The 288,358-nt window shown below is 40.4% G+C and overlaps 4 protein-coding genes and 1 non-coding gene across 15 annotated transcripts in view; 2 read left to right on the top strand and 3 right to left on the bottom strand.

Moving 5' to 3' along the window:
• Positions 1 to 626: 626 nt before the first annotated feature.
• ZSWIM7 (zinc finger SWIM-type containing 7) lies at positions 627 to 92,027 on the bottom strand. Of its 3 annotated transcripts, none has more exons than XM_075196922.1 (6): positions 91,973 to 92,027; positions 87,289 to 87,418; positions 62,007 to 62,028; positions 58,593 to 58,695; positions 13,547 to 13,651; positions 627 to 4,636 (listed from the first exon to the last, which is right to left on the bottom strand). In XM_075196922.1, exons 2-6 carry the CDS (start codon positions 87,362 to 87,364, stop codon positions 4,529 to 4,531), a joined length of 414 nt encoding a protein of 137 aa, XP_075053023.1. In that variant the 5' UTR covers positions 87,365 to 87,418; positions 91,973 to 92,027; the 3' UTR covers positions 627 to 4,528. The 3 variants fall into 3 exon arrangements, with proteins under 3 accessions (XP_075053023.1, XP_075053022.1, XP_075053021.1); XM_075196921.1 differs by lacking the exon at positions 91,973 to 92,027 and adding an exon at positions 91,504 to 91,604; XM_075196920.1 differs by lacking the exon at positions 91,973 to 92,027 and adding an exon at positions 91,136 to 91,292.
• LOC142142276 (U5 spliceosomal RNA) lies at positions 30,479 to 30,598 on the top strand. Its single transcript, XR_012689191.1, has one exon. It is a non-coding gene; the product is annotated as a U5 spliceosomal RNA (small nuclear RNA).
• A 16,013-nt stretch (positions 92,028 to 108,040) lies between the features above and the next one.
• TTC19 (tetratricopeptide repeat domain 19) lies at positions 108,041 to 118,066 on the top strand. Of its 2 annotated transcripts, none has more exons than XM_075196923.1 (10): positions 108,041 to 108,325; positions 110,068 to 110,159; positions 112,005 to 112,115; positions 112,985 to 113,023; positions 114,366 to 114,422; positions 114,966 to 115,027; positions 115,173 to 115,267; positions 115,920 to 116,074; positions 117,154 to 117,316; positions 117,808 to 118,066. In XM_075196923.1, exons 1-10 carry the CDS (start codon positions 108,076 to 108,078, stop codon positions 117,975 to 117,977), a joined length of 1,194 nt encoding a protein of 397 aa, XP_075053024.1. In that variant the 5' UTR covers positions 108,041 to 108,075; the 3' UTR covers positions 117,978 to 118,066. The 2 variants fall into 2 exon arrangements, with proteins under 2 accessions (XP_075053024.1, XP_075053025.1); XM_075196924.1 differs by having other exon boundaries at positions 108,240 to 108,325; positions 110,100 to 110,159.
• A 50,954-nt stretch (positions 118,067 to 169,020) lies between these two features.
• Positions 169,021 to 189,112, bottom strand: LOC142140469 (uncharacterized). Its single transcript, XM_075198199.1, has 5 exons — positions 189,007 to 189,112; positions 174,083 to 174,457; positions 172,092 to 172,211; positions 171,975 to 172,002; positions 169,021 to 169,211 (listed from the first exon to the last, which is right to left on the bottom strand). The coding sequence occupies exons 1-5, from the start codon at positions 189,080 to 189,082 to the stop codon at positions 169,115 to 169,117; spliced, it is 696 nt and encodes a 231-aa protein (XP_075054300.1). The 5' UTR covers positions 189,083 to 189,112; the 3' UTR covers positions 169,021 to 169,114.
• Positions 189,113 to 196,324: 7,212 nt separating this feature from the next.
• NCOR1 (nuclear receptor corepressor 1) overlaps positions 196,325 to 288,358 on the bottom strand; it is a 104,043-nt gene continuing 12,009 nt past the window's right edge. The window contains exons 2-47 of one of the 8 annotated variants that reach the window (XM_075196931.1): positions 280,322 to 280,499; positions 272,443 to 272,558; positions 268,702 to 268,816; positions 267,661 to 267,840; positions 266,561 to 266,674; positions 263,853 to 263,909; positions 261,171 to 261,223; positions 260,306 to 260,372; positions 259,612 to 259,784; positions 259,112 to 259,202; positions 257,873 to 258,051; positions 254,724 to 254,778; positions 253,520 to 253,621; positions 248,979 to 249,112; positions 247,635 to 247,873; positions 239,332 to 239,394; positions 234,267 to 234,406; positions 232,111 to 232,237; positions 230,517 to 231,063; positions 230,275 to 230,404; positions 229,726 to 229,921; positions 227,602 to 227,772; positions 221,953 to 222,116; positions 220,548 to 220,668; positions 219,693 to 219,794; positions 218,813 to 218,913; positions 218,063 to 218,234; positions 217,371 to 217,514; positions 215,146 to 215,229; positions 214,767 to 215,014; positions 214,315 to 214,672; positions 213,900 to 214,124; positions 212,894 to 213,100; positions 212,621 to 212,770; positions 211,158 to 211,364; positions 210,199 to 210,361; positions 208,648 to 209,123; positions 207,554 to 207,679; positions 207,310 to 207,443; positions 206,465 to 206,682; positions 206,080 to 206,232; positions 205,064 to 205,206; positions 202,659 to 202,712; positions 199,118 to 199,321; positions 198,517 to 198,699; positions 196,325 to 197,588 (exon numbers count right to left, since the gene is read on the bottom strand). In XM_075196931.1, coding sequence (XP_075053032.1) covers positions 197,401 to 197,588; positions 198,517 to 198,699; positions 199,118 to 199,321; positions 202,659 to 202,712; positions 205,064 to 205,206; positions 206,080 to 206,232; positions 206,465 to 206,682; positions 207,310 to 207,443; positions 207,554 to 207,679; positions 208,648 to 209,123; positions 210,199 to 210,361; positions 211,158 to 211,364; positions 212,621 to 212,770; positions 212,894 to 213,100; positions 213,900 to 214,124; positions 214,315 to 214,672; positions 214,767 to 215,014; positions 215,146 to 215,229; positions 217,371 to 217,514; positions 218,063 to 218,234; positions 218,813 to 218,913; positions 219,693 to 219,794; positions 220,548 to 220,668; positions 221,953 to 222,116; positions 227,602 to 227,772; positions 229,726 to 229,921; positions 230,275 to 230,404; positions 230,517 to 231,063; positions 232,111 to 232,237; positions 234,267 to 234,406; positions 239,332 to 239,394; positions 247,635 to 247,873; positions 248,979 to 249,112; positions 253,520 to 253,621; positions 254,724 to 254,778; positions 257,873 to 258,051; positions 259,112 to 259,202; positions 259,612 to 259,784; positions 260,306 to 260,372; positions 261,171 to 261,223; positions 263,853 to 263,909; positions 266,561 to 266,674; positions 267,661 to 267,840; positions 268,702 to 268,816; positions 272,443 to 272,558; positions 280,322 to 280,429 — 7,482 coding nt within the window. In that variant the 5' untranslated portion in view covers positions 280,430 to 280,499 and the 3' untranslated portion in view covers positions 196,325 to 197,400. Of the gene's footprint in view, positions 197,589 to 198,516; positions 198,700 to 199,117; positions 199,322 to 202,658; positions 202,713 to 205,063; positions 205,207 to 206,079; positions 206,233 to 206,464; positions 206,683 to 207,309; positions 207,444 to 207,553; positions 207,680 to 208,647; positions 209,124 to 210,198; positions 210,362 to 211,157; positions 211,365 to 212,620; positions 212,771 to 212,893; positions 213,101 to 213,899; positions 214,125 to 214,314; positions 214,673 to 214,766; positions 215,015 to 215,145; positions 215,230 to 217,370; positions 217,515 to 218,062; positions 218,235 to 218,812; positions 218,914 to 219,692; positions 219,795 to 220,547; positions 220,669 to 221,952; positions 222,117 to 227,601; positions 227,773 to 229,725; positions 229,922 to 230,274; positions 230,405 to 230,516; positions 231,064 to 232,110; positions 232,238 to 234,266; positions 234,407 to 239,331; positions 239,395 to 247,634; positions 247,874 to 248,978; positions 249,113 to 253,519; positions 253,622 to 254,723; positions 254,779 to 257,872; positions 258,052 to 259,111; positions 259,203 to 259,611; positions 259,785 to 260,305; positions 260,373 to 261,170; positions 261,224 to 263,852; positions 263,910 to 266,560; positions 266,675 to 267,660; positions 267,841 to 268,626; positions 268,817 to 272,442; positions 272,559 to 280,321; positions 280,500 to 288,358 lie in introns of all 8 variants that reach the window. The other 7 variants (XM_075196929.1, XM_075196926.1, XM_075196927.1 and 4 more) reach the window with 7 other exon arrangements.

The following is a 288,358-nucleotide window of genomic DNA, read 5'->3' on the forward strand; positions in this document are numbered from 1 at the left end:
GGTGGAAACAGAGTTCAGCTGTCCGTTGTTTTCCAAGGAACTAAACAGAGTTCGGATAAAGAAACATTACCCTTTTGCTTAATATGTGAGCAAAAAAAAGTTAAGAAACAGCATTTTAATGACATTCACAGTTACACACATTCCATAGAGAACATTTTTACAAGACATTTTCTCAAGGCTCAAACTACTTGCATTAGCCTTCTAATAAAGAAGGGGCTTATTTTAAAACATGGAGCAATGTTCTTAAATGTGCTATAACCAACATCAACGAATCAGAGGGGTCACCTTACAAGCAGTTTAGAAAAGCTATTGATTGGTTGCTATGGGTTACAGCACATTTTTGCACATATATTATGAAATCAACCCCAATTCACGCTTTCTGAAAATTGGAAAATTACAATCTGAAAATTTGGTATGGAACACATTGTGAAGAGCTATCATATTGTGTTTTGTATGGACAGTGCTGAAAAGAGGAAACGTCTAATAGGTTAAGTGCACAGTAAAACAATATAGCAGTAAAGTAAAAACTTCCTATATGAGGACATGGAATTGTATGAACAATGTACTTCAATTGGGAAGGTCAATCCCTCTGGGTGCAGTTTTGCTGAAAAAAACCAAAACAGGAATTTCCAGTAAATCAAGAGAAACTTTAATAGAATCAATAATTTACACTTAAAAATATTCATAATAGAAAAGCATATGCACCAGTGATGGACAAGAGAGAACCAGAGGGCCATCGATGAAGCTCAACAGGTCATGTGCTACTTACACAAACTGAACAAGAGCTGGAGCCACAGGTGAAACTCATCAATTTAATCTTAGTATTTGCCCAGAGTAGTAACCATGTGACATCTGAACTCGCAGAGATCATGCCAGTGCCAACAGTACATCAAGGTCTCCATCTTTCCTGGTAAATAGCTGCGTGATTCCTGCTATCAAGACTATGAGGTTGCCTATCACTGATATACACAAGATCTGATGTCCACAGAAGAATGAAATCAGCCAGGCTGCAGTATTCCCTTGTTATGTGTTTTAGTAGAACATACTTCCTTCTTCCTCAGACAGGAAAACCAATAAAAGTTGGTGTAATACATTACACCAGATGTGGACATGTATTCTATGACCTATCTTCAAGTGATTATCTACTTTTGAGAGAAAAAAAAATTGCTCTTACCATAAGGCTAGTTAGCAAAATGATGTGGACAAGTAAGTTTGGCCACTAGAAACCCTTCATCTCCCCCATCAATGTTGCCGCTCCTCTATTAATGGACATCAAAAGTGTGGTACGATAGCGAGCTATTGTTAACCGAGAAACAGAGAAATGCTAGGTCCAATTTCAGGTTCTTGGTAGAACGCTCCTCTCCCCCTCGTATCTTTCTCACCACACACTCATCAATACAAAAGGAGGTGCACAGTAAACCTGTTATACAGTGGAGATCTGGTAAGTCCTCATTTTGTTAATTACCCAACACTCCACAGCCAAGAGCGACTGGGAAGAGAAACAGTGCGTTCATTGTGGGGCTGGTAGCCTCTGGTAGAGTGGCATAGTGTTTTTGTGCCCTGCTATTCATAGAGCAACTAGACTCTTGCTGACTGGCCTGGGGCTGGTATTCAATATAGCAGGGGGACATCACACTCATGGGGGTATATCAGATTCTAGAAATCATTTATTTAGTACATTCTACAAAATGACAGCTGGAATCTGATTAGTTGCCTATAGGCAATTCTCCACTTTTTCAAACCCGCAGTTTAATAAAATATACCCCATGGTGTGCTTATAATAGTTAAAACCAGCTCTGGCTGTCTAGCACGTGCTGGTAGAAATTTGGGATGGGAAGAGGGTGGGACTGTTTTGCTACAGGTGGTGACTGTGCCTGAAAAGCCACTTCTCCACTGAAAATGTCCCTTTAAAAGGATTGACCTAATGCGGTAATCTCTGTCCCAAATTTGGTTTCGGAGTGTCACAAATTCAGCGCTCTATTAAATTTTAAGATAAACTATTCAAAATCTATAGCACTTAATCTTACCATTACTCCGGAGGTGAAGGACTCCAACATGACTTTGCTTTTACATGGCACCCGAAACAGGTTAAGTATCTGGGGGTCTTTATCACTAGAAATCTTTCCCAACTTTGATGTTAATTTTCAACCCATTTACAACAAGCTTCAAAAGGAACTGAGAGAATGGCGAGGAAAGAATTTCTCATGGATAGGTAGAGATAATATTGTCAAAATGAATATTTTCCTGCATGTTTTGTATCTTTTGCAAACTCTACCGATTTACATTCCTAGTAAGTGGTTCTCAAACTTGAAACGTCTGATTAGAGACTTCATATGGGGCCTAAGGAAACCTCGGTTTAAGCATGACATTTTATATAGGCGTAGGAACGTAGGTGCGCTTCAGCTCCCTCACTTCGAGACTTACTATGATGCCATCATGCTTGGCAGAATACTTGATTGGACAAGAGCGAGAGCGGACAAGCAGTGGGTGGAAATAGAAGAATGGTCTCTCACCAATCATTCTGTCATTCCTTGGCTTATGAGTTTGTCAAATATTCAGCACCCCATAATAAAACCTACTGTAGTTTGTTGGACCAAACTTCAGAAAAATAAATACATCTAATCAATTTTTACTCCCTTGACCCCACTGCTTGCCAATCAGTCCTTTCCTCCCAGAATCCAGGAAAAGCAGTTTACAAAATGGTCTCAGGCGGGGATCGTTCGCGCTGGCCAGCTCATGGGCTTATCTAGTTTGCACTCCTTTTAATATCTACAGGCCAAGTAGAGTCTACCCAGCTCGGAGCTTTGGCATAATTTACAACGTAAAGACTTTGTTCTTAAATTCAGCGGAGTTGTGCAAAGGTGCTAGAAGGGAATTGATATTATTTAAGACTATGGGGCAGATTCAATTCGGCCATGTTAGTCTTGGATTAACTTGGCGTTAGTAGTATTACCTTTAATACGGTCATTTTAACCCAGATTTATACTTGCGGCCCGAGAGGTATGGGAAAAAACCAGCGTTAAAATTACCGTACTAATGGTAATACTGCGCACTTTTACCATACTAGTGGTAATAGTGCGTAGGCCGCATTATTCCTAGAGTAACGCATCTGAATTGAATTGGCCCCTATGTGTGTTGCCCCACATGTCCTACACATGTCTTTTCCGGGATTTACAAACTCCTGATTGAAAATCGTTTCGCCTCTTTGCCGAAGTTTTCAAAAGACTGGGGAAAAGATGTAGGTAACTTGGTTCAAGAGGAACACTGGATCAATATCTTTCAGTCTACCCAAGCTAGCTCACTTAGCATTTCCGTGTTTGAGACACAATATAAGGTCCTCTCCAGATGGTATCACTGTCCTAATGCCCTCACAAAATGTACCCTGGGACCTCTAACACTTGTTGGAGATGTAATCTGGCTATTGGTACACCATTACACATATGGTGGGAATGTCCATCTTTAATGCCATTTTGGGATGGAGTCATTGCTACTTATTTAAATTATGAAATTTGCAGTACCAGAAGACCAGGTTTTTGGTTATTGGATCTGACAAAGCCGACAATTTCATTGTGTAAAAAATCCCTATTACAACATCTAAATAATGCTGCAGGCAGTGATTCCTGTACATTGGAGATCCTCCTCTCCTCCAACTCTGAAAGAATGGCTCATCCGCATTTAATTTTATAGGTATATGGATGATCTGATTCTCTGCTCTTCTGATAGGTTTAATGACTATTGTGCCACATGGTTCTACCAGCTGGAATTCCAAGAACCCGAAAACTCTTCTACTTTATCCAAATAGTCCCCTTTAGTGGAGTTTTTTTGATTTGAGTAAACACCTTTTTCCATTTGGCCCCTATCTAGTTATCATTGAAGACTGGGACACCATTCGAAAGGACCCCCCACATCTTTCTTTATATGTTTAATTTTGTTTGGTTTATTCTTTTTAAATATTCAATGTTTAGCTAACTAGGGCATTTAATCCCATGTATGTTATATTTTGTAAAATTGACTGATTTAAGGTTGAAATTTAGAAATAATTTTTATGGGATTTTGTGAGAATTATCTCTACTCAATTCTCCTTACATCCATATTGTATGACAATTTGTTTGATTGCCCTTTATTTACACATTTGTATATTTTGAATAATTTGTCTCAATAAAAAGTTATTACAAAAAAAAATAATAAAAGGATAGACCTTCAACATTTCTAGGTACACTCTGATCAATGGAATAATAGTAAAATTAAAGCTTCACATTCAATAAAGTGAGATAGGGAATAAACCACCCGGATGTCCTCTCAGTGATATTTACAGTGCGCCTTGTTGTGCGCTGGATGGACCATTGAAGCGCGATGGTGCAATTATGTTTGGCAGTGTGCATTGTATAAGTGCTCCATAGCAATCACAGCAGTAGATCTAAATAAATATACATTTTGTTTAGCAACAGGTACACATATAGCGTGTTTGCTACACAGAACTTGGTAGATTATGGTCCCACAGGAATTATTGCAGGTCATTAATGTGGAATTAGTCCTCTTTTGCTAGTAGAATTTCAATCATCTGCTTATCTGACACAGCAAGTTCCTGGCAGATCCCCATGGCTTGGCTGAGGTAGACCGCAAGGATGTGTTTGCACTGAAATAAAGAACATGAAGAAGGTAGTAATCATGGTGGAAGATGTTACAGCGTTGACATTTAGGCTTACTAACCACTTTTGGACAAACCTTATTTTTTACTTTGAACTCCGCTGCTGCTGCGCCTAAGGCAGAATAATGTGGTTGTCAGGACTGAAACCTGTGTTAGATTCAGCCAGCTAGCAAGGACAATACACTGCGAGTGCACCACCAGGATTATGTGAGGCTACTGTCTAATTAGGTGCCATCTTCATTACACACCTCCACCCCAGGCAATTTTAATTTCCTGCCAAGTCCCAACCCAGTCCTCTCACAGCTATCAAATAATACACTCTTACACTCTGGCAGCTGCGTAAAGGACATTCTTAACATGTTTTTCCCCCAGACACTTATGTTTTAAACATACAATACTTGAAATATGTTTAGGTTATATGAAGGCACTCTGAACAAGCAGGAGCACATTTCTGCTGCACATGGGTGTTAAAGCCGACGTTGCTGAAGGAATGTATCACTAAACAGACAAACGTGCAGTGTATGAAAGCTCTACTAAGGAAAAATGATCAAGCCAAACAACCCAGTGTGGTCCTGTAACAACTCAACACATAACATTTCTATCACCGTGACTGTATTTCCTGAGTAGTGTTCCTTCATGGCCTAAATACCTGTGACTAATATAGGTGCACTGGCAAACTGACAACAATGAATTATCAGGTAAGCCCTTTGCATTCCTCAGACACACCTGTGTTTCAAGGTATCAAAGGGTACAATGTTAGATGAAAGTTGACCTAAATCCTACGACAATATCAACATTTAAAGAGGAATTGCACCAAAAAAATGTACAAAAAGAAGTCCTTGGTGGAGTTCACTAAAACAAGATGAAATACAAATTCTACTTACATTCAAGTCCAGTGTTATCCTTATAATGCAGGTCCCCCCAAGGACTATACTACAATGCAGTGATCTCTCTTCTGCTACTGACTGCCTGAGTCAAACCAATGATGCCCCTCACCTGTGTACTTTCCACTGATGCATAAAAGAGGTACAGGGTTCCTCAACACCGCTGTAAGTTTGGAATACGCCCGCCCTAGTAGGTTAAGCTATTGGAGCCTTTGGATTAGTTCACCGAACAGAAATAACACAGAGCCAAAAGGTAAGTACAACTTTGTATGGACACAACTTGCTTTTTAAAATAGAACGTGCAACTTAAGCGTAGTTCAGACCATATTCAGATTAAAGTGGATCTCACAATGTGTTTTGATAAGAATATGGGAGTAAGTATACTCTGCCTCAACAGTACTTGTCTTACGTAGACAGAGCAGACTGCAGTATACGCATAAATATATGTGTAATATAAGGTCAAATCAGAACGCAACTATTAACGATATAATAATTAATATAAATCATTACTATAAATATGAAATTTCAAATATTTTTTTAGTCTTATTTTTTGTACATTCAATACATAAATCATGATGCTTTCAATGTGTACTGTACGGACAATGCATTTTTATAGTCTATCTTACTTGCATACACACGTTCTGTGCTAACTAGTGGGACACATATGTATAGTTTTTAAAACAAAGACTATGATTAGTCAGTAATCACTATCAGTCGTAGCTGGTGCAAACGAAACCAGGCGAACTCTTACGCTAGGTACACACTACAGAAATTTCCACCAACTTTTTATGCCGAGCGATTTTACATGCGATCGATGGTCCGATCGCTCGGTCCATGGACTGCCTACACACTAGCCTTGTTTAGGACGATAAAGGGAAGACTGGACGTCCCTTTAGCGACTTTTTACAGCCATGTTGCCGTGAGCAATGATTGTAATTTCGTACTCACTGTTGTAGATCGGTCGGAAGTTTATACATACTACACAGCGGAAACGAGATTGGAACGAAAATATTAAACAGTACGACCAACCAAATGAGGTGACAATCGTCCATTTGGGCAGACTTGCGACCATCGTGTCACTACACACACTGACCCGACTTTTGAACAAGCGGTCGTATGTCGGCTGATTGAGCCAATTATTGGACGAAAACCGTGTAGTGTGTACCCAGCTTTAGCATTTGCTATCAACAGCTGTCATTGAGAACTCTTACAAAGGGAAGAATACTGAAAGCAAAGTAATTATGACACTAGCAATGATTTGCTCTCACTGGTTATTTTAAAAAAATGACATTATCCAAAAAGTGTACTATAAACACGGCTGACCAAATCCCAGGCTCCAGATCACCAATGCTACCTAAAGATATCGGATAATTCCGGTCTGCCTCAGTGGGAGCACTCTTCCCTGGGTCCCTTAAATCGTGATGCTAGTTCCTAGGTTTCAATAGAAAAAAAACTACTGCCCAAAAACAAAAAATGACCCGGTTTAAAAAGAACAAAAGCAGCTATATCATATATTAGTATAAGAACATATCCCCTGCTACTTTGTAGGGCATGACAATTACCCACAAATGAAAAACCTGTCCTTAAGGTCACGGATAGAAACATGGCGACTGTCGACTAGGAAGCACGCTTTGTATCACCATATGTATTTTCTCTTACACTACGAAGCAATAAACTTTCTTAGATGAATGCTAATAAGCAAAGATTTTTGATTCCCAAACCAAAAATAAACACTGCGTGTGTGGTGTTCTAAGTACAGAAGCTGTGTACTCTCACCCATACACACCGAAAGTAGTGCATGATCCCCCTATTCTCTTCTTCGTCCACATGACCTGGTTTTCTCAGTTCCAGGGATTGTCACTGAAGAACTATAGATCAGAATAATTATATTCTAAATCCTTGCGCACCCAGATTAACAGGATTAGCAGGGATGGACTGAATAAATGTTTAATTGCATTTGGCTACCAAAACAGTGTGTAGCTTTGTACTTCTACCTAAGCCTGGACATGATCCTTTATCCCCTTTTCCATTTATTGTGTAGTAGAATAATAAAATTTATCTGAATAAGAAGTAAAAAAAAAAAGATATTCCAAAACGTAGTTAACACTGTGTAATAATATACTATTTTGGAGTATGCTGTAGAAAGACGACTCAGCAGTACTAACGTTCGTAGTTACAAATCAACGTACATGAAAGGACTAATTCTAGATGTATTTAAGCTTGAACAATAAACAAAGAATGCTTTCCTGTGGGTCCAGATGAATTTTGTTCTCAACAAAAAACAAGCCGTCTCTAATGTATAGATTTGTTTTCATCCAAGGCTCACTGAAAGCATGAACATGATTATCTTGTTTGCAGGCTCCAGACAGATGACATATTACAGATGACCACCAAAATGTTGTAGACTGACATAATGGAGCTGTTAGTCACCTGGTTACCATGACAACCACAGGCACTGAGGGCGGCCAAATTACCTTAATGAATATGTTATGTTTTGACTGCAGATCTCTTAATGTCGACATGATGGCATTAAATAACAACCAATGTTATAAGTACGAGTATTTTGATGCCAGAATCGTATACCTTACAACATTTCTGTATTGATCAGGGCTTCCAGCCTGCCTTATTTACTATACTGCATGGGCAGAAATGATTTCATTAGCTGATGACAACGACCAGGCAATCCATAAAGCACAATGATAACCCATAATATAATGCTTAGGACATAGAAGGTAAGAAAACTCATTAGGATTTATGGCCAAAGTACACAATCTAATTCATCTCTAAGTATAGCCCAGTTGATTAAATACAGGACAACTATATGATCGGAGTCTGGTTAGGGTTTTACTGATAAGCCTATATAAATTGCACTTGAGTGTTAGTAATATTAGGCCGATATATTTTCCACAAATGTGACAAATTGTAAAACTGTCAAGACAGCTAACGTAAGAAATGTATAACACACCTTTGATTTACATATAATTTCTGTAAATTTGTGCATGCAGGGTGAATTATCCATTGTGAAACACAAATAATACAGATAGATCTGTTTCATTTATCACTTTTTTAGTTGAAGTTTCTAACTCAAAGAACCAGCTACTTTAGAACCTCTATATTTCTTAGAATTCCTGTTTTTCTGGCACAATTCTTTTGTAGAGCATATATTTTGCATAAATGCGCCTGTTTATCCACTGGTCACAAAAATAGGTGAAACGCTGAATTTCACAAGCGGTCCACCAATTGTATGACCGTAAAGGTAAACTTAAAGTCATGGTTATCCTCACTTTTGGAACTGTCATCATTAATATGTTTTTGCTCTGTTTTTATTTCATGTGTCACATTTCTACATTTTAAATATTATAACTGTTTATGAGGGTGTACAATGTACTTCCCCATATAAGAGATATGTGCATAGTGGATTAGGTTTGTCTCCCTCTCTTGAGGTTCATTAGAATATCTCATCCAATGAGAAGGCTTGTTTTTTGCATATAATCAGGATAGAATGCCCCTATATGCCCAACATCCTTCCATTAGAAGGAGCACCAGGAGGTACGTTATGCTATAATGCTGCAGACCAGCATTTGTCTGTGTTTATAACCCTTTTACAATTGTTATTTTCCTACAATTTATATTCCTGATGCACAAAAATTAACAGATTCCTAAACAGAATGTTATTGCACGTGGCACACAAAGGAAGGGGCGGGCTGGGCCGCTCAGTCTGACCGCTGTTTGGGCCGGCCGCCCCCCCTCCCCCCCCTCCATGTGGATGCAATATTATCTTAATATTACCGGCGGCCGCATCACAAGACACGCGATGCGTCCGTGTCAGCGCACAGGTGTCATGTGCATCGCGCGTCATGTGATGCGGCCGCCTGTGCGCCCCCCGGGCTGAACTTTGCCAGCCCGCGCCTGCACAAAGGCAAGGAGTTAGAGACTTTTAGAACCGACCATACTTGTTATATGTTAGAGGTGTCTAAGCTTTGTTTTGTTAGAAAAAAAGGGTACCCTAACTATATGCATGTTTGTCCTCATACATTCAATAATGCACACCAGCAGTCACCTTCAATAGGGCATGCTATGACTTAATCTACCAAGATAGATCATTATATACAAACTGCTTCGAAGAAATCATGCCCGTTCCTAGAACAATTATAGAATTAAATTATTATGATGTCTTGTTGACACATAAGCGCTGAGAAAACAGGGGAAAAAAGGATAAAACTAACGTGTGCTTTATATGTGGTTAAGTAAAGCATTATTAACATATTTTACATGTGTGTTTCACGCTTTGTGGTTTTACCAATACAATCTACAACTGTACTGGTAGCACATATTAATGCTTGAGAAACAGGGCAAGCAGGGTTAAGGTATTTTTGAGGCAGCGTTAACATTTTAGCTCAATTTTTTCAGCTATTTGTAATGCGTATATTAATGTGTAAAGCGCAAAAAAAAGCAGATAGATGTGAAGAGTCCTGAAAGTTAGGCTAGGTACACACTAAAGGAAAATTGGAACGATTAGCGGTTTATCAGCGACAGGAAAAAAATTAAAAAAAGTCCCCATCAGCATGCCGATTCATGTGTACACACTATTATTATAATTATTATTTAGCGCCACTACTATACTATTACCTTCAGATCTGTGCTTTTCATCTGTCATATCCATAGGCTGAAAACTATACTTCTGACTCATGGTCAGTGAAACAGAAAACCTGTCAGGGTCCCAGAACAACTGCAGAGGCCCAGTCTGCCTATCACCGCTTCTACTAAATGTCTCGCCTCTCAGCAGACCGCCAGTGACCACTAATACGACAAAGCAAGAGCTGCTGTACATTGCTGTGTATAGGCCACTGTCAGTAAACATAACTAATTCATGATGGACTGAGGAATTGATTATTCACAGATGTAGGAATGAGCAAATTACTATTTGCATTCTATTTGCCTAGGGACTTGAAGCTCATTTTGAGGACAACAGGACGCCAGCTTGGGGCTTACAGCAGACTAATGTATTTCCCTGCAGACTCATTGCCTTCCAGTAGCTGGCACTTCGTCACCTTGCAGGGACTGGCATCTTCTTGCCTTGCAGCAGGACCTGGCAGGCCTGACATAAACTAGCTAAGATTTGCAATCCTGTGCCTTGCAGTATCGTATGCGTCCTCAGTCAGTACAAAGCAAGAGGGTTTAAAGTCCATTCATGTGACGACAGCCCGTCTGCATTCTTATTTATAGGTTATTGAGTGTTCCTCTATTACATAGGGTTTAAGTTGCCTGTCCCGTGGGCTGACTTATGTTCTAAATAATGAGAGCTTTTTTAATACTACCTCTGTGGCATAATCTCGAATGGACACAGAATTGTATGTGTAAGTATATATATATATATATATATATATATATATATATATATATATAAAGATATAAATGATAAGTAAGCAAGAGCTGGATCCGTTTCAAATCACAAAAGCGGTTTATAAAGGAGACACAGGTATGTTTCCAATAGCAGTCAAAGGTATAGTTATGATATATGTTAGTGGCAAACCGACTGTTGGTTAAGGTGAGAACCGTGCATAAGGTGATCTTAGGCCATATGCTTGATCTTATGAGGTTTGGGAGCTTAAATGAGTGATTATTTTGAGAGAAAGAAAGTGAAAAGTGGTGGAAAGGCTTCACAGACACAGTGACATTGCAGGGACTGACAGCGGGTAGTGAGGTAAAGATAACCAATGCTAGCAAAGGGAGATCTCTCCTGCATTAGATCGCTGCCACCGGGGGATTTATCCTATCTCCTGCAATAACAGGGCCGGGGACAAAGGATCTGTTTGTGCACAACCCGTTTCTGAAAAGCAGCAGCAACTGCTCGTCTGGTTTGTTCTGTCTCTTGGATGCCGCAGACACCATCCCTCGGTACATTGGGCTGTTCTTCATGCTACTCCTTGATCCCGTGACTGGGAATATGGCAGTAGCTGCACCGATTGTTAAACGCCCTAACTCTATAAATTCCTGTTCATGGCCCACTTGTGCATTATAGATATATTAGCTGCCATTACAGTGATGCTGCTAAGGATTGTGGCAAGCTCTGGAAGAGTAGCGATTGGCGAGTCCCTCTGTCAAGCCTATATTTTCTTGGAGGTTTGCTTAAGCAGTGCATCCATCCTCACTCTGTCTGCCATCAACAAAGGGCAGCACGGTGGCTCAGTGGTTAGCACTTCTGCCTCAAGCACTGGGGTCATGAGTTTGATTCACCGACCATGGCCTTATCTGTGTGCTATCAAATTGACCCTAGCCTCTATCTCTCTGTCTGTGTGTGTGTGCGTGTGTGTGTGTGTGTTAGGGAATTTAGACTGTAAGCTCCAATGGGGCAGGGACTGATGTGAGTTCTCTGTACAGCGCTGCGGAATTAGTGACGCTACATATATATATTAGCTGGTGATGATGAACATAGAATGCTATTACTGTATGATACATCCAATGAGATATGAAGTCAATATGACCTTGAGTCCTACCATTTCAATTTTGATTTTCATATGCTTTCAGGCATCCTTAACATCAACAGTGCCATTCCTGACGCTACAAGTGTACAGCTCAGAGTCTAACAGTGTCAGCATGGTGAATAAAACAAACTGCTCATTGCAGAGGAATGCAGGAGGCCGCAAAAAAGTGTTTGTGACTCATTTGTCTTAGTATATTTTGTGTTGCCTCTTATCATTCTGACAGTATATTGCAACATATTTAAAGTGGCACAAATAGCTGCTATGCAGCATGGACCAATGCCATCTTGGGCAGCAAGTGCTCGTCAGAGGTCCAACTCTATTGGTAGCCAGACCAATATTATGCATGGGAACAGATCTCACAGGGGTTCACCAGACACAGCGACAGACTACATACATGTTTGGATAGATGAGCAGTGGAAAGGCTGCACAGACACAGGCTACTAGCGCTCTCTCTGGGCAGACAGTTGTGGGTGCATAAACACTGCAGAATTGGAACAACATCGTTCCATTGTGGAACTAGATTTTCAATTCAGTTTGAAAATCTCGATCAATGGTTCCATGTGCTTTGGAACAATAATTATCGCTCCAGGGCAAACACTACTGTAATATCGAGCCAATCAGTCGTTTATCATCTGATTGGCCTGATAATCTTCTGAAAACACTGTAGTGTGTACCCAGCCTTAGAGGGAATTCTATGTATACTGTATGTCCCAGAAAGGTATACTAAAACCAGGATAATCACCCTGCATTTCATTTCAGCTTTAGCCACTAAACACTGCAGTCCATTTGAAGCCTGTACATCATCCAAAAATATGTCAATTCCCAGCAGAAGATTTAAAGCACTGCAGTATTGTATTTAAAGTAATAATCCCACATAGAACATGCATTTTTTTAAATTTAAATATCAAGTTAAAAGTACCTTTAAAAGTATGCATCTGATATTCATTTTAGCTGTTCTCTTACAAATCATTACCTCTTTTCAAAATCTCTCTGATGGGCAAACAAAAATGATTGCCAGACATAATCTGGTATAGAGACACGGGCTCACAGATCTCAGTATGTCATGTGATGGCAGAGGGGGAGAAGAATTATGTCACAGTGCAAACAGAGCTCAGAGGGGCTTTCCAAAGCCTCTCTGCTCACTACATCATGTGACTGTGGTTGCCATGGTAGTAGAGAATCATAAATCATTAATAGCAGCCTGAAGAAAAAGAACTAGGAAAATCTTCTTATAGTCTGCCACAGTGATTTACATAAAAAATGCCCACACACATGGTGTTGGGATTGCTGCTTTAAAAAATGCTTTCTGATGTTAGTTAGGGATCACACATAGTATAGAAAGCTGAGTTCTAGAAGCTATTGTAATGGTTTAATTTTGAATAGTGATAATTCAGTTATTATAGAAACAGTTAAGGTTAAGTTTACAGTGATTAGGTTGTCACTCTCATGTGCTATTGGGTAAGTTTTTCCACCTGATGTAGCTAATGTTAATTTACACTTGTCCTGCAGGCATAATACAAATCACTTACCACCATGCTTTCTTGTCGTCTGAGCACAGAGAAAGAGAAGGCAGGACAGGAACAGTAGTGACAGGCCTTATAACACGTGTAGATCTTACCAGAGCTTCCTGTCACCTAATGCAAGAGAAAAACAATAGTGGATCAGTTTATGCTCTTATATAACTGAGATCATGTTCTATTGCATCAGCCAATCGTGTATGCTGAGAGACAGAGTTTTGATTGTTGGATATTCCATACTTATTGGTCACGCAAGCTTACATATGTTGTAATCTCTCAAATACAGTGTTATATATACACAGTTACTATCCATCGTACAGATCCAGTTTTAATATATACATAGTGAATATATTCACTTGCTTCTGTACCACACCCCAAAATTGCAAGAAGTGCCACAAAACAAGCACTTATCCTAATTTCTAATACTTTGCTTGCATTTTAGTTATGCATACATTCATTCCACATATGTGACACACATAGCGGGGTGAGTGGCATCGTCAGGGTTTAATTGGTGTTTAAAGACTTGGGGAGCAAAAGAAAATTTGTTGCCTACAGTATAGGAGAGAAAGGCTACCTAAGATCTCGCTGCCAACTCTTGGTAACAGTTACTTTGTCAAAACTGTTTGAATAATAACAATGAAGTTGGAGTGATACTGTAATAGCGATCCAGAACTGAATGGACCCCATTCTTAGATGAAGATGCTATTTTGCTGAGCAGAGATGCAAACTAGAGAGCATACAAAGTAGTCATGTTATGTCACATCAAAAGGAGAAAGACTTGTGCCAACTATTTTGCTTCTTAAATTATTAACTAAAGCTGGGAACACACCAGGGGTTTTTCACCCGATTTTCGTGCCAATCACTCGATAAACGACTTAGGTCTGATCTCGCATTAGTGTGAACTCTCCCATGATCATGTTTTATCATTCAAAAGCACATTGTATTGTTTAATTTGATTTTATACTCAGACTAAAAATCTCTATAAATGATGGAACGAGGTCGGGCTAATTCTGAAGTCTGTATGCACTCACTACCAGCAGTGTGGGCAGATCTCCACTCACTACCAGCAGTGTGGGCAGATCTCCACTCACTACCAGCAGTGTGGGCAGATCTCCATAGAGTTTACAGAGCCACAATCTTTTCAGCAGATGGTTACAACAGATGAAGAGTACAGATCTGAAGGTAAATCGTGTAACCGAGTACACATTAATCAGCATGCTGATCGGGACATCGGTCGTTGGCAAAATCATTAAAGATATCGCATCGGAGAAAAATCTGTAGTGTGTACCTAGCTTAATTAAGTTCATGTTCAAGAAAGGTGTCTTGAAATCAGGACAAACATTTCGTATTTCTTTACAGTCAACCATAAAAGACAAGTCTGCCAAATGATACCACTGCACTAAAATGTTTGTGTTTTTAAAAGTCTTTGTGAGGAGTCACAATTTCATTAATTCTATATTTAGAACCCGCCATCCCCTAAAAAAGGATAAACTGGGAGAATTGTTAATCTCTACATTGTTTATTTTGGAAAGCTAGTAACCAATTGAAATAATGTTTTTTCCTCTTTGCAGGAGGAGCAAGAGATAGAGACAGCTTGCTGGTAACTTCTCTAAACTAAGTAAGTCTAGGTACACACTGAAGAATTTTCCCTCCAATGTGTTCTATACAACAGTTGTACTTACGACTGAAGGTCCGATCGATCGGACCATTCATGCGTACACACTGTACACGTTTTAAATGATTTTTATACGACCAACTGACTGGGCAGTGATTTTTGACAGGCATAATGTTGTCGCAAATCATTGCAATTCTGTACACATTGAAATGATATATAGCCTCCCTGCAGCTATATGCCAACTACATTTAAATAAAAGGGAGGAACATCACCGGGGAAAACTCCGACAAACTCAGATTCATTGAAAGGAAATACGTCATTGTCGTTCATTCTATAACACATCTTTGTGTACAGTGAACGCTCACTTGCTACTGCTCATTAACAATTGATTTAATATAATGGATACTGTTAAACTACAGCAAGCTCGTGGTCTTTGGTACTCGCAAGTACAGACCCGGAGGGAAAGAAGGAGAAAGAATCGGTCTTGTTGGTCCAGAGAGTGGTTCCAGAGTAGAGGCTAATTTATGCCCCTTCTACAGGCAATACAGGATGACAACCCTGATGACTTCAGGAATTTCCTGCAGATGAATGACTCCACATTCTAGGAGCTGCTGCAGCTTGTCAACCCCCTCATCCAGAAGAAGGACACCCATTTAAGGAGACCCATATCGGCAGTGAAGAGACTGGTTGCTACCCTGAGATTTTTGCCCACAGGAAGACACTGGCAGATCTCAAATACAGCACAGCCATTTCACCGCAAGCTCTGGGTTTGATCATATGAGGGTTCATAAAATAAATATTCTATTTTTTTTTTAAATATGAATTTATTAAAATAGAAATTATACAGATTACATGAAAACTGTGCAATGCAATAAAAACAATTAAGGGGTTCATGGTGAAAAATGTCACTACTTTCCATTGAGGATGGACCCTGTATTTTCGTGCATACTTGTGCCCATTAGTGTGGAAGTTATGTAGGGTTGTGGGGTTAAGTGATTGTCCTCCCATGTTGCATGTGGAGTGGCTGAAATGTAAATAATGGTGCCTGTCTGAAATGTCCTTGCTCCTGTGTGTGGTTGGATGTTGTTAAAACAGTGTTTGGCACCAGATCCTCCCTGACTGTCCTACAAATAATGTCACACACCAACTGTTCCATCTCTATGTGCATTGGTCTGGTGGCACTTCTAATTTTGCTTGCAAGCGTTGCTCCTAGCAGATCGAAGTCGTCTTGTCGAGGTTTAAGCGGCATCAAATGGTTGGCACACTCTACCATCTTTTTTCCTCCTTTGACCACATTGTGGCTGTGTTTGACCAACCCTGCAGACGTAACTAGGGACGTGCGGGCGGTGCCGTCGCCCAGGGCGGCGCAGCCGCCCGATACCTGCCTCTATGCCCAGGCTCAATCGCTCCACACAGTGCCCTACCACAACTCTAATAAATGAGTTGTTGCTTGTGGGGGAAGCTTGCGAGCTTCCCCCACAAGCAACAACTCATTCCCGGTATCAGAAGCAGTCACCAAAAGCAGGATATCCCTTGAGAAAGTCATGTGACCGGTCGGGACTCTAAACACACCCCCTAACAGGATACTGTCAACAGGAAGTAGCGTGCGTTCCAGAGTGGAACGCACGCCACCTCCAGACTGCAGTAGCTACTTCATTGCCAGCCTTCACTACCGCTGACACATTTAGCATTAACATCTAGTCAAGAGGATTTCCACGATACCTACACAGCAAGTATATCGACGGACAGTGTCTCCAGCTGAACAAAGATTGTGATATTCTTTTTCTTTTCTATTATTTACCAATTCTAATTTGTTTTTCTTGTTTATTTCATACCTGGCATGCGCAGGCTGTTTTTTTATATGGTTTTTTTTATATGGACTTTCTATATGGACTCCATTGACCCTGTGGATTTCTGTTAAGGATTCCTTGGACTCTTATAACAAGCCCTATCCTTTTTATTTTACCTATTGTTTATTTTCGTCTTCAGTGGTTTATATGGTTTTATGGGTTTTATATATATACCTCAATATTGTCCTCATTTATAAATAAATTTATATTTGTATGATTATAATCCATTTGCATTCATAATTTTAATTGATCCCATTTGACATACAGATAATGTTTATTTATTATTCCATATGTGCAGTTCCATGACATTTATTGCTTTGCATTTTTATACCTGCCATTTGGAACTCGAAAACATTATTATCTGTGTTTAGCACTGGTATTTGCTCTCCTTTAGTTTATCTAGGTAGGTTAGGATCACTTGCCATATAACGAACTGCTCCAAAGTTTCAGCCACGGGCACCGCAGCGACTCACTTCCTCCCATTGTGAACGTCCTGGCCGTCTCCATGACGACCGGGGCGTCACTTCCGGCTGGACACCAGAGTGTATTAAGCGGTGCGCCCAGGCAAGTGCTGCAGCTGGGCGAATGCGCTAGGGTTATAGCCTGCGGGCTAATTAATTATTGTGGATTCATTTATTAGTGTAAGCCTGGCAATCATTACTGGGCTAAGCCCTAATTGGCCCATGTCAGTATATAAGGCAGGGAGGGCTTAGGTTATAGCCCCAGTTTGGTACTTGTGCTGACCTGCTTGCTATACTGCTGAATTTCTGTTGTGACCTTTTTTCCTGTTTACTGGACCTTGCCTTATTGCCTGTGACCCTGACCTTTTGTCCTGTACCTTGGATTCTGCTGATCTGCTTGTGACCCTGACCTTTGGCGTGTTTTCTGACTATTCTACTCTGCAAGTGACTCCTGACCTTGGCTTTCGTCTGACCATCTGTACTGTCTGCAGTTAGTATAACGAACCTACACTACATTGGAGTTAAATCCTGGCATCTGAGTACCAGTGAGCGCGTCTAGCTCTACAGGAAAGGCGGCTGCTATAGGCGAAGACCTCCGCCAGGCTGTTCTGCAGGTTCGTTATCTGACCACTAGCAGCCTAACAAATAGATATTATTATTTGGTTAGTGCACAGTTCTTCCTTTTTGTTTTAACCGAAAGCTGGAAATTCGGCATTTGGAACACAAACTTGCTTTCGGTGGAACGCACATGCGTTCCACTGCTTCTGATGCCGGGAATGAGTTGTAACCTCCCGGATAAAATTTTCTCACCTCGATCACTGAGTAAAGAGCATTACTCTAAGCTACCGCACTGACGTGATCGCATTTAGCTGTGTGATAGGCGCGGCTCTGATTGGTCAGTGCTGTAGCCTTTCACATCTCTCCATTCAAGTTTGCGGTTATATCCTCTTAGTCCAGGCACAGAGGGGCCAGGGCTATCTGTGTGCCAAAGTCCTGCGCTCCGTGTTCCCTGTCTTGCACCGCTGTTCAACACCCTGCAGCTGTTGGAAAGCAGGCCACGTCCCATTTCAAATAGGCAAATTGAGTATTTTGGTGGGTAAATTATAATATATGTATCAAAATGACTGAGAGGGAGATGTGTTTTACAAGGGAGAATAGTTTAGTTAGCCCTCCTATAGTCCACAAGCCTGATGTAGGTATACTGTTACAACCCATCTAAAGAAATAGTGAGTTAGGCATTTAATGTAAGTGTAAGTATAAGGTAAGGTACATATGAGTACAAATACAGACAGCATTTGATCTATATATTATCTATATTATATAGATTTATATAATCATATATATATATATATATATATATATATATATATATATATATATATATATATATATATATATATATATATTCATGCATTTGGCTTATCGGGCATTTGCAAATATGTGTAACAGAATTCTTTCAGTAAACTGCCAACCACACCCCCACATTAGGTTGGACACACCCACTCGGCAAATGTCACTCCCACTTAGATGGGAGGCGCCGGTGCCCTGTCTCGCCGAGGACACTAAAATGTCTAGTTACGGCACTGCATCCCTGATGTCCTGGCTGCCTTGTGTCACCTGGCTGTATGCGTAGGTGTATAATTTTGCTCTGCCAGATCAGAGATTACTGCTTCAGCTAGGACAGCAGGCTTTGTAATGAAAACAAAATGTAAAGTAGTGAGTATAACATTACATGTATGTACCAATTTAACATTTAAACAACGTTTCCTGCAACGGTAGAGCAATGACAAGTTATTGCAGAAGATTTTGAAAGTGATTGGAATTTCCCAAATTGTGGTGGTGCCATTGATGACAAACATGTAAGGCCAGAGTGGATAGCAACTATGAATACGTATTTGTGGACATTAGAAAAAATGGGAAGGTGTCAGATGGAGGCGCATTGGAGCAGACTCCTTTCCATTACAAATTTAAAATCAATGAACTTAATTTACTATCACGAAGTGATAGTGACACAGAAAATATATATATATATATATATATTATATACACATACATATATACACAAACGCATGCATATATACATACGTGCACATATACACACACACACTTTGATACAGTTCTATATACATAGATGTTTTACTGTCTATAATAAGTAAAGTAGCATATTATAATATTAAGCAATCAAATATAATGTCACATGTCACTTCAGGAAAGAAAGACACTTGCATACAGCAACACATACATGTCATATGGCGCATGTAAAACAGGTTTACTATTGATTCTCCATTAAAAGCACATTATTCCCATTTGCCTGATGTTCTGACACCGGACCACGTGGGAGAGGTGGAGATAGCAGAACGCAGTCTCTGTTTGAGGAACTATCGGCAGTTGGTCTAGCAATTGGTCACGATTCCCTACACACTGCAGGATCGGAAGGCGGTTAGAGCAGAACAGAACGAGCAATCAAATGAGAAGACAATCGGTACTTTGGAACAACTCTCGTTCATCGCGTAGGTATACACATTAATGTGATATCAGGCTAAACGTTCGTTTATCGGGTGTTTGGCCAGATGATTGGCTGAAAAACCTCCAGTGTGTACCTAGCCTAAGAAGTGGGTTCTCCCATTCAAGGTTTGTAATAAAGTTCGGTATTCTTGTGATGCCACAACAGTGAACCACAATTGCTGATAGATGAATTTCAAACCTCTTTGCTAGATTCTCAATCTGCCGTTCACAGATTAGTTTTAATGATGGCCACAAGTGCTATCATGTAACAAGTCAACAAGCCACAGCAAAAACAGATATTTATAGATAAATGTTCAACTGATAATGAGAGGATAATATAATTTTCCTCCAGTGACTGTGTGTTCTACATTGCGCACAACATCTGCTGCCCTTCTGCCACTTGTCTCTAGTTCTACGTACGTAGCTCATGTACTGTAACTCATGGCTGCAGCTCATGTCACATACAGAAATGGTTCTTTCCCATTTACATCCCCAAGAGATTCGTCAAGGAAATGTTTGACTGTTTACATCTGCCAAGTTCTAAATCTGACCCTTGGCAGGAAATCAAGTCTCAGTCTGAATAAAGCTATAACTGAAAAATGTTTACAAGCAAATTGGTCATCTGTGCAACCACATACACAAATCTTGTAGCCGCCCAGGTTGTGGGAATCTAGTGAGGAACCAAAATACTGTATCTGTTTTTGTACAAATTCAAGAGGAACCAGAATTGTCCTGCGTATAGACAAACATTCCATCTGGATCATCTTGTACAGCTAAAATGAGAATGTGTTCCTATAAAATTTAATTTCCACTATTTTAGTGGGAAAAAAAAAATGTTCAATATGTTTATTTTATTTTTACAAAGTAATACACACTTTGTTACTGCTGTTATGTGTACCAGACACAATGTAGAAATGGTCATTGTTAAGTATTCCAACAATGTATGTATTGCGCTCTCTTTTACATTATAAAGTCATGGCCAAAAGTTTTGAGAACACAAATATTGGTTTTTACAAAGTTTGCTGCTTCAGTGTTTTTAGACTTTTTGTCAGATGTTGCTATGGTATACTGAAGTAAAATTACAAGCATTTTATAAGTGTCAAAGGCTTTTATTGACATTTACATCAAGTTTATGCAAAGAGTCAATATTTGCAGTGTTGACCCTACTTTTTGAAGACCTCTGTAATTCGCCCTGGCATGCTGTCAATCAACTTCTGGGCCACATACTGACTGATGGCCGCCCATTCTTGCCTAATCAATGCTTGGAGTTTGTCAGTATTTGTGGGTTTTTGTTTGTGCACCCGCCTCTTGAGGATTGATAACAAGTTCTCAATGGGATTAAGGTCTGGGGAGTTTCCTGGCCATGGACCCAAAATTTCGATGTTTTGGTAAAGTTTAGGGAGTAGGATGTGGTGGGACTAAACGTGACAAAAGCTCCCCACTGCAAATAGGACACTAAGAGCAATCTAATGTGCTCACACACATAAGTACTTTGTCTGCTGCCACTGTACGTTGCATTAGAGCTGTACCTACCACTTGAACAGCACTGCATTAGGGTTCATTGTGCTGAGTGCACACTAGTGTTCAGACTCTGAATAAACATGAAAAAATTACATGTTGTACCCATGTCCATCCATTGTTGACTGCGAATGATTGTATCTATACACCAATGTGCCCAAGCATTCACATGAGCCCAGATCGCACAAGTTATAGTCATATTTCCAAGTTGCAAACAGTTATTTCAATTAATTAGCTTTTTTAATGAATTTACCATTACGAGGCAAGTGTGCAGTTTTTCACTTCATTCATTACGGATTCTGCTTGGAGAAGCATGATCCAAATATATTACACCTCTATAAATATATAATGTTAGCAATTGATTAATGGTGGTTTCACACTCATTCAAATGTTGGTAATTCTACACACTCATTTTGTGCTACAAATAAAAAATTTATTTGCCACACGTTATTATTTGTTGCTGTAGTTGTAAGTATTGGTTCTACAGCCTTACATCACATCCTGGCTAGACTTGTAGGCTGATTGACTGGAAAGTGTCACAGCCTCTATGTACATTACTATGAGGAATGGAGGGTTAGTGCCTCAAGACTCAAGAAGATTCTAACAAAATAGGTTTCTATGAAGCGTAGAATTATACATAAAGAATACATTAAAGGTTTGACTTGCTTGCATTTCTAAGAAATAATTAATTTTCCCTGGCTTATGATTTGATTGTTATTGCAGTAACAATACGTCACAAGAAGAATTAATAAGAAATAAGTAATCCTTGGCTGTTCCCATGTACAGTAACATTATATCAAGCTGTGTTTGTAAAGAGATTTCAGTACTTGGGCCAGCTCCCACACTTAGATCACTGCAGTGCCTGTCAATGTGCACCGATCAGATTACACCTAGAAACAAGATGTGAATGATATAAATCTTCCAACATTATCTTGAGAAGTTAAAACTGCTCCTGCCGTCAGTCTCTCACTACTGCCTTTGACAATACTCCATAGTTAGGTTTTAATGAGCCACTAAACATAAGATATAAGTTGGTTTATAAATCAAAAATGCTACTAGTAACATTCACAAGTCACTTACATGAAAGCTGCTATTCTATTCAGGCTTCTTTGGATTTAATGGTGTTGGCGTCAGAAGAGACCCGATCTTGACCTCCTCTACACTTCAGTGATATCATAGTTTCCTAGCAACAACCCAGCACTAAATGCAGAAGTGTTGGGTGGTTCCTGCATTCTGAGTGCGGTAGACAATTAATTATAGTGGTCAGGAAATGATGACTGACTGGGTCCAATAATGGCAGCAATAGAGGGAGCACAGGGTGGCCATTACTGCCTGTTGCGTCGTGTCAGAGGCAAGGGCAGCCCGTGGTCAGAAAATGGTTCAAAAGAAATGGACTGTGTTAGGTTGTCTACCCACTGTCATTAGGAAAAGACCAGTCAGGGGCAAACACAAGATTTGCAGAGGGAGGTTTCCATACCACGCCGCCAGTGGACGTGACCAGCTGCATGGGGGCGTGGCTATAATTTTAGACAGTGCTTGGTTACTCTCCAATTCTTCGTATCCCCATAATATACATGGCCAATGCTGTGTGCACTACTGTTAGGTGCACGCAGCTCTCCCTTTTCAAGTTAAGCTGTGTGAAGCAGGAGCAGGGTCCAGCCACCTCAATTATACAGTGCTCCAGTCTTAAATGGGGGGTTTCCAGGCACCAGGAAACCCCCCTCGATTTGCTTATGCCAGTGACAATGCATGTGAAATGTGGATGACATGTGGTGGGAACTAGCACTTGCTACTGGAGGCCAGACACTAAACAGGAGTAAATACAGTATCCACAAGACACTACTGCTCCCGAACATAGGTACATGTGGGCAATGCATCATTGGAAACAATAGGCTCCATCTCCACTCCCATATTACCAACAAAGAAATGCTAGTTACAGCATGATCGTTTAGGTCAGTGGGTAAGGGGCTTAACTGAATAGGCAACAACCTTATCAAATTATTTTATTCCGTGAGATACAGGTGACTTCTTAATTTCCATTAACCAAACGTGTTCAACACTCTTAACTTTTTTTTTTAATTATGTTTGCTATTATGGTTTTTAAAGCGGTCTCTTAATTTTACACATTATCCATTTAAATATTCAGGGATAGTAAAATGAATTTGATAAAAACAGAACCAATGGACTGAAATACTGTATAAAGCAGTGGTGGGATTCAAATAAATTAACAACCGGTTCTCTGCCCTAATAACCATTTTAAGTATTCAAAATTATATACCGAAAGGTAGTTTAATATTTCATGAATTTTATACTCAAATAAAAACAATACAAGAGGTACACAAAACTAGGTTATGTTATAAGAAAGAGTTTTAAAATATTAATGAAAAAATATTAAATAATACCTGACAAAAAACTAAAAAAACAATTATAAGTACCAACAATGGAAGTTACATGGCAACACATACATTGAATCACAATAGGAATTAAAGTTAGGAACACAGATACGTCAAAATAGACTTGACTGCTCTGTAGATTAGATGCTTGAATGAGGCCTCTGCAAACTGTTTAAAGATCACTATTTTCTAATGTTTCCTTTCCCACATAATGTTCGTGTTCCTGAAGGAAGCACATATGGTGGGGAGCATAAAGGTCGTCACTGCCAATTCAACATGAATTTACACTTCTTCCTCTACGTAATTAAGTCCATGAATGTTCTTGATAACCGGTTGTATGCTGCCCTGTTAGTTTTCTTTCAATATTTGTCACTGAGGAATAGTATAAGCAAAGTACACTGTCAAAGAGAGGATGAGGTTTTGGTGGTGTATCACAGTCTAAGGTCAGTCACACCGATAGCTGGGAAATAGGTGGGAGCATGAACCAGATATCATTTTGCCTATGAACTCTGACCGATAACATCAAACACCATTTACATTTTGTTAAGGCTTCAACTGTGTCTGTTTGACCACAACTAAAATGTTAATTATAGAAAACCCAGAGTCTAATGGTTTGCTTTCATTTTTTCATAGTTTATGTATCACACACACAATGACAAGAATAAAATTAGTGGACTTCAGATTTTTGGAACACCCTGTAAATGTTATTATGTTATCGTCTGTAAAAGAAAGCAGGCCAGTCCATACAGATGTTTAATATGCTGTAATCAACATTTTACAGCTCAGTGAAAAGTTAAACAGGCAGTAAATATTCGTGTTTAAAGGGACCTATAAGGACAAAATACAAAAAAAATATAAACATAGCCTTGCGAGATGTAACAGATACAAAATGATACTTGGCCACAGATGGACTTCCAAGTAGTCATTTTACAGCTGAGATAACATATGACCATAAAGAATATTAGCAAAGTTTCACTCTCCAGCCTGTGCTGTTAGCAGGGGCATATGAGCCAGTCAGTCTATGACCTTCCAGGGAGAGGTGAATAAATATGATCTTCCGTCAGCCACTGCTTACAATCTAGCTGGGCACAACATTGCCAATATATGGTAAGTGGAGATCTCGCATCCTTCGTTTAACCTGCAGGCATTAGGTTTGGCTATTTTGTATCTCCTTGGCGAAGTCAGGAAATTCAGTAACATTCTGGTTTTTTACTTTTTGAGGCCCCTGCCACCTGGCTAGCTCAAGGACAGCGTGTTTATCCTTATAATGAAGAGACTTCTCCATGAAGGAACATGGCGAGCTCCTGGCAGGGGAACTCTAAGTGCTCTTCCCCCTACAGAGATGTAAAGACCTTTCTGCCAAACACCTACATAAGTCAATTTTCCAGGAAACCTCCCGGATTGGACCGGTCAACCTCTTCTGGCAACCACACAATCTGACATGAATTTGTCTCAGTTTTACTACAAAAACTGATAACTTCTCTATATAATTCAGTAACTTGGGAGGGAAAATTGTAGATTTTGCCTTGCATAGGATTGGTGATGTTTAATAATAGTGAGAGAGGAAGCGAAATGTTTCGGCTCTCTTACGCTCTCCCTCGGTTTTTGGAAAACATGAATGACATCAATGACAGAATAAGATTGGACCTCTCCTATTTTGTCTTGCACTCGTTTCTCAGAGGCAGCGATTGCTAAAACAAAACTTGTTGGAGAAAGGGTGGGCAAATTTTGAGCTGTGCAGTGGCAGTTGCAAGGCATGTCTTGCCCTCGTAGGCTTTATTTTCTTTATGGAACAGAGAACTGTGCAGTGGCTTGGGCCACTCAACCATAGACTAAAGGTACTGGTGCAGTATCGGGTGCCTCCTGCTATTGCTGGTAAAAGTTGTTGTGGTGCAGATTCAGAAAGACACAAATTTGGACTGCTGGATCTAAATAACTGCCGGAGTGTCCTCCCACCTCTGACTTCTCCAGCAGGCCATTTAGATGAGTAACTGGGAGAGCTGGCTAGGTGCCTGCTACTGTATGGAGGCTAGCTCCAATCCACGTCTCCCAGGGTAGTATGTGATTCAATAACCACATACTATAGGGTAATGAAATGCTATGGGATTGCTCAGTGGACCCCAGGATAACATGCTCTGTTGTGTGGCCATTATCTCTAGGAGACCAGGATGAAATAAAGTATTTGAGGTGAGGGAACTGGTATTGTTTTGCGTGCTACTCCATGCTCTTCCCGGCCATCGTTACTTAGGGTTTTACGTTTTAAAATGTCTGTCTTATTCTTAAACATAAAATTTTAACTCCACCCAAAACTAAACATAAGAGAAAAGAAAATTCTACCATCATTCTTCCAGTCCTCTGTTCCAGCATGTACCCTACATGGCCATAATGGTCAGAGTTGGAAATCTTCTCGATTTCCTAGCTGAAGCCAATGCTAGTAGAATGCCTGAAGATGGCAGTCAACTTTGACATTATTCAGGTTACTATGCAGTCGTCCCAATTCAATAACTACTGCGGTTGTCAGTTATGAAAGGCTCACGTCTGTGAAGATGCCCCGGGACCATGCAGGAGGCAGAAGCAGAGAAGGTAAAAACATAATATATTTTATTTACTTTTCCCTACACACTAAACATGAAAAAAATATTTTTGGGTGGAGAATTTTCTTCCAGGAACAAATGGAAGGGTATCTTCCACGTATGTATTTATGCTTCTGTTTACCCCAACAGCGGATATTCTTCTTTGACAATATTAAACATTGGTTGGTATAGTTATAGTACATTTTATATGTTTCTTGTTTATATAGCACAGTGCACATCTGTCATATAAAATATGGTAGTTGTCAAAATTAACAGCAGTTGCAATGTCAAGCCTGTCTGTAGAAAGCTTCCGTCAGATTTATTTATGGAAATATCTTTCGGCAGTGAAATTTACAGCTTTGCTTTGTACACAAGCAGACGCATAGTTTACGTTAGTTGACCAAACATGTCATCCAAAATAGACTGCGGCATTAGTCCTACAGTATTCTGGGCTCTGCCTTATAAATAACTTTGCATGTCAGACATTGCTTCCGAAGAAAATGCAGTCAAACAATTTTAGAGTCATGTAGGCATCCACCGTGCAGGCAAATAAATAGCATTTGTCAGAGAGTGTTTATTTTTAGAACTCATAATAGATTTATTCTGTATGTAAATTAAGTTATTACATTCTAAAACAAAACTAACCCCAAATACCGAGTAAACAGCTACGTAATGACAAATATGCCAGGCATTTATAAAAATGTGAACAAAACCTGGTAAATGGAATTTTTTAAATACAATTATTACGTCAGTAGCCTCAGCACTCATATACAATTATTTTATTTTAGCATCTATAATTTACCCCCTCACTTATCATCTATGTGGATTCAGCCTTTTTTATTTGACTGACATCTTTCAATCATCCCTTATTTTTTTTCCTAGTCATCTTTCACACTGTAGTTATTATTGGTGTCTTATTCACATGGGGCAAGATTCATTAAGGCACGCAAAATATGCACAGTGCGTTTTTTAAACAACGTATGTGTAAGTCAGGCATAAGCACGTCCGCATTCAACTAGCAGTGGATCTGAAGAAACGTCTCCTGTTGGATACAGGCACTTGCTGTATTGAGACAGACACAACACAATGCAGTATATGTACAATACATATGTGGAATATAATGTCCCACCAGAACATATAGAAAGAGTATTCAATTATTGTCACCTGTTAATAATATAGTAAATAATGAAAAACCATCAAGAAAAAATACGTTTTTGCTTTAATTTTTTCCCCATGAAATACATTTATCAGGATGTTATCAATGTCTACTGTACATAAAATGCATTTTTAATTTCTCTTGATTGAAAACACATGTTCTAGGATACTTACGTGACTGCCATCACTATCACTCAGCACTTACATCTGCTCTGCAGCTGGTGCAAGTGATACGACTGAAAAACACACGTACCTTGGAGATCATCATCATTACTATTTATTTATATAGCATCACTGATTCCACAGCGCTGTACAGAGAACTCATTCACATCAGTCCCTGCGACATTGGAGCTTACAGTCTAAATTCCCTAACACACACAGACAGACACACAGACTAGGGTCACTTTTTAGTAGCCAATTAACCTACTGGTATGTTTTTGGAGTGTGGGAGGGAACCGGAGCACCCGGAGGAAACCCACGCACGCAAACACAGGGAGAACTTACAAACTCCACACAGATAAGGCCATGGTCGGGAATTGAACTCATGACCCCAGCACTGTGAGGCAGAAGTGCTAACCACTTAGCCACCGTGCTGCCCATGCCCAAAGCTTGAATTGGACACTGCTGTGTGCGCTCGAGCTCGGCATGGCTTTACTGTACATGGACTACGTCCATTTCCCTCACCGTTTCGCCCATGAAATCATAGGCTGTTGGAGGTGGCCTTTGCTTTCGAAGATGAATTTGATGTTCTTGCGTTCACTGGCTTACAGTTAGTTTCTGGGCATTTACAGTACAATTTAACGCACCGGCACTTACATTCCTTCATGAATCAGGCCTGTGGAGTTTTTCCTTTAATAAAATTGCTGTTTTAAATATGGCCGCCACAATAGCCAAATGTCAGCTGCTGCTTTATACATGTATCCCCAGGACTGAAAAACCATCTGTGTTGGGAGTGTGAAACATGGTGAATGATGCAGGAGAGTTAGCAAGTGATTGGTTTCCCTTGACAAATAGAGCATCCAGTATGGCAACTGAATATTTAAAAAATTATGTCAATAATTAGCAGATGAAACTTAACTATATTACTAATATTTGTCATAGAAGCCAAATTTTCAAAGTGATCGAGGGTGCTCAAATTAACACTACAATGCCCCCCCCCCCCCTCAATATAGCCCACCAGCTGTCATTTGCATATGTTTTGCTAACATTTTTTCCATATCAACTATAATGATACATATTGTGCCATTACACATTTCATATCTATTATGTTTTATAAACATACTATTATGTGTGCTTTTATTATACTTCTTCTATATTGATCATGTATTTTTTATATTATTATATACATTTTAAATCAAAATAGTGTTTTAATACAAAAAATAATAAGCAAACTTTATTTTCAACATACAAATTCACAGCAGTCCAATGTTCTGGTACAATCCCTACTGAAGGTAAAAACAAAAGAAAAATACAACTTCAAATAAATCCTAGCCTATCCAGCTCTAATAAATTAAACAATCCCTTTCCAAGTGTGATATGGACCTAATATCTAGCTCACAAACAAACAGCAGATGTCCAGTTTATTTCACCGACGAAGCAAATAGAACTTCCAGTTCTCCAAAGGCAGACTGCACATAGTGTTTCCCTGCCTCTTGAAGGACATGACACAGCTCCTAGGCTGTGCTGTCCCCTGAACTACCTATTGAGCTGCAGATGGGTAAGTTAGAAAAAGCAAGCTGAACAGGATTGTTGCAAGCACCAGGGAATGGGTGTGTAGGGGATAGTTGACGGCAATTAAGAAGCTGTACAGTCAGTAACTTCCTAGTTGGCTGCTTGTTCGGACATTGAGCAGTCTAAGGCTGGGTACACACTAGTGTTTTCAGCAGAGAATTGGGTCAATCAGACGATAAACAACTGTTTGACCAGATATCGCATTAATGTGTACAATGAAACGATAAAAGATTTTTGTTCCAAAGCTCACTCTATCGTTTATTTGAATTTAAAACTCAAATGAAAATCTTGTTCAGCAATGGAACAACGTCCTTCCACTCCTGCAATGTGTACGAACTCAGGACTAATTGTCTGACATTCTACTGATAGTTTCTCCAACAGCGACACATTTATGGGCGTGTATATTTAAATTTATGTTCTCTCTACATCTCCCATGTGGTGCGGTATCAAAACTGCAAGGAAATGGGAATAGTGTTCTTTTAATGGAGAATCAATAATAAACCTGTTTGCCGATTGCAACAATGAGGGAAGTTGCTTGCTTGCGGCTTGAATCCGCAGTCTCTTGGCTGGTGCATGGCAACGGTTTTCCCCTCACCAGGTATCACTTTTCGGTGGTGTGCAGACAAACTTTGGTCGTGCTAGGCCTAGACAGTTCTCAGTTCGGCACATATTCCTTCCGAATCGGGGCCGCCACATCCACAGCGGTTGCTGGTGCCTCTGGGCCCGCTATTAAGGAGCTTGGCAGGTGGAAATCTAATGTGTATAATCCTTATGTACAGCCTTCTCTTTTTACTTGACTTTTCTTCTCGCTAACACTTTCTGCTGCGGTGACACAGGGTTTCGGCTGCTTGTTGCCTTTGGAGGTATGGCGCAAAGAGATTTCTCCATTTCTCTAAAAAGTGGGCCAGATGGGCACTTGGCGCCACAAGATTTTACCTTCGCGGGTTTTTCTGCACCCCTCTTTGTTTTCCTTTTTAGCTTTTGTGAGCATGTGCACCTCTGGTATGATGTGCTGCTGTTGATGTGGAGTATGTGTGATCTCCACGAGTCTCAATGCTATCCTTCTTGCTCTTTTTCTTTTTCCTTCTCAGTTCTCATTCCTAAGAAATTTTGAATGCCTTTGCTTATGTATGCCAATGTGTTATGCTCTTGTTTCTCTTCAGAACGCACAAATCTTTCGCCTTTTACTAAAGATTTCTGTTGAGAGGAGCAAAACTGAGTTTTAACTCAATTTTTGAATGTTTATGGTACTTTCCTGCCTTTACAGACCACCGGACCCCGCGGTATATTTGGGTCCTAGGACACTCATATGTTCATTGGCCTGCGTTACATATAGCAGCAAGGGACACATCCTCATTTCTGGGGTCGGTGGTGGTTACTTGGATAGGACAAAGGGGTTTACGATGGTTTAGAAAGCTCCTGGCAGCTGAGGTAGCTAAACGTGGGGTGCCACATATCTTGGTAGTTCACCTAGGGGGGAATGATATGGGCCTGGGTAAATCTGTTGTACTTCTTTTCTTGATTCAGTCCGAACTATTTTAGGCCCATGCATCTTGGCCTGTACTTTTTTATATGCTGATCCAATATAGTGCCGAGGAGGATCTGGCGTACCTTCCGTGATGGACGGGTGGCGGACGAGATCAGGAGGAAAATTAATTCTGTGGTAGCCAAGTTCACTCGCTCTCTAGGTGGCTTGAGCACCCACTCATTTGAGATCAAAACCCCCATGTCTATAGGCGGGATGGTGTTCATTTGAGCAATAAAGGCATATATTTTCTTTTATAGGGGATGATTATAGTTTAGTATTAATAGGGTAGGTTGGTGGCGGGCCTTGGATCCTAGGGATCCGGGCGTGGCCGGAAAACGCAGTGCAGTCGACGGCCAGTGGTTAGGGTGCACATTACGGTAGCAGGCATCCTTAACCCGCCTCTCTTCATTGGAGTTGGCAATAGTCTCGGTCCAAGCACCGCCCCGGCGGGTCGGATTGTGGTTGCATTCCATTAGCCCAGAAGGGTTGCGGGTTCTGTAGTGCCCGGGGCGAATGCCCCATATAAGGCAAATATGAGCACTTGGGGTGTGTTTTGGTTGTCCCCCATCTGCGGGTGTCCAATGGTTAATGGTGGGGCATCCTGGTTTGCCTGGCGGATGTTGAACTGACTGCTCTTTTCTCCAGCACCATACCTTCAAAATAAACTCCTTTAATTCCATACTAAGGTGTTGTGTCATTTATTCAAGAATGGGTAAAATAAGAATAAGAGGTCAAAGGAATTAAGAGATATCAGCCGTTAAGCATTTTAATACGAATAGAGAGATGAGAATAGAGATGGAGCATTTGGTTTATGACAATTTATAGGGCACAGAAGGGGGAATATCTCATAAGACACTATATTCACACAAATCCCCAAACACACAGGCACAAGAACATTTCAGGCTGGCCCAATATTATATATTTCACCCTCTACCCCTTCACAGGCAACATTCCGTCATGGGAAGCCAAGCAATTACCCCCCATGCCTACAGAACTTCAATGCCTATGGGAAGCACAAGTATGCTACAGTATACAGGGAGTCCGTCACCGTTGGAAAACAGTGAACATTTGCATTATGAACAGCTGTGACAGCTGTGGTTTTTTAAAGTTTTAAAGTTTTTATATGCTTTATGTGCGCCCTCTTTAAGTTAACATATTCATTTTGCTTTCTGGTCTGCACACCAGAGATGGGTCTCATACCTCTCTAGACCCAAAGCAATGTTTGCCCTCATGAATATTCATTTAGCTTTCCTATCTTTCCCATCTTCAACCCATCTGTGATGTGCAGAGATGGGTTCCACATGCGACAACATATTGGCCAAAAGCAGCTCTTATACATATCTACTGTATTTTGTACTGTATATTTTGATTGTGTGTTTTTTAGCATGTTAATATGTTTAGTTTCTATTTTAATAAAAAAAAAAATAATTCTAAGTCGTGCAAAAGTCATTTAAAACATGTATAGTATGTATGCATGCATGCATGAATCCGCATGCTGATCGGAACTTCAATCGTTGTAGATAACACATTGGTCGAAAATTTCTGTAATGTGTACCTAGCCTAAGAAAAAAAGCGCCAGGTATTAGATTGTGTGCATCAGTGCAGAGTAGACACACTTCTCCTTACCAGAGGTCAGTTCCCAGTGGTAGCATAAAACAATTAGAGACTAATACAGTGATTCAGCAACTGCCTAATTTAACATCTGACAACTTTTGGGGGTGCTCAAGCTCCCACAGAGTTGGCACCTGTGTTTTTCTTTGTCTTTTACACTTTCTCTTGAATGTGCAATACTCACACTACAGATACTTATCATTGCAGCTGAGTTTCTCTGATCCTTCACCTCAGCATTCTCTTAGAGACTAAAAATATATATATATATTTGTCTTTTTGCTTAGTTAATAATTTACTTTAAGTCACACATACTCTGTAGTTCTATCAGTGATTTAAATACTTTTTTCAAGTTCAAAAAAAACAAAAATAAAATAAGTAATTGCAACTGTTTGGTTAACTTGTCACACACAGACAATCATCACATGGTGTTTCTACAGTCACAGACTATTTACTGAGCAGGACAATGAACTGTAAGGTGTGGTGAAAAATAGGGTACATTGGAAATGTACTTTAGTATTTTTTAGACATGACGCTTCAAAGAACTCCTTATCCGGAAGACCCTAATTTCCAATTATCCCAGATAACAGATTCCAATCCTGTTGGCCCTCACATGTGATATTACATTGAGAAATTTAGTATATATAAATGGTGATGATGATATTTCCCATTAGGAAACATTCCCAAAGTATGGTAAGATGTCAGTGAACGAGGTGGTGACTTTACCCACAATATAATGGGTGCACAGCCTACCTTTGATATATTCTGAACATTAAGCGAAAAAGAAGGTATCAGACAAAGACATTTCATTACAGTTAATGGGATAAATCCATTGATCAATTGTAAGGACAAACCAAGGAATAAAAATACAGTAATAAGTAAAAAGCAATCTAAATGACTTACATAAAATAACTACATCAATAATACGAAAATATATATAGCACAATGATGTTGCTTTGACAGGTGCTGTAGGTAGATACCAAATAATAGAAACTACTATAGAAACTTAATTACTGGAGCAGACAAATCATTGAAACAGAAGGTGAATATTGGGGGCAGCACGGTGGCTAAGTGGTTAGCACTTCTGCCTCACAGCGCTGGGGTCATGAGTTCAATTGCCAACCATGGCCTTATCTGTCTGGAGTTTGTATGTTCTCCCCTTGTTTGGTTGGGTTTCCTCCGGGTGCTCCGGTTTCCTCCCACACTCCAAAAACATGCTGGTAGGTTAATTGGCTGCTTTCAAAAAAATTGACCCCAGTCTCTCTCTGTCTTCGTCTGTGTGTGTGTGTATGTTAGGGAATTTAGACTGTAAGCTCCAATGGGGCAGGGACTGATGTGAGTGAGTTCTGTGTACAGCGCTGCGGAATCAGTAGCGCTATATAAATTATAAAACAAACAAACACATCTGGGCGCTAATGCAACCTAAAAAATGGATATACCAGCAGCTTTATATGGGCTCCAGACCCATGAGGTAGATAAACAAAGATAAAGGATAATAAAGCGCTAGGTAGATCCCACAGAATTTTAATAAAAATATTGTGCACAATTACATACACAGTGGTTTATGGCCATAAACACCCCCACAAATCATGTAAAAACATACAGTGTATATAATACAGCAAATACACCTTATTAGGGGTATTGAATTGAAGCGCTGATGATTAAAGATGGTCTTGACTCATAAATATCACCTTAAGGTTTTTTAAAATATTGTATAAATGAGATGATATTTAGCTTATAGGTACGCTGGATCCTGTGGAAAATAAAGTATCCGCTCTTTGACAATAGGGACAAAACCCTTTATGTATTGAGTCAGCTGAACTGGAACCAATTAAGGTATATCATGGAATTCTATCCGTATAAACAGTCAAAGAGGGGTATTATTTTCCCACAAACAATTGTCTTATAATATTATGTATAGGCGTGATCAGCTGTTTTTAGATATGTACACGCACCACTGTACATACATATAGAGACTGTATTAACTAACTGCTTCCACATAGATGCAGATCATATCCACTATATAGCACATTCCATCTGTTGTGCAATTAATCCACGTAAAATGGGAACACAGTGCCTAACAGCAATGTGTTCTCCGTGAGAAGAGGTGCCTTATGATGAAATGCTGGATACGTTGTAATGCCAGCCCTTGTAGTCAGCGAACAGCTGGTAATCCCTGTTCTCGTCCTCACGGGCAGATAAGCTGAGTCTCTCTCCAAGCGCTATCAAAACATGAAACCCCGGGGTTGTTCTATGCCAAGCGTATAGAGCATATATTCTCTCCAAAACGTAAAATCAGAACTGCTTGACGCGTTTCTCGGCGCCTGCCGTTTCATCAGAAGCATGTGATGACAATTGTTTGTGGGAAAATAATACCCCTCTTTGACTGTTTATACGGATAGAATTCCATGATATACCTTAATTGGTTCCAGTTCAGCTGACTCAATACATAAAGGGTTTTGTCCCTATTGTCAAACAGCGGATACTTTATTTTCCACAGGATCCAGCGTACCTATAAGCTAAATATCATCTCATTTATACAATATTTTAAAAACCTTAAGGTGATATTTATGAGTCAAGACCATCTTTAATCATCAGCGCTTCAATTCAATACCCCTAATAAGGTGTATTTGCTGTATTATATACACTGTATGTTTTTACATGATTTGTGGGGGTGTTTATGGCCATAAACCACTGTGTATGTAATTGTGCACAATATTTTTATTAAAATTCTGTGGGATCTACCTAGCGCGCTATATAAATAACTGATGATGATGAAATACCATATACATAAATGTACAACCGGCCTGCTCAATGCAACAACCCAAGGCTGCTCTTACTGCTAGAATTACATTTTTTTATTGAAACCCAGCAACGCAAATACATCATATATTTCCCTCCTTATTAAACATAAGGACAATACGGACAGTCAGCTGACCTGTAGAGCGCTTTCAAACACAATGAACTTTCGGATGAAAGGAAATCATTGGTATCTGTTTAAAGTTGCAAAACGTGGAGGGCATGGGGTCAGCAGCTGGCCTGGTCACACGCCATGAGATCTCAGATACAGGGGGTCTCTCGTGAAAGACTTCCGCTCTTTGAGATACACAGTTTTCTTAATACAAACAAACAGAACTGTTAATCTCTGTCACTCCTTGTCCAGTCTCCCTGTATTCAGACACAGGGGACATCCCCCCTTGTTTCTGAGTAATTCTACAATAGATGGCTTGTTTTCTGTAAGACATTCACAAATATATCATCATCATTTCTGATTAACTTTAGACCACTGTCTCCTTTACATTTCTTAAGATTTTTTTTCCAGCTGGAAACATGTTAAATAGTCATTTTTAAATAGCAAGAATTTTGTTCAAGGTTTTTAAAAGGGTCACATATCCTAAAGCACAAGTTGATCTAACAGAAAAAGAAATCGATTTTTACAATACAAGTATACATCACGACAAAACCCAAGATAATGGGTGTTGTATGTAAGATTGCTTTATCAATTCTTTGATATTAGCTAACTAAGGCTTCCACTTGTTTTCCTTAATTTACATACCACAGTGGTTTACAAAGCAATTTATATGCGATGACGCATTCATAGTCAGGCCAACATTAACTCTATTACAAGCACTATTTTGAAACAAAAGAATATACTTCTATCACTTAAAAAGTGTTCATGTAGGAATATGAGGGATTGGCCTATTTTTATATTTCTTTAATAAGTTATTAAACGGCAAGAGGTAGTTTAGCAAAATAAAATAGCTTAGATATTATATGAGCTGCCCTATGTGGTTGAGAATGACTGCTGTCAATAGGAGTAAAATGTAAGGAGAGGAATCACTAACCCTCCTTTAGAAGAGTAGAATCGAAGAGCACTCCAATCCCAAGGCGCAAATTGATACATTGAAATCGGTGAACTGTAATTCTAAGAATTGGGGATCACTAAGTCGTGGTAGATTGTATACTGAAAATCTGACAAAACTTTGAAAAGCAATAATGATCAATAAAGTAAGTCCACCCTTGATATATAATGTATTGCTCTTAAAGAGGCAGGTGGGGGAAAGGACTTTTTTTTTTTTTACTTTTACTTTCACAATACCTGTCTCTTTCCACACCAGCCGCCTTAAGAGGAATACATTATATATAGAGGGCTGACTTACTTTATTTACTGACTTTATTTACTTACTTTATCAATATACTTTTCAAATTGGTGAACTCCTTTTCCTAGAATTACAGTTCAACTATTATATGGACCACTTGTGTCTTGGGATTTGAGTTCCATTGTTGCAAGACATTATTTGCCTAAATATAGAAGTTAACTATTTACCACCTGTGGACAGTATATAGGAAACTGATTGGACACTTTCTTGATGCCCCAAACTGTATGGTGAATTGCTGGTGACTATCCAGGCTCCGGGCAGCTTTCTCGTAGCTCTAAGCTGCCATTGCTACTCAGGCTCCACATTCAGTTGTTATACTTCATTATCCTCTGGGGCAGCAGGATTGGAGACCACTATTCAACTGTGCTTATTCTACCAATTAGGGAATAACTCATATACAAGTCGATAGAAGGCTGATAATACCCTTAATGCTTTTGCTGCTGCAATTTGCCTTAAAATCACATTGTAACCTGTGAGCATATCCCCATTTAATATGCAATTACTACATTACCAGCCAGATAAATTTTTCAAGGGCTCGATTCACTCTTGTTTCCTTTCTGGTACTAGCACACTGGGTACTGCTGTTTGATAATCAACACTGACTTTAATAGCAAGACTTATACTTTCCGACATTCCTAATTTAAGACTTGGGACATAATCGGCCACAATCACTTTCATACCAGGTCTACAATCCCAGGCCACAATCTGTCTGGGAGTTGCCATGACGTCTCTCAAAGTGGGTACTCTGAGTGTAGCCTATCAGAAAAGTCGGCGTAACTCGTGGGAACATGGGCAGGTCAGATTTGGGTGGATCAGAGAGCATAATAAGTGGATCAGAAGCAGAGTTTATTGCATCCTCATTTTGCTTTTTGGGGCCATGGTTAACAGGGCCAGGCCCGGCGCTCCCATTAGGCAAGGTTAGGCACTTGCCTAGGGCGCCGGGCTCTGGAGGGCGCCACAGAATAATAAAATACTTCAAAACTGTGCGGCGACCGCTGACCATACCTGTCACGGCCGCCGCACAGCATCAGATGCACGGGGAGGGGGGAAGAGGCTATTTTGTCACCACCGCTGCCTCTCTGCTCCGTCTCATCCCCTCCACTTACTAGTGTCAGTGAGTGGAGGGGAGGAGACGGAGCAGAGAGGCGGGGGTGGTGAGACAAGGTAAGGAGAGGAGGGAGGAGGGAGGAGGGCGGCGATTTTTGCGGGGGAGGAGGGCGGCGATTTTTGCGGGGGGGGGGCGGGCGTCGATTTTTGCGGGGAGGGGGGTGCCGCTTTTTTAAAAATGCCTAGGGCGCCGTGGACCCTAGCACCGGCCCTGAACAGGGCAAAGACATGCTGTGTTTTCACGGTCTATATATATATTTTTTTAAATGTGCGATAGATAGGTGACAAAATTTTCACAGAAATATGGAAGCATGAAGAGAGCAGTTGCTGACTTTTATAGCGGCATTAGGAGTGACTACCAAGGGCAATAGGGGAGCCCATGGCTCTGGCCCCTTTCCTATATAGTGAGTAGTGGTAGATGGAGAATCAGGAAACTTGTAGTTTAACATTACCTAAAGGCTTCTCTATGTTGCTATTATTGACAAAATAAACCAAAGCTTCAGCTGGCAATACTATATGTAACCTACAATAGAGAAGAATGCGTTATATATAAAGGAAGGAAAATAAGTGTTCTAAAAAGGAAGGGGAATAAGCAACCGCTAGGGAACCATACAACTCACAAAGCAGGAAGCAGCTGTATGGACCATAAAGTATATCATATACATATATTTCCTTCTCTTGGGAAAATGTTATTGATGTTATTCTACTCTATCTGCAGTTATATTTAAAGCTAGTCATACAAGTTTATATTTATTTTTAGACACTAAAAAAGCCAACAAAATTATCAATCAATAAAAAAAAAGATGAAATTATATATTTCGCTCAGTAAGCCCTCTCTGCAAATTTCAATGACCTGTTAAACTCCAATCCAGTTGGATGCATTTACCAGGTAAAAGCCTGGAGAACACCGAATGTAAGCAAGACTGAAGGAATGATGTTGATTGATGTTGATTAAAATGGTATGGTAGATGGTGTTATGACACATGCGATTATAGTAAATCAGAAAGTTGGCTTTCAGTTATAAATATTCATGGGAAAACAAAATTTCCTTAAAATATTTTTTGTATTGAAAAAAAAGACATTTCCATTGAGTTCAAGTGTAATATATACTATAAAGACACATATTACTGATCTACTAGCAAAATAGGAAGCTATTTTTCATCAGAAATAAAATGAACACTGTTACCTACATTTTGTTGCCCTCAAAACTATATATTACAACAACTATTGTAATATATCACATTTATAATTGAATTAAGTATTAGTCAACATATAATATCACTTTATTCTGAAAAGTTATCTCTGTTTTATCATGAGTGGGGGCTGAATAGTGGCTGGTCAAGATAAAACAATGATGGCATCGTGCCCCCCCCCCCCCAGTGGATAAGTTACCATACAAAAAAAGGCAGAGATTTGACACATGCAGAAACAGCACATTCATTGCAAGGTCTTCTGTGTTACTACACATATTTTAATGGTTGTATATGTCTTTTAAATATCTTTGTACTTTCTGTCTTGCATAAGTTGAGCCATAAAAATGAAGATCAGTTGTAACATAATAAAGAAAACTCATAAGCTTGAAGTTGTTTCCATCCTATTCCTTGTGATCTGGTTCCAGCATTACCAGGGCAAATATGGGACATAGCATATATAACATTTCATTGTGACACAACAAGACACAAAATCATAGTGACTCTTCGTTCAAGGACCCCCAGACACTAAAAGTTTTCTATACGCTGATTGCTTTGCCTGAATACATCCTAATAGACTTTATGTGCACATGAACGAAAGCAAGCAGAGTGGCCTAAAGTCTAGTGACACTACAGTAAAGATAACAATATCAGTATTACATTTACTCATTAAGGAAGTCTGCCTGGCAAACGAGACACAAGGGAACACATACAATGGTGCATTAACAGCCATTAAAAATAATGATAGGTAATGCCTTTTTAAACAACTTAATTTTTTCTGATCTACTGTACCCTCAGAGGACATATTTTCTGGTATAGTTAACATACAGATAGTACAATAACCTAATAATTCTAAGTAAGATATGACTGAGGATGCCTGGCGAATGTTTTGCTTGCCTAGATTCAGCCATATGTGTCAGCATGGCACACCCTATACCCTTGGACAATTTTGGTAAACAATGGTTTGCCTAAGTGATTCTAGACAACACGCTTTATTGCATACAACACCCTCAGTGACTAACACTTTACAGAACAAATGCCAGGTGGTCTACCATACTACTGCCTAATCTACAACCCTTCCCAGAGGAGATATAGTCACCAATCCTTAGTAACACTGTCCCTGCTGCTGAGCCATAGTCTTCTATTCCTCTACCATCGCGGTAGGGACCAAGTTCAATGTCTCCCCACTTTGGGCAGGCTCAGAAAGCGTCCAATGAGACTTCCACAATCAGACAATCCATTACAAGTCTAACAGAAACCATATTCCCTAGTCAGATGTGTCCGAACAGAAGAGAATGTTGGTGGGGTTAATCTCCCATTTACCCCTAAATCCAGTTCCCACAGTGTTGTGTCTTTAGCAGGGTCATTCTTCGATATCTGCCCTTAGCATGATTGGTACCTGCTTATCAAAGGGCCTGTGGTGAATTGCTCCTGGAAGTCCAGCATTTACAAGTTTGAACAAATGGGCACTCACTTTACCAGAAAATTGGGCATTATCACATTAGTCCCAACTTATCCTCTTTTCTGAGAGTTTCAGCTCTAAACTGAATTGCACTTCCAGCACAACATGGCTGACCGCCAGCAGAATTAGTCCTGCAATGTCTGGAGCCAGTGTCTGGTGCAACTCCTCGGAATGCCTTGGTCGGCTGGGTGCCCTGGGAAATGGGAACCCACCTGGCGACATTTAAGAACAGTATAGTGGTAACCTGGAAACACATACCACCATATATTCAATTACATGTCTCCATTGCTAAGTATTGGCGAGAGGGAATGCCTTTATCTTTAGGATGCTCAGGGCCCTGCTCTCGACATAATCATATAGTCATATAGTATTTCTGTGATGATATAAAAAGAGACAGACACACAGCAGAATGCTTTTATCCAAAGCATTGTACTCAGAGTTGTTGTCCCAAATCCTAATTCTCAAACAGCATGTAAAGGGAGGAGATTGAAAGGACCCTGACTGTGGCAATAGTTCACATGAAAATTCCCTGCTAATTGCACATGAAGGCAGGTTATTAGTAGTCTGGCACAATATCCCTAGCGTTCATCATTTTATGCTCTGGATCTTCACTGCACAGGGTAACAGTAAGAACCCATGGATAATATGCCCTGATACCCAAATATAACAGTAGGGATTGGCGGTGGGGAGGCATAAAATATACACATAAGTCCAGCTACAGTGATAAGACATCATTTTTCTATCTCATCCCACTATAGTAAATGGATGCGGCAGGATGCACTCTCCCACAGGTAACAATGAAATACTCACTGCCTTGAAACAGTCTAAAGCCAAAACTAGCCTTAGACTGAGCAGACACAAAACTGGAGACCAACGAGTTTCGACTACTGACTAAATCCAAATAATAAATAAAATACATTATATTGCACATGTAGAAAACTATTTAGAAATTAGATAAAAACAACCACTGGTGTACCCAACACTCTTTAGCCACAGTGAAATGGATATTGCACCCAGGTATGTATTTCCTATACCTGAAAGGGTTACAAGTTAATGTTATTTATCCTTTTAATTTTCTTGTTTTGCATTTACCAAGCACCTATTTTTCCAGCTCCACATGAATTACAGTGCAACCTGCTGATAATCGAGCATTCTCCCCAGATATTCATCTCCAATTGACCAGTAAAGCCTTCATTAGTCTGTTGTGATCCCAACCGCCAGAGCAGGACATGATCCAGGGCGCCCATACCCTATGTCAGAGGTGAGGCTCTGCCCCGGTTTTAGAGCCTGTCGATCTAGGAGTCTCTGTGCCCAACAATCTTTCACAGCGGAGACAGTGTGCAATGCCATCCCGGAGCACACATTAACCACTCCTTTTACTGCAAATTAACTCACCAGGTTTGCCAAAGTAGAGCCCCTAGAACATACTACAATGGTGGTGTCAACAACCTGGGAACCACAGGTCCAAAACCTACGTTTCAAACAAAACACTCTGCCTATCGCCTCACCACACAAAACCAGGCTCTGACATAATTCAAAAATAATATTGGGAAAGTGTCCGCCACTACACCACCGAGTACCCAATATTCACTGTGAGGCCTCATCATCAGAGAGGGTAATATATCAATAATACTCTAAAGGTGTATTATTAGTGTAATGGCAAAATAATATCCATGGTACCAGCGGCAGGTAGTGCTGGAAATGATAGTCTGTCTACTCATTTACATCACCTTCAGAAGTTATGATTTCCTTAAGGATGATGGACAGATCCCCTTACAGCTAATTAAGCGCTAAGAACATCGTTCCTGCACAATATATAAATAGATTGTAATAAGTGCATTATAGCACTGAATGCGATTTTGTATTACTTTTAGGAATACCAGATGTTAGTTTGTGGATAATATTTATTGATGTGTTTATGTGTATTTTCAGTAAATAGTTTTCAATTCCAAGATAGCAGAGTTCTTTATATTATTTAAGTGATAAGCGCAGACAGATTTCATGTTTTTTCTATACACTAGGGCATATTCACCTACAACGACATGGTCCTTGTCAACTCTAAATAACCGCTGATTGCATCTCTTAACATATGTATCATTTAAAAAAAAAATTATAAAATAGATACCATAAAACACTGACACCTTGCTCCACAAACAGAAGTATAATTGTTTAATTTCCATATTCTGAAATTTGATATTTTTATTTCAAAATGAATTTAGTGCATATATTTATATATATAATATTTAAGTCTATATAAATGTTTCTTGAAGCTACACAATCATACCCTTCATGTACTGCATTATGGAATATATTGGTGCTTTGTCAATAAAAGGGAACCATAATATTTAAAGTTACTGAACCATTAATTTACATGTGCATGATTAAGGAACTCCTGACAATATGCTCTGTTGAGAATTAATTCCCCCTGTCTTAAACATCTTGTTTTAAGTAATTATTCAGAAGATATAAATATAACCTAACTACTGATATTGCAAAGACAAAAGGTGACATTCTTGTTTGCACGTTATTATTAGAAGCAATACTAGTAATAAAAAAAATTAAAACCGATTCAACAATCTGACTACAGACTACATCTGAAAACACACTGAACCTGATTCGTTCGATTCATTAAGAAAAGGAAAAAAAAAATATATGAGTAATTTTGCATGTTGGCAAAACCATCTTGCATTGGAGGAGGCAGATTTAAAATGTGATGGCAGATTTATAGTTGAGGTAAGTCATGTTCTATATCAACTTTAATTTTCATTGTACAAATAAAGCTAGAGTGTTTGTGTGCTACGTGAGAAAACAACAAGTATTTATCTTATGTGCAAAATAATAAACTAATTTGTACCCTTTGCCTTGTAACATGATTTTGTCCAGGAGAAAATGCACTCATTTTTTGCCTTACCTTCCATAATGAATCAGGCCCTATGCATAGAAGTATAACTTAAGCAAAACATTGTTTGCTTGTTTAAGAGAGTGCATGGTTCATTGTTAGATATATAGATATATAGATATATATATATGCCTCATTGCATATGCTTATGTATATACAAGTCAACTGTACATTTACTGTTAAAAGACCATGAGAAAAATGTTGAGCACTGAAAAAAAAACGTAGAAAGTCTTCCGACCAGCATCCAAAAATAATATTGTTTTCTGTCTTCAGATTTCACTTTTCATGTGCCAGATGTGTGCATCTTGGACAGTGTGTCTTTTATGAACAAGACAGACTAATGAGGGGTTCAAATGTTTCGTTACTAACAGAAGGTCAAGTAAGAAAATAATTTAAAGTTAGATACAATACCAAAACCCATACCTCATGTACCATTTATTACATAGGACACATGGGTGGACAACAAAAAGGTCAAGTAGTCAACAAGGGAGAAAAGCTGTATCAACAGGGTTTAATGATAAACATATTACCAATATTTATGGGCAGTTTGCATAGGCCTGTACAGAAAAGACTGGAGAGAATAAATAAAATAAAACACAGCATGCTGAATTCTGGTGCATTGACAATTTCCTTGTGCGATAGTATATAATTGTTACATAATCCCAAATATTTTAGTACTCCATGGCAGTCAGAACTACTCTCCTACAGTGACTGTATGTTCTATTATGAATCAAATATTATAAGTAGCATTGGGGGTATCAAAGCAGTACTATTATCTAGTCTGGAGGGTATATACATTTCTACAAACATATTACTGTGTGTTACTGCAGTTGTTATGATAACAGCAGGAGTAGAGTATGTACAATAGAGAATTTAGTTCATCAACCTCTCCTGTACTTCCTTGTGCCTGGCAGCTATCTACTGAACTCAGATGAAAACACAGGCTGCTATGTATTACCATGCTCTTGTCCATGCAAAAAAGCAGATAATGAGGGTGATAAACAATGTAATAGAGGGACTCTACAACACTGGTGCTAGAGTGCTACCTGGAATGATCACAAAGGTCCAAGTCTATGGCAGCATGGATTTAGATGCAAACTTTTAATCCATCTACAGATATTTACATAATATAAACATTTAACAATGGACTCAAAAAAGTACTATATTATTCAATTTATTTTTCATAGATTAAATGCATTGGGGGCCAAGACCATGGAGCTCAGCAGCCAATCACTTTCTTCAATACGGACATTCACCCAGGCTGGTCTAATGTCAGATAGGGGAGACAGAAGAGAAATAAAGGGGAGCCTAAATTTAAATATAGTAAAATGTTTTTGATTTACAAACCTTATGGCTGAGGAGTGCTAATAGAGATTATGGTCTGTATTTGCTTATAAATGCCTTTTGTATAGTTCACATGGTATAGTATTGTTTTAAGTTTTACTTTTCCTAAAACAAAAAAAACAAACAATATTTTTCACATGTCGATTGATCATTTATTGCACATTATTATGAGAGATTGTTTTTTTACTTTTCAAAAGGTAAAATTACACCTAAACACTTGTTTACCACCTTATTAATTCTAAAATAAAATCTTTGTTGAACCACCATAGTCCAATGGAAAATAAAATGGGGTAGAGAGAATAAAAAAAAATGACGAGTCCCCATACTAGTGCTGACCACCGGTAAATGATCAAAACAGGACTATCTTTTGTCACAAGCCGGTCACAACTGGTCACACACGGGTCTGTTGTGATTGGTAAAAGGTGAGAAGAAAAAAAAAATGCTGTGGCACTCCACTCCATTGAAATTAGAATGGAGAACATCCTTTTTAAAAAAAAAAAAAAAAAAAAAAAAAAAATCTCCCAAAACGGCATCTGACTTTTAAAAAAAAATAAAAAATTATTTATTTATTTATATATATATATATATATATATATATATATATATATATATATATATATATATATATATATATATATATATATATATTTTTTTTTTTTTTTTTTTTTTAAAAAGTAGTAATTTGGCAGATTAGGGAGTTTGGAAAATAAGTTATCTATTTGGTTTTGGTGATTTAAGGCACATTCTTATTTAAAACTATTACGGGGGAAAAGTATATCAATAGTAATTGCTACAGTATAATAAAAAATAAGCAAATGTAGGAAGACAAGGAAATAATGTATCAGAGGAATGGATTTGGTCCCTGCCAGCTGGTTAAAGGATTACTCCAATCAAAACTAATAGTTACCAAATCATAATTACACTGGTGTGGCGTCATTCCAATCTGACACTGATACAATATCCCAGCGCTGCAATTCTCCCCTCTACAAAGAGACCTTTTAAAGTAAGTGATACAGATGCCCTTTCCCTGCAAACTGTCCACTATCTACTCTCTCACAATCCTGTCCTGAAGTGCAAGCCGTATGTCATCACATATTCAACTTCTCACCAGGGCCATCTTAACAACATTATGGGCCCCCGGGCAAAAGAGTGCACTGGGGCCCCTAGATATAGATATATAGATGTATACAGATACAGATATATAGAGATAGAGATAGATGTACTTGCTCAGTGACCATTGTAGGTTTTTTTTGCAGGTTTTTTTCTTTTGCAGGATTATTTATTCTCATTAAGAGCCATGCCTATTAGGCTCCCTTGCCCGTGGGGCCCGCGGGCAGCTGCCCATCGTGCCCAATGCAAAAGATGGCCCTACTTCTCACCCCTTACAAACACAAACACATATACCCCACAAAATATAATTACACATATATAAAATTCTACTTCATATTCAGGCGCATTTAATGTACTATTAAAGTGTCACACTATAATGTACTACAATGTACTATTAAAGTGTCACATTAACAGTTCAGTAAGTACATACACTGAATGAGTGATGTGGTGCGATTAATACCATGAATACACAATTACATGTCCAGATTCCGACAGATATCATCTAACTTTAGTTCAAAGTCAAACATTAGTATAAAGAGTCTAGGTCTCAGCCAGGCTTCTGTCATCAACATAACTTAGCAACTATGTTTAAACTAAAGTTCCAGTAAGAGTCGACCGCTGACATATCTATCAATATTCTGCCAACTGTAAATACATCTTGGTGCAAACAAGGGTCTTTAAAAAGACAGATGATGAAACATTTAAATTGCCATCAGTGAGAACAGATCAGAACTAGCAGTTTAATATTTTGCAAATGAATGGAAGAATTCAGTGTAAAAGCAACAGGAATCTTTTTTTCTAAAGTACTTATGTCTTACTTTTATAGCCATCATATATATTTAAAGAGAACAGATAAGGGATCAACATTTAAATTATTTGCTACATAGTGTGCTATTATACAAAAAGTCAAAATGAAAGTCAAAAAGCAGCAGTACCACCACCACCACCACCACCAATGTAGCAAAAGTAATAAACTTTATTAAATCCAATGCATAGCGTGCAACTTTTTGGTCCGTATCTGGACGTTCTTCATATAAAGACCACAGGGGCGCATACTAAATTTTCCCACACGAGTTACAGCTTCTCTTCCTTGGCAACATTAATGCTATTCTGGATAAGCTAGTAATATAGAATGCTAGTTGTTTTCATACTTGCTTAATTTTGAAAAATAATTTAAGTGAGATTGGGCAAGTAGCACTTAGGTGCCACGTAGCGAGGCAGAATGCTGACGGGGGCATGTTCTGCTCTGACTCAGGGGTCTGTCTAGCTCCCCCCATGGGTGCATCGAGTTCCATCCAGTGGCATGTCTAGCACCAACAGTTGGAACCTATAGAACTGTGCACACCAATGCTATTAGAGTGGGTTTGTGGATGGGAGGCTAAACAGAAGGTTATTTTTATTTTAGTGTACACGTTATGGTAACCCCAGTGATAACAAACTCAAGAAAAGAAAGTTCTAAAGTTGGAGGCACTATTATAGACACCAAAATATGGATTTTGACTCAGTTTAAATTGCACCCTGTAAATATCTTTAGTTAACTTAAATATTGAATTTTGTTTCATATATTTAAAACAAGAAAATCCATATGTATGGTACTAGTACATTGTTGCTGCGAAAAATATTAAAAATGTAACAAAGTAAAGGTGCCGGATTCCGTGTTTCGGACTTACATTCTTCTTTCCTCAAATTTGTCTGGCATGGCAAGCCCCCTAGAGTCTCAGTAGCAGTACTTAAACAGCCCAGGGCCCGGGGAGGAAGAGGCTTTCCAGATGTTAAACACTATTACTTGGCGGCCCATCTGACCCAGGTTGCAGTTACTTATGTCCCTTACCGGACTGTAGCATGGGTGGACTTGGAAACCCACTTTGTGGGAGTCCCTTCCTTGTCATCCCTATGGGGCCTCTCCAGACTGGACAGGCCACAGGGGGCCTCCTTACTCCAATCGCTCAAATTTTGTTTGTCCCTATGGGACTCGTCCCGGCTCAAGCACAAACTATCCTCCCTTCTTTCCCCTCTAACTCCCCTCTGGAGCAACCTGCATTTCCCCCCTGGTGGCCACCCACAGCAATTTAAGCTCTGGAAACGTGCAGAGATATGTGTGGTCTCGGAACTGGTGGTTAATGGAACGTGGGCCTCTATCTTAGATCTTCAGCATAAGTTTGAATCTTTTCGCCCGCTTTTCTTTGAGTACTTCCAGGTCCGACACTCTTAGGCCCCTCACTGCCTTTGAGTACATGTGTTTGCATTCCCCACTCACCAAAGGGATGGTGTTGAGGATTTATAACTGGCTAATAGAGATATCCTTTGACACTCCAGGGCGCCATGAACGTGAATGGGAGAGAGATCTGGGACCCCCTCCGGATGAGTCTTGTTGGGAGGAGGTCAGAGAGGGGATTGCCAAGAGCTCAATATCCACACTTATTAAAGAAACTGCATACAAGCTGTACTATAGGTGGTACTATACCCCAGATAGGCTGTCTAGAATGTTTCCCACTGCTACTCCGAGCTGTTGGCAGGAATGTGGTCAGAGAGGCATATATGGTGGACCTGCCCCCGTATAATTCCTTATTGGAACATGGTTCTTGCACTCATTAACTCCGTATCTGAACAGCAGATCACTAAGGATCCCTGGTCGTTCCTTCTCTCTCGCCCTATTCCTGATGAGAGCGCCCCTTCCAATAAGCTGATATCCAACATACTGGCTGCTGCCAAATCCCTAATAGCTAAACACTGGAAAGATCCTAACCCTCCCTCTATGCAGGAATTACGGAACTACATCTGGCATATCGCAAGCATGGAGAGTATTATATGCTACCTTCGTGATAAAGCCTACAACTTTGACAAGGTTTGGGTCCCGTGGTATCTCCAGCAAAGCCGTAGCTGTTTACCCCCTTTGGCTCTCTCGTCCTCTAATGGTACATAAACTCTGGGCCGTCTCCGGATCCTCCAGGTTGGTCATCGTGCGCCATGGGTAAGAGATCCATATGTCTTGCCGTCTACTTTTTATTTTCTTATTTATCTCATAGGTTGTTAATCTCTAGATATGTTGCTTATAATCTCCTTTGTAATAGGTATGGTGATATACGTGCCTGTCATTCCCAACTCTCCCCACCCTTCCCCACTCCCCCTGCTTATCCCTCTTTGTTTCCTGTCTCTTTCCCTCCCCTTCCTTCTACTATAAAAATTTATTATAAGAGGAGACATCTTGTTGTCTTAAAACAGTTGATTTTTACTTGTTGTTTGCTTTTCCATGCTGTTTCCTCTTGTAACAAATAAAGAGTTTAAAAAAAAATGTAACAAAGTAAGGAAATTGTGTAGAAAATTAAAAACTAGGGAAGAAAAGATTATTGTCCCCCTAGGATCCTCTATGTTCTTGATTTAATCGAGCCAAGACAGTCTATCAGATGTATAGAACACATAAATTATACTTTATTCAACAGTGTCCAAATTAATAAATTCAGCAAGTGATATAATTGTGATTTCTTTTTTGGGCACTGGAGTCCTAAAGGCTCTTTAACTGTGTTAACAACATTCCATTAAAGAAATGTATAATTTACCTTCTAAATAGTTTACTATATTAAATTTGTTTGAGCAGCTGATTTTTTCTACAGTAACCTTGATAATCCTGCTTTTCTATTGTCTCTACCAAATGAGATATATAATGGCTTATATTGTAAGCTTGAATTTCAATGTAAGTTGGGCACTTTTCATTACAACGTCCTCTGACTAATTATAATTCAAATTGCTCCATTCACTGTAGATATTTCATTAGTCACACCATGTTGATTAATTAAATACAAGTTACTTGGGGATCGCTCTGTCGGACGACACCTCTAAATTATTCGGTTTGAATTACACTTCTCTCTTAGATAAAACACGCAAGGATTTGCAATCAATGTCATCAAAATTACTATCCTTCCTAAGATATTATATGTTTTACAGACGGTTCGAATTAGAGTGCCCCTGTGCTTTTTTTGTGAATCTGCAATGATTAGAGACTTTGTCTGGGGGCAGACGGCCGAGGTTCAAGCATGATGTACTCTATAGACGAAGTCATCAAGGAGGCCTACAGCTTCCACACTTCTGGTGTTACTACCAAGGTCACTAGGAGTTCGGGCGTGGACAAGACAAGTGAAAAGTAAACAGTGGATTTTCATAGAAGGTCAGGGAATGCCAACCCCACTACACCTGATGCCGTGGCTCCCGACTATACCCAAACTCACATACCCCACTATTGGGCCCACACTAGATTGTTGGAAGCAGATTAGGGTGAGCCAAAGTATCTCCACAATTATATCCCCCTTGACTTTCTTTTTGGGCAACAGGGACTTCTCACTTGGACTTCAGTTCAGTCAGTTTGCTGCTTGGACTCAGAGGTATCCAATGATTAAGTTACCTGCTCAAGGATGGTTTCATCAGAGAGTTCGGGGCACTCCAAATCAGAAGTATCGTTTCCCACAAATGAACATTGGAGATATTTACAACTCCATACTCTTCTCCACACAAAGGGTATTTTAGCTAAGATCAACAGGCCGCTTACACCTTTTGAGACTCTGTGTACTCACCAAAGCACACCCAAACATACTGTTTCATCAATCTACAAATTACTCATTGAGGATAAATTCACACAAAAACCTTGTTTCACAGATTCATGAGATCGAGATCTACAAGAGCTTACTGAGCCAGTTTAGTGGTCGAAAGTGTTCATGGCTACTCATGCCTGTTCACAAAACACCCCTATTGTTGAAACCCAATACAAATTTTTCACACGATGGTACAGATGACCCGAATTATTAAATACGTTTTTACCGTCGGTATCCCCTCTTTGTTGGATATGTAACTCTTATGTAGGTTCTCAACTCCACATCTGGTGGTCCTGTCCTAAGATCTTTCCTTATTGGAACGAAACAATATACCTCTCTAAATTGATCACAGGTGCAGATGACTGACCCTGGTTTCTGGCTCTTGTTGTTGTCCAGCATTCCCATTTCCTCTTATAAAAAAAAATCACTCCTTAAATACCTAAACAATGCAACAAAGTCTCTGATCCCGGTTCGTTGGAAGTCTCCCTCAACTCCTACTATGTCTGAGTGGTTCAAACACATTAATTTTTATATGTCCATGGAGGATCTGACCCTATTGGCCAGTAATCGGAACTCTAAATTCCAGCCAACTGAACCAAGTGGCTGTAAACTCAAAGAGACGGCCAACTACCACATAAGTGCATTATCCTCTCTCACACCACAGTAACAACTTTTACACCGAGATGGCACTAAGCCAAATTATCCTGGAGTGATTTCCTACTGCAAGATGTTGGGGTTTTTTTTTTGGGGGGGGGGGGGGGGTTGGCATCTTTATTTACTCCTATTACCCCTCTCCCTCATTCCCACAATCCCCTTGTCTGTCCATCACCCCCTCAGTGTTTGTATATATTTCTTCTGTAGAAGAAAATTAAAAAAAATTGTATGTTGCTGAATTGCTTTGCTAGTTCTCTGGAACTGTTATTGTTGACTACTGTTAATTATTATGCAACTCACAAATAAAGAATGCGTAAATACAAGTTACTCCATTCACTATAGGTTTTATAAGTCACATATTTATCATCTATTAGTTTCATGAAACAACATTATCTAACTATTATAGCAGTATACGGCTTACTGTTACCCACAAATCAATGAGAGTTGCTGTTTCTATTTGTTTGCAATTATTTGACAATGTAACATGCTCTCATTTAACCGTATTTGGTCATATGGGGCAATATACTCACTCAGTAGTGACAATCCTGCATTCTCTATTGTTTCAACTAAACGAGTAGAAACATTCTCTGAACACGTTCGCACATCCCGACGTACGCTTCTCAAAGAAGCTTAATCGTGGTAACATCCAGTAAAATGTAATGTACAAATACATTTTATGTACAGCAGGCTTTAATAACATCCGGATATATGCATTTCATGGGGGGAAGGGGGAGGAAATGAAGAAAAACAACTTTCATGTGTTAATGCATTTAATTTTTTTTGATCTGCACGTTCTGATGGGACTTTATATACACATATGCATTGTGTGTATTCTACTATGAATACTGTGTCTGTCTGAATACGGCAAGTGGGTACTTAGAACTGTATTCCTCTAGAAAAGTTTAGTCAGATCCATTTGAACATGAATATGGGCGTACATGCATGCAATTTATATCCAATTTAGAAAAAAACGCAAATGGAGTTCAGGCCCATAATGTGTAATGGCAACAGCTGGTATTAAAACAGTCCTTGAAAAATGAATCCAAAACCCTGGAGTATGGCCAAATGATGAGACAAAAAAGCACCTATTCCACAAAATACTAACAGAGCAGATTGTATTCAGCAATATATCCGCCATATATCTGAAAACATTATTGCACCATTCCTATTTCAGCGCACGTGGCTGCACTAGCCCGGCTCCTGGGCACGTGGCTGCACTAGCCCGGACTCCTGGGCACGTGGCTGCACTAACCCGGGCTCCTGGGCACGTGGCTGCACTAACCCGGGCTCCTGGGCACGTGGCTGCACTAGCCCGGGCTCCTGGGCACGTGGCTGCACTAGCCCGGGCTCCTGGGCACGTGGCTGCACTAGCCCGGGCTCCTGGGCACGTGGCTGCACTAGCCCGGGCACGTGGCTGCACTAGCCCGGGCTCCTGGCTGCACTAGCCCGGGCTCCTGGGCACGTGGCTGCACTAGCCCGGGCTCCTGGGCACGTGGCTGCACTAGCCCGGGCTCCTGGGCACGTGGCTGCACTAGCCCGGGCTCCTGGGCACGTGGCTGCACTAGCCCGGGCTCCTGGGCACGTGGCTGCACTAGTCCTGGGCCTACATATTATACCTGCCTCTGCCCCTCCGTTTGTGATCCTCAAAAGTACCTTTGTTTACTAGTGGAAGATTAATGAATTACATCTAATTATACAAAGGTAGAGAAGCCCTTACTGTTCTATTGTCTAGATTGAGAAAAGGGAAGGTAAAGTAAAGTAAAGCCAGTCGGCCACACAAACCAGTGTACAATGATAGTTGGTGAATTGGGAAGTGGTAGAGTTTGCAAAGATAAGAGACAAAACCAGACAAGAGAATAACAACAGAATTGAGGGTAGGTTATTTGAAGGGCTATAGCTTGGTACAGCCAAGCAAACACTGTATAACTGTGTGCCACTCATCAACTGGAACCTATAGCATTTATTTTTACCTTCTCGTGTATGGTAGACTCCATTTGTATTAATACAATACTATAAATACAATATGCAGATACACATTCAGAGTAGCTGTTATTCTTACTTACAAATGAATATATACACTCTCCAAGTGCGGGAGAAGGAAGTCTAGCACCCAAGCTGAAAGGACACAGTTGTCAAGTGCCCTGTCCAGAACTATCCTAGACAAAACTTTCACTGAAAAAGAACCAACTACCTGTAATACCCCAGGGCGGTTCCCACAGTACAAGATCCCAGCTCCCCAGGTTGGAGCTCCTGGCCTATTCCCCAGTCCAGACAACCACTGGGCAGTGGCATCTGTTTATAAGTGCTGTACATCCCAATATTAGCCCCATGAGGAGAGTGATCCTTGCACCACAATGTTGCAGCTGAACGGCAAAAAAATATTTAAAACATATAACAAATAAATAAATAATAAAGATATAAACCCTAACCAAGTGGTTCTGTGCACCATCTTTCCTTTCAACCAGTGCCCCAGGAGTAGAATGAATGCTGCTGAAGTTTTTTCACCAGGGTCTGACTAACCAATAGGCTGACCAGGCTGCAGCATAGGGGCGTAAAGCTTGTTGGGAGGCATAACATTTTTGGGGGTGCAAAATTTTGACCTTGAGAGGTATAAATTGAAAACAATTTTAAAAGAGAATAGTTGTTCTCCAAAGTAAAAAGAAAACATGAAAGAAAGAGGTAGTAAAGTTTTAATATTCCCATGGTATGGCCCAAGATAATGAGTCATCCTCGGGCAGGAGATGGAGGATAAGCGAGTAGGAGAGACAAGGATGGCGACAGGTACAGGCGTGATAGCCCCCTCCGCATCATAACCCTCAGTAGCGCTCGTTCGCGCCTCGCCCTGCTCTACAGTCCTGATTTTAATGAAAACTAAATTAAGGACAAAGTTAGTTTTTACCCATATTAGCCTGATGTGGAAGGTGAGAAGGCGCATTTGCCTAGGGCGGCCTGAACCCTTACTCAAGCCCTGCTCTACAATTAAGACACAGTGACCAAAGATGAAGCAGTGGATAACTATGCCTACTGTATAGTGGATGAGCATAGAGGAATAGAAGCGGACAGAGGCAGAGATGCAACCAAGTGGACCCTGCTTCACTTATATATGCCAGAATAGAGCTTTACTCTTGCAACGGAGTCAAGGGTTTCAACAACAGAGCAACAGACAATGAGTACCAACCACTGGAATAAGTCACCCAAGTCTAGCAGGGTTCTCTCTAGCTTTCAATACCCAGATTTAAGACAGATTAAAAACTGCAAAATAATCCTGAGCCTTTGCCGGGTCTAATGGATTCTTAACAAAATTGTCCTCAAGGGGCCGAAGTAACCTCCTGATACAATGACATCATAATCCAAAATCGCTCTATGTGAGACATATAGTAAGAGGCAGATGTGTCTTGAGTGACAAAAAAATAGAAACATATATACATAGGACTTTGCAAAGCTCAAATGTCACCTTAACACAGAAACATACAGAACAAAAAGCTGCAAGAATACTTATAAACCCATCAAACATCTCACTAGATAACATCAGGCTCTGAAGCAAAGATGAAAACCAGCTCACCAAAGCAGACTTTCTACAAGAGAATAAAATTCACTCAAATGGTAGCTAAAAATAACAACATCTGATTTTCAGGAAGGAATAGCTGAGACACACCCACAAGATTGGCCGCGTTACTTGAAAAAGTAACGCGGCCTGCGCACTATTACCGTTATTACGGTAATAGTGCGCGTAAATACCCTTATTATGGCAAGCTGCGAGCAGAAAGCCGGGTTAAACTTACCGTAATAACGGTAATAGTGTTAACGTGGCGGTACATGGGGGGAATTGAATTCCTCCCAAAGGCCAAGAAAATTGCAGCAGAAACAATGATATTCGCATCAGAAGAATCTCTGTATATATTACATCTGATAAACTAAAAAAACACCTAATACACCTATTCCAATTTCCAGCACCAAGTATAGAAGGCATCCATCCTTCATGAGCTCATCACACCTATGGTCCTTTATTTCAAGGCTAAAGGGTTGTCCTGGTAAGAAAAAAAAAAAGGCATAATCTATTTATGAATCTGTCCAGGGAGTAAATGTATTAACCTGCGATTCTAGCAAATTGACGACATTCAGCGACTTTGCCAGCAAAATGTAAAACGGCAATGTGTTTATAGGCAAAACCTGACTTTAAATAAATTGCCATTTTAAATTAGGCTGGCAAAGTCGCCGCGAATATCTTTAAGCAAAGTCAAACAAATACCTTCTTTGACTAGAATGTTACCTTTAATTTATATAAAACTACAATCTTAAAGAAATCGACACCTGCGGATCTAGATCATTTTGACACAACGGTCTTGTCCACAAAGGGATGTTTCAGTGTTTCCTCATATGTATGTCCTGTTTGTTTCCTTTACTCATATTACACAATGCTGAAGATTTCTCACCGATGGATGGCCAGATCCAACCGCACAGTTTAGAATTTCTAGTATTACCATGTTCTGTTTAAATGTTTATAAATAAATATTAAGAGTTTTTCCTTTTTAAGGGAGATATTTTTCCTGGAAAAGCACCACACACTAATTACACTAACATTCCACTTGACTTTACAGGTTTGGTGGTTCTGGGAGATTTTCTGATTGTTTAGAAGCTGTATACTTCCATGCAAGCCCTAACCTGATCGATTTCCAATAAGTATGTTTTGCTCCTATTAATATATTTGTAGTATACTGTCTGTTGTCTCAAAGGAATGGTCTGTCAGAGGCCCTCTTTCATAGGACACCAAGGAAAGTTGTAATGATTTGTAAAAACCTTTAGATAACTTCCTTCCCCTACAAGCCTCACAAAACTCACGAGAAAACAGAGATATTTGTATTCCAGTTCCCTACCAAAAGTTTCATATCGCCAATTGTATTGCCTAAGTGTTTCTGTCTATCATGAGAAGGTCTTGACAGTCACTAATGATTCAGAGAGACTCACAAATCAATATTAAAAGACATTTGTAAAACATTCTAATTCCACACAAGAACGACCTTTTAATTAATTCTTGATGAAACCCCTATAACACAATCAATGTTAGAGGCCAAATTACTCTCATTTATAATGAAGGCTGAGACCCTAATGTATGTGCCAGCTAAGATCCATTTCTATTATCAAAGATCTTACAATCTATAGCAAGAATCTGGCAAATAGAAAAATACCTGCTCATTTTCCCTGAATAATCCAGGCCAAGTGGATTTCATACCGAACATACAAGCTTGTGACAATACCAGGGGTATAGAAACATAGAACTTGATGGCAGATAAGAACCGCTTGGCCAATCTAGTCTGTCCAATTTTTAACCTATGGTAACCTCAAACCTTATTTGATCCTTTATTCTTCGTAAGAATATCCTTAGGTCTATCCCAATCATGTTTAAATTGCTCTACTGTATTTGCTTCTACTACCTTTGATGGGAGACTATTCCACTTATCCACTACCCTTTTTGTGACGTAGGATTTCCTCAAACTTTCTCTGAACCTACGTCCCTCCAGTGTCAGTACATGTCCTCGTGTTCTAATACTTCTCATCCTTAGAAGAATGTTTCCCTCCTGTACCTTGTTCAAACCCTTGAAAGTGTACTTGAAAGTTTATATCATGTCCCCCAGTTTTCTTCTCTGCTCCAACCTATACATATTAAGATCTTTTAGTTTTAAGTTTTGTGTTATAGGCCATGCGCCATTTTAGTTGCCCTGTTTTGTACAGACTCCAATGTATTTATATTCTTCTGAAGATATGGCCTCCAGAACTGAACATAGTATTCTAGATGAGGCCATATCAATGACCTATACAGTGGTATTATTACTTCTTTCTTTCTGATACCGATTCCTCTCCCTATACAACCAAGAACTTTTATTCCTCATTGCTTTGTTACATCTCTTACCTGTCTTTAAGTTCCATTATAGTGCCATTAATACTGTATTGAACCTTTGGGTTTTTGAAACTCAAAATGTATTAAGCAGCGGATCCGTTTAAATCACCGATATTCGGAGACTGTGATGGCCACTTTTTGTGACTGCTATATTTAAAACAACAATTTCATTAGAGGCAAAACTCGCTGGGTTTAACTTTAATAAAATAGCTTACTTTATTAAATTTATTACTATCTAAATTTATTACTATCCTTGAATGCAGAAAAGGCCTTTGATTGCTTGACTCTTTATGTTCCTTATATTAGAAGCCTTTTGCTTCTGTGGCCCTTTCCTTACTGAATCAAGGCCATATAAACTTATTTACAATCCCAGGTTAATCCCTTACTCGTTGTTCTCACAAGTGAAAATGGAACAACCCAGATTTAGAAGAATCCTGCTATCTAGTCTGTGTCTCAATGGCAAAATTATAGAAAAATAACAATATTCGCAGATAATATTTTATTAAACCTTACGAACACAATGATATTCAGACAAATCTTATATTTCCTGGTAAACAAAGGCTCTCAATGTTGGTCTGTCACAGCCCACAGAAAAATTACTATTCCTGACTTTTAACTCTAAATGGTCCAAGGAGGGCGTTGTGCATCTATATATTGCCATCACCACTTCCTTTGACATGTGACAAAGTTATCGTCTCACCTCTACAGAAAAATAAATGATTTAGAGGAATGAAACAAATACTATTTTTTATGGATAGACACAATTGCAGCAATTAAAATGAATATATTTAGGTCTCTCAAAATGATAAAAAAATAGAACACACAATAAAATGGGAACAGGATCTGAATTAAATCCTAGATTTGAATAAGTGGGAGAGGACACAGAGCGGAAATACTCAATATGCACAAGCAAAAATAACGACTACAAACTATTTACTTCCAAGTTCTACAAACACAGTTTAGGCTGGTCCTCTTTACTAAACAGACCAATTTCCAATCTAAATAAACTGTTTGTAATTTGCGTTCAGCAGCCAGAGTGGTCGCTGCCTCGAACAAAACAACCCCTCTCCTTCCTGGATTAACTAATAAAATTCAGTTCACAGCCAAAATCGTACAAAAAAAAAAACGCAAAAAAACAAAAAAAAACACTATTATGCTTTAACAAAATCTAGCTAACCTCCCTTAGACCACCCCTCCAGGGAGTTTTAATCTTTTTATCTTTATTCTTCTTACGCCCCACAAATGTTGATATAATTGTTCATTTCATGTCATCAAAAGTAGTAATTTCTAGGTCATGTTGGTATTTTTTATATATGTATCCTCTTCCATCCCTTTGACCATCCTTTTCCTTGTGTTTTTCCCTTATTTTTCACATTTTTACTCTGATATTTGTTACTTTGTTGTTAATACTTGTTATAAAAAAAAAATAAAAAATGTAAATGTAACGAAAACAAAAATGTACAGCCTGAATATCCTACTTAATAGGTCATTCATTTTTTATTACTGGGAAATTATAATGCTATAAATAAAAAATATATATAATAAAACTATATAATTATAATAATAACAATAACAATAATAATATTATAAAGGTGCATTCTATTTCAATTTTCTTATGCTAACAGAAAATAAAGTACATTTTGCGAGGCTACCTGACTGGTTGAGAAGATTGTACAACACTTTGAAGAGTACCTGGGCTACAATGCTAACACTTGCCTGGAAAGTGCTCCTTCCACTGAGACTTGTCACATGTGTTACTGAACGCTGATCAACTAAATCCAGGGCATGTAAAGCTGTGGGCCCAAATATAAACTTCAATCTGAAAATAAAGTGAATACAACAGTAGGAAGCATTAAAAGTAATGCACATATCCTGCATGAACTTGATTAATTCACAGATTAGGATCCCTATTTTTGCAACAAGACATTTTATCTCTGATACATGAAAAACCTGATTGAAAGTGTTCAACAACTAGACGTCCTTAAATAAATGCCCGCAAGGGAATAAAATATAAAGCTTTCATAAAAAGAAGTGCAAGGAGTAGAAGAATTGGAGAAAGACTGGAATCTGGTGATAAAACCATCTGATAACGAAGCTCTCCTAAATAAAAAGAATTACATGGAGGAAGCCGACAGATTATTATAAGTAGATAGTTATGAGGCTTTGGAGAGTGACCCTACTAAAGACTATGAAAGTTGTTTACTCTTTTGACTGAGGGTAAAGATGTAGTGATTTTGAAAAATGAGGAATATTTTTTTTTTTGTGAGTTGAAACTCAAAGAATCCCGGTTTTTATTTTTTACCCAAAAATTCACAAGGACATCCCGCATCTCCTGGGAAGACCGATAACTTGAGATACAATCTATAACCTCTATGTGTTCAGATTTCCTCCCACAATCCTAAAACTTACTAGAAGCTTAATTGGCTGCTATTAAATGGACCTTAGTGTGTGGGTGTGTGTGGATATGTTGAGGAATTTAGACTGTAAGCTCCAATGGGACAGGCACTGGTGTGAGCGAGTTCTCTGTACAGTGTTGCAGAATTAGTGGTGCTATATAAATAGCTGATAATGATGATGTTGAAAACCTTGAATATGTCTCAATATAAAGAATCCTTTTTACAGCACTTCGCTACAAAGCAAAAGAGTTATGAAAGAGATACAACACAAGTTCTTCAAATACTAATTACTATTTGATGAGGCAAGAAAAATGGCAACATGCAATATGGGATCCCTATATATATGCACAGAACACAGAGAGGTTGAAAGCATTTAAGATTTCTTCTGCAAAAATTGGCAGATATTAACATGTTGCAAGTTGATTTCATTATTAAAGGAATTCAATTTATTTTACAACATAATTACTTCTACAGACTAGTTATTTCTAATTACTTTTACTGCAGAAAAAATTAAAAGGCACAGGGATGGGCATAATATTTGTCCCCAGCTTTGCAAATTTGTTTTCCAAATGGGAATTAGATAACATTTGGTAAATATTTAAAAGGCTAGTTCAGATATCTAGACAATGTCCTTATAATTTTGGGGGCAGAGATGAGGCCTTAAGAGGATTCATCAAATACATCAATTTAAATAAGCAGAACCTAGAATTTACAGCCAAATTAGCAACCAGAAGGTTACATATCTAGATCTGGAATTTTATATTGTGAATGAAGAATTTGCATGAACTGTCATAAACATGTAGACTGTAATAGCTTTATTCACTGCAGCAGAAATCACTATAAAAAGTGGCTAAAACATATTCAAGGAGGGTAACAGAGACAGATTAGGAGGAATTGCTCAGATATGGATATCTTTATGGCACAGGGGAAACTTTAATAGAAACATTAAACAATAGAAACTATGACATGAACAAAGAAAAGAAAAAAAAGTGTTTGACAAAGTTACGGATTTAGAAAAAGAAAATGTACTTGCATGTAGACCAAAAGAGAATAAAGCAGATAACAGGAATAGAACAGCTCGACCTCAGAATTTAGGAAAATACAGAGGTATATTTGATTTATATTTTTATTCTCATGAGTCGTATGAGAAGATTTATATAACCCCTCAAGCACATACACATTTAGGAGCTACACACTTGTCCATCTAGAGGTGTGGCCACTGCTGGAGACCACCTTTTGAGGTGTTGCCACTTTAAGAGTCTATTACTGCCTGAATTTGCCATCTTTAAAAAGAAGAAAAGCGCTGGTGATCCCAATAGGGTTTTTTGACCCAGATGTTTCTGGATACAGGAAACTAGTGATACATTTTAATGTGGATGCTTAAAATGTATAGTAGGAAAAAGGAGACAGACAAAACTTTGCATGATATAGCGATATTTTCCAACAGACACTGTATCCTCATGATCTACATAACGCAAAGAACCAAGATCTATTTGTGGGACATGGAATTAAGTTTTATTCAGTGTGATTTGCCTAAAAAGCCCTGTTTACACAATTATTGGACATTTGATGTCAATTTTTAAGGATGTGGAAATAATTTGAATGAATTGACTATTTTTGTTTGTTTCCGGTTAGTCTGAATTCAGATCCATATATCATGTACGAATGCCTGTCCCCATGAGCGCTCAGGTCAGTGTAAGAGAATAGATTCAAAACAATGACACTAGAAGACATTGAGAGAGAGTAACAAACGTAACATCTTATATCCCTTCTGTCTGGTATATCCGTCACCTACACACAGTGGTGCTAGTTGTTCATGATAATGGACCCTATCAATTCACTAGGAGCAAGTGGCAGCCCTTAGCCAACAAATAGGCTGCAAGTAACTTTTGTGCCATTAGATTTTTTTCATTTTTTTTAAGAATTGTCAGACGTCCATTCTATCTATATTCTTCAGTGTCTGTCATTTTTTATAAATCCACCCATATTCAGCTCCTTACAATAATAATGCTGTGGTAGTAAGACTTTATGAGGAGCTGTAGTTAGTTTTAATAGGTGCATTCACACACCACTAATGTTACTGACCAACCTTGACACAAGGCCAATGGAAATGAATAAATGGACCCAATTCACAACTCTAAGGGGGAGATGCAACTGCCGGTGATGTGCCGCAGGACATCACCGCAATATCTGGCAGCGCACATTGCCGGCCATTACAGTAAGGAATCCCCTCTGAGTTTTTCTCACACCTCTATAGGGTGCGAGGAAGAATGAGCGTAGATTCCATCCATGGCGCATTGTGCTTCCATGGACTGTTCCAGATATAATTTTATGCTTTTAGGGTATTTCAGAGGTGAGTAGGGGTTCACATGCAGTAAGTGTTGTCATCTCAAAATTGATCAGGAGGTAATAGCCCCCTTTGAGGTTGGTAGGTTTCCCTATTATGAAGACTAAAAAAATAATTTAGCTGAGGGGAACAAATAATTATCTTGAAAAAAGAAAAATATACTTTGCAACAAGCAAACATAATAGCGAGTGGAGACTGAACATACTTTGTAAGAGAACTGAAGTTCATTTTTATAGTACACCTTCCATTTAAAGGGAAAACAACTAACAGATACATATATAAGCTATAATCTGTTAGGTAAAAGATCAGAATCCATTTTACAGCCAGAAAGCTAATTTCTGTGTCAAACATCCCAGTAAGTAGAACAGATCAATGCAAAACACTCACCCTAGTAGATGTTCATCGGAAACTGGAAATAAAACAAACAAAAAAAGGTATGAAAATCAATACAATGTCATCTATCAATACAAATTTTTCACTCTATGGGACATATTCAATTAGCTTTGAGGTCCGCAATTACCCGTGGCTGTACAAGTCCCGTTACCACAACATTGCAGATTCCGTGCACACCCCATAGGGTTGCGACAGAAAATCCGCAATGTTTCAGCACTATATTGTCACTTTACACGCGCAGCTGCACGTGATCGCGAATCGCAAAGCTAATTGAATTCCCCCATATGACTACATGCTAAAAAAGTAAAATACAACATAAATAAAATGGCATGTAAAAATGTAAATCTGTAAAACACCTTTATCAAATAGGTTTTACCCTAAATATAATTGTACTAAAGACAAGCAAAACACCTGGCTGTTTTTCTTGAATTACAGCAATGTCAATATGTTGCCTGGGTAATAGCTGTAAATGGCTTCTCCTATTAGAGGACTCAGCCTGTGCGAAGAAACAGGATCACTTTGGCCACACATCCAATTTGTCCAGCCAGATCATGTCATTCTGTGCTCCAGCTGTGTGGTCTAATATAATATACACATACATACATATATACACACACACACCATTCTAATTGTTTAGACACATTAATGCGTCTGATTGAAAATGAAAGAAAAAAAGCACACAATTCTATTAGTACACTAAACTGTATTTTAGATAAACTACTGTATTTGAAATTTATACTTTAAAGATATTTTCAATTTCTAATTGAATTCCTATGAATCTGATATTTAGCAGTGAGGTGGGACATACAGTGCAGTGGAGTTACTCCTGGTTAACACAACTGGAGGCCTCTCCCCTGCACACATTACTAAGTTTACTCATGCCATAGCTTAATGTTTATATAGGCATCTTAGCCGTTAAATAAATGGTTTCCTTTTTTCTTTTCATCCTCTGCAAAATGGTGCGACCAACATCTAGAATTTCTTAAAAAAGAAAACAAAAAAAACTGATCTGCAAATGTTGTTAAATGAAACACACATTTTGTAATGTTACTGGGATGATCAAACATATCCTTGTATGTAGACATTAAATATCCTTGATGGGTATAAGTGATCATGCTACTCATCATAATGATGAAATAGCAAGTAGCTTGTTTCAACTTTCATCTTGATCCAGAAGTCCAGTTGTTTTCTAGAACTCTCGCATCACCAGTGGTTGCCCAATCAACTTCCATGAGTAACCAAATATTGCAAACAACTGTATACAACTCTCAACATCTTCGTTTGCAAACAGGTCACAAAAGATCAGGAAACAATAACCAAACTCTTGCTAGAACATGATAGTCTCTTTTAAATACCAAGCCACTTTCATAGAGGTTCATGGTTCAGAGAAAGTATTTAGGCCTCCAGTTGACCTGCTAAACTATTTTTTAATCTTGTGTGCTACCAATACCAACAAAGGTACTGTTTAAACATAAGAAGATTAACAGCAGCTTCTTTTGATCATTAGGAGTGTGGTCACTTCCTTATTACCTTTCTCACACTATTTGTGAGCGATGGAAAACTCACAACAGCATCCTGCACCACAAACATGGGATCAGTAACTAGGTGGAGCTAAAGATAAGCTCACCACAACAAGGACACAGCAGGAGATAAATTGTTTAGAGGAATGGTCCTTCCCTATATTTTAAGGTCCTGTAAAGTAGTTAATTTTATTATGTTTGGAAATACTCACATCAAATCTAAAAAGAGCATACTTTCCTACACCCGAAAGTGTAAGCACTCTCCCGGACCATGGCGGAGCTTATTGAGTGATTTGCGCCATCAGGCCCTGCCCTCTCACATAGCAGGGGGCCATGGCTGCATTTACCATCTTATCTCCCCTTGGGCTTCTCCTATTCTCCCAGAGAATTTCATGAGGATGATGAACATAAAGTCAGAAAAGAAGAAAATGAGGATAGTGATAGCTCAGTAAATTAGACCAATGAGAAAAAGTTGCATGATGCGACAAGGATTTTATTTATTCAAGGGTGCCAAGTAAACAAGTATTGCATACACTTACATTTTTACCAAAATTTGATTTTTTTATTCTGAAGTAAAAAAAAAAAAACAAAAAAAAAAAAAACAGATAATCATGCCTCCAACATTTGCAGAAATCTACATCACCAGTGGAAACATCTCCAGAGGCCGACTGCACAGCAAAGTCCAGCTTCCTGCCACTTTAGTATCACGTGAATCGGAACTATTGGAAAGTATGCTAAAAGTCTGCATAATAAATGACATAAGCTAAATAGTAATTAACAGGTGTATTCTGTGTGTTTCTCAACATTGCATATTTTATTGAGTGCACATCTCACTTTAAAAAAGTGGAGATTCCATGGTTCTTACTTAAGTTCTAATTCCTGTTGTCAATTTCAATGCAAGGACAAAAATTGTGCTTTATGCAAATTGCTAGAAAATGATACAAAATAGCAATATATGTCTCTGAGATTTAATGGCCATTTGCCACATTCTGCAAACAAACATTTTCTAATCTGCATTATAATATTCTAAAATGGATTTCTATTCTACCAATCACCATTAGGATGAATGTATGTCATAAAGCACTATTTACATAACAGCCTGTCTTGAAGAAATAGAAGGGAAACATTGTGGTGCTTCGGTTATAATTAAAAACCAATGATTATCTGTAGGTCTTGACAAATTTCATATAGCAACATACAGGACGGATGTTAACAAGTTTTAATTTGCTTTGTTTTCCATCCACTCGCCCCCACACATTAAATCTGCAACTCGAGGCAGGCACATCGAGAACAAGTCACTTATCTTACAATAATGACACTACATTAAATTTAACAGCACAGACTGAGATCTTTTATTTATTGTGGCATTTGAAAAATTAACAATCAATGTGTATGAATCATGCAGTTTTGAAAAATCTAAACATCAACAGTTCAACTTGCGTAAAAGCATCATTCAGCTATAACACGGCACCCCTTCCTCTCTTATATTACATTATTTATCTGGTGGTCTAGGCTGTTCTGTGGAGTGAAGATCCTGTGACATTAATCTTATGTGCATGTAAGGATCCTTATAGTACCCAATTTCTTCCAAGGCAACTGCCAGGCGCCCCAGATTTGCCTAGAGGGCAGAAGAGAAAATAAGCAAAGAAGACAGGGTACATGAATATCTGCTGCAGAGTCCCAAGATCTTTCAGCCAGACTGAGACTTTTACACTCCATGCGATATTGGTGGTGGCCCCAGAGTACAGTCATGGCCAAAAGTTTGCTGCTTCAGTGTTTTAGACCGTTTTGTCAGATGTTGCTATGGTATACTGAAGTAACATTACAAGCATTTCATAAGTGTCAAAGTCTTTTATTGACAATTACATTAAGTTTATGCAAAGAGTCAATATTTGCAGTGTTGACTCTTCTTTTTGAAGACCTCTTCAATTTGCCCTGGCATGCTGTCAATCAAGTTCTGGGCCACGTACTGACTGATGGCCGCTCATTCTTGCCTAATCAATACATGGAGTTTGTCAGAATTTGTGGGTTTTTATTTGTCCATCTGCTTCTTGAGGATTCCTTGAAGTTCTTGATGATCCGATAAATGGTTATCCTCGTCAACACTCTCACCTGTGTTAAAGAGAGAATGACTAACCTGATGTCAGCTGGTCCTTTTGTGGCTGGGCTGAAATGCAGTGGAAATGTTGTTTTGGGGATAAAGTTCATTGTCATGTCAAAGAGGGACTCTGAAATGAATTGCAATTCATCTGATCACTTCATGACATTCTGGAGTATACGCAAATTGCCATCATAAAAACAGAGGCAGCAGACTTTGTGAAAAATAATAGGTGTCCTTCTCAAAACGTTTGGCTATGACTGTACACTATGTCTTCAACTATATATTCCAGATGTCCTTAAATTTGACTGAGTGGTGCAGACTTTGGACAAACTGGTGATCAATATTCCAGGTTCAATAAGGATATGTAAAAAGTTGAATGCATCCGTCACATGGAATTTGTAACCGTAAGTAGGTTTTATTTAGCAATTCGGAAGGGTCCAACATAGCTTTCTGCAAGTTTATCATCTTTATGTATCCATTCTTCCTTAATGCGGCCATTGCAACAGCAACCAGGAACCATGATACAAGAAGATTCCTAAAGGAATAGTTTCTCCCTTTGTAAGTTTGTGTGCTCAGAATCCTAGTTGAAACAGTGCTACATCTATGCTAGTGGTTTACACTCTCCCAAACATATGACCTTTCATATGTTCATCCCTAGGAGCATGGCCTGGAAGCTAAACTAGAGGACATTTGTCAGATTTTGGCAGTGGTTAGCATTGCCACCTCATAGTGCTGGGGTCCATGGGTTAGATTCTAATCAAGGCTCTATCTGTGCGGAGGTTGTATGTGCTCCCCAAGTTTGTGTGGATATACTCTGGAATGTGGGAGGAAACTGGAACACCCAAAGACATACTGGTAGGTTAATTGGCTGTGAACAAAGACTGCTAAAGACTGTGGCAAGGAGCTACCAATCATCATTTATAAAGCATCACCAATTCCACAGTGATGTAGAGAACTCATTCACATCAGTCCCTGCCCCATTGGAGCTTACAGTCTAAATTCCCTAACACACACACACACTAGGGTTAATTTTGTCAACAGACAATTAACATACCAGTATGTACCCATGTTCTATACATCATGGACCTGACCAAAATTACACATGATCTCATGTACATTTTACAGCATAATTAATTCCATTACTCAACTTACACTCACCATTCCCCCCAAGAAAGAAAACAAATATATAAAATTTTTACTTTACTTATTATGGGATTGCTGCATTAATATGTTCATATTTTTGCTGCGCAAACATCATCTAAGTATATATAGTATAACAAAAAAGGTTAAGGTGAATCACATTCCAAGGCTTCAGAAATACAAATCAATATTCTGAAGAATTTTAAAAGCTCTTGAAGGTAAGAGATTGCCCTCTATGGCTCAGGATCGCTCTTCATCCCTTTGAAAGAGCATTTTGATTGCAGAATATGTTAATGCAGCAAAGAGCAAACATTTTTCTCTTGTAGAAAATTGAGATTTAAGATAAAACATATTTGATTAGTACTTCAATTAAAGTTAGTTAGAAAATATAAAAAATGTGCAATTTTAACCAATGTGATCTTGCATATGTTATTTTTGGGCCGTTACATCATTTCGACATGTTTTCCATTGAACACACCACAAAACATTGAACCCTATACACACCATAACAAACATAAGTGTTCTTGTCAATGATGGTCAGACCATGAACAAAGCTTGCGTCCCGCATTCACATCAGCGCTTGTGTGCACTGTGGGAGCATTCTCCTTAGAGTTTGAAGATCCCTATTCTGAGATGCGTCCAATGTGTGGATGTCACACAAATACTTATGAAGACTTTTTCTCCAAGAAACCGCAGCATTCGAAAATACTGACACATATGAGGGAATGAGAAACGCAGTTTCTCTGCCACACAAGACTGCTTCCATCTGAAGCCCTCTAGTGTAACGCGGGAACAGTGTGATCTCCATTATCTCCTAATGTAGTTTTCCTCAAACTTTAGAAAAAAATAAATAAATAAATAAAAAAAAAATATTTTTTTTATTTTCGCATACATCAAGCCAAAAATATTACAAATATTCAAAGACAGGAATTAGAAACAAGAAGGCGGCTACTGAACACAATATAATAAACAAAAACAACAAAGATCACTATATCATCTTCTGTTTATATGGCACCACTAATTTCGCAGCGCTGTACAGAGAACTTACTCACGTTAGTCCCTGCCTCATTGGAGCTTGCAGTCTAAATTCCCTAACATACACACACAGACTGCATGAGACTAAGGTCAATTTTTTAATTGCAGCCAATTAACCTACCAGTATGTTTTCGGACTGTGGGAGGAAACCAGAGCATCCAGAGGAAACCCACGCAAACACAAGAACATACAAACTCCACACAGATAAGGCCATGGTCAGGAATTGAACTCATGACCCCAGTGCTGTAATGCACAAGTGCTGACCACTAAGCCACCTACACTTCTAGGTAGCACTCAAAACCTAGAAGTGTAGGAGAGCTAAAACTGAGTACACATTACAGATTGTTTACCTGATTTTTATGCCAATCACACGATAAACGACAGTTAGGTGTGATATCGCATTAGTGTGTACGCTCCCACGATCATGTTCTATCATACAAAACTCCACTGTGAAGTTTGATTTCATTTTACAAAGCAACTAAAAAGCTCTATAAACGATAGAACAAGGTCAGGCAAATGTGGAAGCGTGTATGCATTCACGATCAGCAGTGTGGGCAGATCTCTATAGAGTTTACCGAGTCACAATCTTTTCAGCAGATAGTTTTATAACAGATGAAGATCACAGATCTGAAGGTAAATCGTGCATAGTATGTACACATAAATCTGCATGCTCATTGGGACTTCCAATCGTAGGTAAACTTGTTACAGTAATTGCAACTGAAGTAATTTTTTGCAGTGTGTACCCAGCCTAAGTGCATTACTGTACACAATGTGACTTAATGGTATAAAGTAGGAAAAGGTAAAGGAGACCGAGGCCAGCTCTGAGGCCCCCGGCAGGCTCAGGGCTGACAAACGTATCAAGAGATAACCCATCAAATGTCAAGTAACATAAATGAGCAAAAGTAAATATACATAGATTACCAAAAAAGGTCTGACAGTCCGCTAGTGGGGGAGTTTAGGGGTGATGAGTTACTGTAGTTGTACCATAGGTTCCCTGTCTGGACAAATGCCTCAAACTTTTTTCCTCATATTTATTAAACACAAGAATGGAGCCTCACCTATATTAAAAACAACTAAGGCATAGAAAAAAAAAAACCCCAATGACAGCCACACTGTATTCTGCAGAATGATATATAATACATTTATCTTATTATTTTAGGTAAGTGTGTATGGGAACCTCCCCCATTTACTATGTGCTTTTGTATCAGAGTCATATGGGCCTCTCTAAAACAGAGGCCAGTCTCGCAGCTTAAGAGTCACTGGTCTTCAGCATGCAAAACTGCCCGAAACATTTAGGAACAAAGTGCTCTTGATTTAGGGGTACCTCATTAAGCTCCACCCAAAGCTACAAATTTTAGTTTTTATTTAAATTAGTTATTTAAAACAAAAATATATAACATTGTACTTAGCCAAAAACAAATTTTTGCTTTGTTTGTAAGATGTAACTTTAATTGGTTAAAAATGAAACGGTTTGACCACAACCACAAAAAAATGCTAAGGAGACAATGAACATGGATTTCCTTGCTTCATGAACATAAAGTCTTTAGCGAAGATGACAGCAGAGTATAAACACCTTCCTGTCTAACTACAGGGATGTTCAACGGCACAATAAGATTCCCAGGTAACTTTCCTGCCATTATTATACCACGCTGTGCTGCATTGTGCTCCAGACATAACACTCAAATTAAACATGGACGTTGAAAGCGGGAATGAGGCCACCCAGTGTTTTTGAAGGGAAACAGAATTGTCCTCTTAAAAAACAAAAAAAATTCCAGTGAATACGGTGTCCGCATGTGAAGTACAATAAAGTGATTTTCAACATAGAATTTGTAAGAACAAAACAAACATTGATGGCGTTCGAGAGTAAAGAGCTATGACATCAGCTGTGGATATACAAAAACCACTTAATCCTTTTTACTCATATTTGTGTTAATGTACTTGAAATACACCAGAGCTGAGCCTAGCGGTGATATGATTAGATACTTGAAGCTGGAGCTAGAAACACGAGACGTTAAATATATGCTTTCGTAAGAGCGAAAATATAATTTTCCATTAGGAGAGAGTGAATGCGTCTGCAGTTTGAAGTGGATGACACTCGTAATTTCCAATGTTCTACAAAGCAGCAATACCAACAAAATATAAATGATGATTACATGCAGAAATGAATAAAATGATAACATGCAGAAAGACTTTTCCAAAATTAGTTGTCCAGGGTGACGTATCCCCCCCCCCCCCCTTGCTATATTAAACCTATCACCAGCTTGTTTTTACAATAAAACTAAGATAACAGAATTATTAAACAATTGACTGAGGCATCTGTAAATCTTTTATGTAGCTTAGAGTACAGTAAATCCTACTCTCAGAGATGGGCTCAGGGCAGTTTTTCTATCTCATCTTGCAGAATGGACATTAGTAAAAAAAAAAAACAGACAGAATGTGGCAGCTTTAGAAGAGCAGAGTATTGGGTGGCTAATTAATGCTGCTGTACCCAGCACCCTACCATCACTATGACATACTTACCTCCAGACTCGTGAAGTGTGCCTCTGGAGGGGAGCGAGGAAAAATCACACGATTCACAGTGAATCCAGTCATGGATGCCCCCATTCCATCTACTTAACTAGGAAGTGGGAGAATGACCTGTTCTCCCGGGAGTCCAGGAGACCTACACAGAGTTCGGGAGTCTCCTGGACATAGGGAGGTACTCTAACAATATACAAGTTTGCATCATAAGAAGTATCAACAAATATACCTAATAAATTGCTGTTATTAGTTATGTTACATTGCTTTTTGATCTTCAGTACCTTTTTATTATGTTTGGGGAAATACTGCCTCTCTGTCGTGGGGAGTACTTCACCGCAGATCCAAAGTACTAGAGGTCTCACTTCACACTAAATGTAATTTTAGCCTTAAGATACTTACCTGTGAGCCCAAACACACACACACACACACACACACACACACACACACACACACACAGAAGAACAGATGTTAGTTTCATCATTTTGAAAAAAAAAATAATCCACCTGGCAACTTACAGATCATAAACCTACTGGTTTGTCTACCAAAAACCTACCAGGAAGCAACGCCAAGCCTCACAAGCAAAACAACACACTCAAACATAGTGCTGAACTAAAATGATACAAATAAAGATTACAATTAGTTTAAAATGTTAAATATTTATAGATATATGTATCAAAATATATATTAAATATATAGACAACAGCAGCCACTATAGGAGACTGCACCACTTCTCAAATTCTACAAACACAAAGAAAAAACCCCCCAGAACTAAGGGTCCTACTTATTAAGAGGTTTTAATCGCAGTAAATCTCCCGAATAGTGCAGCATTTAAAAGTTATAAGGAGGTCTTTGCCTCTTGAATCGCAAATCTATGCCCTACTTATCTACTTATGAAGCTCCAAAATTCGGAACTTGACTCTGACAGTCATCGCCTTCTTCTAGTCTACGGGGAGAGCATAGGAGGAGAGGCATCTTCAGATCAATTTCCGGCAGGCTTCGTGCTCCTTCGTGTCCCAGGTAATCCATTTTAATAAATAGATAAAATTATACAATTAACGTATAGAAATTGTGAGGGGTCATAAATAGGCCTCTATAACTTATAAAAACAAAGCAAAAAAAAACCCAAAAAACACCTGACAGCCAATCTGTCAAAAAGTGCACATCTATTAAAACGAATAAACCTAATGGAATATAAATTATTAACAATAATGGAAAATGTCAACATTAGTTCATATATACTGACACAGCATCAAATGAATATGTAACAATATGATAGTTTATCTCTAGCACAGTCTTGTTACATCATTTCAGCAGACAACCAATTCAGATCACTTTATCTGCAGCAGATCAGTAGTAATATAAGATGCAAATCCAATCAAGTGTTTAACACTATCACAAATGATTTGAGACCATCCCGCAATACCACACAATCTAAAAGGCGTTTCCAAAAATGAAGGAAAACACTCAAGAAAAAAAAAAAAAAAAAAAAAAGCCTCAAAACTTTAGAAAACACGGATACATTTCTGTATGGGATTCCTATCATTGTTGCATTTGTTTATTTTAATGCATGCAAAAACAGAAGTGAAAACGTCAATACCCAAATGTGTTTGGAGATCACTGTAGGTTTATCCAATGCCTGTGGACTGGGGCTGGCTGACTAATTTTAGCCCGGGGGTAAGACTCGACTCAGCAGCCTATTAGGAACATTTTTTTACATTTTTATTTTTTTTTAAAAAAGTTTATTTTAGAGAGTCAAAACGATACAAACAGGCAGACAACAAGAGTCTAATATAGCATTGTTACAATACATATCCACAAAGTAAGATATACAATATATCCAACAAAAGAGAGAGAGGAGACATTAGTATTGATATGTCAGCATCGGATGACTGAGTTTTGTCTAAGAAATGAGGGAGAGGGTAGGGAGGAGGAGGGAAAATAGAGATGGCGTGGCTAGAGCCGTGAGAAAAAGGAAGGAAAGTAAAAAAAGGGGAAGGAATTTGACCGGAAAGATTGTATTTATTAAGAAATTAGACAGAGGGAGCATGTAAATCGTTAACAGCTAAAAGGGAGCGCAGGAATTGAAAAAGGATAACCATGGAGACCAAGTTTTGTTAAAGGATTTGGAGGAATTGTTAAGAATGCTGGTCATAAATTCCATACGCTGTATGTGCCAGACTCGGTTAATTATAGATTGAGTAGAGGGAGGATTTTGTTGTTTCCAGTCAGCTGCAAGTTGGCATGTGGCCGCTGTTAAGATGTGTCAAATGAGTTTATTTTGATGGCGTGTAGCCCCAGGGATCCCAAGTGGAAGGAGGAAAATTTAGGCTCCATAGGGACAGAAATCTGAAGTATTGCAGATATCAAGTTTTTCATATCAAGCCAGAATTTAGTCAGTTTTGGACAATTCCCTTCCAGGGAGCAATTCTCCAACAGCGGTCAGAGGTATCAGGTAACATTTTTTTAAGGCGAGCTGGGTCATAGTACTATCGATACAAAACTTTATAGACATTTTCTTTGATTTTTACACATATGGAACTAGAAGCAGCATTCTCACGAATTTCACTCCAATACTTTGGGTCAAGGGTTTCTCCAATGTCCTTTTCCCAGGCCAATTCATGCGGGTCTATATGGTCCAATATGGCCAGAGAGAGTTCAGCATAGAGGGTAGATATTAGGCCAGACGTGGATGATTGATGGAGGTATAGGTGCTCAAAGGACGCGAGTGGGCGGGCAGTGAGCCGTTGTTTAATTGTGATATGAAAATTACGATTTGTGACTATTGATAAAAAAAAGTTTGGAAGGTATCGTAAACATTTGCTGAAGATCAGAGAATTGAGGGAACAAGTCAGTACGGGCGAGGTCATTCAGAAATCTAACACCGTGAGAGTACCATGAAGAAAATGCAGTAGGTTTGAGGCCAGGGGGAAATTCTGGAGAGTTGAATAATGATAAAATCGGAGAAGGCTGAGGAGATAGAGCGCATTTCTGAGTGACCGAATACCAAATTGTGAAAGAGTGAGAAACCGCAGGATGGAGCGAAACTCGTTTTGGGCGGCAGAGTCGTGGGAGCCATAGGAGCGATGCAGGGGACAATAAACCCAGAGCTTCGGCCTCAATGCAAATCCACGTTCTAGGGGAGTTGGAGTAACACCACAGAACACACTGAGCAAGATGAGCGGAAATATAGAAGCGTTTAAAATTAGGAATACCTAGGCAACCACCACGTGAGGACCTCTGCAGAGCCTTCAGGCGAACTCGAGGACGTCTACCCAAGCAGATAAATCGGGAGATTATGAATTGGAGAAAATTAAACATGTAGGGAGGGACAAAGATAGGAAGGGTCTGGAATAAATAGAGAAATCTGGGGAGAATGTTCATTTTGATTGTGTTAATGCTACCTATCCATGAGATCAGGCACCGGGACCATGTGTTTAGGTCGGACTTCACTTGAGTAAGCAGGCGGGGAAAGCTGGCTTGAAAGAGTTGATGGAATCTTTTAGTAATATGGGGCCTGATTCATTAAGGATCTTAAATGAAGAGGTATCTTATTTCAGTCTCCTGGACAAAACCATGTTACAATGCAAGGGGTGCAAACTAGTTTTCTGTTTTGCACATAAGTTAAATACTGATTGTTCTTTCATGTAGCACACAAATATCAACTTTAAATTTCAGTGTACAAATAAGCTATCAAGTATTTGTGTGCTACATGAAAAAAACAGTCAGTATTTAACTTACGTGCAAAACAGAAAACTAGTTTGCACCCCTTGCATTGTAACATGGTTTTGTCCAGGAGACTGAAATAAGATACCTCTTCATTTAAGATCCTTAATGAATCAGGCCCATAGACTCAAAAGATATTTTATTTTTTGGAGATGCCATTTAAAATTAAAAAAATTGTTCCAGACAAAGCTTTTCAGGTCGGGTATATAAAAATCTAGGACCTCAGTTTTGTCTGCATTGATCTTATAACCGGAAAAAAAAAAAAACAGATCAAATTCAAACAAAAGAGAGGGCAGAGAAGTGGTCGGGTTGGCCACAGTGTGTAAAATGTCGTCAGCATAGAGAGCCAACTTGTGCTCCGTAGGGCCCACTTTAATACCGAAATCTGTTGATTAGCACGAATCCTGGCTGCCAATGTGTCTATGACAAGCGGGGGCAAAGATGAGTGGCGAAAGGGGGCACCCCTGATGTGTACCATTTGAGATTCTGAACGGAGTTGATGTAATGCCGTTAGCTGAAACAGTGGCCGAAGGGGATCTATATAAGGCTAGTATGCCACTCAGAAATCTACCAGAGAAGCCCATCGACTCAAGGACTCCGCCCATAAATGACCAGGAGATACGGTCAAACGCTTTTTCAGTGTCTAAAGCCAAAATCAGGGAGGAAATTTTACCAACATGGATAGAGTGGATCAAGTCAATGGTCCTCCTGGTATTGTCCGGGGCTTGTCTTCCAGGTATGAAGCCGACCTGAGCAGGATGAATAAGGGAAGGCAGGAGCGGATTTAATCTATTGGCCAATATTTTTGCATAGAGCTTCAGATCAATGTTAAGAAGCGATATATGTCTGTAACTGGTGCATGAGGTGTGGCCCTTCCCTGGTTTTGGCATCACTACGATATTGGCTTGGGTGGTGAAGGGGTCGAAGAAAGCGCCTTCTAAAATATGATTAAACAGAGAAGTCAAATGGGGTTCAAGGACCTGCGCAAACTTTCTATAGTACTGTGCATTGAAACCGTCCGGTCCTGGGGCTGAGGACGTTTTAAGAGATTTGATGGCTGCCAGGACTTTGTCTTGTATAATAACAGAGTTCAGGTGGGAAAGCTGGGCTGAGGTGAGCTTGGGGAGTGGGGTATTGGCTAGGTATGTGCCCAAGTTCTGCTCTAGAAGGTCCTCACTTGGCGGGGGTGCAGGAAGATTATAGAAGGATGAATAAAATACATAGAATAGAAGAAGGGTCATATGTAATATGATCCTGAGCTGTTTTGTAAAGCTTATTGATAAAACCTGCTGCCCCTTTTCCCCGTAAATTGCCAGCCAGCACAGAGTCCGCTTTATCTGCCTTATCGTAAAAGTGCTGTTTAAGTTTTTGCATTATACAAGCCGCCTTCCTGGAGAGAAGGGTATTCAATTGGCCCTTCAGAGAATCTATTTGTGTCAACAGAGTAGGGTCCAGGCGGAGTTTGTGCTGGGTGAGCAAGGTGGAGATTTTCTGTTCTAGCGAGGAGATCTCTGTTGCTGACCTCTTTCTAGCTGCAGCGGATATACTAATCAGTAGTCCACGAATAGTGGCCTTGTGAGCTTCCCAGACGACTCCAGGCACCATAGAAGGGGGACGAATTCTCCCAAAAATAGTTAGTGATAGACGTGTGGATGGATAATGCGGCAGAGTCATTCAAGAGAATTGAATCATCCAAGCGCCATCGCCTAAAGCTAGGTAGATAAAATCCAATAATATGTATACTCCCGCATGGTCAGTCCATGAAAATGGAATAATGCCCGCCTGGGTTGTGTGGGATGTGAGAGAATGAGAAACATTGAGCATGTCAATACAGGAGTATATCTGATGGGGTGCCGAGAAATGAGTATAGTCCCTAGCTGTTGAATTTTTAAAGGCGCCAGGAGTCGTGTAGCTTGTATTGTTTAAGTATGGAGGATAAATTCAGCGAATCTTTAAGGTAGGAGGGGTTCGTTTTTGAAGAGGAAGGAGATGATTTATCTAGGGACGGATCAAGGATCGCATTAAAGTCTTCTGCCTATTATCAGATGTCCTAATGGTAGTCTCTCCGTATGTTTAAATAGAGTAGTGAATAAGGAACTTTGTCCTTGGTTGGGGGCATAGACAGATACCAAGGAGACTGGGTTAGAGCGGAGAGTGCCAGAAACTATCAGAAAACGCCCCTCTGGGTCCGCATATGTGAAAGTAGGGGAGAAAGGAACCTTACTATGAAAAAGGATTGCAACTCCTCTTTTTACAATTGGCAGATGCGAAAAAAAGTCTGTGAAAACTGTTTACCTTGAAGTTGAGTATGAGTACCTGTGAGGTGGGTCTCTTGTAAGAAGATGATGTCCGCCTTTTCTCTCTTACAAGCTCCCAAGACTATAGTGTGCTTGCAAGGGGAGTTAAGCCCATTCACGTTAATAGAGAGGAGTTTCAGCGCCATTTACATAGGATGAGATCTGTCTCAGTAAACAAAATACGGATAAAAAAAATATTGAAAAGGGTAGATGGTCTTTCCAGTAGAATAGGAGCAGAGGAAGAAAAAGAAATGAAAGTAGCCACGTTGGAAGTACGGAGGGAACGAGGGAAAGGGAAGCCCAATTGGGCAAAAACCCTTAAGCATGGGAACCCAGAAGGTGTTCAGAAGTACAATGTAGAAAACAATTAATAACAAGTAACAAATTAAAAGGGTGCTGGGGGTAGGCCTGGGGTCCGATGTAACAGGGAGCCAGGACCTACGGCCTGGCATAACAGTATAATATGACTAACATATGATACCACAGGTAAAACGCAACAATTTGATAAACTTAAAATGAATAGCTAATTACAAATGTAACTAACATAACTAGGTATAAATGTAGAGCAAGGAGAGAGGGTGGAAACAAGAGGGAGGAAATAGGCGGGATGAATGGAGGGAAATGCAAAAAGGAAGGAAGATGGAAAGGGCTGGGAGGGGGGAAGGAGAGAAGAAAAAGAGCAAGAAAGCTGGAAGCCTTCTCGAGGCAATAAGAGAACAGAAAGGTAAGGGCATATTTGAACAAATATATTTTTGAATCAGTAGCATATAAACTGTTATACTGCAAAAACAACAAACAAAACAGGAGGCATCGTGGAATAACCAATATAAGACACTATGAACAACAAATGGCCAAATGGTCATAGGATATATAATTAATACAAATAATATCTTAAAAGAAGGAAAGAAGGAGGGGAACGTATGGAAAGGGACAAAGGCAAGTAGGGGAGGAAGGTTACAAATAGAAGGAGCATAGAAGTAAGGAGGAAAAAAGGTGGAAGAGGGGTGAGAAGTAGAAGACGGTGCTTCCAGAGAAAGAATGAGCAGAGAGATGAGAACGAAAAGAGGGGATAAGTGTGCACAGATCAATAATTAAACCGAGGTGTACAGCGGTACATGAACATCAACATTTTATAATATTGGATTATGTAATATTGACCAAAGAGCTAGGTGAATCAGAGCTAGAGAAAAAAAAAAAAAAAAAGCAACACACCAAACTCAGAAAACAAAAAACAAAAAAACAAAACAAGAAACAAAGCCTCGAACCGTAGGAGAGTCCAGACAAGACAGGAGATTTGTCTGAAGATATGCGTCATCCATGGTGGGCGTCAACCTGTAAAGAGTAAGACAGAAAAAGACCATCCCTTTCATAAGGGATAGAGAGGATATTCACACAGAGAGAGTCCCATTTAAGTCGTGGAGGAGAATTATCCTTAGCTCGTCGACGAGAGACCCTGGACCATTCAGGGTTTGGAGGAGCTGATCTTTGGGGCTTTAGAGAGCCAGATTGAGATGAAGATGCTATAGGAAGGATATCCACTTTTTCCAATAAGTCTTGACCTTGGGTCAAAGTTTTGATGAAATGTGAGCCATTAGCGGCAAAGACCTGTAACTGGAAATGGAAGCCCCAGCGGTATCTGATGTTGTGTTGACGAAGGAGTCTGGTGATTGGTTGCAAGTCTCTGCATTTCTGGATGGTGGAAGGCACCAGGTCTTGGAACAGTTGTATATCCATTTTGCGAAAGACGGTGGCAGAACTATATCTTTAGTAGCCATAAGGATCCGCTCCCTAATACGAAAGTAATGAAGACATACGATGATGTCATGTGGAGGTTGATCAGAGGCTGGTCGAGCACTAAGAGCTCTGTGCGCTCGATCCATGTGGCAATCCGCATCTGAGAGGTTCGGGAGTATATGAACAAAAGTCTTTTAGAAATGTAGGCAACTCAGACGAGGAAATGACTTCTGAAACATTACGCACCCAGATATTGTTCCGTCTAGAGCGGTTTTCCGAGTCTTCCTGCTTTTCTTTTATAGACTCAAGGTCGTCGCGAAGGCGGGATATTTCTTTATTAAGGGCACCGTGGGAGCGACACAACTCGTCTGTTTTGGTTTCGAGGGTGTCTGTTCTATTGCCTAAAGACACATTTTCGGACTTGAAATCATTAACTGCTTTGGTAAGTTCCTGTTGAAATGTAGCTTTGACACCTTCAATTAGATTGGCCATGATTGCTTGTAACTGCAGATCAAGTTCCATATCTGCGGAGGATGAAGGACCTGGTGTCTCAGGATGGTCAGAGGTCCGAGAAGCAGGTTTGCTTTTTGAACTGAAGAAGTTGGAAGGAACAGTTTGAAGTGGTTTCTTATATTTTTGTGACATAGTTCTTTGGATCGCAGAGAATATAGCTTTTGCACAAGGTAGTGAACAAGGGGGGGTAAAGGAGATGGGAGGGAGGAAGTCTGCTGCGTCTTATCCTATGGCCAGGTTATTTGAGAAGGAACACCATCTAAATAGTGGTCAAATGACATATTTAGCTTGAAGAATAAAGCTGAGCCGAGCCTTAATTATATGCAAGAGACTGTGCATACACACTAGTCTTGTTTAGGGCAATAAAGGGAAGAGCAGACGTCCTTTTAGCGACTTTTTACAGCCATGTTGTCGTGAGCAATGGTTTTAATTTCGTACACACTGCAGCGACATTTGCGGGAAATGTAACGAAATACCAAATACATTAGCATAAAGGGGCAGAGCTTTAGCTATAGTTAACACCCAAAGCCGCATAAAAAGAGAAGGCAACACTGTCTCTTCATTTATTCCTATAAAATAGAAGTTTAGTAACATACATAAAAATTAGAAAAACATTGATAACTGCAAAAGTCCAATGCAATGAATATTCCCTAATAATAAAATCCCTTCGTATGTAATGGAATGCTCCATTCTCTGCAGGCATCATCGCTGATTGGTCCACAGCAGAAACGAACGCCCATGTGTGAGTGTATAAAATGACAGAGGAACCTGTTTGGCGCCGAGGAGAGTCAGAAGATGGCGAGTGAGCAAGAGTCAGTAGGTGTTAAGGTTGAGGAGAAGGTGTCAGTGGGGGTTGCGGGTGAGGAGAAGGTGTCAGTGGGGGTTGCAGCTATGGAGACAGAGTCAGAGATGGTGCTGGAAGGGCCAAAAAATGTTGGAAAAGTTAAGGTGGGGGATGGAGATACTCAAGAAGAGCAAAGAGCAAATCCAATGAGCCCATGAGAGGTGGAGATGATGGTCAAAGTACTGGACCAGGACGACAACGACATTAAAAAAGGTCAGTAGCACATGTAGTGTACCTGCTTGAAGGACTTTATTTTATTCTAGTGTCACACAAAGCAATGTAAACTAATTTGTAACCTACTTTTTTTATGTAAGAACTAAGAATTAACGGTGAGAAGGCCTGTTTAGATACCACTGATACCATTAATGTTACACCTGTTAGCAAACAAGAAAAAATTGAAAAAGAAAAATATACTAAAGAAATTCTACACGAAGGTATTTCAGTGAACATGTGTAGACAGCTAAATGCTTTGGGCACATACCTGTACCGTTATAATAACCAAAATGGCGCCTGTTTTCCAGAATGTATAGAGGTTAAGCCCGCTATTATTGTGATTTCGCCACAGGGACCAAAATATAAACGGATCTTGAACATTGTGCAAGGTGAGAAAATGAGAGTATTTATGTCGTTGAATATAAATTACAGATATAGAAGTTAAATGGTAAACATTTTTAATTTCCTTCTATCGTAGATAAAGAAATCAAAGGGAATAGAAACCCAAGCGACATCAAGACCTGTTGTGCCACAAACCAGTAGCACCTTTAAAAATACTAAAAACTACAAAAATACTCTGCAGTACTCTGCGCTCTGATTGGTTTGGACTCTGCAGTACTCTGCGCTCTGATTGGTTTGGGCGCGCTCACTTCTCATGTGGATCTTTCAGACAGCTGTGTGTGTAAAAAATGTTGTACCTTTTTCCTGCAATAAAAATGTTGCATGAACACTGTGTGGTTTATTCTGGGTACTTCACTATTATAAGTTAATAAAGGTTAATATAACTTTAATAGGTTATAAAGGTTAAAGTTTATAAAGAGTAAATATGAATACATTGCCGACAAGAAGCAAAGGGTAATAACACACGTGCTTTATACAAGTGTAATGGTCTGCAGCCAGACAGGTGCAATATACATCTATACAAAACAAGCCTGTGCTGTGCGGATTCCGCACCACGTGGGACAGGGACAGACATCAAAAAATTTACATACACACGCCCACCAGGTCGAGGAAGTATCGGAGGATTGTTGTGGATCGGTCGGAAGTTTATACACACTACACAATGGAAACGAGATTGGAACGAAAATATTAAACGGTAGGACCAACCAAATGAGGCGACAATCGTCCATTTGGGCAGACTTTCGACCATCGTGTCACTGCACACACTGACCCGACTTTTGAACGAGCGGTTGTATGTCGGCTGATTGAGCCGATTATTGGACGAAAACCGGGTAGTGTGTACCCAGCTTATGGGAGGTGCCGGCAGAGGCCAGGAATGATGTTGTCAAGACAATAGAAGTCTGGGTTTCTGACTTCTCTGGTTGAGTATAACTCACACGTGTCTATATCAGGTATAGAGATGCTGACAATCTTCAAAGTTGGACACCAATATAGCGATGTGGGGGCCAGAGCCGACCCTATTATAGGCTTACTTCAGACGGGTGTGGATGCACTCCAGTATGGTTATGGGTCCAGATGAAAGCCCACAAATGCTATCCTATGATATTGTTGAGGGCCTGTCTATTGATGGCCTCTCATGTGAGGTTTTTATGGGAGCTTAACTGGGCCGGCAGAAGATGGAACACTCACTACACCCCCCTCAAGCAGAGTTTCACCGGAGGCGTGCCGACTAGAAGTCCCGCGCCGAAAACTGTAAGTTTGGCTGGTTGTTCTCAGATGGTAGTGGAGACCGCGGCTGAAGCGCTGGATGAAGGCCGCGGGTGGAAACAGCGGCGGACCAGGTGTTTGCAGATCTGCTGCATGTGAGGATCCCTTTTGGGTGGAGATGTGCTGGAGCACAGGTAGGCTGCCGGTGGAGGCAGGAAGCGCCAGAGAGGTTGCAGGTAGAAGGGGCCCAGCCCCAGAGACAGCAGCAGGGGCAATGCCAGAAGGACAGCCGGATATGAATCCCCCTCAGTCTCAAACGGCTCCACAGGTGCCCCAAGGACTACGGCACAGAAACACTGCGGGGAGACAGGCAAAAACGTCCACTAGTGTAGAAAACGGACTGCCCATGGAGCAGAACCACAAAGCAGCAGCAGCCGCCCATGATGGCGTCCAAGCCACGTCCCTTAGGAACATTTTTAAAGGGAAAAAAAAAATGCAGGTAGCCCAGTGACCCAGCCCAAGGTAGCCAACTATGGGACCAGCCCAGGGGGTAGAAGCCCCCCTGCCCCCCAGCCAGCAGGCCCCTTCCTGTGGATAGAGCATAAAGTCTCCTGAGAACCAGAATGCAAAAGCAGCGCAACACTAGTGAAAAGCAAGTGTTTATGATTCTATCAGAAATAATGATTTCTAGCGTCACCCTCATTTTCAAGCATTCAATTAGCGATGCAAATTGACAGGTCACCTTTAACTTTCTGTGATATCTGTGCCTCACTGCTTTGTCAGAGTGTGTGTCGCTTCACACGCCCGATTAGAAAAGGAAAGTAGAGAAGATAATATTTACGTGTTTATTGTGCAAGTTTGTCTTTTGAGCAATAACTACATTGTTTTTGCCAATATTATCCTCTGATCTCAAGTGACAAATACACCGTCACATAAAATCTGAAAGTAACCCTTTCTCTGATCTTATACTTGCTGTAAATGAGTGGACATCTACTGGTCTTATCAACATCATCTTCCCAGCCTGTGCCGAGATCACAGCAGTCATGTCATAGCAATGACAGCACGGTATTACCAGGAAAAAGAACGGATATACAATCTCTCACTTAACATAACAAAAAACAAAACACAAATAAATACTCCAGTTTCCATTAAATATGTATTACAAAGAACAGACGTCAGTGGGCCAATTGCATTTGTCATCATTTGTTTTTCACAACATGATGTTATGCTGCTTCATGTGACTGCAAAGTTCTAGATTTAAATAATAAAATAAATAATACAAATATTTGTATTTAACTATGAATCCTTGGCAATATCTCAAAAGCAAATCGTGATTCTGGGACAAGGAAACACTGGTGGTAATTATATAGTGGAGATTCCAGAGCGGTTGTTAACAATAATGAAATAAGATACAGTATATAAAACAATACAAGCAGAAGATTAGCGTTGGAGCAGACAGAGAAATGAGACAGACTAGTCACATGAAATATTTACATCTGTAATATGCTGATCAACAGGCTCTCTCCCAAGTATAACTGGCATAGAGGGATATCATGTAAGGTTTTCTTTTATTTCCTAATGTTAGGCAAGTCTTTAGAATGTTACAGAATTTACACAAGAGACCAGGGTTTCCCAAACCCAGTCCTCAGGGCTCCCCAACAGTGCAGGTTTTCTGGATCACATGTGACATAATTAGGACCACCTGTGGATCTGTTACAATGTGTCAGTCAGTAATGAATACACCTGTGCTCCAGCAAGGAGATATGGAAAACCTGCACTGTTGGGGAGCCCTGAGGACTGGGTTTGGGAAACCTGGCAATAGACTATTCAATGTTGAACTGTACATGAAGGTATATTGTAGCACAGTGGATTCCCCACCTGCCCAAACTTAAGAGCCATGGGCTACAAGGTACATTGTAGTCCATAACTCCCACCTGTCCAAGAGGGACAGTGACAAAGGGGAGTGAATGGGGGATTGGGGGTGGCCTAACACCTCAGATCATGCCTATTGTCCCAATTTGAAATCTCCAAAAATTGGGAGGTATGAAAGTTGGTTTTCTCCACAGTGATGGATTAACAAAGATACATATTAAACATATCAAAAGTGATGATGCAGCCCACCGATTTGCTCTGTACTATGGCTACCAGCTACACAGCGCCCAGTCTCTGTCCGAGCCCATCCAGTTCTGGCCCTGTCTTTATCAATTTGGTCTAGATGCAATCGCTTAGCTTCCCTCTCTCCTACCCCTTCGATTCTAGTACCTTTGTGGTCTAACCCAGCCTTTACGCCCGGATTATCTCGCTCTATGTATATGAAATGGGCAGGTGAAGGCAAGCTGCTGTTACTCAATCATATAACCAGAACAGCATTATTTCCACAATTCTCAGAGTTAGTTGAACAGTGTGGCTTTGCTCCGAGACAGTTCCATCAGTATCTTCAGATTAGGCACTACCACCAAACAGTCAAGGCTCAACTCTCTTCCAGGCCATCCACCACATTTGAGAATCTATGTCTTTCGGGCCCAGCCTCCAAAGGTCTCATTTCTATTCTATATAATACTTTACTTCCTGTCACTCCGCCTGTTAAGGATCGCTTTCAGGCGCAATGGGAGGCTGACCTGGGGACTGTACTGGATGAGGAAGAATGGTCGGATATATTTGATGGTACGGCTCGCTGTGTTATAAATGTCCGCATTAAAGAAAATGCTAACAAACTGTTGCACAGATGGTATTATGTCCCCTCGAGATTACAAAAAATATACCCACAGACCAGCGCTGATTGTTGGAGAAACTGTGGTCAGACGGGAACATTCATGCATATATGGTGGGACTGTCCGGGGATCCGCTCATACTGGGCAGCAGTTCTTGCTCTAGCCTCAACAATCCTAAATGCCCACATACCACCTGACCCTAAGCACATCTTACTGCCACTACCCATTCCAGACCTTACTAGATCTGCTCACAAACTCTTTAGGCACATCATCAGTGCTGCCACTTGTCAAATAGTGGCCTCTTGGAAAAGCTCCACACCACCAACACTCCAGATGGTCTGCAGTCGGATCTGGCACACTTACCAAATGGAGCACATTACTAGTGTGCTGAGGGGCTCCTCCGTCTCCTTCTACAAAACTTGGACCCCATGGGCCATGTATCACAATCAATCTCCACTTCAGTTCTAGTGGAAAGATATTGCTAAGCAAACATACCTGTTCTCTTACTGGATGCGTGAATCACTTACACCCCCCCCCCCTTCCCTCCCTTTGGTCCCTGTATACCCCCCCCCCCTTTTTTATACCCTTCAAACTTGAAAAGTTAAAATAACATCTTTGCAATATTAGATAGATAAATATATATTTATCTCCCAAGTGCGAGAGAACCTGTTGTATGTAAACATGTGTTATTTATTTCTGTTTAACCTCTCGAAATTCTGTAATGCATTTTCTATGGGAAAAGATGTTTCTAATAAAAAGTTAAAAAAAAAAAAAAGTGATGATGCAATGTAATCTATTCACTATTATTTGTTTAAAAACGGCTCTCTAGTTATTTAAAAACAAACAATGGCTTGAAGAAGTAAAGTCAATTCCACCACAATTCTTTTGGAGTGACTGTTTTAGCCTTTTATTCCAAACACAGGTTTATGTAAACAAGTATTTTCATTTGTGTAGTATAATTGGAAAACATATCGCCGCACCTATTTTAAAAAACTTTGTAAAAGCTACTAAAGAATTTATGATGTTCCCCAACATGAAAACAAGACAGATCAACATTTTTCAATTATTTGTTGATTTTACATGTGTGTCTTTTTTTTTTTCATTCTGCCACTTTGGCGAATAACCACAATTTGCTAGCTCACACAATACCTGGATGAATTTTACAGACCTCACTATGAGGGAATATCTGTGATAGGATGATATATGAACAATAAATTGAATTAAAACACAAAAGATTATATAATAAAAAGACAAGCAAAGCTATTTTTATCTTGCGAGAAAGGAATAATACATTTCCTATAGAAGGATATTATACTGTACACATGTGCCTCTACTAATATGAAGGGACATACTCCTACTGAAGAGGAATGGAGACAGTACTTAAATGAAGGGTCTACACCAGCGGTTCCCAAACTGTGGGCCGTAGCGATCTCACAGTGGTGCCGCAGTCAGGGCCGTGGTAAGAATGGTAAGATGGGGGACTGCTTGGTAATAATTTTGGCTATGGGGTGCCTTGAAAAAATTATGGAGACCCTAAGGGTGCCTCGAACTGAGAAGGTTTTAGATCCACTGGTCTACACAAAAACACGTATGTACAGTTCAGAACTGGGGATGTATAGACATCACAGATCTGAAAAATAGAAGCTGACACTCTAGCTGTCAGGGATAAGCTCTCTCTAGCCACTCCCTGATTTAATATCTTATCATATATTCACACAGTCTGACAATATATCACCTCTATATTGTCAGGAAAACCTCTACTAACTACCTGTACCAGTCACAAACCGCACTTTGCGCATTTGTGACTTGGAAGTGTTTACTGTATGTGGTTACACTCGATTCCAGCACTCAATCTTCCTCGCACAGGTTACAGATTTGACAAAATCGCCCCCAAACAGCGCTCACCCAACCACGCCCACTTCGGTCTTGCCACCACCTTTTGAATAAGGGCAATAGGATCCCAATATACTACTTCACACTAGCACACAATGAGCACTTCTTGTTATACACAGTTCGCAAGGCACACACCAGCAAAGGCTTAACGCTTAACCCCTCGAGACTCTGTGACACAAATGTACATTCAGGCACACACTCGCCTTGGTATACATATGTATTCACAATTCACACCTCAGCAATAAAAGGTTTAGCATGGTCAAGCAAGTTGTCTCTTCTACACAGGCAATGAATTCGTTTAGAGCAATAAGGACATGAACTATTAAATTTTTAGATTTAATATAGAAAATGTACAATGCTTACAGGTTATTAAAAACAACTAAGAGGACATGACATACAGAACAAGCAAAACAGTTTAAAACAAAGGGATTCAATTCAGAGCATAACTTACAGAAAAGTGGTATATTCTGGCCAAGGGAAATTGGTGTGACGATGGACAGCTTATCAATAATGATTAGTTTCCCAAAAGACTGACAATTTTCCCCTTCACAACACAGGTTTTTAAGAAAAATGAAATGAGACAGCCTTCATAGGGGCAGTGTTGAAGCTAATAGGAGGACAAGAATGTCCACTGGGTGTCAACTATAGTTTGCTCAAAAATATTCCAAAAGTTTTGATCTTTGTTAACTCTTCACAGATATATCCCAGAGACATAACTTCCCCTTCAATAAACCAGCCATCTCCTGCACATTTAAATACCAAACATGATGGAATTATAACAAAATGACATACCTTTCCCAAAGACATGTGACTATAGCTATTTCCTGGGATCGCTAGTAAGTATAATTCACAACGTTGGTGTGGTTTTTGCCCCTCAGTATGGAGTGGCACACGAATTTCCCAAAATATGAAATATGAAGGCATTTTCTTTGAAGTTCATATTTCTATATACCTGCACAAAGAGCCTTTCAGGTTATGTCTCCAAGATTCTCAACAAGGCTTATGTCTCTCTCTAATTTACACCTACTGGTTCGTTTGTGTCTACAATACCTATTGAAAGGAAGTCAATTAGGAAGGGGAATACATGATCAAAACTATGGATGTCTTGGATCTGCATATGTTAAGCTGGTTTCCACATAAAGGGTCTGCTCAACCTAATTACCTCCTACTAAGCTAATGACCAAATGTTTTAAAAAGGAAACAAACTTATCTGAGGGGAAAATCATGTTCACTTCTATGTATTAATTCAATATTTTATTTGGGTCCTGACATTTAATATTGTATTTCATTATATCATATTTATGCCCTCATCCTGACACTAGCACAACACTTCTAAAATCAATACAATGAGAGAATATGCAACTGAAATTGTTCTTCAATATAAATATGGAAAGATAACCATCTGATTGGGAAGCTTTACCTACTTTCTGAGGTCTCTTGGTAACAGCGTTTTATCTCTCGTAGAAGTTCCTCTGCAACAGATGGCAAAATAGCCTCCATCCTAATGAAATAGGAGGCCTCAGTGTCATCAGAGCATGTTGTTATGTTGCATTCCTACATTTAAAAAAGAGAGTTGATTATATTAAAGATTTGGCTAATCAACATTGGTAGACAGGCATTCTGCCCAACCAATAGTGGATTTAAGATAATATTATTGGTTAAGTAATAATAATGTTATTGTGATATGACTGCTATTGGCCTGTGTGTTTGACAATGTTCAAACAGCGCTAACAAGCCCCTGTGATGCAGGAAGTGATATGGCTGCACAGCCATTGTGGTGAATAGACGAGTCTTATGCAATTTGGTCACTGTGAGTGTGGAGCTGTAATGGACACTGATCCTGTTGGTTGACATTCAAGCTGGTTGGCAGGGTTGGAACCATGTGTGGTCTAAGTAATATTATCATCATGGCTTTGGAGTTAAAATAAGCAATATACATAACATCCAATAGGCACCGTATTGATTTGCAGCAGCCAAAAGTGGTCTGGCCCAACCAATATGGGCATGGTTTAGGCAGATCTGCAGGTGCACGGGTTGGCTATTCTGTATAATCGGGAATAAATATGTTGTCTTGTCTCTATATTCCATGGATCAATTCAAGTATACATATACTATGGCTTGACATTGCTGGTGGCCTCAGCGTACAACTAAAATGTACCTGTATATAGATTCTTATGGATACACATCTTTACAGTGTCTTGCTTGCCACAGGTGAAATAGAGTGTAACTCACTTCATTATGCCTCAGTGATGTCACTGGTTCCTAGTGAATTCATAGGCTGCAGTCACATAAAAATGGTTTCAGAATAAAAAATGTCTGCCTCTACTGTGTGCACTATATGCCTTCCAATTACAATACCAAGCAAACAGAATTTGCTACCTTGCCGTGGTGGAGCTTTGGGTTTGATTATAAACAGGTTGCAGTATATCCTCTCATTGTCCATGTGGGAATCCCCCTTGTGCTCCAGCCCTAACACCTCCCACACTACCTTCACATACTTACTGACACTAACTAATTTCTGACTACATTTTTAATGGTGTACGTATGTGTGCGTGTATGAGCTAGGAAAAACCATTCAGTCTATAGTATAGAGGACTAGCGCCAATTGATCACTCTCAAAACTACGTTCAAAGACAATTGGCAATGAAATAAAAAGAAAAATTCACAGATCCCTGCAGAAAACAGTAAGAGCCCAGTATTCTTCCAGATAGAGGCTCAGCCAGTAGTATCACACTCCAAATGTTTCTATGAGAATAAACATTCATAATAGCTTTTATGTTAGTTTAAAATAAGCTTTGTTGTAAAATAGAGGTTAAGACAATTATTCATTCACCAATGTTATTACGTTTCATTTTATTATATATTTAGTCCATAATATATTATTATTATCTTTGATTTTGTATAAGGTGTTAAATCACTTGTATGTTGGTTTTATTCTGCCATTGTGTCCGACTGCCTCAGTGTTCTAATTGGGTGAATATGTTTACTTAGTTTTGACTATCTATTATGGACTACTGTATCAATTATTCTGTTCATACATCAAATGTCTAATTTGATGACAGATTTTGTCATTGCTTTAATAAAGGTAAAATCCCCTGTATTTATCTTATTATGGTTTCTGAATGCCACAATTAACTATTATGCTGATGTCTATGGCTCCGAAGAGTAGCCAATGCAATTAGACTTTAGGGGGGTGCTTCATTTCCTAGTGACGTGCTGACAAACATCACCGCGATCAGAAAAGGAGAACGAGGTCATAGGATTCCGCACAGAAAGCCTATATTTATTGGGGTAAATTATTTATTATTAGTGTTTGACGGAACTGCTTACTATTCAGTTATATAATTAAAAATTCTACCAATTTATTTGGAGCACCCCAGAGAAATAAACTGAACTACTTTAGGAAAGAGAAAAGGTTCGCTCCTGTTTGGGGCACTCCACTGTATTTATTTATTTATTCTATTAATTGAAATAAAACCACATTTCTTTATTAAACATTAAAAAGAAACTTCATAATACATAACTATTATGCGGTGAAGTATAAAATGAACACAGAGAAGTGAAAGAGAAGAAAAAGTGATTTAAAAAGTGTGACTAACACACATGGAAGCCTGTTGTAGTATTATTATATCAATTGCTAAATCTCCACTATCCTGGGACAGATACTAGGGATTTGTCCACCTGCTGATGCCATCAAATATGATATAAACTGGTTGTTTAATTATTATCCAGATTTATAATTCCCTAACCAGACCAACCATAACTTGCTATAGAGTTAATTTGCTATCATTGGTTGTATTCATTAGGTGTTAGTTTTCTATAGCAGTGTTGCCTATTGGCGAGCAATCATCATCAGCTGTTTATATAGCACTACTAATTTCACAGCGCTGTACAGAGAACTCTCACATCAGTCCCTGCCCCATTGGGGATTACAGTCTAAATTCCCTAACATACATACATATACACACACGTCAATTTGATAACAGCCAATTAACCTACAAGTATGTTTTTTGGAGTCTGGGAGGAAACCCACGCAAACATGGGAGAACTCCACACAGATAAGGCCATGGTTGGGAATCGAATTCATGACACCAGTGCTGTGAGGCAGAAGTGCTAACCACTAAGCCACCGTGCTCACAATATATGAGCCTAGAGCTATACATTGTATAATAAATCGCTGTTTGACTTTCTGTGCGCACTTTTATGTATTGTGACTTCTTGTTAAGCAACAATGTGGCTTAACACGCTAGTTCTATAATGATTGTGAAGATTGATATCCCTTAACAATGTTAACATTCATTGGGGGAACATCTGCACTGCACCTCTCTCCCTTCTTTCCAGCCATGGACCTGCAGTAAGATAGTTATGTATGTGTGTCATTCACCCGTCTAGAATTATCATTAGGTCTCTCACTTTGGACAAGTTTTATTATTAGTAAAAGCACTTCAGAATTTGCCCAACATTGTTCCATCGTTGATAGAGATTTTTAGGTTGGTTATTAAATCAAAGGAAATATTACCGTAATAACGGTAATAGTGTGCGGAGCGCGAGATTTTCAGAGTTTCCGCCGACAATTGAATATGCCCCAATGCGTGGTACTGCTTAATAATAAATTGACCTCTATGAGGCAGATTCAATTCCCTGCATAGTTCTTTAGCACAACGTGGGGGGCATCATTACCATTAATACAGTAATTTTAACCTGGATTTTTGAGCTGCGAGCAAAAATCAGCATTGAAATTACCGTACTATCGGTAATAATGCGCATCTAAGCCCCTATATGTAGACATAGGGGGGTATTCAATTGCTAGCGAGACCCGCTAAAATTCCGCGCTCGAAAAATATTACCGTTATTACGGTAATATCTCGCTGGATTTCAGCTCCTGAGCTGCGAGCTGAAATCCAGCGAGTAAATTACCGTATTAACGGTATTTACGCGCAATATTACCGTATTAACGGTAATATTTTTCAAGCGCAGGATTTTAGCGGATCTCGCTAACAATTGAATACCCCCCATACAGTCTGTGACAAAAACCTCTGCGGCGCTGCTGGGGGTGAACACCACCTGGATACACCACCATTATGTGGATTGGGAGGATGTTGGGTAAATATTACATTTCGGTGGAATTACCCTTTATTATTAAACAAGTTGTTAGTAAAAACACTTAAGAAATACACAGAGCTGGAGACGTTGCACGTCCTATCCGCTACGTCAGACCTGAGCCCTATTCACCAACATCAGGTCTCCTCCGCCCCCTACAATACTGCTCACCTGAGTCTGTGTCCTAACATCCCGGAGCTCCACCTCCGGCTCATGGCCGCACTATGACCGCCTACTGCCCCACCACCTACACCGGCCTCCTCAACGCCTCCCTGTCGGAGTCCCCCTCCCGTGAACCGACGGTCCTCCTGCCGCCCTGCGTCGTTTCCTTCCCTTCCACCGTAACGCCCTCTGCTGCTTCCAGGCCCGCTGCGGTTCTCTCTGCGGAGACCCTCTGACAGCCGCCCGACGTCTGCCTGAGGCCTTGTATTGGGCCTGGACGGAGTAGCTTCTGCCATCCGCCTAGTTCCAGGGCCTGACCGCCCTCGGTTCCTAATCCCCATCTGGTGCCCTGAACTGGTGCAGGAGCCTCCGCTCACCCCGTACACCGCTGGCTTCAACCATGCAACCTGCAGGTCACTTCCTCCGGTGCCCACTAAGCTTCCTCCACCTCACTCTCCAGCGCCAGATACACGCAGCCCCTTCAGCCGGGACACACACATAATACTGCAGGAAGGAATAGATGTCTGACACAGCTCACAGCACCATCTTACCTAATCCTGTACAAGCAGCACTGGCCCATCTGAGCCCTGATCAGTCAGCAGCAGTATATCACCTGCACCCACTCACACTAGGCGTATATCACCTGGATTCCTGCACACACTCACACTAGGCGTTTATCACCTGGATTCCTGCACACACTCACACTAGGCGTATATCACCTGGATTCCTGCACACACTCACACTAGGCGTATATCACCTGGATTCCTGCACACACTCACACTAGGCGTATATCTCTTGGATTCCTGCACACACTCACACTAGACCAGGGCTTCAGTATATACTTACTGGGGCAGCACAGTGGCTTAGTGGTTAGCACTTCTGCCTCACAGCACTGTGGTCATGAGTTCAATTCCCGACCATGGCCTTATCTGTGAGGAGTTTGTGTGGGTTTCCTCTGGGTTGCTCCGGTTTAATCACACACTCCAAAAACATACTGGTTAATTGGCTGCTATCAAAATTGACCTGTGTGTGTTAGTTAGGGAATTTAGACTAAGCTCCAATGGGGCAGGGACTGATGTGAGTGAGTTCTCTGTACAGCTCTGCAGACTTAGTGGCGCTATATAAATAAATGATGATGATGATGATGATGATGATGAAGGTCCCCAGTCAGATCATTGACCTCAGCGCCACCTTCCTATCAGAGGACTGTTTATATCTCGTTGTACTGATGCTGGCCCCACTGTGCAATTAACCACATAGATGTTCAAGTCTGTGGTCTATTTGTACAAACGCCCTCCTGGTCTAGCAGTAGTCCCTGCTTCTGTTGCCTCACCGGACAGCCATCAGTACTTCCCTACTATGTACTTCCATATTGCTGATCTTTTCACACTTCCCTACAACCTGCTCCATAACCCCAAACAATAATGTACATCTCAATCCTAAACTATAAATACTGCAGGTATTTTGACCCTAGTCAAACACACCTCATTATTAGCATTTTTAGTAAAATGCAATGGTAGAACAAATATTTGCTATATGACACTTTCATATAGATATCATTTCTACAGTATAAAAATAAAGTAAATATAAATTCTATATTGTCTATGAATGCAAGGCTTTTGAGGGGCACAACATTTTTGGTGGTGCAAAATTGTGTCAGGGAGAGTTATAAATCGAAATTAATTTTAAAATATAAAATAATAGTTGTTCTCCAAAGTAAAAATAAAACTTGAATGAAAAGTGTAGTAAGGTTTTAATATTGACATATTCCCATAGTAAAAACTAAAGACCGTGAGACATCCTTGGGCAGGCGATTGAGGATAAGCGAGTAGGAGAGACAAGGAAGGGTGACAGGTGAAGGTGTGACAGCTCCCTCCACATCTTTACTCACTACCACAGGTTCATGCCTCCATTCTGCTATGCAGTTCTGATTTTAATGAAAATTTTACTTATATTACCTACCATGTATTAGCCAGGCGTGGAAGGCTAGGAGCGTATAATCCTAGGATGGCCTGAACCCTTAATCAGGCCCTGCAGATGAGGTTGACAAAGGAGGTGCGGAAGCGAGGCAAAGGATAGAGAGGGCCCTGCTCATGAGAGCTTAGTGTCACAAAGTAATAAAGTTTTCATGCCACTTTATAGACACATTTATATTTAGAGATGGTTTTTGCATGAAAATAGTGACAGAATAAGCAGCGATTTCCATTACAACTTTCCCTATCACTGACTCTTAATAAATAAACCTCTAAGTATATTAACATGTTTGTCCACCAGAGGGCAGCAAATGTTTGGGGATGGAATTCCAGCTGGATTTAGTTGCATCAGATGCTGGTTTTCCACGATGTGAAATCAATAGTACAAAGAAATGAAACCCTTTAAATATTAGAAATTAAAAAACCTAGCCCAGTGGGGGTTACTCAATATAATGTGATTTTGTGTAATGGCTGTCTACCCATTATAGTTCCATTTTAATTCTAATGTATTTTATTCCTCAGTATTGGCAACAGTTATTAAGGGTCAATTACAACTGGATTGCGCAAAATAACAATTTATTTGTAACTGCACCAAGATTACTTTTTTATTTTTGCATCCTGTGCACTGAGTGTATAAGTGAGTAGGCAAACAAAATCTGTGCACACTTGGGCATGACCTTAAGTGTGCACAATAGTGCAAAAGAAGGTATACTCATTTGTGATGCCAGGGCATTATTTTAAAGCATTTAATGCATATACTGAAAGCCTATTAAACATATTAAATTATAATGGATTTGTATGGATATGCTTGTCAAGTACATACTACACTATGCTGCAGGGTAGCTGCGAGATATGTTAACATACAGTCCAATATTGGCAGTCTGCAAATTGGGACCCTCCATACCCAAAAAAAATCCCTTGCATTGCCATTCACACCAGAGACAGGTGCACGGTAGCCTCTGGCAGTTGTGACCATGACACAGCTGCAAACAGACATGACAATTGGGACTAAAGTCCTTACTGTGAGGATGTAGGACAGTCCCTTCAAGTCAGGACTGTTCTGCTTCTGGACAGCTAGAAGGTGTGTGTTAAAGAGTGCACTTGTTAAAACAAGGACAGAGTATAAAGTTTTGTCTACTCTTTTCTCTAGTATTGTTTTTCAAGACCCATGTGCACAAGTCCTTAGTAGTAAATTATTCCAACTGTGTCACTTGGACCTAGGTATATGGCATATACAGGACCCTATGGAGATCTTGCAGTTTTAGCTACACCTGGCCCTCAGGGTTCGTTTCATCTACAACTGGTTATTTCATAGTAACTATCATCTATCAGTTCCTGTGTGTTTAAATATTTATTACGCTGTCTATGAGGTTATTTACTACCAAACTTTAAATGTGCCCCTACAGCAACCAATTAGCGTTAGTGCAGCCATTTTCTGATGCCATGTTATTGTCTTTGTATCTGTTTTTTCCCATTGTCTTTTGAGAAGGAGCAATTTGATGCTCTGACTGATGAGTGATTAGGGGTATTCTTATGCATAACTGTCTAGTCACAAATATGCCCCTGTGCATCTGAGTTACTAAAATAAGGTTAAGTTAGTGGACAAGATGGGAAAAAAGCTGCACTAGGTTAGAAAAACTGGAAAGTGTTCCTGGTTTTGAGGGGCATAGCAATCTTTCTCACCATACAATGTAGTTAATGGATTTTCTCAATAATGCACAAATATAGTTTTGCATTTGATATGACAACATTAACAATTGTGACATTTTAGTAAAGACTGCCTCAATACCCCACCAATGAATTTACTCCCAGAATGACGGGTAAATCACACAAAGTTCAAATTCATAAGGCGGGTCCATATGTGAATGTAAGCAATGCTGTTACCGGACTTTTTTATTTTTGTACCTTTGCACCCATAGTATTCTCAGACCACATTTTTCTAGTGAAAGCCTGGAAATATGCTTTCATGCCCAAAAGTGTAAAAGGTGCACTGAAGGGTGCGGTACATGGCCCTCCGCTAGAGAGGAAGGGTATTAGTCCCCAAACCCTGGAACCAAAAGGTTCATTAGGGGCAAGGGTCTTCAGACCTTCTTCACCGCAACGCTAGGGGGGTCCCTGTTGCCCCTGGGATCCGCTGAAGCTTCACCCAGTGCACGCCAACTGGCTCAACAACCACATGCAGCATCAGGGTATTGGTAAGTGTGTAATCCGTCAAGGCATGACCAAAGAGGCACTATTGCTCCTAATTAGGTGCAACTTACCTAAAGGAGATAAGTAGCATTTCCATGTGTCATTTGATCGCAAATAGTCCCCATTATGAAAAATTATTACAATTACTTTCAGGTCATCCAATGAAAACATAGTTATATAGCAAGAGTTTTTTGCACTGATTACCTATGTTTGTGTAATATGTAAACACACTGCTGCAAAGAGCGCAATGCATTTAATGCTCATTGACTAGACACGTGGAGCAGCCTTTCACACACATATGGCATCAATTAGTTTAACTATACACAAAAGAAAAAAGAATCTCTCCCATGAAGGATGCACTCTAAGTTCACATTTAAATATGAAAAAATCATTTTATTCAATTAGTTAAAACAACAATAAGCGAAATATTAATAGATAGAAAAAAAGTGAAAATGAGGTATGAAAATGGGATTAAAACCAAGAATAATTTTCACCACAGCCATGTCAAATGTTGTTCCAAATATTCATATTCCATATTCCATTAAATATATCATAGTTGCAACTACATGAGAGTCTATTTGTTGTGATATATTTAATGGAATATGAATATATTGAATGTTATATAAGATATTTTAAGATAATCAACAAAGTCTTGTAAATAATGTTTACTTAGAGTCTCTCAGAACGAATGGACCTGACAATCCATAAAGTTAGGCAACATATGATCCCTACTGTTCCATAATAGATATGTGGTAGAGACAATGCAAAGCACCGCTAACTTGGGTGGAAAAAGTTCTCAGTGGTCCTATAGTAAAAAAGCTCCAAAATCAGCATCTTAGGTATTTAAACAAATTAATTTTAGAATTTACAAATTTTATACAATACACAGGCAATACCGTGTGCACTACAGTTAGGTGCACACAGCTCTGCCTTCACGAGCAGTACAGTGTGAAGCAGGACATACCTCCCAACTGTCCAAATCCTGACTAAGCGAGACATTCACTCAAATTCGGGACAGTCTCATCAGATTCAGGACAGTTGGTAGATTGTCCTGTTCTCTCCAACCTGCTCTTGTCACTTTCACCACCTGTGACTGCTGGTGTCTTTAGATCAGTTGCTGCTTGTCTGGATCCTGGAATGTTGGAGGCCCTATTTAGAGAAAAATGGGTACATGAGATTTAGAAATCTCCAACCAGTCCCGATGTTAAATCAGCAGCAGCCACATTTTGTAATTAATCCTCCCTCCATCCGCCACATTAAAATAATATTCACATTAGCTAAATATATTTTTCCCCTCAACCAGCCCTGATATTAAAATAATAGCAAACACATTTAATAAATAGCCCTATTTCCATCCAGCCAGCCCTAGAATTAAATTAATAGTATTCCCATTTAATATATAAACCTATTTCCCTCCCTCCAAACAGCCCCAGCAATAAATTAAATAGCATTTACGTTTAATTAACCATTTCCCAATGGTTATAGTTTAATATCATATTTCGCCCCAACAGAGTTGGTTTGCTTGAATCGTTGTCCACTCATTTTAGTCAAGGTGGTGAGATCATTTTCGAGATTCAGGAATATCCTACCTAAGCAATAAAAGGCATCGATTTACTACCGAAAACACAAGATAATATGTTGTTATTCATTGTAATTCTTAGTATATTAGAACATTTTTGGTAAGGTTTGTGATGATTTTGATTTATTTGTTAATGAAGAAATAAAAAAAAATTGTTATTAATAAAAAAAATTGTTATTTTATGTTTAATGCTAAATTTATAGTGCCTATTTCGGTCTTTTCCAGCGCTCTTTTACCTGCTTATTTCTAACATTTTTTTAGTGCCTGACATCAGTATGCTTATTAGATATGTTACAATAGCGGGTCACAGCTAGTTACCCACACTGACATGGACTGTTGGCTGCCAGTCTCAATCCTGGACCCTCTGCCGTCTCTGACTCCACAAAGTCAAGAGCTAACAAACTTACACGACAATTCTTAACATTAGGAGCCTAATCACTGGTTATTAAGAGAGCTCTGTTAACCATCCTGAATTAACCCCTTCCAGTCTTACAGGTCTATTTACTAAAAAGTGGCGATAAGGCTGGTTTTCTATTGCAGCTTAATACAGGGATAGAAAAACTCCTATTACCAAGAAAATACTCATCTGCCCGGAGATACTGTCTAGCAGTGGTAAGAGAACTATTAACACTCTGTCGGCCAGTCTTGATACACATGCACAATTGTTACCCAGTTTGTGTCACGGGCACTAGGAGTCTTTACCCAGGGATCACCAGGTGATAGGCTTACCAGAGCAGTATAGGTGGTAATATGGTACTCTGGTAGCAGGGTGATCACGGAACAGGAAATAGCAGATGATGAGATGCTCAGGAAAGTCTATGACTAGCAGCACTGGCAATATGGAGGTAGTAATACACGAGGAACTGTATGGACAAAGGACACGTGAAGGTAGTCAGTGGTCTGCGGTAGCAAGTTGTACCACTGCTATAGTGAGGAGGAATGTCCAACAGAAACGAGGAGGTGATGAGAGTCAGCGGTCTGCGGATAGCAAGTTGTACCGCTGTCTGAGTGAAGGAATGGAATCCAAGTGGAGGTATCCGGGGAGTCAGTGGTCTGCGTTAGCAAGTTGTACCACTGCTATGTGAGAGGATACTGGAACAGGTGAAACTGTAAACAGGAGTCAGTGGTCTGCCACTAGCAAGTTGTACTACTGAATATATATGTGAGGAGGTGCACGGGGAGAGACTGCAACACAATATATACACGGGCACCTTGACTTTGATCCACAGTAATATGCACAATATAAATGTATAAATGACTGAACAACACTGCCAATATAGAAAGTCTCTTGAAGTAATCCGGCATGAGATAACACAGTCAATGATGGCAGTAGAGTCAGCAGATAGTACACTCCAGAGGAGAACCAACACAGTCAATGATGGCAATAGACTCAGCGGATAGTACACTCCAGAGGAGAACCAACACAGTCCAGCAAGGTATGCAATACACAGCACAGTCAATGGGAAGTATGCATACCGTGGTTCAGGAGAAGGCAGTCAGACAGGAGTGCAGAGATACCTGAAGGGCAGGAGGCCAGCAGGATACAAGTCCCTGGATGGGTGAAGCAGGGGTCTAGCAGGTGCAGCGCACAGGTAGGTAGACCAGCAGGGAACACAGGAAGGCGTGGAGAGCGGATCAGCAGTAGATGGATGAGTAGCGCTGAGAAGTAACAGCAGCGGGTCTCTGCGGGAACACGGAGGTAACCAATAGCAACCAGCAGGTGCAGTAACGATGGGACACCGGAGCAGAGTTGAACTGGAACAGATGATCACGGAGAGTAGCGGGTAGCAATAGTGGCAGCAGACTCAAGGAAACACGGTAGAGTAGACAAGGACTGAAGACTGAAGCGCACAGAGGCAGCGGATAGGAATCAGCTAAACAGTCACGATGAAACACAGACGGGTTGCAGGTTGAAGACTGTAGTGCACGGAGGCAGCGGGTAGGAATCAGCTAGCAGTCACGATGATGAAACACAGACGAGTTGCAGGTTGAAGACTGTAGTGCACGGAGGCAGCGGATAGGAATCAGCCAAACAGTCACGATGATGAAACACAGACGAGTTGCAGGTTGAAGCCTGTAGTGCACGGAGGCAGCGGATAGGAATCAGCTGGCAGTCACAATCATGAACAGGTGAGTGGATGTGGTTGAAGCCTGTAATGCACGGAGGCAGCGGATAGGCATCAGCTAACAGTCCCAATGATACATGGTAGAGTTGAAGTGATTAGAAGACTGTAGTGCACGGAGGCAGCGGATAGGAATCAGCTCACAGTCACGATGATACAGTAGATGGTAGAAGTGGTATGGGAACCACAGAAGCAGAAGTGGTTTGGAAACCACAGAGGTAGAAGTGGTTTGGAAACCACAGGAATCAGCAGGGCTGAATAAACAAGGAAACACAGGAACACCTTCAGAGACTCATGGGGAATGAGACTCCAAGATCAGGCAACGTGGTGTTGACCACAGGTGCTTAATATAGGGAGGTTGCCTGATCTGCCAATTAAGTTAAAGGAACATACACTGGAGGTATAGAAAGGGCTGCGCATGCGCAGTCCCTCAGGATGGAGGACGGCCACGGTTCCTAAATGTCCGGGAAGAAGCACTCACAGTCCGGTGAGTGACAGTACCCCCCCTTTTAAAGGTGGGCACAGAACGCCTGGAACCGGGCTTGTCCGGATTTTTGGAATAAAACTTCTTCAGAAGGGCAGGAGCATTAAGATCTTCAGCTTTGATCCATGAACGCTCTTCAGGACCAAAGCCCTTCCAATGAACGAGGAAACGGAGGACTCCTCGCGAAATTTTTGCATCCAATACCTCAGTAATCTCGAAATCCTCCTCCTGATGAACTTGAACTGGCTGCGGTGCTGAGGAAGGAGTCGAGAAACGGTTGATGATGAGAGGTTTGAGCAAGGACACATGGAAGGCATTGGAGATCCGAAGATTCTTAGGAAGAAGAAGTTTAACACATACTGGATTGATAACTTGAATGATCCTATATGGACCAATAAAACGAGGGGCGAATTTCATAGATGGAACCTTCAAACGAATATTTTTGGTAGATAACCAGACACGATCTCCAATTTTTAGTGGTGGAATAGCCCGCCTCTTCTTATCTGCGAAAGACTTATATTTGTTAGATGTCTTCTTTAAACAGGTTTTGACCTGAGACCAGATATTTTTGAAGGTCTGACAAGCAGTCTCCACAGCAGGAACTTGGGTGGGCGGGAGGGCAGGAAATTCCGGAAAAGACGGATGGTGACCGTAGACCACAAAGAATGGAGTTTTGGATGATGACTCATGGTACATGTTGTTATGGGCGAATTCAGCCCAAGGGAGCAATTCTACCCAGTTGTCTTGGTTGGCTGAAGAGAACATCCTAATAAAAGTCTCAAGATCTTGATTGACTCGTTCCGTTTGTCCGTTAGATTGCGGATGGTAAGACGATGAGAGTGCTAATCGTATGCCCAAGGTTTTACAAAGGGCCCGCCAGAATCTGGAAACGAATTGTACTCCTCTATCTGACACAATCTCAGACGGACATCCATGGATGCGGAAGATTTCTTTAATGAAATGTTCAGCCAGAGTAGACGAGGAAGGTAAACCGGACAGAGGGACGAAATGAGCCATCTTCGAAAATCTGTCTACCACTACCCAAATAGTATTGTGATTCTTACTTGGTGGCAAATCAGTAACGAAATCCATACTAATATGGGTCCAAGGCTTGGACGGAATGGGTAGTGGTCGCAGCAACCCTGCTGGAGTTCTGCGGGAGGATTTGAACTGAGAACATAAATCACAGGAAGCAATAAACTCTTTGACGTCTCTCCTCATTGAAGGCCACCAGTAACTACGAGAGAGAATCTCAAAGGTCTTATGTTCACCGGCGTGTCCAGAAAAACGAGAGGCATGGAACCACGAAAGGATTTTCCTCCTCAGAGTAGGAGGCACGAGGGTCTTCCCAAATGGTAGCATTTTGGTGGATGAAGCAGCCAGAGAAATACATTTGGGGTCTAGAATAGCATGGTTGGGAACCTCTTCTACATCAGAGGACGTCACAAAAGCTCGAGATAGAGCGTCAGCTTTCTTGTTCTTAGCAGCTGGTTTGAAGGTTATAATTAATTCAAAACGGGAAAAGAAAAGAGACCATCTTGCTTGACGAGGGTTCAAGCATTGAGCAGATTGCAAATATGACAAGTTCTTATGATCCGTGAAGATCGTCACCGGATGGCGAGCTCCTTCCAACAAGTATCTCCATTCCTCTAATGCAGCTTTGATGGCCAGCAACTCCTTGTCCCCGATAGTATAGTTTTTCTCTGCGGGCAGAAGACCCCGAGAGTAGAAGGCACAAGGATGTAATTTTTGTTGCTCCGAGCGTTGGGAGAGAATAGCTCCTAAGCCCACATTAGAGGCATCTACTTCTAGGAAGAAGGGGAGTGTCACATCAGGTTGTCGCAGAATGGGAGCAGACGAGAAGGACTCTTTGAGGATTTGAAAGGCTTGGAGAGCCTCAGATGACCATTGCTTAGTATTAGCCCCTTTCCGAGTTAAGGCCACAATGGGAGATGCAATGGATGAGAAGTCTTGAATGAAGCGTCTATAGTAATTGGCAAAACCTAAAAAACGCTGGATGGCACAAAGAGTAGTTGGCTGAGGCCAATGTAGTACAGCATTTACTTTGTCTGGATCCATCTTCAGGCCAACTCCGGAAACTATATACCCCAAGAATGGAATCTGGGGTAACTCGAATGAACATTTTTCCAATTTACAGAACAATGAGTTTTTCCGTAGTCTGGAGAGGACCTCTGCCACATGTTGGTGATGAGAAGGCAGGTCCTGTGAGAAGATCAATATGTCGTCCAGGTAGACAACGACACATACATATAATAAGTCCCGAAAGATCTCATTGATGAAACCCTGGAAAACCGCGGGGGCATTACACAGCCCGAAGGGCATTACTAAATATTCGTAATGCCCATCTCTGGTGTTAAACGCGGTCTTCCATTCGTCACCGGAACGGATTCTAATTAAATTGTAGGCACCACGAAGATCCAACTTAGTAAATATCCGAGCTCCCTTGATGCGATCAAATAGCTCAGTGATCAGCGGAATGGGATACCGATTCTTGATAGTAATGGCGTTGAGTCCACGAAAATCTATACAAGGGCGTAATGATCCATCCTTCTTTTTGACGAAGAAGAACCCAGCTCCAGCGGGAGAGGTGGAAGGTCGAATGAACCCACGCTGGAGATTCTCCTGTATGTACTCAGATGTGGCTTGAGTTTCAGGTAACGAGAGAGGATAGACCCGACCCCTGGGAGGAGTCTTGCCAGGTAGAAGGTCGATCGGACAATCCCAAGAACGATGAGGAGGAAGACGTTCAGACTGAGCTTTATCAAACACATCGGCAAATGAAGCATACTGAGGAGGGAGTCCCGGGGAGGAAGATGAGATGGAAGATTGCTGTACTTTAAGAGGAATAACTTGAGAGAGACAACGATGGTGACATTCAGGCCCCCAAGACGTAACTTGAGGGGTGCGCCAGTCAATCTGGGGAGAGTGACATTGAAGCCATGGAAGGCCTAAGACAATCGGACTTGTCGTAACAGGAAGAATTAAAAACGAAATTTCTTCATGGTGTAGTACACCAATCTGAAGGGTTACTGAAGACGTACTCTGGGTGATGAGACCATTGATGAGACGTGATCCATCTATAGCCGTCACAGTAATGGGTGTTTTTAAAGTGATCACTGGTAGGGACCATTGATTCACTAGTGATTTAGAAATGAAATTTCCTGCTGCTCCGGAATCAATCAATGCCTGTGACTCAAAGGATTTGGTAGCAAAGGAAATCGTAACATCGAAAGCGCAGACTTTAGATTTCATAGACAATGGAGAGGACTCCAGGGACCCTAACTTCACCTCTCCAGAACTAGTTAGGGCCTGGCATTTCCCGATTTCTTAGGGCAAGAACTGAGCATATGTGTGGAATCAGCACAATAGATACAGAGTCTATTCTTTACTCTTCGTTTCCTCTCTTCTAAAGATAATTTGGAACGTCCTATCTCCATGGGAATCACAGAAGGTGAAACTGGACGAAATTGAGGGTTTAAACGAAGAGGTGCTTTAGCAGAAGTTGTTTTCTCAGATTCTCTTTCACGAAATCTCATGTCTACACGATGGCAAAGAGAGATCAAATCTTCTAGTGACGAAGGAAGCTCTTGGGTAGTCAGTGCATCTTTAATTTTATCGGAGAGCCCCTGCCAGAAGGCGGCAACTAATGCTTCAGTGTTCCACTGAAGTTCCGAGGCTAAGATCCTAAATTGAATGACATACTGTCCTACTGTATGGGAGCCTTGTCGCAAACGAAGAATGCTGGAAGCAGCGGAGGTCACACGACCTGGTTCATCGAACACACTTCGGAACGTGGAAATGAATTTGGCACTATCTTGTAGAATTGGATCGTTTCTTTCCCACAGAGGGGAGGCCCAAGCCAGGGCTTGTCCAGAAAACAATGAGATAAGATAGGCCACTCTGGAACGATGGGTAGAAAAATTTTGAGGTTGGAGTTCAAAATGGACTGAACATTGGTTAAGGAAACCTCTACAAGTTTTGGGGTCCCCGTCATATTTTGACGGAGTAGGCAGGTGAAGCGTAGGAGCTGTAGACACCTGGGATGGCACTGGGGAAACGGAGGAAAGCACAGGAGCTTCAATACTAGCTGTAACAGTCTGTCCAGATGTTCCTTGGGAGGTTAACGATTGGTAACATTGAAGTAACAGCTGTTGGCGAGCATCCTGTTGCTCCACACGGCTGACCAGATGCTGCAGCATCTCTTTAGCAGTAGGTTCCGTATCTGGGTCTGTCATGGCCTGATCTTACTGTCACGGGCACTAGGAGTCTTTACCCAGGGATCACCAGGTGATAGGCTTACCAGAGCAGTATAGGTGGTAATATGGTACTCTGGTAGCAGGGTGATCACGGAACAGGAAATAGCAGATGATGAGATGCTCAGGAAAGTCTATGACTAGCAGCACTGGCAATATGGAGGTAGTAATACACGAGGAACTGTATGGACAAAGGACACGTGAAGGTAGTCAGTGGTCTGCGGTAGCAAGTTGTACCACTGCTATAGTGAGGAGGAATGTCCAACAGAAACGAGGAGGTGATGAGAGTCAGCGGTCTGCGGATAGCAAGTTGTACCGCTGTCTGAGTGAAGGAATGGAATCCAAGTGGAGGTATCCGGGGAGTCAGTGGTCTGCGTTAGCAAGTTGTACCACTGCTATGTGAGAGGATACTGGAACAGGTGAAACTGTAAACAGGAGTCAGTGGTCTGCCACTAGCAAGTTGTACTACTGAATATATATGTGAGGAGGTGCACGGGGAGAGACTGCAACACAATATATACACGGGCACCTTGACTTTGATCCACAGTAATATGCACAATATAAATGTATAAATGACTGAACAACACTGCCAATATAGAAAGTCTCTTGAAGTAATCCGGCATGAGATAACACAGTCAATGATGGCAGTAGAGTCAGCAGATAGTACACTCCAGAGGAGAACCAACACAGTCAATGATGGCAATAGACTCAGCGGATAGTACACTCCAGAGGAGAACCAACACAGTCCAGCAAGGTATGCAATACACAGCACAGTCAATGGGAAGTATGCATACCGTGGTTCAGGAGAAGGCAGTCAGACAGGAGTGCAGAGATACCTGAAGGGCAGGAGGCCAGCAGGATACAAGTCCCTGGATGGGTGAAGCAGGGGTCTAGCAGGTGCAGCGCACAGGTAGGTAGACCAGCAGGGAACACAGGAAGGCGTGGAGAGCGGATCAGCAGTAGATGGATGAGTAGCGCTGAGAAGTAACAGCAGCGGGTCTCTGCGGGAACACGGAGGTAACCAATAGCAACCAGCAGGTGCAGTAACGATGGGACACCGGAGCAGAGTTGAACTGGAACAGATGATCACGGAGAGTAGCGGGTAGCAATAGTGGCAGCAGACTCAAGGAAACACGGTAGAGTAGACAAGGACTGAAGACTGAAGCGCACAGAGGCAGCGGATAGGAATCAGCTAAACAGTCACGATGAAACACAGACGGGTTGCAGGTTGAAGACTGTAGTGCACGGAGGCAGCGGGTAGGAATCAGCTAGCAGTCACGATGATGAAACACAGACGAGTTGCAGGTTGAAGACTGTAGTGCACGGAGGCAGCGGATAGGAATCAGCCAAACAGTCACGATGATGAAACACAGACGAGTTGCAGGTTGAAGCCTGTAGTGCACGGAGGCAGCGGATAGGAATCAGCTGGCAGTCACAATCATGAACAGGTGAGTGGATGTGGTTGAAGCCTGTAATGCACGGAGGCAGCGGATAGGCATCAGCTAACAGTCCCAATGATACATGGTAGAGTTGAAGTGATTAGAAGACTGTAGTGCACGGAGGCAGCGGATAGGAATCAGCTCACAGTCACGATGATACAGTAGATGGTAGAAGTGGTATGGGAACCACAGAAGCAGAAGTGGTTTGGAAACCACAGAGGTAGAAGTGGTTTGGAAACCACAGGAATCAGCAGGGCTGAATAAACAAGGAAACACAGGAACACCTTCAGAGACTCATGGGGAATGAGACTCCAAGATCAGGCAACGTGGTGTTGACCACAGGTGCTTAATATAGGGAGGTTGCCTGATCTGCCAATTAAGTTAAAGGAACATACACTGGAGGTATAGAAAGGGCTGCGCATGCGCAGTCCCTCAGGATGGAGGACGGCCACGGTTCCTAAATGTCCGGGAAGAAGCACTCACAGTCCGGTGAGTGACAGTTTGCCAGTTTACACATGCACAGTGGAGCTGAGAGCCCTGACTCGAGCTCTCAATTTCACTTGTTTTGGGCTTCTTTTAAAACAATGATTATTTCGCAAGTATTCCTGACTGAAACAAAACATTAAAATAAATAAATAAAGCACCTTTTTCAACGAATATTTCCTGCTCGAAAAGACCACCGCAAGTCTTGCTAAATAGGCTGTCACCTGACAATGCCGGCGAAGGTAAGCAGCCGATGATAACCTTTCATAGATAGGGAGAAGCCCTATCTCTGACTAAAACACCAGTTTCCTCCAGAGGCTTTTCTGAGCCTTTCCAGCAATTGCAAGAGCCAATGCAGTTATGGAGCAGGCTGCGCTCAGAACAACACAGTCTTTCCCCAGAGTTGCTACAGCTCCTTTTTACAGGCATAGTATACATACATATTATACACAACAAAAGCCCCCTTATTGAAAGGAGAACGAGTCTTGGCGGGTTTAAGTTGTATTGAACATACCTTACTTACGTTTAAGTACTTAAGGGAATTAATTTGAATTGAGAATAGCTAACTATTCTTAACATATCTCGAAGGAGTATTGGTGATGCCATTTTGGGGGAGACCTTTGAAAGATAGAAAGGAAAGAGTTGTCAAGTGTGATGAAGAGAATACGTCAACTTCAAGAATGGGAGCGCTCAGGGTGCAGGTGAACCTGATTTATGTGAGAGTTGGGTGTTGAGAGCATGGGTGCAGGATATGACATACTTGTGTATGTTTAGCGGATTATATATAACCACCTTGTAAATAAAGCCATAATATGACTTTATGGGGTCATCAGGTAGGGAGGATACAATAGCACAACACATCCATGCAGACAGGCATTTCAAAATGGAGTCCAAAGTGGGGCAAGAAAACAGCAAGGGTACCCATAAAGATTGGGGCTCAAAGAGGCAGAATGGGAATGTGTCTCCCAGCACTAGGTTCAACTTAATCCAGGGCACTGTGTGGAGCATATATATCCTCCTTGTAATTGCATTATTACACTTTGGTGTTGAGGGCATGATGATGATCAGGGGCAGGCTGGGCTGGGGGGTAGGGGGGCATTTGCCCCCTGGGCTGGTCCCATAGAGGGCTACCTTGGGCTGGATCACTGGGCCATCTGCATTTTTTTTACATTAAAATAGGCTGCTGAGTCGATTCTTGCCCCCCAGGCTAAAATTCACCAGCCCTCCCCTGATGATGATACCCATTGCCGCAGACCTCACAACTATAAAATGAAGATTTTTGATACAGCAAATCATGTATTTGCCCCATCATTCCCGACCACTATGCCCGCTCTCAGGCGGGGCCAGGATGATCCAATTTGCATGGCCACACCTAATGCACCAGGATCTCCCAAAGGGGAAATATAAAATGTTGGCAAGTATGGTTATAACTTATTATCATGTTATAGCTAATGCTTATCTGACATTACAATGTAAAATGCACGTTTTTTTTTAACCTGCTTCCTTGTAAAAGTAGATTACCTCCACAGAACTGCAACATGGATGTGCAAAACAGTATCCATTTAACGTGAAGATTAAGTTCCAAAGAGCTGGTGGAAAATTCCTTTTGTGGCATGAAAATATCCTCGTACTTCTTTCTACAACACGGAGCCCACATAAAAATGCATCGTCTCTATCACTTTATCTCAATAATCTTGCTCCACAAAAATGCAGCAGTGCGTTTACTCTGCCTGTACTCAATGCCCTCACTCCTCCCAAATACTTCTTTCAGCTTCCTAAGTGACCACCGCTATCTGTGTGTATTCCGTGTGACTCCACTCTGATGTTATTAATCTACATATTTTAATACAAACTTTCAGATTTTTGGGGGGAGATAAATAAAACTTTCTGTTGGTACCATAACTGAGGAAATATATTTAACATTTTTTGTAAAACCAGGCTAAAAAAACAATACTAATAATTTTGGAATACTAAAAAATGTCAGTATTACCATAAATAAAAACATTTTCAGGGGTTAAGACAATTCTTAAAAACATTATATTTTCATTCTTCCTATCTGCTCCCATTCTGTACGAACCCAGAATGCTGGAGGAGGAAGCAGCATTCTACTCTAAATATAAGAGTTTGGATCTGTACTCCGGATAACAGCTGCAGTACCACTGGTTATTGGCTATGCAGTTGTTATATTAACAACTACTAAACCTTAGACTGCTCACTTGTCTGCGTAGTTCGGTATGTTTACTACGGATGTTATTATTGCAGATGCCTCTGCCCTTCTCCGTGCCCTTATTCAAGATGTCCGCGCACAATTCCTCTCAGTAGTATTTCATTGGTTCAGTGGCATCACATGATTAGCCTTGTGATCATGTGATAGTATGGTCATGTGATTGTATAACACAGGAAGATGCTGCTGAGGGCACTGCAGCATTTGTGTCTGGGAAACTTGTCCAGTGGCGTTAAACAGGCATTAGGTCGTTGCTGTGTGCAAGCTGCTAACAGGAGCTTCAGAGGAACTCTAGGATGGGATGTTCCTACTCCTACCAGCATCAGGGGCCCCAGCACCTCATATCTATGTGTAATGACCTCAGGTACACAGGGTAGGTCATGTGACAACAAAAAGACCCCTTCATCCTTCATGCTATTAGCTGCTGCAGGTGAGAGCAATATCTACTTATAGGTGATCATGCTTCTAATCTACCCAGATGCATGTTTTAAAGGTATTTGCTATTTAAAGAAAAAAAACAAAACCTATGTTTGATTGCTGCTTTATATTTATCTTGTGGAAGAGAGTACAGTCTGATATCTATTTTTTTAAAATGCTCTTAAAAACACCACAGGTAGATTAAAAAAAAAATTATGGGCAGCTATTAATGTTTCCATTAATGTGTTGTGCTTGTATTACAGGAAAATCAATATTTTGGTACCTTTAAAAAAAAGTTAACATCTGCTCCATATTTATGCCCTTGTCTTATACCAGAATTAGAATGTTTCATATTAAAGCATTAACATTATGTTTAACTGAAATTACGACGATGGACACAGTTTGACATATCTTCCCTGAGTAAAATGGCTTAACAATAGAGTAGCAGTGTTTGCAAATCGTTTTACAACCCAAGAGCTCTGGGGGCACATTTATCAATCATCAGCAAAAATGAAAAATAGTTATCAATCCTTATCGCATGGATAAGGATTGAACTATTTCTCCAATTTATTAAAAACGGATCACAGAAACAGCAGTTCCAATAAACTGCTGTTTCTGTGATAAAAAAAAATCATACTTACCCCGCCTCTTCGGAACGCGATGCCCACGGATCTCCTCCAGGTGTTCTTCACTTGTCTTCTTACAGCAATTGCGCATGTGCAGTTCGAAAAACTGCACATGCGCAAAAAAACATCCCCGCTCTGTCTCTGCAACTATAGTTTCAGAGAGAGCGGTGAGTGACAGGGAGGGATTATGTGATCCCTCCACACATGCGCTGTCCAGCTCTGCTCTTCGGAGCAGAGCTGACAGCACTGAAATCTGACAATTTTGATAATGTACGCCAGCTTCAGCTGGTGTACATTATCAAGAGAAGTTACCGGAAAAAACTATTTTTCGGAACTTGTTAGATTGCGGCCAGGAGCAGTCACCATACTGTTGAATGGTGACTGCTCCCAAAAATGAAGAGTGCAAAGCAGCAGATATCCACGATATCTGCTGCGATGCACCTTTCATAAATATGCGTAGAACACAGAGGGAACTTAATTTCACGGTAAGTGCTCTATTGTGCTTTATTAAATATGCCCCCTGGTGTCTCTGCTGTGATCCCTGTACAATATATGAGCTTAAGGCTTATTGTTACCACCCCCTTCCCTTTTCTGTAAATGCAGATGGATTTGTATAGTCTATTTAGCTGTTACAAGAGGTTTTCTAAATTGGGAACACGGACATCAATGCACAGCACTCCCACAATATTACAGAAATTATATATATGATATTCCATACTGCCACTACTGCTGCCTCATTCTAAAACTAACGTATTTCGTTCACTTACATTTTCCATACTGTTACTTCTATATTTCCACATTGACCTCTGATATATAATTTTATGATGAGATGGATAAAATATAGATATCCTTAAAATCAGCACATGCAGATTTTGTACAGTATAAAGCTTTGTTTGCCAACAGAACCACTTGTAATATTTTATGTAAAGTATATAATTTTATTTAACCTGGAGAAACCCATATGCTGGAATTACAGAATTAGAAAAGGTAATTGTGGCACCTGTCGGAGGTTGCAGTGGTTATGTGACAGGCACCCTAGGGCATTGGGCCTGGTTGGATGACATGATTTACATGTTATAGCCACATTGAATGTGATCACTGCAACTTTACTGTTAATATTGATTTTCAGCATTTTCTCTCTTCTCTAAACCTGTTGACAAGGAGGATGAAGGGCTTACAGAATCTGAAGAAAATATAGTTTATCTTTTAAAGACGGCCAAGGTAGGTTTCCTTTCAAATCATTTTCACCTAAACTAAATGGTGTTTGGCATGAGCAAAGGACTGAAGGGACATGGTCATAGCAGGGATGTGGATCTTTATTTCTACAGGCTTGGTGGCTTAAAAATGCTGGGTATAAACCTTCACACAATGCTTCGGCAGTTTTTCACTATCCTAGAACACGTCCCTTCACTCGAGAAAATGGATGTGATAGTGGTTGTTTCTGGTTGTCCTATATGACTTGCACATTATTCTACAAGATGTCTGAGCAACCATTGTTTTAATTAAGAATAGTGGAAAGTATGAGAGAGTATAAAATGCCTGTAGGCATTTATCAAAAAAACCTCATACATGTCAACTTTCAAAACTTCTCCCCCTGTCATGTGACGGGGGTAGGAGGGGGTGTGGTGACATCCTTGGGTCACCATAGCCCTGCCCCCACTATAAAATGCTGAAATTCACGGCATTAAATAGCAGGGGCAGGGCTTAATGATGCCATTAAGCCTCGCCCCCATCATTCAATACCGTGAATTTCGTCGAATCCGGGAGGTTTGCCTACTCTTCCGGGAGGACTTCTCGAAATTCGTGAGCCTTCCGGGAGAGTAGGCAAGTATGAAATGCCTAAAATATGGTTTTGGGTTCAGTTAAGATAACATATGGAGTTTTACTTACCAGGGTTACTAGAAAACATTCTAAGCCAATGCCCAGTCTCCTGCTAACTTTCAGTGCTGCTTAGATTTAAACATAAATCACTTGTTGATGCGCCTCAACTGTGAATTTACAATTTGCCTGCACTGGGTTAACAAGGGAATGATATTGACAGCACCAGTTATTGAATGTACTGATAATCAGTAATTATACTATATATGCTTGCTATATGTTTGTAGTGTACTATGACAAGTTTCCAGTTTTACTGTACAGAATGTGTTTGGGGTTGTAACACTAAAACATAAAGCTTGTTGTATTCTCCAAGTCACTACTGTGTTGGCAACAACTTTAAACTAGAATAGGTTGTTCTACCTTCTGTCTCTTTGTTCATTATTTCCCTTTTAATGTCTAGTAAGGTGTGTGTGTATGTGTGTGTATATATATATATATATATATATATATATATATATATATATATGTGTATGTGTGTGTGTGTATAAAAACAAACAGAAGATATATATGGCGCTAATCACCACAGCGTGTGTACTAGGATAAATATCTCAAAACACATTTACATAAGATCAATCCCAAACAAAAGGTCCATATAAGTATCACTTGACTCCTATACGAGTGGCAGCCTTGATAACCTGAAACCAGATGGTCGGTCCGGACAAGGATAATACTGCAACATAAAGACAGGCGGGGCGCCTCTAAGTGTAACATCAAATGTATAGAGTGGGAATAAGTAATAACATGCGTACCGTGAAGTAAGCAGCAGTGAGTATCGAAGGGTAGATGGAGTAGCCTCTGCTATGATCGTATTCCTCCAAATCTCCGCCAATCAGCACATCAATGTGAAAAAAGCAAACATAGTATAATACCGTAATGTATTCAATAGGGGCAGTTCACCAGTACACCCCGCGATTCTATGGAGTGTCTGAGACCTCAATCCCAGAGATCATTACAGGACACCCGTGTGAGTGCAAAAAATGTCTAAAATCTGCATACCGGATATCATGAGGAATCTCACATCTCAAGAGACTTGATAGTAGCTAAGTACATGTGCCACACCATTAGCTTCACAATCCCAACTTTTATGCAGCATAAATGTAAGAGACTTTGTAATTCCTTCCTCATATATGTATGTATTAGGTGTTGTCTGTTTTAATATGATATTAACTTTTCTTTTGCTCGTATTAGCTTAGTATTATGAAAGGTGAGATGGAAGAAGCAGAAGAGATTTTACACAAGACCCTTCACCTGGCTCAAGAATGTGAGAGCAAGCGGGCCATTACTTATACCTATGATTTGGTATTTTGTTTTTTTGTTGTTCGAGTTTATGGGGCTGCCTGATTTACAAATTCTTCTTAACATGTACTTTAATTATGTTTTCCATTGCCAATTTTGCTTTGTGCTAAACCAATGTAAGAAAAGGTTAATTATTTATACACTGTAAGGTCTTAAGCTGGGTACACACTACAGAATTTTTCACCAACTTTTTATGCCGATCGATTTTACATCCGATCGATGGTCCGATCGCTCGGTCCATGGACTGCATACACACTAGCCTTGTTTTAGACGATAAAGGGAAGAGCGGACGTCCCGTTAGCAACTTTTTACAGCTATGTTGTCGTGAGCAATGACTGTAATTTCGTACTCATTGTCGTGGATCGGTCGGAAACTTATACACTCTACACAACGGAAACGAGATTGGAACGGAAATATTTAACGGTACGACAAACCAAAGGAGGCGACAATCGTCCATTTGGGCAGACTTTCGACCATCGTGTCACTGCACACACTGACCCGACCTTTGAACGAGCGGTCATATGTCGGCTGATTGAGCCGATTATTGGACGAAAACCGTGTAGTGTGTTCCCAGCTTTACTGTTTAGCTATATGTTTAATTGGTAATTTAATAGCAGTTGCATTACAGGAGATTTTTTGAAAGGGGAAACCTTACATCTTGGAGAATATGGGACATTACAGGACAGAGCACATGGCCAACTAATAGTGTCCTGTTCTGAGGGGGAGGTGATCCCAGGCAGATTTGTTGTGGATTAGATGGGTTAGAGCAGGAAGTATTTCCAAGTAATGGGAGTTTCCTTTCATGTTATCTTTAACTTGGCTGTTATTCACATCCTTCTATTATGTTACTTAGCATTTCAATCTATCTTCAGATGGCAAACCTGGCTCTTCTGAGAGGCAGCTATGACCACGTGAGTATAGTGTACACGACCTGCACATACCTATACTTATATGAATGAAAATGCCTGGGTGTTATGTTGGTTCGTTATAAAATTAGTGCTCCAATTGTTGTTGTTGTGATATAAAACATAGTTGTGTCTTATCTTAACGAGAGCATAATGATAAAACATTACAATCCACCAATAACAAAGCTATGGTCCTCTGCCTTCTTTTCTATTGGTTAGTTACACAGATAACAAACAATAACAATAACAGATAATAAAGGGGCATATTCAATTCCGATCCGCGGTAACGCGCTTTACAGCGGAAAATGCGCAGTAATACCGTACCGCAATAACGTGGATTTTCGTACACGCAGCCCTATGAATTTCGATTTGACAGAATGTATCACTTGTTTTTATTGTGGGTTTGTTTGTGTTTAGGTTTGTAGATAACATATTATGGGGGGGATTCAATTGGTCGCATTACGGGGCTTGCACATTATTACTGTTATTACGGTAATTGCTACGAGCAGAAAGCCAGGTTAAAACTACCGTAATAACGGTAATAGTTTTAACGCCCCGCTAATTCGGGGGGGAATTGAATTCCCCCCCTAAGTCTCTTAACACTAAAACCACTAGCTGGAGAATTCTTTGTTAATCTGATAACATTGACTTGAAAGTTCATTTGGTTGCATCCAACTTGCAGTCACTGGACAGTCGCTGACAATTTAATAAGTCAGTCACTTAGTGTGGGCTAAGAATTCCGCAGCTGTCTGATGTCACCCATCACCTAGACCCAGAGAATGTACATTGAAAAATGCAGCAGTCTAAAAATTAAATCACTCAGTTTTACCTGCATATTTCTTCCAGTTTTAATGCACATATAAAACACATGACATTCGGCAGAAAGAAAAACGTATATGTGTATGTGGCAGGGCAAGAAACTGCCACATCTGAGGAATGGGATACCCCACTGGAAGTCAGAATGAAGTCCCACCCATTTCGCATAAGGGAGGAGCTTAGGCCTATTAAGGGGTCAAATTCAGTCTATTATTGGCTGGTGTCTGGGGAGGGTGGAAGTCTCGCAGCGCTTTACTAAAGGATCCTATATACCCAGAACTGTGTTCATCGCTCTGGTTTGCTGTTCATGTGTGTTCCAGTGTTGTGCTGGCTCAAGACTTTGGCTGGTGACTTGATGTAAACCCACTACAGTGTAAACGAACTCTCAATTGAATTTTATCAGTTACTAATGTACTAAAGTTCATTCGCCAAACACGTACAGAAACCTGTGGTTGGATTATAACTATTTCTTGATTCACATTTGTATTTATTTTTTTATTTATTTAAATACAATTTTTGTTTTTAAATAAAGGCAGAAAAGTTATTCAAGACCACTATGATATACATGTTGGATGGAGGTGTGAAACAGGTAGGCCTGTTCTTGATGACTGTTACTTTGTTTCTCATGTTAGATGCAATGGTTTTTTCTGCAAATATAATAATATATTTTAAAATGTACGAAACGTAAAACTAGTGAAAACACCGCCAGTGGTATGTTGTATTATAAGCCTTCGAATAAATAAACAAAACTGTGTATAATATTTACCATGTAACTATATTTTTTGAAATTCATGAAAGACCCATTCATCTATAGGAAGAGATTAGTATTGAGAAACAAATGAAAATAACGGTGATACTATTGGGTCTCAAATTTTCACTGACTTTCTAGAGAAAAATAAAAACGATTATTATCTTTAAACAAAAAAAACGTTGTTAGAACTGACCTCATATGCCAATAGCAAAAGTATTGGCACAAAGTGATCAGCACAAACAATAAAATGCAAATGATATAGTTATTATAGTAATCAACATTCTCCTAGCAATAATAAAGTCCACAGTTAATTAGTATGACACAGTGAAGTGGTGATTTGTTAAACAGTTCGCTTTATTTAATTTTTTTCTTATTTCTCAGGATGACAATTCATTTATTGAAATTTCACTCAAGCTGGCTAGTATCTACGCTGCACTGAACAAGTAAGCCACCATATGCAATTGCTCCTTCTACCACAAGGGTGCACTGTCCCATTGTTTTCTTACAGCTCATGTCTGTCATGATTATCTCGCACGGGACTTGGTTCTTCTAACACATAATCCTTCTGAAATCTTTCATGCACCATAGGGAGGACTTGGCAGCGGCAGGGTACCAGTTCTGCATCGTGAGTCTGGATGAAAAGATTGAGAGGGAAAAAGACCTGCCTGAGGAGGTCTTGACAGGTGGGATAGCATATATATATATAATATACAGGGTGATTCAAAAGTCGCAGTACACCCTTTTATTTCAAAAACTCTACAGGAAATTGGGAAACCTGAATACTCCAGTAAGGTATGGGTGACGTGGTCTATCTTTTACGGTATGTACCAAACATGGGCGCCATCTTAAAATCGGCCCAATTCCTGTAGAGTTTTTGAAATAAAAGGGTGTACTGCGACTTTTGAATCACCCTGTATATATTATAGCATCAGCAGTAAGTAGATGTTTAAATAGCAATAGAATACAGTGTAAACTGTATAGTTCTCAGTAGATGTACATCCTCACTGCTATGTAAAGGGTCCAAGTGACCTCCACTTTCTATGGACAGGTTCCCAAGTTCTATTGTACCCAAAAATGTAATACTAGAATACAACCACAGAATTCACATTAATGATTTTCACCATGATCGTACAGTGTATTCTATAGTCCCCTCTAGCCTTCATAATCTGGCTGCATACTAGCTGGTCTAATAAATCGCATACTATACATATTTTCATTGTACATTACTAGTTTTACTTCTCTTTGGCAACAGCGCTGGACTTTAGCATTTGGTAAGACTGTCACAAAATTGCCATTGTTCTTTGCACTTTAATTGATTTTTATTTGCCCTTGCAGCAGAGGAAAGGACAAACACTCGGCTTCTTTTAGGACTGTGTCTGGATTCATATGCACGTTACCTAGTAGCCATCAAGCAGCTGACGCATGCGCAGTCCTTGTATGAAAAAGCACTGCAGATCTGCAAGGAGGAGCAGGGAGAACTACACCCACAGGTTAATGCAAAGCTGCCCTCGTTCAGTGCACAATCTGTACTGTGCTAACAAAGCTGTATATACCTATATATTCATAGACAGTGAAGAAGGGGAGGAGGCATTAACACATTTAGGCTAGAGTGACATGAGTGCTCTGTGCAGTTTTTAAACTCTTATACACTACTCACTTTCACATACAGGCAGCGTAAATCTGTGAATGATGGGGCAGCACGGTGGCGAAGTGGTTAGCACTTCTGCCTTACAGCACTGGGGTCATGAGTTCAATTCCCGACCATGGTCTTATCTGTGATGAGTTTGTATGTTCTCCCTGTGTTTGCGTGGGTATCCTCCGGGTGCTCCGGTTTCCTCCCACACTCCAAAAACATACAGGTAAGTTAATTGGCTACTAACAAATTGACCCGTGTGTGTGTGTGTGTGTTAGGGAATTTAGACTGTAAACTCCAGTGGGGCAGGGACTGATGTGAATGAGTTCTCTGTACAGCGCTGCGTAATTAGTGGCGCTATATAAATAAATGGTGATGATGATGGCTGTATCAGTGCTGCCTACTACACTCAGGCAAATAGTGTGCAGGTCCCCACTTGCTAGAGATTAAATATACAGGCATACTAAGCTTAGTAGATACTGCTTACATGGAGTTACATTAAAAGTTCTATTTTAAAAAAATGTTTTCATCTTTTTGCCTTAATTCACTTTCTTATTTAATAATATGGTGCTGTGTGTGTGTAAATCTGTAACCCTTAGCAACCAGATGCTTTCTTTCATTTTGAAAACTCTACTAGATAAATTACAGTATCTGGTTAGTTGCATTGGATTACAACACATTTTTACATAGGTTTTTTTTCAACACTTTAATAACCGGTTCACTTGAATGCAATATAATCAAGAGATTATTTTAATTATATAATTATGTAAACTGGTTAATGTACAGACAAAAGGTGCTGAAACCCGTAGCAGTCAATTGGATACAAATGATTATTTTCCATGGCTTAGAAAATCAAAGCAAATGTTGGTTACAATGGGTACAATTACAGAACCTTTTACATGTGATTTACGTTCCACTTCTGGTCCTTTCATGCAGACTGTGACTCTGCTCAGTGACTTGGCCTCCGTGATGGAAGCACAGGGCCGTTATGATGAAGCTTACATCTTGGTGAATCAAGCACTTGGTTTGGCTGAAAAGACCGAGCACCCTAATCATCATGTCATACTCTGTAACTTGGCAATGATCCTCATGCATCAAGGTACACAAGACAATTACAGCTACAGAGTATAAACGTTTCATAGCAGCTTACAACACTGGCGTTCTCAAGAGACCTAATAATATGCATACATATTTGTGTGTATTATATACTAGGCAGCCTTTATCATATATTGGGACAAAAGCATCTGCCTAAAATCTAGATTTCAAGAATTAGCATACTGATCAATAACACCGCTCTCTGAATAATATAAATACAATCTTTGTGTGTGTAGTCATTGGGAGACAACTGCAATTAGGCCCCATAGTCTAAACATCAGAGTCTGTCCTGCTTAGTAACAGGTCCAGTTGTTTGATGGTCAGGCCAAATGATCGTATTGTGTGTGCCCATTATTAGGCTGGTATTTTACTATAAGTAGGTGCCTTACTATATATAAAATCTTAATTACAAAATACTCTCATCATGCCATCCACCTTATAACTAAAGCGTTATTCTGGTTTTACATGTTTGTTTATTTCGTCTTTCTGAATCAGGGATGGATCACTCAGCAGATACTGAGCAGATCTTTAAGGACGCACTGACAATGGCAGAGGAGAAAAAGGACTCTGAGTCTATTCGGTACATCCAGGAAGGACTCTCCGAACTGTCCAGGAGGCAGCGGAAGAATAAAGATCAAAATCCATCACATTCTCCAACAAAATAGCCAGCAGATTACTATGTTCCACTGCACAGATGTTTGGGAAATTTCAGATAATATATGCTGGACTTATAATAAACACAGATTGATTATAATCTATTCGTCTTATTGGTAGTAATCCTAGACCGTATAGCTGTAACAGTCCTATTTTTCATTCACTCAAATACTGTATGAAGACCCAGGCATACAACAGTCCTATATAACTTAAAACGTTCTTTCAAAGGATGTACAAATCTAACAATTTTACATGCTCAAATCAGTGTAATATAATTTAGACTTGAACTTTAGCCGAAAAAGTTTCATGCACCCTTTTACGATATTCCTTGTTGACACGTGAAACAAGTGGGGATTGGGGAAGTCGGACTCCAATTTCTGTTGTGGGAAGTGTTAGTGCTGTCTTCAGAATAGAGCGGAACAAGGAATTTACCTGTTTTAATGTGAATCTATAAAGATAATTTAGATGGGATTATCGACTTGAACTCCTACTCTAATCCTTTTACATATAAGCTTTATTCCTGCCTCTCTCTGGGGAAACAGTTGCCAGGTGACTACATTCAGTGTTAACACTAAACACAATGTGACATATTTGGTGATATTGTTATACGGTGTATGCAAGTATTGCAAAACTATTTATACTGACAACATCAGAGGAGCGTCCATAGACACGCGTGTTGTGAGTCACTGTCATATAGCTTTGTTGATGTTTCTATCCTCTCTCATACCAGGTATTTCTCCAAGTAACTGGAAGACACATGCTCATGAAATGGAAGAATTGAGTGAGGGGGGGGTTAATTCAATTTAGCGTGAGCAGCCGCAATGTGTCTCGTAAATAGTCTGCAGAGAGACACATTGGGCCTGATTCATTAAGGAAAGGAAAGCAAAAAAAATGAGTAACTTCGAAACTTAGCAAAACCATGTTACACTGCAAGGGGGGCAAATGAGTTTATTTTGCATGTAATGGAAATACTGGCTGTTTTTCCATGTAGCACACACATACTTGATAGCTTTATTTTTCCACTGAATTTAAAAATTGATCTAGGACATGCTCTACTCAATTATAAATCTGCCATCACATTTTAAATTTACCTCCCTCCAATGCAACATGGTTTTGCCAAGGTTCAAAGTTGCTAATTTTTTTACTTTTCTTAATGAATCGGGCCCATTGAGGTATTTTATTTTACTTTTTCCCCCCTTGTTTTATGTTTTTCTCGAATCTCCACTTATTTTACCCTCGCATTCGAATGCGAGGAGAAGAGGAGCAGAGATTCTGTATCATATTGGCCTGCAATGTCCATCACGGTGATGTTTGTCGGCACGTCGGCAGCAATTGAATTCCCCCCTTGGTATACAGGTTACATTAAATCTTTTGCTCTGTGCCAGATTAACAACAGCAAAGTGAAACTTTGGGTATTATATTATCATGTAATCTGGCACACTGGGCCAGGAAAATAAGACTGACCCTCTACTAGTGTGTCCAAGCAGCCTTCTGTAATTTGTAACTTTGCTCTTTTGAGTATATACAATTTTTGTTTTCCTGTACACCCCACATTATAACTATATCACCCACAGTTTTTCCTGTGTTTATTGATCTCTATGACCATGATCATCCGGTACTTCCAGTACATCGGTTATACCTATGGTTTTCATCTGTTCAAATAATTTTGTTCCAGATTTTAATTTGCAGCGTAAAAACTCTGCATCAATACATTTCTACGTATTTTCAAAAACGATGGTCATAAGCCATTAATACAGAAGACTATGACTTATTATTTGTTTCTGTTTTCCACTCCAGTAACATTTTGAGGAGGGAGAACCTACAGATAAGATAGTCGGTGCTGATATTCTATTTCAGTAGATTATGGTATGTGCAGACATTTAGCTGCAATTTAGGCTTCCTGGATTGGGTGTCTGGAGGGTAAAGATGCTGCTACTTATTATTGAAGGTTTTCTATTGATTTTCCCTTTGTGGTTGGGTTTGCTTCATTTTGTCAAATTTTATATTTCTCGTTTTGTGCATGATATATGGGAAGAACTGAATTTTCAGTTTGACATATGTCTAATGTTGCCCACACAGAGCAAATCTAGTAGGTCAGTGTGGTGATGCACAACAAATTGCCACAATATCGATCCATTTGTGAACCAAAAAATCGTACTGGCCAATCAACATCTGGGGTTATTTTTTTTTTTAACTTTATTTATTAAAGTTTGTCACAAAGTAATATAAGCAAATAGCATGTACAAAAGGTACAATAGACAGAAAATATCGAGTAGTACAGGCATAATGAGTTGACCAGATATTAATAAAGAGACATTCTGAGATGGACCAAAATAATGGTAACAATGACCTGAACCTGAAAATAGATCTAGAAATGAGGTATAATATAGTGACGAATTGTATCAAGGGGGAAGAAAAAGGAGAAAGGGGGAGCAAGAAAAAAAGTTAAGTTAAGGGAAAGGAAGAAACCGAGACCAGGACCTGGGCCCCCCCGGGAGCCGAATGATGCTGTGACATATATCATCTATCTAAACTTGGTCATAGGAAAAGGGCAGAGGCTATACCAGCTGGGGTTATTTTAATATTGATCAGGCAACATTGAAAATACGGTTGGCCTCAATTGACATGTATACGTCACTGATGGAGATGGATCTCCTCACGTCCAATCACTTCCTGCCATACTCCTATTGGCCACAAATTTAATTGAATCTCCTCAATCCAAACATGCTTAGTCCATTAAAATTATTTGACAACCCCACTAGTATCTTAACAACGACGCCTGCTCCGTTTGTTTAGTGTTGGTTGATAGATGTATAATATTGTGTTCTTTGACATCTATGTACCCCATCCCTCCTCCTTTTCTTTGTATACCCCCCCCCCCTCCTTTTTCCTTCTGTATTATCCCACAAGCTTGTTAGAATTCAATAAAATATATTTATGTTAAAAAAAGAACATTTGGTTGGCTAATGTCCGCAATCTACTGCTGCTCTTATGCATTTTTCTTGGAAAATAACTTAACCCCAGCACAATACCGGAGGAACTCTGGTTTTAAGTGGGAGTTAGGTTACAGCTTTGCAGTCAATATTGACTGTTTTGAACATATTGATATTAAGAAGGAACAACAAACACAAAGGTTTAATTAAGAGTTTATTTAGCTTGGATGATGCAGCCAAACATTCAAGATACTTTAGTGGGAAAATACTAGGGCACTGGCAACTTCAGAGATCTTACAGGATTTACTGCTTGGTCCGCTTATCTAGGCATGGAAAACGTACAGTAGATGGCAGCAATATTCTACCGAAGCCTACAATATGTTAATTTGGTATATAGTGTTAGAAGGCAGCAGCCCTACATCTAAACTTGCATTATTAAAACTAATATTTGTTTGATTCAAGGCTGAATAATACTTTCTCACAACATACCAGGAGCCTGAGTCATCAAGGCACATATCTGCCGATTTTGTGCGTATCTGACACAAAACCACTCTGCCCCCCTAGCAGGGGCTTTCTGCCGACAGCTGCACACTGCAGGTCCGTTCGGCAGTGACAGTGTGCTGCCCGGCTGCTCTGATTGTGTTTTAAACACAATCAGAGCAGCGGGGCAGCACACTGTCACTCAGAGCTGGATTAAGACTCTGGGGGGCCCGGGGCACTTTAGACAGGGGGGCCCCTATGATGTAACATGGTTATCATTTTATACAAATGCACAGGCAATACAGTGTGCACTACTGTTAATTGCACACAGCTCTGCCTTCACCAGCAGTACAGTGTGAAGCGGGACATACCTCCCAACTGTCCTTGTAGTCGGACCCAATCCTGACTACACGAGACAGTCACCCAAATTCAGGACTGCCTGACCAGATTCAGGACAGTTGGCAGACTGTCCTGCTCTCTTACCTGTTCTTATCACTGACCCCACCTGTGGCTGCTGGTGTCTTTAGCTCAGTTGCTGCTTGTCTGGATTCTGGAATGTTGGAGGCCCTATATGGAAAAAAAAATGGTTACATGAAATTTTAGAAAATTCCAACCAGCCCCAGCATTATTACCACAATAGTATTCCTATTTAATATATAAACAAATTTCCCTCCCTCCAAACAGCCTCAGCAATAAATTAAATGGCGTTTAAAAAATATAACCATTTCCCACATCCACGGCATTAAATAATTCATATCCACATTTAATAAAAATACCTAATTTTCCCCAAAACAGACCAACATTCATTTTTGAACTTCCAAACCACCCTAGCATTAACTTTTAAGGTCCAATCACCCCATCTTAAATTGATAGACCCCACTATTAAATTAAATTGCCCCACCATCACCCCACAATAAAATAGCACCCATTAAATAATTAGCATCCACCTGCAATCCAAGATTAAATTAATAACCTACCTCCCACAATATATTAAGAACCCTCCTTCCCTCATACATTTTATTAACATACTACCCCCTCTCCCTCACACATTTTCTTAACATACTACCCCCTCTCCCTCACACATTTTATTAACATACTACCCCCCCTCACACACACATTATATTTACATACTACACCCACAAACTTTGTTCTATCCATGCACTGTATGGCCTTGTTCTCTTCACACATGGGACGGCACCTGTCATGTGGTGCACGTCCCATGTGACACCAATAGCAGCCACACATAGGGTAAGGGGGGGAACGGATCGTAAGGATCCGCGGCCAATGATAGAAGTAATAGAGACTTGGGCCAGTGCAGGGACCTGCCCAAAATAGTCTCTTTTTTTCTGTCCGGCCCAGCGGGCATATGCCCCCCAGCTCTCTGTCCCAGCCCGTCCCTGAAATTAGCATTGATACTGCACATTAAAAATAAAGAAGCACTGATAAAATGACATCAGTTTTGACATATATATATATCAAAATTGGTGTCATGTTATCATGGTTTCTTTTTTTTGAATGTGCGGTATCATTGCTATATATGTGAGTGTGTGTGTGTGTGTATGTATGTGTATATATATATATATATATATATATATATATATATATATATATATATATATATATTTATTCTCTAATAATGATTAGATGATTAAGGATTATGACCCAGACCCACTCCTGTCACCCACAGACACCCAGTCGCACTCAGACCCACTCCTATTACCTACAAACAGTCAGACCCACTCCTGTCACCCACAGACACTCAGACCCTCCCCTGTCACCCACAGACACTCAGACCCTCCCCTGTCACCCACAGACACTCAGACCCTCCCCTGTCACCCACAGACACTCAGACCCTCCCCTGTCACCCACAGACACTCAGACCCTCCCCTGTCACCCACAGACACTCAGACCCTCTCCTGTCACCCACAGACACTCAGACCCTCTCCTGCCACCCACAGACACTCAGACCTTCTCCTGTCACCCACAGACACTCAGACCCTCTCCTGTCACCCAGACACTCAGACCCTCTCCTGTGACCCACAGACACTCAGACCCTCTCCTGTCACCCACAGACACACAGACCCTCTCCTGTCACCCACAGACACTCAGACTCTCCCCTGTCACCCACAGACACTCAGACCCTCTCCTGTCACCCACAGACACTCAGACCCTCTCCTGTCACCCACAGACCCTCTCCTGTCACCCACAGACACTCAGACCCTCTCCTGTCACCCACAGACACTCAGACCCTCTCCTGTCACCCAGACACTCAGACCCTCTCCTGTGACCCACAGACACTCAGACCCTCTCCTGTCACCCACAGACACACAGACCCTCTCCTGTCACCCACAGACACTCACTCTCCCCTGTCACCCACAGACACTCACTCTCCCCTGTCACCCACAGACACTCAGACCCTCTCCTGTCACCCACAGACACTCAGACCCTCTCCTGTCACCCACAGACACTCAGACCCTCTCCTGTCACCCACAGACACTCAGACCCTCCCCTGTCACCCACAGACCCTTTCCTGTCACCCACAGACACTCAGACATTCTCCTGTCACCCACAGACACTCAGACCCTCCCCTGTCACCCACAGACCCTCTCCTGTCACCCACAGACACTCAGACCCTCTCCTGTCACCCACAGACACTCAGACCCTCTCCTGTCACCCACAGACACTCAGACCCTCTCCTGTCACCCACAGACACTCAGACCCTCTCCTGTCACCCACAGACACTCAGACCCTCCCCTGTCACCCACAGACCCTCTCCTGTCACCCACAGACACTCAGACATTCTCCTGTCACCCACAGACACTCAGACCCTCCCCTGTCACCCACAGACCCCCCATGTTCAGTCACCTTTGGTCAGGCCTATGGCTGGCAGGTTAAGCTGGCCACTCTTCATGCCGCCTTGATCAGCCCCTGGGGCACCACCGGCTCTCTGATCTATGAAGCTGTCCCGGGATTAGGAGCTGCTGCTGCTGCACATGCGCAGCAGCTCCATTTCGGCCTCTTAGAATGTACAGCAGCCGCGGTGCTGCTTGTACATCAGGCCAGCTGACACATTTTGTGAGGGGGAAGGGGGGGTTGCGCCTACGTCAGGGGGGCCCCACAGCCGCGCGCACAAGCAGAAGAATCGGATCACCAACTGACAGGTGATCCGATCAGCGTGCGGCCGGCGGCGGCGGGGGGCCCTCAGAGAGAGGGGGGGCCCGGGGCACATGCCCCCTGTGCCCCCCCCTTAATCCGGCCCTGCTGTCACTGCCGAGCAGACCTGCACATACTGTGCAGCCGCCGGCAGCCTTAGACATCAAAAAGCGGGCGGGGCCTAAATCCCTCCCCCCCCCTAAAATTGCCCCGGGTAGGACAAATCTCTAGATCCGCCCCTGCTCTGCCCATGCCGAGACCTGACCCATACTCTTCGATTGTAAGGGACACTTACTACAGCCTACAATTTCACGGAGGGAACAGGGTGGTGAAGGGGCGTTTGGCCATAGTCAATGTACAGTAAGGGTATACACTCTTTTACGATATGTTCTACCACTTAATTATTGGACGTTTCCTGCAGTGTCTTGTGTAGTAGATCAGAACAGACCTACACCCGTATTCCTCAACGCACGTATCTTCAGATCCCTTGTTGAATTTGGGAGTACGCAAAGCCGATTTATGGGTATTTTAAAACGAGGACACATTGCGCTCAGTATGTAAAAGTGCTTGCACTGGGAGTATAAATGTATTTATTTTCATATTCATATATTGGTTTCTGATGCAATGGCCACTTTTTGAAGGAAGCTTGTTTTTGTAACTGTTCTAAAGAAAGTCCCACATGCTAATTAGACCTTTTGAGGTGTGAGTGAGTGTCCAACACATCCTATAGCCAGAGGGCACAGGAGGGGGTAAGAAGACTTTCTATCTCTCTAAGATAGGATGCAAGTAATATAGCAAATGTAGCCAAGTTTTAGGAAATCACAGATTAATGTAAATTTTGTTAAACTTTAAATTGCGTTGGCTCCAAAGGTAGGCGATATATTACATCCTAATGGTAATTATTGAAGGTGATATATCAGACGTTTCGGTGAAAACTAAGATGGGCTGGGTTACCTCCTGCCAAGTTAAGGCTGCAGAACTGTGTATAAAAGGAGCTCTGTTTGACCATGTAATGTATTATACCATCTGTAATCACTTTTACCATAAACTAGTGTGTCCTTATTAGGACTTGGGATAAAGAAAGGGGATGGTAGCAAGGCAGACCCAGCTATTACCCAGCAACCCATGGACAGTGTGGCATAGGAGGTCCATCCTTGCACAGTTGCGTTTTTTCTAAACGCAATTTTAATGAGCAGTGCCTCTGTCCAAGTCTTCTGTTGCAGTCAGTGACGATGTGAATAGCCCAGCTTCACCAGAGGATGACCTGGGAGACCACCTTGTGTCTACACAAACCTCTCAGGAACAACACGATACAAATTATAAATAAAAATCACCTTGGTGCGTTTATTAAGGGGAAAGGGAAATAAAAGGTTTTACGAGCCGCGGCGGTGCCCAGCCGCCGCGACTCTCCTACCTGCGTCCCGGCCGTTGCTATGCGACCGGGACATCACTTCCGCCCATGACCTGGCCGTTGCCGGTGCAGCGGTTGGACGCTTCAGCGCTGCGTCCCGGCAATGAGAAGCCGGGCGCATGCGTTCATCAAGATTACTAGCCTGCGGGCTAATGACTTTAGGTGCAGGGGGCTGGGTACTATCAGAGCCAGGCTCTGATTGGCTGTGCCTCATTGCCTGTTATAGCTTCTGCCTCCCAGTCTGCTGACCTGCTTGTTCCTGCTCCTGTGTATTGAAATTCTGCTGATCTCTCGTGTATGACCCTTGGCTTGAATTTGGACTTCGCTTGTGTATCCTGTGACCCTGACCTTTTGCCTGTTTACCGTTTATCCTGTTTGCCTGTGACCCTTGACCCCGGCTTGTTAACTGGAATTGCAACCTGCTGCCGGCCCCTGACCTCTGCGTGGACCTCACTCTGCTTGCCTGGGTTCTCCCCAGCCGGTACACACTTCATGACCCTCTGTCAGTCTGCAGCCCAGTCTGTCCCCACCATCAGGGGCTCCAGTGAACACCTGACTGACGGAGTAGACTCCGGGTTGTGTTGTGCCGGCTGGAGGGGTTGCTAACATTACTATAGAAAGTCACAAACACAAAAACCCACATAAGCACCCACCACATTGAATTTAAGGACCAGACAGTTATGTTTGGTAGCTGATGAATTCATTCTGATCTACATCTCAGATGCAGGTTTAGAAAGAAAGTGGTACCTAGATTTGTGGCCAAATGTGAAACAGTCCCCCAAAAAGAACAACATTTGGATGTAGGCATGATTTATAGGGAGGGAATACAAGGTTGACAACACTGCACCAGTATATATGAAAATCAGATTGTAACAAGTTATTATTATTGTTGTTGTCACTGATTTGTAAAGCACCACACTGTTCTGTAGCTGTACAGTGGGGAAAACAGGGCATACATAAAACACGAAGACAAGAAGAACAAATGTGTCTCAGTGTGGAGATTGGGATAGTTGTGGTGTACCAGTGTGAGTAGTATTATTGATGGTAAAAGAGATTTGGTGGGAAGATGATAAGCTCAGTTGTGTCATCCATGTGGAGAAAGCAGAGAAACAGTTGGTTACATGTCGGTAGAAAAGGGAAGAGGTCAGGGGAGGAGAAGTAGATTTGGGTGTTGTCAGCAAAGTGGTAGTACTGGCAGGGCCGGTGCTAGGGTCCACGGCGCCCTAGGCATTTTTAAAAAAAGTGCCCCCCCCCCCCCGCAAAAATCGCCGCCCTCCTCTCCTTACCTTGTCTCACCACCGCCGCCTCTCTGCTCCGTCTCCTCCCCTCCACTCACTGACACTAGTAAGTGGAGGGGAGGAGACGGAGCAGAGAGGCGGCGGTGGTGACAAAATAGCCTCCTCCCCCCCTCCCCGTCCATCTGAATGCTGTGCGGCGGCCGTGACAGGTATGGTCAGCGGTCGCCACACAGTTTTAAAGTATTTTAGAATTATGTGGCGCCCTCCAGAGCCCGGCGCCCTAGGCAAGTGCCTAACCTTGCCTAATGGGAGCGCCGGGCCTGAGTACTGGAGGCTGAAAGAGCGAATTAATTCACCAAGTAAAGAGGTGTACACAGTGTACAGTGAACACCTGATTGGCAGAGTAGACTCTGGGTTGTGTTGTGCCGGCTGGAGGGGTTCCTATCAAAAGGTATATGTATTAATTTAACAGGTTGTGATGTATGATAATGTTTAAAAAGCACAACAGTACAACTTGCAGTATAGTTTCAAGAAGAGTAAATTATTACAGCAGTGGCAATCCAACACTGACTCTTGAACAGGGAAGCTATTATTACTGTATACTGTATACTAGGAGAACAGCTCAATGCTCCAATCATATTTCCCTACAGTCCTATCACTCTGACAATCGTAATCATCTACATTAAATCTGGCTGCCAGCCAACTAGATCACCTTACAGCAAGTAGCGGGAGTCAGGGGCGGATTGGTAATAGGCCTTACCGGGAAGTTTCCCGGTAGGTCGGTACCCTAAAGAGGCTGCTTCTGTAATGAATGATTTTTTATTTTTTTTCAAGCACTCCTGGAGCGCGCACGCTTGTGCTTGGTGTGGGGCATTCAGCAGGGGAGGGTGGCCGTTTTGCGCTCCGGCGGCTGCCTCTGTAATGAGTGAAATTTTTTTCTCCCTCACTCGGCAGGAGGGGGTGGCCGTTGTTTGTTGGGGCTGGCCCTATGAATGACCTCATTGAGACAGGCAGCTAGACAGCCAATCACACTGCTGCCAAACTGCCTGTTATTTCACAGCGCAGGGCTTTTTTGGGAGAGAAGTCTACGGACCTGCCTACTGTCAGCAATAAACTTCCATCAATGAATATTTGCAGACAGCAGCTAAGTGAAAGGGGCCGGTGGTGGGGGTGTTATATGTCTGTGATTGTGTGTGTGTGTATATATGTCTCTACGATAATAATATGTATATGGTAATAGTATATATAATTGTCTATACATGTACATGGTAATGTGTATGTATGTATGTTGCATTGGCTATGTGTGTATATGGTAATGTGTGTAACTATGTAAATGGCTCTGTCTATGTATGTATATGTGTATATACCATTGCATATGTCTGTATATATATATATATATATATATATATATATACACACATACACACAATGCTATATATATATATCAAAAAAGATAGATACAAAAGGCGCTAAGACACTGCACCAGTATAGTAATATTAAAGTCCAATGTCTTGAAATGATTCCTTCTTATATAACACTTCCCCTGTGCGGGCGGCTGCCAATCCTCTGTAGCAAGCGGTGTAGCAGGAATAAATCTAAAAGTAAATGAGAGGAGGCGCACAATAGTGTAGTATGGCAAGTTAATGGAGCCAAGTGTAAAATCCAAAAAAGGAACCAAACCACCAGAAATGAGTGAGCCAGAGCTTCCCACCATGTGGGTATCAACAGGATCTAAAATAGATATATATAGCTCATAGGATAGAAAATCACACACAGCCAGATGGCGTTCAAAAAGGTATAAACAGGTCACACCAATGAAGATGTATGCGTACCAGAAGCCAATTGTTTAATGGCTTATCTGCAGGATATCCCGTAGACTGTGAGGATGTATTCAATCTTCAGCCACCTTAGGTTATCCCATAGGTTACCTCAATACACAGAAGTACACAGATGTAGTATCCAAAAAATTCAAGTTTAATAAAAACAGTAGTAACTTACACATCCAGAAGCATATGATGAGCCTATCTGATCAGCAATGGTAGTAATAGCAGTAACTCAACGCGTTTCGTCTGTACAACAGACTTCATCAGGAGTAAACACAGGAGCAAACACAGTCTACGGGATATTTGTATTTGTGCTCTGAGTGTACATTTTTCTGTGTTGACCTTTTTCTCTGGTTCTTTATTTAGTGGCTACTAGGATGACCTGTGTATTGTGTGGCAGTCACAGGGATGTGACAGGCTCCTCCTTGTATTGCTATGATAATGCTGTGATAACCCCGCCTACAGTTGATTTGGTCCCGCCCACATGAGGCCACTTTCAGGGTTTTTTTCCAGGGCCACTTTCAGTTCCCAATCCGCCCCTGGCGGGAGTAATCTCATAGACAGGGCCGGTGCAAGGTTGCTCGGCACCCTGGGCAAAACTTAAGCTTTTTATTTCACAGCCCCTAACACACTTGACATTTCTAAAATAAAAATAATAACTCTTACCTGCTCTTGGTTGGCTAGAATGCAGTCCAGGGGGTAAATGTATGAATCTCCGGATACTTCAGCGGCGCTGCATTGTAAAGGGAAACTTTCCTTTACAATGCAGCACCGCTTTAAATTTAAGCGCTGAAGAGCCTGAACAAGCCGGAGATGAAGAATCCGGAGATTCATACATTTACCCCCAGATGTCTGACGCAGCACTGATGTCTGATGCAGAATGCTGTCCAGGCTTCACTGCTGCCGAGGAGCAAACACAGGATATCTAGAGGGGGGGCTCTAAATGTTAGATTTCAGAACAAAACAAACAAAAAAAAGAAAACTTTACATCACTCACCTGTTACACACTGACATGTACCCCGCTGCCCACCAACTTCTCTCACACATGCCCATCTGCCCACTAGTTATTCTCATATATGTCACATATGCCCTTGCATAGCTGCAATTTGTCACGGCACTATTTTAGTACATAGACTCCATAGTCTCTAACTTAAGGACATTTATAAGTGTAATCCCCGGTCTCCCCATTTTCTCCAGCCTCCTCCCCCCCACATTTTCTGTAGCATCCATTCTCTCCCCCCCCCCCCCCACACACACACATTTTCTGTATCATCCATTCTCCCCCCCACATTTTCTGTATCATCCATTCTCCCCCCCACATTTTCTGTATCATCCATTCTCACCCCCACATTTTCTGTAGCATCCATTCTCCCCCCACATACACATTTTATGTAGCATTCATTCTCCCCCCATTTTTTGTAGCATCCATCCTCCCCATCTTCTGTAACATCCATTCTCCCCCCACATTTTCTGTAACATCCATTCTCCCCAACACACATTTTCTGTAACATCCATTCTCCCCCCACACACACATTTTATGTAGCATCCATTCTCCTCTCCCACACATTTTCTGTAGCATGCATTCTCCCCCATTTTCTGTAGCATCCATTCTCCCCCCACCCACATTTTCTGTAGCATCCATTCTCCCCCCACCCACATTTTCTGTAGCATCCACTCTTCCCCCACCCACATTTTCTGTAGCATCCACTCTTCCCCCACCCACATTTTCTGTAGCATCTATTCTTCCCCCATTATCTGTAGCATCTATTCTCTCCCCCATACATTTTCTGTAGCATCCATTATCCCCCCCCCCCACACACACACACACTTTCTGTGGCATGCATTCTCCCCCACACACACATTTTCTGTAGCATCCATTCTCCCCCCACCACACACATTGTATGTAGCATCCATTCTCCCTCTTCCCCCTTTTACTGTAGAATCCCCTCCCCCCCTCCGTTTCTCTGTTGCATACTTTCACTACCCCTCCCCCCTTTCTGTACTCACCTTCACTTTTCTTTCATTCTCTTCTCCGCCTCTTGCGTCTTTCCTGTGTATTTACTTCTGCCAGACTCCTGTCGGCTCCTCTACCCTGGCAGCGTTGTGACGCTAGGCGCCGGGCACATTAGAAAATGCGGTCCTGCACAGTAGCAGCACCGCTTAGGTCTGCACAAGCACTATATTGCGGGCGGTCGATCCGCCCTGGGCGATCGCGCCGCCCGCTTAAACTTAACTGATCATTAATTGTTTTAATAATTATTATTATTATTATCGTTTATTTGTAAGACGCCACAAGGTTTCCGCAGCGCCGTACATGGTACAAACAGTAGACTATACAGGGTAAGACAGTACAGAACAATAAACACAAAGTACCAGTACTTCAGAAACTCCAGGCAGGCAGATACAGTAGAGACGGAGCGGAAGAACAGGTATGGAGACAGGAGGGAAGATGGGCCCTGCTCATACGAGCTTACATCCTAAGGGAGGGTAAACAGAATCAGGTACATAAGGGAGCCAGTGAAGCAACGGGGAGAGAGAAAGGGGGCAGGGGAGAACCAGAAGAGGTGAGAGGTTAAGTGGATGGTTGGTAGGCCTTAAGGAACAGGTGAGTTTTAAGAGCCCGCTTGAAGGAGCACAGATTGCGTGAGAGACGAATGGAGCGAGGGAGGTCGTTCCAGTGAAGGGGGGCAGCACGGGAGAAGTCTTGGATTCTAGAGTGGGAAGAGGTGATCAGAGTGGAGGAGAGGCGGCGATCATTGGCTGAGCGCAGGGAGCGGGCGGGAGTGTGAATGGAGAGGAGGTTAGAGATGTAAGGGGCAGTAGACTGAGAGAGAGCCTTGTAAGTGGTGGTGAGGAGTTTGAAAAGGATTCTCGGCCGTAGTGCCGCCCCCCAGAGGCCAGCGCCCTAGGCAGCTGCCTAAGGCTGCCTAATGGTGTCGCCGGTCCTGCTCATAGACTATATAAGAGTAATCAATTGTATTACACTAGATAACCAATTATTAATATAATTAACTAGAATAAAATAGAATTTAGTAGAAATAGAATATCTCTGATGGTAAAACAGTACCACACATCCAAATACATGATGCAGGTTCCTCACAACCCTACCACACTGACCTACCCTCACATAACAAGTATAACTTCTCATGTGTTGAATCCGAGGTGTCCTGGCTCCTGCTATTAACAACATTTTTTATTCAATCCTTTATCTCTCTTCTGGTCTCCTATCACTTTTATCATCGTCGCTCTCCCGATTTGCCTCGGCAGGCTTCTCTACCTCTCTCCACTGCCCTTCACTACGCTGCAAAACGGTAAAGGCTGCTGAAAGTGAAGGCACATTTTGGTGAAACCCTGCAACAGAGGGATGTAGATTATTATAAATCCATACTAAGGGGTAAATGTATGAATCTCCGGATTCTTCATCTCCGGCGTGTTCAGCCACTTCAGCGCTTAAATTTAAAGCGGTGCTGCATTGTATAGGGAAGTTTCCCTTTACAAGGCAGCGCCGCTTTAAATTTAAGCGCTGAAGAGGCTGAACACGCCGGAGATGAAGAATCCGGAGATTCATACATTTACCCCTAAATGATCATAACTGAAATAGTGAAAAAATGTAAAAGACTAAAAACACATCAAACAGACACACAGAGCTCAGCCAGAATGAACAAGAGGTCAATACGCGCTCAATACTCAATGAATTAGCTTGGCTACCATTTGATTGACAGGACTGTGGAAAAACCACCCTGGTTGGTTGAATATATATTAAACCCTCCAGGTCTATAGAGTTCATTCATTATTGTTACACCTTTACTAGGAATAAAAATATTCCTTATTTCTTCGGCCACATAGTGACTCCTATAGTTTCACATGTTATTTTTCCTCAATGTTGTATTTCTGGTTTTTAGTGGTGGAAGTGAATGGGACTATTGGTTTAGTGCTGTTTTACAGGCTATGCATCTGATGCCTCCATATGAATCTTGCCCTGCTCTTTGCTTTTGGATGAAGCCTTGCCATTTGGTCACATTTTTCCCTAGCTGTGTAGAACACATTACATTGCCTCTGCCTGCCCCTTGTATATGTTAGGGTGTCCCGTCCATGGTGGTGGGAATGCCCTGCACCCCAGAACAGGTTCCACCATCACAATGGCCTCTGTCCTTCTTCCACGTGGGGGCTAGGGTGGGTTTCAAACATAAAAGCATATGTTTAAATATAACTGTGATTACTTTTAAACACTAACACCAATGCAAGAGATTTTATTTTTGTTCAAATTAAACAATAATACGCCCATGAATGGGCCATGTAAAACATATTGCAACTAAGATAATGCAGGTATACTGTTTTGCATAGTAATCTGTCCTATATTAGTAAATAGATAGAAAAATATACAATACAAAGTGGGCCTGCTGCAACATTGACTTCCACAATTTTAGTTAAAGCCCTTGTTTACCTAGTTATTAGATTCTTAAATGTATGGGGAATCTTTCTTCTGTCCTGAAGTAATCCATATGGTTAAAAAATATAACACCTTAAGAGACTGATGCTACTTGGTCCTTGAGGAGCCAAAGCGAGAATGAATAAAGAGGTCAATATGCGAACAGCCAATCAAAATGGCTAGTGTCTGATTGACTGGAGCATGGGAAAATCATTCTGATCAGCCATTACAGAGAGCATCCTAGGGGCTACTGCCATACAATACAGAGAGCATCCTGCACATTACACAGGTTCCCTCTACAATCCTATGTCCTGGAAACATAAAACTGGGGGATTAAGTCATTACATATATAAACTGTCCCTTTGTCCTGTAGTTGCTACAGGGTGACCGCCTTCTTTTCTCAGAGCCTTCAGGCTGTCACATTCTGTTGATTTCAGGCTGTTGTAGTGATATGTCTGTACACCCAGGTCTGTGCACCCAGGTCCGTACACCCAGGTCCGAACACCCAGGTCCGTACACCCAGGTCCGTACACCCAGGTCCGAACACCCAGGTCCGAACACCCAGGTCCGAACACCCAGGTCCGTACACCCAGGTCCGTACACCCAGGTCCGTACACCCAGGTCCGTACACCCAGGTCCGAACACCCAGGTCCGAACACCCAGGTCCGTACACCCAGGTCCGTACACCCAGGTCCATACTTCATTTGTCATATTTTATATGTGTTATTTTGGGGATATTGAGATATTTGGGGAAAACAAAGGGTGAAATCTGGTCAGTCAGTTAGGCCACCAAGTAGCTCAATATCGCTCCTGTTTTAACCCCCAAAAAACATATTGCCCAATCAACATCTGATTGAGATTTTAATGTTTATCAGGCAACACTGCAATTGAGGTTGGGCAGTGGCTCTAACCTACATGTGTGGGCCACAGCACGGTCCCCCTAACATTTCGGATCGGTGCAGTTGTAGTCTTACTGTGTACAGATACATACGCTTGTCAATCAGACTTAAAGACCTTATCAGCCTGTGACAATTACCTTGTTGAGTCTATGTAGGGTCTAGCACAACCCCATTGTTTCACTTAATAAAATTAAGTGGAGTTACGCAGCACAACTAAAAAGTAACTGGGAAAACGACACAAAATCTTTCTAATACTCACATAGATAACAGGATTTTATTTCTTTGGGAGTGGATGTTCCCAGCACAACATATATCCATTTGACCATCCAGAGACGATGTTGATGAAATAACGTGAATACAATGGGTATATGAGATGCGGATGTAATCATACTTTGGGGGTGAGACTGCTCCTTTTCCTTTTTTCCACTTGGAAAGAATAATACATTTTTAATCCCATTGTCCAATTATTCAATGATGGTGTCTAATCCAATACAACGTCTGAAAGGGAAACAACCAATAGCAGCTATATGGTCCCCCAATGCCCATAGTCAGACAGTGGCTTGTAGAAGGAAGAATGAATGGGACATAACTTTAACCAACTAAACTGCAAATGTCCCGCAAATTATTATGAATGACTTGTTTTACAAATGAAAATACAAATAATTAATGTTACTAATATTTTTATGAAATGTATAAGGAAAATACAATCCAATCATATATAAATAAATAGAATAGAGTCTGTTCATTCATGTACAATATTGTTTCCCAGGCAGTAGATGACGGGCATTACTAATCTGCAGTATTGTAAAGTGGATTCACATAAATGTAGTCACATGGATCTTCGGTTCGTGCAGTTAAGCTCTCATTACATGGATTGAAGCAAGAGGATAACTGGTAGCTGTAGAAAAACACATATTAATGTATCATACAGAGGATAATGTTATGCAAATGAAATCTGATTATTTGTCACATCACACCACATATATAGCTACAAATGACACCAGAATCATGAAAATATGAGCAATAGAAAATGTGAGTAATAATGAGGAGGAACAAAGCGCTAAATATAATCAAAAAACCATATAGGTTCAGATACTGTCTGTTGTGCCCCACATACCCCTGCTCCGTGCGCCAGCTTCCTCGGTCCCTTATACTCCATGCTGGAGCACAGCTGTGTTACATGTAATCTCCCAATATTACATATCACACCGCATTGCTCCACAAACAGAGCACTCGGGTTATATGTCCCGTTGTTAACCGGCCAGATCACCACAGCTCTTTTGAACATACATGCCAACTCTCCGGAATGTCTGGGAGACTCTCGAATTACGGGTAGGTCTCCCGGGAGAGCTGGCAATTCTCCCACATATGTCGGCATGGAGGGGTGTATGGGCGGAAGGGGGGCGGTCCGTCGCGATACTCGTAATTTTGACCCTGCCCCCAGAGACGTAATGCCTGCTTTGAGTCTTCTTACCACTGTAAAAAGACCCCAAACAGACATACATCACTGGGGCGGGGCCAAAATGATGCGAATCATGAAGCTCCCCTCCTTCCGCCCTCCCTTCACATCCCTCTTCAGTGATCTCCCGGAGGGAACCTGTCAAAAGTTGGCAAGTATGCTTTTAAATAGGAAAGTGTTACCTCCCCTCTCCAGTACAGACAGTTAAAGCTCTCCCGCACCTCCTAACATCACAACCAACTACATTATTCAGCTTTGAAAAGCACAGCCTGTGATAATGTCAAATACTGAACTTATTTTCTCTCTAAATTTATAGTCACAATTGTGTGTGAAGTTTAGATACTAGGTTATCCTAAATGAGTAAACCCAAGTTCAAAGCAGAGGTACATTCCCATTCGAAGTTTAGATAACGTGGCTTCAATAGATCTCTACTTTATCATCTGCTGACCAGACCAAAAATACTACAAGCAGCGTTCACATCCAGTACAGAAAATAGCCCAGACCCCGTGCTAGTAAAAGCACATATGTATGTATGTATGTGTGTGTGTGTGTGTGTGTGTGTGTGTGTGTGTGTGTGTGTGTGTATGTATGTATATATATATATATATATATATATATATACATACACACACATACAATAACCCACATACTCAAAAAACATACTAGTAGGTTAATTGGCTGCTTTAAAAAATTGACCCTAGTCTCTCTCTCTCTCTGTTTTGTGTATGTTAGCGAATTTAGACTGTAAGCTACAATGGGGCAGGGACTGATGTGAGTGAGTTCTCTGTACAGCGCTGCGGAATCAGTGGTGCTATATAAATAAATGGTGATGGTGATGGTGATGATGATGATACATATATACATATATATATATATATATATATATATATATATATATATATATATATATATATATATATATAATCAAAGTAATATTGTCAGTATTGGAAGGACAGTTTTCCCAAATCTTTGTGCTTAAGTAAGTAAGTGCTTAAGTAAGAGCTGGATAAAGAGTGAATGGAGAGTGAAAGCCTCCATTCATTAGGTCTTTTTCAGGTCCTCTGACTTGCCGGACAGCAGACTATTTAACAATTGTACCTGCACGCTGTAGTTCAGTTAGTTCCCAGGCCGTTTGCTGGCTATAGCAGTGTGCTGGAGGACTGTTCTCTGTGTTTGTTCCTTTTACGATAACCCCACCCTTTTAAGCACCTGCTATGAGCCTATAAATTGATTGAGCAACTTCCACTTCTGTATTTGCCTATAGCAACTAATCAGATTCTAGTTATGATTTATTTAGTACATTCTACAAAATGATAGCTACAATCTGATTGGTTGCTATAGGCAACATCTCCACTTTTCAAACCCGTCGAAAATTTGCAGCTTGAGAAATTTACCCTCCAGTGTTAGAAAAGGAAAAAGGTAAGGGATAACAAAGAAGTCACAATCCCTATATCTTACTGATACAAATCATTACAGTTAAGTATTCTGGAAACAAAGATTGCAATTTGGTAGTTCTGCATAGTTTGCAATATCTGTCATCATATACGCCTGCTTTACAATATGTCATCATCATCAGTGAGTATTTGCACTTATAGAACGAGCAAAAGATATGCCTCCTAACAGACATAAATGCATAAACCTGCCATTACTGAACTGTACTGTACTTTATTGTACAGATATACACGCTACTATGCTGCCTGCTGCCTGCTCCCTGCCAGCATGATTATGGACGCGAAATCTTCAAAAAAATTCCGGTAAAGCAGAACGTCACTGGCGTAAATCTCGCACCTCTAATGACTTCTTCACATATACTTCTATCTACCGCTCCTATCGAAATGCTCTGGACACTGCAAAAAAACATACTTCCAATCTGTTATCCATGCTCAGGCTTCTAACTCCAAACGCCTCTTTAACACATTTAAATCTCTTCTCAGTCCTACCACCCCAAACCCTCCGTCTACTATCACTGCCCAGGATCTTGCTTCCTACTTCAAGGACAAGATTGATAGGATCAGACTAGAAATGGTATCCTCTTCCTCAACAAGCAATCAGCTCAATTCCTTCCCACTACCCTCTGACACCCTCTCTTCAATTGACCCCACAAATGAAGAGGAAATTTCTGCTCTCTTCTTATCTTCCTATTCTACCTCCTGTCCTCTTGATCCTATTCCCTCGCAAATTGGTAGATCCCTGTCTCCTGTGCTCATTTCACCTCTAACTGAAATCTGTAATCTCTCGCTTTCTACTGGCATCTTTCCATCACTATACAAGCACGCAGTGATTACTCCTATTCTAAAAAACCAAGATTTTGCCCCAAATTCTCTCTCAAATTACCATCCCATCTCTCAGCTCCCGTACCCCTCCAAGCTTCTAGAGAGACTTGCCTACACTTGCCTCACACACTTCCTTTCCTTAAACAACCTGTTGGATCCTCTTCAGTCTGGCTTTCGTTCTCAACACTCCACAGAGACTGCGTTGACTAAGATTGTCAATAATCTGATCACTGCTAAAATTAAACGCCATTACTCTCTTCTAATTCTCCTGGATCTCTCGGCTGCATTTGACACTGTTGACCACTCTCTTCTCATACAAACGCTGCAATCCCTAGGTCTTCAAGACACTGTTCTATCCTGGTTCTCATCCTACCTTTCTAATCGCTTTTTCACTGTTAATTTCTCTGGGGCCACCACTGCACCTCTTCATTTATCAGTTGGAGTACCACAAGGCTCAGTGCTAGGTCCTCTGCTGTTCTCTATCTATACCGCTTCTCTTAGAAATCTAATAGGTTCCTTTGGCTTTCAGTATCATCTCTATGCAGATGATACCCAAATATATCTTTCCTCTCGTGATCTCTTGACATCTGTGTTGTCCCGTGTAACTGACTGTCTTTCTGCCATTTCATCTTGGATGTCCTCTCGCCAACTCAAACTTAATCTTTCTAAAACAGAGTTAATAATATTTCCACCCATCAACAAGAGCATACCTGACATTTCTATCTCTGTTGATAACATGACCATAAATCCCACCCCACAAGCTCGCTGCCTAGGTGTAATCCTCGACTCAAACGTATCCTTTGTTTGCCACATTGACTCTATATCTAAATCATGTTATATATATCGAAAAAACATTTCCAGAATTCGCACATATCTCACACATGACACTGCAAAAACCTTAATTCATGCACTTATCATCTCCCGCATTGACTACTGCAATCCCCTTCTTACTAGTCTTCCCCAAAACAGACTCCAGCCCCTACTATCTATTTTGCATGCAGCGGCAAAATTGATTTTCCTTGCAAATCGTTATTCCTCTGCTGAATCACTTTGTATGTCTCTACACTGGCTGCCTGTTTTCTACAGAATCCAATATAAAATACTTTTACTAACCTACAAGGCCATCAACAAAGCTGCACCAACATGCATCTTTTCTCTTGTCTCAAAATATCTCCCAACTCGGCAACTCCGTTATGCACAAGATCTGCGTCTCTCATCCACCCTCATTACATCCTCCCATTCCCGGTTACAGGACTTTTTTCGGGCTGCACCCACACTATGGAATTCTCTCCCTCGCACAATAAGACTTTCCTCTGGTCTACAAACTTTCAACCGTTCTCTGAAAACCCACCTCTTCAGACAAGCTTATAATATTCTTTAACCACCCTCTTAACCTCACTACATTACCATATTACTATCTGTTACACTATTTCACACAAGACAACTACCCCCTGACTAACATTGTTGTGTGACAGGATCATTTAGCTTATGAGTCACTTTTACCTTTGCAGTCTGGCTGGACCGAAATGCGAAATACTCTGGTTGTTACATGGGGCATTCCCAGGCAGTGCAATGTGTATGGTAAAGTACACAAACTTTATGCATTCAGTTTACAGAGAAGACGGGGGGGGGGGGGGGGGGGGGTCAGTATGGTGGAGATATGATGAGGCTTTTAGATTTAAATCACAAGGGCAAAGGCCCATAAGTTTCGTAGTATGGGATACATATTTGGCTAAGATCACAGTAGTAAGGATTGGTGCAGCGATAAGGTTTGGAGCAGGGAGGCTGGTAAAGGGGAGCAGGATGCTAGAGTGGCTGGCTAGGTGTCCAAAAAGGGAAGAAGCCGAGTTGTTGCATTTGTTGCAGGCAGGGTTTTTTATGGAAAGTTTTAGAATTTCTGTTACAAGAAGCATCCCCCCAAGGGGGAGGGGGGGGGGTTCACAGGAATTTAACATCAATTAACATGCAATCTGCAATAGTCAGGGATAAGATTGTCAATAAGCTGGTGTTGGACCAAATGGCTGGCCCATTCCATGAGCCTCCTAGTTAGAATTTAGGCATTTTGCATCTGGGGCTGGTTCCTAAGAAGGCAGCAGAAAATTTTGGGCTGATCCAGCATTTATCTTACCCGGCAGGGGCATCGGTTAGCGATGCTTTGGACAGGGTGAAGTGTTCGGTCCAATATCAATCCTTTGTCAGGGCTGTAAAAATGGTCAAAAAGCATGGAAAAGGGGCCCTTATGGTAATATTAGACATAGAGTCTGCCTTTCGAATGTTGCCGCTGCACCCTGACAGCTTTAGGTTGATGGGTTTTTCAGTCTGATGGGTACTATTTCATAGACAAATGTTTGGCTATGGCCTGTTCAGTATCATGTGCATTTTTTCGAAGCCTTTATCTTATTTTAGCAGTGGTGTTTTTAAATCAAGCACAGGATGCAAATCAGTGGTGCATGATTTTTTGGTGGCAGGGCCAACGAGGTCAGATCAGTGTAAGAATTGGCTGTGTGAGTTGGAGACTGTGCTAAAGTATTTTGAGTATTGGAGCTCTAGGGGCAGACATGTCAGGGGCAGGCATTGATAGGGTGAGAAAAAAGTGAAACCTGTTTATTACCTCCCATGGCAGCAGCAGAAGCAAAAATCGTGGTTCAATTGTGTAGGTGTTTTAGAGTGATGGGTTGCACCTTTAAGTTGTTGCACTTGATATGTTTAACAATATGCAGGAGGCGCTTAGACTTTTTTCGGGCTGCACACACTCTATGGAATTCTCTCCCTCGCACAGTAAGACTCTCCTCTGGTCTACAAACTTTCAAGCGTTCTCTGAAAACCTACCTCTACAGACAAGCTTATAATATTCCTCAGCCACCCTCTTAACCTCGCTACCTTTAGCCTGTTACACAATTTCACACAAGACAACTACCCCCTGACCAACATTGTTGTGTGACAGGATCATTCAGCTTATGAGTCACTTTTACCTTTGTAGTCTGGCTGGGCCAAAATGCAAAATGTAGACTTATCCTCATGTGTCAATCTCCCATTGTCCCATAGATTGTAAGCTTGCGAGCAGGGCCTTCTCACCTCTTTGTCTGTTTTACCCAGTTTGTTTATTAGTTTATTATGTTTGTCCCCAATTGTAAAGCGCTACGGAATATATTGGCGCTATATAAATAAATGATGATGATAATTGTTGTTACAGGAGGTCGAGGTGGGGGCTTCGGTCCCCATGGACAGGGTCATAAAGACCTTTGTTGGCGGGAAATCGGGGAGCAAGGCATAGAAAGTGGGGAGCCAGCAGGGCCGGTCAGTATTACTCAGGGAAGACGGCCGCACACCTGGTTCCAGCTTCAACGGTTGGGCCAATACTGGCGGCTTGCCAGGTTTATTGGAGGGTGACTTATGCCAAGGGGTTTGGTCTCCGGAGGGTGTTGTTGCAATGCTTACATGGTAGGCAGAACACGCCCTATTTTTCCAGATGGCACTGGAAAAGGTGGTACATTTTATTAGCCTTGCATGCCGCTTGTCTGTCAAGTTTGGAAGTGTTTAATAAAGCTATGACCAAAATAATTTTGCCAAATACTTGTCTTAGAGTCTTTCTTTATTAGCTCACTGCGTGGGACGCGGGTTGGTCGACCTATATCCCTTATGTAAAAGGATTCATGTACTATAACACAGGACTGGCAGCTTTTTCCCTGCACTGCTTTAGAAATGACCCACTGTGTTTTAAGTTATCACATCTAGGTTTTCCTAAATGTTATTACAGCCGAATTCCAGTAGTTCTATCTCCTGCTTACTTTTCTGTTGGCCTCACCTACAGTTGATTTGGATGCGCCCACATGAGGCCACTTCAAGAATTTTTTTCCAGGGCCACTTTAAGTTCCCAATCTGCCCCTTATGAGGCTCATTATATACAATGTAACAAACATCACATTACAGAGTAGCAGAAAGGCCAGGAGAGCTGCCAGGAAAAGCGTTTCTACAGACCCCACAAATTCCCTTTTAGTCTCCTGGCTACACTGTAATGTGTTGTATATCATAGTACTTTATAGTAGAACATCGCAGTATAATCCGGACTTTGTTCTGCGTAGCACTGTCAGATCTAATATCTGGTAATGTTTGGGTGTACCGCACTCCTGGCTACACTGTAATGTGTTGTATATGATAGTACTTTATAGTAGAACATAGCAGTATAATCTGCACTTTGTTCTTACTGTGTGGCACTGTCAGATCTAATATCTGGTGACATTTGGGTGCCCTGCAGTGCCACTAGTGGGCACTGCATTTATGGGGTTGAGTGGAGGTAGGTTGGAGACCGTGGAACATGACACAGCCCCAAATTACGTGGCCATACTCTTTTTCTGCAGTGTGCACTTTGTCCCGACTGACCAAATTAAAATATGGGAGGTATGTTCTAACATATAGCACATTTGAGTGTGAAGAAAAAGGCCTGGAGTGATGTCTGGTGAAGCATTTCTACAGACCTATAAAATCATTTCCATACAGAATGGGAGCAGGCAGCTGCATGGTGTCAGAGTCTGCTAACTGCATTGGAAATATAAATGAAAAATTAATGTACATTATGGAAGGGGGCAAAACAGATGGAGGGAGGGTCAATAAATTACTGGTTAACCACTTTAACTCTAAAACTGCTCCCATATTCCATGTCAGGAACTTTGTATCGTTAATTGCAGGTAAGTAAATGTAGAGTAATGGACATAATTAAGACATAAATGGGAAATACCTCCTCCTTTCTTGCCTTCTTTTGTAGACTGAAAAAAACACAAAAAATAAAGCTATAAGACCTGGTATGCTGTCTAATAGATAGTATATGGTTGGATAGTAAATGACTTGTAGTATCACATACCTGTACAGCTAACTAATGGGAGGAGGATGAGCAGGAGAAGGCAGCCACATCCAATCAGGACAGCACTATTCCAAACGCTAGTTGCTGAAAAAATAAATCAGTAATTTTTAATTATAAAGGACATGTAATTTCTGTAAATATCTCATAGGCCAGATCTCATTGTATAGAAAACAATTGTCTCATTCAAACTAAGTGTAACCAGTTATCTTGTATGTAAACAAGCAAAAGTATCCCACATTTATTTATTGATTTACAAGAACAGCACGCAGAATCCAATATACATGAAACACAAGCTGCATTGGTATCGGTGCTTTGTAACTGTACAGTAGCACTTGCAGACTTACACCATGTTCCTCAGCTAAATTTAATGCGACATTTCAGCATTTCAATTTTATATGTTCAGTTTTAAACAGCTGATCTGAGCCTTACACATAAATGTTTAGTAGCGAGCAATAAGGGGTTAGAGCAGCATTTCCCAAATCCAGTCTTCAGGACCCCTAACAGTGCAGGTTTTCCAGGTCACAAGTGAAATAATAAGAACCACTTGTGGATCTTTTAAAATGTGTCAGTCAGTAATGAATATACCTGTGCTGAAGCAAGGAGATATGGAAAACCTGCACTGTTAGGGTCCATGAGCACTGGGAGAACTTTTTCTTTGTGGAAATCAATGGTTAGTATAAATTAACAAGCATTTCTTCTTTACTTTTCTGTGTAACTACAGGTTGTGCATACATATTAAATTTACTTTTAATTAGTTATATATTTGTTTTGGTACAGTGAGTATACTCTGTATATTGGCATTACTAAATATCTTTATCTTTAAAATCAGAAGTTTGGTAATGATGTATTTTCTAGATTATTTTCATGCTGTGATAATTACAGATGGTATAAATGCGAGTGTTGTAGTTGAATGGAGGTTACTTTATTTTAGGTCTAATTGTCGGTTGTTGAAGCACTAGGCATTGATGTACACTATATGGACAAAAGTATTTGGCCACACCTGTTAATTATTGAAATCAGGGCCATCTTTTCCATTGGGCACGATGGGCAGCTGCCCGGCGGCCCAACGGGCAAGGGGGCCCCATAGGCACGGCTCTTAATGAGAATAAATAATCCTGCAAAAGAAAAAAACCTGCAAAAAAACCTTCAAGGGTGACTGAGCAAGTACATTTATCTATCTATCTCTATATATCTATATCTGTATACATCTATATATCTATATCTATATCTATATCTAGGGGCCCCGGTGCACTGCTTTGCCCGGGGGCCCATAATGTTGTTAAGATGGCCCTGATTGAAATGATGTGTTTCAATCATACCCGTTGCCAGAGGTATATAAAATCAAGCACTTAGCATACAAAATGGGTCATTCTGAAGAGCTCAGTGACTTCAAGCAAGGTACTGTGATAGGATGCCACCTTTGCAATAAGATGGTTCGTGAAATTTAATCCCTGCTGGATACTCCACGGTCAACTGTAAGTGATATGATTAAAAAGTGGAAGCGTTTTTTAGAAACAACAGCAACTCAGCTCAGCAGAAGACAGTGTAAAATCACAGAGCGGGGTCAGTAACTGCTAAGGCGCATGGTGCGTAAAAGTCGCCAACGCACTGCTGATTCCATAGCTGAAGGGTTCTTCCACCTGGCATTAATGTAAGCAAAAAAATGTGCGTTTGGAGATTAATAGAATGGGTTTTCATGGCTGAACAGCTGCATGCAAGCCTCACATCACCAAGACCAATGCCAAGCGTCGGATGGAGTGGTGTAAGCACACCGACACCGGACTGTGGAGGAGTGGAAACGTATTCTGTGGAGTGACGAATCACGCTTCTCTGTTTGGCAGTCAGATGGACGAGTCTGGGTTGGGCGAATGCTGGGAGAATGTTACCTGCCTGACTGCATTATGCCAACTGTGAAGTTTGATGAAGGAGGGATAATGGTATGGGGCTATTTTTCAGGGTTTGGGATAGGCCCTTATCTCTAGTGAAGGACAATCATAATGCTTCAGCATACCAAGTCACTTTGGACAATGCTATGCTTCCAACTTTGTGGCATTTTCAGTGAGGAGCAGAGAGGAGCAGCAGCAGAAGAAAACAAGACAAGAAGAACAGGGGAAAAAAAAAAAGAAGAGAAAAAGTCAATAGAAAAGTAAGTAAAATAACAGAGGCACATAGGGTGAGGGAAATAAGAGAAGGGGGAACAAAACTATGGAGGCACATAGGGTGAGGGAAGTAAGAGAAGGGGGAACAAAACTATGGAGGCACATAGGGTGAGGGAAGTAAGAGAAGGGGGAACAAAACTATGGAGGCACATAGGGTGAGGGAAGTAAGAGAAGGGGGAACAAAACTATGGAATTCCAATAATTAATAATATATAATTTCCTTCCTTTCAAATCAAGGGGGTAACGTATCTAAATATATTTTGGGGTAAAAGGTAAAAAAGTTCCCTGACCCCTGGAATATGATGTCATTACAGTCCCTGTTGGTGTAATGGTCAAGCATCCGAATACTTGTGCTCATATAGTGTATTTTTGGTAAAAGAAAAATCATTCTTTCTTGTATTTTATATTGTTGTGGCTCACGTGTGGCTTTGCACCCCATAGACTGAAGTTTTGCATTTGTTGACTAATTCTTTCTTTTCAGCCATATTTCACTGGGGTGTGTGCTGCCTATGGTATCTCACTGGTTTCCATAAATAACTTTGACATAGTCAGCGCTAGAACTTGTAGCCAACCAGATCATTAGAATGACCACAAAAGTTAGTAGAGCCAAGTGTAATAGAAACAGCAGCAAAGTGCATGTATATGCAGGGCCACCATAAGGGAGGTAAAGACGCGCCAATGATTCATGCAGCAGTGAGCTTCTCTGAATTCTTATTAAAATATCAGTCTGGCGGGGGAAAGTCTCTCCACTCAAGCCACTAACAGCTTCTTCCTCCACAACACTGTGATAGACTCAGTCAATTGATGGTGTGACCGGACATCAAACTCATCTACCCGCCACTGCACAGTGAGGCGTGCACCCTCTGATATCATTCTCTCAGTCTGCATTGCAATTTCCATCAGATTTTACCAGTGGAAGAGTCTCAAGGAGTCTGTAAGTTTAAATGGGTATGTGGAGATGTTTGCAGTGCTGGCATGTGGGGGGAGATATGATGACATGTAAGGAACATGTGTGGATGTCTGAGTGGCATGTGGGGAGGTCTTATGGGGATTTGTGGGGCATTTGAGAGGCATTTAAGGGGGAATGTGGGGAGATCTAAGGAACATGCAAAGGACACATTGGGAGGTCTGATGGGTATGTAATGGGCCTGGTGGAAGGTCTGACGGGCATGTGGGGCAATCTTTTTGGAATGTAAAGGACATGTGGGCAGGTCTGATGCCATGTGTGGTGGTCTGAGGGGTAGGTAAAACACATATTAGGAGGTCTGATGGGCATGCAAATGGCATGTGGGGGGGTCTGATGCGCATGTAAGAGGCATTTGTGGAGGTCAGAAGAACAGGTAAGAGGCATGTGGGGAAGTCTGATGGCATGGGGGAGTTTTTTTGACCATATAAAGAGCATGTGGCGAGGTCTAGGGGACATGTCGGGCCATGTGGGGAGATCTGAGTGGTATTTGGGGGAGTTTTGGGGTACATAAGGGATCTAAGAGCTTTGGAATTCTGAGTGCATGTGGGTGCATTCTGTGGCAAGTGGGGTTCTGAGGGCATTGTGACGAAACGAGTTTGATAACACCTTAACCATCCTGTCCCTCATTTTTAAAAAATGTGGATTATAGAATGTACTTTTTATAGCCCTTGCTTTTGTTCCCCAGCTGAACAGAGTACAACTGCAGTGTCTAATTACATGTGGATAAGTGGACATTATAGCCATGCCTAGATAAGAGACTTCTTCATTTCATGTTACCCATTGTAAAAACGAGTTGGCTGTTAATTCAGTTATGCTGCTATGCATTGTTCTCAAATTGAAACCAGGTTGGTTATGAGTAAGAATCAGGTGGATCAGGGGCTGAAGCTGCATTCATTCCCTGTCCTTTCTCTACAGGAAGCATAGAGCAGCTGGGGACTCTGTGACATCACAAAGTAGTGTAAGGGGTTAATTTTAGGAGTGGCTGTCTGCTACCATATCTTTGGAGGTGGGTGAGGCCAATTAGTATCCATTGTTCTCCATAGGACTAGTCCAGACATTTTGTCTGCATTCCAGCAGGGGGCTTTTGTGGAAGCACAGCTCATCTCCACTCCCCCCTCCAACTCCTCCATTCTGAGAGACAACATATACTGCTGAGAGAGATCCATGGGCTTTGGATTCTGCAAATCAGGACAACCAGGTGACTGTAACTCCTTAAGTTAGTGGGGTAAGGGACAGATTATGTGGTGAACCTGCCTGACATTTATTTACTGTGTGAACATAATATTCTAGTGATTGTTTGTATTACAATAAATGTATTGTTTTACTTTCTAACTGCATTTGCCTTAGTGACTATTTAACCTTAGAAGGTACTGGGGTAGGCTTCTCTGGTATAGTAAGACACCACTGGGTGGCCAGTCAGCCAGCGTGAAATGGGTAGAGTTGGGCCAGAAAACCCGGTACCTTCATAGGCATGTGGGGCTAATTTGGACCATGGGAAATGTCTGAGAAATGGTATTTTGGAGGGGAATGTTGGGGAATTTTGGAATATGTGATGTGGGTGTGCCAAGGTCCTTTTTGGGATGTTTTGTCATTCTCAAAATTAATGGTAATGTCTGACCATTTTGAAGGTTTGTTGTATGTATTACACACAGTGTGATCTGTGTTATGTACTGTGTTCACTTATTGATCAATTTTCCATAATTCATGTAATTATACATTTTTCAAAAAGGCCCCAACTTTCCAGGATCCAGACAGGAACCCAGTAGGTTGTGAATGCTGCAATAACAGGTAGGAGAGAACAACACAGTCCTCCAACAGTGAGGACTTTAGCATGGGCTTGCTCTATTGTGTTGGATTTCTCTTGAACATTATGCACTTAGTTTTATACAATAATACATTTACTGCAGAATAGGTGTGTAACTACTGAGGGTGCACGATGCAAGTGTCTATCTGCCCTAGGCAAACCAGAGCATTAGCTGCCTCCCCTTGTGCCATTATATATTACTGTGTGTATGATACTATATACTACCCTACAATGTGTATAGTACTATCCTACACAACTGTTTTATACATATGGGACACAATTGCAAAACAGGGCAATTCTGTTATCTTACATGTCACCAGCTTTACTTTATTTATTCTGTGTCCGACAACACAATCTTTTCCCTTGTAGATTTTGCAGTGGTAATCTCCAACATCATCTTTATCTGTGTTTTCCATAACCAAAGAAAAATTGCCCTTTGCAGCCAAAGTTGGAAATGTATGAAAACGAGTGTGGTATGTTTTCCAAAACAAAGGTTCTCCTGAATAATTAATTTCCACTAAATACTCCCTGTCATTTCTTATCCAGAGGACAGCACTGCCGTTCATCTTCAGTTGACCTAGTTGTTCTACAGGAAAGTTACAAGGCAGTAATATAGTTGATCCAATGTGTACAACCAGATCCAACATTTCTGGAATGACGATAGGACAGGAAGAATTTTGAGCTGTAAGACAGTAGACACTGTTATAGACATTCTCATACACAATGTTATAGATGCTTTGTTTTTTTTCAGAACAATTGGTACAATCAGTGCATGTACAAGTATGTTATATTATTGAGTGCAGTCCACAAGAGATAAGCGAATTCTCAAAATCCATTGCATAACAGATCAATCATATTTAATTTGTAATTCCACAAATGGATCCTCTTTTGTGCTGATCAAAACATTTGGGTGTAGTACCTATTAACGGTACTGACTACCCCAACAAAGAAGAGGACGACAGGAGGACAATGACTTGATACTACTGCGACCTGAAGACAAACCTTATTACCATGATCCAAATGTCTTCGTGGGACGACTCGCTGTGTTGCCGACTGTGTTAGATGACGTCATAAGAAAGCGCGACTTGTCTTAAAGCGGCGATGGAAGGACCCAGCTATCATTGATGTAATGTAAGCATTATTTTAGGGATTAGGGGTAATAGGGTTAGGATGTTAAGGTTAGGGTTAACCCTAACCCTAATCCCTAACATAATACTTACATTATATCAATGACAGCTGGGTCCGTCCATCGCCGCTTTAAGACAAGTCGCGCTTGTCTTAAACGTCATCTAACACAGTTGCCAAAACAGCGAGTCGTCCCATGAAGATATCTGCATCCTGATAAGTATTTTTTTTTCAGGTCGAGGTATTATCAAGTTGGTGTCCTCCTGTTGTCCTCTTCTTTTTGATTTGACAAGGTTGAATTTCAGCCTGAGAGGGTGTTATCCAGCATTGTGTTTCAACTTTTGCCATTTAAATTTACACTTAACAAATTATATTTATTAGTTAGAGACCTAGAACCTGATCTAGAGTTGGGTGTAAATCCATAAGAATATGTCTCTTAGGAAGCATATAATTTGCAGGTCCCTAAAAGCGTGTGTAAAAAGATAGGGACTGATGATGATGACAACATCAGCACGTATGTTTATTGTTTTTTTTAGAAAAATAGGAATAAATAAAAACAGCACTCTCCTTACATAACCACTCCCCATGTCCTCTGGCACACACACCAAATGAATAGCCAGCACCAGTGCTATAGCCTCATCATGTTAAATCAGTCACACAGCATTGGGGTGCTTCTGCAAACGTGGTAATTAGCAGCTGGTGCCAAGCTGGGCTGGTCACACTATTAAGGAGTGATCGGTAGTGTGAGCCAAGGGACTGAAATCGCTATAAAATCGTGCTGGCAAAGAGACTGAATGAAGGGGTCAGTGTGCTCTCAGCCAATCAAAGTGACTTGCTTCTGATTGTACCTAGCTCTTAATGGATCCATGACAAGAATGAATGAACTCCAATCAGTCATCTTACATGTTTTTTTAGCACAGACTTCACTTCTCAACAAGGTACTCAAATTTGTATCCAGCAGCCGTCTTGATTGATTTTCTACCTATCTAGATAAACAAAGGTTTGTCAGGATACTGACTCAAAAAATAATTTATGAGATCCAATCACGAGACCTTTACTAGAGACCACATCGAAACCTGCATCAACATTTTACCCCAGCCACATCGAGGGCCATTACATCAACACATTCTAAATACTAGTAACAGATGACCTAGAAAAGGTGGATAACACTAAAAAATTAAGACTGAAGAATTTGACTAAGACAAAACGTGAGTCCCTAGATCAGCTAGAGCCAAACACAAACATAGTAATCAAACCAGCGAACAAAGATGGAGTTCTTCCTTGACAGATTAGACTATGACAAACAGATATACAATGACTCCACCACATATTTACCTGTCAATAGAGACCACACCTCAGACTTTACGAACAAACTTAAAACATTACTTAAGACAGGTATCAAAGTGGGAATTCTACCGAAAGTAAAATATGACTTCATCAACAACTGACACCCAGTCATAGCAGCCTTTTATTACTTACCAAAGATACACAAAATGCCACTAACTGCATTGGCAGACCGATCATATCGGGCATCAATTCCATCATGTCCAAATTATCTCAAATACTGGGCCATATCTTACAGACACCCTCATACCCTCATACATTAGAGGCACCACCCAAATTCTTCAAGTTATAAAGGATATAGTCTGTGAACAAGATTTATGGCTAGCTACCAGTAATGTTACATTCCTCTCTACAATTATAGATCATGAACAACGAGCAGCAAGCACCAGGAATTTCCTCAACAAAGACAGCTCCTACCAACAGAACAAATAGATTTCATTACAGGAGAGATATAATTTATAGTTCAAAATAATTACTGTTGGTTCTGTGACGCATACTACATACAATCTGGTGCACAGCAATGGGGACCAGATTTGCACCAAGGTATGCTAATCTGTTCACAAGCAGATGTTAAGAGGAACACATATGTTCAGACCTCCAGTTTGGAATAAATTTTTTGTTTTGTCTAAGATACATTGACAGTGTGCTTTTCATTTGGAAAGGCACAGAACAGTCACTCAAATTTAACAATTATCTCAATCACAATACAGCCAATTTAATTTTCTCCACAAACTACAGCCAACAATGGTTTGAGTTCTTATACTTGGATATCAGGATAGAGAACCGTACCATATTCACCAACGCTGTAAGTGTCAACAGTTATATCTTCATGACAAGTACATTCACCCCAACTGGCTTCTGAACATTCCTACAGGCCAAATGAAACGTATAAGATGTAACTGTTACAAAATTCAAGACTATGATATACAAGGAAGGGCATAACAACAATTCCTAGAAAAAAGATACAATAAGGATGTAGTAGAGAAGGCACTTCAGGATGGCAGGGATTTGGATAGAAATACAATACAGGAACAAGATGCCAATACAAATAAAGAGAAAGATAAGAAAAGCTGCTTTATTACTGAAAACAACAATATGAGTGGGAAGATAATGAGTATTATTAAAAAAAAACATTGGCACATAAATTTAAAAGATGAGAATCCTGAAACAACACCCAGACTTAAAATTTAGAAGCACCCTCTGCCTTCAACAACAATTAGTCAAGAACCATTTACTAGCCATTTCTACTATTAAAGGTAATTTCATCACAAACACAAAAGGCTTCGTTAAGTGCAGGAGTTGTAAACACCTTAAGTGTACACAATCTAAGGTCACTTTTGATTTCAAATCAAGTGTAACAGGCTCAACCTATAATGTAAGGGATCTTATAACATTCCATACAAAGTAAGGATATCTAGTTGAATGTCCATGCCACAAGCAGTACGTAGGAAGAACTATCAGAACTTTTAACGACAAGGATAGGTGAGCACATTAGAAACATAAAGTGAAGATTTGAACAACACAATTTCACACCACTCTGTCACACCACTTCCCCCTAGGGGAGGGATACATATTTTCTGTTGTCTCGTACTTCATATGCAAATGTATCGTGATGTTTCATCTATATACATATTGGGCCTGATTCATTAAGGAAAGTAAAGCAAAGAAATTAGTGACTTTGAACCTTGGCAAAACCAGGTTACAATGCAAGGGGTGTAAATTAGTTTATTATTTTGCACATAAGGAAAATACTGGCTGTTTATTCATGTAGGACACAAATACTTGATAGCTTTATTTTTACACTGACATTTAAAGTTGATCTAGAACATGATGTACCCAAATTATAAATGTGTCCCCACAATTTAAATTTACTTCCCTCTCCAATGCAACATGGTTTTGCCAAGGTGCAAAGTTACTCATTTTTTGCTTTGTTCTCATTAATGAGAGCAAATTAATTGATCAGGCCCATTATGTTTCTAGTTTCTGTAAACTTATTATGTTTCTATTAGAGATATGAGCTGACCCTCGTTTTTCGGTTTTTAAACAGGTATTGGTTCTAACCGTATTTCGTGTTTCCACTTTGCTATCGGTTTTGTTGAACTTACCTGAAAGGCTTTGGTGTGTTATGTGCGTATTGTCGCTAACCAATAACGATTGTCGAACCTCGATTTGTGTTTCCAAAGCACAAAGATTTATTCGCAATAAGTAGAATAAATATGCTCAAGCGAAGTAATAATAAATACAGCCGTTACTTATCGCAGGCGCTCTGGATCCAGTGCAGTCATTCAATCCTGAAGTCTGGGGACAAGATGTCTGCACTCTGGATCACAAGCTGCTGCTTATATACACAATCAAATACAGTAATACAATGAAGATGGTATAGCTTGCATCTATTGGTCCAGGTCTCAGGAATGTCCAAGGGGTTGTCAATCATTGGCTGGTTCATCCTAAGGAATCCAAAGGAGGGGGTCATCTCTGCAGGGGGTATGCTCTGCTCTTCCCGCCAAGATTCCTTAGTCTTAAGTAGTTCATAATTCCCTATCATTCATAACTTGTGTATGCACTCTGCGATTCCCTCGCAGAGTGAACCAAACAGTAGGATATGTAACAAGGTTCATTATGATACCACTCATGATGTTATTCCTTCAACCCGTTCCGTGTATTTCACTAATATGCATGTAACTCTGATATAACATATAAATACTACTATATTTCGACATAACTGACTATGTGTTGCAACTACCATTAATGTGTACTATTTTATAAGTATGCGTGTTTGTGCGAATGTATGGTAAAAGACCAATTACTGTTGCTGCCACGTGTAGTGGATGCGTACGCCCTTTTACACCACAGCGTGCCCTGGTACGTCGTAGCGTACCGTACGCATCTATTCAGACAAAGACAACCAAGTTCGCTAGACTTTAATTGAAATGACTTTATCCAATTTGCTGACTTCGACAGGTGTTCGATCTGGATTTAATTGAAAATTGATAAAAATAAGTAAAATAGTGTCATTGTTAACTATTTTAACTATTTATAGCATTGACATTCATTTCTAATGATCCCTTCACAACAGTCCATATTTTCACCAATGTTGGCCAAAGTCTGCAGCGAGCTGTCTTAATGAAGGATTTTGAAACTGTGTTATCATTGCATTTGCTTTCTCTAATTCAAATAATAAATTATAAACTGAATAGTGTTGATATCTCCCTGTCATTGCACCCAAATATTCTTCCTATGTTCAGACTTACTATCACTGTAATTGAGTAAATAGATAACCACAGGGACAGCAATGTAAATTTGGCAACCGGTCACAGTTTTTATTTAAGCAAAAATGGTGGTATAGAGAGCAATGCGAGTCGACTATCAACTAATAGTTAAACCAAACAGTGGAAGGTCAGGTTGCTATTACACCACTGGTCCCAGCATATAATCCTTTAGCATGTTACAGCTTCCTTGTAAATGTCATAAGCTTTTAGTAATAGCAGGAGAGGTCTTCAACTATAGCAGCCGCCTTTCCCGTAGAGTCTGACACACTCACAGGTACTCGGATGCTCCCAGGACTTAGCTCAATGTAGTAAAAGCTTATGAGCAGGAATGGGTTGCACCGAGATAGGAGAAATGGGGTCAAGAGCATGTCCCCATGTCCACTCAAGAGGCAGGAATAATTTAATTATAGCCACATGCCCAGGCTGCCTGTCACTAGCCGGGGCGCAGATGCAGTGTGAGGCTTCCCAGTTGCCCTGGTGTCAGAGTAAGTACATCCCTTCTTGGGGTTCGCCTCTACTACATGTCTAGGACAGTCCCCGTTATCCCTGGGTTGGACGAAGCTTACCCCAAGGCAATGATTTTTCCACCCTCCCACCCAAATAAATGTTTGCAAGTCCCCTAGTTCAATTCAGAAGGGTAGCATTGCGACACAGAGCATATAAGGCTGCTATTAAATTGACCTTAGTCTCTCTCGGTCTGTGTGTATGTCTATGTTAGGGAATTTAGACCGTAGCCGCCAATGGGGCAGGGACTGATGTGAATGAGTTCTCTGTACAGCTCTTTGGAATTAGTGGCGCTATATAAATAGCTGATGATGATGATATAAGGAAAACAAGGGAGGAAAGCCCTGCCCTTGGTTACCGATGAATGCTCTGACAATGTATTGTATGCCTAACCTTTGAAGTTTTGTAGTATGGTTGCAGGACAACTATGTCTATTTACTTCCAAAATGTCTAACTCTATTCATTCATACCACTGTCCATCCAATGACCTCTGCCTGTTAAATTAATTACAGCCATGCGCCCTGGCTGCCTGTCACTAGCCGGGACACAGTGGCAGTATGAGGCATCAAGGTTGTCCTGATGTCAGAGTGAGAACGCCCCTTCTTGGGGACTGCCCAAGTCTCGGGTAAGTTTCATCCCAAGTCATGCGAACTACACTTACCCTGGTGAAATTATTTTTCCGCCCTCTCACCCACATAAATATCTACGACTCCCCTGGTTTGATTCAGAAGAGCAGCATTATGGCACAGATGTACCCAGGGCCGAATTAAGACAATGTAGGCCCCTGGGCGAAGAGTACTTTGAGGGCCCCAGTAATTTGAAAAGTCCCCCACCCCCCTGCTGCCAATTCTTCCCCCTCTCAGCCCCTATGTATTACCTCCGCTTCTCCTTCCCACCCGATATATAGAAAAACAGCATTTACCTGACCCTCTCCTCTTCGCTGCGCTGCAGGCTCTGGGCGGCTCCTCTTCTTCTTGCCCTTCTGTCAGTGCGGGCATGGTGAGCTGCACACCGTGCCCGCATAGACAGAAGGGCAGCTAACAGCATCAGATTTGTTGTTAGCTGCGCCTGCCTAACGAGAATGAATGGGAGGCAATGGCAGTGACAGTCGAGGGAGGGGCCACCCCAGACCTGATCATGAGCATTATTAAGTAAAAATCTTTGTTAGGGCTCCCCAGCTGCCTGGGGCCCATGGGCTATAGCCCAGAAAGCACTTTAAGGTAATCCGGCTCTGGATGTAGCTCATACCAAGGACAATGCCATCTTTAATTGCATCATTTAACATTGTGCCCTTTTATCATCTTTTAAATGTCTACTAATGACATTGTCCGTAGTTGTCCACTGTTGTCTTAATGGAGGATTTTGTAAATCTGCCACCGGTGCCTTTGCTTTCTCCAATTCAATTCTAAAAATAATTAACCATACTTTACAGTTCTCTAACTCCATCAGATAGCATAAATTATCATCCATCATATCTCCATCTATACATGTATTCTTTGCCAGGTCCAAAATCTTTCCTGTTATGTCCACAGAATGTGGATTTACAATTGCATTGTCAAGACAGGTTTTGGGCAACCAAATCTTCATCAATGTAGGTATTATACATACTTGTATGTGTGGGAAGATCGACTATTGGCCTATCTGAACTATCTCTTTTACATATTTCTTACACGTCACAAATAGAACAGGGTCATTCCATGTCAGTTCAACCAGGGTTGTCCACCACCCATCTCAGATTTCTACGAATTTTTTTAAGCTAAGAGAGGATGTCAAAACAACTATTTCTGCCAAATATCTCGACTGTCTGACAATTAGTTGATTAAATATAGATTTTTCAATTTATTAAATAATTTAATAATCGCTGCTTCTTTATCCAGTTTATTTGCAGTATTACGTGTTTTTATTAAGGAATCAACACAAAATTTGGACCCTTAAGGTAACTCTTCCTCTCGAATCCAAAAATCAAAACCAAATTACTTTATCTGCCTCCCAAAAAATGGGATCCCTAATGTCAATTGAATCTAGCGTTTTTAATTATATTCGAAAAAGATAAAGTAATTTGGTTTCCTGGAGGCCAGAGTATACACTGCACTCTCCTAGCGGAAGTATCATCAGATGTTTGGAAGGTCCGGGGCGATCGTAAAATACTATTGGAATTACGTTCTCTATATATCTTCTTTTGAGAGCTATAGGATGTGGTAAGAGCGATTCCAGTATATTATATGTCTATAATACCTGATGCCACGCAATTTTCCATACATGTTGAAAGAAGGATTTTATGAACTATACTAAGTACATGTGGAATCAACGGAGCTTTACATCATTGTATCACCTATTTTTACTCAGCTGGAGAATATCCGTCTATTATGGACATATATGATATAATTAATTACTCCGGAGTCTATTAATATTATTTTTAACTTGTGTCTGTTAAGACCATTTTTTACTTTATATCCGGATTTTTTTTCTCTTTTTTCATGCATGCATGTATTTTTGAAAGTATTTGATAAATTTGCTTGTTCATTTATGGAAACATAGAATATTCATGTTCCATAAGAGTCCCTATTAGTTGTACACTATTTATCTGGATCTCACGTTTCATGAATTATATGGCAGTACACGCACTATAAGGATTCTTTAGCCTCTTATTAATATAGATAAAATGCAGTATAACACTGATAATTTAATGGGTATATTGTAAAGCTAGCAGCACTGTAATAATTCATATAACAATGTTTTATTTTAAAAGGGAATCAGTCATCGAAAGCTATTTAAACATTATGACAAATTTTGCAACAAATCCCCCCCTCCTCCCTGTTTGGTTTCTTTAAAATAAAAAAATAAAAGCATCAGATAGAACAAGGTTTTGTTACATATGTTTACAAGTTTTTGCAACATCACCAGGTTCTCACATTATTGGCACCCTAAAATCTAATTTAACTTTTCTATGGAAAGTACAAATATAACATCCCATCTACAAATATGGACTAATCGAAGCCCTTATGTGTAACAGGGGAACAACAAAACCTGTGTGTCCGTAAACGTGCTTACCATAGCTTATGAATGCAGTATTTTTCTTGCTGGAAAAACATAGCGTTCAGAAACTCTACTACAGCAGTAGCTTAAAGGTGATCATATATAATCAGAATCGGACAATCAGCTGTGAATACCCATCCATAGGGAGTTTGAACCAGGTTAGTCAATTTAATCACCACATGTAGGAAAGAGGCAGGAATTTAAAAAGAAAAAATAGAATTAAAAAATTGCAGTGGGCTGTGTGCAATTTGGCCAACAATGGAGCTGGTTATGTGACTCTACAGATAAGGTGTATATATGGAAAACTGCAAAATGCCACTCCTATAGTACATGTACAACTTTATATTGCACCATAGCTCTTATAGCATAGTGAAAGAGGGACATGGCAAAGAAAATGTAATACACAATTTTGCGAGGGTGTGTCAGACACAACTGCAAAACTCTGTTACAGTACAAGCTTTTAAGGGAAGGTAATGTCACTACTTCAATCAATTGCAACACATCTCTGTAGAATAGGTCACAGAACATTGCTTACCGTTACTTGGGATGACAAGGGTTAAAAACAGGAATTCCAGGGTGAAGTCTGTATAGTGTCCAGTCATTGTCCACTTCAGGAGATCCACATCTGTATTTCTAAGGTGCCTTGTGAAAAATTGACCACAACCTCCTTTATACAGTGTCTTCTCCATCTCAGCAAACCACATGACACAATGTTTCTTATTTTCTAGTAAATACAAAGAATGGTTCCACAGTAGAAAGAAATTAACACAAACATTCAGATGGTCAAACTAGAGAATGTGGTCAGTGCTGCAGCTTTTTACTGTCACAGCAAAACTCACATGAGCATGTGTGATGTTTGGGTGTGAAAGAGTTAATCAAAACCTAACAAACTATTAAACTCCCCCACAGTTATACAATTGTGGCCAAAAATATCAGCAGCCTTGTATTTTTTTTAAATAATGCATCATTTCTTCTACAAAATTGCTGAAATAAAAAAAAAATGGTAACCACATATGTATATGGTTTGCAGTGGAAAAAAAACACAAAACAACAGAAAGAGTCGTAGCTTATTTTACACAGAAATCCTTAAATGGTGCTGACAAAATTATTGGCACCTTTTAGAAGTAGATAAAAAATACATTGATTCCAAGTAGGTGGTTATCCTTCACTTTGGAACGGAGTTCACCTCTGGTGAATATCAGGTGCCTGCAATATAATAATCACTAAACAAGCTAGAGAAAATTACTCAGTCTCTTGTTCTCTGCAATGAGCGTGGAGATAAGAAAAAAGTCAGAGAATTGTCTGAAGAGGTCTTACAGAAGATAGTAGCCAAGCATGAACAATATCAAGGCTACAAAACATGGTGGGTCTCCAGAGACCTTGGAGTTCCCGTTTCCATCTTATGTAATGTTATTAAAAAGTTTAAGGCCCATGGCACTGCATCTAACCTCCCTGGAAAGAGAAAACTTTATCAAAGATTGCAGCATATTTAATGATGGCAGAAGAATCTTGATCTACTGCTAAACAGCCTCAAGCTGACCTTCAGACATTAGGTGCTGCAGTTTCAACTCACACCATTCAATGAAAGGGAGTTATATAGTAGGAGGCCCAGAAGGGCCCCACTGCTGAGAGAGAGACATAAGTAAACCTGACTGCATTTTGATGAAACACACATGAACAAGCGACTTTCCTTCTGGGAGAATGTCATGTGGACAGATGAGATCAGAGCTTTTTGGTAAAGCTCATCATCCATATGTTTACAGAAAGCAAAATGATAAGAACGCCTGTCCTACAGTCAAACATAGAGGAGGTTCAGTGAAGCTTTGGGGTTGCTGTGCGGCATCTGGCACAGAGTGCCTTAAATGTATGCAAGGGATCATGAATTCTGGAGATTACCAGGCCATTTTGGAGTGTAATGTTGAACCTGGTGTCAGAAAGTTGGGGCTTCGTCTAAGGTCATGGGTCTTCCAGCATGACAATAACCCCAAACACACTTCAAAAAGCACCCAGGAATGGTTCAGAACAAGACACTGATGGACTCCACGCTAAAACAGATGATAACGGCAGAACACCAGGCTGCTGCAGAATAGATGTGCTGTAGGAAACCCAGAGGTGATAGGCAGTATGGAATGGAGATTCTTGGAGAGGACAGTAATGTGTTTAGGAGTGTGCTGCAAGATGCAGATACACCAGTTATTTGAAGCACTTGCAGGAAAACATACACTTGGTGTAAACTCAATAGAGTGCAGAGTTGTTGCTGAGAAACAGGCACTTTGGAAAATATAGAGTTCAGGAAAAGTGCTGGAAACAACTGAAGCCTGGAGCCTTTAGTCATGGCACTATCCTCAGGACAAGAAAGAAAGTTGTTCTGGCAATGAGCTGGACTCAGGAGCTGGAATAATTAGGACGATCCCAATGCCTTTTGGCTGCACAGGTCAATTGAGCGCAGTGTTAGGGTAATTTTACCTCTCCTTTATCAAGTCCCTTCAGATATCAGTGAGATAAGATGCTGGTTAACAAGGAGATCAGTAATCAAGACACAGACATGCCAATGTCAAGATGTATACTGAACTGTGCTCATTTATTAGTGGGTTACATTTATACATGAAAAAGCGTTTGATCTGGTTATAGGATAGAAACACATGATTGATATTTTCCTGAGTAAATATAAATCTTCTGACAAAGCTAGTTAGTTCTCTTCATGTCACTTTTATGGGTTCTTCTTATCATGGGTTCTTCTTATCATCTTTGCTGGCGCCAGTACTCCCAATGCCATCAATCGTGATCCCATGTCCTAATACTCCCAAAGCCATCTTTCGTTATCCCATGTCCTAGGCCTCCAACCGGGGTCTTTGAGATAGTTCAAGGCTGGAGCTGGTGATTACGCTGAATGTATTTTTAAGGCAAATACCAAGATTTTTAACTCCTTCACATATCATTATTACCATTATCGCTGAGGACCTAGAAATCGTTTCACAGCAGCAACTGGAATCTGGTTGGACTGAGAAGATCACATGGAATAATCCATTATGGCCACAGCAGAACAGACAGAAACTGTTTATTTACAAATGGTGACACAGTGTTCAGGAAAACCGCAGGTGACCAGGAGAGGCCCGAATGGTTGTGAGATGACACCGACAGGTGTGACACTTGCGACCTTTCATTCTGGTTTAGATAATACATAAATCCAGCCAAAATGAATTTGAGACCCAGATAAAAGCTTGGAACAGTCATGGCCTATGTGGTGTCAATTGTTTAGCATGATGTTTATATAACAGGCTGCTGGGATTTCTGGTAAAACAGGGCTGAAGAGTAGAGAAAGACATGGGTAGGCTTTTTGGAAGCACACGTTTCTGCATACAGTGCTGTGAAGGAAAATGTATTTGCCTGATTTCCCAATTAATGCTGGAGTAATGGAGAGCCAGACAAGCATCCAAAGAAAGGCAGGAAAATGTGGAGAGTGCACCAAATTGAGGACAAGTAACTCCTGGGTGTAAATATATTAATCTGCAAGTTCTGCAACTCGCCGATATATATTATATAATTATATTACCTTGGACAAATGTTTTTAAAGTAGTATTGCTATAATATATTAATTGCAAAAACACACAGTGTTCAGGGAAGGGCTAGAGTGATTTCATCACAGGGTAGGGAGGGCGGTGGAAAGGCCCACCACATCTTCCTAAGGAATGTGTGGAAAGACCACCTCATTCATTGCACTCATAAGAAGTGGAGAATGTTAAAGTTTAGGGATACCTGCTACCCTCCTCACAAACTTAATTATTACTAAAAATATATGGGAGTTAAGATCAGCACTTTACTTTAGTGGTTAGCACTTCTGTCTCACAACACTGACATCATGAGTTCAAATACCAAGCATGGACTTAGCATCTGTGTGCATGCAGCTTGTGGGCCTGAATCATTAAGGAAAGGAACACAAGAGGAACTTTGGCCAACCCAGCAGATGTTTTCAATTAGCAAGGGGTAGTATTATTATAGCATTTAGCACATAAGGAAAGTAATGGTTTGTTTTCATGTAACACACAAACACTTGATAGCTTGATTTTTACTCTGATATTCAAACTTGATCTACTACATGCTCTAACACAATTATATACACCTCATATTTTAGATGTAAAAAAATCTTCAAATGCAACTTTGTTAGGCCAAGGAGAATTTTTTATTTATGACAATGTTTTTCGTGCAAAAAAAAATCTGGCCCATAGGACACATTGATTCATATTATCTGCATGCTGCCCATCTATTAGTATGAACGCCTTAACACTTGGAGGAGGGGGGTGATTTGGAGGGGACAAGCTCCTTTAATCTTAAGGTTAATGCAACTATTGTCTGCTAAACCTTTTCTTCATCTCCCGCTTTTATGTTATGTATGTCAGCTTCCGTAAAAATCTATGTAGCCAACATTTGAGCACTTATTGTGGCTTAGTGGCTAGCACTTCTGCTTTACAGCACTGGGGTCATGAGTTTGATTCCCAACCATGGGCCTGATTCATTAAGGATCTTAACTTGAGAAACTTCTTATTTCAGTCTCCTGGACAAAACCATGTTACAATGCAAGGGGTGCAAATTAGTATTCTGTTTTGAACATAAGTTAAATACTGCCTGTTTTTTTCATGTAGCACACAAATATCAACTTTAAATTTCAGTGTACAAATAAGCTATCAAGTATTTGTGTGCTACATGAAAATAACAGGCAGTATTTATCTCTGCTGAAAAATGCATGTTTAACAATGTCAGCTCACATTATTATCTGACTACATGTATATAACTGTGAACCAGGTAGAACTTTTGTCAATAAACTTATGTGTAATATTTATTCAAACACATTTACTTCCTCCTCCACGGCCACCTCTTCCTCCTCCTGCCCCACCTGTACCTCCTCCTGCACCTCCTCCTCGGCCACCTCCTCTGCCTCTTCCTCCTCCTGCCCCATCTGTACCTCCTCCTGCACCTCCTCCTCCTGCACCACCTGTACCTCCTCCACCACCTGCACCTCCTCCTTCACCTCCTCCTCAGACACCTCCTCTGCCTGTCTTTGGCATTCAGGATTCATACGGTCTGTTTGAATAAATATTACACATAAGTTTATTGACAAAAGTTCTACCTGGTTCACAGTTATATACATGTAGTCAGATAATAATGTGAGCTGACATTGTTAAACATGCATTTTTGAGCAGAGATAAAAATAATCTTTACCAAAAGGATATAAATATGACAGGCACACACCACTTTCACAAGGGCTGTGACAATGTTTTGGCTTAAGAATGTTGAAATGTCATTATTACTGTATAATTAAGTACTATTTTTTATTTTTTGGCCATGACAATTAATTAGAACATATAATTAGTGACAGATTAGGGAGACATATTACAAGAGGTATTTGAATAAGGCCTTGTAATATGTGAAAATCAGCTTAGGCCAACTGTGAGCATTGGCCACAAAAATTGCATGCAACTTTATTTGTAATATACCACATCTGACACTGTTATATTATAAATGTTTAGAAGTTAATGTTAGCACGCTGCCTTAGTGGTTATCACTTCTGCCTCACAGCCCTGGGGTCAAGAGTTTGAATCCCAAACATGCCTTATCGGTCTGGAGTTTGAGCCTCTATCAGTAAGGAAAGTATTAAAGTCATTTTATCGCTTACCAATAAAACATTATCCAATGCGATTGTTGTGGTTCCAACTCACAAAAATATTTGCAAAATATAGTAGGATTTTACAGCAAGCCATTGTTACACATTAAATATGTTAAAATAAAGCAGGAAAGTATAAAAGCACCAAATACATTACATTTTCCTTATAGTGTTCATCCAGGTTCAGTGAATGCAGCAATGCTCTCACGTTGCCAGGATGATAGAGAGCTAGAACAAAAGCCAGCATGCTTGTATATAGTGTACAGATAACACTTAGTGAGGTCTTCATTGGTCCAGGGTTAATGATATTTCAGTTCCTTTCAGGTTATAGGTCAGTTCATTTAATCCTTACAAAGGGTGAGGGTCAACTTCCCCCAACCCATTGGTCACATGTTTTGACTCTGAATGACCAGTTCAAACTGACCCACACAAAAGTACTTTTGAGTATTAATCTCATATTGCTTGTATCTTGCGATTGCAAGATGCGATCGCTACTCTGTCTACACCGGGTTAATGCTGGTGAAATAAGCTTTAATATGAGACCAACTCTTTACCTTTTAAAACACCTGAATCATAAATACGATTACTATGGTATTATCTATGCATGAATAAACAATCTAATACATTTTACTAATAAATAAATGTGAATTTGATAAATATGAACTATATATAAGTGAATGTGCAAGTGTTTATGTGCGTTATTTATCGATTGCTTCATGACACGTGGCGTACTGAATGCAATCGCATGGTTAAACAATATTAATCAATATACTTTCATCCAATTATTCGAGTTTGACAGCACCACCCTTTGATAGTACACAAAACTATCACCTTAAAGATTTTTTTTTTATTGCAGGATCTCGGTAGTACGTTTAATTGTTCTGTAATGTATGTCCCCCTTTGCATATGACAGCACTGTGTGTAGATATCAGTAAGGTTACCATGAAAGAGAGTCACAATCCTAGAAACAATTTTTCTTTTACTATGAAACCTATACCTCTGGAGCTTGGAGATAACCTTTTGTATGCCCTTCAAGGGTGCGATAGAACATGTATCAACAATATAGAATATTCTACAACAGTTCTTCATGCCTAACATGTTCATCTGTTCAAAGCATGTCTGTTAGCTCAGACATTTAAATAAATCATGTTCACCAGTAACATCATTCTGTGCCAAAATGTCATTTACGATCTCCTTCAGCTTGAGTTAGTATATAATATCAACAGTTCTTTTCTTCAACACTTGTGGGGTGGGCTATTGTCTGTTCGTTCTTCCCAGTCTCCCAATACTCAAGTTTCTTTGTACATGAAGCAGTGATCGGGCTGCCGAATATTGGGAGACTCCAAACTAAGGGACCTAGTTGTCTTGCCTTTCCCCTAATGACCTCCCACCCCATAATTCGGGTACCTCAGGAATATTTAGTGGAAAGAGAACTAGTCCTACTCTCATTTGGCACGTGAGAGCACGCCCAGCACTCAGTTTGGTCTAAAACCTTACCCACCCCTGAATGATAATCATTCTCAAGGATACCTGCTCAAGTCTGTCTATTATTGGACTGGCATCGCTGGATGTACCGCTCTTCTACTATGGGGTCAACGTACTTACGGGCGCAATACTCCTCAGACAATAGCCCCTCACACTGTCCCCAAGATCCAAGGTTACCAATTTTTCCTTTACCCCAGAATTGAGTAATTGGCTGGACCGATTGTGCTAACAACTTCTCCATCATCCCCAACTCCTCAATATCACTACCTGAACCAGCCTCTGTCACTTGTTCACAATTGAAAGAATTGACTGTCCTGAAAAGAGAATGAGATGAGAGAAACACAGAACAGGAAAAACAGGAAAAACTACTACTTCATGCTGGACAACTGTCTTTGCAATATCCTTGGCTCGGGTGTTATTAACTGCAACTAGGGTCTCCCAGAACAGATTCACGAATATAATTGGAACCTTCTCCGGGTGTTGACTCCTTTGCAGTGGATGGAGTGGGTACCAGTGTCTCTCTGCTACCCCTAAGGACGGGATGCTGGTCGTCAACACTTGTACCTGTCTGTCAAACAACCTGAGCGTAGGAAATTACAGTTCCACAACTTATTCTCCCAGTCCAACATCATAACCGTTAGTGTAACACCTCAGGAGACAGTGTTTTGTACATTCTCAGTTGCTGTCTCACTATTTGCTTTTCCTCTCAAGGTCTAGAACAGTCTCTCCATTACAAACTCATCACAAGAAAAAGTCAAAAACATTTAAAAAGATGACAGGTTAAGAGGCGGTTTAGGAGTAATTTTGTTAGTGGGAAAGACCAGTGGCTGAAGCTACCAGCCACTCCAATTAAGTTTCAACCCTCATTCTATTCAATTCGTTCTAGCTAGTACCGCTACTCTATATTCCCACTGGTTTGTGGCTGATCAAAAGTATGTAACTTACTATCACTGCTCATACATTATGAAGATATTACCAATAACATGATACCCCTATCACTCTAGGGATACCACATCTACTAATAAAAACCCTGGATATGATACAGCAATACATTTAGAAATATTTCAATACACCTTTACCCAGATATATTTCCTCGGTACACCAGTACATACTTGAGGATCCTGCAAGGTGGTAATTGGATGAAGTTGATTTGTTTTACCTGAAGAAAGTCCATCTGTAGGAGGGTATGGGATGGCTCTATTGGTATTGTCTTCCTGACACTCTCTCTCAATAAAGACAGAACATTGCCTTCCTACTAGTTTGAGAAGAAACGTCTGATGCCCACCAATATACTCTTACCAGCCTGCGCATACCTTCTTTACCCAGCTGAGCCAGACCATGTGCTGCCCCCGCTAGGCCTGGAAGAATCACTCTGGGAGCTATTGGTCTACCTTGTCCATCTCTCCAGGGTCCAGCAGACTCCCTTCACCTTCCAGACCGTTTATTCTTCAGGTAACACAGATCCCATATATATATATATATATATATATATATATATATATATATATATATATATATATATATATATATATATTAACTACATTATGTGTGTGTATAATTTAAAACAATACAAAGAAAAACAAACCAAACATTGATTTGTCGGTTGTCACATAAAACCCTGCTGTCCATTTGACAGCCATATCCGCCCTTTTGTGAAAGTCATGTGTGTAAGTGTTAACTTAACTAACAGCTACTTCAGCTGGTAACTGTGTCACTGTCACAAGTCCTACATGTAATGTGAGTGTTCTACTTATGTACTGCCATTGCTATAAAAAAAAAATCTTCAGTCGCCTCAATGTCGCCCCCTATACTATAGAAATACTGAAGACCAATGTATATCAATTGATTTACCCTCTGCCAATTCACATGCCATTTTCAATCCCACACGTACAGCTTCTTGGCTAAGTGAGAAGGGCACAGGGGTCCATTTCTATAACACTTTCGTCAATTATAACAATATTCAGTACATGTCTGTCTAACGGTGAAAAATATAAAAACATGAAAATTTTTAAACTTTCTAGGGTTCCACTTATGTCAGGTCTTGTGGCAAAAATCCTACTCCAATGTTATGCACAGAGATGCATATCTGTATGTCTAACCTCCAGCGAGTCTCCTGTCTCCTACCACCCTTTGTGCATATATATAAAGGCACAGCTTACACAGGAGACAAAAAGGCAGATACCACATGCAATCTATAAAACATGAATCATATTTCCACAACAAAAACCTTTGCTTAAAATCGGCAGCCTCTATACACATAAAAACAAACCCCTATCTACTTCCGTGACTAGGTCAATGTAGTGTGTGTATCCTTGACTCTGTCTGAAGTCACAAATGTTTTAGCCCCATGATTGTGACCATGTCTACGTGTTTTTGTATCTCTTTACAAGAAAAGAGTGAGATACTGACAGAGAAGTAAAGACTGAGAAATAGGAAAGTAACGAATAATAAAAAAACAAAAAGATTTGCAGACAAACAGAAAAGCAGAGAAGCAAAGTATGAGATTTTATAGCAAAATGAAAGCTGGATTGGACACTATGGGAAAATGGTTCTACTTTTCCACTAATCCCCTTAGCTATTAACTAAACTATGACCCCTCCCCATTCTTCTCAAGTTTAACTGGGGGTTACGTCACCCATCCAATCCAGTCTCGTCCATCGTTAGCTCGTATGGAACTCGGTATCTCATGATCACACTACCTATATACCTTTGCAATAGACTCATGACTATAATGGAGAAGTGCAAAGTTAACCCATGGTGACACATACTCTATATCTTTCATGTGTGTCCTTCTGAAATACATAAAACAACATTAGAGCCATGTACGTGCACACTTCATTTTAAATAATGAATCTCAACCAAATAAATTATCATGAGCCACTACAATTAGAAGAATGTTTTAATGACCCATTGTTAATTTGTCTTTCAAGTAAAGCTTTCCAGCAATCCCCTTAATCACTAAGTATATATATATTTCTTTGTTTGTCCTTATCTACAGAAAAAGAAAAACAAATTAAAGTTAGTTTCAAATAACAAAAAAAACAAACATAATATTTATTTTTGCTTTTAATCCTTATCATTGACCAACGACAGGAAACTAAACACAAGACAACATAAAACAAACAAACAACAAAAATGAAAAACAAAACAAACAATAAAAAAAATAAAAAAAATCCTCAGTTTGCTTTCATTCCTGTCACCCAAGTCCAAAATAAATTTGTATCCAAAGTCCCTGCTTGAAAAGTTTGAAATAAATTTGTAGATCCAAAAGTCCCTGCTTGAAATCTCTTCTGTTCTTCATGGGCACAAAGCCCCCCTTATTGCTTTCAGTCTTCAGCCAGGAGGGCCCCCTGTTGATAGAAGTCTTCTTTTTACTTCAGCCAGGAGGGCCCCATATTTGTAAAATGCACGATTCTTCTTGCTTGATTGAAGAAAAAAAAAAAAAGCTGGACAGCCCCAAACAGCTTCTACTAGGTAGAAGCTTCGAGGCGCAATGAGCTTAGGCTAGGTCTATTTATATAGGTCTATTTATAGTATAAAAAGACCTAGCGCAATGAGCACTGCCCAGGGGTGTATAAAGAGCCCTAGTGCTATCAGCCATGGCCTGGGTATCCCTAGAGGGGGGGCTCACTTTTTTTTCTGACGGACCCGACTCTCTAAGAAATCCAACTCAGCGCTGAACAGCCTGGGGTTGGAAGTCATTATGGCAGGGGGACCCCTGCCGCGTGTCCCCCTGCTATAGTGCCACCAACTCCGGCTGGTTTGCCTAGTGCTGGTTCCGTGAAAATCAGGGGGACCCCACGCAAATTTTCCCCCCAATTTTCACGGAACCAGCAGTAGTCTGGGAGCACTAGGGTTAATACTGAATAGAGGGGGGACTCCACTCTTTTCTTTTTTTTTAACTTTTATCTATTCTTTACAGTTTTAACAGCTGCCGGAGCTCCGGCAGTATGACAGGGCAGTGTAACAGTGATGGGTTTATACAACACGCTGCTAGCAAGCAGCGTGTTGTATCTGGCGTGTTTTAAAGCAAACTCTCCTGAGTTTGCTTAAACGCAGCTTCATACATTTGAGACTTGTATAGCCAGAGTGACAAACAGTCGGGAGTTTGATCTCTATCTATTTTGGAAATAGCGATTTTGACCGAAGCACAACTCTGGTGATTTTACATGAAATCTCAGCTTCATACATCTGTGAGTTTCAAAATTTGCAAAATCGCACCTTGATCAGCATGGGTCCCCTAACAATCTGGATCTGTTCTGTTGTGATCAGACTTAAAGACATGTATCACCATATCACCATGTGAAAATTACCTTGTTGAGTCTAGGTAGTGGCTAACACAACTCCATTGTTTCACTGAACATGTGGAAGTGACAACATGTCGCAAAAGTAGTTAAGCAAAATTACTTAAAATATTTCACATGGCAACCGGTTCTAATGTTCTTTTGGACTGCGCCATTCTTGCCCAATATTTGTCCATTTGACCACCCACAGATCATATTTAGATGGCCACTCTCTCCAACTCATGTTTTTCATTCAATGATTGGTGCAACCACATCTGAAACACAGGAACAACCTAGGACATGACCCATAGTCAGACAATGACTTGTCACAGGAAAGGTGAGACAGACATGTGCCTCTCTAGACTGTAAATGGGATGTTTAGAGATTCTGTTCTGCTTGTTTTTAAAAATGAAAAATACAAATAATTGAGGTAATTGATATTTTTATGAAATGTAGACGGGAGATACAAAATATTGTAAATAGAATGGAACGTATTCATTCATGAACAAAAAAACAATTTTCAGGTAGGAGATTGACAGACAGTAATAATCTGCCAGTTAGCACATTGCATTAGCGTAAATACATTCTCTTGGTTTCTTGCTTGGTGCAGCTAAGCTTTTATTACGTGGATTGCTGGAAGATGATGATTGGTACCTGTTGAAAAATAAATGTTAAAGAATCACATAAAATGTAATTTTTTTGCCTTACCAAAATATTGCATGAAGTCAGATGACGATCTAGAGGCTCATTTAGAGGTGGATGCGACTGTCCAATCACAAGGAGGAGCAGCTCAGGTATATACAAAAATCTTAATATGGACGCGGGACACGCATTTTTGGTGTACATAAGCAGTAGGGTGCTTGTCTCCAATTCTAAATGAACCCCATAATATAGAGACCATTTCATCTTCATTTCATAACTTCAACTGCTTGATGCTATTTCTTGTTCATCAATACCTTATATTAGTATAATAAATGTCCCATTAAATTAGGAACTGCAAATGTATTAGAAATATTCTAGGGACACTAAGGGGGGGAATTCAATTCAGTGCCAGGTGCCACGATGTGTCTCGCGAACAGTCCGCCGGAGAAACATTGCAGCAGAGTTTTTGCGATACTGTACCGTATTGGCCAGCAATGTGCGCAGGCGGACAGTGGCGTCAATTGTATTTCCCCTTACAATAAGTAATAATCATCACAGAAATGTCAATGTCATGATTCAAGCCAGCCTCTACTAGAATGTACTGCTACTTCATTGCCTGTGAAGTCAGAGATCCATGGAGGAGGGGGAGGAGGGGGGGGGTAAATCACTTTTAGGCTATCCAGCCCCCAATTTCAGATATACTTTAAAGTTTGTATTGAGCGTATAATTGTGCAGGCCCTGTTGGGTCATAACAGTCTGTGTAGAGACCAGGTGGTGTCGTCAAAAAGATTCATGATGCTATTTCTCAGGTTGCAAGCACCACTGTAAGGAATGGTTTACATTTGGATCTCCTTTGGGAGAAGTAATGAGGTCCAATGATCAAAGTTAAAAAAAAGGATAGGATCTTTGTCAGGAGGCAGGGAGGTGCCGAAAGAGGCGTTTAGGAAATTCAAACCCTTGTTCTAGAATTTTTGACTTTTCTAACATTCCAATATATTGTGGAAAAAGGAAGCCTGCAGGCATTTACATTTGGGACAAAACCCTGATTCTTCTGTCGAAGTCAGCAAATTGGATAAAGTCATTTCAATTAAAGTCTAGCAAACTTGGTTGTCTTTGTCTGAAAAGATGCGTACGGTACGCTATGACGTACAAGGGCACGCTACGGCGTGAAAGGGCGTACGCATCCACTACACGTGGCAGCAACAGTAATCGGTCTTTTACCATACATTCGCACAAACACGCATACTTATAAAATAGTACACATTAATGGTAATTGCAACACATAGTCAGTTATGTCGAAATATAGTAGTATTTATATGTTATATCAGAGTTACATGCATATTAGTGAAATACACGGAATGGGTTAAAGGAATAACATCATGAGTGGTATCATAATGAACCTTATTACATATCCTACTGTTTGGTTCACTCTGCGAGGGAATCGCAGAGTGCATACGCAAGTTATGAATGATAGAGAATTATGAACTACTTAAGACTAAGGAATCTGGGCGGGAAGAGCAGAGCATACCCCCTGCAGAGATGACCCCCTCCTTTGGATTCCTTAGGATGAACCAGCCAATGATTGACGACCCCTTGGACATTCCTGAGACCCGGACCAATAGATGCAAGCTATACCATCTTCATTGTATTACTGTATTTGATTGTGTATATAAGCAGCAGCTTGTGATCCAGAGTGCAGACATCTTGTCCCCAGACTTCAGGATTGAATGACTGCACTGGATCCAGAGCGCCTGCGATAAGTAACGGCTGTATTTACTATTACTTCGCTTGAGCATATTTTTCCACTTATTGCGAATAAATCTTTGTGCTTTGGAAACACAAATCGAGGTTCGACAATCGTTATTGGTTAGCGATGATACGCACATAACACTTCTCTCACATAATTTTTTTTGGTTTTGTAATATATAGACTCTGTTTAATATGCTTATATGTACCTCCTGCAGTCTGGCTGAGTGTAGCCATTTCATGAGGCAGACAGGGAGCATCTGCAATGGCTAAGCCAATTTAGGGAAAATAATAGATTTGAGCACAGTGTTTCTGCCTAGTAAAGATAGGGGTACATTTTTTCCAATTTGTAAAGATGGACTCAATTTTCCAAATGATTGGGGGATAGTTATATTCATATAGCTTACTGAGGCTGGCAGGACCTTGGAATCTTTTAACAAACAAGCAAAAGACCTAATCCAAGCTTTTAAAGATAAGAAATATCCTATTGATTTACTGCTGGTAACATATACAGGTTGGCTGAAGCTTGTTAGGGAGGACTTGTTGTTTAGGAAGTTGAATCTGCAGTTCCTATTTGACTGTGTATTCAACTTCCTAGACAAAAACTGATGTTTATACTAAATGTATAATCATTAGAATTTGTCATACATTTTGGTACACCTTTCAATTTTGATTAACATGTTATAATATTTTTTATCAGTTTTGGAGCTGATCTTCCTTTTTTCGTGTAACAGAAACGCCAGGAGAGCTGTCTGGAAAATGATTTCTACAGAGCCCTGAAATCATTCCCGGTTAAATGGTGTCAGAGAACTGCCGACTCGGGATATAGAAATGAAGTGAGTATGTCTATTATGGTAGGGGCATACTATTATGGGAGGGGCATACACAGATGGGGGGAAGTTTAACTGTTAAACACATTTGACTTTAGCAAAAACTGTTCTTGTGTTCCTGGTCAGGAACTTATATTTTGAGAGCAGCAAAGCCATTTTATAGAAAAAGACACAATTCAGACATAGATAGAAAATATACCTCCTCCTTTCTTGTTTTCTTTTGCAAACTGAAAGCAAAAAAAAAAATAAAGGTTTAAGACCATCTGTGACATTGTATTACTACATAGTATAGGTGGATAGTACATATATTATATACCTGTACAAACCACTAATGCAATGACGATGAGCAGGAGAACGCCTCCTCCACAGCCACATCCAATCAGGAAAGTAGAAGTTTGCCAAAAGGGCAAATTGGGATCTTCAGGTATTTTTATAACTACAAAGAACATATAAAATATTAGTTAACATCTCATAGGACAGATCTCATTAGATAAATCCATGAAAACAAATCTCTTGTTAAAAATAAATGCAACCATTTAGATGTAAGCAAGGTTATAAAGTATTTTGTAAAAACCAGCCATCCTGGAGCACAGCCACCTGTACACATATGAAACACATGCGGCAATGTTCATAACTGACAATAACAATTGTAGGCATGCACCATGTGTCTGAGTTAATTCTCACCATTCAGCATTTGTATTTTATGAGTGTCCGTGTTTAAACAACTGATCTCTGAACCCCACATATAGATGGTTAGTAATAAGCAATAAGGACTAGACATAATTCTATATTGATAGAAATACTTTTATAAGTACTTTGACTTGTGGAAATCAATGGCTGGCATAATGTGACGTGACAATGGGCAATTCTTAGTTACTTTCCTGTGTGATTGTAGGTTGGTTATAAACAGCACATTTACTTTGATTTAAAGTTCTATATTGTATTTGGCATAGTGAGTACACTGTATATCTGCATTAATAAATATCCTTATGTATAAAATCAGAGCATGGCTTATGATCTGTTTTCTAAAAGATTTTAATGCTGTGATAGCTACAGAAGGTGTAAATGTGAATTTTGAGGTTGGATGAAATGACTTTATATAGGTATCTGTTGCTGAACCACTCAGCATACATATATTTTTCTTTATGTAAAAGAACAAAATTAGTGCGCTTCACATGTGACTTTTCTTAATTCTTCCATTCAGAGTTGACTAATGTTTCCTTTTCAGGCATATTTCACTGGGGTGTGGGGTGTCTATTGTATCTCAGTGCTGTCTATGTGTATCATTACAGTAGTCAGGGCTAGAACTAACTTGTAGCCAACCAGGTTCACAACACAAAAGTTAATAGAGCAAACTACAGTAGAAACAGCAGCAAAATGCATGTATATGTGCTGCTATGTGAAATAAAGTTCATATAGTCATTTATATAATGTTACATTCCTCTCTACAATTAAAGATCATGAACAACGAGTAGCAAGCACCAGGAATTTCCTCAACAAAGACAGCTCCTACCAACAGAACAAAAAGATTTAATTACAGGAGAGATATAATTTATAGTTCAACATAATTACTGTTGGTTCTGTGACGCATACTACATACAATAGAAAGGCACAGCAATGGGGACCAGATTTGCACCAAGGTATGCTAATCTGTTCACAGGCAGTGCTGTCTATGTGTAACATTGCAGTAGTCTGAACCACTCAGCATACATATATTTTTCTTTATGAAAAAGAACAAAATTAGTGTGCTTCACATCTGACTTTTCTTAATTCTTCCATTCAGAGTTGACTAATGTTTCCTTTTCAGGCATGTTTCACTGGGGTGTGGGGTGTCTATTGTATCTCAGTGCTGTCTATGTGTATCATTACAGTAGTCTGGGCTAGAACTAACTTGTAGCCAACCAGGTTCATAACACAAAAGTTAGTAGAGCAAACTACAGTAGAAGCAGCAGCATGTATATGTGCTTCTATGTGAAATAAAGTTCATATAGTCAACGTATTTCTACAAACACTAGAACAGACTTTTATTTCATATTTCCTCTTATGGAGGCTGGTGTTGGCTATATCTCGAATCCACTTCAATTTACACATTAATAAATATTCAACAAAATAGGTGTATAATTAGTGAGGGAGCAAGGGACATCACAAAGGTCTATCTGCTAGGAGTGGACCAGACCATAAGCTGCTTCCCCTACTGTCATTATGTATTGTTCTATATGTGTGCTACCATATCTGCAATGTGTATGTCACTATCCAAGCCTCAGTTTTACATATAAAATACAAAACAGGCCAATTCTGGACTCTTACATTTGGTCCCCAGCTTTACTTCATTTATTTTGTGTCCAGCAACACAATCTTTTCCCTCGTAGAGTTTGCAGTGGTATGTCCCATAATCGTCTGCAACTGTGTTTTCTATAAGCAGAGAAAAATTGCCCATTGCAGCCAAAGATGGAAATGTATGAAAATGAGTTTTATATGTTGTCCAAAACAAAGGTTCTCCTGAAAAACTAATTTCCACTATATGATCCCTGTCATTCTTTATCCAGAGGACAGCACTGCCGCTTTTCTTCACTTGATGCAGCTGTTCTACGGGAAAGTTACAGGGCAGTAATATAGTTGATCCATTTTCTGCAAACACATCCAGTTTCTCTGGGCTCACAAAAGGACAGGGAGATGTTTGAGCTGTAAGACAGTAGATATTGTTATAGACATTGTTATAGACTTATAATTTTAGAAGTTGTGGCACAATTAATTTGTGGATCTCTGTGGTTGGGGTGCTGGTGGCAGCCTGTCAGTGTCCAGAGGTGATGTCACTGATCCTGAGTCAGAGAGAGACACCCTATACAAGACCCAAGAAAGAAGATACTTTTAATGGAAGGCATATATAAGGGGGAAGGAAAAGATGGGAAGAGGGTATGGAGAAGCTCTTATTAGCTCATACACTTATTTATTATTACAGTGAACAAGTAAACTATAATAATGCAAATCATCCTTATTGCCTCAAAAATACTCTTTAAGGTTACAGATGAAACGTAGTTCTTAGTGCATAGTTTCAAGCATAAAATTAGCTATCAATTTCTTCACCTGGCCAGGATTTACTAAAAGCTTTAGTGTAAAATGCAGGCCTCCAATGTCAGTAGTGTGTGGGTGATGACCGTGGCTCTCCAAGGAAGCTTCTCCAGTTTACCGGTGACTCCTGAGGGGCTGGTTCCCGATGAGCTACAGATGACACGTGTCAGTGAACTGACAAAACTGTGAACTGCACATTCTTTTTTTTTTTTTTTTTTTACTTACTGCAATCAGCACTTTGCTAAAGGTCAAGTCAATTAGAACTAAGAGACCTCACCTATAGGCAGCCTTTGGAAGACCATCACTCCTACAAAGTTGTACATGACAAAGATTGGAATTGTGTTCTCTGCTGGTGCTTTGAGAGTCTTGATTTATTTGCTTGATTATCAACTTTGGCTTGGTCACTAACGATTCTACTTTCTCCAATCCATTGATTTAAGCTTTTTCTCTCTTAAAACTAAGCAGATTAGCTGGTTATGGTGGGTCTAATAGCTACACCAACCAAGTGGTTCTCTTATGGGAGCAACCAACATTGTGACAAACAAACTCTCTGGACTCATTTAATCATTACACCCTACAACCTGCCCCCTTGACTCTATTCTCTCATAATCCCCTCACCCTTACTACATGTCCATCTCAATAGCACCTAATCACCATGTTCCTCTCTCCTGCCTCATTCCCTTCCTTCCTTAAACACATGCTCTTCTCACCAATCCTGAAGGAACCTTCTTTGAACTCAGCCTCTATGTCAGACTACCACTCCATACTTATCCTTCTGGATATTTCTGCTGCTTTCAACATTGTTGATCACCCCCTACACTTTACGCCATTGGGCTTAGTGACACAGATCTTTCCTGGTTCACTTCCTACCTATCCAACTTCTCCTTCCACATCTCTACCTCTAGCACATCCTCCCCTCCACTCCCACTATCTGTTGGGGTCTGACAACGCTCTGATTTTCTCACTGTACACCTCTTTACTTGGTGAATTAATTCGCTCTTTCAGCCTCCAGTACTACCACTTTGCTGACAACACCCAAATCTACTTCTCCTCCCCTGACCTCTTCCCTTTTCTACCGACATGTAACCAACTGTTTCTCTGCTTTCTCCACATGGATGACACGACTGAGCTTATCATCTTCCCACCAAATCTCTTTTACCATCAATAATACTACTCACACTGGTACACCACAACTATCCCAATCTCCACACTGAGACACATTTGTTCTTCTTGTCTTCGTGTTTTATGTATGCCCTGTTTTCCCCACTGTACAGCTACAGAACAGTGTGGTGCTTTACAAATCAGTGACAACAACAATAATAATAACTTGTTACAATCTGATTTTCATATATACTGGTGCAGTGTTGTCAACCCTGTATTCCCTCCCTATAAATCATGCCTACATCCAAATGTTGCTCTTTTTGGTGGACTGTTTCACATTTGGCCACAAATATAGGTACCACTTTCTTTCTAAACCTGCATCTGAGATGTAGATCAGAATGAATTCATCAGCTACCAAACATAACTGTCTGGTCCTTAAATTCAATGTGGTGGGTGCTTATGTGGGTTTTTGTGTTTGTGACTTTCTATAGTAAACAGTGCTTTCGGACAATATTTTGGATTGAATCTGTGAAGCTTTTATGAAGCAATTAATACAACTGTCATAACAGGGAGTTTTCATGCCTTAAGCTAATATAACCATTTTGATCTTTTTGCCCAAATTGAGCTGTGGGGAATGTTAGGTGGAGTTTTTCCCACCTGGGCTCACTAGTTAGTGTTGAAATATCTGCTAAATGGTCCTCCAGCTGGATAGCCCTCCATAAGTAGATAAAGAAGGTGTCCATTGTTTGGTTCTGATACTAGATGTATATCAGATAAATAAAGAGATAAGAGACCCATCCCGGCTATACTGAAAATATAATGTAGCAGTTCAAATATCCATCACTTCTGTTATAGCCATACTTCCATATGGACTGCAGCATTCACACCTTACTTGGTGTTTGTCAATTATGGTTATTCTACCTGCAGTCTGCTACTTTAATATCATTTTCAAATGCTTCACTTGAGTGCATGGAGATGGGTGAGAGCAAAGTGCTACTCTAGATAACCTCAAAAATTGAATAGTCTGTAACCAAAGATAAGCCACAAAAATAAGTTGCAGACAGGAAATACAAAACCTCTCACACTGTAGCTGTACCTCATGTTCATTTGTAGTCTACATTTGCTGTACCTTGGGGATTTTGAGATTTGCTCAGTTTAATTTGCAAGCATACAAAATAGATGTGAAGTATATGCAATGCAACCATGCAGTATCATCGCTGTCCAGTCCTCAATGTCACCGAAACACGGGGCGTTTTGTGTGACAAGGGTGTAAGATAAAAAAAAGTCTCACGAAAAAAAGAGATGTTAAGGCTAAGGAGTGGGTGTGGTCATAAATGACGTTCTTCATGAGGTCACCAAAAGACCTATGGTGGTGACTGCTTTACAATATATAGGTGTTAGAAGAAAGAAGAAAAAAATCCCCTGACTAAGCCGTCATAGGTGAAATGTACGTCGGGGCTAGACGTCACGGCACGTTATGTCAGACCTGGAAGTGGTAGGGACCGTTCGCGGCGATTAGCCGCTAGTTAGCGTTTTGCTATATACCTCAATTTTCTATCCAGCTATATTCTACATGAATGAATGTAGACTTTGTGTGTGGAACAAAAATTCAGTTAAAATCTGTGTAATACTATCTGTCCAATATATAGGTAGGATAGTACCAAAGAAAACATTTATGATCCAGCTACTCTTTGTAACTATTTCAGGGAGCACACAACTAATGGAGATATAATCCATATACTCTGAATATCTGAGAACAGAAATCCTCTTTTATGTTGATGGGCAATATGATATCAAATATATATGGCCTATATCTACACGTAAAAGCATAATTATATTATCATTGGAAATCTATGAGACCAATTAGCCATATGAGATTATCTCCAACAATTCAATACACAATGGATATAACGGTTTGGCCATAAGTATGACTAATACTGGGTACAATATGCGGCATATGACACCTATACTTGGTTTATGGATATAATGTCTTAGCAAAACCACAAAATAATAAGTTGATATTTTCAATACAAGAAACACTCCTACTAGTCTATGTTACATGATACCCACATTTTGGAGATTTATATGAACTATTTCTTATATAGGACTTCATACTAATAAGTTCATAATAATACCTTAGCTGACTCCACCCATGTAAGGTCTACCTATATGACCCATATAGGTTATTAGCAGTCCCACCACAGGGTCCTTAATGTAATCACCTTTCTTGCCTTTCTCACATTCTAATATTTTAACATATATTCGCCTATTTGTCTCTGGTTGGCCAATTTTTAATAGCATCTAATAAAGTTTTTTTTAAATCCCGTATTTTTATTGGAATTTTTCAAGGTACAAACATGTCAAACAACAAAAAGAAAAGAAAAACAATCGCATACACAACAGAATTAAATGACGCAATTTACAAGACTTCAGTAAAGCCTAATAACAGTATATGTGCTATACTCATTCAGGATCATACATCATAAATGCTCATACATAGGTATGTTACACATGCAGGGTTTACCACATGGACTCAGATACTTATTATAAGAACTGCGGGAGCCATACACTTAAGTACTCGGAGCATCTGAACTAGATGACACAGGATAGAATAGAGATTCTAACCATCTGTACCATATACTCTCAAATTTCTTCAGAGCCTGTCTGCTAGTATAGACAAATCTCTCGTGCCTTATGGTGGTATTAACCAGTGCCTTCCGATTTTTAACTGTGGGACTCGTCGGGGCCAACCACAGCCTCGCTATACATACCTTAGCCACCATCAATAACTGTGAAATGTACATTTTTGTCAGTTTATTAACTTTACCCTTCAAACGGAGCCCAAAGAGACAAGTGGCCGGTGAACAAAGAGGCACTTCAATTCCAGTAACCCGGATACATCGCCTAACCCTGCGCCAGAAGATTTGTATACATGAACACTCCCATAGAAGGTGCCAAAAATTAGCATTCACCGAATTGCATTTCGGGCAATTAGGGGTAACATCCGGCCGAAATTTTGCCAGTCTAATAGGGGTAAAATAAGCTCTGTGTAGGATAAACACCTGTATTTGTTGAAATTTTAATGACGAAGTATAACCATTAGTGCTGTCTGTAACCATTCCCCACCCCTTGTCTGATAAAGAGCCAATATCTATTTCCCACTGATTCCTCAAACCATCCAAATCATCTACAGTGGATTCATACAGAAGACATGAGTACATTTGAGAGATCAGACCCCTATGACCCAGGGCCTGTAGTTGTTTCCTCAGTTTAGCCACACCAATCATCAGTGTCTTCCCCTTAAATTGTGTGTTTAGGGCGTGTCGTAATTGAAGGTAAGAATAAAACATTGTTCTGGGTACAGAGAATTCCCCAACCAACTGTTCGAAGGATTTAAGTACATTTGTGTCATAAAGTTGACCTACCGACACCACACCCAACCGAGACCACTGCCTCCACTGTATTCAACTCCTCAAATTTATAAAGTTTTTGTTTTTAACTATTGATGGTAACCCCCTTAGACCTAGATTGTTTAATAGTTTCAACCTTTGCTCTTTTTTCTTTCTTATGACTATCATATGTGAACCAAGCACCTTCTCACTCTATATATTACCAGTTAGGAAGGTCATAGCTTAGTGCGGAGTCTCCCTTTCCCTTGTCTGATACTACAACTATATAGGTGTTGGCAGCTAGTCATGTTTCTTCTCCCAGTCGTAGAGTCACTGTACCATACAGTTTGTAATTTATTGTGTCAGGTTGTGGTAACTGGTATTCTGCTCAAATGCCAGTTAGTGACTTGTTCTAGAGGTAAGGGCACTCAGCTGGCCAGGACTTATATAAGGTATACAATGGTTTAAATGTACTTTTGTGTAGTGGTGACGCTTATCTGTCTAGACAGCCGGATCCTGGGTTGAAGGCTTTGGATGTCCTGGTCCTCTGATGAAGACTGGCATGTCCTGAGGGGCCTCATTTAGAGTTGGGAGCAAAGCAACAAGAGAAGCAAATGTGCACCTTGGTAAAACCATGATGCACTGCATGGGGGGCAAATTTAAAACGTGCGCACAGATTCAGAATTGTGAAGAGGCGTGTCCTAGCTCAACTCTAAATTGCAGTGTGAAAATAAATAAAGCTGTCCAGTGTGTGTGCTATATGCAAACCAGCCAGTATTTTCCCTGCGCGCATAAAAATAAATAAATGCATTTCCCCCTCTTAGGTTGCAACTTAGTTTGTTCAGGAGCAAATTGCTTTTTTTTTTTTTTTGCTTTGCTCTGAAATCTAAATGAGGCCATGAGCGTCCAAGAACCTCTGTGTGCTCCTAATGTCCTGGTGCTGTCAGTTTACCTTCCAGGACTTCTGCAGAACTATCTGCTCTCTGCCCCCTACACTACTTTCATCTGATCCCTATGCGAACTAGTCACTGAGCATCTCTATTTCACCTCTCTCTCCTGTGGTTCCTTCTTTCTTTGCTTACTACACTGATCCCCACTTCTTTTTGCTTCAAACATCCCTTAATGTCGCTGTTCCTCTTCTGTCAACTCCTAATTTTGTTAAGCTGGGTACACACCTATGCAATCATCCTGTAGAATTAGATTACACAATTCACGACCGCTTGGTCAGATATTGTAAGAGTGTGTGTACGCTCCATCGATCATGTCTTATTGTACCAAAACACATCGCATCTGTTGATTTGGTTTTTTAAAATTCCTAAAAATCATGATCAACGATGAAACAATTTCTGGCAAATGTAGAGGTGTGTACGTAACCGTCTGTCCAACATTTCAGCTGATAGTTCTGCTGTATATCTGTAGAGTATGTTTAGAGTCATGATCTTTTCAGCTGATGGTTATGACAGATGTAGATCACAGATCTGAATATTGTTTATTATATATTTGTTACTTTCTGTATGCCATTAATTAAGGGGTTTTTAATTTTTTCTAGGGGTTAAAAATATAACAAGGGAGTAAGTGTAATTCACGGAGGCTAAATAATGGGGACAAATCAACAGACCATTTGCCATGGCCAGGCACCCTACTGTTGCTTATGTCCTGTCTCATAGTAGGGGGCTATAACTAATGTGCCCAGATATCAGATCATATGTCAGAAATGTATGACCATCCATGCTGAATTCAGAGCACATGGTCAGATTTACATTTTAAATAAGAAATGTCCACATCAATGCAATTTCTTTTATCATTCTTATTTGAGACAGTCCCTATACATACACCTAATACATCAAACAGAAAGATCTATCTGGCAGGAAAATGGTAGAATGGAATATTGTCCCACATAATCAGTATTTAATAGTGATGTTTCATGTCTATATGTAGGTACAGTGGATATAAGTCTACACACCTTTATTGAAATTTAATGTTTTCGTACTATAAAGCCTGAAATCAAGATAGATCATTTCAGACCTGTTTCCACTTTTAATATGACCTTGCAAACTCCAAAATTCAAGTGAAAAACAAACAGACAATTTATAGGTAAAAGAAGTAGAAATAAAAAAAATATATATTTTATGTAATCTTGTGGGTAATAAAGTATCATCCTGTGTATTCTTTTTATGAATTTTCTTTGATCACAGTGGAGATAGAGGCCCTGAAGCGTTTGGCACCATTTTTTATGTTAAATACGTCCGATAGGGAGACATTAATTTTGATTCTAGCTGAGTAAGTGTCATAAAGAGCTAAGATTCTATAGAGGCAAGTTAGTCCAATTCCTATATTTTACAAAAGGCCTGTCTATCTACTTTGTTGATTGCCTTCTCGGCATCTATTGACAGAAGAATCAAGGGAGAGTCACTATGAGAAATGTAGTGGACTAGGTCAATGACTTTGGTCATGTTATCACAAGCTTCAGGCCCAGGTACAAATTATATTTTGTAACAGAGTAACGCAAAATCTCAATGCTATTGTGTACATCTTGCGCAATTAGTACTGTTTTTGAGTTGGATGAGTCCAATATACAAGTTCTTTGCAGACATACACTTCCAACACAAGCTCTCCCTTTACACACATATCTAAATACAATGTTTATGACATAAGGATCAATCATACAATGGCCTGCTTATTTTTCTCCCATTTGTTTTACAATTTTAATAGCCAACCACCAGCCAAGACCACTTTGGTGGAAAGAGTAAGGGGTATAAGACTATTTATGAACCCATACACCTTACAACCTCCAACACAGTAATAATGAAAGGGGTTGTCCACTTCGGAACAATCTCCCCTCTTTAGGTCCGGACGTTGTTGCAATGATAGAAATAGTTATTTATAACCAATCTCATTTTCTGCAGGAAAGAAGAGCTTCACTTGAAATCCCAGCAGGACAGGTTTATTAAATATGAAAATAAAATGGTTTCATACAAGTACACATTTATACCCAGCAATATTCCCAATGCACATTAGAATGTTCTTCTCACTGTACTATGTAGACTGTGTGTATTACTGAATACTTAGAAGAGTGTTATAATTAGAGATGGGTGGGTTCGGTTCTCGGAGATCCGAATCCATCTGAATTTCACCTATCCGAGTACCGAGTTGAGCAGGCTTGGTACTTTCCCGCCCATTCGTAATCGAAATCGAGGCAAAACATCATTGTGACGTATTCGCAGCCTCGGGACTGGCCTGCCGGACAGCCGGACTAACCACCGGTAGGCCCCGCCATATGAAGCCCCGCCCCCTCCGTTGTTAGGGCGGAGCTTACCGAACAGCCTGTTCCTCACGCCGCACTGCAGACACATGTGTAGAGCCTCACAGGCCACACACATGCATTTAACAGTATGCATGCATCGTTTGTGCTAGTACTTCCACGCTAAAAACAACCTCCAACACATAGACTGCATTCAGTAACATAGACCAATACCCTGCTCTCCTCCCCTACACACAGTTACTTTCTGCCTCCTCTCCCAGCAGTCTGCACTAATCCCACACTACCCCAGTGCATACGCATCCTGCAAAAGAGGTTCACAAGAAACATTCATCCTGTTCCACTGCACACACATCCTGTCCTAGTGGGCACACATGCTCACACATCCACTTAGGGTAACCACACTACCGCGCAGGTGCAGAGAGCGCGGTAGTGTGTTTTTCCACTTTGCGCAGGGGAGAAGGAGTTCCTGTCCGCCCAGAGGAGCAGGAAGAAAGGACGCTGGCCGGAGATAGATTGAAAGAACAGCATCTTTCTTCAAAGTTTTCCGCAGACCACTACACCGGTAAGATTGCTCTGTAAAATGTTCAGAACAAACCTGGAACCGGTCATTAGTTTTCCCCTCAAATATTTTTCCCCTCATTTTTTTGCTACATACATATGGTTTTAAATGTTGTTTTCACTTACTTTGCTTTCATGTCCATTTCTTGCCTAACCTCCCACCCAAAAATCAATAAATCCTGTGTGCTCTCTCCCCTTTACTGACCCCCAGGTGTATGACATCACCGAGCTCATCAAACCCAGCTCCCATTTTTTCGCCATATTCCCCTCACATCCACTTTCTCCTATCAGTGTATTATCTCCCAATGCCTAACCACCCAGAAAAAATGTTACAGAGCATTCTTCTTGCACGGTCATTCGTGACCAAGCAAGACCAAGTCATTTGGAGTGTAAAAGTGGTGCACAACTACTGTTACGCGTCAAGCCGAGCTGCAAGAAAACAGTAAGGCATTAGAGGATAATGTATGCTATGAATCAGAAATGACACTAATCCCTGTGGAGAGACCATCCACCAGTGGTATGTCTAATCGTGAGCATTCTGTTAGTGTACTCATAGAGAAGGGCCCTTTCAGCAGTTCTGCTGATGTGTGCCTGAACAGCCCGAGTGTAGCTGGTGATACACCAAGTAAGAATGACACTTTGGAATTAGAAGAGGATGAGGGGGAGATTTGGGTAGCCGACGAGGGCGCTAATGAGGATGCGGTTGATTGTGTAAGTCCTGCACCAGAGGCAGCAGTGTGGCACCAGTGGCAGCAGTTCTGGCACGTGAGGTTCTGGCACCAATTTGCACTTTCCAAACACAAGCAGGGATGACGCAGGTGGCAGGCCACAACAGTTTGACATCTGGGCTTGTTTGAAGGATTTGACAAAAAAAATGTGTGACCTTACCCATAACTCCAACCAATCCTACTATTAACATGCAAAGGATGGTAGAGGGCCTAGCAGGGATTAAACTGTATTTTTCCTAATTTGCACTAATAAGACGAGTGCTCAATTGCTAAGAGTCATTAATGAAGAGGAAGACAAGCAGGCTTGTCTATAGAATTTGCAGGCAAATACTACTGCGTTATATAGGTAACACCCAAAGAGAAGAGCTCCATTGCTCCGTTGCTAATTGTAATTGCTGAAATAGAAATAATAGGGCTGACAGTCTTGGTCTAAATCTGCAGTTACATTTTATTGTACCATAGCTCACTCAGAAACAGGAGAGGTGGCAGGGTTCAGTGCTAATCTTCCTCAAACAATACTAATTCATTCCACCATCATAGAAGTCTGTGTACTATGATGTAATTGCCGATAATTCATTTTAGGGCAGAGCTGTCACGATTTTTGGGCAATTCTTTTACAGCAGAGCAAATATCAAAATGTTGTGCGTAATCATCTGCATCACCACTGGGTGTCTTGGGAAAGCAATTTTTTGTACAACAAGCAGTTGCCAGAGAAACTGAATGAGAAGACATCCAAACAAGATGTTGATAGCTCTTGGATCCTTGTGAAGCAAACTAAGTATTTAATCTACAATTAAAATATAGTTAGCACATTTACTTTGTTTTATTTCACACGTTAAATTCCTGTAGCTTCTTGTCAAAATGTATTATTAAGGCAATCACTTGACTCAAGCTAACCGTGTCTGCACTCTTTTCACAGGTGACTACTTCGCTGGACTAAAGTACATTCCCCTCAAATGCTAGTCTTCTTGCAGCTGTTGCATTCTCCTACATGCTGTTGCAGAAAACATAAATTGTCCCTAAATTTTTCCGGACACAAACAGCATCTCCTGCATGTCATTTTTTGAAAAGTTCTGTAACACTAAGTTGATTGTGTGTGCAAAACAGGAAATGTGATGGAATTCAACCCCGCTGTAATACTTGAACAATATTGGGGTCGTAATCAGAAATGACATATCCTCAGGAGAGTCCAAGCAGGATTAGACATCTTTCAATGACATTCCTTAGTTTTTGGAACAGATTGTCAGCTGTATGCCTCTTAGTGAAGCTGCTGATACACAGAGTAGCCTACTTCTGAAAAATGTGACGTACTTGGGTACATGCTGCTGCTGTCCCTGCTGGTGAAGGCAAATGACCAACCCAGTGGGCTGTCACAGTCATATAATCTTTACTTTGCCCAGTTCCGCTTGCCCACATATCTGTGGTTAAGTGTGTACAGTGGGTAGAATGGCATTTTGTAGCCCAATAATTACATTTTTATGAACTTTCTGGTAGAGGTGAGGAATAGCTTTTCTAGTAAAATGGTGTTGTGATGGAATTTGGTAATAGGGACAGAAGACCTCAAGTAACTGTCTGTAGCTGCATTAATAATGGACATTGGATGCTGGTCTAATACTAGCATAGTCCTTATGGTGTCTGTGATCCGCTTTGCGACTGGGTGACAGATTTCATATTTGCTTCCTCTTGCAAAGAATTGTTTAGCTGTAAATTATTGGTTCTGGGGACATTGATGATGAAGGTGTTGGGGGTAGATTGTAGGTGCTGGGATGTAGATGAGAGAAGGGAGGCAGATGATGCTGGACTGCTTGTTGTTATTTTTTTTTAACCTAAGTTTCTGATTTTCCCAAAAGCTTTCCAAGAACTTTGCTGAAAAATGACGTAACATGGATGAGGATTCCAGGTGGTTAAGGTCCCTACCTCTACTGAGTGTGGCTTTAAAAACGCTACTAGACAACTGTTGTCAGAATTTGTGTAAAAATAATTCCACACTTAAGTAGTGGATTTTTGGTCTTATGCCCAGGCTTGACAATGGCCTTTTTCTTATCACTGGCAGGAACTGCAGCAATTTTTCTTTGAAAGTATATGAAAATCATATTGTGACATAGGAGGTGATCAAAATTGAATGGAAATGACTGGAAATTTGTGTTAGTGAGGTTAATAATAATGTAGGTACAAAATAATACCTAAATTATGTTATTTTAGGCCAAAAAAAAAAATTATGTTTTTTAACAAATTGCAAAACAAAACCAAAAGCAAAACACGCAAGGGCGGTTTGGCAAAACCAAAACAAAAACACGACGGTAGTCCAGATCCAAAACCAAAACCAAAACACGGGGGTCAGTGAGCATCTCTAGTTATAATGTATATGGGAGTGGGTGGGGCCGACAACTGATCTTGCCCTGTGGGGAGGGCTGGTGCAAAACTCTTACCTCTCCCTCCTCACATAGTCCACCACAAAACAAGGTGACTGGCTAGTGTGTACAGGAAACCATGTTCAGCCAGTCATAAGACCCATGGTTCAGTGGACCCTCTTATTAATATAGATAAATACCAGGCATAACATTGATAATTTGCTGGTCATATGCTGTAACCAACCCTGCCGCAATAATTAGCAAAACACTATTTTCACCAATACAAACGGAGATCAGTCATGAAAAACTATTGAAACATGATGACACATTTTGTAATAATAATCATAATATCAATTTGCAAATGAATCAAATAGAACACTGTTTTACTAATTTGCTTTTTAAAAAGTACTTTACAACATCACCAAGTTTTCTGATTCTTTGGTGCTCTAAAGTCTAATATATTCTGTCTCTATAAAAACATCTAAATATAGCAGAGTCCCAGTAATGTAACTAATGTGTCATTAACAACGTTTCTGAATGCAAATCATAGCACACAGAAACAGCACAACGGCTCTAGTTTCAGGTTGGCTGTGCAGGGTGGGCTTACTGTCCTACCCCATTCCCTCCACGTTGTATGGGGTCTTGCTGCTTGTCTGGTTCCTTTTGGCCACCAACCACTCACCCACTCTGTGGGTGCTGCCACGACTAGACTCACTTTACTGGGACCACTTACACTTCTTCAGTAGTGTGTAAAGTTGCTGCAGCACCTCAGTGCTGGTTACTCTGGCTGAATCCTTCCTGACCGCTTACCTTGGATCAGGACTGCTGGGTATCTGGCAGAGCGCTGAGGCAGGATACTGCGCTTAAGCAGTACAGACAGGTGATAGATTAAAGCATGCTCTTTAATCTGCTAATTAACGGAGCACAGGGCGTACAGGACAAAACCCAGCATCTTAAAAGTGATGTTTATTGCTTATATAGCTCTTATAAGAGCTGTTCCTTTACATACACCTCTTGAAGGTAGTGATGTTATACAACTAAATGGGCTACTAGCTCTTGTGGGGTGATAAACCAGCACCCATCACCTTTAACCAATCCAGGCTGTCCCTCTTATTTGTAGGATAGTCAGTTTGGACACTTTGCTTTCACTCTACTCTTTTTTGGAAGGGGATTTGCTCGCCCCCTTGTTCACATGCAGATCTTATCATTAGATTTCTTGCTCAAACTGATCTACAGGCCTCTGTCCCTCTACCACCTATGAAAGTAATGTGGCTCTACTGTGGTGCATTGCCTAATGAGACTCTCAGGAGACAGAACCCATCCAAGGACTTGGGCGTTGCAGCCAATCACCACTGTCCTCCCAGGGTCGCTGCAGAATGGCCCCTGTCGTCCCCAAAATGACCAGAAGAACAGCAGCACAAACCTGCCAGAGACTCTCAGACCCCACTGTACCATCAAGCAAGCAGCATAACTATAGCCATAGCAGTCCGTACAAGCATAGGGTGCTAGGTCCCATGACTTCATAACAAACATATCCAGGCAGTAATATGTACTGGAAAATAATGAGGATAAATTGTCTGTATATAATGTAACTAAAAGGTGCCAAATTGCTACTAATGTAATGAGTATTCTGCCCTATTGGATACTGACTGGGGGACAGAGCAGTCATGCAGAGGATTAGCCCATCTCAATAAGATAGACAGCAGAGCTACATGAAAAAATAGGGATTATGGGGAAAATAAGACAATTAATGGCACCTCTTCTGAATAGTGAGCTCTGAAATCAGACTTACTAGCACCATCATAGAACCTATAGAAAGCCGTTTAAGCGACACTTATATGCCATGCAATTTGTATTGGAAAAAAAGGTGTTATAGTAAATAAAACTGTATTGCTCTGTGGATGAAAGGCCAAATAAACACATCACTAATGGGTAATTTAAAAACTTAAAAATATGTCTATTTGTGAGATTTAATTTAAAGAAAGCTATTTTAACGCAAGTGTCACTTTACAGTGGTATTAAGCACAAAATGCAATCAGTTATTCTTAAGAAATGTACTTAAAAATAATACTTTCCGAAAGATATGTAAGTGACAAATGATTATATGGGTTTATAAACAGCTATGAAAGCTTTGTGTTTAATGTCAGTGAGCTGCCTTGATGATCTTTCTTACACTGGGCAGTATTTTCCTATATACACAGAGAACTATGTAATTACTGTACGTTATAAAACATACACAGTAAAGTCTGCTGCTCACAGGACAGTCTGTTGTTTCATATGAATCACTTGGGAGGTAGGATGAACCTTAATACAGAATAAGATGCTGTTCCAGAAGTGTGACTAGAGGGTGGGGATCAGGCACAGGACCTGGGGGCGCAGACATGACAAGAGGAGTCACAATATTACATTGGGAAAATGTTGTGAAGAGTTTAAAAAAATAAAAAAAGACTAAAAAATACATTTGGGTGCATGCAATGTGGATGACAATGAAGGTGTAATGTCAGTATTTGTTTTATTGTGCAGATATGGATAACTGCATAATGCAACTCATAAAGTACTTACAAACTTATATTGTACCATAGTTGTCTTAGCATGGTGAAAAAAAGAGCATAGTAAGATGTAGTTCACTAGTTTACTTACTGCATCACAATACAAGAAAATAACAACCCTCTGTTCAGTGCTGCAGAATAGATTGGTGATTTATAACAATATAAATAAAGTAATAATATCTATGACAGCATACCAACTTTACCAAGAACATTCTGTTGCTTACCATTACTTGAGATGACCAGGGTTAAAAATAGGTACGCCAGGGACAAGTCACAGCTATCTGTAGAGCCCCCAGGCATTGCTGCAGTTCAGAAGACAGACAGCGGTTTCCGAGGTGCCTTCTGACAAACTGATGCTATCTAACTACATGTAGTACCAAATCACATGACACAATGTGTCAGACGCTCAGATGGTAAAACTAGAAAATCTGATCACTGCAGCAGCTATACATTCTGGAACTACTGTATGGATTATTGCACACTGTGATTGCTATGGGGAAAGACTTTTTTTTTTTTTTTAACAGTGTATTCATTTGTTGTAGGATACATTTTTTTTAAAGAAAAACAATTATAGGAATAATTGATATTATATTATATATATTATATAACACAAGGAAAAATTGTTGCCAAGTGAAATTAAAACCTATATAATCCCAAATGCACACTCGTGTATCCCTATCAAACTTGTTCCTTGTTCCTACGATTTGGGAACCAGCAGCAGAGTAGAAGTATACAGAGCTGTCAATTAGGGGAATAGCCCAGTGAGTTGAATGCACTCAGCAAAAGATGCGACCACATATTCAAATAAGGAAAAACATATTGGAGAAACTATTTAATGTAAATTGTGTTGCAGTTTGACAGATATGGGGGTATATTTAACAAAGTGTGATAGTGCACTAACGTGCACTTAACATACAATTCATGCCCAGATGTGTCCCCCGCATATTTATTAAAGATGCATCGCAGCAGATATCGTGGATATCTGCTGCTTTGCATTCTGCTTCGTTTTGGGGAGCAGTCACTATTCAATAGTATGGTGACTGCTCCCTTTTGCAATCTAACAAGTTCCGAAAAATAGTTTTTTTCGGGAACTTGTCTTGATAATGTACGCCAGCTGGAGCTGGTGTACATTATCATTAATGAGAAATCTCAGTACTGTCAGCTCTGCTCCGAAGAGCAGAGCTGAACAGCGCATGTGTGGAGGGATCATGTGATCCCTCCCTGTCAATCACAGCTCTCTCTCTGCAACGATAGTTGCAGAGACAGAGAGGGGATCTTTGTGCGCATGTCCAGTTCTTGGAACTGGACATGCGCAATTGAAGAATGAAGAGAAGACCCGGAGACAGCGCTTCCGAAGAGGGGGGTAAGTATGATTTTTTACATCACAGAAACAGCAGTTTTTCGGAACTGCTGTTTCTGTGCAGGGCTGTACATAAATGTGAGAAATAGTTCAATCCTTATCATTGCGATAAGGATTGAAAACTATTTTTCACTTTATGTTAATATTGATAAATGTGCCCCATGGAAAGCTCAGGGCTGATTTTAGACAAGTTGGCTTCTAGGATATAGCTGAAGCTCCTGCTCCTATCAAGCTGAGGAAGCTATTAATTGGTGGTGCCCTCTGTTCTCAGTGCCCAGGGATGTCAGGGCATGTTGGCACTTGTGGTTCTCCAAGTGCCAACATGCCCTGGCTGCCGTGGGTATGCTGGTGCTTGTAGTTATACAAGCAACAGCATGGCCACAGTTTTTAGGGCAACCTGGCTGGCTGGGACTTGTAGTTCCACAAAAAAAAATGGTGTCAGTTTGTTTTTTTAACACTTTCTCGCCGTATTACCCTACTACCCACAGCCCAGGGGTAGTAGGAAGAGCCCTAGTGCTATCAGCACTGGGCTGGTTCTTTCTAGGGGGGGGGGGGGGGGCCCGCTCGTTTTTTCAGCGGACCCCACTCCCTAGGGAATCCAGCCCAGCTCTGAACAGTCTAGGGTTGGTTAGTCATTATGGCAGGGGGACCCCTGCCGCTGTATTACCCTACTACCCACAGCCCAGGGGTAGTAGGAAGAGCCCTAGTGCTATCAGCACTGGGCTGGTTCTTTCTAGGGGAGGGGGGCCCGCTCGATTTTTCGGCGGACCCCACTCCCTAGGGAATCCAGCCCAGCTCTGAACAGGCTAGGGTTGGTTAGTCATTGTGGCAGGGGGACCCCTGCCGCGCGTCCCCCTGCTATAGTGCCGCCAACGCTGGCTGGTTTGCCTAGTGCTGGTAAAGTGAAAATCGGGGGGACCCCACGCAAAATTTTTCCCCGATTTTCACGGGACCAGCACTAGTCAGGCAGCACTAGGGTTAAGCATAAATAGTGGGGGTACCTCACGCTCTTTTTTTTTTTTTTTTACTTTTATCTATTCTTTAACTTTTAACCAGGGCAGTGTAACAGTGATGTGTTGACAACTCACTGTTACAACACAGGCGAGTTTGCCAAACACAGGAGAGTTTGCTAAACTCGTGAGTGTTTACATCGCTCAAAATCGCTAGAGATGACCAGCGATTTTGAACATGAGTCTCAAAATTGCAGCTTGATACATTTCCATTTTTTTTTTTTAAAACTCGCGGGTAAACACCCGCAATTTGCCGCGATTTAAACACGCTGGCAAACTTGCACTTTGATACATTTACCCCTATATCTATTAAAGTCACGACCTCTAAGAGAACCCCACCATAAATAAATTCGTACTAATTCAGGGAATACTACTACTACGGAACACAAGGGGTTTCTACTCACTCAATCACACCTATACAGGCCAAAGGTACAGGTTATATACCCTTTATTATTCCCACAGTGATGAAGCTAAAGGAGAGGGTGGGGGCAGATTAGGGTGGTAGCTAGCTTGTAATAGGTGGCAAGGTGATCGTGCTAACCCGGAGAGTCCTCCCCCGGAGGCTGGGGGCCATTGGTTCCCAGTGAAGAGGGTGCCCAAGAGTCTGTACCAGGGTACCATTATACAAAGACCTTGTTGGCCAGATGACAAAGTTGATGATATGGAGATTGTTTATGCTGGTTGTTTAGCCCAGAACTCTTGTTGTTTTATTCCTGAGTAACTAAACCAACTGGCAATATTTAAGAAAAAATCTGTCCAACATATACTGACAGTGTAGTTTACACATTTCCCTGTTCAGATTATCATGAGCCCAAGTATTAAATAAATAACCCTTCCTCATAATGTAGGTATATACTCAGTGGCCACTTATTAGGTGCACCTATCCAGTACACAGCCTTTATACATCGTGACATGGATTCAAGGTGCTGGAAAAATTCCTTTAGTGATTCTGGTCTATGTTGACATAAGATCACACATTGCTGCAGATATGTCAGTAGCACATTCATGCTGCAAATCTCCTGTTTCACCACAGCCCAAAGGTGCTCTATAGGATTGAGATCCTAACTGCAGAGAACAATGGGGTATACTAAGCTCATCGTCATGTTCATGGGACCAGATGGAGATGCCGTGTGCTTTGTGGCACAATGCATTATCCTGCTGAAAGTTGACATTAGAATATGGTTAGACTGTGGCCATAAAGGGATGCACATGGTCAGCAACAATTCTTAGGTAGACTGTGGCATTTAAACAATGTTCAATTGGTATTAAGGGGCCTAATTGTGTACTAAAAACCACTCTCCACACCAGAACACTACCACAAATCTGTACTGTTGAAACAAGATAGGACAGGATGGATCCATGATTACTCCGAATTATGAACATACCATATGCATGTTGAAGCAAAAGTCAAGATTTGTGAAATCAGGCAACGTTTTTCCAATCTTCAACTGTGCAGTTTTGTGAGCCTGTGCCTATTGTAGCCTCAGTTTCCTAAGTGGATAGGAGTGGAAGCTGGTGTGGTCTGCTGCTGTAGCCCATCCACTTCAAGGTTCGATGATGCTCTTCTGCATACCAGAACAAGTAACTTGTTTTACGGTCACCTTTAACCAGTCTGTCCGCTCTCCTGTGACGTCTCTCTATAACAATGGTGTTTTCGGCCACAGAACTGCATCTCCTTGGATGTTTTTTTTATTTTGAGCACCATTCTCTATAAACTGTAAAAGACTGTTGCGCGTGAAAATTCTAGAGGGCCAGCAGCTTCTGACTCACATTACTTCCCCATTCTGGTGCTTGGTCTGAACCTCTTGACCATGTCTGCATGCTTTTATGCATTGGGTTGCTGCCACATAATTGGCTGATATGTGCATTAACGAGCAGGTATACCTAATCAGGTGTCCATTGTATAATACCTTTAACACAATTCAGGCATCATTGTAGAGGATTTTAGTTAAGTTCAGAAGTTCAATAATTTACCCCACCCAGCTCATTAAGGAAATAGAAAATATTTCAGAATCAAGACAATCTTTGTAATATATGTCTTAGGAACAGGGTAGTGATTGCTTAGATTGTTCTCCATTAATTTCTATAGACCAGTTTATTTTTCCAGTATACAATGCAGTCTCAAAATTTGTGGGTCTCCAGCTGTTGTAGAACTACATGTTATAGAAGCTGGCAGGGCCCGCTAGGACATATAACAACCAAACAGAATGACTGACATTTATGACACTTCCTGCATATACAGTCAGTAACCACAAGCTGACATTATATAGTGACACAGGAGACCTTACTACTGCTGGTTAACATAACAAGTTACCACAGAGGTTTTCCACATCAAGAATTAGATCAATCTCTAGAGGGCAGGATGTTGGTGGCTTTTTGCGTTTTGAGATTCAGCAAAATATTTGTGACATCAAAGACAGCTACATTCATATTCATCTACAGCAACAGAAAAGCTGCAGATCTCAAAACCAGTTGTTTTTCTTCTGGTGGTACCCAAAGTGTCAGTGTGCCATAGAATGCATATCAGATGTCGGAGATGTCAAAACATATTCTGAGAAACCAGGTGGGATTCCAGCTCACAGGTTCCATACCTGTGGGTTACTGCAACTTTTTGCTGTGCATGTTTTCCTCTTCTGTGCACGTTGCCTACAGAGAGTGGAGACAGCTATTGTGTGGGTTAAACCAATATTCATGTGAATGCACAAATAGTTCCACTTGTTTAAGCAGTAAAGATAATACCTACCAGTATATAGGGGCCTGCAGAAGAGGCTGGGAATCATGACATTGACAAAAAAAAAAAATACAAAAATCTGTAGTACAGGGAATGGATGAGGGCACTAAATGTGCCTGATCTTCCCCATCCCGGTACCTACAGACTCAAGGACAACCTTGTTTGAACAACTCCTGTTTAAATTGTGATACCTTAGCAGTTATTGTCTGATGATCACGTGAGATCACCAGACAATAACATTCTACACTGTAGAAATCATTAACTCCAGGGATGATTGAGGATCTCTCTCCCCCACCCTGGCGTCCATAAACTCAGGGATACCCTTATTTGAAAGAAGTGACACCCCTCTTTCAAATGATGTTGTCCTTAGTAGTGTTTTGTTGATCATACACCTTACACTACAGAAAACATTAAGCAGGGGGGGGGGGGGGGGGAGTGTTGTAATAACAAGAGCTCCCCCCATCCTGGCTCCTAGAGATTATGAGGACCCCCGTTTGTAAGAGTTGACAATCTTTTAAACGTGTCCCGTTAGCAGTTATTGTCTGGTGATCACCAGATGAGAACACCATACACTACCGAAAGTGTTAACAAGTCCACAGATAAGGGGTTATAATGCAGAGATCACCCACATCAAGGCTTCAATAAACACAGGTGTACAGCCATTTAATACGGTACGTTGTCGGGTTGGGTACGTATTTACAATGCTGAAAATTCCGACTGGCTTTACTCCTACGAAAAAAACAGAAACAATATAGAGAGACTTACCTGAACACCGAAGCTCCAGATATCCGAAGGAAGTGGCATGCTGACAGCCAGTCATTCCGAACACACAGGACTCCGTCACTTCAGTTTGACATCAGCGCGACTTACATCAATGGTAATTTAAAGCGGCAATGTGTGGACCCCGCAGGTTGTGTTTAAACACTTAGCCTGCTGTTCAGGTAAGTCTCTTTATATTGTTTTCATTTTTTTCAGAATTCGTTTTTTTTTTGTAGGAGTAAATAAAGCCTGTCGGAATTTTCAGCATGGTAAATACGATTACCACCGACGTTGTCTGGATGTAGATTTTATTATGGAAACCTATGTGTACAATTCTGCTTTTTGCAGTTTTGTAAAGGTGGATTGATGCCAAAGCAAGAATCACGTATTCTTGGTGGCATTTAGAAAAGGACAAAAAAACAAACAAAACACATTTGCCTTTAGTTCACTTTCTCACATTTTTAATTGTAAAAGCCACCGGAAAAGCGACTTTCTGCCATTGTGGGTAGATTTTCTTTACCGCGTCAGGAGGTATAGGCAAACTAATGGTATTATCTGAGAGTTCAGTCTTCTGAAAACTAACAAGGTATAATTTGTGTGGGTACTGCAAAAACAAAAAGACCGATATTAATGTTGGACAGTGACCAGCCCCAACTCAGCACAGGGGTCAGAAATGCCTAAGCGGCGAAGATGTTAAGTATATAGGCTCAAGCCTACAAAATGCCAAAGTACCTCAGTGACGTGTAGGATTACCAGACACATGCTGCACTGTAACCAGTTCAGATGCATTTGGCTTGTTTGAATATTAAGGGGCATATTCAATTAGCTTTCCGGTTTGCGGGATCGCGCAGGAACGGCCCGCGAAGTCAATCCACGGTACCGCAATAACGTGGATTTTCGTTCGCATCCCATAGGGTTGCGTACGAAAATCCGCGTTATTGCTGTACCGTATTACCGGCAATACTGCGCAGGTTTCGCGGTAACGCGAACCGGAAAGCTAATTGAATATGCCCCTAAGACTGCAGGCAAAACGGGCAATCTAGCAGTCTTGTGAATATTGGATTCAGTCTGCCATATAGCTGCATTTAGTACATTTTTATAGGCTTTGGGAGGTAATTAAGGCTGCATACCACTAGCAATTTTAATGGTCATAAAAACGCACACCAAACTCAAAACATATTTGATATGCATTTTACTGCTGTAGACTTCCCATGCTGTAAATGTAGAACATGCAACAAATAGCATTCTAAACAATGCTACCACAATGCAAGAAAAACGCTATTGGATATGGTAACACTAGCAATTGTAGTTCCTCTTGTCAGGCTTATTTACAAAGATTTGGGCAGGACCATTTTTACCTTGTGTTTCATGTCATTTTATGTACCACAATGTACAGCTCTGCGTAATAGGTCATAAAGGATTATGAGGACGGTAAGTAAAATAGGAATGAAGCAGAAAAACAGTATATAAACAAGTGTCAAGTATGTTTGTCATTGCAACATGGATGAGGGTATCTCCTACCATGGCCACCGTAGTGAAAGATTATCTTTGATTAAGTTATGTTAGAGGTTGACGAGCAAGGAATTCTTTCACAGCTGTTTTACACCCCATAAATAAAAAATAAAAATAATAATAATACATTTGTTTATACAATTTAAGCATCATAATAATGAACTGAAATGTTGTATTGCGCAAAAACATTTTATTACAATCCATGTATAGAATTAAATGAAAGCTGTGAGGGAAAAAAAAAATAAAACATAAAATAAAAAACAGCTATTGCTCCAATCTGTCCGTCTTTATATTGGTGACAACCGGTTTATACACATAATCTATGGTTTTCCTTGGGGAATATATTCCTACAAAGGATAAAAAACAACCAGAACCTAAAATTCACAGACACAGTTTCGCAATGGTCATTGCTAGTGCAGAAAAGCTTCGTTCATATGTAGGTCTGATAGAAAGAAATATTTTATAAAAACAGGTTTGGTCTTTACTTTTTAAAGGAGTTCAGCATTTGAGCCACAGGATAAAAATAATAATTAAAAAAACAACAAAAAAAAAAACAATTTTCAATGGTTTTAACATTAATGTGCCACCTCCTCACCTGAATATAAAAAGGTGAGCTTTTCTGCTCTCTATAATCATCATCGTTTATTTATATAGTGCCAGCAAATGCCGTAGCGCTTCACAACTGGGTCAAAACTTGGTGTGATGGCTTTTAAATGTGAAATGGACCAGTTACCATAAGGTGCAGGACAATTAATATAATTAGGACTGGCTATCTGCCATCTAGGAAGCAAGTTTAGTATCGTCCAAGACAAAAAACAAAACAAAAACAAAACAAAAAACTCCTCAGGGGCAATGATTTAAAACATACATACACCATACTAGAGCAAAAAAAAAATAAAAAAAAAATAAACCACTGCAAATATTTACAGAATAATGATTAAAGACATTATGTCTTCTTTACAAATAGTTGTAAATTGGTAGTTGTCCAATAATCCACTTTTTTTCTTTAAAACTTCTCTACATATTAATGTGGAACTTTAGCTCATTAATAATTACATTCTGCTAATAGCAGGCCTGGGGCCAGGCAGGCTGATATCCATTTATCATTTTTTACACGACTCTAGAATTCCCTGTTCAGGATCCCGGCAGCTCGCTGCTCGGCCTGAAGCTCTCTTTAAGAAAAGTCTTCCAGGCCATGAATTGAGACATTACTGTTGGAACATGCAGTTCTGTATTCCAAAGCGTTTCAGTCATCGCTGTCCGACAGGGTTTCATACTGTGATGAAAGGAGAGGTGAAGGCTCCCGTTCCCATATCCTGCTCTGCTGGTGGGCAGAACTTTGTGTCATGGAGGAGGGTGCGCATGCTATAGACGATGGAGGAGTATTGTTCAGCATTCCCATAGTCAACGGGTTGTACGGGAACTGGGTGGACCCTGAGGAAGAGAGGTAAAACAATACGCATTTCATGAAATTCTAAATGTAAGTGACAACACTTGAGTTATGTTCAGTGAGTGTGACCTATAGTCTCATATCATCTTGTGGATGACTATAAAAATTCTGTTGAGGGGTAAGGTAATTACACCAGTACTGTTTTTTTGTAGCATATTAACACCGATGTGGGCAGCCATTTTGAAATCTTATGCGTGTTCTAAATGTTTCACTCATAACATATATAAAGCCTTGTGTTGCAGGCAACGTTTTAAACATAGCTAATATTCTTGGGTAATATTGAATACACTGGATGACTATTGGGGCTGCCAAGAGGAATCTCGGCACAGGTGGTACCGCTTTTCGGGGGCCCCTTTCCTATACTGTGTGAGCAACCACGTCTAAAGACGGAGCTGCGCCCATAGTATATGGGGACATGTCCGCGTGCACAGCTTTACCACAAATAATCACACAAAGCAATATGCAGCTACACTACAAAATAAGGCTTATATTAATATTGTGTACCCACAGTCTCATAAATGTATATATATAAAGTTATTGATAAAACAAATGTACTCTTTATGAGAACCAAAAACCACCAAGTGCAGCATCTATTTCCATGCACAACAATAAAGAGCTTAGAGTCAACATCAACTAATCCAAAGTTTTGTAACCCATTAATATATAAGGCGACGCCACAGGTTTTTTATGCCAATCCTTACAGTAAAGCAATTAAGATACTAGACATTTTCTTGACGGAATACAAAAAAAAGAAGGTAACAATACTTGAGTAAAATGCATTCTGCCTACCTTTGTTTAAATAACAAGATATTATAGAAAAGTAATTTATTCATAGTTTCTGCAACATACATTTTACAATATTGCAGCCAGTGTGCTGTGTGGGGGCCGTTACGTCTGTGTGCTCACTCTCACCTGTGGAAGAAGGTCGGTCTTCCCAGGCCCACGCTGGAGCCTGCCTGTAATCTCCTTCTGAATGAACGGAGGAGACGGAAGAGGGCCGTTCAGCCCCCATGTATGCCTGGCTGCCAGAAATGGGGGACTTCATTTTGCGGCTGCCAGATTTACTGATCAGCTTTTGCTTGGTGGTTCCTCCGCCTGTAACATGGAGAACTTTGCATATAAGGTAATCTGAAAGGGCTGATGAAAGAGTCATTGCTGCAGGAGAACCCTGCAGTGCTTCAACAGAATTGTGGCCCTTTTAAAAGTGAATGGAATGACGACCTCCATATATTACCTGCGGGGGGAACAACAAGGGAAGCACCCTGCTTTGATGGTTTATACGTGTTGGGTGTGTGAGGTTACATTGCCACTCCGTGATGCTGTACTGCTACATACTTTTAGAAGATTACAATGACATCTTAAAAATAGACGAATGCATTTAAGTTAATGTTTATCTATCTACGGAAAAAAAAGTTTTACTGCAGCAGTCACATTTTCTGTAAGAATTTGGCTTTAGGAAAGATTTTAGGGAAAATTTAAAATGTGCATGTTCCGGTTTTCTCCAAATACCAACCTGAATTGGGGGATGGATTTGCTTCTTCTCTGCGGGCATCATTGTTTGAAGAGCCTGAAGAGTTGCCTTGTGCTACTCCCATCAGGACACCATGGTCATCTGATTTGTCATCAAAATTGCCCATTAAAGCTTTGCGGATAATGTCTTCTAGACCCAGGTTACTGGCAGGATCAGCAAAGGAATGCCCCCGAGAGCTGATGGCTCCTGTGCAGAAGAACAAGGAGACAGAACAATTACTATTGTAATAAGTGAATTTAGTGGCATAACTGAAGGCACTTGGACAAGATCTGAGTTTGGTCCCTTCTCACATTTTCCGGCCATTTGATAAAACCCTCCACAGAGATGCTTTACCATCTTCCCTTACATGAAGCTCCAAACTGAGAAACTTCTACACCTGCTAAACAGGCCAACATTTACTTCCACAGTGAAAAAGAAAGTGGAAGACAAGCAGCGCTGACCCCGTGCAGCTACGCCACTAAGTAATTCAACATGAAACGAGAATGGTACAACGCTGACCCACTACGTCACTAAGTGATTCTAGATGAAACGAGAATGGTATGACGCTGACCCCGTACAACTACACCACTAAGTGATTCTAGATGAAACGAGAATGGTATGACGCTGACCCCGTACAACTACACCACTAAGTGATTCTAGATGAAACGAGAATGGTATGACGCTGACCCCGTACAGCTACGCCACTAAGTGATTCAACATGAAACGAGAATGGTACGACGCTGACCCACTACACCACTAAGTGATTTTAGATGAAATGAGAATGGTATGACGCTGACCCCGTACAGCTACGCCACTAAGTGATTCAACATGAAACGAGAATGGTATGATGCTGACCCACTACGTCACTAAGTGATTCAACATGAAACGAGAATGGTACGACGCTGACCCACTACACCACTAAGTGATTTTAGATGAAACGAGAATGGTATGACGCTGACCCCGTACAACTACACCACTAAGTGATTCTAGATGAAACGAGAATGGTATGACGCTGACCCCGTACAGCTACGCCACTAAGTGATTCAACATGAAACGAGAATGGTATGATGCTGACCCACTACGTCACTAAGTGATTCAACATGAAACGAGAATGGTACGACGCTGACCCACTACACCACTAAGTGATTTTAGATGAAATGAGAATGGTATGACGCTGACCCCGTACAGCTACGTCACTAAGTGATTCAACATGAAACGAGAATGGTATGATGCTGACCCACTACGTCACTAAGTGATTCAACATGAAACGAGAATGGTACGACGCTGACCCACTACGTCACTAAGTGATTCAACATGAAACGAGAATGGTATGATGCTGACCCACTACGTCACTAAGTGATTCAACATGAAACGAGAATGGTACGACGCTGACCCACTACACCACTAAGTGATTCTAGATGAAACGAGAATGGTATGACGCTGACCCCGTACAACTACACCACTAAGTGATTCTAGATGAAACGAGAATGGTATGACGCTGACCCCGTACAGCTACGCCACTAAGTGATTCAACATGAAACGAGAATGGTATGATGCTGACCCACTACGTCACTAAGTGATTCAACATGAAACGAGAATGGTACGACGCTGACCCACTACGTCACTAAGTGATTCAACATGAAACGAGAATGGTATGATGCTGACCCACTACGTCACTAAGTGATTCAACATGAAACGAGAATGGTACGACGCTGACCCACTACGTCACTAAGTGATTCTACATGAAACGAGAATGGTATGACGCTGACCCACTACGTCACTAAGTGATTCAACATGAAACGAGAATGGTACGACGCTGACCCACTACGTCACTAAGTGATTCAACATGAAACGAGAATGGTATGATGCTGACCCACTACGTCACTAAGTGATTCAACATGAAACGAGAATGGTACGACGCTGACCCACTACACCACTAAGTGATTCTAGATGAAACGAGAATGGTATGACGCTGACCCCGTACAGCTACGTCACTAAGTGATTCAACATGAAACGAGAATGGTATGATGCTGACCCACTACGTCACTAAGTGATTCAACATGAAACGAGAATGGTACGACGCTGACCCACTACGTCACTAAGTGATTCAACATGAAACGAGAATGGTATGATGCTGACCCACTACGTCACTAAGTGATTCAACATGAAACGAGAATGGTACGACGCTGACCCACTACGTCACTAAGTGATTCTACATGAAACGAGAATGGTATGACGCTGACCCCGTACAGCTACGTCACTAAGTGATTCAACATGAAACGAGAATGGTATGATGCTGACCCACTACGCCACTAAGTGATTCAACATGAAACGAGAATGGTACGACGCTGACCCACTACGTCACTAAGTGATTCTAGATGAAACGAGAATGGTATGACGCTGACCCCGTACAGCTACGTCACTAAGTGATTCAACATGAAACGAGAATGGTATGTTAGTGCACCCGTAAACAATCTTTACAATACATTATTAATAAAATAAAAAATATTATAAGTTCATTGATGTGAATCAAGCCTACTACAATAGGTGGAAAAAGACACTACTCCGAGCAAATGTAATGGATGGGAAACAAATTTAGCTGGGAAAAATGTTGTTATAGTCTTTTTAGCTTTGGGATAGATATCCAAGGTGAATCCCTTCAGAGTACACAACTCTGAATACTTACAGCTGAAAATATAATCCATTCCTGGAACTACAGTTAGGTTTCCCCCCCCTAGGTTTTAGTGCAATGTCACTTTTCATTGTGCTGCAAACATAAGTTACCATAAGGATGTTTATTCATTAACATTAGCCACTGCCCCAGCAGAAAACACACAGACACAGAAGCAGTAGGTCAATTTAATAAGAAGCCCAGTAACCTACCGGTATAATTTTGGACTGCTCAAGGGACAGCAGTAAGCATAAGGAGAACATGCAAACTCTGGTCAGAGATGTACTCTGAGCCTCAGTACTAATGCTAATTACAATGACCGCGATTAAATATAAATAAGACTATTGGAGAATAATACCCCCATATCCTCAAACTGATCTTCAAATTCATGTCACACATTTGTCTCCCATCAGCCAATACATAAACATCAGAGCTGTCCAAATGAACAGTTTAGTGCTCAATTTACTAGTTCCCAATGATCTGATAGGCAGAAGACTGGTGACTAATGCAGAGTGGATACTTATTTAACACATCATGCACCAGTTTTCAATAACGTCCCTAATAATAATAAAGCAACCCCTCAGTTATGATCTTAGTTTTATTAATGCTTCCTTTATATTTCCTCAGTTTGTACAGGGTAAAAGATTGTCCGGTCACTTGCGTAAATTCAAATGAATCCGTAATGTAACTACTAGGAAAACAAAGCATTCTGATTTCGCTGACAAAAATGCGCACGCAGTGTTTCTAGGCAAGAAATACTTAAGGCAACACGTGGAAGTTCCCAAAACTTCAAAAACTTGAATTTTGAAATATAATCAGATATTAGTACTAGTGTCATAAATAAAGAACAATTATGGGATGCACTGGTCTTACCCGAGGTAGTGACGGCCGGCAGGTTAAAGATCTCTGTTCCTGGTTGAGCAGCTGCTGCAATATATAAATTCAACTTTCATTCGCAAGACTCTATTGTAACAGACACGTTAGATAGTATTTATTGGTTACATATTAATAAAATGAATGCAGAGCAAGTATAGATAACCTATCACTTTATTTTATATGCAAATAGTTGCTTATTAAAAAAAAAAAAAAAAAAAAAAAAAAAAGGAATCATACAAATACCACCTAGAATGAAAAACACAATAACCATAGGTAATATTATACCAAGCAGCTGATCTTGGTATCTCTTAGCAATTTACGGTCCTGTACCCATAAAGCAACTTAGGAAGCCTCTCTTACCTATACAGTGGAGGCAGCCATATTGCCAAATCCAAAAATAATGAGATGACAGCCTAGCAATTCACTAGGAACCAACACCTCATATAAACGGGTTCCTTGTGAGTTGATGGACTGTATTCTAAAGACATGTTAAGTGTTCTGTAATAGAATGGATGGGCTCTAAAATATATACATTATTATATAATGCACGTATATTACCAAGCAAGATCATTCTTTTCTCCATATGTACCTCTATGTTCTCTGAGCTATATGTTCCTCCCCTATTTTTTCAGATTTATCTTGTACATGATTGAAGCAACTGTGCCTCACTTATATAGAAGGCAAACTCAGTTTGAGAATCACTGAACAAACCAGGTCTGACGGTGATTATCCACCGCTCAGTGTCACGTCCCCTCTGCCCGTTTCCCGTAAGGTTGATGGTGTTGCCCTCTCCCCTGTGAGCTGCCAGTGGGTTATCACTGACTCTACCTTCAACTTCACCCCCAACATCCAGCCGCTCGCCCAATCCTGTCGTCTCCACCTTCACAACATTGCCAAGATTCGCCCTTTCCTCTCTCTGGATGTCACCAAGACCATTGTCCATGCTCTTGTTACCTCCCACCTTGATTATTGCAATCTCCTCTTTGGACTTCCTGTCACGTCTGTCCCTCCTGCAATCTGTCCTGAGTGAGGCAGCGGCGTGACTAGTCTTCCTCTCATGCTGTTCCTCTCTGCAAAGCCCTATTGCTTCCTGTTCCCTCCACGATACAATCCAAGCTGCTTACCCTCATCTCAGCTCTCTGTGTGTCCCATAGTATTGCTTCCCTACTCACACACTATGTTCTGTCAATGACCTTCACCTCTCCCATCACCCCCTCACACTCCCGCCTTCAGGATTTCACCACATTTGGAATTTCCTGCCCCATCTGACTAGACTCAACCCCAACCGCCTATCTTTCAGATGCACCCTCAAAACTCACCTTTTCACACATGCCGACTCTGCCCCACCCCAAGACAATTCCCTCTTAAAGCTCCACCTGTCCCTTCCACTCCTTTCCCTCCACTCCTATCGTCTTCATTTGCTTCCCCACCCCATCTTAAACATCTTCCACCTCGCTTCCCACCACCCCTATATCACTTGTTTGTTTCCCCGCCTCTCACAAGCATGGTCCTCCCTACTTCCCATCTCCGCATCCTCTCTGAAAGGTTTTCCTTTGTGTAATGTAGCTGCTGTCTCTATAATCTCTTCATGCATTGATGTTTACTGATGTTATTCTTTCTCTTGCCCCTCACATACTTGTATTTTATTCTGTTCTATTTTTGTGGATTGTACAGCGCTGCAGATTCTATGGCGCATTATAAATAAACTATGATGATGAATTATCAAATTTTACTTATTAAAATTTATCTTAAACATTCTGTATTTTCATTTTGCAATATGTTATGGTATAGAATAGTTGAACCATTGTACCGAGAACCACCCATAATATCCTGCACAGATTGGTACTGTCCAGCACTATGGCATAAAGCTAAGATGTGCCCCCTGTGGGTCCAGGATCTGTCTTTGCAGTCCCCCAATTGGCAGATCTATAATACATTCTATTGGGAAATACCTCTCTTAGGGGCCTAGAACAACCCCATACTAAGACTTGCTGATCATCACTGGTCTATGTATAGTCACAAATGAATTGGATATATTCAATTATTCTAACATGCTGGTTAACACTACAACATCCTGTAGTATCAATGAAGCAACATTATAATCTTTGGTTGTTTAAAAAACAAAAACATACCACAAAGTAAGTAATGTGATCTTAAATGGAAAGTGCCAGATTTAAATATATGGCTACTTTTCACTTTTATATATCATAGGTTTGATACAACAAATAGGTATACATTATTCTGTATGAACAACATTATTAAGAGGGGTAAGAATCAACATATTTATGAGTAACATAACACGACTTATTAGTTGAGTATTAGTCGTTCCAGTATGTTTGATTGCGGCCACCCCCAAATTAGTAACAGACAGAGAAGAAAGATGACAGTCAGGTCCCACTTACCCATGTCAGAGTCACCGCCACCAGAGGAGTTTAACTTACGAAAAATCTCTTGTTTCTTGAACATCACCATAGGGGAGGTGTTTTCCAACTTGGTGAAGAAGGAGGGGAGATAATTTATATTTCCTGGTGAACGAGAGTCGTTCCTGTGCAACAAAAAATAAATATATAAGGACATAGACAATGGATTATTGAAATGGATAAAGATTTTATAGTTTAGAATCAGCTTGTAAGCCTGTCTATTGCACTAGGAAACTTGCTGGGACAAATATTTGAAGGAAGTGGTTAGAGACCAAGACAAGTCAGTACTGAACATTAATGTATATCAAAGTCGGTGTATTACGGAGCTAAATCAGTGAAGGGTTCACACTCCAAGGAACTGTACAAATATTGTAGACTGATGGGAGGGGAAAAAAGAAATGCGACAGACATGAAAACGATGTCTCCCTAGCAAATGGTAACCTTTGTATGCAGACTTGCTAGCCACTCTTATGGAAGTCAGGTTAAGCGCTGCAACAGGATCATTTTTGCGTTAATCCGTTAATAGTTTCATTAGACAAACAAGGAGATTAAAAAAAGGGTTATTCTGTGTTCTTGTAATTAATAATTCAGTGCAAAGAGATATCAGATGGAACATTTCACTTGACAACAAAAAACAGTTAATGGTAAAGTGAGATGTTGTGGTGACTTTGTTGGTTGATCATACAGCATGAACACAAGATTATAAAGAAACCGTATTCGGCAAATGAGAACATATCTTAATCAGGAGGAAAATATAAAAATAAATACTAACACACATAAAACACTGGTGCAAACAGTTCGCTGACACTAGTGTGGTATCTGATCAGAGATAATCGTGTGTGCAACTATATATTACACCAGGAACTGGTCTACAGCTGTATCCTGGTGGCTGTACTTAGCTAAGGGAGGTCTACCAGCATTAGAATGGGAGGTGCCAGATCCCCAACTATCAACTATTAGGAGGAGTTTGACATTTCCAGTCTATTGTGAGAACCTACCTTTGTTCAGCAGGCTCTGGTCTCTGTGACATTAACATCAGGTTGTCTTGTTTAGCATGCATGATGGGAACCTGTGGAGGCGATATCGGCTCATACGGCTCACTGATGTGCCCTCTGTCTGGTGACTTTCCTGGCCTGTTATAAAGACACAACCTGCTTACTTTCACCACTGCACTATTACGACATGGGCCATCAAGGATTTAGGTCTTGTAAATATCATACCATAGTCATTTGGTCAACTTATTTGGCTTACACATTTCACCCCCTGCCCTTATTCTACGTTATCCCCTTTTCTATATGCAGTAACCATTATGTGGAACAATGGTGTAATGTATGAGACTACACCAGCTATGTATGGACACAAATAATCCATGCATCGCATTACCTTCCACGAGGCTTGTCGGGCATATTTTCAGGCGACACCCTAGAGGCCGGCCGCTGGTGGTGAACAGGCTGGGCCTGCGATTCAGGGCTGAACCTATTAGATGGCTTGGATCGGACAGGTGCTGGCGGCGGGGCAGTGCTCTGGAATGTAGATGTGGGGGGCTGCTGAGAGGCCTGGGTGGCGGACTGATTCCTGGCAAAGTCTTGTGTTATAATGTGCTGAGAGAAGAAAAATACATTTGACAGAGATGTGAGTTAAACATATAAATAAAACAAAAAAGAAAGAGACAAGTATCCTTATATTGGCAGGATGAATACAGGACTCCGCTGATCTTTTTTATTTTTTTCATGGCCTATAAATATTTTTAAATGATCTGCTTTACACAACAAATCACATACCATCTTGCTTATATAAAACACCATGTAAAAGCGCTATACAAAAAGTTCAAATTAAAATAATTTTTACATGTGAAAACTTCTTTATATTTATTTTTTTGCAATTCTTGTTTGCAGTATTTTATTTCTATACTCTAAGTTTCCTAACCAACAACATTATGTTGCATCAATTCACATGTGAGAGCACAATGGATGGAATAACAGGGGATCATTACGTAAGAACACACTTTGGGCGGTATGATGCATGTATAAAAATGTTTATGACATTTACATGTAATAGACCGCCACAAATAAATTCATAATCATGAAGTGGGAATAAGGAGAACCAAGGCTTTTCAGTTTTTTTTCATTTGGAAAACAAATAGAAACAGGTCAGCAGTTGTATGACTTCCAGGAAGCCAGGTCTGGAGGACAGATGTGATTATACGTGTGTACTCCTCTTACACTTACACATATGTGATCTGCGAGTGTGATCAGCCTATGCGTTTGAGGCACGTGTGTGGGTGCTGGCTGCTGTGGGGAGGGGGACTCCTGTTGTGGCCGGTAGCGGCTGGGCTGTGCTTCATATTGTCGGCTGTTATCATCTGCATCAGAAGAAGACAAGTCATCCATCAAGGCGTGAGGCCTGCATGCTATGAGAGTGCTTGTTCTCTCTAGTATCTATAAAGGCATCTGCAGGCTACAGAGCACTTACTTTCTGGCTGGCTTGGTTTAGCGACTTCCTGTTGGTAAGTTTCTTTTTCCTGTATCTGCACTGGTGAATTTGCTGGGCTGATTACTTCTATGGTGTCCCTGGGAGGCTCGAAGCGATGAGAAGACACTACAGAAAGCATACAGGCATCAGTATTACCAATATCGATATTGCGCTGGCGTTTTTCTTTTTTAAATGATTAATAAAGAAATAAAAAAAGGATAAAATAATGTTAATTACACTGAAGGCAAGTTAGAGCACACGCTTCCTTCCTCTCTAGCTCATCAGTATAAAAAAAATAAATAATCAACAGTCTTCAAACAGAGGTTAGATTATTGATACATATATTGTCCATTCTCTATACAGTATACATTACATTTCAAAATCAAAGGTTAATTACATAACAAAATGATGAATTGATCGTAATATATAAAATGTACAGAATAAAAAAAACAACAAAAAACTGGATTATCTTACATAAAACTATCTCTTTATGACGTTGGATACTGTATGCACACATTTTTTTCTTGAATTACAACCTATTGTCATCACAGGTTAGGCTTTCTCCTCTATGACTCACATCCTTGTTCTGGTGCTCAACAGATCAGCGAAGGTGACTAGTAACTCTTTTACATAAGGACACACTGATTTTGGGTTTACCAATTTTTTTTCTTCTGCAAAATGTTTTGCAAATAAAGAGACATACATCTACTGTTACAGACCTAAACAAAGGTAACATTATTGCTTTGTGAAGGATCATTCAAAAGGAAATAGTCATTCATTGCTTAGCCTACATGCAACAACACTGCTATATAATTCATCAGTGAAATGCCTTCTATAGTTAGGAATGATTTCTGAAAGCTAGTAAGGTTTCCAAAAAAATTGCAAAGATCATTTTTTTCTTTCACACTTATCTGGTATTCTTCTGAAGATGCCAAGTACATTGGGGTATTAAAACAGTTTCAAAACAACAATAAAAAACTAAAAAACTTCCAATAAACAATACTATGAAGACTTGAGTGCACCTGCATCTAAAAGCAGACGACTGAAAATCCTGGAAGAGAGTTATTTGTACTAAGATGAAAACGTCCACTTACTGCTACTGGAGGAATCGGAGCTCTGTGAACTTCTCTCACGAACATCTTTGTCAGAGGCGATCTGCTGTGTAATGATGACATCGATGAAGTTGGCCGCGGTGATGGTGGTCTTTCCTCGAGTTCTTAACTCCTCCACATAGCGTGACTTGGTATGTGCAGTTTTATCTTTGCCAGCTTCGGAGTATACAGCTGGGGATGGCTGGCTCTGTGACTTGCTACTAGAGAAGCTAGATGAGGTGTATGGACTTTGCACCAATCTACGCTCAGATTCCATTTGTTGTTGCTCTAGTGCTGCACGCCTGGCCATGTTCTCCTCTGATCGTGTGGAATCAAGCTTACTTTCCTTTGGCTTGCCAACTTCCATTTGTGGTGCAGAAGCTGCTGCATCTACTAGGGCAGCTAATGCATCAGCGGCAGTGCTGTATCGGGAGGCTGGAATTCCCTGGGTGATAGAGGGCCCGCCAGGATTAAGAGGCCTGGTGGGTTATAGGAAATGACATTAAGTTAAAAGTCAAATACACACCTTACCTCTGTTTTTTCCCCACTATGCTCCTGTTGCAGGACTTTACCAGACTTTTTTAACGGCATTACTAATTCTCCTTGTACAGTTTACCATGTATTAGAGAACCAATGCTTATTATTCCTGGACTACAAGCCCTTTATCGCCTCCCACAGACATCCTATCAATCTTATCCATATGTTCTAATCCTCACACAATATGGTGGCTCTGGAGTCTACAGTCAGGGCTGTTCTGACCACATGGAGAGGAGTCGGTCACTAGAGTGGTGGCTAGGCTCACATTAAGTGAAAATACAGGGCAGGCAAAGGAAAGTAAAACACCACCCCCTAAACCCGCTGATGGACGTGTAGAATCCATCTATTTTGTACGCCTGCAACGTAGTATAGTAACTTGTAGATCTAAAAGGAAATTAAAAAATATATGCCATTTTCTTAAGTAACGCTTTCTATTCTAGTTTGTGCAAGCCAGCCCTGTAGAACTAGTTATTTCTTAACACTTACACCATATATGTCTGTGCTACTTCTGGGTTAGGGGCACTTTCTAAGGTCATGATTGTTACATGTCACATGTGCTCTCCTAAATGATTTAATTTAACCATGGAAAAAAGCTAATTCTGATCAGCTCCCTCCTGTGTGATATTTCCCACCTTGTACAGACATAGTGTTATACTCTATGGGGCATATTCAATTGTCGCGGATTTCCGCGGCATTCAAACTACTACCGTTGTTATGGTAGTAGTTAGCTGGATTTCAGCTCGCGGCTCAGGGAGCTGAAATCCAGCGAGAAAACTACCGTAATAAAGCGAGATTTTCTGCGTTTCCGCCGACAATTGAATATGCCCCTATGTCTACTAAATGCAATGTCCTGTACTAAGCACAATTAAGCAAAGGAAATGCTAAAGGTTAAAATGCCTTTTAATGAGAACAAAAAGGCCAACATTTATATTATGACCTAGCTAAAAATGCTGCATTATAATACGCACAGTATTTGACACAAAATTCCAAAGTGTACAGTCACTGAAATATACTTACATGATTCTTAGTTGTGCAGTGTCTAAAGGCGTGATAACACTTTTCCCATTAGCTCCATGTAATATACTTGGCCTCTGCTGGATCATGTTCTCCTGAGGACGCACTGACGGCGAGGGGGAGCGCACGTATCCGTGACTACCCGGCCTGCCAGGCTGCTCTGTCACTGCACATGAATAAGGGCTTGTTAGACACAAATGCATTCACAGATAATGCACCCATATTAATAAGTGTTAAACATAGATTCATAAAGTAATATCAAAGCAGTTGTGTTGTAATAGTCTGCAGTAACTATGGAGAGGACGACATGAGGAGTATGTATTCAATGGAGAACAAAGATGGATCCCCAATGATTCTTCACCCGTCACTCTGATTCAGCAACAGATTTCCCTCGTGCTCAACAAGACTGGCAAGTGTAGAATTACTGCTGAGCCATCTGGTAAAGAGATGGGCAACCATGATGGAGCTCAATTACACCTAAGGCAGCACAGTGGCACAGCTTTTAGCTTTGCTGCCACACAGAGTCCTGGTCAGAACTGAACCCATGACCCCAGTGCTATCTGTGTGGAGTTTGCATATTCTCCCTGTGTTTGCTTAGGTTCCTTCCACAGACCAAACCCACCCACCTCCACAAAACACAAACTAAGACATACTGGTAGGTAAACTGGCTTCTGACAAAAAGGGCATACTTTATACAGTGCTGTGTCGTATGACTGGTGCTATATAAATGATACGTACAGGTAGGAATAAACTCATTAATGAGCTCCTGAAGATGTGACCAATAAAAAAATAAAAATTGTATATTCTAAAAATGAAGGTAGTCAATGACTGATGTTCAAATGCTAAAAAAAATCCAGCAGAAATTATAGCTAGATCTGGCAGACTGAATAATATACTCTAAAAGGCACGGCCTAGAAGTAGATGTGATTGGTGTGCTCCAGTAAAAAAGTAAAGCTACTTACCAGTCCGTAGGTAATGTTCATTCTGAGCGGAAGCAGCCGCAGCAACCATTCTCTCTCGCTCCCTCTCCCGATCTCGCTCTCTTTCCCGCTCTCTATCACGCTGTTCCTTTTCTCGCTCTCGTTCGCGCTCTCTCTCACGCTCCCTTTCCCGCTCAGCATTGGCAGAGGATGCAGCACTTAAATGTGATGGATGACCTAAGAAAGACACTGGGAAATTATATTTCCAGTTACCTAGTCCATAATGGGTAGGAGTGAGAAGAGCATGATAACACACATACACACACAACTTTCCTTTTCACTGCAACTGAGGTGTTAAAAAAAATAATTAGACTGAAATTAAATATGAAAAGTGAGGTAACTATTGATCTATACTAAATATTGCCAGAATATGCCCTTTTTCTACCAAACATGCTACCAAAACTTTAACCCACTCGCTCATCTCCTCTCTCCTGCCTCGACTACTGCAACCAGCTTCTACAGGCCTTTCCCACTTCAATCCATCTTAAATGCTGCATCAAGACTGACCTTCCTCTCTCACAGCTACACTTTGCATAACTCTACAGTAGCTTCCTGTGTACTCCTGAAACCAATTCATATTACTTATCAATATCTACAAAGCCCTCAACAACTCCATCCCTACATACGTCATCTCCAAATACTCTTCATCCTGCTATTATATCTACCTCTGACTTGCCCGTTGTCTCATCTCTGGTAAATACCTCGCCCCGTCTAGAAAACTTTTTACTTGCTGCTACCCACTTATGGAATTCCCCACTACTCCCAATCAGACTCTTCTACAGCATTAAAAACTTTAAATGCTCTCTAAAAAACCCAACTCTTTATTAGAGCTTACCCTACTCCCACTTATACTAGCGACACAACTGTCTAAATCTCCACTCTAGTCACACTCCTTCCTCTTGTCTCAGCTGTGCCCACTTTCAACTGGAATGTGAGCGGGACCATGCCTACCCTGTTTTTGCACCAGTATTTATTTTGTCTACCTTGTATGTCCCTGGTTTAGGTATGACCTGTTTTCCCCACTGTCTAGAACTACCATTACAGCACCTTACAAATCAATGCGAGTAATAATCATAAAGGTGAAATGTATCGGTGCATCTAGAACAGAGCTGTTTGATGGACAGTCTGTAGGCCAGAAGTAGCCCTCAGTATCCCTGCCAATCTCCACTGACTAATATATGAAATCAATGCTTCACAGTACTCCTCCCGTGAGCAATCAAGTCTAACTTACAGGTGGCATTCATCATGTAAATACTCCAAGAGCACTGACTTACATCTTATCTAGAATATCAGAATTAATGGGTGCAGGTTTCATAAATGTATTAATGTATGAAGTGTCCAAAACATGGGGGCTGTATTTTATGGACAGAGTAAAATTCATGTAATGGAAGTGTCCCTATTTTCTGTTTAATTGCAAAACAATAAACACAAAATCATCAACAAACCTGGAGACATAGAAGCTGGGTTGTAGGGTCTGGGAGGGAAAGCTAGCTGTGTCCCTGGTATGTATGTAATTCTGTCCATCGGTGGAGTACTCGTTCCTCCGGGGTGAGGGACCAAAATAGTAGGTGGCATGTTGGTTAAGTCTATAATTCCTGTTTAAAGAACAAAAATAATGCACCAATTTGTACCAGGCAAGTAGTATGCAGTTAAAGTAATACCTAGCAACCGGGGTACAGTGAAGAAATTCAATCACAAATGTGCAAACGTTGCCTTACCTCGGGCTCCTGGATACGGAATGGCTAACCCTTGCTCTCTTGGGGAAAGCCCTCTGACATCCGGCCTTAAATTAACCTGCATCTGCTGGGAGGTGATGTAGTCATTTAAGATGGTCTGCCGTGTGTTCTCCATGGCATAGAGCTGGTACTGGCTTGGGTAGCCAGGGGTTGGGGACAGCTGTCTTTGAAACAAGTAGGCTGCAGCAGCTGGTGAAAGAAAGGTGCAAGATTATTGCAAATTTAAATTCAGTTTGTTTACTTTGCGCCTAGTACCTAATGCAACATGGTCTTGAGCAGAACAGCAGCATGGGTGTGTCTGTTTTACTTCTGAAAACAAAGACTTTTTTTCCCCCCAAAGCTGCATTGCCCAAATAGTCTTCAACTTTTTATTTTTATTTTACTTTAACATGTAGAATTTAGAATCTTTACTCCCAGATCCATGACTGTAATGCCCTCATATATGACTGGCATTTGACAACGGTGAAATTCAGAGCGGTAGTGGTTATTATTTGTGCATTGTACCGATTACTATTTAATTGGATTACTGAGTGGTAAACTGCAAGAGCCCAAGTGAAATTACCAAGAGGCATGTGCTAAAGGGGGCACTGTCCTGCAGTTATTTTTGCCAACAACTTTACTAATGAGCCACGGTGGCATATTTGAGACAGAAAGTATGCCAATTACTAATATATAGTCCAATTGTCATTAGTGACACATAAACATTAGGAGCATGAACTTTTTTTCCTAATGAATGAGGCAATAAATAATAAACCATGGTGATTTTATGTTAACCAAAAGGATTAACCTATCCAAACAGGAGGAAACTTCCTTATTTTACACTGTCATTAACAGCTTGCTTTCTACAATACTTGGAGGAGGAGGAGTTTACTCCGACTCATACTAATACATACTAATCAATAGTGCTGACATTCCAATACGGATTGTGTCTTTCTTTTCATTCAACATTCAAGACAGCACTATCTTATAATATCCTTAAATCACGTACCAGGATCCAAAGCTCTGTGGAACTGGATAGGATCAAGATGAGGAGGCAGATGAGCTCTGTAGACCTCTCCAGGGGTTGCACCCCTTAGATGAGGATCAAAGGGACTGTGAGCGGTGGATGGGTCTACACCAGGAACTGGGGACTTGACCACTATGTTCTCCCTTTGCGTGGGGGTTAATGTGCTTTTTCTCTCATGACTGGAAGACTTTCCTGGAGTAAGGCCACCTGAAAACACAAACAATACAGCTAATATGAGTTTGGGGGGGGGATATAAAAGAAACAAATAATAATCACAAGACACTTGACCAATGAAGGCGTGTATCCGGAGAACAGACGACCCGGCATAATAATTTCTGTTGTGGGACATGTTTTCTGTGAGTCTCTGACAAGTTCCAAACTCATACGGAGTTCTCACCTTCTGATGACCGTGCCATAGGTGAACTCCTGGACATTGGGCTGGGGTAGTTCACTGGAGTCCTCCTGGCATTGGCATCCTCATAAATCCCGGGGCTCAACTGGGACTTTGAGGCTTCGTGAAGAGTGGACCGAAGCACCGATGTACCAGAACTGACTACGGATGTGTGACGCGATCGCATGGCTTCAGAAGATTTGGCATCTTCATATTTTGCTCTCTCCACCACTTTTAAATTTTCTGGCATCATCTCCATCTGCGACACCCCACGCGGCAGCTTACTTGGCCCCATAATCAAGGACTTTACATTGTGTTTGATGGCCGACTGACCAGAAGTACCTTCGTGTTTTATAGGTGTTCCCTATAAGAAGCAGATCAGCAAACACTTCTTATTTGCATTCATAGACAAATTAATAAAACAATCACATAAAAGGACACAAAATATGAAAAATTACCTGGGAAATGGAACCTTCCATTATTGTCCTAGAACTCTCCGGGGTTTTGCGACTTTCTTGACTAATGAGGTCCTGCCTAGGAATTTCATGAATGGAGCGTCCCATTTCTTTGATTGTAGTGACACCATCATAAGGCTTGCCTTTAGTGATGGCTCCTTCAAACGACCTTATTGGAGGGCTTTCACGTTTTATTTGCTTGGCATACTTAAGTCCTTCGTCAAAGTTCTCAGACGAAGCTCTTGGTGTGCCTAGTTGGAAAATTATTACAGAAATATAGTGGCTATTGATAATACTCTATATACAATTCAGGGTATAAACAATCAACGTTATTTAAATTGCATTTGAAAGAAATAATATCTGGGAAATCAGTTATATTTACCTTGCATGATTGAGCCCGTCATAACCTGCCTTTCTTTAAGTTCTGTATGGGGGCTGCCTTTGGGTAGAGTACGACATATCAATCCTGGGAACACAAAGCAACAAGTAAGCTATGAGACACTTAAAAGGCAACTAAGCCAATTTTAAAGCTTTCCCATAAAACGTATCTAGTGTAGTTATAAAGAACTCCCATGTTCGGGATCTCTGCACAGAAAACTGTACATTAATATACACAGTTTAGTTGTAATGCACTAGCAGTTTAAAATCAGTGGAATCGACACGCTTCAAAAATCACTGTATTAATCTACACATGTCCAGAGTGTTGAGCCCTGGAGATTGGACTGTTATCGTTGACAGCAGTGGTGAATTACTCCAGAATTGGCAGAATCTGAAACATTGAACCAGCACAGTTCTATCACATTGGGGGGGGACTATACAGGCTACTACGCAGCCACCAAGGGGATCATGACATGAAATAAGTGGTAAAGATGGCCCACATGAGCTTACAATATTAGAGGTTTGAGGAAGATATATAAGGAAGGGGAACAACAATTGAAATTGGACAGGAAAGTGTGTTATTAAGCAGCAGCATTATCAGCGCAGTCCTTGGTGGATGACATTCCTGTGCAGTTATCGGTGGTGTGTAATGGATGAAATGAGGTGAGGCAGCGGAAGGTGGTTATAATAGGAGCTCTTTGATTCACCACAATTGTCCTCTTTCCAGAGATTATGCGTGTGCCCCCTCCTCCCATTCACAGCTAGACAGAAGTACTTTACTTTTTACACATTTGTATAAAGGGTAGGTAGGGTGGACTAGAGGAGGGACCACTCATGTCTGCCCGCCGTGTGTCTAACCTATATCACTGTCCCCCATAGACATATTTTTACACAAAAAAGAACAAAAACAGATATTAGGTAGTGTATTTTTGTTGCATTATTTCTATAAAAATAGTATATATAGTTTTGGTTAACGGTTGATCCTGACTTGGTGGGCTCAGGACAAATTCTCCTTTTATAAAACAGCCCTGAATACGCACTAGCTATAGAAGAGTATAGGATGGGTACTAGAGCTCTAGCTTTTAGTAACAGACATGTTTTATACTCTCAAAGGATGTGAATAACAGGCACATGAAGGTGAAGATTGCTGTCTGGCGCTACGGAATCTGTGGAGCCTTATAAATAACCTCAGTATTCACATAAAAGGGGTGAATGTAAATATGAAAGTAAACAAAACAAAGATAAGCTGTTTACTATATTGTTCTAACTGGTAAGTTACAAAATGGGAAACACAATTACTATATTTGGAACACTATTACAAACTCATGCATAACAAGACACATAATAAATAGATATAATCATGTTATGGTCACTGTCAATGCTCTGCATAACAGCACACTGGCTGCAGTCTTGTATCTCTGTGCATTTACAAAATCCTATGTGTTCCAATACGTGGACACGGGGAACTATTTCAATTATGTTTAAATTGGCCATGAAATTTCCCAGGACTACTCAAACAAATACATCAATAACGATCATAAAATTCTCTGGGGCAAAGTTGTATGTAAACCTGCGTCTTGGTAGTACTAAAGCACCCACATCTGAAATAAGAAGATTTTTACTCACCTTAAAATTCATTTCTCTTACTCCATTGGGGGACACTGTGAGACATTGGGGTGTAGGAGTTTAGGCACTTAACTTCTTTAATCTTGTCTCTCCTCCCCTACTATGCCCCTCCTCATCAAAGAAGTTGATAAGTGCCTAAACTCCTACACCCACTACTATACCCAATGTCTTGCAGTGTCCCCCAATGGCAGGAAAGAGAAATATATCTTTGGTTAATTGTATCTAGTACAGTCATTCATTTCTAAAATCTAATCAGACAGCTCAGAGAATAACAACTCACTATCTGGCCAAGTCTATAGTAACAAAGAATGAATATTTTTAGTAAGAGAGAATGTGGCTGTCAAAGCCCTCACTGATTTCTTGGCAAATTGAGTTGAAGGTTGGATGCAAAAACCCTCTTCAGAAAAGCAGATATCAGAAGTGCGGTATTTCAGTCCTAAGACTCTTATCAGTTGGAATACATGTAATAAAATGTGGATTTTACATGAAGCGATATAAACAATTTTACATGAAGTTGCTATTTTGGAACATTGCGTTTGGAGAGGACGTAACAAATAAGACATCGCCTTTATTTATATTGATAATGGCCACGGCAACCAGTACCTTCCATTGGTGCTGATACAGCAGATTCTCTCACAGACAAGTTCTGCTTTATATTTCCTTCCATGGCTTCATAGGTCCTCTTCAGTGTCATCTCTGGAGCACTTCTTGGGCTCCGCGTACCATCACGTAGATTCTTAATAGCAGCTGAAATAAGGTGGTAAATTAAGAACGTGTTAATTGTGGTTGAATGTATACAACAAACTATAAACATTTAGGAAAAATAAAATAGAAAAATCTATTACAGGAAAGAAATGAGCCAGTGTTTAATAAGGATTGTCAGATGTTCAGTCACTTCCAGACCCCACTCTTCTATCTGCTCTTATAAACAACTCATAAGACGCCAATCTTGTACAAAGCCAGGGGCTTAGGAACAGCTACTGTCTATCAGACAAGGACACCAGCACAATGATGGCACCAGACATAAGCAAACATGATGCATTAGAGGTTAATGCAATTGTGATACACAAAACAACAAATATTTTATTAAGCAAGTGTATTTTAGAGAACAAACAGTAATTTGTCCTTGAATGTAACATTGTACAACAATGCACCTGTGTTTTGCAGAAATATAATAAAAGTTCATGGAGAGAGTCAAACATCACAGTTGATAAAAGCACCATTGTGGACAGCGCTTTCTTGAAATAACATTGTAACCACTATAAAGTTCTGACATTTCAAATAGATGTACTTACAATCATATGATACTATATGTCCACTCTTTCCCTCATAAATGACGTGGCCTTTAGTAGAGGACTCTTCCCTACATTTCTCTGGACTGTTGATATCCTCTGTAGCCAGTCTGGTGATGGTCGTCTTTAGCAAGACATCAGCAGCGATACCAGACTGTGACAGTGCTGGAGTACCCTATAAATGACAGTTGTGGAGAGACTCATTTACACAGGAAAAATAGACCATACAGTTAGTGCAATAGCGGCATTAAGCTACATACTGCATAAACTAAAAAAGAAAATGTACTTTTTCTGTATGGTGTTTTCCTTTATCAGCTACCAGTACATTAAAAATGAAGCAGTGTAGAAACAATGATGGATGTGGAAACATTGTAGCTATTACAAATGCAGGAGAATACCCACCACACCCTGGGCCTACATGCAATATCTTACTTCTGGACAGTGGGATGGGGGAGGTTGGGGTAGAGGCCAGTAAGAGGAGAGTGCATAGTGGAGACAGAGGAGCATCACCCAGACTTAAAAACTCAAGATATATACATGTTAGTTGCACTCTATTGTGTGCGTGCATGGAGTGGGAAGGGAGGAGGTGTTTACTGTGATAAAAGAGGGAAATAAAAAGGAAAAATTGAAAAAATACTTGGGCTATTGTGCAACATTTCCTTTATTTCAAATAAGAAGAAAAAAAACAAAAAAACAAAACAAGCAATCTTGTCAACCTGGCTCACAGTAACCGTGAACTCCTGTGTGACGTACCTGAGTAATGGACCCTCGATGAGAGGAAATGGATTCCATTGGAACTTTGGTGGCTGGGGTGCCTCTAGTGATGCTCCCCTCCTGCAGTGCTGTCATGGTACCTAATGTAAATAAAGCAAACTTTGAGTTCCACTGTTCTAATAACATGCAACAATGGTAGTTCCCCTTCCTACGTATAGTCCTTGCTGGATGCATCTAAATTTAAACAAGACTCCAAAGTCCACACACTTCTACGCCTACAGGCTTGTACCTCTGCCACCACCTTCTACGCCTACAGGCTCATACCTCCGCCGCCACCGTCTACACCTGCAGGCTCGTACCTCCGCCGCCACCGTCTACACCTACAGGCTCGTACCTCCCCCGCCACCATCTACTCCTACAGGCTCGTACCTCAGACGCCACCATCTACGCCTACAGGCTCGTACCTCAGACGCCACCATCTACGCCTACAGGCTCGTACCTCTGACGCTACCATCTACGCCTACAGGCTCGTACCTCTGACGCCACCATCTACGCCTACAGACTCAAACCGCAGACGGCACCATCTACGCCTACAGACTCGTACCCAAGACAACACCATCTACATATACAGGCTCGTACCTCAGATACCACCATCTTCACATATAGACTCGTACCTCTGACAACACCATCTTCACATACAGACTCGTACCTCTGACGCCACCATCTACACATACAGGCTCGTACCTCTGACGCCACCATCTACACATACAGGCTCGTACCTCAGATACCACCATCTACACATACAGGCTCGTACCTCAGATACCACCATCTACACATACAGACTCGTACCTCAGATACCACCATCTACACATACAGACTCGTACCTCTGACAACACCATCTACACATACAGACTCATACCTCTGACAACACCTTCATGCTGTGCCCGGACGAGGAGCCCTTCAGGCTGAGAACTCTGGCCACGGGGTGAGAACTCTTCTTGCTTGATGTAGGCCAAAGAACCTAAATATTAACACACAACAAAATTTAAATGTTCATTCGTATTTTAACCAAAGATTGCATGACTAATACTATACATGACACAAACTAAACATGAAATTTGCAAAAACTTCACACCAGGCTCCTGACCTGGGTACAACAAACCACATAGGTGGCCAGGGCTGATGGACAATACACAATATAAACTTGTTTAAAAATGCATGTTGCAAGTAGCACTTAGATTGAAGGCATAAAAATTGAACAGCCAACGGCTACATTGTTCTACCAGACATTAAGCTTCAGACTAGTTCTATTTTCAGGGCATTGACATTGCACAAGTGCTAAGATGTAAAAATATATCAAAATCATTTGCTACCTGTCTACCTGAAGTGCTGTGATTTTGAAATGTTGTCACCAAGTTGATAAATACATGCAAGTTTAGACACAGATACAGTATGCTCCTATGCCCCAAAAAGTTGTAACTGCTTTTATTAAAGTAATATGATGTGGCTACAAAGTTAAATTATAAATGTATAATGTTTTATTGAAATGCATTCATATACATGTCTTTTAAAACAACATTTTTGTTCCATATAGAGAATTCAGACTAGAAAACACAAGACAGTATAAAAGTCTCCAGATGCAATACAATATAAAAGGCTTTTGCAGCAGACCCACGGAATAAGCAGCACGTTACATTGGAATTCCCTAAGAATGCAGTCACGTCGTATGTGTGCGTGATGACTGTGAAAACACAACCTCAAGTAATGGACCTACCAGCCTTAGCAGATTCCTGTTGCCTTGGTAGCCCAAGAGAGATGGAGCCCACAGAAGGCTTAACTTGTTCCTGGCCATAGGGCTGCTGGCTGAGAGATGTTAAATATGTGCCAGGTGTTCCCTAAAAGAAAAAAAAACAACCAAAAATTAAGAACGTCAGTGACATATAAGATCTTCAAAAGATCCACACTGACCTCCACCGTGTAAACTCTTCAAATTATTAACATAAATACATCCATCTGAAACCCATTAGTTAGTGGAAAAAGAGATACCCCCAAACAGTTTTCCGAGTGTAATTCTTCTGCCACTGAAAGGAGTTTTCCACAAATGCAACTTGTACCCCAATGGTTCTTACTCCCCTAAAATCCTGATGTTTATATATTGCTACTGTTCCAAGTAGTTAATTGTACTTGGGGGCAGCTATTAATTGGACCAATGACACAACCATCCACATTTAGTATATTTAGAGCTATCAGTCCTCCAATCAGCTTTCATCACAGCGGTATCCTACTAAACACAACTAATGGTGGGTCCCGAGGGAGGAAACCCACTGAAAACCTCATTAAGGGAATGGGGCGGCTGGGGGCACACTAGTATTTATCATGGAACACCATTTTAAGACAAAATATAAATCAATTACAGTTTGTTATAAAACAAAATACATAGCTAGAAAACATTGACCTCAGACACTCATAAGAAAGCGGATGACAAGAAAAAACAAAAGTAGCCAAGCTAAACATCATGTCCTTTAACCATTAATATAACAAAGGACTTTACTGCCAGTTTAATTCTGTGGGCAATTCACAATGCTTTGTACTATGACCTAGCAAAGGATCTCAGCACACGGTGCTCAAAGATAACTTGTGTATAAACCGCATTATGCTAAGAAACGGGTACCGTCAAACAGCGAACATTGCAAGTTATTGAATAACTACCCAATGGCTATAATGAATGAAGGCGGCAGAAGCATTGGAGGGATTGCACAGCACTAGAATGTGGTAGGACTTCAAAACAGGTAAGAACAATTCTCACTCTTATAACGATAGTACAAAGTCAACTTAAGTGAAGTGGAGAAACTCTGCGAAACAAGGACCTGCATCTTGTAACCTGTAAAGTTAGTCTATTCTGCCACTGATTTTTTTTTCATGCTTTTTATTTTTTTATCTTTTGCCCCCCCCTTGTGTGTCTTTTCTTATTTAATAAGGCGTTTCTACAAATCACAGGAGCATAGACTTTCCCTCTACCACCACACATGCAATCTGTCACAGAGGAGACAACACATATAAAGTTCTACATATATTGGATCTATCTGATCTTTGCAGGGAAAATGCTGGATAGCTCCATATTACAGAGTAGTTGGCAGCCTGTGCTACCAATGGCTAGACAATACTGAACTGCAACATACCTGGGATATAGAGCCCCCCATTATGAAAGAAGGCTTGTCCGAGGAGGTAACTGACGTTTTGGATGATGGGATCAGCGGGGGAGGTGGACGGGTTGGACGTGTCACCGGGAGGCGTGATCCTTCTGCCAAGGAAGTGATCACCTGATGGGGTGCAGGCTGCAGCACTGAAAGCACAAAAATAACATTACTGTCAGATTAGCTGTACAGTCAGTGTCATTACAGTTTAACAGGCACCGTGGATTAACCACCCCTCCCCCATTTCCATTACTTTGACCTTTTGCAGTCCGACGAAAAATTGACCACTAGCAAACCAACTATAATACAGAGACAATTAGCTTCTCTAACATGGTTATAAGGGTGGTGGTCTTCTAGAAACACTGTACAGCTCCTATTCAACATCAACGGTTATAGTTGCTCAAACTGCTGAATTTTTCCCAAATCATCCAGACAAACTTTATCATGAACATACATGTATGCGGCCCATTATATTCCATGTGTTCAGCAGCATTTACCATGTTAGTTCAATATTGAATATTTGAGGGGCTTAGGCTGGCTTTCAGGGTAAAAAGTCATAAACACAATATATCAGAGGCTTCCAGGATATATGCGAGGGGTAACTTGAGTTTTTGAAGCCAAATGTAAAATGCTCAAGCTCCTGTCACTGCACTCTGTACCCCAGTGTCTCCCATGGGAAGAAAGAGAAATGGCCATTTAGTGGGTGAGCTTATTGCTGTGTATTATAAAAGAGGACAACATTTATAATAAGAAACACATTTAGAAGGTGTTTGATTAGACATAGGAAGAGAAGCTCAATATCTCAAACAATTAGTTGTAAATTTTTCATGTATTCAATATATAATTTACTGCCAGGGCTAGACAGTATTAAAAGGGACACAAATCTCAAAAATACTCTGATTTATTATATTGTATTTGCATCAGGGGAATAACAGTGAAATCCTATCTTCTGAGATTGTATAATTTAAGTCGTCACGTGTGTTTTATATTCGTGTGTGTGTGTGTGTGTGTGTGTGCGTGCGTTTAGTATAAACCTGGAGACATCGCTTCCTGCCACAATCTGGGATAGAACCAAGATAACTAGATTACATTGTGATCATCATACTGTGTACTAGCAGTTTCTGTAACAACCTCCTGTTTTACAAAAATCAATTTACTTCAAAGCCTATTGATCACTAATTATAATAATGTATTACTTAACTTATTTTATATTTTAAGGGTATTTTGTGTTTTCCACATGGCCCTAGATAGGATATTTACACATTGGAGAACCATCGCCCCCCCCCCCATGTTCCATTGATCTGAGGTGTACTCAGCAGCAATACAGGAAACACTATTTCCTGTGTAGATAAGATGGTCTGCACCAACAGCCTTTAATGCCAAAGCCACGTGACAGACCTACTGTGCATGCTCTTATTTCAGCTGTTGATCAGCCCCTTTGTTTTCGCACTGAATGCTTGTGTGCACAGACCAACTTACTTTTATAGATAACAAGGTCTTATTTTGTGGTGTGTTGTAGCTGCAACATGCTGAATGCGCTTCAGATCTATGGAACACATGGACAGATAGAGAACATCTAAACAATAAGAAGAATCCCAACAATTGCTGAGGCTCTCAGAAGGATTGTTCTCAATACTTGAGAAATAGTAATTGGATACACAACACATTAATTCTTTCAATGTAACTAGACTTTCAACACTAATAAATGTAATAGCACGTGTCTGACACAACAATGGGTGCTGTGTGATGGGATTTGAGGATGTGTAGGAATAAGAGCTCTCCCTCAGGTCTATTCTACGAGACGATGTGCTCCCATAGGTGCCTGGTGCACAACGTTAAACAAACCAAACGCCCTCAGCTAGGGAGAGAGCACAGAAAAAAAAGCACTCTGTTCTAGTCGGATGACTCACTCGGCTTGAGAGTTGTCTCATATTGGTCAATTCAAAATCTCTGGTGGCTGCCTTCTTATATCACTGCTCTCCTGGCTTCACAAGCTCTTCCAAGGCAAAAGAACTGTATGAAGGCAATGGATGAGAGCGAATTATAGCGCAATATGCGACCTGACTCAAGCAGCGTCACCAGATTTATAGACAACACGCACTGGTTTACTATGCACTCTCTCAAATGATGGGAGTGTTTAAGACACTGGATAAGTATGAATACTCAATCTGACAAGTTCTCTTTAGGATGTGCTTATCACTCTCACAATGGACAATCTGAGGCTGAAATCACCGTACAACCTCTCTAATAGTCCACGTTATGCAGTCCTGGTTGTTGCACTTTCTCCATCATTACTGTGTGACAAACTGCCACATAATTTACCTCTGGGTTTTTAGAAATTATCCGAGTGCTGGTGAGGGAAATGCTGACATCCTGTTGTATTTTCTTTAAGAAATGCAAAATACTTCATAATATTTAACTGTACACACACAAGAACTGGAAAAGTCAAACATCCTGTAGCCCCACGATCACATATACTAACCACTCTCCTCCAAACAAACGTCTATGTCTCTTACATCTTATCCTTTCCTAGCGAGACTGTGCATGCATGGCTTCCTGCTATAATCTGAGTTTGGAAGTCACCCACCTTTGTTACCTCCTTTAAGTATTACCAGTCATATGTGGTTATGGCCACTCGTGGAAGGACTCAGCTAGTCAGGTAAAAATGTGGCAAAAGCCAAGCAAAAATATGTTGCTTTTTAGCTGTAATTCAAGTGCAATACCTAGCAACATTAAAGTGAATCACAATTGCAAAACATGATTTACAGATAAGATTATAGTGGGCGCAACAACAAACAATATGATGTCACGATTTGCCTTTTAGGTGGTGCAATGTATTTCAAACTCTGAGCCTAGGGAGGTAGTAACAAAAACCATAAAGAGAGGTCAAATCAAATTTTACATTCTTGGAAAAAATCAATATCTTTATAATGTGCAAAAAAAAAAAAAGGATTTTTATACTCTCGATAAATCCGTTTCTTTGATTCCATCTGGGGGACACTGCTACCATGGGGTTGTGTGAGGGGACTGGAGTTTGGCACTTAACTAGTTAACCTGTTAATGCATCATGCTGACAAACTCCGCCCCCCCCCCCCTCTGCAACCCCCCTGTAGTCTCTTCAGTTTAAGTATAAAGCCAGAAGGAAGGGGAGTCAACCAACCAGAGACTAAACAGCAGAGGAGCAGAAGGGAGGGAACGCAGTGTCCCCCAGATGGAAATACTCTTTTCTCTTTCATCCTATCTGGGGGACACTGCTGCCATGGGGACATTCTAAAGAAGCCCCCTTAAGGGAGGGACCACTCTGACAGCCCAGCACTTAGAGCACTATGGCCAAAACTGGCATCTGCAGATGCAATTACATTGAATTGATAACATTTTGTAAAGGTATGGATCGAGGACCAGGTGCTTGTCTGCATAGCTGGTCCGCTGAGGCCCCATTTTGCGCAACCCAAGACGCCTCCACCGAACGGGTAGAATGGGCAACAATACGATCTGGCACAGGTCGGTTACCATTGATATAAGCCTGCTAAATAGTCAGAGATCTGCACTTTTAAAGGAACCCAGGCGAAGGCCCCCATCCAGGCCATCCTGGAGAAAAGAAAGAACCATTGGGAGGCGGGAGGAACCGTGTGGCAAGGTCGGCTCTTACACCATCTAATGTAGGTACGCCAGATGTGGTGGTAAATGCGAGCAGAGACTGGCTTCCTAGCACGAAGGAGGGTGTACACTACTCATTAAGAGAACCCTTTAGACCTCCAAAGGTTGGTTTCAAGAGCCATGCCATTAAATTCAGCCGAAGTAAGTCGATGTTGGAATGGTCCTTGTATAAGGTCTTCTCGAAGACCCGGACCCACTGCCATCAACAGAATTTCTGCATACCAGAGTCGCCACGGCCAAGCTGGAGCAACCAGTATCACTGGGAGTCCCCCCTGCTCGGCTCTTCGAAGGACGCGGGAAATCATGGAAATGGGAGGGAACAGGTACCTTAATCTGAAGTCCCAGGGCATTGTCATTACATTGATGGCCACCGCCAAGGGGTCCCTTGTTGAACCTTTCGGTTTTGACAAGATGCCATTAGGTCTCTGTCCGAGGTCCCCCATTGTGAGACCAGGGACTGGAAGACATCCGGATGAAGAGACAATTCCCCTGGCAGAATTGCATACTGGCTTAGATAGTCTGCTTCCCAGTTCTGGATGCCTGGAATAAAGACTGCGGAGATGGAGGGAACGTGGTTTTCGGCCCAGGTCAAGATCTGAGCCGCCACCTCCACTGCGCCTGCACTCCTGGTGCCCCCTCTGCTGACATAAGACACTGTCGTGGAATTTTCGGACTGCAGACGGACCTATATATATATATAGAAATGGAGAGTAAAATGACAAGGGCGCACAATAGTGTAGTATTATAGTATATTGGGACCAAGAAAGGTCCAAAGTGAAAAATAACCTTATCACTAGAGATGGACCAAAGGTCTATAGTGCAGAAAGGATGTAGTGAACAATCTTGTATATGAATATGCGTACCAGAACGAAGATCTTTAAGGCTTATCAAATCAGATATCCCAAAAGGAGATGGTTACACATTTTTCATAGTCCCGCATATGGATGTCTCAGGAATAAACAGAGATGGAAGCCACAGATGTAAAATCTTAAATAGACAATTTATTAAGTGCACAGCAGCTACTTCCACAGAGTAGCAGATAACAGGAATATCTGTACAGCAATCACAAATCCGGTAGATGACATGCAATGAACCCGGATTCACTACATCCTTTCTGCACTATAGACCTTTGGTCCATCTCTGGTGATAAGGTTATTTTTCACTTTGGACCTTTCTTGGTCCCAATATACTATAATACTACACTATTGTGCACCCTTGTCCTTTTACGCTCCATTTCCATATTTTTCCATATTACACCACTTGGTTTTTGGAGGACTGGCAGCCACCTGCAAATGGGAAGTGTATACTCTATCTAAGAGACTTTTTTGAACAATAGATCCTCATATGGACTTGCGACATTTCAGCTTTTTACTGATAATTTGTTGAAGCGCCCCACGTGGTATCTGTTTTGCTGTATATATATATATACTCATATACTATACTATATTGTCAGCATGATACATTAACAAGTTAATTAGTTAAGTGCCAAACTCCACTCCCCTCACACAACCTCATGATAGCAGATGTCCCCCAGGTAGGATGGAAGAGAAATAACACACAATGGTCCCCTGTCTTAATCTCTTCCAAATGTTCCCTGTTTTGGCTTTTATTTTTACATCAACCCTTCTTGGTTTTCTGACTACATTCAAGAACCTTGTGGTGCTCTATCCCATCACCAAATGTTTCTCTTTCCCTTCAGGGTATACCATACATCTGTATGGACAAACTCTGCCAACGCCCTCCAAAACTCTAAACACACAACTGCTGCAGTGTTCAACTAACGGGCTCAATTTGTTTAAAACAAAAACAAACAAAAAAATGCCCAAAAATAATAGTCAGCAATTAAATGCCTCTAGTTCTCCTTTAAGCAAGGAAAAGCAACTGGGAGAGGAAACTTTTTCAATAATCATTGAAGAGAGGAGGGACATTTAATCAGCTTTCCATACATTACATAGAGTACATAGAGACAGAATGTACCTGGAGGGACACAATAGCGGACAGGATTCAGGTCTGCTTGTGGGGAAGCTTTGCCGACTTCTCGTGGCGACATCCTGTATGGTGAAACAGACCGTGCAGCATTTTGCATTTGGGCTTCATGCTCCAGTGTGCGCTTGACTTCAGCAGCATAAGGCATATACACAGATTTTCCTACCAAAGTAAGTCACGGTAATGTGTGTGAAACATTGAGAAATACCACTATTACATAGGAAAAAAGTATTAGAAAAGATCTAACGAGAATTAAAACACCATAAACAAGTCTTACGATATGATAGGGCATTCTTGGGAGCTTTTGGATAACAGTCTTAAATTTCCGGTGAGAGATTCACTTTAATTTATGATAAAGCTTACTCTAAAAATGCTTTACATATTGGGAATGCTAAACATCTATTATATAACAATAAACCTTATATAAATAAATAAAACTGGGGAAGGGAAAGGGGGGAGAGGTTTATTGGGACAACTTGGCTCCTCCAATTGGTCACGTTTGCACCTTCTCCATTAACCTCTCAAATCTTTGCTCTGTTTCTATGTACAATGGTTTTTTTGGTAGGAGCTGTTGTACAGACTGAATTTTTTTGGCACCTTGTTTTAAATGATAATAATGATGATTGCAGCTTCTGATTGGTGCTGCTGCTCACATCATACTTCAGCAGTCATTTACATCGGTGAACCAAGATGTACCACACAGCTTTACGATCATGACTTGTTAAATATAAAAATAATGCTCTCTAAGAAACACTCACACACGCACTAAAATAACATAAATGTAATTTTACATAATAGTGAGGGAAATACAGGTAGTGGGCAGAAATGGAAACACCTGGCTAAATGATGGACACCAAGTATATCGAAAGAAAGGTTTTTCACACACATTGGTAGCTCAAGCATTAAACAAATAACTCAGCATGGTCAGCATCGTGTAAAAATGCTGAACTGCCCTGGTTGCCTATAATTATGGCTAGCATGGCTGCAAAAGGAGACCTGGATGACTACTAAAGAGAGATAAAAGCTGCAGAGCATTTGGCTTCAGTGTGCAGACATTAGTACCCACTATGCCATGGTGTCATACATGGTAGCACAAAGTCCTTTATATCGGGGTTTCCATTTATTGGCCACTACTTATATTAAGCAGATTATGAAACTTCCTATGAACATTACATGGGATGCCTGAAGGTTTGAAAAGCTCATGGGTAAAACAACATTAAGCTGCTCTATGATAACATACACCTCCACATGAAGACACATCATGCTTGATATACTTCTGTATGCAGTCATGTAAACAATCAGGGTCCACAATAAAGAGGTGGTTGTCACCACTTCTGCTGTCTTTTGTGAGGACATCCTATATTTGGCAGGTAGGCTTTAGCAGTCAACAGAACGACTTGAGGGTCTGTACAGTAATATGTGAAACAGAACAGCTGAGCTGCTGCCAATACTTCCAAGATCCTGGAACTGATCCAGCTGCAGGGAAAGCTCCTTACTAGATAATCTGATGGATATGTATTAATGAGAAACACATTACATGCCCAGCATCTAGAAGTCCACTCGTATCTACTGCTCTAGACGTAATCCTCACCTCCCTATCTAAAGGTGCATGGCATTGCTGTGTTACCCGACCATCTAAGCAGTAATGCAACTTTACTACGGGGTATTTTATTTGCTAAACATGATGAAGGTTGATATTTGACAAGGCTAATCCCTGTCGCAATCAGTTGGGGAACCCCCATATAATTAAAGGGTGAGTGTTTTCCTGGTTTAGCGGTGCTCTCTTTACATAGTTGTGTATTGTGTATATTTCTACCAAGAACATCTACCTTCTTGGCTGTTGATACTTTTGGAAGCATTGAGATCTCCTTTGAACATAGAGAGATATCTGCTGGAATTTTTACATATATAGGCCGTCGTGAGCCTGTGCACTAGTTCTATGTGTAATATTGGCATTATTTTTTAACTGTTTGTGTATATGGAGTAAATATTAGTTTTTACATACAATCATTTTTTCTGTTTGTTTATTATATACAGTTGTATTTCGATACTAGGTCATCTCATGCGCAATCTGTTTTTTTGGTATCCTCTCTTTACATAGGACAATACAATTACCTTCCCATTCAATACTTGGACTCTTGGCTGGACTGGCTGATCTCCTGCTCTCCATGCTGAGCTGTTCCTGCCTCTGCCTTTGCTCTTCTAGTAGGCTGTTCTCATGCAACGACCGCAGATGTTGCTGATACAAAGTGAAGTGACTGTTTGCAGAGACCGGAGTTCCTGTTGGTATATTGCATGGACTACAAGATACCTTTATAAAACAAATGTAAATAGAAGTTACAAATAGGAAAAGAATAAACAGCTACAAGCCTGTTTCAAATGAAAGTCAATTTAATGGGGGGTGCAAACGGCAAAACAAAAAACACAAACCTCCATGGCATTCATATACAAAATTTAAATAGAACTAATCCTTAAATACGTGTTAAAAGCCTTAGGTTTGTTAATGGTGAAGAAATATTTGCTAAAAGCAGCGGTTAGCAGGCTTGTCCTCATGATAAACCAGCATGTAACTCTTTAGAAGATGCCACCGAGCCGAGGACAGGGGTGACCACCACCGCAGGAGAACTTACTGCAGAGTTGTACCTCCAGTAAACTAACACCTACCATGGGTGGTATGACCGCAGCACGGTGGTGTAACTGTTGCAGATCCATTGCTCCTTGCTTCATGGATGGGGATATCAAAACTGTTCCAATTGGGTTCAACAGCGAAGGTTTGGAATCCATAGTATACACTCTAAAAGAAAAAAAATATATACATCTATACTTCTATGAAATTAAGTACAATGTTTATCACAGCTAATGTCTAGAATCTTATGAGACTTAATACTTCGGGGGTACACACTCACCTTGACCTGTCAGGCTCTCCATCCACTTCCTCATCAGCACTGCAAGTGGCACTGGAGTCATTGTCCGAGTGAGAATCCGGCCTTGGGATCTGGCTAGGAACATACTGCATGTCTACAGGTTCTGACTTCTCCTTACTTCTTTCCAGATCTCTGTCTTTGGTATCTTCCTCGATTTTTACTTGAGCGCCATCTGGTAGTTTGACCTCCGCCTCAACAGGCTCCGCTTTGGTATTAACTTGGAGGCTGGGAGCTGGTTTCGGTTCTGCACTTTCACTCCTTTCCTCAAGTTGCATGGCTTCCTCAGGTTCAGTGTTCATTTCCTCCTTTACCTGTAGTTCTGGGTACTGGTTGTCGGGTGTCTTTACATTCTGCACAGCAGAGGAAGGGGATGCAGTGGATACAGGTCTGCATGCAGGGTCTTGCTCGGGGGAAGGAGCTGTAGTTATTGAAGCAGAAGTGGTTCTGTCTGGTGTTTCATCAGCTTGTTTGGCCCCTTCCACAGGTGAAGGAGATGGAGCACTTTCAGTGTCTGAACTGTTATCTGCACCTGTCGCAAAATGAAAACATGTAGAAGACACTTTAGATTCTATATCGAGCACACATGAAATACTGATAATTATTATTATTCAAAATGTCTACAGTAAGCTTCCTGGTATTTCACTACTTAGGTACAAGAAAATTATTGACAACCTTCTACAGAAGGGCCTCAAACATTACTTTATTTCATCAGACACATTCAAATACCTACGAATTGGCACATCATATACATAACTCCCAAGAAACAATGCCCCTCAAACCCATTACTCAAGCTGTCCCATTATTTTCGCAAGGAACTCACTACTGCAACCACTGTCCATATACATGGACTCCTTTCTCCAGCCTCTTGTGCAGAATATGCAATTTTTCCTCAAAGACTCCACATATCAGTGCACCACAACCTTTATAATTTTGACCCCAACCATTTAGTACTGGTTTCCCTTGACGTAAGAAGATTGTGTGGTCCTACATTGGGAAGATCTGACATGTGTGACATCGGCCTTACTGTCCATTGACCAGTTTTAGCCACCAGTTGAGTTTCTTAATGATATTTTGCTGGTTACCCTGAAACATCTGGTACCACCATGGGTTCAAACAGTCTCCTATTTCAACAACCTTTATATGTAACACAGGAGAATGAAATTTTGCTTCCTGCTCTTTCTGATAAACTCTTGCTATATAAATGCCATTAACAATGACCTCCTATTGTCATGGTTAGGTATCATTGACAAAGTTCAGATGACTATTGGGAAACTCAACATCCTTGACTGCCCCATCAAACTGCACCTCACAAATTTGAGCTGCTTATATGTGCAATTTGGATTTTCATTCTCATCATCATCATGGCTTCAAACATGAATTATGTTACTATTTCTGGACTTTTAGATCACATTATTAAATATTTTTTTAAAAACCTTTAATATTACATGGAGTTTGTGGGATAGTTTCTTAGTTTGGATTAACCAATATTAAGACCTTAATATGTTTGTCTTACTAAATTTTATAAAATATATACATGTACATTTCATATCATATGCTTGTGAAACACAAAAATTACCTTCACTGTCTTCAGGATTTTCTTCATCATTAGACCCTTCATTGTCTTCATCCTCCTGAGCAGACACAGTAGAAGCCACACTTTCACACTGTGAAACATCTCGCTCTTCTCGTGGCCTACGAGGAGTCTGCAAAAAAACAAACCAGCACAGATTTCAGATTGTGCACTTGGATTTACTTATAACAAGGACAGCAGCAAAGACTAACTGTTAAACCACATTTAGAGTATGAAGTATTGTCTTAAATTGCTCAGCCTGGTTGTCAAAATATTCCTGCACATTTGGAAACTGCTCTTTACTGGAGAGTAACGAATTGAGCACTGATCATATGGCAGCAGTTAAACTCTGAGGTCCAGTAAATATTACATACAAATGTTTATTTGCTGGCATGAGATAATGCTTTGAAAACCTACAAATGTCCCAAATGTTACATGTTATCAATTAATAAACTGATCTACTTCTTGCAAAACGAAAAAGCAATGTTCCATATTTATGATTCAAATAATTTTTTTGTGGATTACAAATATGGAACATTTCCCTTTGGATTACCATTATGCTAATCTTTCCCTTGCAAGCTACGATGTGATTGGCTGACAGAGAGGGGACTCTCTGCTTTGATCACATATCAATAGAGATTAAAGGAGTCTGCATTGATATGTGAAAAAAAACCCAAAACAATCACTTACCAGTGCTGTGCAGCTCCATTCATGTAAATGGCCCATTCACTTGGGGTTTCTCCATGTAGCACACAACCCCAATTGTTAGCCCCTACTGGGTTCCCATAGAGATCAATGGACTTTTTCAAGTACAGCAACTTGCTTTAACCACACCAAAATGAAACAACACAAAAAAGAAGACCCCCGTTCCCCAAAACACAAATGCTAATTGGTATGGACACAGAATATAATGGATTTTATTTCTACTTGCGCTTGCAAGCTTTGCAGTTAAAGCACAAGTGTAGCGTAGTGTATAAACGTTATTAGGCCATCTTAATGTCAACTATGAGCCACACAATGCGACAACGGCATATAACCAAACATATCTTTAAGCATAACTAAACTAAATATTGTTTTGTTTAGCAATGTGTAGCAACATCCTGAAAAGAGTAGACGTATCGTCCTGATAAATGGATGTACAAAGGTGCAAACACGTTACTTGTAGCATTTATAAATTGCTAACGATCTTTAAAAACCTGTGATCGAACTCAATAGCAAATGGCACTTCCCAATTTGGAGTTACTACAATAATGAAGACTATAGATAACTGGAAGCGATTCACATTTTCCAGCTCAAGTAAATTAAAAGATTTGTTTACGTTTATATTTAGATGTCCTAAAATACATTATACGTTATCTTAAAGGTAAAGCAATGCAAATAAAAAAAAAATTATTGCTCTACAACCTATTTTCTAGATGATAAACACTTAATAAATAAATATGCACACACACACACAAGACAATTAAATTCCCAAACTGATTATAAGAGGCTCTGCAAATGTTTTTATTCATATTTCTTCTTATGGTTCCCAAATAAACGTACCAGGATCTCTGGAGCAGTAAGGGGTTAACTGTTTTGCAGTGTTCAGCAACATTGTTACAACAAAGTAAAAAAACAAACAAAAATACAGTTGCTATGGCTATCTGCCAAAAATTGTACTGTATGGGATAAGGAGGACAGGGGTTAAGAGACTACCATACTATATGATTTATGAATCGATACTTATTAGGTGAAATCACCAGCCCATAAATTAGGTTAGACACAACAACTTTTTATTTTCCAACAGACAACATAATATCTATAGTTTACAAATTGTATCCATTGGAGGAATTTTTCTTCCCAATTTTTTATTTGTGTAGCGATTTTAATTAGATTGTGTTTTGTCATGTAAGTCAGTGACTCTCTCTGGGGGTCCTAGGGAGGGTTACAAAAGCATTCTGTTAACTGGTAAGAGTAAATACAAGATGTCTCATATTGGATCAACTTATATTTGAGTTACTGTTTAAATGTTGTGCCGATGCTATTACTAACACCTAGCATTTAGTGGGTTCACAATAGCGAATAAGAGTCATAGAAAGTTAACATGCGATTGTCTCAGAGTATTCCTTACAGCAGACATATATCAGCCGTGTGTAAAACAATATTCTTGCTCCAATACTCACTTTCTGCTTGTGCTGCTGCAGTAAGTTGTCCAGATTGTGCCTCCTTTTATAATTGAAGTAGAAGTTTTTACACTGGGCTTCGCTCTTCGTTCCTACCATCTTGGCGATAGCCCCCCAGTTACGACCGTGCTCCACCAAGCCTGCCAAAACACAAACACAGACCAACGGGATCCCTCTGAGTTAAAGGAAGCGAACACATTCTTTGTAACAGAGTAAGGCACAAGATCACATCCAGTAACCATAAAATACACTATTAACCCATTTACTGCCAAACCAGACGTCACTGTATTCTACAAAGTTTTGTCATTCCAAGAATCGGTGAAGAAAGCCCTCTTAGTCAGATGACAAGTAATGTGGTTATAAGTTGCAAAACAATAACGAATAAAACAATAAATGTGTTTCAATGTGTTTTGTAGAATGGAAAAGAATTTAAATTATTTTAATGTTTCAAGACTTGCTTCTGATTGGCTGGGAGCAAGCTTGTACAATGCCCAGAAGTTACAATGGAACAGTATTAAAAGAACTATGTTGGTCCTGCATCAGCAAGCAAGAAATATTAAGGGGAAACATCTCCACCTCAAAGGATTTAAACAGCACAAGCTGAAAAACCTTGAAAACCAGCAACAAAAATCAGATGTGTGTCTGTGAAAAAAATGTAACTATTAGAGACTATAATTAATGACAGAGAGCATTTTTTTATCACAAATCCAGCAAGAGCTGCATGGCAGACAATACGGGGCGACTGTTCTACAGGTAACTGTATAGAGAAGAAGGTACTGTCATTATTCGCCAAGTTTACAGATTTAGAAATGTTATCAGGAGACTTTCCGTTCTCTACCTGTGGCCAAATCAATCCCTATTAAGTAACTGACTGCACCGTGCACTGGGCCTCTTGTCAAACTGCACAACCGAACCTGACCACACTATAGGTAGGACATATGCGATTAGGCAGGAAACCAGGGCGCATACAGTCTGGTACTCAATTATCCATTCTCTGTATCTGCAGGCAGTCCCTGGCCTCCACTACAGACATAGAACACATGCAGGGCAGATGAAAACTCACATGTGTGCACAGACCCACACGCAAGTTACCTGGGGAACAATTTTATGTACGTCACCAAATGTATCTATCATTGCAGCTCTCAATGATTGCAAATGACTGGTATATATTTCAGGACATGAGAAAAAAGATCTGAAAAACAGTATAGGTCTTCCTATATAAAATGAAGTACAATAAACCACACTTCAGCACGAAAGGTATTTATATTCAGAATAGGTATGTCTGCAGCACTGGGTCTTAACACTGGTCTTTTAGATTGGGTTTGCGATGATCGATCCCCTTTTAGCACATCTATTGTGTACAAACTAATAAACATACGTTATTTTGTACAAGTAGCTTATTTCCAAACAGCTATATTTTAATACAATAATGTTTCTGTTGTTTGCAAACAAAATATAATGAAAGGGAAACACATGATTAATTCTGAACTAAACCACAGAACCTAAAGCTCACTTAGACTCCTAATCTGATTGGCAGTCAAGGATACCCAAGAACTATTAGCTGATGTGAATATATCTGGGAGGATAAGGCCTTTCCACCCAATGTACCTTTCAGAGGCACCCAATGTGCCTTTCAGAAGCAGTCTATACACTTAAATCAGCTTTTAGTTTGGCCAATTCAGCAAGCTACATACATTTCATGTGACCAGTTGGAACCATTATGTGACATTTGCAAAAACTGGAATAAAAAATAAAATAAAGATGTTGCTGCCCACAGCAACCAATCATTCTGTAGTGCAGTTGAGGAAAGGACAGCGAAAAATCTGATTTGCTGCTATGGACAATACCACTTTTTCTCCTGTGCACCATCACAAATGTCACCCAATATCACAAGTTTGTCAGGAACACAGCTTCTACTTGTCTATACTTCATACCTGCCCAGAAGTTGGCTAGCCTCATGCAGACATATCACAAGGTTAATATATAAGAAACTTATCCAGAACTGCATATTTAAATCTAAACCGGTTAAGTGACAATGTGGTTTAATAAAGCACCTGCACACGGGCATCATTTTTACAAGCCTAAGTTTGAAATTTGTCCAACGTGAAAGCTACATTGACTTCAGTTAATGATGTTTTTGATCAGCTTACAGAGCCGTATGTCTTCTACACGGAGACCTCTCTTGCAAACTAGAAGTTAGCACACTTGTAAGTGAATAATCTTTATCATGTGGGTATGGGCCATGTGTTTTCCTCTAATTTATCACATAGATAACATTCAGTGTTTCTCAATAAAAGCAAATCCTTGTATAAAGAAGTATTAGTATTTCATGGACCATACAAGCTGCCACAGGTATAGAATGTAACAGTAAAATGCAATATCCCAATTCATTACAAAAGGAGGAATTTTATAACACATGCTTTGTGTATAAGGCTACAATACATAGGTAATGTTAATACATGTATAAACTACAGTAACTAATCTCTAGACTAGCGAGATCTGATATTTGAACATGAGTACAATCTTTAGTTATAACTTCAATGATAGGGAATAAGGAATACTGCACCCTCCTACTGGAACCCATTATAGATATTAAGCCTCACCTCAGACTTCTGTCAGCTGTATAACAGCACTTGGGACTATGCTGTTATGTAGTCACAGAATCTGAGTGACTTGTAATAACCCGATCATTTACAGTAGGTAGTGCATTATTCCGTATATAATCCTCAGGAGTTAAAATGTACAGGTAACATTGTTGAAACCACAGTAAAAAAAAAATAAAACAAAATAAAACAATTTGTTGCAATGGGCATAAGTTTATCAGTCACTCTATTTTCTGGTATGCTTGAAGTACGTATTTAAAGGATTCTCTTTCTCCAAATTGAACAAATTACAGTGCGCTGAAAGTTAGTAGAATACAAAATGTAGTATTTGTTATATTACCGATAGGGGTGACCATATTGATTTTGGTTTCTTCTGTATCAAATGTCTCTGATAAATGCCATTTGCTGATGTAGCTGCCTATATTGCTGCAGGATCAGATTCAGGAGTCAGCTGTGCAATAGAACACTGCGGTAATGATCACGTGACCGCATTGAAGATGATTTACACCCACAAAGTCTCACTTTATGGCCAGGAGGTTCAGTAAGACCTCCGTGGTTTTAGTAACTGGGATTGGGTAACTATCTACAAAAAAAAATGTTTATATGGCCATATCCTTTAGATAAAAATTGGGCAGGGTACAAGGGAAAAAATATCCCCTCATGACCATGATGTAAGGTTGTGGTTGGCATATGTACTAAAATTCAGTGAGAAGGAAACGCAGTGAAGAGAGCCCACTTGCTCTCCACCACCCTCTTATAAATTTGATGTTGTTTTGTTGAAATATAGAAACAAATCTCTGCATCTTTGTCCATGTAACCAGGGGTTGTTGCAAAAAATATTTCCTCTGAGCCAAGTTCTGGTTGAGGAACGACGAATGTTAAATGTCTCCCCAAGTCCCAGAGGCTGTCAGATTCTTTCCTTCCTGTCCTGTTCACCTGAAATGAACTTAAGCCCTGTAAAAAGCCTCCCTCGCCCTGCTAATCTTACTGTGTGACTGTATTAGCAGGAGATTAGGACAGGATCATGCCAGGTAAAGACTATTTTACTCCCCCATGGAGATCAAAGATACGAGCAGCAGCTTTTTCACCAACAGCGTGTCCCTCGTATTAATATCACAAAACAAACCAGAACAACACAAACATGAAAAAACAACAACAACACAACACAAGTGCAGACAAGCATGCATACACACAGACAAACACATGCAGGTCGGTCATAATGTACAGTGACCAAATACAAAAAAAAATAGAAGTGCTGGAAGCCAAATGAAAAGGCCGACATTACCAAGAATAAGACGTCAGTAGTACAAATTTCACTAAGTAAACACTAATATGTACAATGAGAAGAAAAATGCTGACATAATAGCAGTGTTCTCCGCAAGCATACACCGTTTTCGATCAGAATAAGCATAATTTTCGTACGCGAGAGCTGTCCAGCACCAAATAACTGTAAATCAGTAATAGCAAGTCTTTCTGAAGCTGCAAGAACTCGGAGCAGATTGTCCGCCCACAATGTTTCAATTTACAGCTAGAAAACTCCCTGGAGTGTGAAGGTTTTAATGAAGTCTGATTACAAGGGTAATCACGATGAAGAAGAAAAACAACCTGTTTTCATGAAGAGAAAGGAAGTCAGGGGTTTAGATTACACTGATAGGTGAAAGTTTCCAAAGAGTTCACGAAAAACTCTTGTTCCTTTAGAGAGCGATATTAGAAGAAAAAAAAAAAAAAAAGGTATTCAGTATTGTTCAGAATTACTTCAGAAAATATCCAATATGATAGTGTTGGCTAACCTGTGACGCTCCAGGTGTTGTGAAACTACAAGTCCCAGCATGCCTATAGCAGCTTATTGCTGGAAGGGTATGCTGGGACTTGTAGTGTCACAACACCTGGAGTGCCACAGGTTAGCAAACACTGCTCTAAGAAGACCTTTTAGCAGCCTCAAGTTATTGCTATAAATGATTTACAACCAACACAAACAAAATAATAATAATAATAAAAAAAAAAAAGAAGCATTTATACTGTCTTGCATGTCTTGGGGTGCTGCACTTTTAGATAGGTTTAAGAACCTCCTCCCACCAATCTCGTCCCTATAAACAAGGAGCTCTTTCTACTTAATTTACATTCAAAGATCATATCAAGAGTACAGAGCCCCAAATCAGATACAAAGTACAGTTGCCAGCACTACGTGTGACCATGTGACCTGCAGTCTGCCAATCATGGTGTAATACATAAAGGGCACTCAGCCCTTTTGGATTGCCTCCTACCCACATTAGACTGGTTTACTGTAGAGTAATAAGGTCGGGAAATACTGAACAGCCACATAGCCACATATAGCATTAAGACAGCTTGCAATCATTTCTAAGAGCAACAACTACTTCGATATCCACAAACAAACTCTACTAGATCAGCGGCATCTACGTCTCACTGGAGAAATCCACAGAAACCAAACTTAAAAGCTTTACCTTTTTTAGCAACTTCCATTTCTTCTTCAGTCCAGCGGGAGGTCTCCACGGTCTCTGCCGAAGCTGAAAGCACAACACAGCAAATCCCATCAAAAAGAAAGACCTGGATTTGCATTACGAGCACCAATCCTACAAAGCTCACTCTCAGTGATCCGGTTACGTGCAGGCTTCCTCCGTAAAAGGCATTTGAGGAGAAGGCAGACTCTGATGGTAGGAGGCAGTCACTACTGACTGTGACAAGAGGGCTTGTGACAAGTTAGCGGACGAAGGGGAGATTAAAGAACAGTTTCAGGAGCACAATGAAAAATGGGCCGAAAGGATTAACAAAAACAATTCCATGCAGAATAAAAATACTGCAGAATGAATGTAAAAGGACTAAAACTACAAGCCATGAGGATGAATGCTAATGTGACCAGGAGCCTAAAATAAACAAACATTCAACCACATAGTACTCCAGTGTATATTAGCTACATTCCAACAACAACTCTCACTGCAAGACTCATTCTAACCGTCATGTTCATATAATCAATACATTTACTTACTTGTTACTTCAACACAACAAAGGTCACACTACAAACTTGAATACTATTAGACTGATGACGTTCAATGTAATCCTTTCAAGTACTATTACTACAAAAAATATAAATGATATGTTTGAATATGCAAATACAGTCACACTAAAACCAAACAGAAAAACAATAATTGAAGCATGAACAGAAATAAATAAAAAAGCGCATTTGCTGTAGCTCTATAAAAGAAACAATCCGCACAAACAATAGTGAAGCCGTTTTGATCGGCATAAACCTCCACTGACATAAAGGGGCTAGTAATACAATATAGTGCTGGAAACAATACTGTGCAAGACCTGGGAGACAGTGAAAGGTAAGGGAACACCACAAGACGACAAAAGGTGTCCCATCCAGAGAAAATAATAGTACTATAGAGAATGCCTTAAAGGTTGAACATTGCTAATTATGAACGTCTTGGTATGCAAAACAAGATGAATGGTAACACAACAGCACACAGATAGGCACAGTAACTAAAGAAAAGGTGCCAAACAAGCCAAAGTGCCCAAAAAAACAACATGTAACAAAGTCTAATGGTGAGAATGCTGCCATAATTAATAGTAATGTAGTCCACAATATTCTAACATATGACTTCATGTGTGCCCCCAAATTCATGATCATAGCATTTTTTTGTTGCCCATTTTGTAAAACAGCAGTAATATATTAAAGAAAAGACCTGTAATAAGTTTTTGTTTAATCGAAATATATTAAAACCACACACACACACACACATGAACATGAATACAGACAGCAAATACAGTAGAGCAAGCTGAGAGCATGCAGACTGGCACAGGACTGGCTGAGGTGGCACTGGTGTATTACAAAGCAATGCGTCACAGGTTAACACAAACATAATAACCTTAACCAGTCACATCAGGTAAGACAAATCCCGTAATCTGGATACAAAGGTTTGAGAAGAGTGACCGATGTATTATGTACTGCTACCAGTACAAAGAGTCTTCCTGCATGGTAATCAATGTATGTTTGCTTAATTTACAAATTGCTCATTAATGCTTGTTGTAAATAAAAGACACTGTTCTGAGCTTCAAGATTGTTATCCCTGCTGGATGGTGGAGGAACAGCATACATAACAAAACAGTGACATGCAAAGCACCAATGAGATCAGAGTTTATTTTGCAATCAAGATCAAAGGTTATCTTGCTGTCCAAAAAGAAAATATGGAAATTGTGTTCTATGTCTGGTAGATCCAGATAAGAAGTTATTTTTCTTAAACCCCAAAATGTAAATTTTCAGATATGAGCCATGGATGTAAAAAACAACAACATTTTCAGTGTTGCTCTGACATTCCACTGCAGTTCTGACAGTTCCCTCATTGACAGGGCTACAGGTCAAATATATTATCCTAAAGGTATTTGAGTTTCTGTGAAATCGCTGGCCCTGCACATGTGTATGAATCAGCTAACACACTATGCATTCCTACATAGCAAGTCTACAAATGTGTCACTCACACGGTGTCTGCTTCAGTAGAAATACACCTCCCTCCTAACCTGGCAACACACAGCAGGCAGGTGTAATATTTAGTAGTGTATACAAATATCTGTTATTCAGCTTGGGGTTTACTCCACTAGCATGCAATGCAGATTTAAGATATTTATTAACACAATACACATACACTGGTAAACCAGAGTTACGATGGTACATGTGTATACACATATTATAGGATGTAGTTGAGAAGTCGACAGTCATAATGTCTACATTTTCATCATAAGCTGCTGTAGACCTGTAAAGCACCAAGGAAAATAAAAGTATTTTTACACTGGTGTCTGTGTTCTAATTGAAATAAAAACACCCATAGACTACCCACACTCACCCTCTTTATTGAATGAGGGTAGTGTAGCATGCCCTGGCAGCCATGAGTATGCTAGTGCTTGTAGTACTACAAGCGCCAGCATGCCCAAGCACTTAATGCAGCCACAGCATGCTGGGACCTATAGTGCCCCAGGGACATATTGATTTTTCCTATCAATAATTGTTACCTCCCACCCACAAGCTCAAGGGTGCGGGAAGAGTCCTGGTGCTATCAGAACGAGGCTGGTTAAACCTAAGGGAGGAAAGGTGCTTTTTAATTTTTTTTGGTTGTCCCGATCTCCCTAGGGAATCCAACCCTGTACTGAGCAGCCTGGTTTGGTATTATGGCAGGGGGCCTCACGCTGCTGGTTTCCCTGCTAGTGTGCCACCAGCCTAGTGCTGGTAATCGAAGCCACGATTTATATCCCGGGAAATCTTAGATGCTACATCGCCGCGGAGTGCCTTCACGGCCGATCCGTAGGCAACTGAATATGCCCCTATGACTGTTGAGCTTATAACTGTGTAGACATCATGAGAGTGGAAACGCGTACACCCAAATATCAACAGTTGACTTTTCATACCCAACCCCATATTACAAAATCAATGTCGGGGAATATAACAAAATCAAGTATACTCCTTTATATGCTAGTGTTGCAGGTTCAAAAGAGGTTTAATTTAGAACTTCTGACATCACAAGGACAGACAGACAGACAGACAGACAGACAGACAGACAGACAGACAGACAGACAGACAGACAGACAGACAGACAGACAGACAGACAGACAGACGGTCCCCTATGGCGCAGTTGCCACTTTCAATTGTTGTTCAGTATTCAGTTTGCAATATTTATTTTAATAGATAATATATTGGCCACTGGAAGATGAGAAAAACGGCATTTAATGTATTCAAGTGTTAGTCAATTAAGAAAAGGAATCGGTCTACATTCCCTGTAAAACAGATCTGAAACCAGACGAGCAGAGACCAAGGACAAAACACATTTACATAGCTAGAAATGCTTCTACTGTGTATACCATTAACTGCTGTGTGATATGCAATAGTCCTAATGGGGTACATAGACATACACAACACAAGAGCGATTGTAGGTCACTCTTGAAATTTTAGAAATGTCCCAACATTTACTGTACACAAAAGAACTGTACACTGCTTTAATAGGAACAGATGATAGATGAAAAACATGTGCTGCAAGGGAACAATGCTGGTTTCTGAATGTATGTTCAGCAACATTGAGAGCCAAATAAATATAGATCCGTATTTAAGTCAGGGCCATCTAACTGGTGCTTGTGCTTACCAGGTAACCACCAAGTTGTGGAAGTACGTTGCTGTTCGTGTTCTAAACTCCATAAAGTGCAGCCAACACTACCTACCTCACAAGAACTATATATCATTATTTCACATGGACCTCACTAGAGAGAATGTGCACCTCCATGTTTACATACATCAGTCTGTCCCAGCCGCAAGCATGGCACAGCTTGTCTTCTCAGTACAGAGGTGGCAGCACAGGTGAATAAGCAGCACTGTGATTGGCTGTTAAATCACACTAGTGTGAGACTAAGCACCGCAGCACAGCAGGTTAGAGCTCGCTATCCTGTCCTCGTCGATACTGTGGCCTGGCCAACCCTGGGGGCCACCTCACAAGCAGGAATTTTCTCTATTGTAAATTGCTGCCTGCTAAGTTTTGGCTCTGGCTTTCAAGTCTTGGAATAATTGACAAGCCATAACATACATGATTTAAGAGGACGAGCTGAGTATGCGGTATAATTCCTGGGTTAAGCATGGGTTCAATCTAGGGTGTGCTTGATGGGACTGAAAGTGGCTGTAAATTCTAAATTCAGAGCCAATTTCTGTATTAAAATACTTCTAAATGCACTTTGAATGGGACACTGGGCATATATTACAATGATTCCATTTGAACATAGAATTGTGGATTTTACTCTGGACAGTTAGTAATATAAAATGTATACAATAATATATAATCGTGCGCTTCTTACAGTGATATTCAAATACATTTTAAGCTTCCTGATTTTTTTATTTTATTAAATACCACATTTTAAGCCGAGCCTGAAAAAATGTATATATATATATTTAATTGTATAGTACCAATCATATTATGCAGCGCTGTAAACAGAATATGTAATCATTCACACCAGTCCCTGCCCCATTGGAGCTTACAGTCTAAATTCCCCAACACGCACACACGGGTCCATTTTTGGCAGAAACGAGAACATATAAACTCCACAGTTACGGCCTTGGTTGGAATCAAAACTATGACCCCAGCACGGAGACGAAGAAATGCTAACCACTGTGCTACCGTGCTCCTGGTGGCACAGTGCAAAAAAACTTGTAAACATGTATCAATAGGTAACAGTTTGGCATAGACATAATAGTTTATTGATTATAGTAAAGAGTAGGAAAAGAAAGATGTGTGAAGTGATCAATAGATAAATACATGTCACACATCTTTGGTTATTAACTTATTTAAACACGTTTACTGGGAGAAGTAGTCACAGAAGATCAGTAAAAAAAAAATAAGAGTTTGTTTGGCAGGGGGTGGGATTAAAGTGAGCAGTATAAAGTAATCTAGACTATCCTGCCAGGTCCTTAAATCACAATCCATAAAGATTCGATAAATACAATTCACTTTTATAACACACTAACAAAAGGCTCTACAAAAGGAGGGGACTGCAAGAGTTTGCGATACAATATCCTAAACCAGACGACCCTTCATCCCCACTATATGCTAGGATTTGTCAGTGTAGCTCTCTGCATTCTCCTTTCCTTGCTACCCATGAGCTGAATAACTTTACTTCTTCTATATTGAATAGGTAAGGAATGAATCTGACAACCAATAGGTAAGACAATTATGTTGTTCTAGGTACTGTGAAGAGTAGTTTACCCTTTTTATTTCCCTCCTGGCCTCCTAAATGTTAGACGCCCTTGGTACCCTGAAAGGCGTATGGACACACTTACAGTAACACAGCACTGTCTGCACAAATTGAATCGCAGAAAGCAATTGGCAGAATCAAACTACAAGAGTTTAATTCCATATTTCATCTGTGGAGAATAAAACTACAGTTCAAGGACCGCTATAAAGAATACAAATGATTTCAGCTATTGCCAATGGAGCTAAAATAAAAACAAGCAAAACAAAATAAAAAAATGCAGTGATTAATGTCTGCAATTCCCTACCTATACAGATTCCTAGTCACTGTCACACACACATACAGTATATAAGTACAACATTCCTGATCTCGACACTATGCAAACACTAACAGAGTCTGCAGTTACAGCATATAAAGTTCATACAGAATTATGTTCCAATCACAGACTACGATGATGACACAACAAAGCATACAGCTACATTACCTAAAAAAACAGAGTAAAAATGTTCGCTGAGCCTTCTGCAACTGAAAAAACCTGTGCTGTGATGTGAAGAGCTAGCCATTATGGCTCTCACAAGTTTAACATACCTGTGGAATTCATATCTTTACAGCAACGTAAAACATAAATGTTGATAATATTGACAACTGACATGAATGTAATGGATTGAACAGAAAAAAAAACACCTCTATTTTTTTTTTTTAAGTTGGAGAGGCCACGCATGACAGCATTCAAAGACGTGGTCTAGCTTTACACTAATAAACATCAGCACAGCTTTCATGGCATTGTGTGTTCACACAGTACAAGATAAATAAATGGCTATCCTTTTATATCCCTAAAAGTCACAGTTTACAGTTATGTGACATTAGTGGGAAATCTACACAGGACAACTTCATGTGAGCAAATGAACACAAACATTGATTTAAAATATTTTCCTAAAGTGCCCCCTCCTCCATCCAGAGGTTCTCAGTTCTGAGAGCAGAAGGACCCCCCCCCCCCCCCCCACCCCCGATCATCTTGGGCTAAGAGAGAAACGGCTTAATCCCTGGGAAAGGCAGGGAGTGGGACTCTTTAGAAAAATATTTTCTTATGTGGAAGTGTAGCTTTAAAAACCATAAGAGCCTTGAAACATGGTGAAATCGGAATGATGATGCACATCATGAGTGTGTTAATGCCATAGGTGTAAGTGCCCCCCGTGTTTAACCCACTGGTCTAATTAGCACCATTACACATTAGGCTTTCTTGCAATGTTGTTTTGAGACTGAATTAGAGAAAATGTACAGTACAAGATAAAACACTTTCCTAATCTCCAAAGCCATGAGCACCATTGTCAATAACACTTCATCTGTGATGCACAATTATAAATATCTTTATATCAGTATAAATATTCCTGTAGTGACCTTATAATGGGAGAAAAGTAATATTTAAACAACAAAAGAAAGCCAATCTCAGACATACGGAAACACAAGAAAGACCAGCTCTGTATGAATGAGTCAGGATAAAATCTACACCATCACTTGAACAGGAAAGCCAGAGGAGAGGAGATTTGTCTCTGTGGCAGCTTAAACGAAGCTATTAAAAAAAAATCATGCAAAGTATTTTCTATTATCCAGAAACCAATTACCCAAAACTTTCAGTAAAGCGAAATAATTACTGCAACTTATGGTGCTTATTTCACAGACATTAGTCCTACAGTCACTGCTAAAACAATTTAACAAGAAGGAGAATGCTGGGGAAGAAAGTCATATTAATAATAAATCCCATATTTAATGTGGTTATAGAAATGTAAAGCATCAAAAGAAAACTTGGCCAAACTATTTTTAACCAGACTGATTGACCTTGGGCCTCAGTAAGGCCGGGTGCCTCTTGGCGTTCTCACCTAAGGGTTCACCCTAGCCCAATATGCTTGTAGATAAAAACAAACTCTCCCTTCATTTAAAATCAAGCTTCCCCCACGCAAACCTCCACCAATGTTTATGTTCCCTTGTTTTCAAAGCTATGCTGCACTTGGCTTTTTAAATCTGTGAGGGCAATCTGTCACTCATTTTGTTTTCATTAAACGGAGAATGGAGACATAAACAAGCGCTACTAATGGTCAAGATGTGAATGTGGCTATCACGCATGCTCCTGCTGCCATGCTTGTCTCTCCTACGCGCTTATCCTCAAGCTCCAGCCTAAGGGTGACTCATTATCTTCAGCCTTTACCATGTCAATAAATATTCTCCTATATTTTAAAATTAATTTCAACTTTTACCTCTCCGTTACAATTTCCCACTTCCAAAAATTTGCTCCCTCCAAAAGCCGTACGCCCTAGGCTGCAGCCTAATCAGCCTATTGGATGATCAGGCCCCGATGGAAAAAAACACCACACCTGCACGCTAGTAAATACAGTAAAGGGTATGGTTATTTTTAGACCAGTTTACATGCATTGCACTAGTCTCAAGAACATTAGTAAAATGCATGAAATTAATGTCAGTGTTTATGAGGCTAGGCTGACCACACAAGGGCCTATTGACACGTTCACTTATCGGTTTGGTCACTCAGATGGGTGACTAAGTTAGACAGAACTGGATGCTCGGTGCAAGTAGGCAGATTGCACGACGTTCTGTTATTTGGTCAGGAGATGACTGTACTTACAGGACAACAGCAGAACTTGCTGACCAAATTTACAGACATGCCCGATACTGATGCAACAGATTTCGATTGGATCATTTTCGGGCACTACCCAACAAGTAACAATATCTGGCTTAAATGCAGATAGCGCCAGCAATGTGCCGCATTTGTGGGTAGCACAGTTTTCAGCGCTGCAATGAGCATTGCAGACACCTTGGCTAGATTACATGGGTCTGTGTCTCAAGTAGATATATAGCTCTTTGTCCTTGTTTAGAACATTTTTGCATTTAGTGACATAAAAATAAATTATTTGCTACCACATGTATATCTTTATAACAGAAAGTGTTTATGTTACGCTAACCATCTCTGAGCGCTGGAAAACGCAACGTAGGAACATCTGATCATACAGTTACTCACTTTGCTCCTGTGAAGACGCTGGCGGCAGTGATGATTCCTCTGGTGGAGCAGACACAGACACTGGTGGAGCAGGAGGAGTAGCAGGAACAACTGCAGCGGCAGCCTCAACAGCCATAGACCTAGTAATTCGGCCTTTCCGCCGACCTTGGCTGTTTGCAGTTTTACGTCCCTTCGGAGTGGATTGTTCCCTTTCTTCCATGTCTTCTACTACAGTTTCCATTTTCTCTTTGGTGTTCTCCCTAATTATAAAAAGAGGCACAGGCCAAATCAAACCACTACTACTCTCAGTGTCTCAAGTGTGAAGAAAGGAAAACAAAAAAACAGCACTTGAGAACATTTTCCTGAACTCAATGCAAGTGAAATGTACAACAAATCCGTAACACAATGAGTACTTTATCTAGAGGGCGAGACTCAATAAAACATGCGTTAGCGATGGAGACGCCACTTTTAAATACTAGAAACAGTCTTTATACAGCTACTGATGATTAAACCTGGAGAAGAACTATAATGATTTCTTTTTTTGTGGTCTATTTACGGCCGCAAAAAGCTCCAACATAACTATAAAAATTTAGTTTTGCAGTTTACCAAGATGAAAGCTACGTCATTTTAATTACATTCATTCAGAATTGTCCCAATCCGGCGGGCCTATTTTCTAACTTCCCAGTCACAGTAACATGAATGTGAGGTCCATGGATGAGGGGAACTGATCACACAGCTGTCCATTTGAATTAGGAGAGAGCTTGCTGTACTAGACTACTGAAGAACCCAGGAGGACCTGCCATATCAGGGTATGGTAACTTACGTAAAAAGTATTTCTGCTCATCTTTGTGATCTCCACTCAAAATTTACATTTTGGACCAAGTACATAGCTCGCCTTGTTTTTTAGGGGGAACGATTGTGATTTTTTTTTTTGCACTGATCGGGTGCTACCAACTAATAAAACAATTAGTAATTATGTAAAGCACGTTCCCTGTGCAGTGATCTGGCTGTCAAACATCCACAAATTGGATATAGGAGAGGTGACAGGATTTTTACTTAGAAGTGTTTAACCTCTTAAGCTGCATTGACTAGATCACAAAATTGGAGGGGAGACATATTTTAATCTAACAACTCTAAATAACACTCAAGTGTGTCAAGTATTTAGGACTACCTGTCATGCAGAAGTGTGTATGCAGTAAGAAAACATTTATCCAAAACATGTGCAAACAATGTTGCTACAATAAATATAGGCGCAAGGCTACAGCAAACTACATCCTACATGAAATACACAGAGCTGCCAAGTTTTAATAGAATAAATTATATGCATATAAATTATATCTGCATGTAAATGAACAGACTGCTTACCTAAATTCCTCCTTCTCCTCTTTTTCCTCCTCATCCCTTCGCTCCTCTTCCTTTTTCTCATTTTTTTCTGCTATTTTCTCCTCCTCTACTTTTTCAAGCTCCTTTTCTTCTTGGGAAGGGCGTGTAATCTGTTGCTTTACAGCAAGAAGGAGAAATATCACATGTAGCAGTGTGTGACCACTGGAGGACAACACAGGAATGAGGCACAAGTGTAATATCACATGTAGCAATGTGTGACCACTGGAGGACAACACAGGAATGAGGCACAAGTGTAATATCACATGTAACAGTGTGTGACCACTGGAGGACAACACAGGAATGAGGCACAAGTGTAATATCACATGTAGCAATGTGTGACCACTGGAGGACAACACAGGAATGAGGCACAAGTGTAATATCACATGTAGCAGTGTGTGACCAGTGGAGGACAGCACAGGAATGAGGCACAAGTGTAATATCACATGTAGCAGTGTGTGACCACTGGAGGACAACACAGGAATGAGGCACAAGTGTAATATCACATGTAGCAATGTGTGACCACTGGAGGACAACACAGGAATGAGGCACAAGTGTAATATCACATGTAGCAGTGTGTGACCACTGGAGGACAACACAGGAATGAGGCACCAGTGTAATATCACATGTAGCAGTGTGTGACCACTGGAGGACAACACAGGAATGAGGCACCAGTGTAATATCACATGTAGCAGTGTGTGACCAGTGGAGGACAACACAGGAATGAGGCACAAGTGTAATATCACATGTAGCAGTGTGTGACCACTGGAGGACAGCACAGGAATGAGGCACAAGTGTAATATCACATGTAGCAATGTGTGACCACTGGAGGACAACACAGGAATGAGGCACAAGTGTAATATCACATGTAACAGTGTGTGACCACTGGAGGACAACACAGGAATGAGGCACAAGTGTAATATCACATGTAGCAATGTGTGACCACTGGAGGACAACACAGGAATGAGGCACAAGTGTAATATCACATGTAGCAATGTGTGACCACTGGAGGACAACACAGGAATGAGGCACAAGTGTAATATTACATGTAACAGTGTGTGACCACTGGAGGACAACACAGGAATGAGGCACAAGTGTAATATCACATGTAGCAGTGTGTGACCACTGGAGGACAACACAGGAATGAGGCACAAGTGTAATATCACATGTAGCAGTGTGTGACCAGTGGAGGACAGCACAGGAATGAGGCACAAGTGTAATATCACATGTAGCAGTGTGTGACCACTGGGGGACAGCACAGGAATGAGGCACCAGTGTAATAGAACATGTAGCAGTGTGTGACCAGTGGGGGACAGCACAGGAATGAGGCACCAGTGTAATAGAACATGTAGCCCTCCCAGAATGCCACTTGTTCAGCTTGTATAATCCTTATTAAGATGGGTCAAACAACTAATAGGTGTCCGATTAAATTAAAACATGTCTCAATTATGCAGCCGGAAGCCTATGAATACATTTATTTGGCATTGATTTACTTTGGTCCACTGAGGATTACCCTAAACATTACACAAATACTATTCCAAACAACTTATTTGATAAACACAGAAGGCGGATTTCCGCTAAATCCCGTGGTCAGAAATGATGGCAGTGCCTGAAGCAGAGCTGCCAAGTTTTAATAGAATAAATTATATGACAGGACTGCCATGCTGTTTTGGGCATGCTGGATGCACTCCTTATTTAACAATGAAATGGACCTTATTTACAAAGCGCATAGGATGCACACCCAAAAATGCATTAGTTTTGCATCAATGCTCATGTTGATGATGATGATGATGAATGCTCCAACATAGACCACCCAACGCACTTCAAGGTGTACGGCTAGTCTGTGCTCTCTGGAGAACGCTCCACAAACCAAAAGTACACTGAGGTCTCCGGGTAAGAGGATAACCTCTAAAATTGCACTGCCCAAGTGTAAAGGATCCGTCAAAATGCAACCTCAAAACACGTTAGACTCCCCCTTTTATTACATTAATATTTTTAGTATATCTCCTAAAATATGGGCAAGTCTAATTTTAGTGTTCCATCAGGTGAGGGAGGAGATTATTGGGACTGTCATTATTACACGTAGCATTGTTGTGTCTGAGGCTTTTTTCCATACATTGGGCAAACTGCAAATGTGCCACTAAAATGTAGGGAAAGACCTGATCTCTGCCAGCTTTATGCTCCTTTAGAGGATTTATAATGACTCCTCCCCTTAATCTCATCATAATCTTGCTGTGAAAAATATATATATTTATTTTTTTATAGGTCCGCTTAACTAGGTGAACCACTCCACACTTAATAAGGAATGCCCCTCGCTGTGCCAACTTCTCCTATCATCCAGTGCAATCTGCTCTACCACAAATGGCATATAGCTCCGGAAAACCATGGGCTTTGGTGAACACGCACGCAGCGCCAGCAAACACCATTTTGTGCTTCATATATGAGCTCCACTTCTGTAGTTTTTCTAGTTGCCAGCAGATGGCAGCAGTATACTACTACTAAAGAAATTGCTCAGTTCCATTTTATTAGCATCCTCAAAACATAATATTGAGCGCTGACCTGGATGCTACAAGATATGAAATGTATTAAAGCGGCTTACAAAGTGTATTATACAGCATCACCTGCTTCCACAGACACCAATCTGACAGCTGGTGCATCTAGGCGATTACACTGTGGCACAACACGCACACACTGTATCCTTAGCTTCTGTGTGAGCCTGATTACAAACATAAACAGCAATGTTCTCATTCAAAGCTCGGCTGCAAAAACACAGCTGAACCCCCCCTGTGACTGCACGCACCTGCACATTCATCTGTTCAAGCACAATCTTCCCGGCCACCTTTGCAGTGGGACGATATTTGGCCTTGGCTGACTCGCAGAAAGATAACTTCCATAAGGGGGCACAACGGCGGAGACATCACTATCCTCCCTACAAAAGTTGCCTGACCCGGCAGCATGTTTATTCCAGGAAATTGTGTCATCCTGCCACTTAAGCTGCCTACAGAAGAGTTGACCATCTCACATGCAAGCTACTAATCTGGCAAGGGTTACTCAAGGTAATCCCCTCTGCGCTCAGCTTGATTGGCTGCAACAGCAGCAGAACAAGTTTCTTTTTAGTCAGATCATAGGGCTGAGGCACCTGCTATAGAAAATAAACAGGATGACTTTACACAGCCTTGTAGAGATCATGCAACCAGCCTTCATTTCATGGCTGTGGAAGTTTACTGCAAACCTCTTTCGGGAGCTCTCTTTCCATAACCAAACCAACCCATGTATTAGTTCTATTGCTAACCCTATTGCCTGTCCATTGCCTTCACATAAGATTTCTTACTATAGGTTTCTCCAGTTAGCAATTAAATCAACCCCCAGATGCAGCTTTACACTTTTACCTCTTTGTCCCGAATAAGAAATTCCTGGCTCAAGCCCAACAACAGACAGCTGAAACAGCGAATACAAAGGAAATAGTCAAAGCTGATCAATATATCAGAAAAGCCAATTAAACACAGGGAAGGCATAAAACGACACCCGTATTACTACGCGGCATCAGTGCCACTGTGAGAGGATTTGTCCTAGCCTTCTCAGTCAGGCTACACTTGAATGTCAGAATTAATTGGCTTCGTACAACTAAATTGTGATCACCACTCAATCCCTACCATTCTTAATCCCAGCAAACACAGCTTCTAAGTGACGGCATTGGAGGCACCTCATTTAAGTACAGTTCAAACTCAGTAAGCAACAAAACACTGCCAACAAATCACAATTTCCGAAATATCAAAAGATTACTCACCAACACAACCACATAGTAAATCAGACAATGCAATATTGTAAACACACAAAACAAACAAAAAAATACACCTCATTGAAAGAAAGTGGTGGTTGTGCATTAAGCAAAATTTGTTAAGGAGATATGGAGAATATGAATATATATATATATATATATATATATATATATATATATATATATATATATATATATACACACATACATACATAGATACACACACTTTTTAATCTTTTTTACAATCTAATAGAATGTTTTTGGACGCACAAATATTTAATTTGTGTGTGAATCTGATTTCAAGTGGACCATTTTTAAAAACGATATTAAGGTCACTTTTGTTAATTCTACCCAATTCTACCCATTGTACTTAAACAAAGGTGAGATAAATTTTAGATGTAGCCAAAGCAAGTACCAATAATCAGCCATCTATAATAGTGGACAGAGCACAGCAAACACTTGCTGTACACTCATTATCCAAGGACAGGTCCACACATGGCACAGGCGTTTATCCAGGCGACAGTACAAGCAGGTACTCCTATCTTATTCACAGTTAAAGATTTTGGTGGATATTTTAAAATATGATTGTATTTGCTGATAGTGAGGCCAAGTTTGAAAACCGGGTAGCAAACATTGTGAAATCATATTTAAATGAAAGATATCGCAGGCAACTATTATCCTAAAATAAGGAGCACGCTATATAATAAAAAATACAATAATTTATCACTAAAAAAAATAAAAAAATTACCTGATTTCGTCCCCTCCGTTTGCCATAATTTCTTCTTACAAGAGCTTTAAAATTTTCATTTTTCTTAGTTAAATAATAATATAACACACAATCTGCAACATTCTAAATAAAACATAAAAAGCATTACCACTTTGACCAGCAAATGACAGATCTAAAATACATATAAATTACACATTATCTAAAGTGCTTAGCGCCTGTTTATTTTATGTGATCCCTCACAATAAGTTGCAGGGCCTGGGATGCAACGTCGCTGTTACTTTGAAGGATCGTCAAGATTCTCGGCAACAAAAATATCAACTTTCTGACCACTGAAGTTCAATAAGAGATGCAACCGAAAAATGTTGCTGACCTATGACCGGGCAGGTAGCTAGCACCAGAAAGGTGGGAGACTAACACTGGGCATGTGGGCTGCATTACAACACAGAGCAGCTTGTGCACAGTATGACTGGGATCTGTGGCTATTTACAATGCTGGTCAGTGGGTCTTCATAATAGGCTTGTAGTTTTCATTATTTATAGGTAGGACCACACTGATCAGATATTTCCCACTTGCAGACTGCACTTTCCTGACTAAGAATAACAATTAAGACTTTTTTCTCTTTCCTAGTGATTAAGGCTGGGTACACTATACAAAATTTCTCCCGATGCCATGCCGTTAACGATTTTACCAAAAGATAAAAAAAAAAGAAAAAAAAAGAAGAAGAAGTCCCAATCAGCATGCCGATTCATATGTACACACTTACATCATATTACACAATTTACCGTCAGATCTGTGCTCCTCATCGATCGGCTGAAATGAACCTGACTCTGCACACTCCATAGAGATCTATGGACACTGCCGATACTGAGTGCATACACATTGCAGAATTGGAACAACATCGTTGAACAACATTTTTATTCCAGTTTAAAATCAAATGAAACGATACAATGTGCTTTGGAAGGATAATCATTCATCATTGGAGCGTACACACTAATGCAACATCGGGCCGAATGGTCGTTTATCGTGTGAATGGCACATAATCTGCTGAAAACCCTGTAGTGTGTACCCAGCCTAAGACACTGAAATACCAGTCTGGAACTACAGCAGGTGTCATCACGCTGGATAATACACAGCAGGAGTGCTTAGCTACACTGGACACTTTCCAAACCAAAGGTTCTCAATAAAATGTAAAACTCCTCCCATCAGCAATCAAAACAATTCTTACCTTTCTTTCTAGGCAAGAAGAAATCAGTCCAAAATTTTTAGGATGTTGAACAAATCTACAAAAAGAGAAAACATAAAAACACGAGAGGGGAAACGTGTTAGGACATTGACTTGTGTTCATGTTTCTGCATGGTTATGATAAGTTAAGGCAAACAAGTTCACCATAAAAGATAGAAGAACAAAGACAATGGCATCAGATTGCCACTAATCTGAAATGTATTCATGAATGAGATAAAGAGGTAGAAGAAGCAAAAAAGAATAAATCGCAATTCTAAACATGAAATGGTTTCAGACATTTTAAAGCAGCAGGGTTTTTTATTAAGTGCCTCTGTGGGAGACCTTGCAATCATGCTAACTGAGCACTTAGGCAAAAAGTGGTTACAAATAGCTGGTTACAAATCAGGAGGAGAATAAGTAATTTGGAAGCGAGGGCGGACCGACATACAGGAGCTGATCATGTGACCAAGCGCACTCAGCACTGACACCAACAGCAGATATCCTCATTCAAGGATACTAGAACTTACTGTCTGAGGAAAGACCTGTCCATATTGTCTATTATACTGGTCAGATGCGATACATACACTAATTGCACTAAATCCACTAATGCCTATTACAAGCACTTCTGTGTGTCACTTACATTACATCAAGAACATCACTAACCCAGCTGACACATCCATTTGAACACAGAACACCGTTACCCTGTAGTGTTATCCACTTCTTGTTAAAGGAAGAAAGAAAGTGTTCTTTGCTTAATTGTGTTGAACGATCCTTCTGTGCAGACGATGAACAAACTTGGGGAGTGTCTGACACGTCTTTTTCATTTATTATATATGGGTCCTTTCTGGACCTCACCAAACCCCCATTCATGTCACTCATCCCTTGCCCGTAGGCCATTCCCAAAGAAGCTACTACATTGTTATAGGATAATTGCACCTGAAGGTAAGTCCCTGTAAGTAAATCTCAAATCACATTCATTTCACCACGTAGTTAAAACTGTATCTGTCCGTTTTTCTCAGTATGACCGTTCATTCTAGTTTATCCGACATACATGGGGGAAAATAAAGGAAAATCGCCTGTACAACTCTGCCATACCGGGCAAAGGCTTACTGAGCGTTGTGCTAACTTCAGCCTCAACAACTACCAAGTCAGGTTATATTAATGGCACAAAGCAGATCAGCTCTAAATGTAGAGAGTGGGAGCCTTAACACGCTGCCAAAAAACCTATTATGTAAACGCTTGGTTGATATTTACAACTTGCTCTTTGTACAATGTCTGCAAGATGTGGGATTCAGATATAAAATTTACAAACTATATAAAAGAAACCCCCAACTATGAATCAGTGAATGACAAACATCTTTCTTCATAGCTGCTGAATTACAGCCAAGAGTAATATTAATACAGTCATTTACATCCCAATATATATATTAAAAAAAATACACAAACAAAATGCACATGCCCCGACAACAAAGACCTGTCCGCATTTTATAAAATCCAAGATTACAAAAATGAGGTCGGTGTAGCACAGTAATGGGCAAGAAGAGGCCCTGAGAACCTTCACCTGTGGCCCCCAGCTACTTCCTGCTCTATTGTCAGATTAGTTTGTTATAGATGGTAACACATGCTTAAAAAGCCTGCTGAAAGGTTATTACAGATCAGTGTCTCTTTCTTTGATTAAATGCATTGTTTAATCTCTTAACTGAGATTAAGACCTCACCACGACCTCTCCATCGTTGTTAACAACTCCACCATCTCCTCTGTCACCCAACTTCGCTGCCTGGTTGTCACTGTTGACTCCTCTCTCTCTTTTGCCCCCAACATTCAATCCCTCGCCCAAGACTGTCGCTTCCTACTCCGTAACATTGCCTGTATCCATCCCTTCCTCTCTCAAGATGCCACCAAAACTATCATCCATGCTCTCATCATCTCCCGCCTCGATTACTGCAACCTCCTCCTCACTGGCTTCCACCACTCCCACCTCGCCCCCCTCTGCTCTATACTCAATGCGGCTGCAAGACTCATCTTCCTCTCACGCCGCTCTGCCTCCCCTCTCTGCCTTGCCATACACTGGCTCCCCTTCCCCTACAGAATCCTTTTCAAACTCCTTACCACCACTTACAAGGCTCTCTCCCAGTCTACTGTCCCTTATATCTCTAACCTCCTCCCCATTCAAACTCCTGCCAGCTCCCTGCGCTCGGCCAATGATCGCCTCCTCTACTTCACTCTGATCACCTCTTCCCACTCTAGAATCCAAGACTTCTCCCGTGCTGCCCCCCTTCACTGGAACGACCTCCCTCGCTCCATCCGTCTCTCTCCCAATCTGTGCTCCTTCAAACAGGCACTTAAAACTCACCTGTTCCTTAAGGCCTACCAACCATCCACTTAAACCCCTCATCTCCTCCGCTCATTCTCCCCTGGCCCCTTTTTTATCTCCCCTTTTGTGCCTGATTGTTTACCCTCCCTTAGGATGTAAGCTCGTATGAGCAGGTCCCCTCTTCCCTCCTGTCTCCATACCTGTTCTTCCGCTCCGTCTCTACTGTAACACTACTTTGTGTTTATTGTTCTGTACTGTGCTGCGGAAACCTTGTGGCGCCTTACAAATAAACAATGATAATAATAATAATAATAATAATAATAGTAATGAGTAATGTGGGGCCTCCTGATACACTTGGGGGCCGCAATACATAGCCCCGAAGTGTATCAGATTCCCCATCACAGCTGTAGAACAATATAGTGTGCCGAAATATAAAAGTGCATTGAAGTTTCCACACTAAATGAGCAAACTTTTAAGAACTGTATTTGTCAACATTTTACAATATATTCCAGGGACATGTATGAGGGTTATGTGTGACGCAGTCTCTGCTGATCTCGGACTACTACAATCCCCATCAGGTCATGATTAAAGAATATTAAAGTGTTCTTTATTGCATTAAATCCACCTTTGCAATACATGGTAAATTCTAAAGTCTAGAGAATGAGAACATACGGTAAGATCTAACATAACAGGCAGAACAGGGTGAGAACTTATTATGTAGTTGGACAATACTGAAAAATAGGGACATTTCCAGGGAGAAATCTGTCTTGTTCTGATCTGAGATTCCCACAATCCCACAAGGATCTTGGCTACAAAAACTACATGTAAAATAAAGTTACTTTTCTTTAAATATTTCCTTCTCGTGGTCGGTCCAGACGTTCATGAATTGGCGATCCTTGTAGACTTTCATTGGATCTTCCATCAGGCCATTCATATTGATGAACTTCACCCGGCGTTGCTCAGCATCAAACATCATAGGTGGAATAACAGAGAGCTGGCGCATTTGTTTCTCATTATTCTGCAAAAGGAAACATTGTAAAATGTAAGAAAACAAAAACAAAATGTGGCACAAATTTCCATTGTACCCTAGGGAACATAAGCAATTCGTCATAGATCAGCCTTCACATAGGTAAATCTGCAAATTCTTTTCCCAATAGTACAATTTCTTTTACATGTGATTAAACCAGAAAAGTGAAAGTTTCCTGTGTTCATTACAGGCCGCCAGCTTTCAGTTATGGCTCTCCAGCTGGATGCATCAGTCTAAAAGGTTAAACTGCAGGTCACTAAGGAATAGTATACCTCTGCTCAATAATGCACTAAAATCACTTCTAGAGGTGACAGAAAGTAAAGTACAAAGGCAAAATGTTACCCATCAGGCAGCCAAAAATAACACGGACACAAATTCTGCCAAACTTTACGATGTGTACCAACAGTTGTATGATGTATCAAAGTCCAGAATGGTTTATCTTAACTACTAGTCATCGCAACCTGGGATCTCTTCACTTGGAAAGTAAGTGGCTATCTATGTACCAGGAGCAAACTCATATTCTTAACTGCAAGAAATTCACTCATGCTAACTTATCCTATTCAAACCACCTGGTAATAACTTAAAAAGAGCAAGTAAAGCCAGTATTTTATATTCATATGTAGCACAGGCTGTATATTACTGAGTTAAATAATAACTGGAGTGTTTTTACATAAATCTGACCACCATGCACTCTCTCACTCCTATGCAGCAGGCTGCCATGTTAGGAGGGAGGGGCTTCTCTAAAAAACAGTGACTAACAGCAAGGTGCAAGAACTGTGCTGATTGGATGATTCATACACTGGCACAGTGATGTCAAAGCAAACTCTGTTAGCTTTATGAGCTGTATCATCGTGACTCTGCTCTAAAGAACGCTCACCATCAGTAGCAAGGCATTGGGATTATTGATCCTCATGCCGGTGGACAATCGGCATTGGCATATGAGCACATGGTGAACAGCTGGGGTGTGCTGGCATCAGGATCCTCATGCATGTCCGCAGTGCTACTGGTTATCACATAATTAAACCTGAAACAGACACTAGAATGAGCTCACCTCCTGCTCAGACAGACCATCGATGATTTCAGAGATCTCATGCTCGCTCCTGGCGATGGTTGCAGATAGTCCTCCTCCCCTCTGGCCAACTCTGAAACATACCAATCAGACATATTTATAACCTCTGTGTTGGATAAAACGCACATTAGAGCCAACACTATCACACATTACTGAACGCAACAACAGGAATTCAAATCTGTGTAAATAATGTTTAAACCTATGCTGCTACAATACACCGCTGCCAAGGACTGATCACAGATCTATGACAGGCAAAACTGAAATCATATTCTGCTCAATGGACTACAAAAGCAGCAGAAATGACAAACATAAACAAATAGCGGATGTAACCACATTGACAGCCAGGAAAAGTAGCTCTGGAGACTATTCTAAAGGTAACAAATAAGTAGGACTGTTTTAAGGGAAGAAAGCACGATATGGACCAGGATGGAGAATGGACATCGGCCAGCATGGTGGAGCCAGGTAGCTGGGAGTGAACTTACCTCTGAAATCTCTCCTGCTGTTCACGCTGCTTCCGAATTTCGGGGAATTGCTTCTCGTAGTACTCTCGGGTTTTGCTCTCCTTAGCTTTCCTCCGTGGGTTATTTTCTATTCTGTCCACTTTTTTCTCCCAGGCTTCCATCAGCTGATCATAACGCTGACAAATGTTCTGTTCCTTGAAAACAGAAGAGCGATTGCCTAATGTACTCTGACAAGCATGACCTGCCTTCATTCAAATGGAATCCATCAGCAAAACATGGCTTTTTTATTTTTAACTTTGTATTTTTATTTGGCAATCGTGGATTAGAAACAGGAATGAAAAACGGAATAAAAAAAATAGTCGTAATCACAATAAAAAACAGATAAATTTAGCAATTAAACTGAAACATGCAAGAATACAAATTATATGTGTTTAATGGACAATGGGCAGGATTGGCCGTAACATACAGAGAATATAGACTATTACAAAAACAGTATAAAAAAAAATGGCCGTAAAACATGGCGCTCTCGAAGCACGAAAACACAAGACCTAGTTCGCATAGTGTACCAGCTGTAGCGCAGACAGACATTTTTAGCGACCAAAATTGGAATTGTTGTCAGTCGACGAGACTCTTTCTAGCCAAAACTGTATGAGGTTCGCCCTATAGGTGTTTTGAAGGATAATAGATACATTGAATTGTAAAGAGAGAGACCTACCCTTTGCTTTCTAGCGTGGTTTCTTCTCTTGAAAAACAAAATGAGTTTTTTCCTCATAACCTGATTTCTGTAGAAAAACAACGTTTTGTGATATGTATTTTACTCCGTAATAATAGACGAAAAGGAAATAAACTGTCCTCCTGTGGGGTTTTAACAATAATGTAAACACTATGACCTAAAACGACCTCACTCTATTCACATATTAAAGATAAGCACAAGATTGGTTAACGCACCAAATAAAAATAAAAAAAATCAGTACCTTGCAGTTTAAATTATACATTTTAGTTTGTTTCTTTTATAGATGCAGCTTGATCAAAAACAAATGACAGCATGCTATAGGATATTAACTGCAATATTTATCTAAATGCAGCAATAAAAAAAACATTTTACAATTAAAAGGAAATGAAACGAGCAACGGCAAACCAGTTTAGAACTAGCAAGGTACAGCAGCCCTTTAAGTAATGTACCAAACAGATATAACATCTGAGGAGGTGGGTAATTAGGAGCACTTCTGCAAGTAGAGAGAAGATTGAGGAAACTGGGCTGTCGTCACTGAGATTGAACACTGAAAAAGTGTGCTTATGGGGATAACCAACAAATCACAGCGAGAGCTTGTATTAGATATCTGCATTGCAGTAACTTGGCAGAGGAATGAACACAGCCTTATGTGTTATACAGAACTGGTGAAGAGTTGTTATTCACACATCTCCTTCACCTAAAACAATGGTTGCCTTTCGTTCATGTATAGAGACAGGTGACCGCACATACAATTAGGGGCTTATTACAGTGCAGTATATAATGTATTTTCCTGCACGATTCTGTGGCAATCCTCACACAACTGCGTGGAAATGACCGATATACTCACGTCTTGATGTTTTCATGATACACTTTTGTGTCTGAGGGCTGGTTATAAAGCGGCTACAAAACAACAAAAACAGGGTTATAAAAACAAGGCTGTATTTAATCAGAGACACGATCCAAGACATTGCGCAAGGAAAATACTCAAAACGGATAACGTCCAGATTTCATGTAAAACTATCTTCATATATCATTATGTTTTCATGTTTACAGCAATGATAAAGCGCACACACAGTGACATGACATTACTGTATTCAAAGCTAATAAACATTGGCCAATTTCACCACTAGAAATATTCTTATGCAAATATTAATAGTTTGCATGGACTTATTTTAGCAATAAACCTTATTAAGGGCACATGCATCAAAATAGTATTGAACCCCCAAGATGCAAAGCAGATAGGAGTCAAAAGTAGACAATTTAAAGTATGTTTAGTACTTTGATCAGGGTTGGTGACACCCTGGACGGATCATTCCTTCAAAATAATTTTTGTGGGCCCCACACAGTATTAGGGCACCGTTTTTCTTTTTTTTGTATTTATTGGTATTTGGCCCACAAGCACACACTTGTCACATATATGGGGCCCATGATATATTGGTTTGCTATACTTAGAATACACAACTTACTAGTGTGCTACTGTTACACAATACAAGACCTGGGGAAAGCGAAGTGTCAGCCAGCACATTAGGGAACAGATAGAACGGTGTAAAGCAGCTCTGTAGCGTTAGAAGTTAGATGACAGCACAACATACGCTTGCTGTTACTTTGCAGAGTAAGTAATAAGTATGTATTATAGCTATGTCAATCTCCACACAACACAGCTAGCAGAACATATGGAGTAGTAGACATGTGTCCCATTGTCTTAAGGGAGTTTATCACAGCTTAAAAAACGTCCATTTGTCGTCCATTTTTACGACAATAGGGAAGATCTATGAAAACTGGTACACATGTAACTGTGCAGACGTAGGGTGTGGTAATCTATAACAAACCAATCAGATTTTATTTGTAACTAATCCAGCAGAAATTAGGCAATGAATAAATGCAACCGACTGCTTGTTAGCGGTAAGAAGAGCTTAGTGTGGTGCACAAGTAACTACAGCAAATACCATGTACAACAACAGCATGGCAATGATTCTTATTGATACAGTTTATTTATTTCTAAAATGTTTGCCAGGAAGAAATGCGTTATATCTACACAGTACTTAGAAAACATGATACTTCCTACTCTGCTCAGAAATTAATCAACATTACATAGCCAATATGTAATGGGTAACGTCCCCCGACCACTTCCGTTAACTACTGACAAAGACATGGGACCACCCACCGCCAGATAAAGCTGATGTTGCAGCCAGTAAAAAGACACTACAAACTCTGAAGCAGCTGGGCACTGCCAATCAAACAGGACTACACAAGTCAGGGTCAGCCACTATTATTCTCTCGCTCCGTGCTGAGAACCCATTTGACAGAATCTCCTGGAGTTCCATAAAATGAACTCTCTAGTATAGCCAGGAACTTCCTACAGGGTATCCAAGCCCTATACACTGACCCATCTACCAACTAAAATTAATGGCATCCCTACGGACAATATAAAATCTGAAATGGCACCAGAAAGGGATGTCGCTGTATACACAGGTTTTTGCCCTGGTGATGGAGCCACCGGCAATCTACAAACAAAAAACATCTAGGGGTTTCCCTCATATCACGCTATGACCTACTCTTCCAAGAAAACTCCCCCCGACTCTTCTCCAAAATGCAAGCTGACCTAACTTCCTGGAACCGCCTCAACATCTCCTTGAGGGGCAGGACCACTGTTGTTAAAATGGATATTTTTCCCAAATGGCGTTAACACTTTCAAACTCTCTCAGTGGCAGTCCCCCCTCTCCCTATTAAATAACTTCCAGAAAGCGCTCACGCGCTTTACATGGAACAGCAGACCCCCGAGACTCAGGCAACATATTGTAGAAACCTATTCCTAAAAGGTGGAAGGGGCATCCTCCGTATAAAATTATATTATCTAGCACATGCTTTTCCCAAGTGGCTGCATCCATACGTTCACCCAAGCATGGGCTCCAAGGCTGTTTCAAAGAGAGAAGGTCTCTACCCTCCTCCTTAATTTCCTTGGCCCATGAGTGGCGAGAAGAAACCCATAATCTTCCACAATCTTAAAATCTGGTTACACTCCTTCATATCTTGATGCCTTTTTAATGCTTTTGTTACATGTTTTATTGTTTCACCTAGTTTATATTTACTCCACATTTGTTGTTTACTATTCTATTGCACTGTTACATGTACTTGAACAACCAAAATCAAGAATAATAATAACAAAACTGGGTAGTGCTTGTGAAACACATACAACAGATATTCCTTGATTTCCGAACCATGCCATTTAAAACACAAGGTCCATAAAGAAACACTGAAAATTCAGCATAAATGTGGGACCACAAAGATGAGCCTACGATAAAAATCCTACGGTGACATAGGGGTATATTTATTAAACTGCGGGATTGAAAAGTGGAGATGTTGCCTTTGGCAAACAGATTCTAGTCACCACCATTATTTAGTACATTCTACAAAATAACAGCTAGGATCTGATTGGTTGCTATAGGCAACACCGCCACTTATTCAAACCCGCAGTTTAGTAAATATACCCCATGGTATTACCAGAGAAACATGACAATAAAATACTCACCAACTCCACTTTTGGACCTAGACCTTCAAAAATCTTATGCGCTTCCTCAGCTTTTTTCTGTAAAACACAGAAGACTATTCATGTTTCGATTCTCAAGCCAGAAAAAGAAAAGCTTTTAGTAGACTTACTTGAAGGCTTTCCATTCAACCATCTAACAAGCTACAGCCATACTGGTCATTTAGAGTCTCTTCCACACAACAGAAACACAGTGAAATGTCTGACTTGGAGCAGTGAATTGCACGTAAGTACTTCAGTCTTTTAGAAATGAGAGTGTGGAAGTCTGCCAAATACAAACACATCCATCATACCTTCATCATTTCAACATACATAAGGCACACCACTAAAGAAACAGAGTTTACATGGGATTATTAGTACTGAAAAGGAGCCAGAAGCCACTGCACATAGAACGGAGTTTTTATTGCAATAGTTCACTTTCGTAACCCTTTATTTATTGTTCAGTACTTTGAGGATTAAAACATTACTCCCAACCAGAAAACACTACAGTTAAACATTCCTCAAAGTCTGCACTGGTCGCGGTGTTACTGCAGTCTAGAACCCAAGTCATTTCATTTTGGCTAGGATGATAATTTATTGAAGCTTTTCGAATTAAAATAGAACTCTTTTTTTTTTTTTTTTTCTTCTTTTAATTAGCACAAATCTTTCAAATGTTTAAAAAAAAAAAAAAAAATGTTTTCACTAAACATGACAAAGTGTCAACTTTTGGTGGATTTCTATAAGAATTAGAAAATAAAGCTTAGGGGGGAATTCAATTCCCCCCGAAGTACTGCCGCGCTAAAACTATTACTGTTATTAAGATAATAGTGTGTGTAATTACTGTTATTACGGTCGTTCTAACGCCGGCTTTTTGCTCGCAGCTCCCTGAGCCGTGATAACGGTAATATCTATAACGCGGCGGTACTTCGGGCGGAATTGAATTCCCCGTTTTAATGTTGCATTAATATAGAGGTTTTTTTCATGTATTTAATAAGCAAAGTATATGAACATTATATATAAACAACATGTACTGTTGAGCTAAATCTATTCGACATGTTATCTGTCCGATTTCCATAGTAAGTTTTCATGCTGCGTTATAGATATTACCGTTATTGCGGTAATATTAATCCGGTTTTCTGCTTGCAGCTCAGGGAGCTGCGAGCAAAAAGCCAGCGTTAGAACTACCGTAATAATGGTAATTGCGCGCACTATTACCGTAATAACGGTAATAGTTTTAGCACGGTGGTAGTTCGGGAGGAATTGCATTCCCCCTTAGAGAGATCTGCCCTTACTCTGGAAAGGAAGATGTTCCGTGGGATTGGTTTGCAGTCTCCTAGATAACAGAAATGCGCTGTACAGATTGGTGAGTTTGATGGCCAGGGATGTGACTGCAATATTTTGTGATTTGTGCCACACACAGGTTATATGCACAATGGTGTTGTCTCTATGTCTGTATTCCATTGAGGCAAGATGCATGCAGCTATAAAGCACATTAGACTGCAGTTGTCAGCTGCTAGCGCCTTAAAACAGCATTAAAACAGAATCGTCTCTTATGGGCTTCTTCTCATTATAGCACTTTAAAATTCTAGTGCTGCATTTACAATGTTAGAACGCAGCATGCTCTATTTCTCATGCGTTCTCACGCTCACTACCAATAGATTGTACAGGAGAAAGCACATGGACAACGCATTAAGAATGCACACACAAAAAGGGACTGTTCAATTTCATGCATTTTCCTTACACATATGCCCTAAATAGAAGCCGTTTCCAAGAAAAACTGACTGTTATTTTTAAAACGTTTGTCCACCCAAATGTGTTATTAAGTAAGCAAGCAAAACTACAAGTCTTGCAAAACAATGTTTTTCCATTTACTGTCAATAGGTTTCTGTTATCCAAACGACAAACATGCTGACAATCTCAGCCAAAGAAAAGGTTGGAAGCCACACATTTAAAACAGTCCAAAGAGCAAAAAAAGCCCAACTTGGTTTAACATGTATTACTGTCAGTTCAGACTAGTTGTGCAATGTCTGGAAAACAAAAACAGTAACTAGACCAACCAACACACATTATAATACACAAGTGATGCAAATATAAATTTATAAACTGTAAATAATCTGTGTAAATGAGTTCTGATGTCATCTCTTCAGGGCTCATTAATAAAAACTTGTGTATTATAATGTATAAAGCACCTACTAAAGAATTACAAACATTTAAAAAAAGTGCGCACAACTCTTCTGTGACATATAATATCATTTACAGTAGGTGGTACATTATCTCATATTAATAGTGGAAAAAACGCTGCAGAAGAAGCTGGGAAAGTAATGATCTTAACTTATAACCTACATACTGAAATAATAGCATGGAGGCATGCATTAGTTAAGGAAATGGATAACTGCATAATTCCTGATATAGAGTGGGCATAATCATCTAATCTTAGAAATAAACATTCTAAATGCAATGAATTAATTATAACCTTAGTGTAAGCAAACCGATGTGAAAACCATTTCATAATTGAATGATGTTAATGCAAGATAGTGAGACATATCTGGACTGTAAAAAGAAAAGAAAAAAGTGACATTTGCAAATTATATTTACAGTGAGTCATTAAAAGGGTGGATTGCTGTACCCATCCCAGCCTTAATACACTGAGCAACCCTTATGATCCAACGCTACAGCATCATGGTCATGCTTTAGAGGATAATGAGCACACTTACCCGGTTTTCATCATAAATAATTTGGACTATGCTGCGATGCTTCTGCTCCACAGGTGGAGGGGAGACGGGCTTCTCAGGCTCCGGAGGTTTGGCTGCTTCTTCTTCAAGCTGTTGCTAAGTTACACAAGAGAAAAAAAAATCTCCATCACATAATGTAAAACTCCAATCAGCATCTAGACAGAGTGGGATCGCGAAGCAACACTTTGCATTCATGGATTTTGGTCTAATAAATGCATTGAGGGTAGTGGAGGGGGGGTTAAACATGTATTTGCACCATGCAATACAGTCTACTTAACACAATCCAAGTTAACCCCTACATTCACACTATTTACCACAAGGTGACCTGTTTGACTACTGGTAATTTATAAAGTAACAGAATATAATTAGTGTAGTCAATTTATAGGCTGGCAGTCACTGTGTGCACTAATGAGCAAATTAAAGCAGGCTAGAAGTACTTTTCGCTTCATGCTTTAGTGATGTCTAATTCTTAATACACTTCTAGGCTGCAATTTTGTGAATACTGTCTCAGCCTACACACTTGTTACCTTTGTTTAGGTGAAGAGTATTCTTCAAAACAGGCATCTCATTCCAGGGGGATAATTTATCAAACTGCAGGTTTGAAAAAGTGGAGATGTTGCTTATAGCAACCAATCAGAATCTAGTTATCATTTATTTAGTACATTCTACAAAATGACAGCTAGAACCAGATTGGCTGCTATAGGCAACATCTCCACCCACAGCCCAAGGGGTTTACACAAAAAAAACCATAAACCTTATAGATAAATAATTTGATTATTTCTACACACTTGAAGCATGGAACATTTATAGGTTTTATGCATCACACTCATCAGAAACTAAAGAAGAGATGAATGAAATCCCCAGAGTAGAAGAGCTACACTCCACTTCCAGCACCCAGCTTATACAGGTGACCTCTGCATGTGGGAAGCTCGGTAGTTGCAGCTTGTAAAGCTCAGCCATGAGTTAAGTCCTTTATCTTCCGAAGCTGTACTCTGATGTGCTCTTTATGAAGTCAGCCTGGGCTTATTAGCTGCATATTCATTCTCAATATTGCTATTCATAGTTTGGGACTTAAGTCTTACCTGTTTTTTCTTCAATTTTTGAATTTGCTGTTCAACTTTAGCAATCTCTCGATCCACCCGGTCCATGCTTTGTATCAATTCTTCCTTCGATAGTTTGGAGGGCGATGCATCCTGGTCATCGGTAGATGGGCCAGAGAGGGAGGATGGAGCGACCTCATGTTTGCTAGACAATCCTTGTTCCTTAAAAGTAAACAGGGCAGAGAAAATTACACCATGAATTAATACAAACAACAACAACAACTTCCCTATATAGAAAGGAAAAGATATAACAACTATATAAAAAAGATAAAAAAAGATAACATGCTATACCAACATGATCTTAGCATGAAAATTAAAGCTGCTGTAGGTTGAAACCCTGATCTCCTGCTTGATGTGAAGAGCCATTAACACACTAAGGGTAAGGAAACCAATGCTTAGCAATCGCAAAAAAAAACAGGGTATTGTTAAGTATTTTAGATTTACACAGATGAAGATTTAAACAGGCAAACTTTATGTAAAAACAAACAAAAACAGTGATCACACCATGGGTTTCATATTTATTACATACTTCTAGCTTTATATCTTGGACCCAAAATTAAATGTTACAAAAATAGAAAATGTTTTCCCGTTTTAGAACTTTGTGGTTAGGACTTATTGGGGCATATTCAATTGTTCCGTATCCCCGCAGCGTTAAAACTATTACCGTTATTATGGTAATCGTAAGGTGGATTTTAGATCGCGGTTCAGGGAGCTGAGAGCTGAAATCCAGCGAGAAAACTACCGTAATAACGGTATTCACGCACGGTAATAGTGCGCGAGACTTTTGGCGTTTCCGCCAACTGAATATGCCCCATTGTGTCTCTACAGAAGTCTCACGCTACCTAAACTATAGATAATGCAGTCAGGTTTCCAGCTACCCAAACAGTAGACAGTACAGCTACATATTCTGCACAGTCTAGATGGGGAAGTGTACCAGTTGGCACCCACCTTTTTAACATCTCCTTGCGAGCGAAGTCCCTCCTGGATGGCTGGTACAAGAGGCAGGACAGAAGCAGCACTTACTCTGTAGTGAGAATCAACTTGATCTAGCCGAGGTCTCTTTGAATCCAGGGTCTCATGGTCACTCTGAGACATGGAATGGTATTGCTGATCATACCCGGATCGCCGGTCCTGAGGCCTGCACAATCATTACAAACAGCAAAATGGATTTGCTTTTCAATTTTGCAGCAAGAGTAACATTTACAAATTAAAAATAAACTTGTATTTTAAGTTTAAGCAAGCATGCAGTGTTTGTATTGTTTATTGCAGATCCACATGGCTTGAGCAGTGCTCATTTAGAGCTGAATAAAATAATGTTATTTTACATTATTTTATTTTACAGTCTCCTGACCTGAAGAATGTAACAGAGTGATGCTACAGAGGTTTTATGCTAACTACACCTTAAGCCAGGGATACAAGCGCCTGGCCCCCAATTTATTGTATCAGTCTGTTCAATTTGTGAATGTATTTTATTAGGCAGTCCCAAAATTCTGGTCAGTCTAACATAGATGTGTGCGACAAAGTAAAATAGGCCCGTTACAAAGTGATAGTTCAGCACAACTACCCACGTAAGTTATCTATATAAAATCTTGACCTTCCAGGCTACAGATCTGTTTTTTTGCCACTAATGAGAAACAAAATTTATCAGTTCAAATATTGCCACATTTAACATGCTATAAGAGTGCAGTCACTTCCTTTCAGGAACCGGTCAGATCAGTAACATCGTAATACAGCACACTGCGGGTAGAAAGGTGCAAAGCAAAAAGATATCTTGTTTAAGTCCAGGACGTATGTTCTAATACAGAGTGTGAATATTGTAGCATCCTGAGAGTGGCAGTAAGAGGGGAGGAACGATGCAGGTAGATGGGAACAGAAAGAGATCGGGTGAAAGGAAGACAACACAATGGTTTTATTAAATTAAAATACAGGGTTAGTTAGGAAGTGAGCATGAAAAGCACAAGTCTGACAGAACGCTAGGTACAGGCTAAACAGCAAACATTAGGTAATAGAGGAAGAGAGGGATCAAGGATAATTAGAAGAGGACACAAAAGAAACAAGAACAAGGAATACATTTCTGATAGAAACAAGGACAAAGTTGTCCATAATGAGGAAAAGCACCAGGATCACCTCAACAACGTTAGACTTCAGGCCAGCCAAAACATAAAGGGACTAACATAAGTGCTATTACGAAGACGCCTACATTACTACCAATAACCTACACTCAACTTCTGGCCAGGTGAATACACAAAGACAATCATACCTAGGAGAGACAAATCAGCAACACAAGGGTGGGGGGGGGGGGTAAGAGGCTTTCGGTGACAAACACTACCAGCCAAACTGGGGCCTAAAGCCATGGACCTCACATTGGTTGTTCAACTAAAGCAATAATAAAAATGATGCAGATCTGTATGAACATTTAGTGGACGATTGGAGAGACCTAGGTGCACAATTACAGTTATTTAATGAATAGAAGAACATCTAACAATCAGGAACAAGATACGACATTCAAGTGACCAATTTATTGGTGAATGATTTGAACAGTTTACTAATTAATACAAATATCTAAGGAGCATCACCATATGGACAAATAATAAGAGTTTTCTAACCGATTAGTACTAAATTACATATGAAATAAATTATATAGTTTGTCAATTATAGGGGTGCAATTATAGGTGTCCACCCCAAGGCCTAGGTTTCCCATTCCTTTCCCTTGCTTCAGCCAATACTCACTCCCCCCCCCCCCCCCACAGCCCCATATGAAGCTCTTGTTCCTTTTTTGGGGGGCTCACGCCTCTCTAGTCAGGGCTGACTACCATCTCTTTCTTAAGGTAAACTCCACCATTCACCACAAAATAAACACGTTACATTAGTAGCTTTAGTTTTATAGTTGAATTTATGGGACATGTGCAGAGCGGAGGCAAGAAATGAGCAGGATAATGTCCAGATTTAAACTCATCTGGTGAGATGAACTCTTCACCACATTGAACAATTATTGGTTTTGATATCATTTGCATTACCAGAAGCTGTTTTACATGCTTAGAAACATTTGAAAAGGCACATTTCTGCTTAGCTGTAGGCCCAGTGGTTGGCAGGTCATTATAGGAAAACCAGATTTGCCTAGCAAGCAATCTGATGAACCCAGCACACATTCCAGTGTGGTTTTACAGAGCGCTTTTTCAGCATAATAATGTAAGTTGCACTTATGCAACGTGACTAAAGATAAATAAAACGTTCACCTTAGCAGGTACAGATCACATGAGGAGGACTTTCCTGACCGAAGGCCCAGCTGAAAACACATATCCCCATGTACAGAACTGGAAGCAGCTACTAAACAGAGCTGCTATTATCCTAACAAGTGAGCTGAAGAATTAGACGTTTCTCTGCCGTTCTCAGGGAGAAACGGGAGGACTATGCATACACTAGGGGGCAGACAACTGGGCACACATGAAACGGTGGCAATAAAATAGATCAATGTCTCAGTTGATTGGGATGAAGAAATCGGCCATGGAACTGTAAAGTTTTAAAAGTTTTTAACGATTTTGATTTGATTCAAACTTTGCCATTTTTAATTTTATTGTGCTACTTATAAGTTTATGTGCCCTCTATTTTTATTCTTTGATTAGGTTCCACTGTTTGAAATGTTGCAGACGGCCAGAATAAATGCCATCAGGTACCACTTAATCAGAATATGCCGTTTCGAAAGCTTCCCCTAGGTGGTTATTTCTGACCCCGGTGGACCATGTTTAGAAGACTTTCATTTAACTTTCTGAAACTTTTATTAAGTATCTAATTTAATCTTTCTGACTTCCTTCTGTGCTTCTCCATGTACCATTGAGCAGAGTTTTCTATTTTACTACCCTACTGTCTTGGATACAAATGAATGAGCTTTGTATCAGACACAGGCAACAATAAAACACAGTTCAATGATAGCTGGAAACAAGCACAGGAGGACACTGGGAAAAACCAGAGGAATTTATATAAACTGGTACAAAGGTTATGTTTGCTGTCCTTTTCTAAACTCTGCCCAACGCGGTTATATAGGGTCCAAAAAGGATGTACAAGTCAATAAATGACGTCTCTGAAGTAAGAAAATCCCTTTAAACCAGTAACCTAACAGCTATACCGATATGGTTCAAGAGAGCAAGTTACCATGAAGCCTTGTATAGCTCAATGACAACTACTGTAAGCTTTTGCAAATGTAATATATAGCAACGTACATTCATCATCATTTATTTATATAGCGCCAACATATTCCGTAGCGCTTTACAATTGGGGACAAACATCACAATGTTGGTCAGGGGGCAGTTGTCTTGTGTGAAATTGTGTAACAGGTGGTAAAAGGCTAAGGTTGTGAGGTTAAGAGTGTGGTTGAGGAATATTATAAGCTTGTCTGAAGAGGTACATTTTAAAAAGGGAACATTTTATATGTAATGGTTTTATTTAATTTAAATATTCTGACACACAAAATAATTGCTTTCGCTTAACACAACAGTGTCTTTTTTATAAAGAAGTTCCCATAGACTGCTTAGGTGCTTTTGGCTCTCTTATAAAATATTGAGCGGGTCAATGAAAATTAACTAATGAACTATAACAATCGGTACTAATGTAACCAGGTTACCAATAGCATTAATTCAATGGGCATGAAAATCAAGACACCGATGCTATACCAAGATCTACAATATTCTCAACAGTACTTTCTTCTAGAACAGAACAGTTTCTATATATAGTGAAGAATAATCTCACAAATTAATTTGCAAACCGCACCTGTCCGACCCAGGGTGAAATTCAGATAACAAAGATGGCCGCCTTCGGAGCTGCTGCTGCTGCATGAGTTGGGAGGCTTCCAGATGTGCATTGCGGTACTCGGAGAGAGGAAATTCCTGAAAAAGAAGAGACATTTTTCACATTTAGCAAGTAATACTGCTCACGTGATTAGTAGATGTCCTCTTTACATGACAAACTGCCTTCCTTTAAACGTCCAAAGTTTTATATAAAATTGACCACAAATTTGTGGATCCTGCCACCGATCATCATCCAGTGGTAGCAGACCCGTTGCAGCCCAAACTGAGAATTACTGCTGGCGTCACTGGGGTCGTTAGTATGGTCACAAGATAACTAGGACACATAAGGCCAATAGTCCCCTCCGCCAGATTTACCAATGTGCCCAACAATGATCTCATCGATTTCCATCAGATTATTGCGAATCAGGATCCATATGGTCCGACACTCTGATATCACAGTGTTTAGAATTTACCAATCCAGCCAATATATTAACTTATAATGCTGTGAAATAAATAATGTACAATCCATCCTGCAGCACAATCGTCACTAAAATCGGACTCATTGGCGCAGTTCTTGCCACTTAACCTTTCCAAGTTTCCCAAAGAGTGTGTGTGTGTGTCCAGCTATGACTTATGTGGGATATGGAATTCAAGTAGACAGACAATTAAAGCGGAAATCATAAGTGCCCTCTTTATCTTGAATAAAAAGTGCACACACACACACACACACACACACACACACGTTTTTATAAACACTGAAAGATGTTTGTGTTTTGAAACTTTTGCAAATACTGCATTAAAAAGGGATTGTTATATTTTGTAATTGAAAAAAAAAGGATAAAATGCATGTACACGGACATCTGGGAACAGTTTAAATGTAATATTACACCTAAAATATCAATCGTCGCGATTACGCTGTACTGAAAGGTGGCTGTGATTCAGTACTGCAATGGTTCTAATTCACATGAACTCCTCTTTACATGCAGAGGACATCAATGAGACCATGTGTAATTATTGACCTATAGACGTGGTTCCTTGTTAAGTCATTTGATGAAGGGCAATAAAAACGCCATTGTTTTGCAAAGCCAATCAAACATTAACAATGTTTTTGATAATTAAAAACCTTTCCTGAGCAAGAATACAACAGCTGCCACACAACAAGAGGAGAGGAGAGATGTCAGAAAAGAAGAGTGCAAAACAATCCAGAATTTAAACCTTATCCATATTTGCTCACAATCACACTACAAACATCTACTTTGTCACATGACAATAGATTTCTTTAAATAAATCACAGTTACATAAATCGGCTGAAACACCATACAGCAAGCTCACTAATAGCAGGATTGAATGAGCACAGAAGCAGTAGCCAAACCACCACCAGCTCCAGTATTTAGTAATCATGAAGAAAGGATGCCCTGTCATGATAAGAAATCATTGACATAATATGATTGGAATTTTCTCTTTGATGGACTGCAGAATTAAGACTTATATTATAATTAAAACTTTAGAAGCCAAGCAAATATTTTTGGTGTTAGCCATGTACATTGGAAGTGATTACACGTCGGCAAGTGCCCCCAAAATTAATTACACATCAACCTGTGCATCCACAAACAAAATCATTACATTGGCTGCCATGCACCAATCAAAAACAGCGGGACGACTCATGTTGGGAGTATTTTTTTAAAAGTCAATTTCAAACCCTTCTTTAAAAAGCTAAATCCATCACTAAACTGTAGTTTGTGACTCCCTGCAAAAACACCCATAGATCCAGGTCTACTGAAACTCCCTTACCGCAACCCGGCCTCTGCACATTTGCCCTTTGAGACTGTTTGGCCACAAGTGCAGTGTCCTACGTTCCACATCCTACAGGAACTTGGCAGCAGACCAAGCACCTACTCACCTGGACAGGACACTGCTTGAACCTCTGGAATTAGGCCAGTCAGACTTAGCAAATTATGGTTTATGCTTCAGTTAAGTTATGCCCGGGACTCCTAAAGAAACTTCTGACTTCTGCATCTGGCCACTTTCCGAACAGAGACCTCAGCTCAGGCCTACTTGGTGAGCAGAACATAAGGGAGGGTAAAAGCCACAGTTACGTTGCGGGTCCATTCTATATCACTCTATCTAGGCTGTAACTTGGCACTCCTGTAGGGTGCTTCAAGACTTGGCAAGACCCCAGAGAGGACTTCCAGGTGACAATTTCTAAATCAAGTTTCCTGTCCTGGCCTATTTAGACTATATTTATACAATATATATGTTAGAGACCAACATTTTATCTATCAGACGGTCGGCCTTGCACATGATCTTCAAGACCTCATTGCAGCTTTTACTGATTTTCAAGACCGTAAATTTGGAGTTCTCCAGCCCATCCTGAGCTGCCAGCATAAATTACACCAGGCTAGGCACCTACACTTACTTACCACTTACTTTTAACCAATTGACTGCCATTATTAATACATCCTACCAAAATATAAAATAAAACCAGGACTTCCTGACATGAAGGCTTTCTTCAAAAAAGAAGATAAGCAAAGTTACCAAGTCCATATTACACCTCAGAGCTCTCACCACTGTGCAAGCCGTCACCTATCATCTTTGTGCAGGAGTGCAGCTTTAAGTGCTAATATTTTACAAGATGACTTTTCTGGTGGAGCTTCAACAAGCTTTCAACAAAATTCCCTTCCGAAATTAACTAACAAAGTAACAGAAAGGACATCCTGTAATTAAAGTCTGAAGAAAGTTGTCGATCTCAGTTCACCATGGATCAAGAACAATTCGCTTTACATTCATAAGCTTGTCATTCTTGCTGAAAATTGTAAGAATCTGGAGAATAGGGCCAGACGATGCATTATAATTCGGAATGCTCCTGTGACAATAGACAAACAAACCCTTCCTGCCCATCTTGTCGGCTTAAGTCCATTCTTCTGGGAGCTGCCAACAACAAATTATTGATAGGCAGTACACATAAAGCTTTAGGACCAATAGATGCTCCAGAGGAGACATAGAAAGAGAACATTATGCAAAACATTGTCAATAGAACACAAACACAGAAGTTCAACTTTATAGTCACTGTCCAAACATGGAGTAAGCTTCAAAAAGTCACCAAGATCTTGCTAAAGGATGGAAGTGGCACTTCCTGTTCTGCAAGTAGGGCTTTACAGAAATTAGGCCCATGCTTGCTAAAACATTTCAGTGAGGTGCAACAGTTCTTGACAAACTAGGCCAGGGGAACATGCCTACCACTATACCCCTATGATCTATGTCTCCAAGCTCTGAGCTGAAAAGGATCTCTTCACCCAAAGAAAGCATGAGTCCTGGGACTTCATTATGTTTTTAAGACAGATTTAACAATGTTTGTTGTTTCAAATATGTGATTGTTTCATTATAATGTAGTCATAAGCACTTATGTTTCTCTTCTCTACTGACAATACGTAACTGATATGGTATCTTTCCCCCATTTACTGATAATGCCATGTTCTAATTCGTTCTATTTCCATTGTTGATTCACTAAGGTTATCAACAAGTGCAAGGTCACAGCCTCTATTTTGGCAGTCACCTCACCTGTTCCATTTTTACTTTTATTATTTATTTTTCAACTTACAGTCACTCTATGGGCCTCCCGTCTGCCATTGCATAAAACCACTCATACAAACCTTTCACAACGTGACTACCCACCACCACCGTTAACAAAAAAATATCTTATAACCTCTCATTTCTTTATGACTTTGTCAACTAACAACCACTCTAATTTAATTTCATACAAGGAAACACAATTTCCACTCTACTCTTGTCGTATAGACCAATATGCTCAGGGCCACATTATTAGGCAATGATTTTAATTTAGTATTGGACCCTAAACTCCAAAATTCACATCTTCCACGTGTCTCATCCCCTGGTAAATCCATCATTGACAGTTAAACAGTCAGCCTGGGGGCTAATGAACGTTGTCGCAAAGAATCACACTCTTCATCTACCCAAAAGGTTTATTATTATTGTTAGATTTTCTATTTTACAATTTTACATTTACTATTAGGATTCCGAGGTCAGATATCGTCCCATTTACTTGGGTAGATCACTCAGCAACCCAAATTTACTTGGACCTTACAAATCTCCCCTGGAGAGAGCCTTCTACTTGTGTTGAAATAACCAATGCCTTAAAATAATAATATTGTTTTCCTAATGTGAAGGAGATTTCACTTCTAACGTTGCAAGCAGTTCATAAAGCTGCCATTAGAGGAAAACTCGTTGGTCGCATTTGCATAAGAAGAAAAATAAAAAAAGGAAGAAGAGGAAAGGGAGACTGCTTCCAAATTAGAAACTACAGCTTAATCTCTACAGTCCAAACTAAAGTCTTTGCTTAGTACGAAGATATTTCAGAAACTCAACCTGCCTTAAGAGTCAACTCAATGCAATCTGGTGGAAAAAAAAAAAGGCAGCCAAGTTCCTTAAATGGCTTCAACAGAAATTTTACAAGAAAAGTGACAAGGAAAACAAAAATAGGAAAAAGAATTATATAGCTATTTACATCACTGACTTGAGGTAAAAGGATGGGGGGTTTGCACCATGTCATGATCTTGCTCAACTATTACCAAGAAAATAAGTCACCAATATTGCCCAGAAATGTAACAATTTGCCCTGACAGTCCAGTAATTTTAGACCTAAACTGTTCAGAAGTGACAGAATGTGGGACAGCAACAATCTGTTCACCAAAAATATAAACTACTCAGAATTAAATTGATTTTGGATATTTTTTTCTTACAGGAACATCCCTAAAAGGATAATGAATGTGCACAGTCATCAGCTCCGTAATCTGCCCCAAACACTGAATGATCAGATCTAAGTGTGTGGTGCTAGAATTATTATATTATATCCCAGTATACATCTTAACTGAACTTTATACAAAGCTACGTTAGCAACTAGGGGATGGAGCTTGGAGACGTTTATTAAAACCTGTCTTATCCTGGCTAAATCTTTTCTTCATTGTCCAATAGAGATAGCTCTATATGTTACTGGAGTAGAAACACTGTTACCTGTAGCATAAATAGTAACCATAATTCAGTTTCCACCAACTTCTTCATATTCATACTTGTGAATATGTACAATAAAGTTAATATACACCATGAATTGTCCTTGCTTATTTTGCAGTATGAATACAATTTTAGTCAATATGATCAAGCAGTCCTTTTCATGCTGTGTTAGGTAATAAATAACTTGAGTAACAGGTAATTTGCACATAAACATCTCCTTTTCAGCAAGTACATGCTGCACCTCTTTTTGGTATTACATACAACAAGAAAAGATAACACTGCACTAGGCTGTTACTTCAGACTCTTAATGTAATCATATAACTCTATATGAATTATATTTTTGACCAGGTGGTGCACTCAGAACATTAAAGCATACTAATACAGGAAAAAAAAAAAAGAAAAAAGAAAAAAGAATGTTCCATTTGGGCACTCAGTGACCTAAAGTGTGTTATTAGACACACGTCATACATCTTCTATTTTCCCTTCTACAGACTCTGCTGCTCCTCAAAGTTTTTTGTTTAAACTATCTTCTTATAGTCTTTCTCCAGTTTCCTCCCTCTTTCCTTCTTCTGATTTTTTGCAGTGTCTATATACTTTCACCCCATAATCTCACTGGTTTACACCCCTCAACAGACATCCTTTCCGCTCCCTACCCACCTAATCTGCCTGTCAATGACAAAGCCGTTTCCTTGACATAATCGTGTCCAATCAGATCGCTGCTGTTCGGTTGATTGACAGAGTGGGGGGTCCTGCAGACCGCCACACTACTGCACCAAACGCCCGGCATCTACAAATGAACCCTTCTCACTGGACAAGGTAAGTATCACACCTCACCTGCTAACACCAGGATAATAAATAAGAAGACTAGAAGAACAATGAACGACCGAGCACAACTACCAGCAACATTGATAACACTATTAACAACAATGGGGCTCCCAGCTTTTTTTAATAGTTTTTGGGTTTTGTTTTGTTTTTTTTTTTTAAATCGGAGGGAATGCCATGAAGTTAGATAACCTAGTGATGCCATAAAATCTAGCAAAACCATGATCAGATGTAAAACTTGTTCATATTATGATTGATTTTGTTTCTCTTTACCAACGGGCTCAATACAAAAGGAAGACAAAATTCCGAAAAACAGACAATATAGAACATTTACAGGGAACAATATTTACTATGACATGTCCTTCCTGTTCACACCTTAGCCCATGTTAAACCACTTCAATTCTCAGTGTGTTGAAGCCTGAAACAATGTTGCCTATACTAGCTCTGTATTGCCTCCAGTGTAATGGTTTGTCAATTTTGATAATAGAGCAATGAAAGATAATAACAATGGCTCACAGATGGTGCTAATAGGCCATTAAATGGAACAAAATTCTTCCACTTACTTACAAGCTTTGAACTGTTTTCATTCCCTACCTGCATATACAATTAACTCATACCTGTGTAATATAAATGTAATTCTCTCTGTACGTATGGTTACGTTCTTACAACGCTATGAGCATTCCATATACATTTTACACAATAACATTTATAAACAGAAATTAAATAGTAACATCCTATACATTGACTGCTTAAGACGTTTTCCCAACATTTTCACTACACAATAAGCTTTTCTTATATTCCCAAAAAATTAAATACTTTATAACCGCTAGATCATGGGCAGTGGTAATACGGAAGTCATTAGTGGCCAGATTAGGTGACTAAATGAATGAACAAGGAGGAATAATTGAAAAAGTATCCAGTAACATCATGTTTTATCCCCTCCAAAAATCTACATGGCCTCTGGCACATTTGTATAGTAGCACCACTGGTATTGGTCAAGAAATACCAACAGGACCAGAAGGAAAGAAAAACATTTAGTATAAAGGAGCTAAAAACAAAACATTTCTGAAAGGAGTCCCAAGGATGAAATAATGACGTTTTCTACATAGGAATGAGCCATAAAATGTTAAACAATGCTGTAACGCGTGCACTAGGGCATAAGACGTCTATAATTTGAGAGAAACCAGGAAGTCAGTGAGATTATTTTTTATTTTATGGCAGGTACCAAATTCATTTTCTGGCACATTAGTACATTAAAAGGACTTCTATATATCATGTATGCCCTTTGCTCATATTTACAGTCCTTTTCAGAGAGGACCATGATCTCCAATGACAACATTCCCCTGTATGCAGATATTACCACAATGGAATAAGATTGACAGGAGGGCTCTGGGAGGAGGTAAAGGAATAATGGGGTAGACAAACAAAGATAACTATACTGAAAAGTGAGCTCTGAATTCACACTTACCAGTAGCTCCATACAAACTAGGTGAAGGCCCATACCAAGAATATTTTTAGCTATTCACCCCTTCATATTTACGTTAGACAAACACAAGCTAAAGATATTTAATTCTGTATGTCCTCTTCTCAAATGGGATACCAACCTCAATTTTTTAGATATTTTACTTTATTTAGTTGTGCCTAGCACAACAGATTAACGAGGTCAATCGTGAATTTATATAATCTCTATACAAAAGGATACACAGCAGTTTGCGGTCATATTGACCATGTAAGCTCAGCCATATCTCCCATAACATCATAAACAAACGTCAGCTCAGTGGATGACTTGTTCTCCAAGAAGTCTCAATAATACCTCAGTAAATGGGTAAATATTGGCACATCTTTATTATATGCAATAAGTTATGCTTAAACTTCAGAGCCCTTTTATGCTTTAAGGTAAAACATATCCTGCTTGTAATATAATGTCCAGTAAAACATATTGTCATATATTATTCACACTGAAAGGTGTGAAACAATCAGTGGCGTAATCTATAATTAAACATTATACACACTCACCTGTTGGTGCCGGCTGCTGGAGAAGCTATACTGGACTGGGTGGGTGGAGTAGCGGCTCTGCTCCGCACTGAAAGCTCCTTGGTTAGGAGGATACCCTGAACTTGACATAATGGGATACAAGGTCCTCACTGAAGAGCAAGGTCAGAGCCAGTGTGCAGTCATGTTTTCAGGAAACCACCTGGGGACAAGAACACACAGCAGTGATTAATGAGTCAGGAGCAGGCAGGACATGAACATGACAGCTTAATCTTGTCCAGGACAATCAGAAATAACCAGGTCCAGACTTTATTAACTGGCACCAAACATGTACTACGTTACACAGAGACTAAGTGTAGGCAGTATGAATCATCTCATGCCGCTAGTAAAACATACTTAGAGGTATATCAAGAATATATACTGTTAATATCATCCAACTCAAAATATTATCTTGATGAGCTTGTTTAACAGTTTAAGTGTTACACTAGATAATCTCCAAAACTTCTCGGGTATGAAGCAGGCACTGCAATGACCCTCAAAACCTTGTAGCCTGTTTGTCATCTGGAAAAGTGTTTATAATGATACTTTGTGTAATGAAAGTGGCTTGTGCAATCATCTCAGTATGTATTAGATATATAATTAATTGACTATCCTGGATTAGCATAAATCATTTACAAAACAATGCATGAAAATAATTTCTAATTACTACTAAATTCTGTCTAATAGGGGTAGTCTGACCAGAAACCTGCGCCTGTACCTGAATTCTGCTGCAGCTAGAATAGAGGTGTGTATTGTATGCATCAGCGGATTGGATTAACTGCAGCTCTGCTCCAATCAGCAGCTGCTTACAGTACATACCAACGGAGTCAGGAGCTTACACTGCAGGGCTGGACCAGAAGCAAAACACTGGTAAAAAGATGGTCCTAAGTGTGGGACCAGCTCAAAGGAAGCAGACAGGAGGGAGGGTGGTGGTGGTTCTGGAGAAGGAACCAATGAACAGGATGTAGTCAAGTTATTTTCTTACAACATAAAGATACATAAATTGCATAGCTCACTTATACCTACAGTAAATGATGCTATTATTAAAACATTTACATTATATGAAGACTCAGTGCCTTTTAAGATGGTGACATGTCCACTATGAATAGGAGAAAACATTATGAATCAGGTGGCCATAACACTGTTCATAAAGTAGTTTAGTCATAGAAGGGAGTAAAGGGCAAAGTGAGGGGGGAAATGGAACAGCTGTTTCATGCTATCCATTGTGTGAGCATTATGTAACTTCCTTGTGTCTTATCAACAAAGTCTTTGATTGCAAGGATTTCTTTTTTCTATTACTGCATATCCTTGTGACTGGACAACGTGTAGTGCAGCCCTGGATAATCCATGCAGGAATCTGATGCTAGTATTGGTCTTCCAATTTCTCAAACACAATTCTTCTTTAATTTGGCTAGTCGCTCCATATTCTGGACCACGCATTATACTCATTAACATAAAGAGCACAATTAATTATCCCATTATGCACAAAATGATCAACACATTCCTTATATAGTTCTTTAAGGACCACTTATTATGATCTTGCTCTCCACAGAGAGCTGTGTATACAATTTTCCCTGCGATGTGCTTGCATATGCCAACAGTGGGGTGAATGCATGTAACGTGTATGTAACGTGGAAAGCAACCAGCGAAGCGGAGTCTGAACTTTCATGGTCCACTCTGAAAACTATTCTAATTTATGTGAAATTAACTACAAACAATTAAGGTCAAAAATCTGCAACAAATCGATACATTGTTACAATGACAAGTGGGTGGTTGGAATCAGCAGAGATAGTGACACACATCAAAAGGGTCAATGTGGGGTTAAGTGTATAAGCTAGAAGTTAAAAGGTTTTAAAAAAAAAAAAGTCACACCATATGCATCTAGGTTTTACAACAAACTGTTTGGTTTCCCGTAAGTGAGAACGGGACACGGCCAGTGGTTAGGATAGACTCTGCACACAGCACTTTGCCTTACAGCAACACGGGAGAAACACCTCAACAAATGTTTGTGTGACGGCTGGCATACCTTCTGAAGTGGCCTACCCTTGCCATGTGTGCCTGTAACAGAACACATACAAAACAGGCATTTGCATGTGGTGCTGTTAGCAGCGTTCACTGCACAGAAAACTCGGTTTGAACATCTATTACCATTTATCCTCATGGTAAACAACACATCCTCAGTACATACTGAAGTGCAGGATGGACCAAAAATAGAAAATGCTGCATTCAATGTGCGTCTAGATTTAGGGGGCAGGATAAACTCTGGATGCACTTACCATAACAACCAACAAAAAAAAGAGAACAAATTAAGATAGAACTAGAAAGCAAAAACACAACCTCAAGTTGAAAAAGAACCAGTATTTTTTATTTGTTTTCCTCCCAGAAACAAACAACAATTTTCAGAAATAGAAAAACAAAACTAATTACAGGAACAAATGAAAGGATGGAAATAATATATTGTTTTTTATTAATACAGATATTTACACATATATTAGCATCTGTATAGACTGTGAGTTCTGATGTCATAACTTTAGCGTTTACTAAGAAATTATTTTGTATACCAGATGACCTGTTTTGTGACCGGTATTATAAGTGCATTATCCCATATATAATGTATACTAGGAAGCATAATAGAGTATCCCATTTAAGTAATACAATATTGAGAACAGTGGCCATCATTGTTGCATTACAATTCAAGACCTGGAATACGGTGAAGTTAGCTACAATCTGTATTGAGGGAAAACGTATTTCGATCAGTGCATTACAAACATCACAATTGCCGACCATAAACCAGAGCTCGTGGCTGCCAGCCAAAGGAGTGTCAGATGCTATTCCATTAGTAGCGTGGGCACATCCAGGGGAAGACACTTCAATGAGAACATTTATACATTAAGGAAAAACATGAGTCCAGTCAAACCATAAAACATTGCTGCCCAGAAGTCATATGTATGCAAGAGAGCAGTCAGCTACAGTACTTGCATCTGACCAACAGAAAACAGATACCCAGTGCTAAGATAAGGAGATAAGCAAGCGTATGACCGTATATTATGTTTTGAGGCTTAACAGCAACTGAAAAAGTGAGCAAAATAAGCCCCTAAAGACAATTCATGCAAAAGTGAAAAACCTCTACACAGTCAACTGCAGGGATTTTTGCCACATAAGCAGTAACCCGGGACACCCATAAGCAGCAGGGGCACTGGTTGAGTTTCCCTTAATATGTTTCTGTATGATACAACTGAGCCCAGTTTGAGTACGGTTTTATTTCTGTAAAAGAGTAAAGCCACTGGTGGCACCGATGTAACTTGGCCTGAACCCCCACCTAGCTCCCAGCTTCATGCAACAAGGGTGTCCCCAGGGAGAGATTTTTGTAAGACAAGTTAACCACACATGCAACAATTTAGTGAGTTTTAAATTGATCATTGAAAAATACATTCACATAGCAACATGTTGCATTGCAAGAAAAGAATACAGCACAAGCGCTTTTAAATATGCTGTGTGGATACAATTATATGCAATGCACAGACCTAAGCTTATCGGCTGTCAAATGCAAGGGGAACAAAAAGCAGCAAAGAATGAATGTGGAGTTTTCTTTTACCTTTGATAATTAAAAGGGCTTTCAAATTCAAATCTGAATTTTCCCAAGTCCCCTCTTTCCCAAGAATAGTACTATGGTGATGGAGGATCACACATCATGATCTGTATTTAGCAGGGTCCCATGTAGCAAAGACTTTTGGTGCTGCTCCGCTTTCTACATGGCAGGAGAGATCCAATACAGCGTCTCTAACTGAGAGCCTCAGAGCAGCTGTGTGCAGTTCTCCCCTGCTATGGAAAGACAAGCATTGCCAATGGTGATCTGCAGAGCGCCTGGCTTTATGCACGCACTGGGATTCTTTCAAGGCATTAACATACAGTATTTTGGGCAAGTAGATACAAAATGAGTAAGTTAGCCCTGAAAATTAGGTCAATGCATGTTTTAGTTACCTAAAATTAGCATTTTTTGAAGTATAATATACTGCCTCTCCTCTAAAAATAGAGCATAAAAGTGGTCTAGGTCCTATGATCCAAATAAGTCACTAAACTAGCAAAATACAGCCGCACTCCTCCCCAGGTGGATGCCAACACACGGCACTATACAGCCGCACTCTTCCCCAGTAGGATGCCAACACACGGCAGAATACAGCCGCACTCCTCCCCAGTAGGATGCCAACACACGGCAGAATACAGCCGCACTCCTCCCCAGTAGGATGCCAACACACGGCAGAACACAGCCGCACTTCTCCCCAGTAGGATGCCAACACACGGCACTATACAGCCGCACTCCTCCCCAGTAGGATGCCAACACACGGCACAATACAGCCGCACTTCTCCCCAGTAGGATGCCAACACACGGCACAATACAGCCGCACTTCTCCCCAGTAGGATGACAACTCAAGGTAGAATGCATCTCCCCTTTCTAGAGGCTGTCATATTGATAGAATACTAACAAATGTGGGAACAACCTATTGAATGCCGCATCCATAGATGACACATATATGGCAGCATGTTTAATAATTTCAGAGAAGAGGATAAGTGGGGAGGCATTGTTAAAACGCCCTGTTTTATTTGGGTTGCGTTCTTATTTTGGCCATCTTGTTTTTTGCACCATTGGTGTTTAGGTGCATCGTATGGTTTAAACTAAAAAAAAAAAAAAAAAAAAGGGGCACTTATCTGAAACATTATAAAATGTAATCACTCATATTTAAAACATTCTCCTTTGTCAAACCACCCCAGCTTTTTAGCACAGCCTATATAGACCTCCTGAGGGAGTCCAGACAGTTAGTATCATTCAGCCCCAGCCCAGCTGACAGCTAGCAGACGAGAGAGCCATTACTGCAGTTTCTTACTAGAAACTAAACTCTAAAACTTGGCAATAATTTCACAAGCAGAAAACAGACTCTCTCCAAGTCTACTGAAGGGAGCTAAACCTACGAGTACAAAAGCTCTTCCTTAAACATGCCATGTGAGGCTAGAGTGATCGGTTTTGCACGGAGTAGGACAACTCAGGTCATTAAATCATCACATGGAGATAATTTGTCAGAGCAATAAAAAAAAAAAAAAAAGATTTATCAAATGCTGGTAATATGAAAATAATTATCCTGTATTATCTGTACCATATGGTTACCTTGCAGGAGTGCGCTCTGTATTTTATTTTTACTCTTGCTGACCAAGCAATCACCAATGCTGTCACAGCCGCCTGCATGTACTTCCTAGACAATCCCATGTCTATGATGCCACATGCTGAACACAGCAAGGCTGCAGCACTGAATCCAACATAAATGGTTCTGCATTATCCGCAAGCTGAAAAGTTCTGTGTTTTATGCAATGTCAAATACCTGGCGGGTATGTTTTGTCATGCAAGCTACACTACAATTCAGCTATTGGATGGCCAGATTTTCCACTCTGGCCTATTAGATCTGTGTGTGGGGCAAACATTAAAGCCCTCTACTTGTTGGAATATGGAAGAACAGCAGGAACAGATTATTTGGGCCTACCTGCATAATAAAAATTGGATATTAAATAAAAAAAAAAAACACTATTACATTAACCATTTCTTTAAGAACATGTTCTTTTCAATCTGTTTTTAGACATTCAGTGAAAATAAAAGAGGACACGTGCAATGTAGTTTTAAGCAATATAATTAGATTTTTTTCTCTACAGTAGAAAAGGGCAGTTGTTTGCATCTGTGATTTTACCTGCAAGTAGAGCACACTGTTCACATCTTGGCGAATGTGAAACTTTAACCACCCCACCACCCTGACTCCAACAGGTGTGAGCTGGGAGATTTTATTTAGCAATCTTTCATTTCCACATCAATGTCCAAGTTTCCATGCATCAATGTTTAGCGCAAGCTCAGAGTCCAAATCGGTTCCAGGGAGCTGGTAGCCAGACCCCATGGCAGTAGGAAGAAGAATTAAGAATTAATTACAGTTTAAAACTGTTGGATCAGCTCTATAAACTTGTCACGCGTATACTTCTTTTGGAACTGCTTCTAATTTCTGCACTCCTTTCACAATAAATAAAAAAGTTACAATTGTGCATTATTTATTTATTTATATTTATAATATTGTTGCAAGAATATTTTTTTTTGTTCTGGTGGTAAAATGTACTGGGCCTTAAATTTCCACAAAAAAAAAAATCGTATCTAGTTTGACATATTTGCACTGCTTACATAAGATCTTACATCACCTTTTTTTTTTTTTTTTTAAAGGTCCGATAGTGTGTCACGGGGTACTCTCACACTGGATTAAGTATATAGCAGGATTATTTGTATGAAGTTGTCCCAGCGAACAATGTAAAAATTCATGTCGAAGAATAGAAACCATCATTTCCAGTTACCCCGTACCCACCTCTCTACGTTATCCTTGTTTGGGAGTGTTGCAATCTTCCAAACCTGGACCACTCCGTTCAATTCACATTAAATACTTTGAGGTCAATGCAGTTACCTCCAAAACAACCGCAGGCATTTGCACTGAAATTAACTGCAAATCAAACCCCAGTGGGTACCCAGTCTAATGGAGGCGTGTGGTGTGAACACAGGATTGAGAAAAAAAAGTGAAAAGAACCAGAATTATGTAAACGCCTCTTTAAGTGAAAGGAAACACCACAGTCGCACAACACAGGAAGACTAGAACCACAACGTGTACAGCTTTCTTCCCCTTGGAAACAAATTATTTTGAACCATTTCTCATAGCCATTGGTATTTTGAAAGAACAATTGCACCTCGCTGCAAATTGGTACCTGTGAAATCAATGCTTCTGCCAAGTTCATTTGGCAGTACATTGTCCCTAGGCTATAATGTGGCCAATGCTCCTCTGCCAAGGAAACAATAACATTATCTAAACTGGCAAGGGCAGTTTTAATGTGAAGAGGGATTGTATTCTGTGGCAAGATCTTTTTTTCTTGGTACAGACTGTCAAGACATAAACATCATACCGCATGTCACAGAATGCTATTGCTAGAATGTAAACTGCTCGTCCACTAAACACACACTGCCAAGTGATGATTAAAGGAATAGTTTTTAAAATTTGTTTACACCTGGACCCTTCTACCCAAACTAAAAGACAATGGGAGGAACTTCGTCCCGTCAATGTGCACTGATGAAATGGTTGACAAACATCACTCGCGTCTCTGGCTGTTCTGTCATGAGTAACAGCATAATGAGAACACTACACATGTCACCACCTTATCCATTATAACAAGTCTGAGAAGCTGTGCTAAACCTATATCAGAGGTTAGCTAGAGCTACGCAATGACGAAAAGTGAATATTTGTCCGTCAAGAACAAAACTTGACATTTACGTCCTTATCTGTGCAAACAGCAGTATGGTAAAACCAATAACAACTCTGAATAATGCAGTCAGCTATACATACATAGTTGTCACCACAAACAGAACATAGAATTGTTTCAATAGTGTCCCCTATAGTGCAAACCTAAGTCCATTACCTGCTGTTCACCTACGTGTCATTTCAGAATTAGGACACAGACGTGTTCCAATTTCCACCTGTTGTGCCGGATGATGTACACACAGTGAATGGAATGCTGTTCTGTGACGCAACATGCATAGCCGCTGCTGTTTATTCTTCAAACAAACGATGGCCCACGTTGCTTGCTCTATTTTCACAGCAGTCAGTGTCACCAGTTTAGCATTTAAAGAAAACAAACTACATTTGCCCCAGTTTATGCAACGTGAATAGAGCGCAGCACAATAGCAACTTGGCCTCCACCCTGCAAATGGGCTGCAGCGGATGAAGGAGAGCACACGGACTCCCTCCTCCTACGGGTATGCTGCCTGTACTGTGCATAGGAGAGCACACAACATGAAAGTCAGCTGTCCGCAAGGTGCCTTATTTCCTGCTTATTAAGCAGAAAATACGATTGGGAGTGGCCGGCTGGCGGCCGCAGGTGAGGGCTTGGGGGGGGGATTTACAGGCTTCCTGTTGCTCACCACGGACATAGCATGTCACAACTGGGGATTTGAACATT

This window comes from Mixophyes fleayi, chromosome 2, assembly GCF_038048845.1.
Source record: "Mixophyes fleayi isolate aMixFle1 chromosome 2, aMixFle1.hap1, whole genome shotgun sequence".
NCBI lineage: Eukaryota > Metazoa > Chordata > Amphibia > Anura > Limnodynastidae > Mixophyes > Mixophyes fleayi.

Coding starts and splice junctions, on each gene's coding strand:
- LOC142140469 (XM_075198199.1), bottom strand. CDS start 189,082: ATGCCTGGGGGCTCTACAGATAGCTGTGACTTGTCCCTGGCGTACCTA. Junction 174,458..189,006: donor CCTGGTCATCTCAAGTAATG/GTAAGCAACAGA, acceptor ACTGTCTTACAG/CTCAAACATCTCCCTGTCCT. Junction 172,003..172,091: donor TGCATTAGTGGTTTGTACAG/GTATATAATATA, acceptor TTTTGCTTTCAG/TTTGCAAAAGAAAACAAGAA.
- ZSWIM7 (XM_075196922.1), bottom strand. CDS start 87,364: ATGGAGGCTATTTTGCCATCTGTTGCAGAGGAACTTCTACGAGAGATA. Junction 58,696..62,006: donor TCCGATGAACATCTACTAGG/GTGAGTGTTTTG, acceptor CTTTATTTTCAG/ATTGAAGTTTATATTTGGGC. Junction 13,652..58,592: donor GTGGAAGGAGCACTTTCCAG/GCAAGTGTTAGC, acceptor CTCTTGCATTAG/GTGACAGGAAGCTCTGGTAA.
- TTC19 (XM_075196923.1), top strand. CDS start 108,076: ATGCTGCTGAGGGCACTGCAGCATTTGTGTCTGGGAAACTTGTCCAGT. Junction 115,268..115,919: donor GCCTGAGGAGGTCTTGACAG/GTGGGATAGCAT, acceptor TTGCCCTTGCAG/CAGAGGAAAGGACAAACACT. Junction 117,317..117,807: donor AATGATCCTCATGCATCAAG/GTACACAAGACA, acceptor TTTCTGAATCAG/GGATGGATCACTCAGCAGAT.